At 40.3% G+C, this 288358-nt stretch overlaps 4 protein-coding genes and 2 long non-coding RNA genes across 11 annotated transcripts; 2 read left to right on the plus strand and 4 right to left on the minus strand.

Annotated features, from left to right (window-relative positions):
- Positions 1 to 24829: 24829 nt before the first annotated feature.
- On the minus strand, positions 24830 to 36127 carry FAM161A (FAM161 centrosomal protein A). 4 transcript variants are annotated; one of them, XM_062573493.1, is made up of 7 exons: positions 36066 to 36127; positions 34665 to 34931; positions 33016 to 34200; positions 32435 to 32602; positions 29080 to 29179; positions 27186 to 27340; positions 24830 to 26577 (listed from the first exon to the last, which is right to left on the minus strand). In XM_062573493.1, the coding sequence occupies exons 2-7, from the start codon at positions 34823 to 34825 to the stop codon at positions 26112 to 26114; spliced, it is 2235 nt and encodes a 744-aa protein (XP_062429477.1). In that variant the 5' UTR covers positions 34826 to 34931; positions 36066 to 36127; the 3' UTR covers positions 24830 to 26111. The 4 variants fall into 4 exon arrangements, with proteins under 4 accessions (XP_062429477.1, XP_062429478.1, XP_062429479.1 ...); XM_062573494.1 differs by lacking the exon at positions 36066 to 36127 and adding an exon at positions 35673 to 35716; XM_062573495.1 differs by lacking the exon at positions 36066 to 36127 and having other exon boundaries at positions 34665 to 34939.
- Positions 36128 to 38062: 1935 nt separating this feature from the next.
- CCT4 (chaperonin containing TCP1 subunit 4) lies at positions 38063 to 47248 on the minus strand. 2 transcript variants are annotated; one of them, XM_062571527.1, is made up of 14 exons: positions 46940 to 47248; positions 46161 to 46213; positions 45768 to 45857; positions 44720 to 44828; positions 42878 to 43020; positions 41909 to 42030; positions 41691 to 41823; positions 41153 to 41292; positions 40762 to 40858; positions 40334 to 40444; positions 39954 to 40084; positions 39626 to 39860; positions 38562 to 38675; positions 38063 to 38232 (listed from the first exon to the last, which is right to left on the minus strand). In XM_062571527.1, the coding sequence occupies exons 1-14, from the start codon at positions 47055 to 47057 to the stop codon at positions 38218 to 38220; spliced, it is 1611 nt and encodes a 536-aa protein (XP_062427511.1). In that variant the 5' UTR covers positions 47058 to 47248; the 3' UTR covers positions 38063 to 38217. The 2 variants fall into 2 exon arrangements, with proteins under 2 accessions (XP_062427511.1, XP_062427512.1); XM_062571528.1 differs by lacking the exon at positions 46940 to 47248 and adding an exon at positions 46586 to 46697.
- An 881-nt stretch (positions 47249 to 48129) lies between these two features.
- On the plus strand, positions 48130 to 99072 carry LOC134139110 (uncharacterized). The gene is made up of 5 exons (XR_009958067.1): positions 48130 to 48194; positions 49150 to 49231; positions 94985 to 95118; positions 98769 to 98852; positions 98994 to 99072. It is a non-coding gene; the product is annotated as an uncharacterized LOC134139110 (long non-coding RNA).
- Positions 58477 to 65788, minus strand: LRRN4 (leucine rich repeat neuronal 4). Its single transcript, XM_062573423.1, has 4 exons — positions 65101 to 65788; positions 62939 to 63143; positions 62231 to 62368; positions 58477 to 61088 (listed from the first exon to the last, which is right to left on the minus strand). Exons 1-4 carry the CDS (start codon positions 65786 to 65788, stop codon positions 59729 to 59731), a joined length of 2391 nt encoding a protein of 796 aa, XP_062429407.1. The 3' UTR covers positions 58477 to 59728.
- On the minus strand, positions 74285 to 99652 carry FERMT1 (FERM domain containing kindlin 1). 2 transcript variants are annotated; one of them, XM_062573497.1, is made up of 15 exons: positions 99583 to 99652; positions 94963 to 95136; positions 91078 to 91311; positions 89415 to 89561; positions 88620 to 88833; positions 87562 to 87664; positions 85912 to 86019; positions 85204 to 85335; positions 85014 to 85063; positions 82465 to 82589; positions 81018 to 81124; positions 79851 to 80072; positions 78152 to 78276; positions 76460 to 76601; positions 74285 to 74848 (listed from the first exon to the last, which is right to left on the minus strand). In XM_062573497.1, exons 2-15 carry the CDS (start codon positions 95111 to 95113, stop codon positions 74675 to 74677), a joined length of 2034 nt encoding a protein of 677 aa, XP_062429481.1. In that variant the 5' UTR covers positions 95114 to 95136; positions 99583 to 99652; the 3' UTR covers positions 74285 to 74674. The 2 variants fall into 2 exon arrangements, with proteins under 2 accessions (XP_062429481.1, XP_062429483.1); XM_062573499.1 differs by lacking the exon at positions 91078 to 91311.
- Positions 99653 to 101513: 1861 nt separating this feature from the next.
- LOC134139111 (uncharacterized) lies at positions 101514 to 209165 on the plus strand. The gene is made up of 3 exons (XR_009958068.1): positions 101514 to 101584; positions 102668 to 102897; positions 209070 to 209165. It is a non-coding gene; the product is annotated as an uncharacterized LOC134139111 (long non-coding RNA).
- Positions 209166 to 288358: the final 79193 nt, after the last annotated feature.

The raw sequence follows: 288358 nt of genomic DNA on the forward strand, positions 1-288358 counted from the left end.
TCCCCTGCATTGGTTAAAGGACTCTTACCCCTCCCCCCGCCCCCCCCCCCCCCCAAATAGTATAATCTCCTTCCAAAAAGGAGAGAACAATGTAGGCAAAATTTCTCATAGCATGTTTTTCCATAGGAGGGGGAATTGTGTAGTTTCCTACAGCTGAGTCCAGCCAGACTTCTCTCTGGGACAGCTTCCCTTGAGCAGAACCTCTGCTGAGGCCAGCAGCTGTTGCCTTCCTTGTTTGTTAGTGAGAGGATATTAAATGTTCTCCCTGCTGGTCCCTGAACAGAACATATGCATACTTAAACAGTTAGTAACTGAGGATGGTAGCTAAGGGGGGTGAAAGGATGCCCTGCTAGTAACGGTAGTAGGCATCTGCAGGCCTCTAGGGAAACTTGCCCAAACCTTTTTGCTAGTAAATTGCAGGGATTATCTGGAAATCAATAATAAAGGTGGTAACTAGGAGAAGGAAAAATACATCACGAAAGGAAGCCAAATTCTGTAAGTACTGTATTGAGAGCAATCATGGTATAATTTAGTGCAATCGTAAAGTAAATCAGATTGAGGAAAATTGTTTTAAAAATGACCCTTAGCTGGCAATAAGGGCCATATGTTCTTTCATATCGTGGCAGAAATATCCTACTTTTTCTTTTTCTTTTTCTTTCTTTTCTTTTTTTTTTTTTTTTCTTTTTTAGGTGTATTGACCTATAGGAGTACCTATCCGTCTTGACTTTTAGCATCTATAAATACATATGAAATGAAAAATATAAATCACTCTAAATGAGAACACTATAGCAGTCTTTGTGTTTTTAGCTTTCTTTCAGCTCTACTAGTCTGCTCTGTGCGCCATGTTATTAATTTGTACCATACAGGAATTTGGAATTAATTTCTTGAAGTCAGTGGAACTCTATCCTTTTATGCTGGAAGTGGTTTTGGCTCATCATCTGTTGCTCAGTGTTCTTCCTAGCAGATGGTCTGTAGTAATGATGTAATCTCTTCTTATTGCTCTTGAAAATGATAGTTTGTTTTGTGAGCATGTTTTAACACTTTAGTATTCCAAAGAAATGATAATTGTTATTAATACTGAAATCTTAACATTTTGTCTGTGATGCTGATTAAAAAAGGAAGATCAGCTGTAGAACCAAACTTCTTAATTATGTAACTTAACATTGTCTGTGAAAAAGAAATCAGTGCTTCTGAAGTCCTACCCAGATTCTATTTCATTACTAAAGTCAGCAGGATTTTACTAAATTTATTTCATTGTAGTGCCTAGATGTACTGATCTTCTTGAGACTTCTATGTGTCTGTGTGGTACATGAAAAATATAGGAAATACTTCTGGTGCCTAGTAACTAGTGACCCAAAATATATATTTATTACATCACGAATGTCTAACTTCTATGGAGTAAATGGAAGCTTTTGGTGCCATAGCTGCTCTGTAAAAAGTTGAATTTGCATTTAGAGGATGTGAAAGTTAGGTGTCTACATACTGTTAAAAAACGTGTCACTTAATTATCTCACTCGGAGCATTTTGTTTTTTCTTTTGTTTTTATTCCTAACTTTATTCTTAGACAGGTGTGTGATACTGGGCAAATCACTTAGGATCAGGTCAGCTAGAATATCTCTCATCAAGAAGTTTGAAGACAAGCTGCCACCTTCTAACTCTGAAATCTTGCAAATTTATGCCATTAGCACACTTCTTCCTTCTTTCCTTTCTCTTCCCTCCCCTCCCCCTGCCCCTTCTTTCTAGTATCTATTAGCAGGGATATTAAATCAATATCAATTCAAGGGAATTCAATTCAAACCTTTCCTTAGCCTAGTGCCTTCTATTTGTCTGTTCCATAGCTTGTTGCTTCCTATCCTGTAATAGTATTCTCCTCTCCATTTTTACCTAACTCTTCATAAGAAATGCTTTTCTGAAGTCTGGACTGATGAGAAAAGTGATTTTTCTAAATGTAGGAAATAAAGTAGCTCTAATCTAAGGCAAATGTCTGGTTAGTGGGCAACTTCTTATTTTACAAATTCATGTTGCATTTTAATCTCATTTTCCCAACCAACTTTGTATCTTTATTTTAAAAAGTATGTGTTTTTAAACTTTGCACATCATCAAGGCTAGGTTAACAGATCCAGAGTTGATTGAATCATGTTTTCCTTCTTAAATATAGATACAATATTTGCACCTCTCATCACATGACATTTTCCCCAGATTATTTTCAGTATCTGCTCCTGGATCTGTAGCTTTATATGGCGGTTCTAGAAATGGAAGAGTGGAGATTGCCTAACACTTCCCATGTAAAATCATTAAGATCTTCAGGTTTTGCTTCTACCTGGGAAGTGGTGTAACGTATTTTCAGCGTCTTGATCCATTCTGCCCTTTGTCCCATTCACCTCCATTTTCAATATTGATATTCTGTTGAATTTCAAGATACCATTTTAATTTTGGAACTTATTTTCCTTGTTTATCTTTGATCTCTGCGTATCCTTATTACTCTCTGGTTTCAATCCTGCTTTTCTTGAGTTGGTTTGTTCAAAGAGTGAAGAACCTCCTGCAAAGCAAACTAAAAAGAAGATGGCAATATCTAATTTGTCTACTGTTTGGAAGTCTTAGTTTATTCTTGTACTTCCTGATGACTTTAAGAAGTAACATAAACTGATCACTTTCTTTATGGTCAGTATGTCCTTATGCCTCCTGAATGCCTAATACATTTTTTTTCAAAATAATATTTCATTCAGTTTGGTCTGGACACTTCTTTACTTTTTTTATTTTCTTCTTGTTCAGGATACAAGCTTCAGAAGTTCCAAGCTTTCTGTTTTGGATTGTAGAAGTCGCTTGTTTTATAATATAAATTTTGATGCTTTGCTTTCCCTGTTGATTGTAGAACTATAAGAAGTGTAGCTCATATTTTATCTATTTCAGATTACTATAATTTCACATTTAATGCCTGAGTTGCTCTTTAAAGCCGGAGAACTGACGAGCTTACTGATGCAGTTTTATAAGCATAAAAGTGTATTCATCAGTTTTCAGAATAGGATATTGCTGGCCTAAAGGATATAATTTTTTTATATATTAAAAGAAGCTTTAAAATACCTATTTGTCTGCTGAGAAACATCTTGCAATGAGGAGACCTGCTACTGTTCTTAGTTCCTTTTCTTTTTCCCTGGAATGAATTAGTCACACTGCAGAATGTACATATACATTTTTTTTCTGGATTAGAAGGTAAAAACACTGATCAAATTCTGTGTCTGGAATCAGAGGAAAGTCCTTATTGAAGTATATTATATTCTGTCTGTAAAGACTGACTTGTAAGAATATAGCCTTTTCTGCCTTAATTGCTTAGGTTATAAACACTTAAAAACTATTTCACACTAAGTAGCTGCTAGCACTGCTTCAGGCTCAGTGATCATGAGGCATTTCTACAATTAGATACAATTGATCATAATAATTTTGTCATATGCAAACCTTTCCCATATAGCAATCTCAACTTTGGTTGAGATTCCAGAAACATCATTTCATTTGGTACCTCTTCTGGATGCAAGTGTACAGGAGCCTTGTTCTGCTCAGTGTGCTGGCAGGAGCAATCCCGCAGAAATACAAGACCTTTGGACTATCTTATTTAAGGAAGCAGTTTTAGGATGGTAAGCCACTGAAGATGGCTGATAAGCCTCTGCAGAAGTGTTTTGTGTCCTTCTGTCAACTTCAGTAATGAAGTACAAAGATTTTAGAACTTGCAGCAGTCTATGCCATCCTAGGCCAGAGTTTCTGCACTGAACAGAGGAAACTGATGAAACATGACAAAATCTGTACTTGTAGATATTAGAAATAATAAGGAAAGAATGAGATGGAACAAACAAACTGCTTTTCTGGGGAACATGAGGACAGGCCTCTATAAGAGGAGGCGTTTGCTGGGTGGCTTCAGTCAAACATAAGGGAAAAGAACTGCGTACAAAGGAACTCTGGATGTGTAGATCTCAGTGAGAAGAGGAGCTGTCGAAAGTCTGCCTAGACAGGCAGATACTGTTACACTGAAGGTGAGCATATGCAAGCACTTGCATATGGAGGTGCGAGGCCCCTGTGTCTGGCCTTGCTGAGTACTCAGAACAGGTTCACTGACTGTAAAGCGTGCACTAGAAATTCTATTTTTTCCCCTCTCTGTTAAAGTACTTTGTATCTAGTAGGTGCTATAGAGATAAAAAGTTAACTACACTTTAGCATACCCAGCTCCAAGTAGGTTTCCCTAGTGTGCTAGTGCTAGCATTTCTGTTGCAACTGTTACTGCTCCATTTCTTTTTTAACATGTGTAAGCCTATAAGACAAACCTTTAGAAGCAATATGAAAAGGGTGTAAGTGTCCGAAGATCTTGCTGATCCATATTCCTGAAGTGATGTTTAATAGTCTTTGTCAATATAAAAACTTTTACACATCTTTATTTTTAGCTTCTCTGGAAACTACTTTTCATCACTTATTTTGAGTATGAAGCCATGTCTGTAAAACAAGATGGATCAAAAATTAAACTATAAAGACCACACCAATGAAAAATAGTGCTCATCAGGTGTAATGTAGATATTTTTCCTAATCCTGGCAATGTTTTGCAGCATGTAGTGGAAAACCCCACCTATCTGGTGTGGGTAGGTGGCTTTTCTGGGTGTGTTCCTCCAAGGGAACCTAAAGTTTTCATTTTTTTCCTCAAGGGAAAAGGGAAATCCTCAAGATTTCCTCAAGGGAGTCTAAAGTCTTCATTTTTTAAAATAAGTAGGTCTAAATTAGTAGGTTTAAATGGCTGCTACCAACCTTCTCTGAGCCCTACTGGTTTTACTTCTAATTGTAAATACCACCACTGAGAAGTGAACAGTTATACATCTTACAAATGTAAGTAGCGTGCAAGCATCTGATCTTGTTTCCTTATGAGTCTGCTAAAAGACAGCACCTGCTGTTGCTTAGAGCTTTTGCATCATGCCACACAGTTAAAGTCACTAAACTTTTTTTCCCAGTATTAAGTGTGGGCAGCTGCAAAGGTGGCAAAAATCAGAACCATTCTTGAAATACTTGAGTAGAAGCAACAATTAGCATTATTCACTACAGTGGGTGATTACTTAGAAACCCTCTGTTGCAGAGAAGTTTGATGTTTATAACAGAATTTTAGCTAGATGTTGATTTTTAAAAATGGATGAAGTCACCAGCAAGGCAAAATAGTGTGCTGGTAGGACTCCCGGCATCCTGCTTTGCTCTATAGCTGTGTGGAGTCCGGTCTCTCACTTAAGTGCTGTTCCTGTCCCAGCTTCATGTCCTAATTAGCCCATAGCTAGTAAGTAGATATAGTCTGCCATATAGGGGTTTGGAGAAGAAAGAAAAGTAATTGTATTACTTTTACCAGTAATTGTATTATCTGGTATAACATGCTATCCTTCCCCTGTATGTTGCAGGAAGTGTAACTAGATTGAGGGTGGAAACTGGAAGGAACATTAGGTATTTTTCACTCTGGGTTGAAGGCTGAATGTTGGTTAAAATCCTTAAATAATGACTTATAGTCTGTTGCAAAACACTGTTGCACACTGTGGTGTTACTGTAGTGGCTCTTTTATAACCTGGCAATAGCATGTGTGCTATTAATAGCAGCCCACTTCTTATTTAGGTTAATTTAATTGTGCCAGAATATATGAAGTTTTCTGAACAAAACTTCCTGCCTAATGCATGATACTTTTCTAGTGTCAATCCGTCTTTATAATGTGGCCAGTTCTAGACAGTTGCTTTCATGAGTCTATATTTTAATCTGTAACTGGAAGTGATTTGTGAGGAAAGTCTTTTACTGACTTATAGAAAATCACCTCTCTAGAAAATAAAAATTATGGTTCCATGAGACATATATTGGATTTCATTATTACTATTCTGATGAAAATATTTATTGATCTTCTGCTATTTCTGTTTTAATTGAAGACAAACTGTGCACTTTCCGTTCAGAAGAATCCCAGGGAAAAAAAGGGGGCTTACTTGAAAATACAAATGCAAGAAAGGTAAAGCTAAAGTTTTTGCCATTGGGCTAATTATTATTGAATTGTGGTTGATAAAATGCTTTCTGGTTTTCCAAGTAATCAGAAGCATGGACAAGCACTGGCATTCTGCTCCCACTATGTTTGAAAAATACAGTTCTGTTCATTTCAAGCCATTATTTCTGACTTTCACTGGTAAAAACTATGATTTATAAAAGCTCTTTAAGGCAAATTTGAGGGTATTTGTTAGTCATGAAAAGAAATAAATTATAAAAATTCAGCTTCTTAATTCTGTTTGTGTTTATTTTACTTTGTTTTGCTTCTTTGGGCTTCTATGTTTTGCTTTCATGTGTTAAGAAATCCTAGTGTTTCCCTCATAATCTGTTCTTCAAAAACATTAAGAATACCTTTTTCTTTCACTCTTATACCTGTCATCTATCGATGTGGAAGATGCTGGTATTTTGGAAACATGGGCGATTGGCAGAGGGAGTAGCAGGTAGAGAAGGGAGAAAGAAGGATGGAGGCCTGTACTTTGAACTCCATTTTCTGTACAGACTAGTTTCAGGAGACCTTTGGCCATATTCTCTGATGCTTTGTGCCCTATATAGTCATTTGCACCTCTGTGGTTATAAGTAAAGTCCAGTCATAATGGAGGTATTTTAAACCTTTATGGCACCTAGAGGGTGAATTCACCCCTGCCTTGGAGACTCTTTCCCTACTAGGTGATGATTTCCCCCCACCCACACCCTGATTTTAGAAGGCATGCTCACAGTGCAGTGGTGCAGGAGTCATGTTAGGGGCATGCTGAAACGAGTTAAGTTGCACCCCAACCTACATCCTGGGGAGCACTGTTCTTCTTGGGGACATGGGATATCAGGTCCAAATTCCAGCAGGTTCAGAATATAGGGAAGATATATTAACTTTTTCCATGTCTGACTCTTGCACAAAGATGAAGTGGTGTGCCAAGGTTATGGCTGAAATGCACTTAAATGGGAGTTAGACATCATTATTTGGACCACAAATGAGTGGAGGTGCTCAGACCAGCTGCAGGACGTTTGAAGATGATAATGATTAAGAAATAACCCTAAACTCAGATGTCAGTAAGGCCTGAGAATTAAAGATAAAATTAAACAGCTATTGTAAGTCCGTAAGAAAGGTACACAGATGAGAAAGCCTGGGGAAAGGTCTTGATATATAAAATAGTGCACGAATATTTTACTAGTATCTGTCAATCCCAAAACTATACTGATAATGTTAGAGGAGATAGTTCTGTATGTCTTGAATCTGTCATCTTTCTTCACTTCAGTGATGAAATGTTGACCAACAAATCAATGGCTAAGGCAGTCCATGAACAGGTGTTAGTGGAAAGTTAGGAAGGCTGGAGTAGTGTCTTCAAAAGGATATAGATGATTGTATGCTGCAGGCCTTCCAGATGCTTTGAAAACTGTCCCTGACTTTTGTTCCTGATTAAGCTGTGGATTAGGTGGATAGATTTATGAATGCTTTGCAGCTTCTATGTCTATCTTTATGCATCTGTAGAATAAAAAAATAGTTCTTTTTTTTCTTCCTGTTAATTCTGTGAATGCTTCTTTAGAGAAAAATGTTGACTATCTATGTGAATATCTGTACAATTCAATGCTTATAAATTTTACTTGTTTTTGTTGCCTAAAACTGGAGCTACAAAGGCATTAAACCACATCTAACTATTATTTAACTGTGCAGTTGTGCAATTTTGTTTATATATAGTTCAATTGATTTGAGTGGTTCATTTCTGAGAAAGTAATGTGACTAAAAACGGGTCCCACAGTTGCAGACTTCCTTTCCTCCTATTCACTTCAGTTTTAGTCCCCCTACAAGAGTTACAGCTGCAAAGATCATATGTTAATCTTAAATGTTTGCAGAGAGATAAAGGGGCAGAAAATCAACCTGCCTCAGGTGGAGAAGCCACTGGAGAAAGTATCAGGACTCATCCAAGCCATTGCTTGGGAAAGAAGGATCTGGAATGAGTATGACAAATTCATTTTGCAGTCAAAAAGAGACAAGAAGGTCTTGCAAGAAAAGATTGTGGAGCTGGAAGATGAGCTGAAAAAATATGCAGAACGTAACAAGCTACCTCAAGACTGAGAAAATGAATTCATCTGTTTTTCTGAGGTGAGTCTTCTGCATTGTGGCATTTTTTTCTTTTTTCTTTTGTTCTTTGTCCGTGTAAATTAGAGTGGATTTCATGACAAAGGGAATTGTAAACACAAACATGTCAGTGTTCAGCTTCATGTAGAGAGAGACTCATTTGTCTCTTCTCCTATCTGGTTGCTGTCTCTGACAGCATCTTTTCTAATGATTTTTGAGACAAGTGACAGAAATGTATGATATTGATATGTATGGATTATATTTACTGAATTTTTTTGTTTTGCTTTTTAATGGATACTCTCAAAGAATTAAACATAGCTGTTTGTCAATATTTTCACTTTTTAAAGACTCCAATTACTTAGAATAATACCACCAACTTTGTGTTTTGCTGTAAAATGCGTTTTAACAATAGACTAAGGCTGCCTGTACAAATCTAATCTAACAATTTAAGAAAACGGACTTCTGGTTACACACATGCGCGTGTCCCGAAGGCAGATCTTGACCCTGCGTTTCAAGACGATTCCTTATTTCTACAATTTTTGTCCTTCAGAAATGAAGTATGACTTTTTTATATGCTAATGAATTACATTGACAAAAACCTTTTTTTTTTTTTTTTTTTTTTTTTTAATCTGCTTCAATTCCAAAACTCTTTTCTCTAATGGCTGTATGCATTATTACTTCATGAACTGAAGCTTCACTCTTTTGAAGTTTTCTGAGAACTATCTGGCTTTTATGTGGATTTTGAACAGTATGTGAAAGTTGTGTGGAGACTTGTGATACCAAGGGACTGAATTCAGTGACCCAGGAGGCTAAGGACTCACCACCGTTTTAATGAAAAGAAAGATTAACAGCAGCAACTGAGAGAGGAAGTTTTCCATCCTGACAACTTTGTGGGAATATATAAAAATGAACTGACATTTACAGTGAGCAGATCAGAATCGAATAAATTGAAAGAGATCAAAGAAAAGCCACAAGTGGTAAGTTGTTGGGGAGATGGTGGGAGGAGGTTATTCCTAGCAAAAGCAGATTCTGACATTTCACGAATTGGGGGATTCTGTACAGTACTTAAAAATACACTACTGAGTAGCAGAACATGACCTGAAAAGCAGTTTCTGCTTCCTCCTGTCAAATATCAACTACAACATAAAGCAAAGGAGAGAGACTCTTGTGGGAACTGCAGAATCCAGATTAGTTTAGCATATTACTTGTGCAAAGCAGCTTTCGTGAGCAAGCATGTACCTCTTTACTGATTCAAATTTGGTATTTTGTCCTCTCACAGATTTGCTGTAATCACAAAAAAATCACAAGAAAATTTATTTTTCCTAGAACTGTACGCTTCTTTCTAAATGTTATGTCTACTCCAGACCTTGGCTATTGATGCAGTCTGCTGATAATTTTTTTCAAAGCTGTCCTTACCTAATTTTCGGATATTAACTTGTCCTTCCACTTTGTCAGTCTGAAGTGTCAGATCTAATTTTTATTCTAGGATTTCAGTAGCAGCCTGAAACATTAATTTTATTGCAGAAACGATAGATGTTTTTGAATGTGAAAAAAGATGAGTAGATCTCCACAAATGATGTCACTGACCTTAAGTGTCAAAAATATAATATTGAATACATCCTGATAGATAATTTTTCCTGTTTGGATAGAAAATTAATTAGTACTGACAGTTACAGTTTTATTTACTTTGTATTTTTAACACTGTTTGAAATACTGTTTTGCCTTGCTGACTTAGCTATTTCACAAATTCTTAAAGTAAAACCTTGAATCAACTTTAATGGACCTTGCTAGGGATATATAGCAGATGGAAGCCAATTCTGCCCTTTTCTGTCATATGTCAGAAGCAGCAAAGGAGTTCTAAACTGCTCCTATCTGTGCGGTAATATCAAAGTCCTGTCCTGGCAAAATCAACATTGTTGATTAGGAAGTACACAAGGAAATATGAATCTGGCAGGATTACTCTGGGTGCATGAAGGTAGAATGAAATGAGACCCCAAATTTGCAAACCAAAAATCTGCTCTGTTTAGCCACTGGACAACTGTCTCATGGACTCTTAAAAACAGATTCTTTTGTGAAATACATAATTGCAGGATAAAATGTTTCTTGTAATTCTGTTTTCAAACTGCCCTTCTTTTTACCTAGCAGTAGGAAGTAAATTCAACAATTACCCTGTGGGTCCGCTGTGTTTCTGGGAGATGGCTGCAGAAACTGTGGAGCAGGAGATACGAATGGCACCCTTTTCCAAGCTGTGCTTCCCAGGCCCCTTCTCTAAGCTCTAGACTTGGTGAGTGTCAAGTAGGGGCTTAACTTGATACTGTCACTCCCCCCTTTTCCTCACTGAAAACTAATGATTGCCCTTCACAACACCGGGAGTGTACTGTTCAGCGGTAGCATCTTGCAGCCTCCTGGTTCCTATTGAGTTTGAGATGTAGTGAGGAGTAGGAGCTTCACGCGTGTTGAGAGCTCATGTTACCGTGTAGAGGAAAGTTGCTTTCCCACCTGGAGAGCTCAGGAAGAGCTAGTAGCATCTGCTGGGTGAATTGGAAGGATACTGCCAATCAACTGCTCCAAACCTCCTTTTAAGACATACTCCTGCTGAATTCAGAACCTTTGCTTCACTTCAAATGCTACCCAGTTGTTAAAAGATCTCGCTCTTTTTTTTTCAGTAGAAACCATTGTTTGTACTACAAAAGGTAACGTTTATGTTCCTATTGAAGAAGGGTATTTTTTTGCCTTCATGGATGTCTGACTCAAATATTCAAAATATAGAAAGATAAGGTTCTTCACTTTGGATCAAACCTTTTGTAACTGTGGGTGATTCCATAGCTTGCTTCAGGAACGAGAATGCAGATTTTGTTCTCTGTTCTATCAGTTAAAATTTAGGGTGGCTCTGCAGACTTTAGAGTTGCCCCACATTGCAGTTACAAAAATGAGATCGGAATTTATTGCCAAAATCAACAAAGGAAAAAAAAAATCATTTAAATGCCTCCAGTTAAAGAATACTCTGAAATAAAGAATTTCTTGTGCCTTCTATTCCAAATCTTTTAGTAATAGTTCTAAATCTTTTAGTAGTGATATCCCAAATTGTTAATGTGGGGACACTGAGCAGTTTGGAGTAATCTGATTGTTTCATTCTATTTGTAGTATTTTTCAAGGAATACATCAAGCACAAAGTAGGTGTTCCTTCATGGAGTGCTTATGGTTTTTTAAATCCTTAGAAAATATTTTACCCATAAATGAAGAAAGTCTTTCTGTCCACATGGGGTCTGTCTCTTTCGAATGTCTCAAAAAGAGAAATAGGACTGAGTAGCTAAAGCAAAACTCAAGTTATTTATTTATTTTTATCACTGCCTCCCTCTTTTTGATGCTTGTCCTTGAGCGCTTTTTGAGAAGTGGGACCTCCTGCTCACTGTTCACTGCTTTGCTATCAACAGGTTGCCATCTGCTGGATGCCCTCTACAGTGCCCTTGCTCTGTTGTGCTTGAAGGCTTTACCTGCATCTATGTTAGCAAGCATGGTGAACTAGGAGGGGATCTGGAGAGGGAAACAGTTGGTATGACAATCTGATGTTCACTCTGTGTGTGTTTCCAGGGTTTTACTTTGGGACCAGCCACCCTGGTGGCTGGGATGCATCTTTTGGATAGTTTGAAACAAAAGGAGTCCAATTTGTGTGTTTCAAGACTGCTCAGTAATATGAACCACAATACAAGACTCAGGGAAAATTGAAAGATTTGCATCAGATATGCACTCCTGATCCAAACTGAGATGCTGATGTAGAAATTCCCTTTACCTGTTTTAATCTGTGCTATATAGTTTGAAAATTTGAAGGCCAATTTAGTTTTCCTGAAGCTTGCTTGGTGGCCATCAATGGATGGGACTAGCACTGACAAGAGGGTCTGTGCTGCCAGTGTTTTCCAGACCTGTCTCTTAAAAACTGCTCTGGCCTTTAAGAATAGCCAGCCTCCCGCCGACTGAGGCAGTGAAGACTTTGATAACACTGCCCATGAGATACAATGTAAACAACACTGCTTGTGAAAGATGTGTTGTGTTCTTTCATCGCTGTCCTCACAGAAGCTGGATTTCTGGGAGACAATAAAAATAGCCCTGTTTCTCCCTCAAAAAGCTTGCTAGTAGTACTTTTGCATATGCAAGACCCTTCCTGCCCAATAATTTTGTTGAGTATGAGGAAGGTGGATGAGTTTTTGCATCTTATGGGTGCAGAAGGCAGAATGCTACATTCCTAACAGCATGCGGAGAGTCAGAAAGAGAAGAAGGAATCCTGTTTTCCTGCTCAGAAAGCTCTGTAAGTGAGAAATCTTTGTGATGACTTCCAGAAGTTTGGCGTATCAGTCCCCTGCTCATTACACAGGGAATTCGGAACATTTTCACATTTCTCTTCTTTTCCAAATAGCTGTTAGATGCACTCTTATAAAAAGAAAAAGAAAAGGAGAACATTTGAAATGGTAAGACTTTTTTAATGTCTGGTGATTAAATACACGGTTACATGCATAATTAATATATCTTAAAAACTCAACAGAACTCTTTGATTTCTCAATGATGCAGAAGAACTGTTTATTCTATAAAAGACGTTTTCTAACTGTAGACAGGTGTCGGTTTCTTCACTGACTGAACGGATTACTTCCTCTGCTAATGCATATACTATCCTGCGCCTCCTTGCAGGTGACTGATATATAACTCGTTGATGCAGAGGATGAAGAAAACGTTTTGTTCACGGTGTTACTGGTGTATAACCATTGCAGATTGGCCCTTTGAAACAACCAGTTGTTTTTGTCATCTTAGAGGTTCACTAATATCAGTCCCTGTAAAGAACACACTGCTCTATGCTCTGTTAGTTTTGTAGGTCAAGTATATTCTGAGAGTGAAAGTAGTCTGTCTTGGATATTCACCAGTGTTATTTCTTTTGTCTCTGACCACTAATTGAACTTGTTCAAAAGTGGATGAGGTTTTTGTGTTCGGGGGTGACCCACATGCTCGGATGAACTTTAGGCTGTTCTTGTCCAGGAACTGGTTGTCAGAACTGATATGCCTCCAGCAGCCAGGAGGAATTCAAGTGCAGATGAACTCTACTTTTTAAGTTGCTATTGCTCCTTAATGGAATGGTCTGAGCACGTGTAAAGTCAGTCTTGGGTTTTAAAACATCAGTTTACATTTTTTTTTTTGAACAGGTTCAGAGTTATGAACCTGTTAAGGTGTTAGAGCAGGATGATCCAGCCTTGTAGTCTTAAGGCAATACAGGACATGATTATACCTCTTACCCAGAATACTCCCATATAGCCCTGGGCAATAGGAAAGTTTAGAAGAAATTCTAATGAAGAGAGAGCAGATGAAGAGTTAGGAAAGTGAAATAGTCTTTTGTGGCCTTCAGTCAAGAGGTGTAGGGGACCCTGAGCAGGAAATTTTCCTGCTTATCTGGAGAAAGATAGATCTCTCTTGCACATTGCACAGCTGGAGAAGAGAGGAAGTACTCAGCCTTATGGCATTGGTGCACACCATGTGTGCCAACAGCTTCCTCCTCCAGAATGTAATTAGCAATGGACTTGGACAGATGCAGGAATGGGGAAACAAATATAGGAATTCATTAGTACTACTGGACTTGCTAAAAGGGGATTCTGCTTTTTGACAACGTAACACATAGTTTTAAACAGTAGTCAATTTCTAGAGCAAGTAAGAATTTTGATGTCTTCTGTACAGAAAATGCCCATTTTCAGTTTTTAGAAGGAATCGTAAGGGAGGTATGCATGAAATCTGTCCCCCACCCATCCACCCACTTCTCTTGGGACCAGGCCTTCCACCTTAATTTTTCAAATATTCACTCAGACTCTTGAGAACGAGCAGAGTGCATCTAAACTGTTGTTCAGAATGAACACAGAGTATGTGGTTTCTTTTTTCCCTGCCCAAGACAGCTCATTAATTGAAACAGAAGAGTCAGAGCCTAGCTGGAAGGAACTTGGAAAGGGGAAGAGGTACAAACCCAGAGGACCAACATGAAGCAAAGCAAGCTGCTTCTTGAAATAGAAGAGTTGAAGTCTCAGCTCAAAAGAACAAAGAAAGAAGAAAAGGAAAAAATCCTCAATCTGAAAAATGAGAAGGTGCTTAGTAGAGGAAATGTAGTTGTGTTGATGTACCACAGTTTTCAGATCTTCTGCTTAGTCTAAAGTGTGTGGACTTTGGATCCATCTTTGAAAGGTGACTGTTGCTTGCTTCCTCTATTGGAAGAGGTGAAAAAGGAGGCCGGGGTAGGTTTTGCACCACTGAAGTGGAGGGGAAAGGGTTTTCGTTAATGTCAGTGGTATTGGATCAGGCTCTTGCAGGCAGAGAGAGAGAGAGAAAGAACTTCCTATTTTTGTACAGTGAAAAATAACTAATGGGAATTTTCAGAGCTCCTGTAAGGAAAGAAGCAAAGAGTCATGGTGTGAACTTTGAATTTGCTACAGAGTTGAGAGAAACTGCGTTGTTATTGGTGGCGAAGATTTGTACTTCCTGGCCAAACACCGAAGGAAGCAGTTAAGACATCCTAACACTTCCATGTTCTCCAGGACTGTGAGTTTGCAAGTCTCAACATCACTCCCTGGTTAAGGGGAGTGGATAAAATTTTCCTCTAGCAAGTCAAATCCTGAGAACTGAATTCTTGGAATTCTTGTGAAGTCAAAGGCCGAGCTCTCACTGGGAATCAGAGTGCTTGGAAATTAGCTGCTAAGTGCTGTTCTGCCACATACTATTTCTTCAATAAGCTACGATCAGGGCCTGGTCAGCAGTTGCTTACTGAACCTGCCTTGCTGCAAACTGGAAGACTTTTTTTTTTTTTTTTTTTTTTTTTTTTTAAGAGTTACGGATTTATTTAAAGAGTTGTTATTAATTTGGTTATTCCAACCAAATGACTGTCACTTTCAGCATCTGCAAAGTTCTCCAGTGCTGTAGGTATCTGCAGAGTTGTGCTCTAGGAAAGCATATTCCCTTAGTTAGCTATGTTATCCTGTAATAATTTCTTTGAAATCTGTGGAGCTGTTGCAGATATATAGTGAAAACAAAGCACAAGGTGCTCTAATATATTAGGAGGCTTTCCAGCTCTAAGTGCAGTGAGATATGGCCTAAAATGAACCATTGTTGTAAAAATGAAAAAAAAATGCTGGTAAAAATAATGTTATTTCCTTTAGAAAGAAAAACAGAGACCTATTTTGGGTTATTTTTTCCTTAATCTTTCTGTGTTGTCCTAACTATTTATAGTATTGAATACATCTTATGATTGTTGTTTGTGTGAGTGGGAAATAAGTGAGTGTTCTGGAGCAAAATGTCTAGGATACACAGTCCAAAAAGCTTGGTACAGGATGTTCAGGGAAAAAAAAAAAAGAAAAGAAAAGAAAAGAAAAAAAAATGTGCTTTGGAATGTAGCTTATGTACCTGTTTTGATAGGATGCTTTTTGAAAAGAGATACCAGAAATAATGGTTTTGATTGGTTTTGATTTCAGTTGCTGAGACATGAAGGTGTTCACTTTATTGATGGTTGATGGTGAGTGGTTGGCAGTGCTTTTGTTTTAGTCAGTTTTCCTGCTCTACTGTACAGTCAGTGACAGTCAGTGGATCCAAACAAACTCCTATGACTGCACAAAATCCTACAGTCTTCTGGGAGGCTGTCTTTTGCATACAGTCTAAGCTGATACTGCTGCTGAAAGAAGTTTTTTTTTTTTTTTTTTCCCTCTCCACTACTGTTCTCATTTCTCACTTGCAGAAGCACTGACATGGCAAGTGAGGGACCAGATCAGGAAGCTAAATGGAGTGAAAATTTCTGGACGTCTGAGAGTTAAGCAGTTTTAAAGGAGAAATCAAAAATCTCTCTCTCATTCTCTCTTTCTTTCCCCTTCCAGTGAAGTTTTTTGTGTTTGTTTTGCTTTTTTGTTCCTCTTGTCTAAATTTCGAAGAGTTTTAACTAGTGCTAGTGGGGGGGGCTGAACTGTTTTCTCACACCTTAAGAATTCTCTTCCTCCATGGGTTTGAAATGCCCTGGCAGGACAATGTGAGGAAGTATAGAGTCCTACTGCCACAACTGCCGAGACAGGAGCGCTGTACCGCAGAGAGTACAAGGTTGTTTCTGTGCATAGTTACAGGAGAAACAAATCCTAACTTGGCCAGCACCTCCAACCTGGTGTGTGTGCACGATGAACACCAAAGGTGGGATTTTCAAAATGGCTATGAGAATCTGTGCTACATTTGTGTCACAAGTCTCTGAGAGTTAGATCTCTTGGTATCTCTTCAGAGTGATCTGTATACAGTAAAAACAAAACAAAACAAAAAAAAAAACAACAACAAAAATCCCACTTGAGATGTACCTTGTATATAATGGCTGAGGCAAACTAACAGCTTGTTGTGCTGCTTGTCCCCCCCCCCCCCAACCCTTACTACCAGACATCTGATCTTTCCACCCCTTCTGCCTGCCCTGATGCTTATCTGATCACTATGTAAGCCCATACCACTCACCAGAATGGTAGGAAAAGGCTTCTATTGTTGTATGGAGTGTTTTGATGAGATTATTTCTACTGTTTTAGCAAGTTGAATAGATTTACTGGGTGCTTAGAGGGACTTCTCAATCTGGACTTCACAAACCTTTGAGCCAGGAGAGTCTTTCTTCTGGGACTGTTCGATTTTGTCTTTGAGCCAGTTCACAGTAATTGGCCAAGAGGAGAGGGACAGTTCCCTTTTGCCTGAAGCAAACTCTTAATCCTTCTTGAACTATTCTGTGAATCTACAAGTTTGTTTAAGAAAAAAAAAATCGTAAGTACTTTATCAAGGTTGTCATGCTACCTTAAACCTTTTCTGTCATTTATACCATGTGAATAGTATCCACCAGGCATGTAAATACACACAGATAACAGTAATCCATCATAAAGTTGTGACTGTTTTTGATTATTTTACAGGATGCCTGCCAGAAGGAAATAGCAGAACTGAAGGCTTGTGTTAAACGGGTAGTGTTTGAAAGGGAATCTCATGGTATTGAATTAGGTTAGAATACAACTCACAGCAGAAAATGGAAAAGAAGTTCATCTTTTTGCTATGAATCCTGTGAACATTCATATTCAATGTCTGCATGGTATTATTTAGGGTAGTATGTTTACTGAGATGTTGAGGGAAGTATTAGTAAAAGTCATATTCTTACCACATTGTGGAAACTACTTGGTTCCTGCAAACTGACTTACATATTCAGCCAAAAAAATATGCAGTGCAGTCTCTTTGGATCATTTTGAGTTCTCTTTTGAGTAACCATTAAGAATTTTGTCTTCAAGTTAATTACTAAGAAAACAGCCTGCAGACGGACTGCTTATTTATGTTAATGTTTGGCCCTTCCAGAGGGTTTTTTGCTTGAAGAATTCAAACGTTTTTGCAGGCATTACAAGAATTTTCTGTGTGAAGATAGAGGCCTCATGTGAAGGTGGTGTGGAAAGTGCTCTGCGAAGCAGTGTGCTTAAAGGCCCTCACTGTACCCTGGACACTTCCCACTTAGACTTCCTGTCCCTACAGCTGCTAAGGATAGCAGGGAATGGAAATTCCTTTGGGATGTGACAACCTGTCCTGAAAAGAGAATTATGCAAGTATTCATTTCATAAACACATTCTCCAGGGTAGATTTCCTTTAGTGTTAAACTGAGTGAATTCCATAGGTAGATAAGACTGAAGTTGGTTGTGTGGAGTCTGGCCCACATTTTAGTCTTGCTGTCTCTTCACTAGGGTGAGGAGGGCCAGATAGTAGGCATTGTATTTTAGAGTCTGTGCGGTGTCTGAAAGAGAACAAGCTGTTGAATAAAATCTGTAACTTTTAGTTACTCTATACTAAACTGAATGTTACCTGGTTTATTTACTGCCTCACTAATGATGAATGTTGTTGTTGACTATGGGTATTTTCCAGCTAATCCTATCTGCAAATAATGATGTATACAGTCAGTGCAAAGTGGCATAATTGCACAATATGCCGGTGCTTTGTAAGTACCTTCAGAAACCTAACAAGCGTGGTGGATGGTGTTTTCTTTAATGGGTTAATGCATTAGCACCTCTTGTTTGACAGGTAAGAGCAGAGAACAGTTCACTCCTGGAGAAGACGGAAGAACTGCAAAAAGCTCTTGAGAAGGAGTCTTCTGCATGCAGCTTGGCCTCAACTGTTCAGAGGAATGCGAAGATGTTAACAGCTTCCCAGTGCAGCCCACTTGGTTGGGTCAGGTATGTAAATTGTAGAGGCATCATTGCTTCTGCTCAGGAAGGTGTACAAATGCTGAGATAGTATCAATTTCTCAGTCTGTAGAAGAACAAACTATGTGCTTGGTGGTTCTTAGCTTCTGAAAGGGGCAGCACAACTTGGCTGTCTGTGTTCTCAAGTGTTTTATTGTTCTATGCATGAACTTATATTTTGGTGAAGGTGACGGATGGGTGTAAGCAATAATCTTAGCTATTCTGCTCAGTTAGAGTCCAGATACTCCTCTCAGAAACCTCTCATCCCCGTGAGTACAGTTGCTTGGGTAATTTGAAGCTGAAGAGGCTATTTCTGTGCAGCATTGAGCTGCCTTTCAGTGGGAAAGGGAGGAAAGAGAGCTGTGTGAACAGGAGGGCCTGTGTGCTACAGGTAGGGACCTATCTCCCAGGGTTAAAAACTAGCTCGAGCAGGCAACTAACTACCCAACCAGCCACTGAGAAGAGGCAAATTCAGACTCAGTCTGCTAGGATTGAATGAAATCAATATAACAGAGTACGAGGGACAGGAAAATTACTGCCATGAATAAAATATTAATCTGGTTAACAATCAAGTGAAGTTTTTAATGAGGAAATGAAACGAACCCAGGGCTCTAGGAAATCATCATAACTGATGTAATAGCTTTTTCTAATCTTAAAAGTTTGTAAATCTGCAAATTTATTTTCTGACTTTATTTGAAATCTTAATAATTAATTGCTTTAACATCTCAGCTGTCTTGCATTTACATGCTTCTGGTCTGACTGCCTCAGGAAGTCTCATAGTTTTGCAATATCAAAAAAATCATAGGAGGCTCTTAATAATAAATTATTTGTAGTGGTGTGATAAGCACTTCCTATGGCACTCCGTTTAGTTTAACCTTGGCACTTTATATGGAGATACTGGTTTGTAATACTTGGAGTTGCTTTGTTTCTGACTTACAGAACTCAAACTTGAGTTCAAAACTCAAGATTGGCCATTGTCAAGGAATGTATTAACTTATGTCTGGCTGTTTGTGTGGCCCCTTTGGTATTATATCTGAGAGACCTGACTGATGTTCACTGAGCAAGCAGCTGTGGTGGTTTAAGATGTAATTTTCCTTCTAGGGTTTAACATCTCTCACAGAGTGAGTTGATTGACTGACCTGTGCCTGTATCTCAGTGACTTTAGAGCATATGAAATACTTTTTTGTCTCTGCCACAGAAGTGATACTTTCAGCAGAAGACAGGACAGACAGCTGAAGTAATACTGTTTAAGACCACTGTCTCAAGATTTGTCAGAGCTCATCTATCAGACTCTAGTCTGATAGCAAGAACTGCTAGTTCTTACAGTGGCACAAGAAGCTCTTAGCTTTTCTAGTAGTTCCATGGTCAAGTGCTACTCTCCATATTAGACTTCTTTCTGGTAATTCAGACAATTAACAGCAAATTTAAATAGAATTGATGAGGGAGTAGAAATAACCTCTTCCACAGCTAGATCTGAACCTACAGAGAAGTATGAATGAGAGAGTATGGGACAAGGTTCTCGAGTGTTTTGCCTCTGAGATCATATAAACATTTGGATTGAAACATTCATGATGTTACACTTGCAAGGTTCCTGTTGTTGCCTATAAACATCTTTAATCCTGCATCTCCCAAATCAGAATATTTTTTATGCTATGACTTCATCTTTCAAATGTGTGAACTAATTAATTTTTCCATTAAGAAGCTGGGGAAGGCATAGAAACTATGGTTCTGTTGGAAGACTAGACTAACCTAGCAGCAATTGCTGCTGTTATAATAATCACTTTGAAGAAAATACCTAAATTGGGGTATGACAGAGTGTGCTGAAATGTGATATCTCTAGCATGTGGACGCTTTAGTGTGTGGAAAGGCAAAACAACATATATTTACTGTAGTACATGCTAAATTCACAGAGAGAAAGCCTGAATCTCTCTCTAGATCTTAAGTCTAAATATTTCTGTATGCCCTAAAGGCAGATGGGCTGTGTTAAACTTCTAGACAGGAGAATGAGAAGCAAAGGTATACTAACGTTTTATCTTTTATCCTTATCTAGAGTGAAAATAATTGGGTTTCTATTGAGAGTTTATGTTAAGAATTTGGAGCCACAAGTTCCAGAATTTGAAGACAGGCTATTTTTCTCCTAGAGTGACTCAGCGAGTTTATTCTTTAATTTTGGCATTAAAGAAAAATGATTTTGCTGTCTAGAAGGAATTCTGAAATAGTGAAAAATTTTGATGAATTGCAAAACATTTCCTTTCCCACAGAAATGCTATTTTTCTATTGGAACTTTATGACAGAGTGCTAGACTGTACTTTATGGTTGCTTAACCACAAGCACTGGGAAAGCATACTGTAGTGAAGAATGTGTATAGAGTTCCGTTAAAATTTCATAAGTTTTTAGTTTTACTAAACCAGAAAATTACATCAATTTGTTGCTAATTGTTTGCTTGTTCTCTGCTACTTTGGAATAAAAAGAATCAACTAATTAAACTGAGGCTGAACAATAATTAGGGAACATCCGTGTCTCTTTTAGGCCTTCCTCATTGTTTGACCAGCTATGATGGTGCTCTTGGCAATTCCAGTACCTTCAGGGTTAAAGGTGTTACTGGGCTGAGCTCATCAGTGTAGAGCTTAATCAGAATGAAAGAAACGTATAAACAGCTGTAAGAACTGATTTTTGTTTGTTTGCTTTGGCATGAAACAGGCAATAAAAAGTGTAACAAGTTCACAGAAGTCCTTCGCAAGAACCATGTACAGCCGTAAGTGTGGAGGGATGTGCTTGAAAACAGAGTAATGATTTGAATAATTTGGTAATGGGGTGGTGGTGGTAGTGGGGTGGCTGTAACATCTTGTTATGCTGGTACTAGAATTTCCTAGGTGTGTTGTATTGTGGTTACTTGCTTAGCAACCTGCTTTCTGTTCCTAGCCTGCTTATTGTTAACCTGCCTATTGCCTATTGTTAGTAATCTACTTATTGTTAGTAAGTCCTAACTATTAGCAGTAGATTTTGAGCTGAGCAAATGCAAATACGCCTATTTTTAGTCCTGCTGACTTCAATAAATCCACTAGTGTTGGTGGTACCATTTGTGTGCACAAAATTAAATGTGGTCTTGTTTACAATCATAATTATCAGAAAAGAACAACATTTCTTGCTTCAGAGAGAACCTGTAAACATCTATATTTCCTGTACATCTGCAGGCACTTACGCGTGCGGGTGACTTTCTCATATGGCTAGTCCTAGGATAGAGTTCTGTGGGACATATTGAGTAACGTAACTGGCTGCCACTGAAAGAGTGAAGTCCTGCTTGTCTTTCTCATCTTCTGACTTCATACCCTCTTTTTGGCTGGTCTGTTTAAGTGACTTCAGTTGACTCACAGAAAAGTCTGAGAAACATAGGTGAAAAGAAAAGGTGGGTGAGCAGAGAGAGCTGAATCCCTCTGTGGGCACTAGCAAACTGTTGTATTTGCTCAGCTGTCCATGGAAGAATTTACCTCTGTGAGTAAACAAGATGTGCTTCCTCTGAAGTACGCAGAGATGTTCCGTAAGACTAACACTGGATTTGGGCCTTTATTTTTGTGTGTTTGTGCACACTTAGCACACTGCTGTTATTAATGCTGGTATTCCATAATGCAAAATTATGATCTAAAACAGTACATCAGGTCCTACAATTTGTATCTGTGCAGTTTGCCTTACTCATGTGATCCCTGATTTCTCTACTTTTTCATCTGATTACTAGTCTGTCTTAGTACACAATAGAGAGGGGAATTTTTCTGATAGTATTGTAAGTCTTGGTTCTGATCTCGCATTCCTCAAATACCTCCAAATTGTATTGCAGAAGGAAACAATTTTGAGTTCTGCTGGAATTTACAAAAGCTTTTTTCTACCCAAAACCAAGCGATTAGCAAACGATTATACAACCAAGGATGGAAGACTGACATTTCAATGAAGGTTCATGACATTTCAATTCAAACTCATTTTGGCAAACTTTTTTGCTTCCTGCCATTCTGGAAGCCTAAGGAGTCTAAATGAGACAATAATTTAATCATTTCAAAATAGTTTTTCCCCAAATGTCAAATTCTTTTGTTTTTCTCTGTGTTAGGAGAAATTGTAATGTTGTGTTTAATTCAGACATTTAGTTCACAATGGTAGTGATGTAATAATTTTTTTCTCAAAGGAAAAGAGAACATAACCTCCTGTGTGATGTTATGCTAGTCGTGTACACAAGAAGACGGTTTCTAGAAGCAGTGCCATATATACAAAGAAAACTTGAGTAATACAGGGTGAATTTGGAAGGCAGAAACTGAAATGTGGAAACATCCCCGAAAGAAGGGATGTCTTCTGGCCGAAGCACGAGATATTGTGTCCACAGTAGCATTTCTTCTTGCTCCCACAGCAGGGTTGGAGACCAGCTGGGTCTTGTGCTTTTGGAGCCTGGTTTTCAAAGTTGAATGCTTTGTTTTTGGAACAAGTGTTCAGGCAGCATTTGTATATGAACTTTTCTTTTTGTTACTAACTTCCCTCTCCAGAAATGATATCCCCTATGTTATGTGGCACCCAGAAAAAGGCAGATGTCTAAAACTTCTGATTTTTTTCTTTACACATCCAAGGTACACATATATTTGGTCTTTTTCTACAACCTGTCAAATTTTAAAAATATTTTAGGATGTTTTAAAATGGATGTAAGCAGAATGGGCACACAGGGTACAACATCTGGCTCTAAGTCAATTTCTTTTTTTCTCTTGGTCTGTGGACTGCTTGAGGTTTACTTGGCAGTGGGACTCTCTTTCCCGTAGCTTGCTACTGCTAATGACTCTGGAAATCAGTAAATGCAGCTGACTTACTGCAATCCAGGTTCTAAGACCTCGTGACAACTCACAGCCTGGGACACATCAGATATTGGAGCCCTACCACAGGAACTGCACTGCCTATGAGCACTAAAATTCCAAAATCTGCATCCCTTTCCTGCACGTGTACCCCTTACAAATTATGTATGCTTGTAAACCAGTGCCTTGCAGTCAAGGGATAATGCTGATCCCTCAGACTGCCTGTAGCATCAGCCTACTCCAGCATGGTAGATATGCTGAGCTTACAGTTTTAACTTAGCAGGAACCTGTGGCAGATGTGAGCAGATGCACAGAAGTAGTATAGAATTTTTAAATAAGGCTATTCAACACTAAGAGAATCATTAAAAGCCCAGAACAGGATTTACAGTGTTTGAAAATTCCCAAGTATATTCCAACCCTGCTGAAAATATTTTGTCTAGCACTTCCTTAGATCACATTGTGTTTTTCATGATCGCAATTCACGGTTCAATTATCCTTTGTCCAACAAATCATCTAGGTCTTTCTCCTTACAGTTTTAGATGATGAATTCCCATCAAAAAAAATGTTATTCTTGCATGGTGTTACACTTTGCAGACTGTACCGTTATTATTTCAAAGTCATCTTTCTGTTTCCACATGATATACTTTTTTGGATACGTATCATTTTCTTTGCAGATTTTTTGATCATGTTTCTACTTCTGTGCTTTGGCCATTAATTAACATATTAAAATCAGAAGATTAAATAATCTGAGAGAAACGTTCCTATTAATTTCCCTCCTGCTAGTTATGCTCCCTGGAAGCATAACTCATCATTACTGTTCTAATGAGCTTCTTCCCTTAAAATGCTTCTAACCAAACAATCTTTTGAGATTCAAATGGCTTGTGTCTCTGTGTTAATTGCATCAATAGGCTTGAGTGCTGACAGAAAAGTATGACTTATTCTAGTCTCCTCTTCTATGGTATTACTCTTCATCCTGGTAATTCACCAAAGCTTTTTAAGTGTATTTGGATTTTCATGTTGGGGTTATTTGATTTTTTTTTTTCTTTAAGTATAGTCACCTCCATTTCAGTGCCATCATCCTATAATCTTCTTGCTGTTTTGTCTGTATTTTAAATCCTTCTGCTGACCAAAAATGACGTCAAATAATTACTTAGTTTTCAAGTTAGTCTACCCTTCATTTCATGAGAATGTTATATCATATTTATCTATGTGCTCATTAATTCTGTTCCTTATTAAGTTAATATGGTAAAAAGAACAGTGAAAAGTCAATCTAAATTCTGCATGGGTCCTCAGCTTCTCTCTCAAGACTCCTTAAAAAAAAAAAAAAAAAAAAGATATCCTTGTATTTTCTGCCTTCTATTCTTCTAGTACAAATGTTAGGTTTTGTTAGTAATGGTTATTATTCCCTACCTTTAAAGGTTCAACACTTACACTAACACAATACTAACAATGTGTTATTGCATTCATAGTCACACATAACTGATACTTGTCTCTTTAGTAAACCGTCCTTTTTGAAAGAAGGCAGAGGAGTTCTGGATTTTGTTTTCTCTCACAGAGATTATTTGAAGGGTTTTCAAATGTATTAAGATCAGATAGCACTCAAGCAAATGCTCTGTTCTCTACTAAGCCCAGAAAACTTGTTTGAAATCCTTAATAGTGATCTATTACTATGTAGATACTTTCTTTTATTTTCTCTCCTAATATTGAATATGATGTGATTAGCAGGAAAGCTAGGGATAGGGCCAAAAAAGCCTCTATTTGCATTTTTGTTGTGTGGTAGCTGCAGTTCTGAGTAGCAAGTATGTGAAGAAAAGCAAAACTCTTCCTTTCCCTTTTTTTTATGCAAATAATTATATTTGTTACAGTTGTTGGTTGCACTTTTATCCTGATGTAAACAGTATCTGTTTACTGTCTCAATAAACAAATTTGAAGACTAATGTCAGTATTTATCATTACCTTATAAAGAATTACTTTACATGATTGTAGGAAGAGCTCTTCAAAATAAAAAGAGATTAAAACAATTCTGGAGCTTGGTTAGGCACTAATATAAGATCTGCAGCATATAACGTATCTTTCTTCCAAAGTCCTACTCCTACTGACTTCTACCTCACTCATCTCTAAGCATTAAAAAGCTCTGTGGAAGTTTAGTTAAGGGACTCCTCTCAGAGTATTCTGGACATCTTATTTACGTTGTGTAGGGAGAGCCCTTAGCAACTGAGATATTGTTAATATTTTGAGCTAGACAAAATAGTCTAGATGATCTAACAGCTTGCTTCCTGGAAAAGCAGCAATCTCTGTTCTTTTCTGATGCTCGCACTCATCTGATCCATCACTGAGCCAGTTTATCTGATTTAAACAGGCAGAAGCCAAAGCCCATGGACTGGAAGTGGAGGGAGGAAGTGAAGTTATTTTTTCTGACTACACAAGAAGTTGTCCTCCTTGTCCCTAATCTGCCAATAACACTCGAGATCTTAAAAGAAAATTCTTCCCATCACTTCATTACTGTAATAGAAGATATTACTGGAATAGATCATAGAAGTACTGAAATGTTTCAGGTGGGGAGGCAAATTACCCCATCAACATCTCTGGTTTTGCCAGCATATGGAAAGAGAGCTGGACATGTTAAAACCTCATTATTTACTACCACAGTATGCAAGACATTATTTTCAACAGTGGTTGCTCTTCATTTGATGAACAGAGGTATATTAATGTCATGGAACTCTAGAATAGAAAAGGTAAATGTAAAAGTAACCAAAGAAGTTTCTTGATGGAAATGAAAAACTTGATCTTTCTTATTGGAAAATAGATGCAAGTTCTGTCCTGGAAAGACTGCAGGTTAAGAACTTTTAATTAACTTTGCATCATCAGCAGAAACCTATGTTTTCCTTTGTAATCTATTTCACTGCTAGCAATAAAACGTGTTTTTGAGCCCCAGCCTTCCTGTCTGCCTTCCTTTCAGTCACCCTCATCATCACTGGTTTTCTCTTCTGAATCATTTTCATATTCCTCATCATCGTATCTGAAGGCACCCTGAGCCTCAGGATCAGACTGACCCTGTTTTTCCTGCTCACCAATATGGTCAGACTGAGAGCTGGATCCTTCCAAATGCTCATCCTCATCCTTGTCCTCCTCACAGCGGGAGTCAAGCAGCCGGCCCATCTTTGCTTCCTCTTCTTTGCAGCACTGGTCAGAGTGGGGGCTGGCACCGGCCTCGCCTGCATGGCAAAGCTGATGAACACGAAGACTGGCTCTTGCCTCCTCCTCCTCCTCACTGGAGTGGTTGTCCTGGGTGAAGGCTCTGACTGCTTTTCTTTTCTCCTCTTCCTCCTCCAGCTCCTCCTTGCAGGACTGCTCAGATCTGGGACTGCTGTCTGCTGCTTCCTCAAATAATTTATTTTCTTTGACTTCATTCTTGCTGAGTCTGAAAAGATAATTTGTATGCAGGATTTCTTTTTTCAGGTAAGATTTTTTCCAGTAGGTTTTAAAGGAATACTACTTTTATGTAAGCTAGGACAAATCCTGCTAGACTAGACTGGGGTGAAACTAGGAGAGGAAAAGGGAAAGGGGGCACTAGAGGATATTTTTATGCTAGAAAGTATTTCTAATGGCATTGCTCATATATTTCCATTTTTTCCACTTCTGTTTCCTTCTATATCATAACATCAAAAAATTGAAAGATATTTTCAAGAAAAGGCATATTTAAAAAATTCAGTAAAAGTAATGCAGAATGAAACAAGACTAGTGAACTGCTAGAATTTTTGGTTTAAAAAAAAACAAAATTGTTTTTCTTCTTCATTTTTCTTTGAAGTTCATTACATTATATATCCAGTGCTCTCCTCTGTTTTATCAAATAATATTTAACTCAGGAAAAAAATAGCAATGCTAACATTAGTAATACTAACTACCTATAGTTCGACAATTATATGGGAAATAATACTAATCTCCTGAAAAAAAAAAAAAAACATTAAAAATAACTTTCTAACTATTAGATATGCAATGACCAAAAAAAAAGTCTTTGGTAATCTCTACCTGTTTTTGGTGTCAATAGAGGTTTTAAAATCTTTAGCATTGGACTGTTCTAGCATGCTTGTTGTTTGCCCTTTCTTTGACACAAACTCAGTGCATATCCCAAGTTCTCTCAGAGTGTTAGAATAATGCTTCTCTGCAGCTATTCTTGCATTTCTCTGTGGGGGGGGGAGAAAAAGAGTGGTTGAGTATTACCTAAATTAATTAAATGCTTGACTTTTGATACTTCTGTTTATTATACTAATGCTCTGTTTAATCAATTGCATCTAACAGGTTACGTGATTATTTGCTGCAGGTAAGAATGGTAAAACAATACTCAAAAATTTTATACTGAATTTTCCTTCTTCACTGTACTAGCTTGTGTCCAGTTTGCTTCCTGCCCCCACCGGCTATTGAAGAGCAGTATTTACGTAGCTGCTGAGGGAGGAGAGGGAAGATGCAGAGACATGAGAAACCAGATGCAGTCTTCATAGGGCTTCTCCCTTAACCCCTCTTTCTTCCTATCTCTTTCTGTCCTCACTGAGAGCTACTGCCCTAAAAAGCAGTATTGATACATCCCTTTACATGACTATTTGAGAAATTACACAATCTGTATCTCTGTCTCTAAAATCGAGGGTGCAAATTCTGTTTCTGTAAATAAGATTTGAGTAAGGTGGACTTGTCCTGCAATCTACATGCCCTGCTCCGCAGGCAGAGGCAGACCAGGAAACCCAAGTCCGCAGAACAGACCAGAGAACCAGATCTACGACTTGCTACTTCTCTCTAGTTTTGGCATCCAGTCAGTAACTGCACTATCAGCATGGTTGTACTGAAACAGAGAGGGAAAAATAGAGCATGTGTGTATGCATATGTGTGCACACACAGAGCCCTATATACAGAGAGAGTGTGTGTGAATACAGTGTGTGTGTGTATTTACATATATATATATATGTGTGTGTGTGTGTGTATGTATATAAAAACATATAACTTCATAGTAGGCACAAAGCATGCTTGAGTTCATCTGTAACTTCTCTCCCAAGTTGCAACACCCACATTTTTTCTGTAAATTTTTGTTGTATTTAGAGCTACTCACATTATAACTGAATCAGATATGATTGGGTTTTCCCTTCAAGACAAAGGCATGCAAAGAAAACTCCTTTTTTTATGCTAGTGTTTGCAATATTGGCTTATTAAAAGAATAAATGACCATCATGACTTTTTCTGAACATCACACTTGACAGTATTATTCATTTGCCAGGGCAAATGATTAATTAGCATTCAGTTCCATTTGGGCATCAGAGACTTGTACATGGTATACGTCATAAAAAAACAAGTCTTTATGCTGCTTAGGTGCATTTTATCTGTAGGGTGAGATGCAAATTAGGAAAATACTACAGTTTAAATAACTGAAAAAACTCTGCCAATAAAAGTCATTCTTATTTCAGTACATTTGTATTTGTAGCTTTCACACAAACAAAGCCCTCTCGGTTTAAATTGGTACTCCTTGCCAGCTCTTACTGTGAGATTTTGATAAGAATGAAATTACTTAGCAAAAAGATATGAAAAATGATGTTCTCATCTTTGTTGTAAGTTGCTTACAACAAGAAAGAGCTATTGGAAAAATTAACAGACTCGGGTCAAATGGGGAAGATGATGAGTTATAATTCCTTGCAACTCTGATTTACAAGAGCCGTCTCAGTCCTCTGTGCAAGCAAGTCATGAATGCTTGGCCACAAATAGTAATACAAATAGTAAAAAGAAATAGCAATATTTACACAGAGACAGGGCAATAGAGATTAAAATGGACAATTACTGTTCTCAAAAATATTTTTCAACTATATTCTAAAAATGTTTGACTAGTACTACAAATGTCTTAGGCATCATTTGACAATAAAATTGGGATGTAATACAAGACAACCTGAGCGGCTCTTTCCAAAAGCAATGGCCTTTGGTTTACTCGTTCTTCCATTTCTTGCAATTCTTGCAAATACTCTTGCATTCTCTGCTTCTCATAATTCCTAAGAGAAATATAGTACATTATACTGATTATTACTTTAGAATACAAGAAGTAATTTCCTACAACAGCTGAAAGTTTAATTGCTTGTGACAAACTAAATATTGTCCTACTTAAAAATACACAAAGGATAAATTATTTTATGCTGGTTACAGAGTCTGAGATAAATTGTCTCATTTTCACAGCAGTTGTACTGAACAAAACTGTCTCTTAACTAGGCACTTTGCATCTGCAGAGAGAGGTCCTTGCCAATGAGATTAAATAAGTCTTCCTGAATCTGGATTCTTAACTGATACTGAGATTTTCCTTAAACACTCAATTCATACTTTGACAGAAATCCCAGTTATTCTAAACAAAACTAAAGTTTGAAAGGGCTGCTAAAATCAGAATATACTATAAGAAAATAATTTAATATAAAGCAAAAACCAATACCTTAAAGTTGCACTTAATGAGAAGACTAATTTGCTACTTCAACAGTCTGACCTGCAAGCGGAGTGGCTGCATTCTGGATGATAGTACCCTATTTTTTTTTCCTAGTTGGCTTTTCCGGGGTCCAGTCAATACAGTGGGATGACTAAACTGTTGACTCATCAGCTTAAATCATACCTTTGCTCATAGCAAGTACTAGGTAGCGCAGGTAGCACGGGTTGTAGTCCTGCTGTGTGTGACAAGGACCCTGACTAGACAGGCTTGGTTTAGATCCTTTAAGGCTTTTGTTTTTACCATAGCACTGTAAAATTTTGAGCTACTTCATTGCCTCAGTTCCTCTGTTCAAGCCCCATGGGGCTTGTGGAGCCAGCTCAGGTTGCACCTAAGCTAATAAATCTTCTGGAAGCTGGAGTGCTGGGAAATGAAGGAAGGGCCATGTTGAGCGCTGCTGCGCGGAGCAGCACAGGGCTCGCTGCTAATTAGCTCAAGCGTTGCTTGGAAGTGACTGTCCTGCTGGGCAGGCCCTGTAAGTAGCACAGCTGTGTTTACACGGCGCTGTGCCACATTTAGTAAATCCTACTGGTTTGAAGTTGCCTCTGCGCTAGACCAGCTCTAGCATTACTAAGTCAAGATATTTAAAGGTAAGTACAAGTGTATGTGTGTGTGGGGGGGGAAGTAAATAGGTGACGTTATATACCTTCTATCTCTTCCCTCCTCTCTCCTCTACCATTTTCTGAATTTCTGCAGTATTTGCAGTGCTTTGAGGTAGTTTTTCACTGTTTTTGAAGGAGTGAATGTCATTGTTATTTGCTCATTCTCTGCAAAGGTTTTCTACAAACCCACTTATCTGTTAGAATAGCACTTTATTAATACACCTTATTACCCAGGCTATGCTGAAATAAGCACTATCAAGTTAAGCATTTACACTAGCCTTAATGCATCAGCACTAGGGAAGTAATCTTGCTTTGTAGTAGCATAATTACATGTGTAGACAAGAATTAAGCACGAGTGTTTTACAATACTCATAAAATCTGCTTAAGCTAAATACAGTGAGGTGAAGTTTGCTACTGAATGAACTCAAATTGAACCTACAAACACACCTATTGTCTCTATTAAATCTCCACTTTGCTACTGTAACTCAGATTCATTTCTGCATCTGTCCTAGTCAGTAGATCATCTGCCCAAGTAGATCCTGTGCAGCCAGAAGCGCTTCCACTTGCATCATAAAGTTCTTGCTATTGACAGAACCTGCTGGCCATGCTGCAAAAACTACCGTGCTAGAACTCTGGCTCAGGCAAAATACTTAGAAATGACTCCTGCTCTTCTCATGTACCTCTAGGACCCTGCTTTAAGCCTTGCTTCTTCTAAGACTGTTGCTGCTTCTTCCTTGTGCTTTGGCTTCAGCTGCCTCTGGGGGAGGTAGCAGGTGTCCTGGTGATCTCAAGGTGTCCTGGCCAGTCGTGGACTGCCTCCGTAGCCAAGGAAAATGCTTATTGCAATGCTTGTTCTAGCACCCTCACTTACACTGCTTGGCTACTACACTTCATGCTTTTAGTGCATGAGACTGCGTGCTTCTGTTTGTGCTGCTTTTTCTATTTCTGGTCACAGTGGAGCAACATTGGTGGTGAACAACCGTTATGAGGTTTGGTGGTGAAACAGTATGTAGTACTGTCTGGCGGAAGGGGCTGCAATATTTCAGCAAATTTGCTTATTACAGCCAGAGTGTAAAAAAGTCCATTGGGAAAATTGTGGGTTTATTCCTATTTTAACTATATTTTCCTTAAAATTTAGTATGTTAACTTAAAAGTTGCCAGTACAAGCTACAAATCTTATAATCAGGCATATCTCCTAATCAGTCACCTTGCAAGGCTTCCCTGGTATTATTTTGCACTGTTACTGGCATGCCTGGTGCGTGCAGTATCATTCCTAACACTCTGCTCGAGAGACCTGCCCAGCCTGAAACAGCAGGGACAGAACTGTTGGTGCCTCTCTCACCTCCTCCGTGAAACCATGCCTTAGACAGAAAACAGTACTGCACTGCAACCATACCCCAACTGTTTGTGAAGCTCACTAACAGTTCATTCAGACAGGACTGTTTTTTCCAGGATGAATAGAAATGGAAAGCAGAAATGCTGAGTTAGACATATACACAAGGTCAAGCAGCAGCTCTGGACTTGGCTCCAGCTTCCTCAGACCTTGATCTATCTGTTGACTGCTACTCTACAGCACATTTTAAAAAGGCCCTGCTGTTTTTTCCTATGTACTACGCGATCAGTTAAAAACATATGTTGTATTTCTACTAAAGGTAACTTTGGATCTCATCCGTCTTGAGCACCAGCAGCGTCCTGGTTGGCTGTTAATATATGTGCTAAAGTTGTAACATTACTGCTCTACTTGCTCCTTTTAAGTGGGAAACCACCAGGACAAAGAAGTGAAGTGTTCATTGCATGAGGAATGATAGGGCAAAAGTTGTACCACCGTCTAGCAATCCAGTAGTGCAAGGATGTTATGTAACCAGGCTATCATTTTTCCTTTTGATTTTTTTAAACTGATTTTCCTTTTTAGTTGATATGTCAATTTAGCAAACAAAGGAGTCACTTGTTAGCTGACTTATATAAGGTGAAACACATGGATTAAAATCATTACAATGGGCACAGTTTTCCAGTGGAAATACTAAATTTGGCCTTTTTTAAAAACTAGCTGCTTATACAGTGTATAATTTATCAAATATGTAATTATGTAAACTTAGACTATGCTATATTTTACATTGTAAGTTTAACATAAAACTTACAATGAGGGGTTCAGGATTTGGGAGAATGCAACAAAATACCTGAATGTTTTTAATTTGGATTTAGACATCTGAGCTAGGCTCTGATGTGGGTCATTGGCTTCAGCCCGGGTTGTTATAATTTTCTGCAGTTTTTTCGCTCTTTGTTTCTGCTTTGTTCTGTTCCTTTTTTGTTCTTCTTCCAGTTTTCTCTTTTCCTCAAGTGAATTCCTGGGTGGAAAAATAAACTAGGCTGAACTCATTTTAAATCAAGAGCAAGACTTCAAAGGAAGTTTTGGCAAAGAAAATTGAAAAGAGAAAAGGGGGGTGGAAAACAGGGTTGGAATTAAAGGGCGGAAGATACAAGCCTTTTAAATGATTTAGGTATATACCAGGAAACAGCAGTCTTATGTCCATTTCCTATGGACATGTTGAGAAAAATGCATTACTGTTTATTTAGAAGTCATAAATACTAATTAAGTCCTTTATTTAAATTATTAATATATTAAAGTCCTATATAATAATTAAGTCCTTATATTGCTGCTATATTTACTGCATAGAAGAATTAACTACCTATGTAGAAGTACAAAAAATGTCTACTCTTTAAGTATTTACAAAATGCAGTGCATCACTTAAGTGGTCACCTTATGGCTTGTAGCCGTCTTTTGGTGGATTCCGTGATTTTTGGTGATTTAGAATCTCCAGATCCTAAGAGAAGTGAATTTGCACTAGAATGCCTCATTTGAGGTTTACATCTCGGAGAGGCATATGGCCAGCGTGTTTCTTTCAATTTTTCTTCATCCTCTTGAATGTCCTTCAAAATCTTCCCTTTGTTTGAGGGAATATATGGAGTACGAAGATCAAAAGGTTCACAGACTGTAATATGTTTCACTTGTTTTTGTTGCAGGAGCTGTTTCTGAAATTTTTGGTGTAGTATTTCAAAATCTGGAACGTTTGATTTGATTTTGGGTTTATGTTCTGTTTCCTTTGGTTCAATGCACTTGTGTTTCTTCTTTCTATTGATGTCTTTAATAGCCAGTCTGCTGCTGGGTAGAGATGAATTACGTAGCAGCTCCTCAGCTCTCATTTTGATCCTTATTTCTCTGTAAAGCTCTTCCTCCTTTAACTTGTCATTAACAGCTGGACTGTAAACACATTTAGGAACTGGTTTTGCTTTGAACAGTTTTGTTTTCTTTTCAGGTGCAGAAAGGTCTTTTAATTGCATTTTCCTAATTTCATTCTTTTGCTTCTCTCTTTCAATGAATTTAAATGGCTTCTGAGAAGCCAAAAGCCTAAGTTTGCTTCTCTCTTTCACAGATTTTCTGCGTTCTTCGTTTTGTTCCACAATTTCATGGTAGAGTGGAAGGAAGACGGATGCTGGCACTGGGTTGGCTCGGAACTTCTTCTGACACTCTGCTTCTTCCTCTAGTTGCTTCTTCAGTAAGTTTTTTTCCATTTCAAGCTGTGACTTTGATTTGACATTCTGGTCTTTTTTCCTAGCTTCTCTAATAGTCATCTGGAAAGGCTTGGGCACAGTAACTTTGGGGGACCATGCCTTCTGATTCTTCCTCGTTGTTCTGAATGCTGGTGAGCCTGGTAAGCTGTGTTTGGTGCGGGGGATATATACTTCCACAGAGAACCCGTCCCACATTTTTTCAATCTGTTGCTTAGCAAATGATGATGATCCAGTTTCACTATCATTTTCTTCAAATACTAATTCTCTGTCAGACTCATCAGATATGCTTGAACCTACAGGATCATTTAAGTCAGACTCAGAAAAGGATCTGTGCAAATTTAGAGGCTGGTATGAGCTCTTCTGCCAGGTTGACCTGTAAAAAGAAAAAATTGTTTTGAGTCAAGTCCAACAGATACTGATGCAAAGCTAGTGATTTCCACTTCCAGTGTCGTGATAAAAATAAAATGGACAGAGCTAATGGGGAAGATGAAAGAGACAAGGCAAAGGAAAAAAGAACATGGCGCATTCACATCAGGTCATAGTTTTAAAGAAATTTAGATTATGAACAAATCAGCATTCCTTAAGGAAAGGCATCATGCTTTACTAAACCTGTTGCTTGGTCTCCACTTCACTCCCTCACTCACACCTGTAAATCTCACAGTTCACTAGTGAGGTGAGTAAGCATTTTAAATAACTTTTTATGATTACCTACTTATAGGAAATGGTGAGAGTAATTTCCATCTTCAGAAAAAATTGCCATACTTATGATGTCTGCAAAGCACTTTAGAGCCTTCAGATAAATGGCACTACCAAACTGAAGATTATTAATAAACATACCTATAACGTATATTAGAAGCAGCATCTTTCTTGTCCAAGGATTGTACTCCTTTTAAGCGTAGCTTATTCCGATACATGCTTTCTAATTTCGCCATGGTCTCCAAGTGGGCATTCTTCAGTTCTTCCAGCTTCAGGTAATATTCTTGATTTGAATCGCACATTTTGGAAAAGTCTATCCACTTGTCACAATTCCCATTTATGAAGAAGGTCTGCTCTTTGAATCCAAATCAAAATTATCCTGGAAAAGATTTTTGTGAAGTTTTCTGACTGCAAAAAGAAAGGAGAACGAGGTTCATAATACCACTTAATCTGATTAAGTCCAATGAATGATACAGTAACATCAAATAGAGAAACATATGTATAAATTTGAATGCAAAGTTATATGGAATAATAATTTATATCCTAAGGGTTCTATCTAAAGCATGTTAATTTCTTAATGGTCTATCCCTGTAATCAGATTATTATATCAGAAAATAAGATAAAAAGGAGTTATTAAAGTACAACTTCTTTTAGAACTGTAATTTTTCCTTGATTACTACATGCAGCTTAAAAAACCCACATTTTTTAAACAAACTAACTTCTCTGCCTCTCATTTTTGTAAGTATTCTGGTAGTAAGTAGTTTGGTATCTTTTGCATAAATGTTTCTACTATTATTTCACAGTGGATTGTAGAAATCGGAAGTATTCTGCATAACTTTCACTCTAAATAGTGTTTTGCCAGCTTGCAGTTTGTTTTAAAAAAGTGTTTAAACATTTTTTAGCTTGAACAAGTTACAGAAGTTTTTTTTTTTTTTTAAGAAAGATTAGTCTACTTTGAGAAGGCTTCTTTTACGTTATTTTCAGGCACTTTGTTTTAAAAAGTTACAGGATTAATTTCTTCAGCTTAAAAAAAATGTAGGCTAATACTGTTCCATACACAGGTGTAAATAGGCTTTTACATTCCCCCCCCCCCCCCCAAAAAAAAGCCTTATTTATTTATGTCATGTTTTCAGTGCAGAAATCTCTAACCTTTCTGCATAACGTAGCGATCGAGCACAGCCTGAATGACACGCTCAAGCAAGTGAATTTAAAGAGCTGCTGCAGCAGCCCCGCGCAAGGCCCGACCGCCTGCTGCCTCGGGCTCCGCGCGCGCTGCGGGCTGCGGCTCCCGCTCCGCGGACAGCGGCTCCCCTCGCCGCGGTGAGGCGCCGCCGCTCCTCCCTCCCCTCCCCGTCCCGACGGCCTCACAGCGCCGCTGGCTCCGGGGAACGGAGACAACCTGCCCCCGGCTCGGGGCTCTCCCCCCGTGTCCCCTCCGTGGGGCACCCCCGAGCCCCGAATTTCTCCCGCGGGGTTTCTCAGCTGCTGCTGCTGCGGCGCGGCAGCCCGGGCCCCCGCTCCCCGCGCCCGGCCCCGCGGTACCTGTGGGGCGGCGGCGGCGCGGGGAGGAGCCGGCGGCGCCCGGAAGGGCGGCCGCGCTGCGGCCCCGCCGCCCGAGCCCTGCTCTCCGCCCCCGGCGGGGCGGCCGCGGCACCAGGCAGCCGCCGCCGCCGCCGCCTCGCCCGGCGCGGCCCCGCTCGCCGCCCGGGGGCGCCGGCGGGAGGCGAGGGCCCGGCGGCCTCACCCACCGCCCCGGCCCCCCGGCGCGCTACCGCCTCTGCGGAGGCATTAATGCTTGCTGCACCCCATCCGTTTCGCTAACTTACGGGTTCTTTTTCATGTAAAGACATAGATGACAAGGTCCTGGCTGTCAAGAATGGGAAATTTGTGCGGATTGGGAAAGGAAAGGTTTAATCGAGAATTAATACCTGAACTGGATGGGGGAGCTATGAGTTAGTATACCCAGCTGGACAGATGAGTCTTTTAAAAAGACTGAGCTCATTGCTGAGAGTAATCTTGTGGGATAAGGCATAATTTACACTTTAAATTACCCAGTAAATTATGCTTACAGCTTTAAAGCCAGTTAATTTGTCTAACTTGTGTTGTTAGTATTTGAATTATTCTGAATGATATATAGCCATAAAAGTGATTTCAAGTATATTGTCATCTGGTCAACACATTCAGTAGCATAAACTTCCTCAAAAGCCACACATCATCTGATTTTGATTGTAAATAAAAATGCAAGAAAGCGTGTGAAGAGAATCTCTTATTTAAACATAGAGTAGAATCTGATCATCTCAATATAGCAGTAAAGAAGATTAAAGCATTAATTCAGACTTTCAGCCTAGAAACTAGAAACAAGTTGAAATATTTTTATTCTTAAGCCATAAAAAGTGTAGTAACACTCTAAACTGAATGAATCCTGATGCAAACGGGATTCTCCCCTTAGCCACGAAAGTAAAACCACTGCAGTCCAGCTCACCCCACGGAAGCGACCTTCATCATCCTGCATACATACTGCTAGCTAATGCTCTGTCCAAGACGCAGCAAGACTAAGCTGCCTTTCCAAGTAAGATATCCAATTTAGGGTATCTTTGATGAATTGCTTCCTAAAATAGTATACTTTGAATTAGGATAAAACAAGGTAATAATTTGACCCCTAGTTTGTTCTGAGAGTCTAATTGTTGCAGTGATCTTACAGGGTCTCGCCCTTTACTACTGTAGCTATTAACCATTTTCTTAAAGGGCAACATTATCCTCATTCCTGGATGTCAACCTCACTGACATTCAGTGTATGCACATGCAAGAAATATTCAAGCTGTTCTACAGCACCTCACTCCTGGGGTCTTCCCAGATGGGTAATAAAAGCAACCAGAAAAGGTTAAATCTTGCAGCTGTCTCAGTTAGAAAACCAATTTTAAATACTACAGACAAGCTCTTGTAGTAATACCAATTATTACCTTTGCTTTATTAAGCTAGATTTAGCTTTGAGATTTACTGTTGTTTCTACACTTCCTATCTTCTCTAGACTTCTGTAGAGCTATACGGACTTCAGAAACCATACATGTGCTGTATTTCAATCATCTTCAATGCTACCCTTGCCCCGATGAGTTCTGCAAGATCACTTTCAGTCCTTCCCCAACCAGAACCAAGAGTCAGGTAACTTTCATCCAAAAATGGATGGGAGCTGGCCAGGATTTTACTTCCTTTAGTCACACAGTAAAGTGCTGAAGAGCCCGTTGTTGCTGCTGCTGGGATTTCTTCAGTCCAGCTCTACTCAAAGAGGAAACCACCATTCTGTTACAGCTAACTTTTAGAGAAGTATCTCTAAGTAAGTTTCTGTGGTACTACAGAGCTAATTCAAGGGTGTTTTCAGAATGTGTTAGAGCTAATAATTAGCTCTAAACCTTTTCAGAGCTAAGTAGGATAATGTAGCACAGAAAAGCAAATGTAACAGTGGAAAAGATATCCTTTTCCCTGGCACTTTTAAAGCGAAGTTTCAGGTATGGACTACCATAGTTTTGATAAAGAGCATGTGCTTTTTGAAACCAGAGATTTTATTAAATTAACGTGATAAAAGTACATAAGCGTTTGTGGACTTGAGACGATTCACACCGGCGTTTTTGGTGAGGAAACCATATTCCAAACTACAGGGAAGGTACTCTAGAGCACTGTCCCACTTCCTTTATTTGTCTTATCGAGTGTTCACCTGCAAAGAAGAATTCACAAAATCAGGAATAAGAAGTCCACAGAGTACAAACCAGTTATTTCTGCTCCTCTGTTTAAAGATCTTGTATTTTTCTAGTCACTTTATTAACTTCTTACTATAGTAACATACAGTATTTGTATTACTAACAGCACTCTGACTTACTTAGTTTTAATTCTACTATTACCATCAGCAGTTACAAGAAAGTTGAAAGGTCAAGTAGCATTTAAATGAGACTATGGAATGAAACATTTTGAAATACAGCAAGTTTGACGACAGTCACTGTTTTGGGGCTTGAGTAAAAAGCAGAACGTGATGCAAGCATTACTCACCACATCATCAATCTTAAGAATACTGCGCACAGTTTCTGTTGCGAGAGTCAGTGCACTCACAGACACCAGCAGCGGCTGGACTACCAACTCCTCCAAGATGTTGGAGATGCCACCCTACAAAAACAAGTAGCTTACCTAGTGAACGTGAGGCTACAGCTAGCTTAACAAGCTATCTTCTAACAGAAACTCAGAAAGGACATTCAAATTCAGTCATCAAATAGCTTGTGCTCTATTCAATTCTCAACAGGAATATCATGACACAGGTCTTCTCCCCGAGTATCTGACAGGTCCACTCAAAACTAGCTAAGAGTATGACAATATAGCTATGCTAGCTTAAACATGGTGAAAATATTCAAGCAAGAAGCTAGCCCACTGCACTGCTAACCAGGCATTAAAGATTAATGCAAAAATGAACAAAGAAACACCTATGCCTTATCTAACTTCGTTCTTTAAGCAATCCATTTAAACAACTCATTTAAAAATAAGTTATTTAAGGAGCTGTTATCCAGTTCTGACAACTGTAAAGATCCTGAATTTCAGAAGTAATCTATTCACCCTATGTCAGCAAAGCTACTAAAGCTCAGATGTTTTCAGGCTGCAATTCCAGCACTGAGGCTACTTGTTCTTACCTCTGTAGACAAACTGTGTTTTACAATGAAAATATGCTCATAAAGAACAGTTTTGTGAGAAAGACAATGAAGTTATCTCCCCTTCATATACCAGGATTAAGTTTCTGAAAGACTGTCATACAGAAATAATTTTGCATAGGTTGACTATAGGAGACTTCTCTTCCAATAATGGTTCTGAAGTGACAAATGACAGACGTCTTGTTCTATGTGCATGACATTTAAATATATGCTATTATTAATACCTAAGATAAGCTGTTAAAGCCTCAAGGAGCAAGCTACGATCTATCCCAACACTCCTGTTCTAAGGGAAATACAGCCATGAGACAAGTTTGGCGTTTCCTTATTTCAACCCTAAGGCTTGGCATTTTCCCTTTACAGTACCCTGTATGTTTTTTTTTTTAAAAAACTATCTTGTGTGCATACATTTTATATTACCTTTCTGACATTAATGCCGGCTGTTTTCTCTCCTTGAGCATGCCTGTTTCTCAGCTCTGTTACCGTTGAAATAGGATTGAGGCCTGCATTTTCAGCCAGCGTAGATGGTATGACCTCCAGTGCATCCCCATATGCACGGACACAGTATGAGTCCATACCACTCAAAGTGCGAGCATACTCATTCAAGCGCAGTGCTAACTCTATCTCTGGTGCTCCACCTCCTGCAATTAAAGCTCTGAGAACAGAAATTCATAAATAAATAAATAAATGGTTAGCCTTCTGTATTATTAGAACACCAGGTCACTATCTGAGAGAACTAAGACGTTACCTTTTCTTAACTAAGCATCTTATGACACAGAGGGCATCATGAATTGAACGCTCAGCTTCTTCCAGAACAAGTTTGTTGGAGCCACGTACCACAATTGTTACAGTTTTTCCAGGGTTTGTACAGCCTGTAATCTAAAAGAAAGACAAAAAAGGGGGACTAAAAAAATGAAAAAAGAAAAAATTCTGCACATAGGCTTCACCAGTTGTTATCTTTTCTAATAGTACTGAGGTCTGCTAAGCAAATCTAAGTCTGCAAAGTCAGTGGCTAGCTAGGGATTAGAAGTAGGTACTTTAATGTTTATTATTGAAGTTACTCAAGTTAGTAGCTAATATTAAAGAACTGGTAGATGTTAAAGAGGTATTAGCATGTCACTCACTCACCTTTATTAGCTTCCCAGAACTGTTCAAGTTAACCTCTTCTGCCAGCTCAGCAGACCCCAGCATATCAGGAGTAAACTGGTCTATATGAGCAACAGGCTTAGTTCCAATTGTCTGGACAGGCAAAAAAAAGAAAAAAAAAATCAGAATCTGAACTGCAGATGCAGCAAGCATACTGTGTAATGTGCTTCTGCATACTACAGTAGAACACAGGTAGACCGTGGCTTTTACATCCACTTCTAATGTTCTACAAACTTCACTCCCTAATAGGACAAGAAAGTCTTTCAGGGAAACGTCTTGTCTACCCTTACACTACGTTCAGAACAATCACAGTTTGTTAACTTGAAACCTGTGAACACATCATAATAAACTGTCATTGTCTGGGTACTTAAACACTGTTACTCAAATAGCATTTACATAACTCACTTTACCTTACATATAAATTCAATGTCTTCTCTTTCAATGTCTTTAACCACCATGATCTTCATTTTGTTCAGAAAATGTAGAGCTAGGTCACTAAGAGCATCCCTAAAAACAAGAAGGAAGTAGTCAGTGCACAATATTCTTCGAGTTAAGCTAGCCAGTTGCTTTGTTCTAAATTGGCAGTGCTCAAACTCTTCAGTCTAGGAAGCAGAGTATTATTAAATCCAGAACATGGAGAACACCAGCGCATTCTGTAAGTATGGTGACTCTTTTAAAGCCAGTCTGACATGCTAGGCCCAGTGTCATGTTAATACCTGGCTTCAGTTTTCCAGGTATTCAAATCTGTTGCATTCGTTCTCCAAAAAACACAACAGATTACTAAATCGGTAGTTAACGTACCGCAGAATAGACTTCTGAATCAGCAGCACATTGCATCCAGCCTTCTTAATTTGCTTAACTAAGTTTAGAATATAGGCTCTCTCTTCACGCAATACTCTGTCCATTTGAGCATAATCAGAAACAACAATTTGGTTGTCCATCTATTAGAAAGAGAAAAAAAAAACAAGTGTTATGAAGAAGTGCTGACTTTGAAAGCAAGCGTCAAGATGTTCTACATTCCGAAACCTTAGGAGCCTGTGACTCAAGGCAAACGGATATGAAAAAATTAAAAGTGAAAAGATGACTTATTAAAGGTTTGTTTACATGATGATAAATACCATAGTTCTGAACTATTTCCTTTCTAATATCAATCATGAACTGTTTAGATTTGTTTAAGAATTATAAGCATCTGTTTCCTAGCATGTTAAGTTAGCAGACCTTCATCACAGCTGTGGAATAGAGCTGACATTACAACACTGTAAGAAGATGTATTTTAATGCCACTTGCATCTCTCAAGTACTACAGCAAAAGCTTCCACTGTAGTAATACTTTAACTTACATCTGTCTTTGGAGCAGACAAGCAGAACTGAATCAGGCCAATTTTGGCTTTTTCCACTCTAGTTACACCAGTATTTGCCACCTTCTGAGTCAGGACTAATCCTTCAACCAGTTCACAATCGTCAATTGTTCCTCTAGAACAAGAACAATTCATGAATCAAGTATTCTGGGAAACAAATTTCACAATGTCAAAAATCCTCGTTACAAACTGTTTCTTACCCCAACTTCTTAACAATTTTAATATCTCTGAGGTCCACACTATTAGCTGTAGATGGGTCAATCACCTTCATCACTGCATCCACACTCATTGGAGAAAGTAAACTAGAATACTGACACACAACCTGAGAGATTTAATAAGGAAAAGAATCAGTAACATGAGATATTTACTACTGATAAGTGCTGGCTCATAATTTCAAAATGGTATTTTTATTGTATTTATTTATTAAAAAAACAAGAGAAAAAACAAACAAAAAACCCCACATCTTCATTTGACCTTCGAATTTTAGAACAAATTCTATTTTCCCTCCCTGTCGGCCAGACAAATGTCTTACTGCAGTTTAAGTGTTAAACAATTTAAAAGAACAAACAACTGTTTTAGTGGGAAAAACCTACGCTTATTTATCCTTCTTAAACTCTTAAAGTAAGCCTTAGAGAGCTTCCCAGATTGTTCTTTTGGAAGGGACTAACACACTTCTTTACAAGTGATTCTACAATGCAAAAGAATACTGCAGGGAAGAGAAATGTCATTGTTCCTGTTTTGCAACTACTGGACCTCTACGAAAACAAGCAGCTCTGAAATCCAGCTGCTCCAGGAAAAAAGTTGTTCTTGCAGGCAACTCAACTCCAGATTTTGATGCTGTTTTGTAAGTTTCTGGTACATGAATTATAACTGTCCACATGAGCAGTTATCACATGCTCTCAGTAAACGGCTAGATTTTTGTTACTGTTCTCAGTTTAAGCTTGCTGATTTATTTTATGCTTATCTGGCTAACATGCAAGATCACTAAAGATTTTGACTGAAATTCAGTTTGTATGCTTCAAACTAATCTCAAGTCAGTCTAACAGAAAGTAGCACAGTCTCAGCAATGAGATTTGTGATGATTCTAAGTAAGTGAATAGTGGCATGAGGTGGGGAAAACTGAAAGGTTCAGCTGGTTTGAAGGCAGTAAGTGCAAGTATCAGTCCCACCTTTGAATTCAGTGAAGTAGTTGCGCTATTTAGCAAGGTTTCTCTGTCACTCAATTCAACTGGTTGTGCCATGTTGGTCAATACTTCAATACCTTTTTCCAAAGCTTTCTGGAATGACTCTGAAATGATGGTGGGGTGAATTCCTGTGAATTGTATAATACATAGTTAGGTCATGTTTTCAAATCAAAACTCCTTTCTTTCCATTTTAAGATTAACTTAGAGAGACTCTGATGCCAGAATAAATCAAAGCCATTTCAGCAAAATGCGTTATTTGTGAGCCTTCCCTTATTCTTTCCTGCTGTTAAAACTGAGGGGAAAAAAACAAAAAACAAAAAAAACCCCAAAACCTATACTACTCCTAATAGCTAGTTCTCACAGACAATAGAGCACATTACCCTGCAATGTCAGACATTGCAGATTTGTGTGTTCTCAAAATTTTCTTTTCCTTGACATTCTTAAAGCTGCAGCTGTTCAGGTAATACCTGGGAGGAGCCTGACAGTGATTTTATTTCAGTTTTCTGAAGAGTGATTTCCCACTGCTGCTTACAGAAGTTCCCAAATTTCTCTACAGAGAGTGTACAAGAGAATGTACAAGTACCACCAGTACTGGGAGAGGAAGTAAACAAAGACTAATATTTGGTAAGAACCAGAAAATAGGCAGCAAGTAAAATGGTGTTTATCAAGATGAGACTATGGTAAGTAAACAGTTAAAAAGCCTAGCTCCAAGACACGAAAAGACTCTGTAAGTCCAGTCATTCTTGCTCTAATTCCAGCGTACACAGAAGCCTAATGATACCATGTCAGACAAGTCAGACAGCTGAAAAAGCTCCTGAACCGCATGGAAGCGGATTTTAAGAGAAAACTGCAGAGAGGAGGCATCAATACTCTTTACAGAGTCGGTCAGTATTGGGCTCCCCAGAAAGGAAAGACAGGCAAAGTTTTAACACGACCACACCTCCCTAAAAGCTTAGGGAGAATCCAGAAGAGAACAATCATCTACTTTTTCCATCATCCACACCTTCACCGAAAGCTATGTCACATTAAGTCTTTATTACTGTCTTTAAAAAAATTATCATTGCTTTAAAAGTGTAAATAAGCTAAGTTACTATTTAATGGCTTTACATACATACAGCACTTAAGATGTGCAGGATCTGTGTGATTCTTTCTGCATGATTTTTTGACCAGAAAGCCTATCCTCTAAGTTTCTAACAGGGTCATTTCTATTTCACAAAATCTCCCAGGAGTTTTCATGATAGAAGCTAAGTGCTTCCCTTCTTTAAAAAAAGCACCAATTCATAGAGCAATAATTTTAACCATCCCTTCCAATTTCCCTATGTATCACAGGTTGTTGCTGGTGTTGCCCGAGCTAATGGAGCACAGCCTACAGTAACTTTTGCTTTCCAAAGTTCTTATCTTTTCCTGACTGGACTTTCTGAAAGACCTGATTCTGTAAGCAATAGGAAGTGATAATTCTGCTGAAAGTGTAGTAACTGTATAGTCACCAGCTCCAAGTTTTATTTATACTTTCTTATGCTATATCTGTGTCCATGACAGAAATGAAGTATGATCTAGGTGAGTTTTTACAAGGCAATACTCACCACATCACCTAGACACTATTTCCTGTACCAAAAATAAAGCATTCACAACTCGAAATACAAAGTTAAACAGTGAGATTTTTACTGAACTAGGACATTGTTGAAATCTGGATATGAAGTTACTGAGTTATGTTCTGTGCTTAAATTGGTAACAGTTACTTTAAATTCATTAAACATATGCAACCAAATATAGGATGTAACAACTACCTCTAGTCATGTTTTTACTTAAGGAAAAAAAAATACATACCTTTCTGAAGAAGTCTGGAACAAGCATCCAAAAGAGCTCCAGCAATGACGACAACAGAGGTAGTGCCATCACCAGCTTCAACGTCTTGTGCTTTTGACAGCTCTACCAACTAAACAAGACATCATAGCATAAGTTTATAATGCTGCTTAACACGGACACTGACAATTACTAGGAAAGACGTTCAAGAATGTAGTGCTACTGAAAATCAACTGTACTATCAGGACCAATCCTGCCTTTCCTAACTTGAAATTTGTACCTTTTGCAATTTACATCACACTTGTATAAACGTTTGGCCAAAGTACAACTGATGTAAACCAAATCAATCACCTAGAGAAATCAAGAAGCTTCTTTCTCAAGCTTAGAACTGATCATACCTACTGAACAGGTCCAGCTTTTCCCTTAGAAGTATCACAGATACCGCATTTCCATCTCCAACCACAATTCAAGTCTAGGAGGCCTACATTTAAGCTCTCGAAAGGCCAGGTTGGCGTTTCTTGCACACACATTCACTCAAACACACATGGTCAGATGCAAACTGGCTACAAGGCTAGACAGTTATAAAGAGTCTTCCTCACACCAAATTCAAGTCAAATTAACATCCTTATTAACTGTCTTTATTATTAGGCATGGCTGGGATGGCAGGGGGCTGGCACACAGAAGAGAACTTGAAGCAAGAACTGCTTTAGAAGCGGGGATACAGGTTATTTCCAGAACCACCTAACCATGATGTAGTTCATTTTTTAAAAATCTTTTGCATTCTACTCTGTTGGGATATCCCTGACTTTTCTTTCTTGGCTGACAAAAGGATGATTGTGCTAGATTCTTTTGTCTTAAAACACATCCAGGAAAGATTATGTGTATAGAATACAGGGCAACAGTTACAATTACAGCCTTAAAACTCTGAGCAAACCTTATAATCAAGGTACACAGGCCTGAAGCGTGCTAAGCAAAAATCTGCTCAAATCCACATGAAATGTTTCTGATGTTTTTCCTCTTGGAAATGAAGTATTAACATGTAACACTGTCCAAGCTATGGAAAAATATTTACCATTTTGGCTGCAGGGTGCAGAACCTGCATTTGTTTCAGAATAGTAGCACCATCGTTAGTGATTGTCACATCTCCTTTAGCATCCTGAATCTAGGAAGGAGGAAGAAAAACATAGTTCTGATCAGTAATTGCAAATCTCAAAGTTGATTTGATGCTACGTATAAAGCATTTTCCTGTCAATATCATTTCTGAAACTAAGATGTGCATTTACTTTACATTTTAGAATATCCTTTATGGAAGCGGAATTTGGTAAGAAAAAAAAATCAGTAATTTTCTACTTTTCAAGCTTGGGAACAAAGTTCAAAGCAAAAAAAGCTGTCTTCTGCAAAACACATTCACATTACAGTATCTCCAGTAACTTTAATATCCTTAAAACTTCAGCAGAAGACTTACCATTTTATCCATTCCCTTTGGTCCAAGGCTTGTTCTAATTGCATCAGCGACAGCTAGAAGAGAAGAAATACATTTGGAAAGTGATCTAAAAACTACAAGCACACCCTCACTCTTCAACACTTCTTCCATAGAGAAAGTCCCCTAGTGTTACACAGTTTGCGCCCAATTCTGTCAGCATTAAATTGTCCTCAATAACAGCAAATTATACGAAATAGTGCAACGTCAGGATCGATTTCCATAGCTAGAGTTTTAAAATCGATTAACATCTGATTAATTGATTAGAGCCATTTTAAATTTGAGTTGAAATGCTATGTACCAAGTAACCTGACCAACGCTTCTATCGAACGCCGAATTTAGCCTCCCCCGTACGCACTTGCCCTACCACCAAGAGCCCGTTCGCATTAAGAACTACCACCAGCACCCACCCGCTACTGCCATACAAAGCAGGAACACAAAACGGGGCACGGGGGATACAGCGGCACAACGGGAACGGCTGGGAGCGCCTGGGTCCCCCCTGGAGAAGGGACCCAGCAGCGTCCACGTGAAGCCCCAACACCGGGAACAACCGGGAGGCGCCGCCCGCCCACCCGAAAGGGTGAACAGCTCCCCCGGCGCAGGGGCGCGGCCGGGCCGGCCACGGGCAGAAGGGGGCCGGCGAGGCGGAGGCTGCGGGCCGGGCCGCGACCCGGCAGCGGGCGGGGCCCCCGCGGCGCTGCCTCAGCACAAAGGGCGCGGAGCCCTCCCGGCGCCCGGCCGCCACCCGCCGCGCCGCGCCGCACCTTTGCCGGCGGCGATGTTGCTGGAGCGGATCTGGGAGGGCTTGTCCCGGTCCTGGTACGTGCCCTTGGCCCGGTTCCCGGCGCCGCTGTGGGCTTTCGACCCCGCGTTCTCCGGCATCCTCGCTCGCTCGCTCGCCCGTCGCCGGGCAGGGACAGGGACGGGCCCCGCGGTAGCGGCCGCCGCTGGACAGGGGCAGAGCCCGCGGTAGCGGCCGCCCCGGCGCCGATGGACGCGGATGAGCCCCGCAGCGCCGCCGCCTCCGCCGCGAACCTTCCAGAAGGCGCTACCGCCGGCGCGCCCGGGTCCTCGCGGCCGGCGCGCCGCCTGACGTCACGCAGGGGCTGCCGTCTCCACGCCTGCGCCGCGGAGGAAGGAAGCCCACGCCTACCGGCGAGCAGCTCGGACACCTAAAGGGGGCGCGGCCGCCGGCAGAGGCGGCTTCCAGAAGGGGCCGCGCGGGGTCCTGCGGGGCCGCGCGGGGAGTTTCCCGCCTGGCAGAGCTGCGCCGCGCGCGCGTGCTGCCTCGAGGGGAGGGAGGGGGAGGAGTGGGCGGGAGCGCGGGCCACGTGGTGCCGCTGCGCCAATGGCGCAGCCCGGGCCGCCGCCTCGCCCCAACGGCCTGCGTGGGCGCGCAGCCTGAGGGGGCGGGTGCTGGCGACCGTTGGGTGTGTGTGTTTTTTTTTGGGGGGGGGGGGGGGTGGAGGTGGGAATTAGAATAAAGGAGTATATGGGTTTTATACACTAAGAGATTAGCGAAAGGGGTTCCCCTCGCAATGCCGTGTGCGCTCGGGCTGTGAAGGGGGGGCGGGGGGTGTTATGTCACAGGCTGGCTGCAGGCAGCGATGGCCCGAACAGGGGTTGAGGGGAGCCGGGGACTCAAACCAGGGAACTAGAAGAAGTTACTGAGGGAGAAACTAGGGCAGAGCACTGTCAAGAAGTAATTAATATAGTGGGTGTCCTTGTGAAGAAAATGAAAAAGGTGGTTAAAAAAAAAGACTCATCCTCTCCGAGAGTGAGCTCTGCTTCTCCTGTATTTTAATAGAGCTCAGTGTGGCTCTACTTTTACTGCTTTGATTGGTCAGACTATCATTTTCCAGATCACTGAAGGATAAATACAGTGTCATTTAAGCATTTTTTTAAAAAGAAGTGTGTTTATAGAGATTCTGGCAGTTTCCTGGGTTGCTTCATTTAGAAGAACCAGAATTTTGGCCTGGATGGAAGGAGCAGTTCATTCCGTCAGACAAGACCTCCTGGGTACTGCTTTTATGGTGTTCATCCTGAATTTTAATTTGCCTAATAAAAATGCTGGCAAGAAGTGTACCATTACCCACATTAGTCCCAGTATTGTCCATTTACAGCTGTTTGATCACAGCAAGTTGTACAAAACCGGGATAATATTGTTGGGGCTTTTATTGTTGGAAGGAGGCCCAGCAACGCTTCTGTTCTTTGAGGGAGCCTATTCCCAGAGAAAATCTGGGTTTACCAGCACAGATTATTTTCCTAGCGCTATGACTGCCAGTTTGTCAGGCTGGCCTTGCTTGTCAGTACAGCTTTAGTGAAATTTGCAAGTGCAGCTATATGAGAAACATCTGCTAATATATTTTTGTTTTAGAAAAGTTTCCTCTGACAGGCAGCCTTTACAAAACCACTCATTTCAGTGCTATATGATAAGCCAATGATAAGAAACAGGCAATGGACACAAACTCTTGAGCTTGCTTTCCATTTCCAAGTATCTATGTCTATATCAGGAGCTCACTGTACTTGAAATCTAGTATCATGGTGAGCAGTTTTCTTACTGCTAGCAAGTTTTTTTTATGTTGATAAATGAAAACATTTTGACAGTTCTGTCATCATCAAAAATATGAAAAAAGACTCCACAGTCACATTAATTTATCATCCCTCTTAACCATTTTTAACAGTTGCCTTAGATTTTTTCTCTCACTTATTTCATGTTACATGTGTTGGCTTATTTTTTGTACTGTGTTCTTGGCAATTCCTGCCAACATAAAGATAACAGCAAGTATGCTCAATCTCCAGCAGATAATGCTGAACAGTTTATAAAGGCAGCAACCTCCTGGTTTCCTTGGTCATACTGAGTGGATTTATGTACCACTGCAATGAGAATAAATGTTCTTTGTTTATCAGAGACAATAGGTAGAAGATTTTGGAAGTGAATATTTACTGCTTTTTTATGTTCCATTTTCAACAGGTGGATAAGGATTGTAACTTTAAAGATAAGTTGATGCATATATCCAGGCCAAGAGCTGCGGATTGAGGATATTTTCAGGACTGTAAGTAAGAGTCTTAACCTGCATTTGTATTAAAAATCATCTAAAGAATATCTTAAATAACGAAGACCATTGAAATCTCTAACCCTATTCTTAGAATACATTAAGCATTGATGGCAATGGTATGAAATCCTGGGTGTTTATTAACACCAATATAATGTTAAAGCTGGAATCTGTGCTGTTTGTTACTTGGTGAAGTCCAGTTTTTTAAAGACCTATTATAATATGTTTAGAGTTTCTGTAGCTGTATAGCAGTATAGCTATAATTAAAGGTACTGTTTTCATTATGGGAGTGGCAGATGTTGCCTCTCTGGTGCTAGATTGGGATTTGGGTTTGGTTATGACACAGAGTGTTTCAATGGACTTGGTTTGCTAGCAGAGAAAATACATGGTTTTGAAGACAGATTTAGTGCTATTACCATCAGTGAGTATATGCTGCTCAGTGTTTGGTCTGGCCAAAGTTGCAATTCCAGTATTAGATTTGCACTAGGGTTAGGAATAAGGTTTATGTTTTTTCCGGATTTTGAAGGAAATAATGGTTAGAAGCGATGCTGTAGGAGCCACCTCATTATACATAGCTCTGTGTTTGGCAAAAACAGCCTCTCTGGAGTTAAGAATAATTTGTGGATAGTTTTTGTTCCATTACTGGGTGGAGAGCCTGGATTTTTAATAGGTATATGACAAGTTGCTGAGCTAAATTTAGGGCTGCTATGGTTAGCGGCTACCTTACTAATAATTTTGGTCTGGCAGAGTTGCTTCTTTAGAGCCGAGGCTGGGTTTCAGGGCAGAGTTGGATGAAGGCTTTTTAAGCATTAGCCTGTGAGATTAGGTTTGTGCTGGATTTAAAAGGATTGTCTGGCTGGTTTAAAGGTTGTTGTCATCCACTGTCTCCTTTGCATGCCTTATTCTGTCTAGTAGAAATTCCTTGCCTAGCATTTGGTTTGGTCTTAGGTCATTGCAGGGTTTAAGGTGTCACAGCAGGCTATGACACAGAATGTGTTTTGCATTGTACTTTATTATTGTTTTGTCTGCTAGTTTTAATTTAGTTAAGGGTAATTCTACCTCTTACATACCTGCTAATATCCATCAGTTGTGCAAAGTGTCTGTGGCTCTCAAAGTCGTATTTTGCTCAGGCAGAGGCAATGAACAGTGTCACCATTCTTTTTGACCAGCTACTCTACTGCTTGTGATTCTGGGCAGTTCACTTCACTTACCTATCTCTTGGTTTTCTTGCCCAACTATTTCTAGTATAGTGTAGTTAGATTAAAAAAAAAAAAAACAAAAAAACCCCCCAACTTTTACTGCTTCTTTGTGCAGTATCTCATAAAATAGAGTCCTAATGCCAGGTAAACGTTGCTAATTCTACTGCAATATGATTGATATTTGTGCTTCACAGCGCAAATAACATCAGTGAATTGTATAGATATGATTAGGACAAAATGTGGTTTCTAAAAATATTTCAATTTCTGATCTTTTCACAAGGTGAAAATGCCTGTGATGTATATCTTTGCCTCTTACCTATGCTGCACTATATCAGGTTGGGTATGAACTTTAGTCTCACATAGAGTCTTTTTTCTTTTTTTCCTGAAGATAACTCATCCAGGGTTCTCAGGGGTGTAGTAATGGCAAGAGAATGAATTATTACCAAAGAGAGGGGGACATCATTAATGTCTAATGGCTTTAAGTTTAAATCATTTATTTAAATCATTTTCTGATAAAAGTGAGTAGCTTTTAAACATTTAATAAATTTAACGACAACGTCTTCTGCAAGTACTTCCCAGCACAAAATATTTTGCACAGCAAGTAGATTATATTTATCTTAAATATTATGTTAAAGAATAACAAATTTGGTACCTCGCGCTTATTGTAGAAATGGAAATGTGATTTTCCTTCTGAGTTTCTCCCTGATGGTTATAGCTATTGGTGTCTCCGTGCTTTCCTTGGTCCCTGGGTTAAAGCGTTCCTGGTGGAGCTGCCACTGCTTTGGTCTGGCTTTATGGCAGCTATAGCTGCATCTGTGCTGCCACCTACTGGAGAAGACGTTGAACAAATGATACAGATTTTTAGGGAATTTTCTGTGTTGCTTTTCTTGTTTTTCTTTGGTTCTCTCCTGTTCCGAGTGTATCTAAGGTCCTGTGTATAGCGTACACTTTGAGTCCCTTTTCCGACAATCTCTCCACTTTCTGTTAGTCTTTTCTGAGGCCTTTTTTCTCCCTTATTTTCCTTAAAAAAAAACCTCTGAGGGCCATGGTAATAGATGAAAAGAGTATTCACCCATTAAAGGAGACTGCAAAAACGAGGACATATATTGGGGTAGTATGTTGGAAAATACACAGTGACATGCAATTATTATCTTCTCCATATATGTGCAAGTAAGTAATATTATTCAGCACTGAAGTATGCCAATTTTATAGCAGTACAAAATATGATATTACACTGTTGTTTTGAAGAGAAGAAAAATACCATATTTAATAGAAACAGACAGAGACATACAGGAGCTGACCAAATGCAATTCATGGTGGTGATATTCAGCTAGGAATACTGGGGTAAATATTGCTAACTCTGAGAAAATTTGCTATAAGGGATTCCTGTGGATTCAGACCATTTTTTAAAGACAATATTTTAAAGGTAGCTTTGTCATCCAAGTACAAAGTTTAAAAACAAAATGTTTTTAAAATATGACGTGCCATGGGCAATGTCAGCTTAAAGTTACAGGTCAATCAGCTCTAGCAGTATAAATGGAAATGGCTTAACTCCTGCTTTCTTGGCAACCCCTGAGATTTCAGATGAGCTGCAGCTGGGGCATGCAAAAAACTACCTTTTGCGTACAGACAGATCCATTAGGTTTAGCAACGAGTGTGATGTTGGTAGGTCCACTGATCTGCCCATGTACTCAGTGAGCAGATGCTGCTTGCACTGTGTCTGACTAGATTTACTGCATAGGTACTAAGGAACGGTTCTGTGCGTGTCTGCCCAGGACAACAGAAGCTGCCATTCAGCATTGTGTCCCAAGCCTACAAAATAACGTAAGCATCAGCTGAATCGTCAGGGTTTTTAAAGCAGGTAGGAGTTGCTTGGAAGACCCCAATGCAGTTATTGCAATATTGCATGGTAATGTATTCAAAATGAAATTCAAGATACCAGATAACATAAACATACTTAACTGTTTCAGATCACTTATCTAAATATAAAAACAATATAAATAACAACAATCTATACGTAAAAAATAATAGATTCTTACCTATTTTGTTTAAATGCAAAGAATGTGATCTATTACCTGTTTCCATAATCTCAAAATTTTAATGTATAGTATCTAAAAAATCTTCTTACACCTTAATTCTTTTTGTAGCCTTATTACCATGAAGTGCTCTGCCAGCCTGACACTGGTAGAGCAAAATGTAAAAGAAATGTATATTTCTTAAGACCAAGGAAGATATTACTGTCTGAGAAAACAAAAATGGGTAAATCAGTCTATGAGAACTAAGTGTAGTAAGAGACACAGACAGAAATTACTGAATTAACAGTCTATGGGACATGGATTATTGCTACTATTAATTCTCAGCAGTACTGCTTTCTGAATAAAAACAAATAGGCCCTTCAGTACAAAAACAGTAACTAGGTGAACAGTCACACAAAGGAAATCTATTTTCCTATGTACCTAAAGACTGAATTTGCAGCTGTGATTGAAGCTTTTTCCTTTGTTGGTCATTCGTAACAGTTCTGGAGAGGGTTCATCAGTGTGTAGAAAGGGTTGAGCTGGCCACATGCAATTTTTGGAGGTCGAATCCTGCTGGAATATTGGAATAAATGCTACTAATCCTATGAAGAGTTCAACAATTTCTTTAAGGGGTCCAGTAACAGCAGTGATGGGTTCTCCTGTATCCTGCCACTGTTGTCAATGAAACACATCAGAAATCTCTATGAGACTTGTGTCGCTCTATCATATTTAGTTGAAATCGTCTGACTTTCAAATACTAAGGAGTAGGGGCACACAGATGTGCACACGTGGGCACATGGGTAGTGTAAGTTAGTAAGTCTTGGTCTGTAAGATGCAGGCTCAAGTTCTTTGGTGAGAGAATAAGGTATTTCCACATGTAGTAGTACCTAGGAGAGATGATTCCACCCTCTTCCTCTAGGTGACAGCAGAATATCAGCCTTGCTGTAAGGGATTTTTTTTCCTGAATATATTTCAAAGTAATATTATTATTTGTTGTCCTACTTAATTATTTTTAAAGAAGCTGGAATATATGGAATATATGGAATTGCTCTAGCAATATATAGCCCTGCTTCAGAACGATCTCTGCCTACTTTGGCTGATTGATGAAAAGAAAAAACACCATAAGAAATTTGTTTTTGCAAATACCAAGCATGTTCACACCTGTGATAAATATCTCAGTATTTCACAGGTAAAGTGCTAGTCAGATGCTTCTTGACAATCAAGAGCTTGAACCCTTAGGGACATCCTCATTTCTAACACCAAGTGAATGCATTTTTTTGGAGATTACAGCAGAGGAGTTGATCTGTACCAGTGCAGTGCTTGCCAAGTGAGTGCAGTGGTTCAATTTTGCTTCCTTCCACGAGAAAGCGGATAAAGCCTGTCATACGATGTGGGCTTCCTCTCTCCTAGCAAGCCCATTAAATGTCTCTGGCCCTTCACAGCCCTGCTAGCCAGGGATGCCTCTCAGAAGCAGAGTCCCTTCTGCAGCAGCGGTGAGTCGGGTGAAGTGCCTTGTCTTGCTGCTCTGCAGTGCTGGGCTCTTCCCCCTGCCTGTTTGTGTTGCCCTGGACAGGGCTCTGGGTGACTGCTTTTCTGAATGGTGTGTGTGGCACTGAAGACAAGGAAGTCCCTCTCTCTTCCCCTGCAGCCAACAAGGCCTTTGCTCTCATGCCTCCTGGCCTAAGCGGGTCCTTAGGAAACCTCATTTTTTCAGCATTCAGGCCTTTTCAGCAATCAGCCTCTTATCCCTGAGGTTTGAAGTGTTTCTGCTCTCTGGGAGAGTCCACAAAACTTGATGACTGATTTTGAGGTGCTGAGCTAGGTGAGACAACAGCATGCCCCTCTGCCATGACATTCAGGGGATGCACCCCTATGCACTGTTGGCTATTTCAGTCTTTCTTTGCTTGACCTTAGTCACTATAGAAAGAAGGAGAAGAATTTGCAAGTGAATGGAGAAGGTTCTTAGGAATGCAGACAGCGATGGGGCGTTAGCCAGAAAAGCCAGCAAAAACTTAGACAGGCTGTCAGAAAGCATGTTTAAATGTTCTCTGCAATTTTCCCTAATTTTCTTCCTGTCATGGAGATAAACAGGACAAGAGGTTGAGCTGTTAAACAGTCAGTGGGTTACTAGCTATCGCTTTTTAGCAGCAGGTTGTCTTTTGTTAGATTTTAAAGGCACTTAAGAGATGTAACCCAGTCACCCTGTTGCAAGTTTATGTCTTGTAATTGGAGCTACAGGAACGAATTTGCTGTTGGGTGTGAATGGGAAGAAGGGGAGGAACAAGCGGGTAGAGAAGAGCTGGAAGGGAGGGACTTCTAAGATGGCTTTACTCACTTCAGGAAAAGCTCCTGATCTGCTCTGCAGGTGCTCTCCTCGCTGTCCCTGTGCCAGCCAGCACTGTGAGAGCAGGGCCAAATGCTTGTATGGATCCATAGTAATGTAAACGGAGGAAACCTCCAAGCTGCTTACTGGTTGTGTTTATAAAGCAACAGGAATGACAACACTGTCTTTTGGGTTGGGGTAATGGGAATGACATTGACTAATTTGGATTTTTTTTTTTTTTTGTAATTATACTTGGATTATGTAGAAATTAGGAAATGTGCTTGAAGATAATTTTACCCTGGTGATTATAATATTGCTTGCTTTCTGGTGTTTACTTTTTAAATTGGTAGGTTCAGCTATAGTAGAAAACATGGAGGGAGTAATGTGGTCTTTCAGTTTTTCTAGAAGTAAATATTAGCATTAAGCACTAGCAATAAGCAGTGCTTTTCAAATAAATATTTTATACCTGAATGCTTACTTTGTAAATATTGTGATTTATCCAAATGATATCTGTACTTTTGTCACTTCACTGGTCTTGGGCTGCAGCAGTTTTTTAAAGAAACACAAGTTCAGGGTGTGAATATGGGGGGGAAGCTTTTTTTTAATCCAAAATGGAATTTGTGAAGTTTAGCAGGAAAAAAATCAGCTTTTTAAACCTTAAAATTATTTAAGATTTTAGATATGTACACAGTAAATCCAAAGAAAAGTGGCTGTAGCTTAGCAAAAAAAAGAGGAAAAAGAGAAATAAGAGAAACACTAATTCCTATAGAGGAAAAAAGACAATGAAGTAGAGAGGAGAGTTGGTCATTACTAAAATAATCTCTAGCAGAACTATAAAGTGGTCTTGAGAAAGAGAAATTCCCAGCCTGAAGCAGGTAAGTGCTTACCATCAGTGTCAATAAATAAAAGTCCTGCTTTGAGTCCTGCCTCTAAGTCTTTTACATGCCTCCTGTGGAAGGGTGGTAAGAGAGGGACACCAACCCTGCCTGGAAGCCTGTGCTTCAGTAGGGCTGGTCCCTTGCAGGCAGAGCAAGTAGGAGACAAGGGAGTGGGACCTATATATTCGTGTGGTTCCCTTGGGGATATTGTTTGAGACACAACCAGTGTGGGACTGCTGTGGATTTATGGGGGATAGGACTGTGCAGACTTTCCTCTCTGGCTGAGAGCAGAGCGTGCTCTGCCTGTCTGTGCAAGAGGCTGCTTTTTGGGTCTGACCTCAGCTGTGACCCACGCGATACCTCCAAAGCATATTTAGCAATGTAGTTCCTAAAGTTGGACAGTAACAACAGGACTTGGTCCTCTAGTCTTTTCTCTTACCAGAGAGTAGTGGAAACACAACAGTTTGTTTTGCATGTGTGTGATGCCTCTGCCTCAAGCGTTTTTCTCCCTCTTGCCTTGTGGTTACACTACTGCTCAGCTAATACCTTGGTGCCTTTTTATATAGACAGACTACTTAAGAGCTGCTGCTGAGTGTGCTGTTTCTACAACAACTCCTGTAAACTCAGTCTTGTCCTTTGCAGTGTATTTCCTGGGAAGCGGGGTGATGCTGTTAAGTATTTTGTTTGGTTTTGGAGCTCTTCAAAATGTGCAAATCTTTGCACAAAGCTTTATGTACCATCTCTGCAGCAGTCTGCAGAAAAGTGGGTGTTTTGCAGCAGTTGGGAGAAAACTGCTAACATAGCACTAAAAGTGGTGTAAGTAAAGGGTTAATGCAAGGCAGAGTTAAAATGAATATACACACTTACAATCTGAATGATATGGCATCTTTCCCACACTTTTTTCCCTGTCTGGAACACAAACACAATGGAGTTTATTCACATTTTACTCACTGCAGCCTGTTACAAGTCACAAGAAGTGGCTTATCTGTTTGCTCCTTGGTGTTTGTTGAGCAGCGACTTTAGGGGACGCTCTGGAGCAGGTCTTGCTATGTGGCAGCCCGTGTGCAAATGTGGCTTGGGAGGTCCCCAGGTCTGAGTTGGTGAGCGTAGGGATGTGGGGTTGGGGCAGCCTGGTTGTTTGGCACTTGCTTGGGGTGGGGGTGAGGGCCGTGGGAGCATACCTGCTGTGATCCACCACTGGAGGTGCTGGGGGAAACGAGGAGTGCACAGATCAGCTTGGGAGCAGCTGTGGGCAGCCCAGGCCTCCTGGCGCAGTAGGTCTCCCTGCCAGGGCTGTGCGCTGAGAACCACGAGCTCTTCCCATCCCAAGGCTATGGAAACAAGTGAGAGAAACTGAAGTGAAAGTAGCCTGCAAAATGTCTGGCTGCTGCAAGAGGTAGTCAGCCTTCGGGGAGAGTCACAGGATCTGCTTACACTGATGGTATGCTTGGATGGAGGATGGTGTGGAGAGCTTTCTGAACTCTCTCTGAGAGGCTTGAAAAGAGATGTGCAATTTCCACTGCGTTCCCAGGATTGGTCTCTGTGCAGCTCCGTGCATAAGCTATGATGAGAAATGACTGTTGTGCTCAGTTATGAGAAGAAGCTTGTAGGTGCTTCCACATCTTGGTGTGAGGCATCTGCTGCGCATAGAGATGGTGTCTGTGCCAGCCTGCTCGCCTGCAGCCACTCTGCAGTGTTCCTGGGAGTCTTCTGAGGTGATCGTGCTGCTCGGTACCTTCCTCTGCCATAACCCCCATACTGCCAAGGCTGTTGCCCTTTTGAGTAGGTGTCATGCTGGTGTCCTCCTGTCACTGATACTCAGTGATTGCAAATCCTGTTACTCAAAGATCTTCTTCCACTGAGCTTTGTGGCTTTCTAGGTAAATGTTGTAGTGATTATGAGTTGCAGTTTAGTAAAGAGTAGATAGAAGCATTCTCTCCAAATCTCGTTTTAGATGATGTCCTATCACTTTGGAATAGCTCATCGTTAAACTGGAATAATTTTCTTTCTTTCTAATTGCAGAATCATCTCTTGAGTTAATCTTCAAGAATATACATGCTTCACAAATCTCTTGTTTTGGTCCACTTTGTTTCTGCTTACAGCAATACCGGAGACCCCAGTCAAGGTCTTTTGGAGCTATGTTGAACAAACACAGGAGAGCATATGATCTCTGCCCCAGTAAGGAATAATACAAGTCAAAGACTGAAGGTTCCTGCTCACTTCAGACAAAGTTAAAATATCACTTGCGCCTATTTACTAGGCCTTCCAGAAAATGCAGGAAAAAAACAGGCCTGAAATAAATATGAAAAATTAAGTCCAAACAGAATAAGTTCTAAACTACAGAAAGTGAAAACAAAAGAGATTTTTAAAGCGAAAGATGATGCCATCCTGGTTTCAGCATTTGCAAATCACTTCTATTGTGAGTTTGATTCACGGGGTGCAGCCAAGCTCAGCAGCGCAGGATGGGCACAATAGGAATTTGCCATGAGAATCTGTCCAAAGATGATGTCATTCCCAGCCGTGGTGTAGGGAAAGGACAGTTGCATAAAAGGGCTGCAAGCCCTTAGCGGTGAGGATGGCTCACCCCATTTTAGACGTATTCAAAATGAAAACTGTCATGAGATCAAATAAAACAAATTTCCTGTAATAAGAATTATGCTTTACTTGAAGGCCCCAAAACAACAAGGTGTTCGAGTTCATTTCTCTGGTTAAGCACTGTAGATAGTAAAGTCAACACAAAGGTCAAGATATTTAATAAAGAGCCAGTCTGTAGGTCTTATTCTGTAGCTTTTATTTCCATTAATAGGAGGAACATAAAAAATACTGACAGAACAGAAACTCTTTTACACTGTACAGCACCCTTCGTTCTCGGAGATCTGGGGGGAATTTACATGTTGTATCTATACAGCAACAGAAACATGTAGTTCCTGGAACATAAACATATGGGACTCTGAACAGTGAGAGTAAAAGGGAAATATTTGGTTAGGACAAATGCCTCCTCTTACAAAAACAGCTCTGTGAGCTTTAATGGCAAGATCTCAAAACGGCTGAAAAACTTGGATTCTCAGCACCCGTTACAATTTTTGAGCAGAAATTACCACCCAAAAGTATGTTTGAAAAATCTCTGCATAAATGCATAAAACCCTCTGCTGCTAGTGGATGGGATTTGAATTTTTCAAGTCACTGCAACATATACATTAAACTGTATCATTATTTTGGTCTTTGCCTCTACATGAGGCCTGCTAAACCTACAGATGGAATTGAGAATCATCTCAGTTTAAAATCAATTGTGATGCAAATTCTAATGCGTTGGCTCCTCCTGTGGGCTGCTGTTGTATTTCAACTTCCTTTCTACCTGCTCACTGCCTGTCATTGGCTTTGTGGTAGCGCTTAGGAGCCTCAGTCGTGGAAGACACCACATGAAGCCACAACAAAGCAGTTATCCTTGCCTTGAGGATCCTGCAGTGTCTTGTTCTCCTTATTTGCATTTAATTTTGATGTTTCCTCCTCCTGATCTAAAGTTGGGCTGAACGCTTGTGATCACCAGTGTTATCTACTGCAGTTAGATGTGCACAGCACCTTGCACCCGAGTCCAACGATATCTTTCTTTTGCCCATTCCAGTAATACTGTCTCTTTGGATGATATCTTTATATAGACATTAGAAGAAATCAAACATCAACTTCACTCTTGTGAATAAAAGCAGTGTCTGTCTTGCTTAGATACGTGAGCCCTAGATTATGGTTATGCACAAACTGTATCCTAAGAGGTAATGGAGGCTGCAAGCTGGCAAGACAACATCTCACTGTATGAAACAGTACAGTAGTATATTGCTGGATGATTATAAAAGATAACTTTGGAAAGTTAGTGTTCAGGTTTGCTGCTACTTAGCACATGAACAAGAGCTTCTTTCTGTTCAGCTACCTTCAATTTTTTTTTCTTCTTTTGTGTTTCCTTCCCATAGAGACATGAGGGCTCTAAAGTTTGATGTTTCCTAGTTTTGCTGAAGAACACTTTGAGAGTCTCATGGAAGCACACCAGAGTGATAAAGACAGCTTTGAATGTATAGAGCAATCACCCAGAGCTAATTAGTTTGCAGTTTTAAGGGATAATCAAATGCTGGGTTCTTATAAGAGACTAGGTGTGTACCATAATGCTCACTGGGAGGCTTTTTACATGCCTTACACAGACATACAGACAATACAATAGTGGAAATGAGAAAGAGTCCACTTGCTGCAGACAGAGCAGCAAAGACAGACTTGTAGCTGGGCTTTGTTTTAAATCTGGTGCATGGATTACCTGAAATTTCCTGACTTGCTGTCTGACTTGATCCTGCTTTGTTTAAAGCATTCACGCAAATGTGGTAAGTGGTGTATGGTAATAGATTATACAGTGTGTACTGCCTTGCTGTAAAATAGATATTGTCCAGGACAATCTGCCTCTCTTCATTGCCTTGGGCATGAAGCATCAATTGGTAGGTATGAACAACTGAATTTGGGGCGCACCAGTGTATTTGCGCAGAGCTGTCTGTAACTTCGGACACATCTCTGAGTCTTGGTGGATCTGGAACCTCATCTTCTCTCGAAATGCCAGGACATAAACACTGGGATGCACTCTGAAGCTCACTGCATGGCTTTTGAAGGTGTCTGCAAGGATTGTAGTCACAGGAGGTGTACATTGGTTGCACTGGGGTTTCTGTCGTCTGATCATCATAGTCATAATCATCTACATAGTGTATCAGTGCTCTGGTGAAGACAGGATCCAACTGAGCATTGGTCTTTGTTGAGTTCAGCTGTGGTACATTTGTCTGTGCTGTACCTTCCTCAGTGCTGGTAGCAAAGGAGTGAATATAATGGTTGGTGGTATCTGGGTTTCCTGTTACTCTAGTAGAATAATCGCTAGTAGGCTGCTTAAAGAGTCCTTCCTGGGGAAACTCAGTGTTGCGTGTTGTGAACTCTTTCTGCTCTGTTTCACCTTTACTCATGAAGCTATAACCTGAGGACTGACTATAGAGCTCTCCGAGAAAACCTGGGGAGGTAGTTACTGACGTGAAGGAAGGAGGATTGCTCATGGTTTCGGAAACTGCCTCCTCCTCATTGGAGGGACTGTTGACCTTTGAGAGGATCTGCTCAGTTGGGTTTGCTGCAGTTGTGCCTGTTACATTCCTCTGAATTAGGAAGCTGCTGAAAGTGTGTTTGGGTAGTGAAGCAGAGCCTGTTGTTGATGCCACTACAGTAGTGGGAGCAGAGTCTGTTGTTGATGCCACGGTAGTGGCATCATAACTGGTGATGCTGAAAGCGATGTCTTCAGAAGGGGTTGTGTTTGAATCTGGCAGTGTGATGTTTCTTTCAGATTGGCATTTATCGTAGAGCTCTAGCAATGAAAAAGATGTTGAAGGGCTGTCCCAGTCTTCTCGAGATGTGTTGCAGAAAGTGTCTGATGCCCTGTAGAGAGGACAAGTTAGAATAGACAAGTCCTACAAGAGCATTTTGGACTCCTGTAAGGTTGCTTGGAATGGCATCGGGAACTTCCTGTCCAAAAGTAGTCTTTGCATTACAGAAAACATGAAACCTGGACCAAAGCTAGGTAGTACTGATGGTACTCCTGTGCTTGACAGATGACCTTCCGTAGCACTCTGATCTTAGCTGACGGGCTGTTTGTTTTTTGTAAGGTGCAGGAGTATCTTTTGCCTGAGAGGAAGCATCCTTTGGTACAAGGACTGTGAACTTTAGTAACAGTACTGGGGATTAAGGCAGCTTGTCTTAAAGGATCAGACTCTAATGCTACACTGAGAGGGGACTGCATAGAGAGAAGTTTAACAGGGTCCCCCAGATCCTTAAGCCCTGCTGGTTCAAGTGGCTGGAGCTCTGCTGACACTGTATATGCTTTCAAATGACTGAGTTTGTTCTTGACTCGGGCTTTACATGTTTTCAGGAGAATTTAAATGTTACGCCCATCCTGATGAGAGACAGTCTAATTTTAATAACCTGATTCCCTGCTCTTTCCGCTGTATCTGACATATCTTCTTGGTGGCCTTTCAAAAGGAAGAGAGATCATATACAAGCAAAGTATTTCTTTTAACTACATGCTTGTAATTAGTCTGCAGAAATATTGTAAAATGTAGGAAAAAAATGGTGAGAAATGGTACTATTTGAAGGGTTTTGCTGACTGCCTGTGCTGATCTAGCCTTTGGGAATGAGAGAGTAAGGAAGAAATTATTTGAAATGCTAAAGTGCTTGCAGTCTTCCAGTTCCTGCTTCCATGCTGGCCATGAAGGCCACCTAGCCCGCTGATGTCTTCACCTCTGAACTGAAAGGGAGAAAAAATAAACTATTCTCGCTTTAGGTAGAATCCATAGCTAATAATGCTTTTCAGTGTTCTACATGTGCCCATCACATTTGTCCATTTCAAGTATAATTTAGCCATGTTCCTAAGGGGGATCTTATTTTGCATTTCTACCTCTTGTGGAAGAGAAGACCAAATAAAGAATCTGAATAATCTGGAAGTGAATGTTTTGTCCCCAAACAGCTTGCAGCAGTAAGTTGTAACTGAAGAGTATTACTTACATCTCCTTTAACTCACTTACTTTTGCAGCACAACTTTCTTGGGCTTGGAGAGCAGCCAGGAGAGCTCGCAGTTGCATGACAGGGGATTTCCATGCAAATTGATGATGATGCTATCCGATGAACTGATATTCCAAGGACTAAAGGAACTCAGGTTACAGCTGCAAGATGACAAATACAGTAATTAGCCAGTGCCGGGCTAACTTCCAAGGGCTGGAGTGTGCTTAGTATCCCCATGTGTGTAAGACACAATGCAGTCTTCCCTGTTCCCTTGGAAATTAACACCACTGTGCTGCATTTTAAAGTCCAGGCTAATACCTGCATGCCTCTCTAATTTGCACAGTGCATGTTTAGCTGTGTGCTAAAGCATAACAAGGGCATAGTAAGAGGAGAACACCTTTAGGGACAGCAGCTGGGAAGGGAAAGGACCTAGCATTTGGCAAGGGGGTTCTATGAAAAATGGGCTCCTCTCAGCCACCTTTTATTCAGCCCCACTTTTATTTTATACAGTGTCCTTTTTCAACTTTTCTCTAGCTTTTTTCTCACACTGCTTCTAATGGTTTGACTTTCTCTATGCCAGTCATTCTCTTTATGTGAATTGCTTCTCTCATCAGCTACTATAGTCAAATGGCTAAAATAAGAGGGTCTCGCTTGCCTGCTCCCAGGCAGCATTTTGCTGTGAGGTAATGGCAGCTTTTCATGGGGGTGAACAAAAAAAGAAAACAACTCACTTCTGGAATGAGAGATGGCTCAGATGAGGAGCATTCTCAAACATCTCTGTCCTCACGAAACCCAGCGAGTGGGAGTCTTGACAGTTCAGCTCTTTGAGATGAGGCATGGACTTGAAAAAGTCAGCATCGAGGCTTTTTAATCGTGACATCTTTGTTAGGTGAAATGATCTGAGGCTGAGCAAGTCTCTGGTCCACTCTAGTTGAACTGAAGCATAAAAGAGTTTGTAAGTGTTCCATAAGTACAGCAGTGCTGTGGATTTCTGCCTAGAAATAAGTAGACTGAACTATATTGGTCCACTGACAAATATTACTGAGATACAGCCAAGTAGCACACGTAAGAATGGAGCCCTCTCCTTGCAAAGCATGCTGAATTTATTAGTGACTTAATGGGAACTGTGGCTAGGGAACTGTCAGAGTTTTAAATTTATAGAGATATAGAATATCTCTGTGGTCTCTTGCAGCTATTCTCTGTGGTAAAGAGATAGAACAAAATGCGCAGTATCAATACACCAGACTATAAATACCTGTGCAGTTGCATTCTTGTAATATTGCCTAAAGGCCTGGTCATGACATCTTAGAGAGGGGAGAAGAAAAGAAGGAAAGAAAAAGGGAAGATTAGTAAAGCTGATCGTAGATATCATAGAATGGTAAGGTTGGAAGGGACCTCTGGAGATCATCTAGTCCAACCCTGAGCATAGCCCATACGCGGAGTGAACCCACAACCTTGGCATTAGCAGCACCATGCTCTAACCAACTGAGCTAAACCTATATGGAAGAGCTTTCCTAAAACATGAGATCAAACAAATGAGGATTTCCCCACTCAGAGAAGAGGTGGATGAGGAGAGATTATAGAAGTCTACAAAGTTCTGAATGGTGGGAGAAAGACAGCTAATTTCCTATTTCTCGTAAGACAGGAAAAAAAGGATGAGGGATGTGAAACTATGAAGGAACAGCTTTACACAATAGCGCCTTTTCATGCCATAACTAAATTGTAGAACTCACTGTCACAACAGGGATTAGACAAATTCATGGGGGAAAATTACTGATACCTCTGCTAAGTGTGAGTTGAGGTGAACCCTCTAGCTTGGGAAGTCTCTAAGCTGCTGGTTACTGGAATCAAGGGACATATGGGAAAAATCCATCTATGCTTCATCTCTCTTCCTTGCACCCTCTCCATGAAGTGCCACTGTTAGGTCCTCTTGCAAAAAGGATGCTGCACAGGGGGGACCTCTGCTCCAACCCAGTGTGGTGGTTCTTGTGCCAGTGCCAAGAAATAACCATCAGTGAAACCTCATAGGACCCTTGGGAGACAAGAATCATTTTTATGAGTAAAACTCGTAAGAAATGTGACAAAGAAAATATGAGACACCTTTAGATAAGGTGTCCAGGAAGGGTTTTTGCATGGCTGAGATGGTGGTCTGGGAGGCAGGAGAATGGGCAGCAAGTCTTGGCTCTGTCTAAGGCTGAGAGCAAGGCATTCAGCATCTCTCTGTCTTAGCACCTCAGTTACAAATGGAGCAGAGACAAACAAAAGAAAGATTTGGCTGTAAATTGCTCAGGGCAGGGATTGTCTCACTGTATGGAAGTACTTGGCCTGTTGTGGTTGAGGAAGAAAAAAACCTCCCTGCGCTACTTCAGTACGATGGTATAAAGCAGAGTTTAACTCTGGGGATGGGCAAAGACAGATTTCAGCAATGTTTCTGAACGGATATTAATTCCCTCCTGTGTTTCCCAAAGCTAATCTCAAGGCTGACAGCTGGACGGCTATCAGTAGCAGACAGAGCGGTGAGGATGGAGATGGTGGCTGTGATGGGGTGAATATGCAGTCCTATTTTGGTGCTGCCGGCTCTCAGCCCTTCTCCCCTTGTGGAGGCTGGGCTATGTGAGGGTTTCTCCCCAGTGGTTACAAGACTTGCTGGAGAGGGTGTTGGACTCTCCGAGCAGCAGCGGATGTGGCTGCCACTGTCCCAGCTAGTGTTTGCTTGCAGCTTTCAGTGCAAGATCCACCCCTCCCCCCGGGATGAGGGAGTGAGGGGCACTAGCTGGGACAGCGGCAGGCATCCCAGAGCTCAGCCAGGATGAGAACCACTGTCCCGGCAAGGCATCTGCTCCCCGCAGCCTCACCAGGGCCTGTGTTTACAGCGGGAAATCTGGAGACTTACTTTTCTCAAGAAAGGTCCCACTCAGATCAAGCATGTTGATGGTGTTTTCAGGCCTGTTCCTGGTCTCATGGGGAGATGTGCTGATGGCAAAAGCAGACTCACTAATTCCTTTGCTGTCATCCTGCCCAAGAAGAGTTGCTGAGAGGTTCAGGAACTGCAGCCGAGGGTAACAGGAAAAAGCCAGTGGCTGAATTTCAATCAGTGGATTTCCAGCCAGGGACAACCATCTCAAGTTAGGCAGGGAAGAGGTGTGGCATGACGGCACAGATGACAGCTTATTAAAGCTTAAGTCCAGGGAATGGAGACTGCCAAGGATTTCTGATCCCCATCTAACTGCTTGGAGATGGTTCTGTCTTAGTAAGAGGGTGCGCAGCTGTGGGAGGTTTGCTATCTCTGTGCTGTTCACTTCTTTTAAGAGGTTGTTGCTGAGATCCAAGGTCTCCAGGACCTCTGGCAGACAGGCAGGGAAAGCTGTCAGGCTGCTGTTGGTCAGCTGCAGGGTGATCCAGGTGTTGTTCTTCCGATCCTCGCAGGACATGCCTGTGAGGTTAACGTTCTCCCAAGAGTCTTCCTGAGCCAGCTGGAAAACAGTGGTGATGTCCCTGGATGCTACAGTTTCTGCTCTGCTCACTGGGCCTGATGCTATGTTCCCCACCAGCAGAGAAAGGATGAGGAAGAGCAGAAACATCGTGCTGCTGCAAAGCAGCTCCCAGTTAACTTGCAAGATCTGTTTGGTTTTTGTTTCAGGGAGAGAAAAACAAAACATCAGCATTAAGAGCTAAATTAAAATCCCTCCAGGCAGCTACAAGCTATTTAAAAGTAAAACATTTATAAGTGCTTTCCTGTTATATCTAGACAACAGAAGTGATAATGTAGTTCAGCCTAAGTAAACATGAGCTCTTTGGGACAGAAGTATCGTTTGATCCTATTTTAAGTGTATACATGAGTTTTGATCCAGCAAGCAACCAAGTTACGTCACATGCCTGGTGTGTACCCCCAGTTCCAGTCTGGCAATGAGCACTGCATCTCCCAGAACAGAAGCAGCACAGGAGGTGGGCTCTTCGTCTTGCTGCTCGCGCTGCCTCTGTACTGCCCAGCGGTATGAGGCAGTATCAGTGCTACTCCGGGATACAACTACCAGCTGGTACTAGACAAACTGCAGAAGAAGGATAATATTATTCGGAAACCACTGCTCTCACTGCAATATTATAGGATTTTGTGTTTATACATGATTGGATATTTGCTCTGTACAAGGCTGCTCTGCTGCACAATGTCCAGTTTGTCCGTCTCACTAAGATGAGTTGTCTAATGGGGCAGGCAAGAGGGCTAAGGTCAGGTGTGATCAGGGCAAGGAGTTTTTTTTCTGTGAGGCTGACTGTATAATGCAAATGTTTGGATTTAGAGGTAGGGGAAGATTGTCAAACACGAAACTAAAGGATGTAGGAGCCCAAATTTGGCTGAGTTGCAGTGGGGCTGGCAGGTAAAAGTGCTTTTCTTCTATTAGGAAGGGCTTTCCTTCCCCCCCTAGCCTAAGTCAGCCGTGCAACAAAAGCCCTGGGGCACGTCTGGGCTCTGCCGGTACAGCTCTGCCCAGTTCTGACTGACAGCCACGATGGCAAGTAGCTGTATGGGATGTGCGGGCAAAGTTGCTTCCTTGCATCTCTTAGCCCCTAAGGCTCCTCTGAGGTTCCCCCTCTTCTTCTGCTCTTGACTCACTCTCAGGTCCCCTGGAGCCTGCCCTGGAGCCTAGTGGTAGCAAGGTTAGGACCTTGCTGCAGGCAGGTGCCTCAAATGTGATGATCACTTAAATTCCGGGGGAAACAGGGTATTTAAAATACAGCTTCTGAACCACATTTCACTCAAAGTGGTCAGAAATTGAGACTATGCTCCTGGATCGGGGCCAAAGGCCTAGTACCAAGAAGTGGGTTACTCAGTGTTACAATTCCTTATCTGCACCTTCCTCCTCCCATCCCAGCTTTGTCCTTCCAAACATTGTAGCCCCCAAAATGCTTGTCCTGGATCCTCTGTGAGATGCGCAGTGAGGCTTAGTTGTTATTTACCCTCTGTGCCACTTCCTCCAAAACTGGCCTTTGCCATTCCCTGTGCAGACCGAGGAAGACATTTATCCCTTACCTTCTCTAGAAGGTAGGGTCCCTTTGGCCAGGGCCTGGAGAATTTCGTGCCCTCTGTAGGAGGGTGCGATGGTGAGCACACACTGCAATGGGATGTCTTGCTACAGCTCCTTCTCTCTTTGCTTAAAGCAATTTCAGGGGTAGCTCCAGCCCTCTCTTATGTACCCAGCCTTCCTCTGTCTCTTCCCTTCTGATCTATGCATGCGAGGTCTCATTCTACGTAGTGGTGAGAGCCCTCAGTTTTCTTCTTGTAGTTGTCAGGAGAAATGGAGGACCTTTGCACCTTGGAGGAGTTGCTCAGCTCCTTGCAAGACCTGGCTCTTAATTTAATGTTTCCACTCATTTGAAGAGAGACAAGAACGGTAATTTTTTCCTTACGAGGGCTAGTCACAGCAGACTTTTCTGGGGGGATAAGCTGTAACCGCTCCTTTCCACAACACATCCAGAGTCAAACAAGTGCCTCTTTTCCTGCTGTGCTGTCCGACTGATGTTCAGGTGGACAGCGTGGCCTTGTCCACTGCTTCCTTTTTGCATTCTGCTTTTTATAAGGGGCATGAACTGTCTCAATCTGCAGTTCAGTTGCCTGTATGATCCTGTGCTCCACAGCAGATGGAGTGTCTCCATCTTTAACAGACCTATCCTTGAAACATCCCTGAGAGACAGAGCTTTTATATTTATATTGTATTATTATATTATATTTAAAACACATTGCTCAAAAAGCAAGAAGAAACTTACAGCTAGGTTTTAAAAATACTGGAGTGACAAAAGATACAAATAAGTATTTTTGAAAAATCCATGAGACCCTTAAGCACCAGAGAAAAGTATATGTGTTTCTCTGGGATTTTTGGAAACGTAGGCACCTGAAGGCCCATTAAAAAAAAAAAAAAAAGGTACTAAATGATTTCTCCAAGGCTGTGCAGGTAATCTGTGCAGGAGGAGGAATGATCTCAAGTGTCTGAAGACCTAAGTTAGTGTTTTCACTAACTGACTGAGCCTAACTGCTCTCAAGGCATCATAATGATCTTTCCTCATCCAAAAATATGTATCAGAGTGTGTGTGTGTGTCGGGGGGGAATTGGAGCTCCATGCTGCATAAAATGCCTCAGACTTGTTATTCATCGTATTCAGCTCTTCATGCTGTTCCATACTACTTGTTTTTCCCTGAATGGTGCCAGCTGTTGCCTAGATCATCACCTGCTGCTCCCATCCCTGCTCTGAGGCAGGGACCAGCAGAGCCGTGTGTTTTGGTTGCGTGTGTCCTTCTCATGAAAAGGAGCCATGCAAGGGCCGGGCGGCCCCAGGGCCCGGCAGCCCCTGGAGCTGCTGGAGTCCCCCTACACGGCAACGGCACGTGGCCGTGAGAAGAGGGGAGGAGCGGGACTGCTGGAAGCTGGTCTTAGATTCAGTCCTAGTCCCTTGCTCTAAACCGCGTCCGCTTGCACATACCTGTCTGGGAGCGCCGACGCCTCGTGCCTCCGCTCTGAGCAGCTCCGACGGGCTGCCCTTGGTTTTATGTGCTCCGGTGACTCAGCCGAGGCGTGCAAAACGTCTCCATTTGGTTCCCGGCTTTCTCGGCTGGCGGCTCTGCCCACAAGCAGAGGCGAGGTTTGTTCAAGGCCTGCTCCCCCGCGCGTAGCTTCCCCCTGCCTGGAGGGGGGTGGCTCCAGCCAGCTTTCTGCGCTCCCGCAGCCCCGACAGCAACGGCGGCGGCGAGGCTGGGAGGGCTCGTGCTTCCCAACGCCCACTCCACAGGCAGGGCTGCTCCCCTCTCCTCATTGAAGGAGAGGAGGGAAAGGGAAGGGATCAGCGTCTCTCACCCCGACTCTTGAGGGGGGAGGCAGGGGAGAGGAGATACTAATTTCTTCCCTGACAGGTCACGAGGGTGTAGAGCTAAGGCTCTGTCTGCTGACATGGGCTTTGATAACTCTCTAGACGCCAATAAAAGGTTGGCTTCAAGTGTTTACGTTTCTCTGTAATAGTTTTGTGCTTGGGAGTAAGTGCTGGAAATGCTCACCCAGGACTTTTAGCAGGAACAGTCCCTCTAAGGAGGCCCTCAGGGAATAGCAGAAGCAAAGCTCTCACCGGCCACTCCTGCAGAGAGGAGTTTGCTCAGCTGATCATGTGTCACAGCATGTCTGATGGGCTTCAGCGGCCTCTCCTGCTCCCCCAGGAGTGTCTGTGCGTGCGATCTGTTCTCAGCTCTGCTTCTGCCATCCTGCGCGGCTTGGAGCAATTCCCTGCCTGCTCCTTCTCTCATCTTTTGTTGGCTGCATAAGACTGACGAGGTGAAACGCTTCCCACCAAGGGAGCTCCAGGCGTTAACTGCGATTCAAGTAGTAACTAGGTAGGTAAAAAGCTGAGAGCAAAACCCAGAAGTGGAAAAGTACGACTTTACGGAGACTGCTCCGAAGGAGAAACAACAGCATGGATGTTCAGTCACTGCTCCAAGCCAACTGATTACTAAAGTTGCCGAGGAGAACATTGGTCAGTGCTTTTTTTGTTTGTCGGAACAAAACAGATCTATGACACGAAGGCGAAAAAGACCTGTACACCACGGCGATAAAGGTCTTGCTTTCCCCAGCCCTTGAGACTACATGCACACTGACCTTATCTATTGACCGTGTCATTCGTTATCTGTGTGGAGAAGGAGCCTTGAAAAACACCAGAACACCCACAGAACAAGATACGGTCTTTCAGTAGGACTCTCTGGAGCCATCGCGGTTGCCTCTGAGGTTGGCCGAGAGGTACGTGTTGTTCCCTTGTGGAATGGCTCTCAGGCAAGACAAATAGTTTCCTAAATGAGGGCCTAATCCTGCAGATTAACCCTGGCGGAACGGCTCCCAGGGCTGCGCTTGGGGAAGCGTGCCGGCTGGCCGTAGGTTTACTGCCAGGAAGCCTCGGAGCGCTGCACGCTGAATGCTGAGTTCACCGCTCAAATCCGAGCAGATTAGAAAATTCTGAAGAATTTGCTGCAAGCGTGGATGGAAGGAACGTTTAGCCCAAGCCCCGCTGGTGGAAACCCTGCCTTCCCTTCACCTTTGCAATCCTCTTAGCTGCAAATCCCTTTCAGGAAGGTTGCCTTGGGCTGTTAAGTACCCGTGTTGTGTTTGCAATTCCTAGCTCGGTATTTACACACAGTGAATTTTTAATGAGAAAATGGGTTGGTTATTTATCATCTTTAAGCTCTTAAAAAACCGCTCTGTGAAGCCCTGTGAGCCAAATTCTGCCTCACACTTAATGTGTTCTGCTGTACTGAATTCCTTATGGAGGTTTAGACAAACAGTCCCATAAGACTGGAAAAGTAGTCTGGCAGTGAGCAACTGGCCCCTTCATTTTAATGGAGGTGGAAGTGAGGTGGAAGTGAGGAGCCTTTTCTCAGAGGGGCTTGATTCCGAAGGAAATAGAGCATGCCTTACAAGAGGTAGAGCACTCTTGGAAAGTGGGGTTCTGTTATATTTATTTTCTACCTTTTTCTGCATTTTGAGGCAGGCATTGTATTTTCCTAGACTGTGGTATGGCCCTTTACCTAGCTGCAAACTCCAATCATTTGGAATGTTACCATGATGGTACCTCTTCAATAGCAGATTCACTGTGATACTGGTGAAGGTTTCCCAGAGCAGGCACCAGCTCCCTCCCACCGTTTTTTTTTTTTTTTTTTTTTTTTTGAAATCACATAAGGATCCAGTAGGAGCAGGCAGCACATTCCCCTCTGCCTGTCAGTCTGGCTTGTTCTCATGTCGCTGTGTTTGTTCAAATTATTACTCTCCTTTTTCTACTTCTTGAAGGGTTTCGGTGGTAACCTGCAGGAAGATTTAGTAAAGGCAGGTGTTTTTGTCAGTCTTTTTCTGCATGGGTGATATATGTAGTACCAAGAGCTAAACCAGACGCTGCCTTCCCAGGGCTGATTCAGCGCTGCACAAAACCCCTTTTACTGCAGGAGCAGGAATGCTAGGGATGAGCCCTGCATTCCTTAATGACACCAAGATAAGCAGAAATATGGGGCGAGCAGAAGGCGAGGATGGTACCAGGCTGTAAAGTACAAGAGATGAATGTTTCTCATTGGCTGTGATCCATGTCCTAGATTTTCCAAGTGATGGTTAAGAAGGAAAATATCCTGAGAAATGCAGAGAATAGCTTTAAAGCAAATGAAAGAAAAAAGTATTTACACGTCACTCCATGGAGCAAGCATGAGCAAGACATTTTTCTACAGTGAACAGGGAGGCAAGGGGAGAGAACGCAGGAACAGGATTATTTAGCCTGAGGTTTCAGAAAACCATGGGGTGTGTGTGTTGTCTGCTGTAGCAATGCATTGTGAACAAGCAGTGAAATCCCCCATGGAATTTTTTGGGAGTAGGAGCAGATGGCAGCCCTCTGACACTCGAAACATTTTACCCTGACCTGATTCTGGGTTAATTAAGCACAGAATACAAAATACAGTGCCAAGGTAGTAGTTTCTTAAAGATTTTTTTTCCGTCTAAACTACATTCGTGTCTAGGATTTTGTCTCAGCTTTTCAAAAATGCCTCTCTTCCCTTAGGAGACTCTCTCATTTCAGGGCAGATGCCCTACCTTCACTCGCTCTTTTAAGTCTCTGTCCCATATCTGGCACTGTGCAAATAGTAACTCAATTACTAAAGACTACTTATTCATAAATCTGGAAGTATGAACAAGCAGGAGCCAAGTTTGATCAGGTTATTACAGGAATAAAGGAGGGTGTGGTATCCCATGCACGTAGAGGGGAAGGACTGGAGTCTGGCCAGGATGTGCTCAGTGGCATGCAGTGGGATGAAGGATTACTGGATGCTGGAGCTGGCCCGAAGCAGGGCCAGTGCAGATGCACAAGCCGGCCGGGACAGAGCTGCTCCCAGGAGCTGCCACTATCCAGCAGTTGCTGTAGCAGTCTGGAATTATAGGGGTTCAGCAGCACCTTGGCTTGCACCTTCCCCCTTTCAACTTCTCCGTGGGCTGCTTGGACAAGAAACAGTGCTAAGGTCACTGCCCCCATGGCCAGTAAAGCTGTGGAAAACATCAAACAAACCAGCATGCTCCCAGGGCCCTTAAATTGCTGGGACTGGCCGTGCAAGATGACTTCTTTGTTGCACTGATCCTAGCCCAGAGGGTTTGATGTCTTGAAAGTAGCTCTCAGATGAGGGCTGAGACTGCTGAATCACTTTGCTTTTGATGAAAGTGTGACCTCATGCAGCATCAGAGCTGGGTGGGTAAAAAAAAAAAAAAAAAGAGATGCCTTTCCTAAGTGCTCCCTACCTCTCCTGAAAGCCTTGCAAGGTCAGTGGAGCAAGGGAAAAATAGCTGATGAGCTAAAGAAACATAGAGACAGGACAGTGCACCAAGAGCAGCAAGGGATCATTCCATTAAAGGTAAGATGGCAAAAGTTAGCCTTTACATGCCAGTAGGTTTCTGGATGAGTTGGCAGAGGTCCTCCTTCCACAGTAGCAGGAAACCTTTACTTGAAATGCAGTGACACATTAGAATGAGATGGAGGGAGGGCCAGGAAAGAAAACTGAACGTTTTTGTGGTTTTTCTGGAATCCTAGGCCAGATAACCTTGACTCAAGTAGGTGTGTTTGCTTAGCAGTAAAATGAGAGGCATACTGTGCTCATGAGATGCACATTCAAAGTTCCCATGTCTCTACATTCTTGTATTCAGATCATTTGGACACTAAGTGGCAACTACAGCTCTTCCCTGCAACAGTTTTGTGATGAGCCCCGCACTGCAAATGGCAAGCAGGAGACTGTGCTTCGAGGTGAACAATTCAAGGTAGCCTGTAGTTCCCAAATGAGGGGCCCTAACACAGGCAGGGCCACAGTCTGGACTGGAATTCATTAGCAGAAGTGGAGGCCGAGTCTGGAAGAGGGGCTCTCTGTGGAGGAAGACCTCTTGGAGCCAACTAAGATTGGCCTTCAGCTCTCCCACAACATCCTTAGGCAGATTTTAAACATTGTGAGTGTCTTTGGACTATTTGTTACAGGTGGTACTCATGCCCTGAGGAAAGTACTTGGCCTGTAGCAAGCAAGTGAGAAGAGGGCAAGTCCTTCACTGAAGAAAACAGGATGCTTCCTCTGTCCGTATGTAAAAAGTACCAGGGAGAGGGAAGTATAATGCACTAGTAAGCAGGTTATATCTGCCGTTCCTTTTGCAATTCATTTACAAAATAAAAAGCTGAAGTTTATTTAATTTGGCACAAATTGGGAGTAATTCCACTGCAGCCTACTGACAGGCACTGGAGTAACAGCAGAGGACATGACAGAAGGATCAGGCCTATCCAGTCCAACTGACATCTGGGAATTATGCAGTGGTATCTACAACGTCTCTTGGCAATGTGACAACACCTGCCCTTTTTATTTGCTTAGATATATGGGCTCAGTTTTGGTTTATCCAGCAGCTTAATGAATCCTCCCAACTTAGTTCCCTCCTGCACTTTCCTGATCCCTGCACATTATTGGGCAAAACTGAAGCCCACTCAACTCAGTGGGTGTGTGTGGCTCCCTCCAGCAGACAGAACTGTCTGCTACAGATCTTGCTTCATAGGCACAGTATTATTGGGTGACTGCTGTGCATTCTGCGTTACATACATGACGAGCAGCATTTTTACAGGCATTTTAGCTCCTAACTCAATTTATGAATGAGTTTAGTTTAGAATTAGATGACAGTAAAACAGAGTAACAAGGAGAGAAAATGGAAGGCCTACTTTCAGTCTTTTCTAACAGGCAACTAATTTAAAATAGTTAACTACATATTCCTTTTTACCTGGAAATTAATGCAGTACCTCAAGAGTTTAACATTTAGAATCTGGTTTTGCAAAGACTGATGTTTTGTTCTATGCATCTGGTAGCCTCTTTGATTTTAATGGATTCTAGTAGCATAACTGAAGGTAGACATGGGTGTTACATTTTTGAATGATCATGTAACCACTACTTGGGATTTGAAAGTTGTATCTGCAGGACTTCGGAGTACTGATGAAATGTTTTCTGTTCCCAGCATGAATGTTAGACAAGTGATGTAGCTTTAAAAAATGTTATTTATTCAGCTTTGGTTCTGTTTAATCCTGAGACATGCTAGCAAATGTGATTTGCAGGGCTGTAACAGAGAACAAAATTTGCTGTACGACAACCTGAAATCCTTTGTTCTGGATATTAAAACAGATTGTTGCAATTAAAATACTAGACTCAGAAATGCCCAATGGCTACACTCTTTTTGTTTGAAAAGTTCTAGCTGTACGAAAGGAAAACGAAGTCTAATTGTTCTAGTTCATACTCCATCCAGTGACCTTGGCTTCAATATTTAACAAGCTGGAAATAGTTCAGTCATATTACAGGATTATAATATATAGTATATTTATTAGCCAGCAATTAACAATCAGTGTCTTGTTTAATCTCTGGTCCTTTTAGCTGGGGGGAAAGAGAGGGGGAGCGCTTGCTTTACTTCATTCCTGACCTCCAGTTAATTTATGGAACAGCTCTTCATCCAGTGTTTCATTTTGGTCTTTGGAGCGGGTTGATAAGAAGATGTAGCCCCCAATATACTCATGGATGATTTTGCAGTCTGCACTCAGACATGTGAAAGCAATAGACACATTCTGATCAAACTCGATTGCAACCTAAAGAAAATGCACATGGCAAAATCAGTAACAGATAAACTACATTATCTTTCTACCTGACATGAATCTGTAAAAACAGTGAGTGTGAAAGCAGCTAGCCTACAAAGACTGCAGTAAGCCAGTACCTAGCTCTGCTAACAAAAGAGCTGTATAGATTTCTGGGTCTGCAGTATGTTGAAGGTTTTTGGCTGGTTGGTTCTTAACTTTCTGCTGTGGTAGGGCCCTCTTGTGGTCAAAATCTTGCTGCTTGTTTTGGAAGCCAACAAAACAAAGCTTTCTACCAGATTTTTTCTAGTGCCATATATGGAGGCCTTGTAAACACATAGCAACACTGAAACAGTAAGAATGGCACTCCCGACTCTTTGTACACTTAACCAGTAATGTTTAATACTGTTCATTTTTGTGCCCTAACCTTAAATCTGATTTCTGAGGTCAGGTTTTGAGTTTCACTACTGTCAGTCCTAAAATCCAGCAGACAACTGGGGCTAGCTGCTATCTGCAGATTCTGCCTTTTTTGAGAGTGATTTAATGCAAAACCCAACAGCTTTACCAACACATTGCAGGCTCTGGCACAGGAAGTACTGCAGCAATATAGATTTTTTATCCTAGCTCCTGGATATGGATGTGGAAATTATAAGAAGGATCTGTCTCCAGGCTACTTGAATTTACGTCAGGTCACACTAGTTCCACTCCAGAAATCTAAGATTTGCAAAAGGGTCTTTAAGTTTTCAAAGCCAAACTGAGCAACAGCTGGCTGCGCTGAGCAAACTTAACCAAGGTCAGAAGCACCCTGATACAAATCACACCATGGAACTCTACACCTGGGATCACATACTGAAGTAAGAGGAGTTTGCACCATAGCATTGCAATCCCAGCTTGGGATTTAAAAGGCAAGCTGAGTTCATGTAGCTTTAACTCATAATAAAAACAGAGTCATTGCAGTTTAGAGGATGATGCGCAAGTTAAGACTGTGCAGAGAACAAAATGAGATTTTTACTAACAGAGCAGTAAACATATACTAGGGTGGAATTTTTCTCTGAGTCTCTGTATTTCATCCCATCAAAATTAGAGGAAGCTTGTAAAAAATAAGCCTAGTAGGTACATTTTAAACTGGAAACCTTTTAGTTTCTGAACTCAGACTACAGTTTCCATTAAAAAAATTAGATATAGTGGATTATTTAATAACCAGTCATAACACTTAGCTCAGCTGGTTAGAGCGTGGTGCTGCTAATGCCAAGGTCGCAGGTTCAATCCCCCTGTGGGCTATGCTGAGGGTTGGACTAGATGATCTCCAGAGGTCCCTTCCAACCTTACCATTCTATGATTCTATGATAACAAGGCATAAGTGTCCAGTAAGAACATTTTGGGGGGCACGTTTAGCTCAGCTGGCTAGAGCATGGTGCTGCTAATGCCAAGGTCATGGGTTCAGTCCCCGTATGGGCTACGTTAAGGGTTGGACTAGATGATCTCCAGAGGTCCCTTCCAACCTTACCATTCTATGATTCCTATGATTCAAAATCTTTTCACTCTGAGGCTTAAAACCAATCTATGAAAGTATCCTCCAGTGTCTCAAATGTAAGGACTGAATGCGGAGAGCCATTCCAATTTTACCTGGCGTATTTCCCAGTTCACATTCCATTGTTTCATGTTGGAGAACCTCCACGTTGTGATAGGGTCTCCTGTGGCTGCATCTATCCGTATGAGCCTGTTATAAGACACACCGAGCAGATCATCCTTCTTGCTTCCTTTAAACCTGAAAGAAAACCCCAATACCTCTGAGCAGATTCAGCCTGCAGTATTTTTTTCTAGAGAAATGTTTCACCTGCCTTTTTATGCAAGAGCAAAAAAATGCGGGAGAACAGAGGCAGTCAAAACTAATGCGAAGATGTTTCCCTCTCACTCAGTGTTATAGAGCTGTTGGTAACAATAGCCTAAATAGCCTAGGATTGAGGAGAGCTTGGATCTTTCTTCGGGACAGTATTTGTTACAAGGCAAGAATGTAGCCTAGGGAACCATGGCAAAAGATGTTAAAAAAAAAAAACAAAAACAAACAAACAAAAAAAAACCTAGGCAGGTAGGTCTGGCTGCAATCTTTCCAAGTCATTGTTTTGTGCTGAAAAACACCATTCTGTCAAAATGGGAATATTTTGTGCTAATACAAGAACTTGATTTTTTTTTTTTAATTGGGAAGTGTCAACATTAATTTTACTTGCCTCACTCCAGTAATGTTGAAACTTGTTCTTCCATTTATACTCAGCTAAATTATATAATCATATCAAAATACTATATTTATTATATTATGTAGCACTCAGCTTATTAAAATATTTCAGAGTTAGCAGAATAGGCATATTTCTGAGTAGAAATCACACACAAAGATTTTGGTACATTTTAACATTTTGATCAGAGGTGAAAATAAATACCTAAGTAGCAGAACTCTTTGTGGACAGATGTTTCTGAGTAGGAAATTCTTAGCAAAAGGTGAAGGAAACTACCTTCCTCTACCCTTATATTGAAAGCTGGAAAAAAAATCTCATCTGGCTGCTGCTAATAATTTTTATTGTTTTGATTCAGTTTTCGAACCTTCTGTCCTTAAATGAAGCTGGCCCTGAGGAAAAGAATGTGAACTGGACCGCAGTCTGTGAACTCTCCACTGAGGTTCTGCCCATCAGTTTGTAAAATTCATCACAAGATGTTTTGCCCATGCTGTAAGATCACACTGATGCAGTTTAGGATTTTTTTTGCAGAAATACTGCTGACAGATGGGACAAAATATCTATATCTGTTAGTAAATTAAATCATGCCAGGGAACATTCCTGGGCAATGAACTCAATAGAATTGCCTGTTCTGTTAAATTGCTAGTCCTGGCATAGTTCTGGCCCCAGCTAAGTTGTGCTCTCCCACATGACTCCTGGTACAGCTCAGGAGTTAGAACATCCAGAGACTAAGGCAAGTTGGTAGTTTGCATGAATGAATGCATTGCAAACCTGAGAACACCAACAGGATTTAAATCTTACACTTCAGTGAATTTATGTCAGTAAGGGTTTAATCCTACTGATTCGTTACTTCAGGCAAAACCCAAGAGGCGTGTATGAAGGCAGACATCAATGGAGGGTCTTATTTCCAGAATGGAGCTACTGACTGCTACTGCTATGGAAAAAACAGATGCATGAGAGTTACTAGAATTAAAATGGTCTGTGGGGAAATAGGAGTATGTTCCCCAAACTGAGATTCAAGGAACTTCCTGAAAATCACTGACTGTGAACATATTATGGCAGCTTGATATAGCTGTAACAGTGTGATTACCTTACAATGTAGTAGGATAAGCCAAACTCAGGGAGGGACTGCCATGTTTGAATAAAACGCAGCTTGGCCTCCACTAGGGACATCTGGGCTACATTTTGGTGGGCTTCCAGAATACGAGCAGCTAACTGGGAAACACAGGAAGAGAGAAAGATTTCAGTGAACTAGAAAATAAAAATATCTTTGCTTTCATTAAATCAGACATTATTAGCTCTGATGCCAAGTTCAGATACGTAGTGCTGACTGTTCAAGTAAACGTTTGTGAAGATCACCTGAGGATAGATCCTGAGCTGTTGGGGAGAATGGTGCAGGAAGGTCTCAGCACCTGGTTTTGTGCTGCACTGGACCTAGCTCCAACATACTGTAAAATAATCTTGCACTGGACAGGCCCATCCTGTACAGTGAGGTTGCTGGGAAATGAGCATTCTCTACCTGTTCCCCCTCTCCTGGCTACATCACTTCCACTGGGCCAGAAGTGTAAGATGATATTCTCAGGGCAAGAACTTCCATTGATATGAAGATTCATAGGGTTTATTATAGCTCTGCCATGACAGACTGCTGTAGACTAGCTAGGGTTTCCAGTGAAATTTGGCCCTTGGTTCACTGTTGGCCAAAGTGGTAGCAGATGAGGAGCTTCTGAGCTGCACATTCACTACTATAAATACTCTGATCCCAGCTATCCTGGGCAACAATTTGTTCTCATCTGCACTGCTCCAGGCCAGAAATTTTTTAAACTGAAATGTTCTTGGTTCTAATCTTGTATTTCCCTCTTGAGGCAGTGGGCTCTACTGTGCTTGTTCCAAGTTGTGTCTATCTTGCAGCTGACCTGATGTGCCCCTGGTGAACAATCTTGCTGGAATGTTAAATATGTGGCTAAGGAGCAGTTCCGAACACCAGGAAAATGGACTTTGACCATCCTCTGGGTGGGCAGGGCATGTTTGCAACTGAAACGGTGTGAGGGAGGGAATGAGCTCAGCAGGATTCTCTGCTAATGTACCATTCATTACTCATTTATGCATCTTGCAAGCTCTAGGCACCATGCAGTAGCTAAATACAAACTTATTCATGGTAACAAAAGTTCCCTTTGCTAAATAACTGCTTTATCTACTGCATCATTTATCTAGCCCTGAAAGCAGGCCATGAAATCTGCTGCAGTGTGCCCCTTCAATTAGGTGTCTGACAAAGAGATGATATTATGGAAGATGTTGAGTAGCACGTACTCCATTACTTTGGTCTGGGAACTGTGTGCTGCGGGTGGGTGGGCTGAACTCTGTTACAGCAAAATCAGTGAGCAAAGAAAAAAAGTGGAGAGGAGGAGGGGTACCCAGGCCAAGAGGGTAGGAAAACCTCTGTATTTAAGATGCAGACAGTATCTTCCCTTCCTTAAAAACCTTCCCTCTTCATTTTGAAGAGATTTTCAGGTACAGCACTATCTTGAAGACATAATTAGTTACTTCGAGGCAGTGTGGATGTAGGAGTACTTGGAAAAAGTGCTGAGAGACCAGTCACTGTGTTCAGTTTAAAGAAAAGGCATCTTGCTAAATATCAAAGAGGTAAATGCATAGTGTATGATTCTAGTGTATGGCCAGGAATCCTTGCGTGGTTTCCAAAAGCTATCTGAATCTAGTCTTGTCCTTATTCCATCATGTGCCTTGTCTCTGGAATAACTCATCCTCAACCGTAACAGCCATGCTGAGGATACCTGCTTGGACTTGTATTTTTTTGTATAACGTAGTGAGACGAAGCATTCTGGTTTCATGTCCATGCTTTCTGGATCAGAGGCAGCCTGAGGGGAGACATTCCAGTTCTTCATCTTTAAAAATGAAAGAATCTTGTGGACCTCAGGATGATAAGAGCTATCGGCCATCGTTTTGCCTTTTGAGGCTAAGATGCAAGCAGCCATCCATCGAGCATACTGATTCTCCTGCAATAAATAAATTTTCTGATATTTATGTTTGGTATTTCTGAACAAATCATTTATGAAGATGGTTACTGCTCAAACATTTCTCGCTCTAAGATAAAACAACTTTGGAACTATCCTGTTTCATTTGGGTGGATGTATAGGTAATACAGTATCCTTGCACCTCCGTGATAGGCTAGTTCCATGCACAGAATTAGCTTTGTGGAATAGTTACGTTTTAGAGTTTCAGGCGCTTACCTTGAAAATGTACTCAGATTCATTAAAAATAGATGCTTTGTTATAAAGTGTCAAAGAATGCACTATGTGAAACTGGTTTTCAGTGTGTCTACAGCTCCCGCTGATGTCAGCAGCAATTGAGGCTGTATAGTATATCTGATCATCAATGCTACAGTCACTACAAGTTCAGTATTTTCTCCGCATGAATGTTTCTGGAAAATAAGTTTGATGCATGAAACTACTGCTAGTTGACAGAGAGAATTCCAGCGCTCTGGAATAGATTCATTGGGAAATTTTATGGTAGGACTCTTTTCCAAGTAATTACAGAATTGGGATTGATATAAAAGTCTTGAAACAAACTTAAGATCCCTATTATACTACCTTTGTCCCAAGGGAAAGTTCCAATTAAGAAAATGAAGAGAACAAAAACCAGACCTCAACCCTCTGAAAACACTGTAACAAATTTTTTTTCCCATAGTATTTTTTTCTTTCTCTTCCAACTGCTCTACTTGGAAACTGGTTATCAACTTTGAATTATTGCCCCTTCATCCCTTAAACCATTAAGTATTTTTTAGTCTACCACATTTTTCTTATATTCTACTAGACATGTAGATAATGAAGTCTTTGGAGCACCCTTGTTTTTATGTACAACTTCTAGAACAATAGGATAAGGGGTCTCCTAGACAACCTAATAATAAATCTGGAATGCAGACTTTCTGTTCTATTACTCACATTATCGCATCTTAAATATACTTCATTCATGCCATCAGCAACAGGAATTAATAATTTGATTCCAAACTTCTTCCCTGCAACATTTACATCTGGTACAACTTCACATCCTAGATTATAGAGAATCACAAAGAAACAAATTTATTTATTTATTATGTCACTCATTTTAAGTAATAGTATAATGATAAAGAACAGCGCTTAATGGTTGTTCTGCTTTGAGATCAAGGGCCGAGACTTTTGAAGATCAGGCCTAATCAAAGCTTTTTGTTCTAGTACACTGCCCGATCTGGGTTGCCAGGGTGATGAATGCTTTTAGTGATGAATGCTCCGAGCTCAAAGAGCATGTTGTTCAATGTGACTACAAAAAGGTCACGAATGTAAATGCTCTCAAAACCTCTGCTTTATCTGGGGAAACACTCAATACTTAAAGTGGACAGGAGTTGATGAGATAGGTGCTTTTGGAAATTTTACTCTCAGTTTCTTGAAAGCCTGAACTCTATTTTCAGAAGCAAGTTAGTACTGAAAACACAATGTCAGTGACATCTAGTGCAGCTGGGAGGTTCAGAGATCCCAGAGAACTCTGGATAATCTGATTATTTCAATGTTGTAGTGCTATTGTAGGCCTTCTGGATTCGGCTAGAGTCAAAAATGCCACAATGATGCTCCTTTGTGTCAAGTGACACCAAAGCTGTGGGCTACTTGTTCAGGTTTCAGTCACTTTGGCTAGTTTTACCATGCATTCATCTGACCTACTGAGGATGTGCAGATTGGTATGCAGAGCCATTTGTTCACAGGGGTCAATCTTCTTTCTATTTCAAAGGTTTCTTCTAGGATGAATCCTGGGCATCACTGGTTGCCTGATGCTGAACATAGGATGTCCCTGCAGGAGTAGATGTAGATGGAGGCTATATATAGTGCTGGCATCTGCCCTGTGTACATCCAGAGTTTCTCCTCCAGAAGTTCCCTGAAGCTGGGTTGCAGTTATGAAATTCCCCATGTTTGAAACAAAGGTGTAGAGAGCAGTCTTGCACAGCAGTGTATAAGTGCAACCTATGGTATTCCTGTCCATGACAGTATTTGTAATCCTCTGCTACCAATATGCTTTTGCCAAGGACTGAGGTGAGTATTGCCATAAAACATAGATTAAAAATACTTGGAAGTGCAAGTGTCACATATGGATCGTATTCTCTGTCTGACCTATCTCTAAGTGAATTCAGTGGTATAAAGCATTTTAGAAGTTAGGTCAAGATAATCTTGGTTTGGGCTAAGGTATTCAATCGTTTTGGTTAGGCCTCTCTGCGGACAAGGTCTGCCTACTTAAGAGTAGCAGAAAAAGTAGTTTCAGGGTAAATGCTACTGCTTTCTCTTCCTGAGTCTTACAGTGATTTCTTGATTTACTCAAATCATGAATGCAACAGAATAAGTAAATAAAGGAAAAGAAAATTCCTACCTTTTAGGTTTAGTTTCTCAATAGGTTCTCCCTGCGCAGATTCCTTGTTTTTAAAATAAGATACTGAAGTGTCTTTAAAAACAAACCAATATTGCTTGAAGGCTTTCAGTGACAGCTTCTTGGGCCTAAGAGAACAAATGAACTGCATATGTTTATATTTAAATATATGCATCACTAAGTTACTCACAGATATCACTATAGAGCTCAAGTCCTTTGCGGTCATGTACACATGGCATCAATTCACTTACACTTGTGTCACTGGTTGAATCCCATCTATGATTTCTTTTATCTTCCCCCTAGCCCTTTTCTTCTATTCCTTATTGAAGCCATTCCATTCTAACAAAGACTTAACATATTCTGCTTTTTACATGAACTCAGTACTGCTAATGTAACACACTAATTAGTTCTCATGACCAAAACCAGTGTGAGTGTTTTCAGGGTTCCCGATCTAGAAAATTTGCATCAGTAAAACTAGCTTATATTCTACTCAACCTGTGAACTTTTGAGGTAGGGGCCATCTTTTTGGCTTTAAATCTAAATAGTATCTAACATAACAAAATTCTATTCCTTGACTAAGTCCAGAGGTTCTGTACCACTTCAAGAAAAGGTAATAGTTTAAACTATCTTCTTCCATTAGGGCAATATTATTCCAGTTTGTCTCATGCATACAATTACATGGATATAATACTAGCTTTAATTATTTTAGTTTATTCCAGTACTTTGCTAATGTAAGTTCATTTCTTTCAAAGAGTTAATTTTAAAGCATCTGTTGTGAAACTAGGAATTAACTGATAGAACAGTAATGATCAAACATAATCGTGTAGCTGCTGCTTCTCTCTTCAGTAAGAGATAAAAAAAGAGAATTCTTCTAACAATACATTAACACAGTCAAGGAGAAAAAAACATCTAGATTCACTTCAAGAAGAAAAGAACAGAGCTATTAGTTCAAAATATTACTGAATTATAGCACTATTTTACTGGAGAAATACTTCACAACCAGCTACAAAGATCACCACTAAAGTTAAAAAAACAAACAAACAAACCGAAAGTCCACTGTCTGTCTTATACTTTCCTTTAAATCTAAGATGATGGTACAAGCATTATACAGCTAGCTGGAAAATGGTTATTTCTTACACCCTCTGTTGTATTCCCCAGAGTGTTTCTAGAAGTCCTGGACTGGTCCTTTCTAGATCTTTTTGTTTAAATTCCAAAAATAATTGGAATTTTCAAATATATTTGCAAGTATTTTGGCTTTTTAGGTTCCAATACAAGGACAAAAAAAAATGCTTCGAAAATTATGGACTATTATCTTCTATTTAAACTTATGAACTACTTTTCTATTCAGAAAAGTTCCTGAAGACTTTTTCAAAAGCTTACAATTATTTTTCTTTTTTTTTGAAAAAGTACTACAGTTCTCCATAATACTACCACCTATCTGAGAGTAATCTTCACTAGTGAGCTACTGTGCTCCATACAGTGAATAAGTTTTATTCTACCGATAGAGCTGGCAGTACAATATGCAGAACTTTGTGCTTAGGTTTATAATTAAATATTTTTAGTAATAATATGCTCTTGTTCCTTTTAAGGAACTGTTTTACAACTAATCTATTTCCTCCAATGTGTTTAGTTAGGATTTACTATGTATATAGGAAACTTTTAATGATAAAAAGTAACTGCTGGATGATTTTAAAAACAAATTTATCTACTGCTGGGGAAAAAATAATCCATTGTTAGAACCTAGTAACTAACAGAACTTCAAAGGCTTAAATTTCCTTTCATTTTAATCCACCTTGGTAATACGAAGCCAAATACAATTTCTTTATCATAAATGAGTAAACAGTGCAATTTTCAGTTCACTGACTACAAATCAATGTGTCAGCAGAATGAAAATGATAATCCTGCAATATAAATCTGTACTTTCTAAAACTCGAAGACCGTTTTGTGATAAAAGACACTATAGTCTTGAGATCAGTGCAGTGATACTAAATAACCCTTAAAACAGGATTTTATGTGATCACAGAATTGTCCTTTTCTCAGTTTGTTTATTTAGGTCTAGTTTACCACAGTGATACTGGAAAAGAAAAAAAAAAAATCAAACTCCATGTTTGGTTAGAAAGGGGGTAATTTGGTTGCTTCTTTTGTTTTGTGGGAGAAAAAAATACCATAAGGTTGCTTTCAGAAGTTATTTTCTGGGAGAGCTGAAATTTGTTTTTTTCCTGTTTTTTCTTTGGCAAAAACCAGTAACACTTGAAAATAAAATCCTATAATCTTTTCTTTAGAGAAGGTGATTGAACCCTAAGAAATATAAAGAGCTTGTTCTTCTATCTAGCGTAAGTATGTTAGTGCCTCAGGAGCTAAAAAGGTTTGCTGAGAATCTGGCCCAAAAGCAGTAAGAGAAGATGTGAACAGGATGGTATTAGGGTAGTTAGAACTATATGATATCTTTGTTCATTTAAAACATCAGGATCCACTCTTTTGTTAGAATGCAAAACTAAAGGGATTTCTTATGTTTTTGTTTGCATGTTTTATTATTACTTTTAATAACTCACCTAACTAGCCTGAGATTATCAGCAAGTTTCGGGATGTCTGTGATGTCCTCCTATGGATAATCAGGAATAAGTTTAGTACAATGCACTCTGTAAATGTCTGTTAATTATGGTAAGAGATCTGAAACCAAGTAGGTTCAGAGTCAATGCATTTGATACAGTGAAAGCAGTTCTGGTTTCCAAAATGACATACCAAAGTGTTACTTGCTTTTCCACCTTCCAGTGTCACTTCCAGATTAGAAAGTGCAGCTTCTACTTCATCTACTTCTGATTCACAGATGAAATCTTGTGCCTCTGATGACAATGATAATTTGCTTACATGGTACTGAAATGTAACATCAAAAATAAGATTTTTGAAGGGTAAATTCACTTCAAATATGATTCAAATATTAGTTAGTAACATATAATCACAGCATTTGAAAATACAGCCATTGATCTTTTGGGTCTTGGTTAACTGTGTAAAGTTCTACAGCAGAACTTTACTTGTGTCTCATTACCCACATTCCCCTCATTTTCCCCCGTTGCTAAAATATATATTTATGTATTAGACTTTCAGGAAGAACACATGAGATAGTGGTAGTTGGTATGGTGAGCATCACTTCATAGTGGTCTCTTCAAAACTTGAAGACTTGTATCAACATTATATCCTGTGTACAATTTGCTTTAGATAATGTTAGTAAATAGTTCACAAAGTGTATGTATCCGTTTGAGTAATAGTATGCTGCTATTGACTTTAGTTGTTTTATAGTTAATGGACACTGCTTATTGTTTCACACAGACATAAAAGTATGTCCCTAACCGAAGCAGAGCTATCAGCTTAGGCTCTTCCTATCGTAGTCTTGTCCTAGCTTGTGCTTGCCTCTTGAGAAAACAGGTTTTGCAACTTGGATCAAGTACATGCCTGTAGTGCAGCAAAGATCAGCATCTCTTCCTCTGTGCAGTCAATTTCTTCCAACAGGATGGCCCAACGAGCTTGTTCATATATCTGGTTTATTCGCACTGCATCATACTGTAGCAGAAAAGAACGTTGTCATTTATGACCAAAAAATGTGCCTTCATGGTCAGCAACAGCTGATCTAACATGGGCTGAAGCCATAAAAGTCATTTGCTTTCTTCCTCCCACATTTGCCCTGCTGTAGGTTCCCAACTTTCCCTTGCACTATCTCATGTGACTGTGCATAGGGTCACAGCAACTTGCTGATCCAAAAGAAAACTATTCAGGAGTCCTTGGTTGAAGCAGAAGGGGAAGCTAGGACATCCCTTTTTGTGGTAGTAGGTCTTAGACTGGCCTAAGTCAAATGTGAAACCACAGAGTTAAAATAACGTAACATGGTTGAAGGGGTTTACCAGCTTGCTGCTGTCAAAGGACAGAAATCTTTACTCCTCTTCTTCCCCTCTCCTGCTCTTGGTTTTTTGGTTCTAGCCGTATCCTAGTGCTAGCTTGGCATTAGTCAGATTGTGCTGTGAACTGGTTTAATTCACTATTCATTCCTCCCCACCTCCAGGGTAAACATATGCTTGGTTAATAAGCTGAAGTGACTGACAGAGATATTCAAGCTCCAACACTGGTGCAAGGTAGGTGAGGGGAGGATGAACCTGGGAGTATGAGCTCGTTCGTTCAATAGTGGTGAGCTATGAAGTAGCCTTAGGTAATTTCATCTTACACCTCCATTACTGCCTGGGGCAATGAATGAAAATGTTTGGGCTGCTTAAGTTAAGGCACCTGTTTGATTTTTAGGAGAGATAGAATTTCATCCAAAACATGCCAACTATAAAGAAAGGGTTTTTTTTATTATTTTAAAGTCTGAGATGCCTGAAATGAAACAACTCATTTACAGACAGTAATAATGCTAAATCCTCAGCTGATATAAGTGGTCTACATAAAATTCACATTCAAACTCTTGTTGATTTATACTGGTCAATGATCAGGTTTTAATTTCACTAAAAATACCACCCACGTGTTAAAAACCCTGGCTTAACAAAACTACAGTAACTGACTTTTAGTGGAAATAAGTGCAAATGAGAGGCAACTTTAGAGAAGTGTTTAAGTGCGTGTTGCCTTGTTTTCAAAAGGGCTCTAAACATTTCAATCACTCAAATCACACAGTTACATTGGAAAGGATTTAATTTAGGTGCCTAAGTGCTTGAGAGGGCTTGAGCCTGGAAAAGCCAAATCTCACTGAAGGGCAATGGAATGTAAGTGCCATTTTAAGTGCATCTTCAAAAATAGAATGTATATCTTTACATCCTTTGAGATACTACTGGTTAAGGTTTCCCCTTAGTTTTTCTTATTGAAATAGTAAACCAGCTCCCCCTGGAAATCTGGCCACTGTTTCTGATGCTTGTCAGATCTCACCTGAATAAGTTTTTAAGTATCAAGAGGAAGATAGTGATTCACTATCCAGATGGGAAGAGTATGGCCTTAGCTCAAGGGAACAAGTAGAATTTGATCTCTGAACAGACGATAACAAATCCTAGCATTAAAATTCAGTATCCCTGTGTAACACGAAAGCAGGCAAACAATGAGTAACAATAAAAACAAAGCTCTTACTTTTGGATTTAAATCAAAGAAAGTGTAATATTTAAAGCGTAGAAGAAGTTGATCATCCTCCAGAATGCCTTGTTCCATTAGCGATCGAGATGAATCTAGCCAGCTGCAGAAGAAAACAATCCACAAATTCATTTGTACAGGAAAAACTATCATACCTGCAGAGCTCCAATGTAATTGCAGAACAAAAGTGACAATGAACAGCTCTAATTCCTGTGAGCCTGGAAAATTCATACAGCTTGAAAAGGCAGAACTTTCATAAGTATTGTCAACTTGCAGTATATGAACACCATACCTAAAATCTTTCTAATTTTTCTCCAGCCAATTATCTTCTGCTTCAGGCAGATTCTTTCTTCTTGACCTCTAGAAATGGGAAATTAACTTAAGCCAAGGTAAAAATGCTTCTGTATCTTTAGAATTCCTGCTTTTTATTTCAGGGTTTGCAGTTTTATAATTCTGGCTACTTTTGTTACCCAATGAAATATAATTAAAATACTGAAATCACTGTTAAATGCTCCATAGATCTAGAAAATGACAATCTGTGTTTTAATGTTAAAGAAACAATACTCTCCAAGAATTGCATCACTGAACTCCCAGTGCTCTATGTTCTTCTGTGAGGTACAATAAGCAATGTTTGCTTGTGCATAATTAAAAAAGTCACCTATTTGTATTGCATTAGAGCTTACTAACTTCATCCAAGTATGTAATTCTGCTGCCCCTTAAAACCTTTTTGAGCTTGTTATCCAAACTGACCTTGAGCTGTGCCCACGCGCTGCTGCTCACTTCAGTGGATCTGCCTTAATCTGACATAGGAATTTAATCCAGAGTCTACTCAATTTTATCAACAAAGTTGTCTCACCAAGAACATTGATTAAGGAAGAAAGATAAAGAGTTTAAGATTTCTGGGATGAAGTCTAAAGCAAGGTATGTTTTAAAGTAGCAATATATAGCCTAATATTAGGTTTCGGTTTTCAAATTCTGCTTAGCACTTCTTAAAAAGCTGGATTAATGGCACCTCTGTTAAGGCAGCTAACAAAGATATCAAAGAGAGGCATCCTTACCCTGCATTAAGTTTGGCTTTGTCAGCTAAAGTCCGAGGCTGGTACATCTCTGCTAGTGTTTCTGGAGAACAGTTGGGATGACTGAAGGCAAGGATGCTGCAGTTCTGCTCAGTCAAGGGACTGTCACTGAACCAAGTCATTGTAGAAGAAGCTGGTGTCCCATTCACAGGATCGTAAGTAGGTGTCATGGTTTTACTATATAAGCCTGGACTTGCTGCAAATTAAAAACAGTAATGCATTATTCCAAAGAAAATAACCTTCAGAGTCAGGTAGTCTACTGCTTCCCAGCATAAAAGATCCTCTTCTTTAAGACACTCTCCTATCTATGGTTTGCAGCAGGCCTTGCCCTTTCATAGATGAAGTGCCCTCAGGGACAGAAGAGCTTTACTTTGTTCTGTGAAATATCTCAGATTTGGCAGAGAAAGGAGAGACTTATTTTCAATTCTGTATTTTTGCTTCTCCTTTTAGGTTGCCAAAATTGTTGAACAGTTTAAGAGTAGCCTCATGTTTTCAAAGAGCAGTAGCAGATACTGTGTGCATTACCACAGTTAGTAATCTGTTTTCTGGTGTGCCCTTTCATATATCAATAGAAAGATTATTATTTTTTTAAGGAAAATACTGATAATACTAGAGATTTCAGTAACTTTTTGGAACTATTAATTTCAGGTCCACTGTGTCTCTCTGAGCTCCATTCTACATTAAACTGTTCTCCCCTATTTTAATTGTGGATCAAAGAATTTCTTCCTCCTTTTGGCCTTCAATCAGAAGAGTAAGATCACATGAGTTTTCCATTACCTGATGATCCAGAAATCACTGGAGAGTTGCACAAGTTTAGAATATCTTCTATAACTGGTTCTTTGCTATTCTTGTCTTTTTTCTTTCTCTTTTTGAGTGCGTCTTCTGATTGCTTCAACAAAGAGAGTTCTTCTGACCGTCTAATATCTACAATTGCAATTCAGGAATTGAAGCAAGAGAAAACCTTTAATCTCAGAAGTTCATGGCCAAAAAGACCAGTTGGTCAAAGCATTTGGGAAAGCTCCATATTGCTATCTGAATCTTATTTTTAGCAAGTTGAGAGGACTACCCATTTAAAAAAGCCAGTAATTCAGTGTAAAGGCCGAAGACTTCAAGCTGTGAGGGTGAGTTTCCAAGATTTAAGCCTGCTTTTGTACTAAGAATGGCTGCATTTTAGAACATTAAGGAAAAATTCTTTCTCCTTTACTGTCTCTGCAGTTGCCTTTGAGCAGAATGAACTCAATGAAGTCTCTGACTTCTGAATAAGTGAGAACAGAAACAGAACTACTGTATTTGAAGTTCATGCTTTTTTTTTCTTTTTTTCCCCCACTTAAGAATTTTACTTTTCACCTAAAAGACCCTGTCTTGGTGATACGCTATTCCCTAACACACTGCTGCTTTAAACTGGTATTGTCAATTGCAAACCTGGTACTTTGTTTCTGAATGACACTTCTGTCCTGCAGTAAGCAAAGACACTTTTGACAAAAGAGAAGTTACACAGCTCCTGTACTCATTCAATTCAAAGTGGTAGAAAAATGTGGGCAGAAATATTTAATTCAGCCAAATTTCAGTTGAACAATTATCAGACCACTCCATCATATTACACTGTTAAGTGTAATTCGCGCATAGTATCCCTTTCACAACCCATTAGTAGAAGAGGGAGTTGAAAGATTTGTTGTGGTAAATATGGCTTGAGGTGGGAAATTCTTTCTGAAGCTAAATGTGTTAATAGGCTAAGCTTTGAAGATCTAAATTAAAATGGGAATTAGGTGTACCCTAAAATTGAAGGATTGTTTGCAGGCTCAACTTAATCCTGTTGGTCATAGGCACATAGGTTTGGAAGATTTCAAAACCTAGTCTCTACTTGGAGATGCTCCATCCTTGGACTAGCAGAGACACGTGGGCTCATCACTGTAATACGTTAATGGTATTGCGTGAGGTAGTTGTATATGCCCTGGACTGAAAAGGTTTGCAAGTGTCTTAGACACTCAAGCACATTCCTTCTAAAGTAAAGCAATAACCCAAGTTGACTATCATATTACGGATCCTAGCACAAGTAGTAAATCAGCTGGTGCCCATGAAATTGCCTGTGCTAGAAGCTGGTATAGGAGGTGAATCTGCTCTTTGCTATGAGCCAGAAAACAAGCTGGCTCAAGGAGGAAAAGGATCCCTGCAAAGCTATCAATAGGACTTTGACAAGCCAGTATTCCTTGTGGGCCATAGGACACACTTCTCAGCACCATTTGCATTAATGTTACTGCACTGAGAATCATTGATAAGTGTTGGATACTAAAAACAGAAGTCTGTTCTTTGATCTCAGATCAACTCAATTAAATTTCTCCTTGATCTAAACAGTCTTGCAGGAGTAAGGACTTTACATCAAACAAAGACACCTAATGAAATGCTCAAATTTAATTGTAGGAAAGGATTTGGTTTTACGTACTGAGAATTTTGCAGATGTCACTGACAGCTTTGAATACTACCGAAGAGAAGCTGACTTTCAGTCTCACAGTCTTCATGTTTGGCAAGCGAAGCCGCAGCATTTTGTGCTGAGTAGTGAAGAGCAGCTTAGCATCTGCCTGCACCCCACATTTATCCAGTGTCCAGTGGGTTTTCAGAAGCCAGCATTTTTTCTGCTCCCACCAAAGAGCATAATCTGACCAATCCTGTGTAATTTCTAGCAAAATGGGGGGGGGGGGAGGGAAAGACAGTTAATAAATTAGAGCAAATATATTCAAAAACTTGGCTTGGAAACAGTGTCATGCAATTAGAAAAAAGTTATTTATATTAAAGTAACAACAACTACAGTTCCTGAGACCTAGACCCCATTTGCTGAATACCTGTGGCAGTCACTGGTAACTAACTTTATTTTCCCTGAAGAATTAACATAGATGTCAACTGAGATCAACATCCCTATGGCAGATATCCATAGGGAAAGTGCATCCTAAATTGGTACTGTATATGGTCCAAAGCTTTTTGCATTGTGCTGGGATACATACTAATGACAACACTTTGCAACTTGACAGTGCAAGGTGAAAACCCTCCCACATGGCCTCCCACATGGCCACAAATTCTTCCACAGTCTCCTGGAAAGCACCACTGAACAGCTCTTTTCTACAGGGTTAAGCGTGAGCAATGTGTCCCTGGAAGTCTTAGTGACACATAGCTAAGGGCTGTTCCAGGAAAGACACAGTAATTCAGCTTTTCTCTATTGCTGCACAGTTAGGCTAATGAGGATGCTCACCCAAATGAAACCCACTTAAGACAACTTTATAGTGGCAACATTCTTTAAATAATGAAAATAACAAATCATTATGTTGTAAGTAAACCTGTGACAGTAAGGAAGGAGTTGAAAGGCTCTCCAACATATAAGATGACCTTCTCTACCATGTGGGAGTTAGGAATGTGTAAGAGAAATGGAATAGGTATGATATGGTACAGTGCAGTAGAAAGGTCTTTTAATAGTCTGTCCCAACAAGGGACTGAAGAGAGTTGCTTACTAAAATGTCTTGGAGAAGAGAGGCCTGTCTATAGACAACTGTCTTGTTTCATTAATATGGGCTTGTTTCGGTTTTGATTAAATAAAAATATTTGTGTATTTTGTGCTTTGGAAACTACGCAGATAGAGAAGAGCTGGTTGAATGAAGAACAGATGGGAGACTTCGTTCATTAGTAATGTTAGGAGTTCTGAAGGGGGAGAACAGCGATTTTTGTCTGACTGACCTTGAACAGTATGCCATCCTAACCTGAAAGGTGTCAAAACCTTGATCAGATCAGCTTGAACAGCACTCGTATAGGATAGAGTAAAGCATTGCTATTCTCAATATTACAGGGAATTCTGGGATTCAGTGGCTTCCCAGATGCCAATGATTTGTTGTAGCAGGTATAGTTTCTTTCAACCTTGATTTGCTCCTCACCAGCTCTGCCAGGACGAGGCTGTTCCTCTGTGTGTCTATAGCACAGTAGAACCCCTCCCCTTTTGGTGTTTCTTGGTAAAAAGTTGTTGCAAAAAAAAGTGATGACGAATCATATACAGATTTGCTGTAAACATTATTAATATAGAACGCTTTTGGCACTAGTTGAATACACTAGCTTTATCTAGTTGTAAAAACGCTATGAAAAATTAGTCTTATTACCCAGTGGGAACTCAGGCTACCATTGGCTGTTGGCTGAATCGTGTGTGGAAATACGCAGAGAGGTAGTGGAAACCTACATTGCTTATTATGTTTTTTTCATCACAGATTTGCTACACAGTCAAATGTTGGAAAGGAGATTCCTTGATAAAATCACTATCTCTAAGAGGAGCTTTTTCACCACTAAGTGTTTTCATGTGAAAATACCCTTCCATCAAATTGGAGCCTTTTAAAAATGTCTTGTGTACCTCTTTCTCTTCTCCAAATAACAAATTTCAAAACAAAACTTTTCATTTAGCAGCCGGAGTCCTGAAATTAAGTTGCTAAATTAAAAATTCTTGAGACTATTCTGCTGAAGGGTTTTCTCTTCTTGTTTTTCTGAAGTCAAGCCATTTAAAAAAGATTAAGTTTCAAGGTGGTTTTGGACAGTCAAATAAGTGTAGTTCTCTTTCTTATGGTAAAAAAAATTTTTTTTTGAAGAAACTTAAAAAAAATCCTCTTTTTTCAGCTGGGGGGAAGCACTGCCTTTTTACTGCAGTAATGCTCTTAAATGGTAAAGATTTTTGGGTCATTTCCTAAAACATCCTTCGATACTAATATGCTGCATTTATCAGAAAGAAAGGGACAAAACATTAGATCATTGTATTAAAAATACAAGAACATTTTAAGGTAAATCAAAAGTCTCAAGAGAGAAAGCTGGAACTGTCCACGAGGAGCTACAGATTTTTATTCAGAGCATATAATTCTTTTCTAGATTTTGTACTGTTTGAACAACAAGGAGACATCTATGATGGTATCTGAACAGTAACAAAGCAGCTGGTGGGAAAACAATTATTTATTGTCTTTGAGTTTTATTTTCCCTAGTCTTTCATCTGCTTCAGTAGCTGACACTGAATAATCCACAGTAACTCCCAAACTCTGGCAAACTTGTATGACTTTTGTTCCACAGCCCCATCACATCGATCACCTTGGGAAAAGAAAGAAACCAACCACAAGGCTGCAGCCTACAGAAACAGCTTATCTGTCTCTACCAAAATTTCTTAGCAACATCATATTAACTTCATGGCAGACACACTGATCTCCTATATTTGGATGTCAGACAGAGCAAGCCAGACCTTAGGTTTCAAAGTATCATGCAAAGTGGTGACCAAGCTGACTAGAGGAGAAGGTAACTGCACTGCAGTTTACAATGATTACTGGAATAAGACAGAGGGGAAAAAAATGGAGGAAAAAGAAAAGTCAAAGGTCAGACATTGATGACCACATAAAATAGTTTCTGCATTGAATATTCTACTTTCTGTTGCCCCAAATTTGGTATTTCTAGAGGAATGAACAGAAATGTGAAGCTCGTAGTGTTCACACTTGAAGAGTCTGATCTAGCAGACAGGTGTGCTCTTTTGGGTGAAGCTGGTGAGTGGAGACTTCTAGATTTAAGAACTCCAGGAAGAAGAACAATAGTTGAAAAATAAGTACCATATGAAAACCCGGTGGCATTGATATAACAACCAAATACCATGCCATCTTGCCTGTATCTGTCATTCTGCAGCCTCAGAGAACAGATGATTATTTTGGCAGGCAAATTAATTTGTTTTATTCGAGTTAAAGAAACCTAGATTCTCTTGCTGCCTGTGGGGCTGACCCGCTGTTACTGTACACAGGATACTTTACCTTTTATCTCCTTCTAATTTTGACTCAGCCAGTCTGTGCTCTGAGCAGCTGTCCCCTACTGGATAGCACAATACTAGATTAACTAACCACAGTTAATGTGGCTCTGATTTTGGCTAGAATGCTACTTAGCACAGTAAACAATAACTTCTGAAATGCCTTTGTAACAACTAATACTTTCTCTACATGACTACTACAGATGGATACATTTCTTTTGCTCCTCAAACTAGTTAGGTATAAAGCCTGTCTGGAAAGGGAGTTGGAATAGTTAGTTTAGTCCAATTATGATATTTGTCTAACTGAACAACAAGAAGAGGTATTTTGTTTATGTTGTGATAGCATAGGTGTTTCAGTCATGTCCACATAAAAAGCGAGGCCTGGGTCTGTAGCACCTGCATGCTAGGTACATACCTGGAAATAAGTGAGGCAGTGCCAATTCAAAATATTCAGGAGTTTTTGTTTTGTTTAAGAGGGAAATCTGCGTGTGTTATTTTAATAAGAGTGTATAAATTAAACAGGTCTTTACTCACTAATTTGTTCTACTAATTTCAGCATCACTCCTCCAATATGAAGATCCCCTGAGACGCGTAGTATAAATTCCTTTTGCTCCTCTTCATACTGATGATCAACTGTCACCAGGAGCTCCCAAGAGTTGGACCCATATTCATTTGAGGAAATCATTTCTGGTAATGTCTGTGTAAGCTCTGCAGAAAAAAAAAAAAAAAAAAGAGGATATTGTTTTTCTTCCCATCTTTGAAATAACTGCATCTCTCCGAAGTCCCAAAACACTTCCACACTGCCACGACTTCACAGTGGCCTTGGCTGAAACTTCAGATGTATCTTGTTACCTCTGTACTAGACTCTGCTCTTGTAGTTGCTCTTGCAAGATAGGAACGGATGATTTTTTCTTTGTTTTATTCTGAATGTTTTGGGTTTTCTTCCTATCTCAAGTTCTCTTGTTGGGTAGGGATAGTCTAGTTTCACTCAAGTTTCTCCACTATCCAGTGCTAATCTGGCACTTAGGACACTGTAAAGCCTGCAGTTCACTGTCCAGTAAAGAGAGTAGTTTCACTGATTTGTACACTTATTACTGTAATTTTCCCTGTGAATAAAAGTTTACACTTGCAGCAAAGGCAGATGAATTCTGCCAGTTTGGTGCCATGGGACCACAAGCGGTTTAGTTTTATCCATTTGAGTGGATCTGAGGGGAAACAAAACTTTAGTGGCTCTCTGCCATTCAAACTCTGTTTGAATGGGGAAGATGAAATAAGAATATGAAAAAAATCAAGAAGTGGTGTTAAGAGGGATAAGCTGTCTCTGCGGGGGTGGGGGGAAAACATGCAATCCAGGCAGTTCTGCAGTAAAAGACCAGTACCAGCCCCTTTACAGTGTATTGCTTGTTGTCCAAAAGACACCTGGAAGTGTTAAAAACTTACAGGCATGCAACTGCAGTTCCTGCTTGTAGTCTGTTTGCACAGAGATGTAAGCATGTATCCTGTCTCAGCAGGATGACTAGTCTGAAATCCCACAAGGTTCCTGCTGGACAGCTAAACAGTAATCATGCCAAGCCAAACTAGAGAAGATGCTCAAAGCAGAAGCTCTGGTCATGATCAGTAAACTTCTACTAATTACTGAAGAAGGAGCTTGTAAATATAAAGTGACTGATGCTGCAGGAAGAATTTGTGTTATTTAATCAGTGAGAGAAGAGACCAGATTAACACTCAGCTGTCATGTTAAACTGAACCCTAAGAAACAAACCTTTGCAGTTGAAGCTCAGGCAATGAAGCACACTGTTTCAACTTACTGCAGACTTTCAGCAGTATCTAGGAGCCCAAGTCAGAGACAAAGACTCTGTTAAAGGTAAAGTACAAATACAGACTGCTTCTAATATAAAAAAAATAACTAGGATATTTTTGCAAAGAAAGTGGAGGGCACATTAATAATGTTAACAGACTTCTGTAGCTCTTTCTAAAAAGTATTAAGTAAATTAAAACCGTTAGTCTAAAACTTAGCTCAAAAAGAATCAAGGGCCGTGGTCACAGGTGAGAAGTGAGAGAGGGAATGACCTTTTCTAGGACTGACCACAGAAAAAGACCAGACTAGTTTAGGTTACAATAATGTAAAGTTAAGCTAAAGGTTAAATCTAGCATGCCTAGAAACAGGATGAAAATTTAAGTACACCTGTTTACCAAGCTGATAATATTGAAGCTTTATGTTACTGATTAGATAATAAAAGAGGTTTTTAGTGCCAAAAGATATTACTCCAAGGTGGAGCCCAGTTCAAAGTTCATTCCGAGATTCCCATCCAGATGCACAAAGAGCACTTTTCAACTAACCAGCCAGCCTATACTAGCTAAATCTTCTCCAGATTTTCAGATGTTATTAAAGTTTCTTAACATCTTAAGGGTTAAGAATTTCAACAGCAAGACTTTTCTTATTTTGTTGTGTTCACAAAATTATACATCATGCAGTATTTGCATCAGGGAGTACAACTTAATTATGTCATCTAACCATTTCAGTGAAGTTCTTTCAAGATCTGTTCTCAGAATACTAATGTTCTAGATGTGGTTCCTTGAACTCCTTTAGTCCTAGGTCATATCTGATTTCAACTCTATTGATGTAAAACTGAGTATCAAACGGATAATAGAAATGTGGTGGTATTCTACTAATAACGAAAAATGATTCCAAAAGTAAAGGCAATGGAAATATACCTGCTAAAGATACATTTACATACATACATACATACTGATCCCAAAGAAATTAAGTACAACATAAATGAAACAGCCTGCACAGCTTAAAACCATACTTTTAAGGAAAATCAACTTACTAAGAAATGTCATTAGAATAGTGCTGAGTATGCCCTAAACTTCTAAAATCATTTTGATTTATGCAGACCTCTAACTCAGCCTCTTGTAGTCATTAAGTTGCATTTTTCTAACTTATATCCAGGAACAAGTGCTACTGTTAATTATGTTAACATTGATGTGGCAGCCTACACCTTTTCACCAAATACTTACTAAACCAACAAGGCTTGATGCTTATCCAATAAGTTTGTTTGTTTTGCCTTGGTAAACAAAGACATTAGGTTGGACACTAGAAAATACTCTGGCTCTACTGCTTCTGGGGTACAGCTAATTACTGAAGAAGGAGCTCGTAAATATAAGATGACTGATGCTGCAGGAAGGATGTAGGTTATTTAATCAGTGAGAGAAGAGACCAGATTAACACTCAGCTGTCATGTTAAACTGAACCCTAAGAAACAACATTGAATTTGTGCAGCTCTGCACCATATGAATTTACTGGCTTAGATATGTCTTACACCAAGGGGTGAAGGGCTGTATCATGTTCCACAGCAGTGTCCACAGACACAGCTTTTGAGCAGGTTGCCCAGGCAGATAAGGCCTCCAGCACAAGGGCAGCAGAATGTGTAGAGATTAATTGTTGTTATGCCTTATTCATAGCAAAAGAAAAAGCTTTGGCTTCAGAAAGCTAGAATGCCACCAGTCATGCTCTAAGCATCAAGAACAGCACTAAAAATCAGTTGGAGTAAGCATAAGAATTGTTTGATTTCATTTCAGGAGCACAGGCATGGAGTCTGGCACAGCAGCCATACTGTTACAGACACTTCAGTGTGCTGTAAGTCCATATTGTTACGGAACAGAAACAGTCTCATCTGCCCCCTTGTGCCAGCAAAACACATTTCAGAACTGATCTGGGTTATTTATTTATTGCAGTCTGGTTTAGTTTCCTAATCCAGTTCTGCATACAAGTGCATGTGCTGACACGGGTGAAAATGAGCAGCCCAAGGGGTGGGTGAAACTGTTTCTTTCATTCATGTTGCTGGTTTATAGGGCTTGGAAAACCATGGCCTGAGTGCAGCTAATTCTGGCACTCTATCATTCCCTAAAGCTGCTCTCTTCCCCACTTCCTTTTCAAAACAAGAAGTTTCAGTCTGATGATAAGAAAACATGCACATTAGTAAACCATCACAGAATGCACCACAAAGAGACACTAGTCTCCAAAAAGAAGCAAGCTCAGCAACAAGCACAACTCACTGCTGGATATTTAAAAAACAACCCCAAACACCATGTCTTCAGACCTTCAGGTCAAGCCTGGATCTGCTCTGGGAACACACCCCAGGGGCTGCACGGCAGGGGGGTGCCTGCATGGCCTCTTCCAGGGCTCAGGGAGGCCACAAGCAGTCTTCAGGCCACTGCTAATGCCAGGCAATATTTTTACAGAGCATCTTAGCCGACCTGGCTATAGAAAAGTAGTAATTTAACAGCTGAACTCTATAGTGTGTGTGTCCATGCTATTAATTCTGTGCATATTTTAGCCCTTACAGCTCCAAAATTAACACTTGGTGTGGAAATACAAGAGGACGTCTTTTGTACTACAGCAAGAACAGATCCACTTTAAGGTAAGTGTGTGTGTGGGGAAGTAAGTGTGCTACTGCTCTCTCTGAGTATTTCTAAGAGTAGCACCTTGGCATTTTTCATAAGATGACTTAAGAAGCCTTAACCATAAATACTGCATTAATTCCTGCTCCCTTCTGCATTAGGGGAGCAAAGCTTGCATGGGTGTGGGGTCTGACGCCAGGCGGGCGCCCAGTGGAGGCATTTAAGGAAGTGCCAGACTGACACTGAAGAAGTGTCGGCGGTAAGAAGGTTCCCTGAACAGGGTGGCGGAGGGATCCGATCAAACCACAGTGATTTAAAAAAAAAATAAAAAAAAAAAAAAAAAAAGAAAATCTGGCTGTCCCGCATTCCTCCCCCACCTCTCTCGCGGCGCCGAGCAGCCCGCAGCCCCCTTGCAAGTCCCCACACGCAGGGCGCCGCGGGGCCCGCTGACGCCTGTGTGGAGCAGGGCTCTTTCCGCGCGCCCGCCCGTGTCTGTGTGCGCGCGCGCGCGTGACGGGAGCGTGTGAAGGTCCCCACGCAGCCCCTCGCGCGCGGCGGGGGGCGGGTCTGGGGGCCGCGCGTGGAGAGGAGGCCTCCCCACGGCCCCCTGTACGCGTGGGTGCGCGGGCACGGCCCGCCTCTGCGGGGCCCCTGTCACGCGTGGCTGTGTGCGCGGGGCTCCCCGCACGGGGCAGGCGGCGGCGCAGCCCCTGCCGAGCCCCCCCTCCGCCGCTGCCCTCGCTCGCTCACTCGCTCGCAGTGTCCGGCAGCAGCACCGTCCCTCGCCTCCCTGCCCGGTTCCTGCTCCCTTCGCCTCCTGGTTCTGGTGAGGAGGAGGAAGAGGAAGAGGAGGGGGAGGAGCAGGAGCACCGCCCGGCGCGGCGCGGCCCGACCCCGCACCGCGGCGGGGCCCCGAGGGCTGCAGGGAGCGGCGCTGGCGCGGCTCCGCTCCCGCCCCCTTCCCGGCGGGAGCCAGCCACGGGCACCCGGCGGGGCGGGCACCCGGCGGGGCGGGCAGCCTGGCTCCGCTCCCGCCGCCTGGCGGGCACCGGCGTGCCGGCAGGTGCGGGCGAGCCGCGCCCCTGCCCTCTTCGCCGGCGGGCGGCGCGCGGCCGTTGGCGGCGGCGGCCGTTGGCGGGCGGCGCGCGGCCGTTGGCGGCGGGTGGCGCGGCCGTTGGGCGCGCTCCGGCCGCCCCCGCTGCGGGATGCGAGGCCGCGGCCGTCGACGTGCCGTGCGGCTGCCGCCTCCCTCTGCCTGGGCGCGGAGGCAGAGACCTGCCCCTCACCCCGAGGTGCTCCCGCGACCCTTTCCTCGTAGTGGCGCTGCTGTTTCAGGAGGGGGCTCCGGCTTCCTCACTAAAGCCTCACGGCTCTGAAAGCAGAGAAAAAGGAGCAGGGGGAATTTTGTGCCTGAAGGCAGCCCATGCGGATGCAAAGGGCTGTCTCTTGGGCGTGAAGACTTGCAGGTGTCCTGAGAGCAGCAGGAAAAAACAACCACAAAGACTCACCTCAACCCTTTGCAAAGCCTCAGAATACTACCAACAAAATATGAACCATAGCTGTAGACCTATGGCCATAACTGGGTTTGAGTTGCTTGTTGCTTCAGATTTCTCTTCGCTTGGCTGTTGCAAAGCTCACTAACCTACCAGAAATGTTTGCTCATCATGCTGGCTACTGCAGATCCGGGACTATTCGTGTGGCTGAGGGAGTCTTTGAGAAAACAGCAGTGTGAAAAAACTTTCTGCTGGTGATAGCTGTACCACAAGTGAAAGCTACCAAGACGAGGTTGACAGCTGCCCTCAAAAGCGAAGAATAGCAAATCTATATATGAAATACTTCCATATCTCTCTATCAGAAAGTGAGCGCTGGGCAAAAGGCATGGTAAGTATGACTAAAAAGATAAATACTAAGTTTAGAGTAATTAAAAAGCAGTGACTCTACCAGTTACTGCTTTAAAATGTAACTATGCAGATAAAAGCAAGTCTAGTGACCATGGCTAAAGGCTTTCTTCCTTCTGTCGTTGTCATCTTCCTGGCTGACATTGCATGTTGGGTGTGAAACTGATGGGAGTAACAGTGAAACACCCAGAGGAGCCAAAATTAGGCTTGTTGTGGTAGGAATAGCTTCCCATCTCTGTTTAGCAAGAACACCCTTACTCCAAGGCCATCAAGCCACCTTAGCTGTACAAGGGATTGCTGCTTTTAGTACACAGTCACTGAGAACTGCAGGACCAATCTTCTGTGGGTGGTTACTGGGGAGGGAGTAAGTTCATCTCGGGGAGCACATATGATATACCGAATGACAGAAAGGAGCACTTGTGATGTAGTGATATGATGCACAGATTAAAAGTAGATTCAGATGATTAGAACTGGGCCCATGTTCCTCTAAGAGGCAGTTTCCCACATAAAACCTATCTTTGTTTTTGACCTGCTTAGGTGGGTGTAGTGACTAGATAAGACACAGTGAAAAAGACCTGGCAGAAAGGAGAAAGAAATAGAGAAAAACAAGGAAAAGATTCTTTCAAATTAAACTAGTGTCCTGGAAGTTGAGCCTTCAGAAGCCGGAGAAGTATAAAGGATACATCTTTGGAAACGCAGAGGAAACAGTTACTCTTGTTGAAACAAAGTCACTGAACCACAGATGAAAATCACTGAATTTTGGCACCCTTTGTTTCTCTCCTAGGTTTAGTTGCTGAGCTGGTCTTGCTGCACTGATTTTTTGAGATTGTCTTCACCTGTATACATGCATCAAGGTAAGTGTCAGACATCCTTTGACTCAGTGACTTGAGAACTCATGTCTTTCAGAGCTCTGAATTAAGAGGGCACTAACAGACTTTAATTGCCTTAAGCAGTCTCACCTGAGATCTCCCAACCCCCTTCACATGGGCCCCTGAGCTTCGGTTAAGCTCACGCCTGGGCCTTCAGACCTTGCCTGAGTTATGTTGTAGGCATACTCATCTCTAGGTTGAACCCTAGGCTAATATTGTAGCCTTACCTCTAGGCCTGTTTTTGGCCCTGCCTCCTGCTTCTCCTGGTTGGATTTCCTTCATCCCCTTGCTGTGCCTGGAGCTGTTGATGGACTGTGTTACCAGCACCCTGCTTTGCCCATTGTGTTCAGATCCTATGGGACGGTGGTGAGGGTACTGTGTGTGTTGGGGTCACCTTCTGGTCTTTGCTTATTTTTCCCAGTAGAGCAGCCCTATTCTTGCTGTTCCCTGATAATGCTTTGACTGAATGTTTGGCTGGCTATTGGATCTTCATAAGGCAATCTGGTAAACTACATACTTGTATTTTAGTATGGGGCTCATATGTAGATCAGCAGGTACTTTCACAGAGTCGTGGGAGAATATGAAACTCAAGCCTGAGTTATTTTTAACTATTGAAAAAGTAAGTAGAAAAATTCTTAGAGATAGCCCTTGGGCTTCTTTCTTAGCTATCTGAGCTTGTTTAGTCTTATATGCATGGCTAAGGCAAGACAATGAAGCTTTCTTTGGTGTTCTTTTACAGCTTAGGCATGAATATGATGCAGAGGTCCCAGGAACCTGGTAAGCAGCGGGGTCTGCTGCTGCTCAGTTAAGAGGAAAAATTACTGCGTTTTGTTGTTTAAACAAATAAAACACTTTTTCCTTTGGGCAAGACTGCAGGCTTTTGATTAAATCAAGCAAAAAGATGATCAGGAGACAGTTGATATAAACAAAGGTGGCTACCAGGCCAGAACTATTAATAAATACGGACTCTTGTTTCCAGATTGATCCAAGTCTTAACCTCTTCTAAGTATAAACATTGTTTTTTTTCTTTTTCTTTATCTTTTTTTTTTTTTTTTTTTTTTTTCCCAGTTCCCTGTGAATGACTGACCTGAGGGAAGAGAATGCAAAGTTTAGCATCATCTGCTATGCTTGGAGGGCTGTGGGACATGTTTCTCCCTAACAGCTCTAGGAGTGCTGGAGAAAACCCTTTGTAGCCTATCTGTCAGATTTCTTGGAGAGGGAAATGCACTCACTGTAACTGGAGGAGCTGGATGAAGAAGAAAAAGTCTGAAAGAAAGCCAGGAAGCAAAGAAGTCTGGGTAAAATTTTTTGACTCTACTATAAACTACTGTTACAGGGTATAGGTGTCAGGAAACGGGTGGATTTTCAGTCAAGATTGAACAAAACCCATTGTGTAAAAGGTTGTGATGGTTTACTTCTGATGGGTTGAAAAGTTAAAATAAGTTTTGGAGGCAGCATGGTCATTTTTGGCTTGCTAATGGGAGGTTGATGTAGTCAGATTTGGTTATCTGTAATTCTCTGCTCTTCTGAGGTGGTGAGTGGAGAAAACTGGAATTGAGCAATAGCTTTTCTCTGCCGGAACTCCCGTGGAAAATGGCAGGAAAACTCCATTTGCACCCTCTTAATCAGCTTGTATGTGAAAAACCTCCTCTAGTCAAGAATGAGCCTTACTAGATATTGGTACCATATGATTTCATGCTTGGAGTTAGTCAGCTAAGACTTAGAAAGATCACTTTGCAATTTGATTCCTTTTCCCGTAGAGTCCACTAAATGCTTATAGCTAGGAGTCTCTTAGCAGACAGCTGGTTATCTTGAGAGCATGGAAATGTAACATGTCTAAGGCAGAATAAATGAATATTACTTTTAAAGATTTATTTCCTCTTCTAGTGCATTTTTATAGCTTCTCTGCACTTTATTAGGCCAGTAATGAAAATGTGAATTTTAAACAAGTGGCATGTACGAATTGATCAATTACATTATTTCTTGTGATTGTACTCCCATGAACACAAGGTATGGAGTAACAATCTTCTCTTTTCTTCATGGGTACCTTCTCATTTCTCATGCTGCCTAACCAGGAATGCCTCTTTCCAAATTTAAATATGGAATTGTGCAATACAGTCTTTATTTTACACTATTGAAAATGCACAGAGGCCTCTATATATCCGTCATGATCTTACCTTAAATATGGGAAGAAAACTCATTCGGTGGTGAACTTCCAATACTGTTCAGGTCATTTCAGTTCATAGATGCATCTGTCCTTCAAATTTCCATTCCTTCCCAATCTGCCTTACCTACATTCTCTTTGCATTCTCCATTTGTGTGTTTACAAATGAGAATGAATCAGGTGTTGTGGGGGGAAGTGGAAGAGTGAGGCAACATGCTAGCTCAAACAAACTTGTAGCTCAGCTACACTTCTCTGTGTTTCTTGGTGTGATTTCCTATGGTCATGTGAAGCTTCAGGCAGGAACTGTATGTGGTGGCAGCATTTCTGTACACATAATGGAGGATCTTTTGCCAGTCAACAAGTAATGGTAGTAAACTGTGATTAACTTCATTAATTAAATCCTGGTGCAAAGGTGTCAGCCTTTAAGACATACAGGAAGGCAGAGGATTTTTGTTCTGCTTTAAAACCTATTTTTCATTTGCTCTGGGGAAAGAGAAGTAGTGCATGTATTTCATGGTTGCATCCCCACTTCCCTCCTTCCCTGCGATTGTAGGGGAATAATCAATACAAACTCCAGAACAGAGACCAGGCAATAATGACAAAGCTCTTGAGAAAAGCTGATCTTTACTATAGCAGACCTGTAGGACTCCGTATTTAAAATCTCGTCTATAATAAATGGTCAAGATGAGAGATAATCTTCTGTCAGTGCCTTTTGACTATATTCTCAACTGATGAATACAATAGCCATGATCTAAATATCTGAGATTTTTGAGAAGTTCAATCCAAATCTAAGTTCTGTAGCTGTTGCTCAGATTCAAAGGAACAATGAATAGCTCTCTTTAAGAGAGCTTCTATTCCAGGATTGTTGGTGTGACTGGGTTTCCCTAGTTGCAGAGCAGACAGCAGTGATCCATAATGAATCAAGCTTGCAAGGAGTGTATCTTCCCTCCAGGCACAAGTGTTTCTGAAGGATTTTGAAAGTTGACCCTCTCTCTCTGGCTGTTTCATGCTTAAAAGGCAGAGCATGATGAAACACTGATATGTCTAGCACAAAATCTGAGTCATTTAACACTGTTATCAAAAACCTCTTGAATGTGAGTAAGAGTGAGGAGTGAGTGGGAGGGGACTTTTTCAGAATAGACCAAGGACGATAATGCCTGAAATGGACCATAACAAAGGGTATTTTCCCCAGACAGCTGATTTAATGACTCAGACCTTTGTCATTTTACTTCCAGTTGAAGCAGTGAAGCTCTGCAAAGCTTTAGTTGCAAGCAGATTTTTTTTTGTGACTGAGAATGCACTAATTCATTAAACCTACCATTCAGCTTTTTGCCTTGCCTCAATCTTAATGATTGCAGTAAAGAGCAAAAACTGTGGTTTGGACGGTTTTGTCATCTTTTAAATAAATCATTAATGGCCTGGTTGTCAAATGTGCTAGATGTTGGGATAAGACTTTTGGAAGTTCTGTGTTACCTTTTTTTCTGCTTTTGTGAAGTCAGGGATACAAGGAGGTGGTGTTAAGTGAATGCTGCCTGGTTTTGAAAAATTTGCCTTTAAATACATATTTGTATGGTTAATTAGAAGTAATACCTCCTTCTCTCCCTCAGGCGCAGAACATGTGTTGTGGAGTTATGAAAGTTATAGGTTAAAAGTTATTATGCCTGAATGTGTCCATAGATTTCACAGTTTACAGGATACAGCCATATAAGATACTGGTCAGCAGAGTTAGTCTGTACTCCTATTATGTTGTGTTTCTTGTAGGTCAAGTTAAATTGTAATTTGTTCATAACAGCTTTGTTGCACCTTTGTGAAAGGAAGTGGCGGTTCTCATTCTGCAGGTAGAAAGCCAGAGGAATGGAGTGGCTACCAGTCTGTGCAAAGTTTCACACCTTTTAGAGAATGAACTAAGGCCAGGATACTGATGTCAAGTCTGGAGCTTTAGCTGGAAAGCTGTGCTCTCTAGCACATTATACATGTTATGCATACATCTGATACCTGAAGTCCTTTTGTTTGTAATGGTTTTCTAGTAAAATGATTTACAATAAAACACTGCCATGTCCTGCAGAACTGTATATGGGGTTGATTGGTGCATTCTGATCTGGAGTCTGCTGTTTACCAAACAAATAACTAAGCCTCTGTTTCCTGTCCTGCAAATTTTACTATTAGTGTTCCTTAATGCTTAAAAAGTGTTCTGAGATCTTAGGGTAAGAAAAACTATGATGTGTTATTCTGTGGTATGCTGGAGTATATCTAATTTTAAGGTACTGTAGCACGTCCTGTGAGAATTTATTGCAGTTCTACTCTTTCCTGTAGAAAAAGGCAAAGTCCCACAGGCTAGCATAGGATTTGGTACTATTCCTACCAATGCCAGAATGAGAAGAACTGGGTTCCAAATAATCATTTTATTATAGGGTCTTATTGTAACTTTTGTTTTCTTTGAGATACCTTTTCTTAGCTAGAGAGACATTCTGAGATATTATAAAATTGTTCATATTAATAGTGCCCTAGGTCATTCTTCATCCTTTTTAGGCACTTCAAATATTACAGTGGTACTTGCAAGATCTAAGTGAAACTGAATGTTACCTGTTTGTGCAGACTGACTAAAGACAGTCTTTTGCCCCAAGGAGACTGGAACCACAATATGGACCTCTTGGGATACAAGCTGTGTTTATTCCATTTACACATAAATAAGAACGACTGGAAGTTGCAGGGTGGTTCAGTATTAAATCAGGTGTTTCTGAGCCACAAGTAAAAGAAACAGTCGTACAGGTGTTCCCAGGCTCCAGTCTGGGAGTTCCTGCAGAGCCCCTGGGTCTGGATCATGCTATTAGGAGCCAAGTGCTGCTGTCTCAGGGCAGGGTTGGGCCTGACGTCCCAGAGGACTCACGCAGGACTACCTGGAAGGCAGTGCTGGCTAATGGAGCTCCCACCCTATGAGCCACTTCTGCCCATTTCCTAGTCTTTGGGCCACAGCCTTGGAGAGAGCAGAGTAGCTGTAACCCTGTCTCTGAGGGCACTGTACGGCTGTGTCCTGTAGGCTGGATTGGCCTATGTTTGAAGAGAACTTCCTTAGACTATACATCTTGGCACAAAATAGGAGACTGTGTTTCTCTATAAGGTAATGCATTAACACAGACTTTTGGAGAAGTACCATCAAAAAAAAAAAAAAAAAAAAAAAAAAAAAAAAAAAGGAGAGAGAGAAAGAGAAGAAAAGAAGTAGTAGGTTGTATGACTCTCCTGAATAACTAATTCCTGATGAAAGCAATGCTGTGTTCGTAGACAAGGTTCTCCTAATCTATTCTTCTTTAATGCCTCCTCAGAAGCCCAACTAATCCAGGCATAAAGCAGCACTGACTTTTGTAATATTGCTGTTAGGAAACAGTCTAATTGTGGGTTGGTTTAGCGTTTTAATATATGGACATTAGCTAGTTCAGAATTTCTACCCATGGTGTGATACATTCATATCCTGTTTTGTTTGTGTCTGTCTGTTGGTCACTTACAGTCACCTGGAGTAGACATCGTTGCCTGCCAGGAAAACATTTCTGTAACAGAGAGGCTATTTTCTGGATCCATTGAACTTGTCTCAATTGGTTGAATCTTTTCCTCTTTCATGGAAAACCCAGGAAGTTTTTCCCATTAAGAGGAACTCATTTCTAAATTAAGTGTGCTAATAAATATAGATCTTACCGTATTACTATGTATGGATCTTGATCTTTTTTTTCTTTTCTTTTTTTTTCTTTTTTTTTTTTTTTGTTAACGTAGGCAAAGCTGCTGGGCATAGAGGTTGACACTGTATCCGCAATAACAAAGCGTGGTCAACCTCATAGTGAGAAGATGTAGTTGAATCAAGGGAGTATCTAGTTGTGGTGCACTGTGGTATGTGTGCCTTGTGGGGAACTGAGGTTTGTAGAAAGGAAGGGGAATGATAGAGAATCAAACTACAACTATTATTTGCATCAGAAAAGCAAGTATAAGAATTGAAATAATATCTTGCTGAAACAGGTTTCTTTGCATATGTGGATATGAAGACATACTCTGATATAATACTATGCAAAGTAGAAACTAATTTAATTTGCTGAGAGAGAAGAAGAACATTTTCTGTTTAATGAATTTTAGTGTAAACCTTTTGACAAATCCACTGACCAGGGCTCAGGATGCTCATACCTGCCTCCCCTGTGAAGGATGAGGAAATCAATAATGTATTGGTATCCTTTTGCTATTCTAATGCAGTCTTTTAGTAGTTAAACCCAGTTTATACTTTTGATAATTACTAAAATAGGTGCACGCGAATTGTTGTGGTGCTGCACTTGGTTGTCTATATATGTATTTTTTTTCTGAAAACAACCTCTGAAGTAGCTTAACAGCCACAATAATAGATAACAGCAATAGCAAAAAGCAATGGAGAAACAAAATTGTGGCAGAAGCCTGAAAAGCTCGTGATCATCTGTCATATGAACCTTCTGGAGCTGACAGAAAGAGCGCCTGTTTCGCTGGGCTGTGACCAGTAGATGCCACTGCAGCCTTATTAACAGGGGCAACGCAGGCGGGATGAGTGCAGCAGCAGGAACAGCTGATAACTGCAGCATAGAAAAGGGACATCTGATGGTCTTTTAAGTCATGCTATATGATGGTAGCATGTGGCATACTACCAGATGCTAAAGGGTTATGTAAGACATGGGGTAAAGCTTCCTTATGTCCAGGTATACTTGATTAATGTTTAGGGCAAGGTGGTGCACTTGCTATTTAGGACCCTGTGGAAAGCTTGCTTTTCCTATGTTTCCTGCTTGTCCTTGCCTTATGACAGATGTGAGATGCCCAATGGTATCTCTGCTGCCCTTCCATAGGAATGCAATATACTGTATTTTTTTTCCAGGTAATTAGAGCTTTGGTCCCAGGGAGAACTGAAGGTTTCTGCCCTGGTAGGTGTGCCTGGCATCACGGTGGGGAGTTGATCAAACACGAGCTACTGCAGGTACACAAAAAATATGAGCCATCTTGTGGAGGAAATGAGCAACATGTAATGAAAAAAACAAAGCAAACTCTTCCTTGTTCTTCAGAAACCTACAAACCTATATTTGTCCTCTGTGTGTGTGTGTGCATAAGGATGTTATCTGGGTGAAAAGATCTTCCACTGAAATATCATTTAATCAAAAAAAAAAAGGTTATAAATGAGTGTGTGTGTATATTATATATTTTCTTAGACAACAGCAAATACTGGAAACCACACAGCTTCAGTTGTAGTTCCATTTTTTTATATACATAATTTTAGCCCACCTGATTGTTAAGTCTGGAGCATTATCTAAGAAGTGAACAAGTGAACTTGTTGGTCATACAAAAGAAGATCCACATAAGAAGTCTTAGGCTGCTAGAAGAAGACTCTGCAGTGAGGGTGTTAGGGATAAGAACCAGTGCTGTACTAGCCAGTTGGCAGGAGAACATGAGGGATAAAAAACGAGGGTGCAGGATGTGGTGGAGGGGTCGGGTCTATGTCATTTGTGCTTTTGTGTGGATTTTATTAAGGGCAAGAGCTTGCTTAAGTAATTGCCTACTTCCCCACTCTCCAGTTTTGCAAGGTGGCAGGAGCTATTCTAGTTATCCAGAACAATTCTTTTGCCCTAGATGGGAATAGCCTCCTTCCTGCTGCAATTTCTAGTTTATAGCAAGCAAGTGTCTGTAAGCGTTTTGTGGCTGCTGCAGAAGAAACTCTACTCTGAGCATGTGTCTTTGAATATGACTCAGGAGTGCACTCCAACTTACTGAGCAACTCTTACTGTGATTTTTTTCCTCTCCTAAAGGTAGGAATAAGTGTTTTGCATCAGTTCTGCAAAGCTCTTCAACAGATGCTTAACTTCAAGGATATGAATGGTCCCATTGAGGGTATTCATTTGCTCTGTGCTTTGGACTGATAAACACTTTGGACCTTTGTGGAGCAAGCCATGAGTGACTTTTACTGTGACTGGCACTGTAAAGATGGGACTATTATTTTGGCTAAAGAATATTGAAGTTAAAACAGTGCAGATCCCTCATGATTTGATGCAGAGAAGCTCATTCTAATAAATATATTCACTTTTAAATCAATTAGGCAAGCCCCATTTATTAGGACCTAAGGATCAGAAATCATGAGTTACAGCCTTAAGATTAACTTCTCCCTCAGTTTTTTGGCTTTACCAAACTAGCTCTACCCAATGTTATTTTAATTGACACTTTGTTTTTTATTTGTCATTCTGAACACTTGTGATGCATTCAAGTTATGTTTTCAATTCCTACTGTGCAACTGTAAGGATGGAAGATATACTTCACTGAAGTGAAAGATGAGATTCTTGAGTAATTGCGTGAATAAAAGAAAGAAATAGTCTTAAAAATACAAAATATCTAAAGAATTGGATCAAAAGTTGTGGTAGCCTTTCAAGAATTTGATTAAACTGGATTGATGTTAGGATCATATTTTCTCTGGAAGAAAGAGCACATGAATGCACTTTACAAAGGGAGAATGAGAGCAGTTTAAATGAAGCCTTTTTTATAGATGAATCTAGAAAAATCTTTTGTTTCTGTATGTGAGTTCTTATAAACTGATTACGCTAATGTGGCTGCTTCTGTAATTTAATTATCTCTGCACTCAATGAGAACAAGTTAATTAAAAGTCCCTTCTTTGTTAGTTGAAACACATTGGTTTTTCCTACATGGAACTTCATAGCTTTTTGTTTCCTTTTCTTGTTGTAGGCTGGTTTTGTTCTGTGCAGCTGTGTTTTCTATTGCATAACAGCTTAATATAGCTATATATTAAGAGCTTTATAGCTCTTCCTTTTTATAGGCTGGACAAAATTGCCTCCAGGACTTTGCAAATGTAGGTCAGTAGTGTAAAAACACAAGTCTCACTCCTGTATTTAAGATTGCTCTGAAATGGCCAATCCGCTTTTCTTTCAATCACTTCAGCAGGTTGTGGTGCAGGCCCTTAATGTTACAAGGCTAAGTGTGCATGGAAACGGTTGAGCTCTCAAACCTGGTCCCAGTAGCCCAGGCTTGGAAACCCTATTTTGTTTATAACCAGAAAGGTTTTTATTTTAATAAAACTCTTGGAAGATGAGCTTAACCTTGGGCTACAGTAATGTCAGAACTGAACAGGGCTGGGCACAGTTAGTATTTAGATTGGCAACAGCCAATCCTTGGGAGCTGCGTGACTCAGTAGCTGACACACTTCCTTCTGGGTACAACTGCCACAGCACGTTGGTAGGAGGTACTGCACTGCTCCATGAGTCATTAAAACCAAAGCACTGAATTTTTCCTGGTCATTAAAGATCATTTGGCTTCCTTAGTAAGAGCGCGGCTTTGCCTGGCTATTCTGACTAACCCCTGACTCCAGTAGTTTCCCTCCCCCTTTGCAGTCCCCTCCCTGGCAGTTCCAGTTTCATCTTTTGCTCTTTGTGTTCCTGCTAAAATACGGTGGCTTAATGAGGTTGGCATAGTCAGTGGCAGGTCCTTTTTAATTCCATGGAGATCCCTGTATGTTTACAGCTGTAAAACTAGAAGGCTAAATCCTCACTTAGTATAAAACAGATGATTTATTTTGATCATCAGTGTACACAGGCCAGGGATTTTGTGCCTGCTGTTTCTTTTTCCTTCCTTAGAAAAACCATTGGAGTGAAAGCCACCAAACTTGCAGCATTTCCTGTCTGTCTCAGCAGCAAGGATGAGCTTCCTTCTCCCTTGCAGTAGCCTGTGGAGGGCTCTTGAGCTTTGCACGTTCCTGAGGACCAGCTTGTTCTTGTGATAGCAGTAGATGTGTGTATAACTGCTTGTGTATCTGTTCTGGAGAGAGATTTGCTCTTTGAGTCCTCTGTATACCAGTGAATGGCACATAGTATCCTGCCATGAGAAGAGCTAACTGTTTGCCTTACTGCCTGCGGGCTAGCCGTATGCCAAGGCTGCCCTGACTCGAGCACGTGTTAGCAGCTTTGTGCTAGAATTCTCTTTATGCACAACTGCTTTAAGCTTGGCTAGTGATGCTGATGGCCACTTTGTGTTATGGAGTAGCTAGCTTTCTTTTCTGACCTCTACAGACCAACAGGGCTTTCCTGGTTTTAGAGACTGGAGGTTCTAAATGGTTAAGATGAAAGAGAAAGGTGAGGAAATCAAAAATGGGTAGTCACACTCTGAGCACTTTGAACAGCTTTTTAGCTTTGTCCCTGCTGTACTTACCACTTGTGTGGATTCATTCTGTAGGTGACTGCTCCAGCAAGATTCATGTGTTATGCTGGAGTTTTTAAATAAGAATTTCTCGGTGATTGCATTTTAAGTACTTGCCAGGTCTGGTCTGTATTTGATATGGGATTGTTTTAGGAATATCGAAGTATCATGTAAATGACAATTTTTTAGGCAGGAATAGGGGCTCCATTTTTAGGCCAATACTCCATAGTCTTTACAAATACCTTATTTTGATAATGTGATGTTTAAGTTACTTTCCCAAGAGATATAATTCTGTGCTTATTGAGTTGATGGCCTGTTTCACCTGGTGCACTGGGTAGGGGTCTTGGTCATATTCCCAGCCCAGAGATAAATAGAAACTTTTTTTAGAAAAAGGTATTTTTCCAACTTAAATTTAAAAAAACAAACTTATCTGCAAAGGAAATATCTATAAGGAAAAAGCTAACCATGGAGCTTTAGCTGTCTTAATCCTTCCCTAAAATTTTTCTGGCAATTAAGATGACTCTTATTCCAGTATCTGAAATCATCTAGCATATCAGAATGATCTGTAACATGTTTTGAGATGTTATTCAGTAGCCATCCAGTATATACATGTTTAATCGGCGTTTTTAAAAGCTTGTTTACATTTCTAGGATGAGAAGTTAGCAGTTAATAAATCTTTGACAGCAACAGGAGTCTTGTTTTAACCCACTTACTAATTCAATACCTGGAAAACTCCTCAAACATCTCAGATTCAGTATTGCTTTTAAGTGGATACTTGCAATAATATTTGTAGCTCACATACTGATACCATGCTGTGCTTGTTCTGACCTCCGTTTAAGGACCTGATCCAAAACCAATTTTGAAATAAGCGGAAAGTCTTCCATTGATGTTGTGCTTTAGAACAGATCCTATAAGAAACTGCAGAGGAAGCGATAACATAGTGGTGGGTCATGTGTCTTGTGTCTGCAGTACTGGGGAGCTGATGTCATGTTTATTAGAAGCCAAGATCAGAGTTCACAGGCTCAGGAAATGTCTGCAGAGTTTAGGAATGGTTTGTAACTTCTATCTCAATGACAGGTTTATTTGGCACTTTTTGATAAGTGGCCTGTTTGAAATTTCCTCTCCAAGTAAGCAATTTGTAATTCCCACTTGAAAGGGCTACTGTGGGGGATGGTGATGGGGCCATATTTGAAAACCATTTATGGTTACTAACATCCTGGCATCTGTCATCCAGGAGTTCTGTGCCTTTATTGTTTTGATCTGTCCAAAATGACTTCTTTATATAGAAACTGGAAAACTCTCTTTGTATCCGGAGTAAAGATAAAAGTATTTACAGTCCCTTAAAGCATATAAATAGAATCAGTGACTAAGTTAAGGGAGCATTAAAATAGTTCTGCTTCCCCTTTTCCCCCTTGCCCCCGTGAAGCTCGGCCTTATTTTGGTCACCTTGTCTCATATGACTTTACTGCGTGGTGTATTCTCGGTTCCTTGCCAAAATACAGTCATTGTGACACTTAAAATCTGCCAATTTTGAACCGTTGTGCTGATTCACGATCCTCTTATCCTGAGCCTGGCTTCTACTTTCCTAAGCAATGGTGTAGTCATTTTGCAGGTGTTGGAAACTTGTGCTGAATTCTTCCATTGGCTGCTGAAGAAAGTCAAAACAGTCTTTGTAGTAATGGTGTTGTAGCTCTAGTACTCTAAGGATATCAAGGAAACCAAGTTTATTGGAAGAGGTAATGGCTTTTCTTAGACTAGTTCATTTAGCTGGAAAGAGCAAGAAAACCTCAGAATCCTAAGGGATATGATAAAGAGAATCCAAGCCCAAAAGTTCATTCATTCCTTCTAAATATGTTTGATAAATGTTTGCTTACCTTCCTGACTTTCAACAGAATTGTCAAGCTCCCTGGATAGGAAAAGCATTTCATCATGTTCCTTTAGGATTGTAGTTAGATCCTAGAACTAACTAGAACAATAGCAATTCTTGTTTTGGATGATAATTGGTATTAATGAGCTTTGTTACACATATGATGGGTGCAACTGCCCCTTTGAGGCATAGAAGGAGTATGAGGAACAATAGACAGCTGCCTGCCAAGAACAGAAATGGAGATTTTTTCCTCTGGCTGCTTTTTTACAGTTTCCAGAAACACATAAAAACCAATATAGCTAAAACCCAAGTTCATTCTCAGAACTGGAGCAGGTATTTAGAGAAGTGTTAGCAAAACAAAGGTTCTAAAGAATTGGTGCTTGTAGGTGTGTTGGAACTCAACAAATCAACTTTCAATTCCATTGTGTTTTCAGAGGAGGATCAATAGGAGTTCTTACCAGAGTTCTCAGGAGCACCTTGGCTGGATAAGGGCTAATATGCCTTTTTAGTGACTCTACTCTGAAAATACACAGCCTTCAGTGTGTATGTAACATTTGTAGCAAGTCCTGACCTCCTATGTCATTTATGTGCTCTTGAAAGGATTATCTCAGCTCCTTCTTGTGGTGAGATCTGATCAGAGAAGTAAGATAGTCACTGATTTGACCCTTTTAAAATCTGGATATATGGAGGAGACCTGATTTGCCTGAAGACATGCAGAGGACAGATGGCAAAGCTGAGAGGAGAACCCAGATCTGATTTCTGTGTTGCTGCACTGGTCACTACAGTATTAAATCATGTAGGCTAATCCTGAATCCTATTCAAATTTGTTTTCTATTATTGGAAGTTTATGCATCAAACATACCCCAACCTCTGTCCTCATCTAAGATGCACCAAACTAGTTTATTCAAATAGCATCTGTTCGTAGTGTTAATTTTCTTCTATTTTTGGTGTCCTGTTCAGACCATTTAATGATGTGTTCATGACAGTGTCCCCAGAATCTTGGGGAACAGACTTCATTTTAGTGTTACAAATTGGATCTAGTTTCTGCCAGCAGGGGACATTGTTGTTCAGTGAATTTCTCCAAAAGGTTTTCATTTTGTGTGGATATTTAGCCTGATGCTTTACAAAGGTTTGATGCACTTGGACAATTTGTAACACTTACAAAAGAGCATGTTTTTGTTGAAGTGAAGAACAAAAGTTCTGAGACAATTGAATGAATTGCAATAGAGTTATCATCAGGATCTGGAAGCTGTGCTCTTTGTTCTGGCAGGAAAACGTCAAAATCCTCAGTATTGTTATTTGAAAGATATGATGCTTCTGAAGACCTTTGGGAAAACTACTTGAAAGCATTCTAAGCACCTTTAATTTTATGTCCATTGTGCATACTATTCAATGTATAAGCAAAGAGCATTTATCTACCAGATTCTAGGGAAGGGCAATCACTTCTTGGTCTCTAAGTCTTGAGATATACTTTCAAAATTACTTGGAGCAGATGTTCTGTTAAAATAGGTGTTACTCATCTGTGTGACTCCATTGTCCTTTCTTCTAAGTTGTGTATACATCTCAGAACGCTTCCTTGTTATGTTACATGATATACGAGTTGAGGACTTGTCTGTGTATAGACTAACTTTAAGCTAGCCAGTTCAGATTTTGATAGCTCTGAAGCTGTACCATTGTGGATTTGTGCTTTGGCTAGAACCTCTGTATTTCCTCATTTAATGAGGTCTTGCTGTTGATGCATTGCTAGCCAGCCCAAATCTGCTTGGGTACAGCACTATCCTTAGCTCTTCAGACGTAGCTCTGTCAAAAGTCAGTGAAACTTGTGCTCTCAAATGACTTTGTCACTCCAGAATTTCCAGTCCCTAGATTCAGATCATCATCTACATGCTCAACTGAAAATACTGAATGCATGACGCAAGCTTTTGATGGAGAATGGATTTCAGTCCATCCTCATGCTGGATACAGCTATGCACCTACACTTTTGTGATTCATGGCAATCTTTCCAGAAAGATTGCGTTTAACTCCACTGCATACTCTGTGGATTTGAAACCAGAATGCAGTCAGATCATGAATCCATTGCAGCAACAGAGTGTGTAACTAGAAGACCTTCATGCGCAGCAATCACAGATCTCATTTTCCTCTTGATTGTGATGGTTTTCAGTCATAAAGCTCTGCTTACAGCAATGTTGTTGATTGACACCAACACTTACAGGATGGTTTGTGTCAGATAAGAAATCAAAACCAGGAGTTGAACCTAGGGAAATGCTATGTGTCTACTGCAGTAGTGAAACTGTTACCTACTCTATCCACTGGGGCTTGTTCTAGAAATATAGGAAGCTCTTCCGTGTCTCTAACTCCTCCCCTGAAGAGCAGTTGGAGCAATGCGTGCTCTGGTTTCTGTTGTCATGATGGTAGGCTTTTGAAGCAGGAAGTTAGATTGCCACATTTTGTGGTATTGGGTAAGGATGCCATGAAAGCAAATAGTGTTACCTGATTCCTTGGAATAGGGACACTCTTTTGCATTACATAATCTTTCATTGGCTTGAAAGAGTATTAGATTTGGTCTATAAATCAACTGAGTAATGCTATCACGGTTGTCAGAGAGAAACTGGCCAAGCCAATAGTCAGTTCTGAATGACTGTGAGTTTTCGTTACTTCTGTGATCATCATGAGCTGTATCGTGCTGAAATGTTAAATGCTGGGAAAGTAACTATTTCTGTTGGGTGCTCCTTCCTTGTTTCCACTGTCTGAACTGTGAACCTCATTAACGCTTCAGTATCAATAAGGAGTACTGCTTTTAATCATAGAAAGCCCTTATGATGCTGGGTGCTTTAAACTCTGGTGAAAAATGATCTGTCTTGCTTTGTAGTCTGAAACCCTAGAAACAACAGGTAGATGAGACAAATAGGAGAAAGATATTTAGGAAAAATGCTAAGCATAAATCTTAGTGGGTCAGCTGCACAGATTACAGTATAGCAACCACATCCATGTACTCATCATGTGTTAGGAGCAGGCCTGCAGGAGAGGCTAGGTTGAGAAAGTGGGAAAGACTTCATATCCCATGGCAGTATGGTCAGCTTTAGCAGAGATGAATACAGCTCTGGTTGCATTATGTATATGTGCCATGGATGAAGACAGGGTGGCCTTGTCTCCTTTCAGGCATTTCTGTTGATAACCTGTGTTGCTGATCATCTGTTCTGTGGTTGTGGAGGAGGGCCATGATATGGTGCCTGCTCTGCAGGCAGCTCATAAAGGCTGCTCAGGAATGTTTACAATTCAGAGATGGGAAACCAGCAGTTGGTAGGTGAGAAGGGAAGATGCAACAAAATATACGTGCTGCATCAGCCAGAGTTAAATCAGAGTTATTTTTCCTCTGCTTCACTAAGGGGAGACATGAGGGACTAGCATGGGCATCATGTTAGAAGTTGAGATTGAGGAGGGATTTAAATCTGATGGCTTTGAGAAAGTTGGATTCCTATGCATCTTGTCTGAGGATACATCTTGATGGCAGCAGTGGATAATGCTGGTGTAAGAAATTCAGAAAAAATTTGCATTTGTTCAGCCATTCACCGATACCTGATGTGGAGGTAAGAGCCAGGGAAAATAAAAAAGAATCAGTAATTTAATATAAGATTTTTTTTTACTGGTAAAAATGGGAATCTCAGCACACACAAAACCACCTTTAGTTATATATACAGAGGTAAAGGTCCTCTGAGATGTGAATGCAGAAAGCAGTCCTTGTTTACAGTATAACGAGCCATACTCTGAACTGAGAACATGTCTCCAGTTAAATGGCTTCTCAAAACTGTGCTTGAAGGGAAAACTCATTGCCATTGAGAATCCTTTCTGAGAAAACAGGGTGGGTGCCTTGGTTTTGGAACATCATGGATAGATGTTTTGTTCCTCCAAAAAGGCAATGGACTTCATTGTGAGAATGTAGGGCATGGACTTCATCTGATATGCAGTAGAACATGGACTCCCACTGCTTTCTCTAAAGCAAAAATGGCTTGTTGCTAAAATCAAATAGCAACCCTCCCTTTTCCTCCCTCCCCCTAAAAAAACCCCCCAAGCTTTCTGAGAGTAAAAATAGAGATTTAGCTATTTTATGAATTCACCTTCATTTTGTTTTATTATTTTCTAAATAAAAATAACATAGCTAAAATAAATACTTGATACTTTAAAAATATTTCTAATATTCACTATAGTACAACAGTTCTTTAATTCACTCTTAAGTAATAAAGTTAAGATGGGAGGGTGGAAGAGTTCTAAGGTGATTTCAGTGGAAATGCTTTTTGGCTTCTGAGACTGTATTGGACCAACAGGGAGAACTCAGCTCTTTGATAGTGAGCCAACAAATACATTATTTGCCTGCTTCTCCTCCAGCACTTCTAATGCCTACTAATTCTCCATTACTTTGTTTCCAATGAGTAGTTGAACCAACATGTCCTGACACCACTGATGCCACTGCAAAAGCCTGTGGTCCTATGTCCCAAGTATGCTGACAGAGCAACACAGATCCCTTCTCTTGTGCATTTAAAAAGTTATTCTGCCTCAGCACTGTTAAAAAAGATTGCAGTGCGGCTGGGATGTGTGTGACAGCCCTTGCTCTATCAGCTTCAGTTGCACCATGTTTGTATTAGCTGAGGATGTGGCTTTGGAGTTTGATTTCAGCTGTTGGTTAAGTCAGGAAACCAAAGTTTATCACCTGTGATGCCACTTTTTTTCATGGACTCTTCCTTTTTTTTTTTTTTTTAATGTAATAAGAAATATAACTATCTGAAGATTGCTCTTCTGATGTACTAGTTCTATTTGGGGGATTTCTTGGTTTGATGCCTCCTAAATGCTGCTAATGCCAATTGTTTGATTTATGAAGAAGTCGATCTTTTTCTCATAATATTGGGTGAATTCCCCAGTAGGGATCAATCTTCCCCGTACTCTGCCAAATGTTGAGCAGATACACAGAGACTGATTGTCAGTATAGACTAATAGGACTGACATCAGTGGTGCTGTGACTGTTTGCAGCAGCTGAAGACTTAGTTTCAAAATTCTATCCCAATCAAGTATTGGAGATAGGTCTTCAGGCACAGAAATATGGTGGTTAAAAGAAAAATCTGAATCACCTTTTTTAAAAAAGTCACAGGCTTATAAGGAAAGATGTGGTGAACTTCATGCTTTGTAACTTCCCTTTCCTCCTCCCCCTACAAAAGTTCAAGAGGTTTGCAAAACCCCAGATTCCACAAAATATGACCATTTCTAATTATAAGGTTAAAGTATTAATATTGCATATAGTAATAGGAAGTGTGAGGAGGAAGCAATACCTCCGTTACTGAACGCCCCTTCTCAATGAAAATAGCAAAATCAAAGTTTATGTTAGGAAATGTGAAAGTCCCATGAGTCTCGGCATCCTCCAAAGTAATTTCTTCCACTGCTAGGTACAGTCAGCTTCCTATTTATTCAGAAACACTGTAACATCTGTGGGAGAAAGAAAGACATACTAGTATGTGTGGCCTCCTGAGCTAAAACTCTGGGTCTGGCAGGCAGGAAAAAGCAACATGTTCTTTAGGACTGTTTTTTAAGATTTGTTTCAGTGCTTACACCGCCTAGGTGATGCCATGGGAAGGAAGAGGTCAGGCTAGACTACCAAAACCAAAGCATTAGCTGCTGTGGCTGTTTTATGGTGGGAGCCAATGGGTTTTGGACCTCTTGTTTTCCACAAGTAGCAGGGCTGATCTGATACCCCTCTCCTGGGGAAAGTTCTAGTTAAAGCCAGGAGGTTTCATCTGATTAGGGATGAGTTTTGAGAGGTTAAAATGGATATTACAGTTCAGTAATGGAAAAGAAATACAACTCCTGGTATTGATCTGCTTTGTGAACTTTATTATGTCACTGGGACTGGATTTTGTCCATGGTTAAGAAGGAGAAAGGAGGTTACAAGAAATCTGTGAAATCCCAGTGTCCTCAACGTTTCCTGGTTGAATGTTATAGTAAGCAAGCAGTAGAAGGCACAGGTCAGCTCTTTCCTCCAATACTGTTTGGAAGTGGCAAGTTATGGATGAGAAAGATTTCTCTTGTAAGGGGTGACAATATTAGTGTGTTCTGCTTGTTCACTGGAAAGGGATAGGAGGCATTTTGGTACCTGCTAGAGCTGAAGAGACTGGTTTATATGAGTGATCGGTACGTATGCCCTTGACTAAGCAAATATCAAATACACTGCATTTTGGATGTATAAAAACAACTGACTTTGTGGGTGCATCAAGAGTCAGGAAAAGTATTTGTCCCTTCCATACTCCTAAAGCTGAGTGTCTCTTCCATGGCAATGGTCCCAGATTCTAGTTTCTCTGTGCAAGACTTGCACATTAGGCCCCGGTGTCCCACTCTGCCACCATACCACTCACAGCACATTTGTTTTAAGCATCTCTGCTCTCCTTAGAATCTCCAGCTGCCTCTGCATCCAACCATCTACATCTGGTGTTTGTTAGGGACAGTCTGTGGTGTTGCACATCTGTCTCCCGAGTAAATACAGTCTTGTGCTCTGACCATGTCCTGTCATGTGACTTGACCTGTAAGATGCATTTCTGTCATATGATCTGAGGTGGTGGAATCTGTTGCAAAGAGTGCAAAATCCTCTTCTCTTACATTTTAACCTGGTTTTCATTTCAGGTATGAGGTAAAGCAGCCAAATGTAAACTTAAAAATATTTGCAATATTTTTTAATTCTCAAATAATTTGCATGATTCTATGAATTAGAATTTTGATGTCAGGATTTTGATGTCAGGCTCTTAAGATAGCAGCTGGCAAAACTGAAATTGGGGTGTAGCCTAAGTGATTTGTTTTCAAAGTGCAGGAGAACTTATAGCTCCTACTAGGTCAGTGAAAGTTATGGAGGGCCTAGCACTGTTGAGAATTGGCCTGTTTTGCCTCCAATTGATCAAGGCCTTTTAAGTACACACTTAACTTCAATTCTGTAAGTAATCCTATCTGATGAACAAATACATGTTAAGGAGATGTTATGTTCTAATATTAGGCTTCACTTTTGCAAATAACAGTCTATCTCTGACTTCTGTGCAGGTAACATCATATATTTGTATGACCATTGTGCATAAGAGGCTTAAACTTTGGTATTACTTAATTGCTCGTGTGGAGTTGCAGACAACTAACTCTTGCATGATCATGTACTAGTGCTGTCAGTGTGCAGAACTGAGATAGACAAGGGTGACTTTCTGTGGCTTCAGGGGTCTTCAATTGAAATCAACCCATTTGTGTGAACTACTTGTGAATTCCCTTTAGAAAATGACTTAAAGTAGCTTAATTTCCAGTGTTGCTCAACTTTACTCTTCTGAGGACAACCCTTTCTGATGTGATTGTCCTTTCACATTACTTGTACAGCAAGGCTAATATATTTGTTATTCTTTAGTATAGAAGAACCAAATGATTTTAGTATTAGTAGATATGTATACTTAAAAAATGTATGTCTGCATATAATGTAGATATGTGCATATGTATGTGTCAGTTTTCAGAAGATTATTGGAAGCAGCTGTGGGGGAAGAGTAACAAAGCCATCGATTTGAAAGCCAAACAATTAACATAAGAGTGGAATACTGTAGTTACATCAGTCTTTCTTTAAAAAACCAGAATTTCTCCCTTATTCCCAAACGTACATTATTAATTCTCTTGGCATGTAACATACCAAAATGAATGCATTTATGAACTTGACTACTTCTTTTAACAAGTTCCAATAACTGCTTCCTAAACCTTGTGTTTTTATATCAATTACATACAGTAAGCATTGAAATCAACCAAAGAGAACTGCTGAGGCCGAGAAGGGTTATTTATGTTAAATTAGGATTGCCAACTGCCAAAAGTAAAATGTGGATATAATTTTATAACACTATTTTATAATTAAAGTCATAAGTGAGGTTTCCTGCTATTGTTTAAAAATGTGTCATGATAAATTTAAATCAAGGATAAAGGCACAGAATGGGCTACTAAAGAACATATCGATACAACAAAGATGGTACGACGAGCATGTCTGTTGCAAAAGAAAAACATGTGCTAACAATTTCAGTGAAATAATTATATTTATTGCATATAGATTCTGTTATAGGAACTATACCTACTTAGAAACTGTTTTCATTCATGTCAGATTGAGGTTAATTTCTTGTTACTGTATGCCTATAGATAGATTTTACTGTCAGAGAAATTTAATACGTTGGTATAATGATAAGACAGTGCTTTAGCCAGACTAGATTTTTTAAAAGGCCAAGAGAGCCAGAAAAAAATTACTAATTTTGCTTAATATTTATGTGTCCACAACATTTTAGAGTTAATATTTCATCAATGAAGAAAATTTTGGCAAGTAATTGCTACTGGCTAGATTGAGGAAAGAATTTAAGCACATGCTTAACTAACAATTTCAGTGGGATGTTAATTTTTAATAGGAGTTAAGCAAATGCCTAAGGACTTTTATAGGGATTCTTTTCCTAATCATGGCCTGAATTTGAAGAAGAAATAACTTCAAATTATCAAAATGAATGGGAATAATATGACTTTGTTTTAAACTTAGCAGTTGCCTGAATACATAATTTTGCCAGTGTATCATCAAAGCCATTTACTTCACTAAATTTTGAGGCTGACTCATTACAATCTAGTGGTAGTTCATAGTACTAGCCCTTTCCTCAGAAAGAAATGGTTTGATTCACGAGCATTTGTAAGAGTGAGCATTTCAGACTTTGGTAAGTTATGTTCATGGAATAGGTAAGTAATTTCCAATGTATTATTTCATACATCGCTTTGTTAACATAACCCATGTGTTTTATATCAGCACTGGAAGGACATTAATCAGTACACACCACTTCTACCAGACATATTCTGTGCAAAGTCCCTGGTTACATCTCAAATGTCAATACATGGAAAAAGATGAATAATAAAATGCAGTAGATATCACTTGTTACGTATGCCATTTATACATTCATTGTAAAATTGATCCCACAGAAAGAGCTGACAGTAACACAACATTGGAGTTATACGGTCAAGCACTCAGAGATAAGAAATGCCATGTACAGAGGTACAGTCTTAATTCTGTTGCCTTGTGTATATGCATTATTATGATAGAGAATTTAATTACAGGATTACAGATTGTTTATCCAGTGACACAATATTTTTTTTTCCAAAATGAAAAAAAACTTAGAAGCTGAACAGTGCAGGAACCCGTTGATGTCTCTATGAATTCTATCTCAAAGCTTCCACATGCACACAAAAAAGAAGTAGCATGACTTTAAAGCTCTGGAGCAGAGAGAGATTATCTCTGTCTCTGAAGAACTCTAGGGAGTTCTCTGGAGTTAGAGATTTTCTGTTGGTAGATAGTCACAAAATAGTGATCTCTGCAAAATAATTCATTATAAATGAAAATGTACCTTGAGTCAGATGCCACGCTTAGAAAATTTTAGCTGAAATGCTTGCATTTTTAAGTCATTCATAATTCTTGAAAATAGAGATGCTGGATGGAAGCAATTGCATAGTGCTAGTATTAGAGGTCACTGTAGCCACTGATAGAATAAATGCTGAAAATTGTTCTTATTAGTGACACTATTTCTAACTTAATTCATTAGTCATTTGAGGCAGAATTCTTTAGAGTCTGAGCTCAGTGAAGTCAGTGGAAAATTCCCTTTGACTTCGGAGCTCTTAGCTGCTTAAGGTAAATATCTCCGTCCTTGTTCTGTGCTCTATTGAGGGTGCAAATACAATAGGAATTCTGCATTTCTGCTAAATTTAAGTAGACAGTAGGCTTTGGGGACATGAAGCAAAACTGTTGGCAGTGGAATGGCATCGACTTTGGATTTTAGGCCAAGCCCTTATCCCTTCATTGGTTTTGCCAGGTGAAATAAGAATGTAGTATTAAAAAAGGATTGCTATATAGCAGTTTTGAGCATGTCAGGAGTCTTTTGAGAACTGATGCCAGATGAACTCATTAGCAGCTAGCGATCGCATGCATATCTGAAATGCGCATAGCCTGTTTTGCCTTAAAACAAAATGAGATTATAGCAGAAGTACTATATAAGGCAACTAGAATGATAATTAATAGATCTTAAATGATAAAGGATTTGCTTCATGGGGTAATGTACTTCTGAGTTCTGAATTATTTCTGGTGTCAATAAGCAATTCATGCTCTTTGGATTCTCAGTGCATTTCAGAGTACATGCAAAAATCTTCTGTTGTTTATACCCAGCTCTAACACTGAATTTTGTGCAATTCTTTTCATCCCTTCCTAACTAGAAATTCTGAGGATCACTGAGTTGTAAATACTCTCTTTTCATTGAAATCCCATTGGAAATTCTAGTTCCTTTAGCAATCTCCCATTAACATTTGCAGATACTATAAATATGCCTGTTTATTTTAGAAACATGGACATGTATGTCTGCAAGGGACCTCAGAATCATCTGATTCTTCTCTATGTGCTTGGTGGAACAGAGAAAGAAGGGGTGCAAAGAAGGGATTGTGAGGGAAGGAGGAAGGAACCGGGATGCCAGGGACAAAGAAGAGCAAGAGGAGGGTGCTGAAGGCAGAAGGGAGGTGCTGGGGGCTAGAAAGGTATACCAGGGAGCAAGCATAGACAGCCTAAACCACCCCGTCAGATGTTCTGGCAATCTTTGTCGGGTAATCTCTCAATCTCTGCAAGTAGCTATTGATTAACTCTTAAAATTAGGAAAATCTTTTTCTTTTTTCTTTAACTGAATTTCTCTTGTTTTTATATTTAAGCTCCTTACTCTTGTTTTATCCATGAGGGACAAGGAGAACAAATCATTGACCTCCCTATTACTGTCCTCCCACCCACCGTATTTGGTATCCTGCAAAATGTCCCTCACTCCTCCTTTGCTTACCCTCTAAATCTTTTGTTTGCTAAACCTAACAAATTCTTCTGGGTTTCATAGGCCATAATTTCTAAGCACCTCATTATTCCTGTTGATTTACTCCATTTTCCAGTAGATCTTTGAACTTTTTTCTCCTGACTTCTCCAGCTGACACATGTAACTTTAAATTCTAATTCTGTCCTCCAAAGTGTTTGCACTCTCTCCTGACTTGATATCATTCACTTTTTTCTTTTTTTAAAAAAAGTGTCTCTCTCAAACCTTTAAGACTTCTGAATACTATTGCATCTGCGATAGATCTGTAATATAAAGATCCTGGGGAATACATTCTGTCATTTTGGCAGTGGATTGTTAATAATGACTCCTTTAATACAAATCTTACTTGTTTTGCCACTTTGCTTACTCTAATCTCCTGGAGTTTTATGTGTATCTTCAGTGTGTACTCTAAAGATACTTAATCAGAAATGGCTGAGTCCACTTAGTTATCATATATGACTGACTGGGATATATCTAAGTACTCTAAATATTTTTTAAGATTTTTTTCCCCCCCTAACCCTGGACTGTGTGCTTACTCTGTTGTTATTAAGCTCAACTTTAAGTATCTGATCTCAATTAAGCTTCCTTAAAAACTGAAGCAGGAAAGGCCTTGAATTTTTAAGCCTTTTAGATGTTATCAATAATCACGAAAAGCATCACAGATGCCCTCTCCTATTAAGCAGTGTGCTACCAATAGCCTGAGAAGGTAAACATGGACTATTTAGACAAAAAGGTTCTGCTACTGTTAGAGGGGTGATTTATGCTGCCAGAATACTCAAATATTTGTGGATTACTTAATGTGAGTGCAGATGACTGAGCTGAAATCACAGCTTCTTGCATTTACCAGCAGCAGGAAGCATTTTGTTGTGCTACTTCCCTGGGTGCTCTCTAATGACAAAAAAATTGCACATTTCTGTCTGGTGAAATTCAGTTAGAATCCTTGCTAGCTGGACAGAAATCAGGTTAGACACAACTGCTTAACATGGTTTGCATTACACACTAGTTACAGATATTGCCTGAAGGAGAGTATGCACACTGAATATTTTGTCCTAATTGACTCCAGTCTGTTGCACCAAGAGGTTTCTAATCTTTGTCTTCTAAGATAATATGTTAAAAAGACCGGGAGGCTTCTCTCTTTCACGTACTTTTTCTCATATAGGTATTTACACTTTTCCCAGAAACTTTTCTATAAAGAAAATACAGATTAGATTATTTGAGCTGAAGTAAAAGAGAGCATAAGATCAGTCCAGAGCTGCTGTATCTTGCCTCTGACCTTGGTAGTGGAGACCAGTGGTTGCACAAGTAATGATTACTATCACACGTTGGCTAGTGAAGAGGAATGGGAAGTTGGTAAAGCTCCCGCTCCTGTAACCAGGAGGGCTGAGGTGATATGAGAAGAGCAACTGCAGTTGCTGTTAGGAGTTGCAGCACATTCTCATGTGCATGCCAGGCATTCGAGGCTGAGTAGTTCTTTAGCAAGTCTTGTGCAGAACAGACCTCTCCAAGCTCTGATGCGGAAGGATCTGCATGCTAATTCTTCAGCTCAGTTAAAAATAAAAAAGATTGTTTATTTGCTGGTGGGATATAACTGACTTAAATAGCTGACACATGTTCTGTATTTCAAAATCAACATAAAACCATTATCAGTTTGGTCATCTTTTTCATCTTTATAGGATAGAGCACAGACATAAATTAAAACTTGGCTTCAAGCTGGACAAGCCTCCACTCAAAATACCTGTGATAGTCAGTGGCCAGCAGTACGTTTTGACAGCCATGCTGAAACTCATTCTAATTTTATGGCCTATCTTTAAGGTACCGGAAATATTTGTTCCCTGTCCTTGTTACTGCTAGATCAACACTTCTGTCTTTACATGACTTCCATGAGCAAAGAGGTTTCCCTTGCTTTGGGCATGGGAAGACTGAGTCAGAGAGAAACTAACAACTTGTTATGCTCTGTTACAGTCTTCCTGAACACTGATCCCGGATCCGAGGCCAAACTGTCTGTAATATGTAGTTTTCCTTGAAAAGATGAGCTTAAAAGTTATCTAAAGAGCACAGAAGAGAATACATGACAACTCAGAGTCCCATCTTCCCATCCAGAAATTCTATCCTGGATCTAAGAAAGTTTAATCATTGTTAGTATTGATGAATCATCGTTTTTTTCCAAGAAAACCCATTACATTTAAAAGAATCTCTACTAGTTCTTATTCGTTACAGGAGAGCAAAAACAGTACATACGTTGCTCTCTGGCCCTTGGAGCTTTGACTTAAGACATGGAGAATAAATTTTGGTCTCTCTGGGCCTGTGCAAATAGTTGTTGCAACCTTTTTCAACAGCTTGCATAAACTCTCCCATGGGTCTTGTGCATGGTGAGATTTCTGGAAGCAAGTTTCTTAGGTGATGTGGAGCTAGAATTAAGAAAAATATTCTCTAAAAGCTCATGTGAAGCTTGCCTGGTTTCATGGTTCATTAGAAACTCTAAACTCCTGCCATGCTTACTGAAAGATTTGCTTAAGTCAATGAAATATTTTGAGTGGACCTCATCAGGCAAAATTGGTGATTCCTCTGAGAATCCAGAAGAATATTACTGGTTTCAATCAGCTTTTGCTCTGAGATTTCTTTGATTCATTTGGACCTGACACAATAAAGCTGTGGAGCAACTTGAGACAAAATACTTAAATGATCTATGAAGCAAAACCACAGAATTTTGTGAAGCTGTCATAAGAGCTGTGTTGAAAAATAAGGTTTTATTTTCTTTTTTTAAATGAGATGGCAAATAAAAAACTAAGCTCTGCAAAATTACATTACTATAATTGCCATAGTAAGGAGAAGTTTAAACCCTGGAAACTTCGCCAACTGCTAAGCTTCATTAGAGATCTTGGATGAGCCATCAGCGCTGCGGCAACAGGTACATCCTCTCAGTTGAAGCCCTCTCTACTGAGCTGGACCCCGTGTGAAGAAATACACAAAACATTAGCCCTAGTTTAAGCAAGCTGAACAGTCATGGGAGAGAATCCTAAAACACCTTGAGGGAGCTCTGTCACCCAAATTTTATTCAAACTCATTCATACTTGTAAGCTTCTTCAAAAATCCTAGTCCTAGGAGTCAGACAACATGCAGTAGAGAAAATAGAGGTTAAAAACTGAGTTTAGCTACAATTGGGTAGCATCCACCTTCCAATTTGTGCCTGCAGTATTCTTAACACTGTATTTTCATAATACAGTCATAATACAATATTTTCACAGCCTTCTATAGGTGTTCCTTAGATGCTGACGCTGATGCATCTATACTATTCTGATTTAGCTAATTTACGTAAGTACCCCAAGAATCTGTGTTTTAGTTCCCCTATGGCCCCCATTGAGCAGGATTGCCTAACCAGTTATCTGTAATGAACCATGTCTGAAGACTCCTGAGATACCCCATTGTGTTTTTCCATGGAGGTAGACAGCAGTGTATCATAAGAGCTGTCATCAAGCTAAAGATAACTGCCTGTAAAGAAGAAATGGAATGTGAGGCACCTGAGTAGTAACACTTGTAATACTGGAGCAGTATTTTCAAATGGGTTTACTGCTGTTTTTAGCATTTTTTTTCCCTCCAGAAAAAAATATTTTCTGTGGAGAAAGCCTATCTTTCAGCTTGCTGCACCCAAGAGACATGCTTGGAAAGCTATGTACTCAGGAAGTGATTCCTGCTTACAAGGGTGGAGGCAGCTTTCTTCAATTTGTTTCCTTTTCTTCTCAGAAGTATCTCAGAAGTATCTTGTATTACACCTTTCCCTGAGCACCTGAGACCAACTGACCAGCTTGTGAAGGTTCCTACCATTTTGTATCTTCCTAAGAGAAACCAGGACAGGGGAAATTACACCGCTTAAGATCCCATTTTGAATCACCTTCTGGATCTCACAGGTTTTAAATCACTGGTCATGCCATGTTATCTGGTCAATTTATCCCTTGAATTATTACCTACCATCCCGTGAAGCAAATCAAGGCATATCTTGGTTCAGCATATCTTGCTCTATGTTCAGAGTACTCTGTTTCGACCATCAGTAGGCACTGTAGAACTTCTAGTGATATCAGAAAGGGCTTTATATTTACAGCAAGGGGAATGCAGCCTTAAAATCCATATTAAATGAACCAAATTTCCTCTGAGATGTTAATGTGCTGCACTGATTTCAAGTTAATCAAAACAGATGTTTTCCAAACTGCATCAAACAGGATGTAGAAAATTTGGCTATTCAATGCAGATTCAAAGGCGAATTCCTTATAACCACCATGGAAACCATGGCTGTTTGCTAAATACTGCAAATTGATGCTGTGCTTTTAAAGTGCCACTTGCTGACTTCTGCACACTGTTGCTTACATACTGCAAACTTAGTTCCAGTTTAGTTAGGCACAGGCAGTAAAGATAGTTGGCCCAAACTTGTTCTTGGGGAAGTAATTAATATATTCTGCCAATTTTTAAAATGGATCCAGGATCAGATTCGCTTCCTACATAGGAATAAGACACATTTGGGGGGGATACGTGTGTTAACTGTTCTATTCCAAAATTATAGCTATAAAAAGGGGTCATTCTGGACTAAAGAATGATTTGAATGGAATTAAACAGAAGAGTTCAAGTCTGTATTTGATCTTTTCTTTAACTGCAAATAAATTGAGTCTGGATTTGATCACTTTCATTTGTAACTCTATAATTCAGTACTGCTCAGAACTGAAGAACAGTTGTCTCATTACATCTGATTTAGACACAGAGATAAAAGCAGCTCTTCCTAATCCATGGTATCTGTTTGCATGAGAGCATGCCACTGAAATAAGTGAGTATGTTCTGCTTTATATAAAGACATTTTAGTTGGGGATTATTCAGTCTGAATTTACCTCTTTTAAAACATGTCTCCTACGTGTACTAAGGCATCAGATAACAAATAGTCTTAAATGGGCAGTCAGTCATGCTATTTTAGCATATATTATGTTTTATCTGCAGTTTTGCGTTTTCATTTAGCTTTACTGTAGCTCCATCATTCAGACATGACCTTACTGAATAGAATTTGGTCTCTGTCAGCAGTTGTAGAAAGAATGGAGGAAAGCTGAAGAGTTTCAGGAACTTTATTTTCAGGAATGATGCTCTCTCTTGATACTAAGAACAACTATGTTTTACAGCTTTGCAGAAGCAATGGAACCCTCACTTGAGCTACGTAAGAGAAAACTTCCTTGTTTCCTAAAATCTGTTAGAGAATGAATCCCCCCACACCCTCAAATTGGTCAAAAGAATGAAAATAGCAAAAAAGTAAAAATAATCTGCCTAAGTCAAGCAAAACATTTGCTTTAAACTATTTCAAAATGTTTATGTAATCTCTTAATATGAGTTTATATTTAAAACATGAATTCTTTTAGAAATAGGAAACTGCAGGCTTTCTTTCTGAATACTGTGAAACTCATTCTTCAAAACTTTTTTGCAGTAAAAGTTAAGTCTGTTCTCTTCTATGAGTATGTGGTTTTACTGAATCAGTAACATATGTTCAGTTAGACATTCTAATCAGGAATTTCCCATCACACTTTTTGGAGAGTGTTCCTGATAATTCTTTTACTCTGTCTTCCTTCCATTATAGATAGTTCAGGTCTTTTGTCCTAAATCATCTCTGTGTATGTATATGACACTCTCCATTTTCTGTTCTAAGCTGCATTGCGTTGAGTTGCTATTAAAAGCTTGGCATTGTTGAAGTATGCTCTTTTTTAAAAAATGGAGGAAGACAGACTATATCTATGAAGCTGAATTGGGAGGGGGGTTTGGAAGGCAGAGAATGGAATGTAATATATTTTTACTATCACTGTATTCCACCAAAATGTCACTCTAAGTAGTGTGACAGTATTCAATATTGACTAAAAGATGCATGAAGAATTTCTTCTAAGATAAACAGAGAACATTTCCTATTGGTCATGGATTGAAATCCCATTAGTCTGTGTAGAAAGATGCTTGTGTTAGGCACAAAAGTGATTCAGATCATTTTTTACAGAGTGTAGATGAAATACAATCAAACATAGCTGGGGTACAGAAACTCCTTAGTTCTTAAAACCCCTTCGAGTGGATTTAACCCTTCTTTGGTGAGCAACATATTATAGCAGTTGGGAGCTTGCATGATGTATTGGGAATAAACATCATTTATGTTGTTCTATGCTCCAAATGACTGAGAGCTCTTAAACTCATGACGTTAAGACTGTGGTGAGTTTAGTGTCTCTGAGCTTTGACAATAGGTTTTACTTTGGTGGAGGCTTGTACAAGACCTTAGGTCCTGCCTTCTCCCAAGTACTTAGGAGCTTGAGTGCTACTGATGTGAATGGCAGTTTCTCAGCTTTGAAAATGGGGTCTGAAGTTTCCTAAAATCTGTCTGAATGAAGCATCCTTTGTATGAGCTCTGAATCTTAGTCAAAAATGGGAAGTGATGGTCCCAGGCCATCACATTCTACATTGCATCTTTTCATTAATTGTCTGTTTGTATATTTTCCTGTGCTTAAATCATAGTACAATTTAAATTGGAAGGGATCTCTGGAGGTTATCTCATCCAACCTTTAACTTCATCCTTTGTAGAGGAAGGAAAATCACTTCTTTGAATTTCCATCAATAACCACTTGCAATTGTTTAGCTGTGTATGCCTTTGGGCACACATATTTAAATGTTTAATGTACACACCTGTTATATCAGTTCCTTAATGGAAAATTAAGGTCTAAATTAATGGATTCCAAATCAAACACGAAACAGACCAGACACCCACACATGCATAGTAGATACTTGGTTGTATAATCCAGACCATATTTATGAACAAATGGGTATACTCTTTGCTGATGTTGGTAATGCATTATACTGAGTAGCAAAAGCTAGTTAGGATTCTTTGATTCTTGCTGGTAGTCAGGAGAGAAGAACAACCATTGCCATGCATTTTTGTGCATTTGCTTTTAGTGATAATCCAAAAGGAGTATCTGTCTTCTTTGTGCAACCATCTATATTTTGTGAATTTGTGGTTATGAAAATTTAAATGTATTCAAGGAACAGTCATATATTTGACTGTGTGGCTAAAGTAAACACAAAAACGCTTTATTTTTGATTTTTTTTAAAATTCTGTGCATATGGCTGAGAAAGTGAGCCTTATGAAAGTTTATACAGTCATGACCAACCGGCAGACCAAAGATCAGAAATTCTCCATCCCTTATAGTGTAGAAACAAAGGGGCTTATGATTAAATTTAAAGATTAAGCAAAAAATGCAACTGATTTTTCAAAAATAAATGAACCACACTTCCATACAATGTACAACTTAACTTTGGAACTCATTGCTGCTAATTAATAGTGAAACCAATGACGTATTATGAGTCTAAAACAGCTTTAGTAATAATGTGTGTAACAGGAATATTCAACAAGATTATAACAAAAATTAACAATGTTTTTTGAAGGGCTAGTGTACTTAATGCTTTGGGACAGAAAACTCACTATCAGGATTAGCTCTTACATTGTTTACAGCAGTGTTTTTGCACTTTGCTGTAAGAAGTCTGGTGTGGGTCTTGTCAGGTCCGGGTTACTGTCTGAGTTTAGATCTAATCCATGGTGGCAATTTTTGTGTCCTCATCAGCGGGGTTTTTGAAATCAGAAGCTCAAATCCTGAGCAAAACAGTAGGTGGCACTACAGACTCTCTATTTTTAGGTGACTTTCCACAGTAGTTCTTCCTTGCCAGTTTTACCCTGAACAAGTATACATGTTTCCAAAAATAACAAGGTTGTTTCCAAGTTTTCCTGAAATATATACATGACTGGTTAGTCATTCATAATCACTTCTTTGCAAACACTGCGGATATTTCACATAAGAGCAGGACGTCAGAAATAGGAGTTTTGCAGGAATTCCCAGTATCACAGAACGGAGTCCCTGAAATGGTTGTTTCTGGCAGCAAGGATGGTGGGGTTACCTACATCAGTGACAGAACTACAACAATTTTCCTGCTCCCTCTCGCTCAAAGTTTTTCCGAGATTGCAGACTGTGGCCACTGTTTGTCTAGATTAGGAAGATGGATAGAGTCTTGCTGGAAGACTAATTTTATTGTCTGGAAGGTCCTCATGCCAGCTGAAGTTCTTGTGTTCCCTTCTGCACAGTCAACCTCTCTTGTGTACAAGGAGAGTGTTGATGGGAGGAAAGGCAGGTGTGAATCAATATCCACTGACTCGGTAGCTTTAGCTGACAGTGTATGTGAAATCAGAATTTGACCCTTGAGCTCATGCACCATTACTGCCATTTTTAACTGCCTTTCAATTTTATTTCACTTGGTTTGCAAGATTTGCACCAAGACCAGTGTAATGGAATCATATATTGGTGAATGAGTGGTAAAATTTCCACAGATTCTTCAAGGTGAATGACAGAAAATAAAAAGACGTAAGCAGAATATGACTGTTTAAATTGTACATATTAGAGTATGGTGGCTACCTAGTTGTGTGGAAAACTAGGTCTTAAGTGCCTTAGCTAGAAGTAATAAGCAGCTCACAAAACAATGAAGAGGAATTGTTTTTCTGTGGGTCATAAGAACAAATTAAGTGTCAGCTGAAAAGCAGTAGTTCCACTCTATGAGAAATTCGAGTTTTTGTGTTAGGCTTTAGTCCTTGGGTCCTACAGACTGGCATAGTTCCCTCAGATTTTGCTGAAAACTTTACAACCAAAAAGCTAGTCGTTTAGATCAACAGCAGGAATCTTGCACATGACAAGTACAGACTAAGTCTTCCTGTAACATTGAACTCTGTCTTCACTTCCTTTCTCCCTTCTCCACCAACCATATCCACCTATGACAACTTGACTCTTGCACCTTGATTCAGGAAGCACATCTATTACTCAAGGAAGTATTTAAGCACCTGCTTTTGGCAGGTGATTAAAAGCAGCTGGTAATAAATAGTGAGACGTGCATATGTTTAAAGCTTCAGCACCTGAAGATACTGATCAGGTATGTTTTCCATATGCTCATGATAGCGGTTTGTGTATCTGCTAGCTTTGAGCTACGTGATACCTGAAGTGAAGCCACAGTATAAATAACAAAGGTGATTATTATTATTTTAGCTGACTGTATTGCTGCAAGTGTAATTGCCATTTTTAATTTAGTTTTCTTGCTAAACTTTGTTCTTGAAGACAGGGACTGTTTATCTTTGCTATCCAAGAACTCATGGTGTGAACAGTAAATAAAGACGAGAACAGCCCAGAAAAGCTGGAGCACAACAAACAGAGCAATGTTTGTGATATTTTTCTTTGCTGCTGATAAAGCAAGCATTTGGTTATGTTTCTCTTTGTTTATAATATTTTTTGAGAGATCACTCTAAGAAAGTCTGAATCAATTAAAAAAAACAAAGAAATGTTGTCAAAAGGTTGTATAATGAATTTTGGGTTGGAATAGACCCAATAGCAATTACTTTCAGCCTGAAAGCTTGAATTGGATTGGATTCACACCTGGATCTTAGGTGCCAAATTCAGGTCCATACACTTTCTATATTCTCAGTGGAGAGCTGGGGGCTCCAACTCTGAATCATGTTCAGAGGAACATTTCCTTCTCTGTCTATTAATGGCCAGGGAGCTCAGCTTGAATAGTAGGGATGTTTGCTTGAATCAGATGCCAAATTGTGGTATCTCTGCTAAGAAAAGGGGCTAGATAATTTAGATTTTTGGAATTAATCAGGGTTTTTGAGCTTTTATTTTCCATTTCATAAACTTGTCATGCAGACTTTACTTACTGTTTTCTTGTTTCCTTCTAACACATTGGCCATACTGATGATTCTGAGATCCTAATAAAATAGGAGGTAGCCTGATTTGCATCTAGGATTGTTTGGTTATGGGCAAAGGTAGGCTCTCCAGAATTGCCGCTATTTGCAAGCACATGGCTGTGCTGGAAAGAGAGAAGGAAGGAGAGAAGGATGGAATTGCATATTGATGTACACACATGTCACCTAGGGGACTAGTGTGGAGGTAGAAGTATCCACAGTTGGTTGAATGGAAGGAATCCAGCTTCTGGCATGCAGGTGCTGCCCCTCCTGATGCGGTTCTTCTCAAAGCCCTGGTTTTCTGGGTGCTGACTTAGTCATACTGTCAGCTGCTCTAATGTCTGCAAATAACCTTTTAGCTTGTCTGTCCTTTGGAGCAGTACTTTGGTTGGTTGGTTTGTGGTCATAAAGCAAGTCCAGGATTGAAATTAGAAATAGGGTCATTCCTCTGTTTCCATGTCTTACTGGCCATGTTTTCTCATGTCAGTCTCACATGATCCAGTTCTGATGCCAGTTAATGGTAGTTCAGCCAAACATTGCCACCTGTGCTCGATCCCACTTTGGTTGGCTTCTAAGCCTGAAACTGTTGTTTTTCTTAGTATTCATTGCAAGAAATCACTACTGCAGTGTGTGACTTTTACACCAATGGGGAGAGAAGGCTGTTCTTAATCCAAATCTCGGCTGTGTTGGCTTTAACAATGACCAGATTACAAGTAAGATGACTGAGAGCAGATGTGCAAATGTGTTAAGTTCCCCCAGAGGTTCTGGTTAGTACCTCATGGCACAAAAGTGCCCATTGTAGTCTAGACCCCTAACCCTGAAGGGGTCACTAGAAAAAAATCCCAATCCTACTGCTATATTGGAATTTCTTGATAGAGGCTGGAGTTATAGGTGCAGAATCAGCTGCAGACTTATTAAGCAAGAGGCAAAAATCAGTTACCTCATGGTGTGCTTTTGAAGGCAACTTCAATTCCTGCAACAGGATTTTACGTGTGAGAGTCAGTGTCTTTCTAAAGGCCACTGTATCATATAATGTATATACCATTCCCTTCAGCCTGCTTTCCCTTTTAGACTATAATGTAAATACAGCTGCTGTCACAGGTCAATACTGCCTAGCAAATCTTTATTACTGTAAAATTACAGTTGTGCAGCATAAGGGTAGTGTTCTCTTTCTCTGTCTTTCACGTTCTATTTCTCTCCTCCCTCCTCCTCCCTCCAAAAAAAAAAGAGAGTTTGGGTGGTCTCTAAGCCTATATTCGTATAATTCTAAAGACCAAGAGTCAGAGTAGCTAGGAGGCCCTGGGAATCTTTTTAATCTACAGCTGTGCTGTCACAAAGGCCTTTCCTTCCTTGAACTTACAACTTAAGTGACTTAAAATAGGGATTTCGGGAAGTTCTTGAAATTGTTACTTATTTCTTGACTTTTGTCATGAAAATGCTTGTTTAGCAAGGACAATGGATGCTCTGAAACAGCTGCACATAGATGTATTGGACTGATTGCTGCCATGTCAATAGGTATCAGATGATAAAAGCTGGAAACATCTTTGATTCACTGAATTGAATTTTGAGAGTGTGGAAAGGAAGATGCAGCGTGATAATACTGGGTCTGAAGTTGGGGCAAGCTCTGGACTTAGATGCTAATTAGTTTACTTTTTCAATTATTAGCTTGGCTAGGGTTAGAGTCTGGGGTCAGTTAAGCCAGGAAAAAAATTCAGTCCTTTATAATGCTCCTCTTTAAAAATACTCTCTCTATCAAAGCTTTTCCACATCTCTAAAGGCCAAGATGAAACTAAAGACTTTGGTTTTTTTAGAAAGTTTTATATGAAAGAAATCTATATTCTCTGGGAAAAGTAGTAGTGGTGAACAAAAAGTATTGTAGGGGATTATCCCTAAACCAAGCACTGAAAACCTGGCAAATCAGAGTTGATGTTCTGAAAAAAAGCTTGACATTTTAACTTGAGGAATATAGAGAGTCTAAATATATTAACTCTTCCTATGTGGTGACCCTTTATTATGATTTTTAGAGCTGGTGGGCATCTTTAGTATCAAGTGAAATCAATAGAAATTGCAGATATGCAGTACTTCTGAAAATCAGGTTCAGAAAGCTTCGTTTCTTCCCCGTCATCACTATTTTTTCCAGAAAAGTAAGGGACAGTAGGTAAGCAGGGAAAACCTGAGGTTATGATGAGATTATCTCATAACCTATTTGAATTCTTACCTTGTTTAGAGGTTAGGAGAGGTAAAGCTTGCTAGCCTATGGGAACTGTATTTTATCATGTTGCAGGGTAATTCCCAGGAGGTTTTTTGTAATTTGTGATCCAGGACACAGATCCATGGCACATAATAATGTAAAGGGACATTAGTTTCTATAAGCAGGTATCTGTAAGGTGTCTGCATGTTGAAGCAGGGATGTAAATATTTTTCAGAACTCACATTCACAATCAGATTTTCATAAGGGCCAAGCACTCAACGGTTTCTGTTGAGAAGCAACTTTGAAATTATGTTTGAAAGTTTCCTTCATCTGCGGTGCTGGACTCTTCTGAAAATCTGACTCTGTGCATACACAGAGGCAGAGCTCAGCATGGCCGAGCGAGTGGTTTCACAATCCTGTCTTTATTAGCTGTGCAATGAGCAAGGAATTTTCTTTTCATTACCACATCATTCATGATCTGATGTGGTGGCTCCAAGAATCACATAACCTTATCCTGCACTCACGTTAGCATGAATAGTTTAAATCAACATTTCTGTTGGGGAGGGGGAGGGCGGAAGTGTTGTTTAGGAAATGGGGAGCATCCAGTAGGCATGTCTGTCGGTCTGTTTTTCCTGCTGAGTCTCTCTTCATCAGCTGAAATACCTGTCTAAATACAGCTCTCTAACAGTAGCTGTGCTGTTTCATTGGGGTGAGCAGTGAGTTCAGATTGCTACATAACAAAATACAGTACTAATCTTATGTTGTCTATCTAGATTTCTTTAGTGGGAGAGCTCTTGTCCACGTATGCGTGGGACCATTTAACTAAAGGTGAGACTTCATTCAAACTAGGGTAAAGGCTTGATTTTAGTGGGAGTGAGGTTCTTAAACGTACAAGAAGCTGGGCCTTAGTCTCTGTCTGCAAGATGGAAGTCCTTACTACCTCACTGACTGCTCTGCAGAACACGCGGAAATTACAAATGGAGGCTTTGAGAGAAGTAATGGTCATGAGGTACTGTACTTCAGAAGTCTGATATTTTTGATGCAGGAGCATTTGCACATACGGTTTCGTGTAGACAGTATACAAAAGGCATTCTATTTTTGGATATTGAAATGATAAAGATGCTTATGATGTCTAGTGGAATGCTGTCTGTGTGTGACACTGGCAGCTACTGTTTGTGTGATGAGAATAATAAAGATAGCTGTCTTTTGGGTAAATCTGTCCTGGAATTGACTGATAAAGCTATGTCACTACACTCGCATCAGGCAGTAATATTGATAATGGTAAACTTTGATTCGTAAATATCATCTTGTGTCTGCTAGCAACACGACGGGCAAAATGGATCATTTTGATCATTCTAACTGCAATTTGTTCAGTTCTTTTCAAGCATATAATCCTGATACAAAGCAAGGATTTTTGTTAGGGCATTTTTCAATTCAGATGGAACAAAAGCGCAGACCACTTGGAGGTTGAATTATCACTTGCAGCTGCACTGATAAAAGAGCAAACACGCTGCCTCTACAGTTCTGAATGCTTTAGAAGCAATGAAGTTTCTCTAAAGCAGCTGCTTTCTTCACTGCTATCTGGTTTCTCATTGAAAGCAGTATCTCCCTCCTTTCCTAGGGCATTCCTACATCTGTCTTATGCACATAACACAGGCAAGTATCAACAATGGGGAGAAGATCAGTTTAGCGTAGTATCTGTTTTCAGAGAGATGTCATGCTGTTATCATTAGGTAATAGCTCCTGGCCCAAATATACTTAAATCAAATTATCAATCATGATTTGTTATATTATCTAGGCTTATAGACTTTCAATCTCTCTATTCTGGATAGTTAATACAGAATAAATTTGTTCATTATAAGTGTTATTTATCTTTGAAGAAAAGAGAAATTGCGTGGGAAAAGGTGGAACTTCCTTGCTTTCACCAGAATGTACAACACTTGTAACCTCTGCTCTGTTTCTGGGATCCAACTTAGGACTTGTTATGAAATCCATCAGTTTTTATTTAGTATTGAATGATTTTTCTGTGGCCACCAACAGAAAAGTAGGTATGAACTAAACTTCCTTTCATCCCTGAAGGTTTGTTCAGCCCAGGACCCATGTGTTACTCTGCCTGTCAAATGAACAAAATCAGTCTCATAATGGCTGCTAATAACCTTGTCCACAAGATGAGATGAATTGGGATGTGTGTCAGAGATAAGGTATTGTTTGATGTGGATGATGTCTCTGAGATCCTATTAAAGGACTAACTGTCCAGGCAGGTGGATACTGGAGGGGTAGAAATGGAGGAACTGCAATTCTGTCTTTCTGGATGGTAAAGCAATGCCAAAATGTCATAAGGAGCCCTAAGAAGGGGAGTGATATTTTTGTGCCCAGGTTAACCATGCCATGGTTGTGACTTATTACTATAAATGATACTTCAGAAGTTAGGGGATGCTTTTTCTCCCCACAGAGGTTCTTTCTCTGTGTTTTGGGAGATTATTTCTCACAGCTCTTCTGAGTTTATGGGCTCTCTAATTTGAATGGGCTTGGGTTCAGTTTCTGCCTGATGAGAAAGTCAGTTGTAGCTTACTCCTGAAAACACTGGGCAAGGAGGATCCTCTGTGGAGAGGGTCTTGATGGTCAGAGAGAGTCAGAAGAGAAAAGGCTCACAGGCAATCTTGGACACTGTGTTTTCCTAAAAGAAGCAGTAGGGTTTCTGCTTCTGTTCTATTCCCGTTCATTTTCACCTCGCTGCTGACAGTCGCTATCTACAGCCTGGAGGTGAGCCAACACCAGTGCCACTTTGTGAGTCAAGTGTCAGGACATGGCATGGAGTGATAGTGCCTGAAATCTTCCTGAGCCCTTAGAGATAACAAAGCCAGGTGCTCTTGAGAACCAAAGTTCAATTCCCATCACCTTCAGTCAGGCCTGGAATCTCAAAAGGGGCAAGCAGTGAGGCAGCGTGTGTTGACAAGTCAGAGGAGGGGTTTGCTCTGAACATTGACTTTCTGAGGAGTGGGAGAAGGTTGGCTGTATACACACACTTGCTAGATACTATTCTTATGTATGTGACTGATTTGAAGAGTCCACTTCTGCATTATCTAGGTGCTGGAACAGATAGTCAGGACCTGGAGCCAGAGTCCCTATTGATGTAAATCAGCATGGAGTCTGTTAAAGGTAGGCTGACTGGTACTCAAGGCTATGGTGCAAACCACGAGAGCAGGCGCAGGACACCATGGAGGGATTAGTAAGAGTTAGACCTCTTATTAGCATTAATCCACCTGTGCTCAGAGCAGGGTTGTGTCCGTCATGACTCCACATATATTATATTTTATCAGCTATTGACAAAGGGTTAATGTTGAAATTACCAATATTATTTTTACAGATAGGCAAAGCGAATATTCACTCATCTGGTTTATTTGCTGAGAAATCGGACACAGTTCAACTGAAACTCTTTGCAGTCAACCTTGTCAAACTTGGCAAACAGTTTTGGCCAAACTTTCCCACCCTGGAAAAAATGGGTAAAGTGAAAGCTGTCATTTCAGAATTTTCTACATGAAATGTTTAGGCTTTTGAAATGGGATTCCAGCAGATTAATCAAAACTTAATTTTAAAAATCCTATTTTTTTTTAAAAGGCCCTCATAATCAGAGAAAGCTGCCAGCTGCAGACATGAGGAAACATTTTACTGAATCCAGAATCTATTTTCTCCCCAATTTACTTTTTGACAAGGAAACTAAGACATTTTTATTTTTTAGGGGCCCTAAACAGTCAGCGTGAATAACCTTGAAAAATGTTGCTTAGGTCATCCCCCGAAATTCCCCCAGTCCAGTGATCCAGGCTCTCGTAGATCATGAGCACGTGCTAATGCTAATGGATGAGGTTTTGGGCAGGCTTATTTTGTGCTGAGGAAGCAATGTTATCTGGTCCTAAGTATACCAATGTCACCACCTTAGTGCTGTAAATCACTATCAGGAGGACTCAAACCAGTTGTAATGGCAATGTTGGGACAGTGATGTGGTGATGCATTCTCTTGATGTCCCAATTGTTTGTCTTTCCATGAGGGAGTAAGGGTGTCAGCAGATAATGCCATGAAGCAGGATAAATGAGGGGAAATGGAAGAAAGAAACATTTACAGCCCATCACCACAACAGAAATTTGCTTCAGTGAAAATGAGACCCAAGAGATACATATAAAAATAACTTAGGATATGTTTAGTTAAAATAAGACTGAATTTCAGCATTTTGGCTAAACTAAGTGGAAGAATCAGATACTAACTGTACGTTTGCAGACAGAAATATTTTGGACATGGACCTGTTACATGACAAAATGCCTGTTATGTGTGGAACCTTGTTTAAATCTGAATGTTAATACCACTCAGATTTACAGAAACTGTTTGATTCCTAATACCTCTTCTAAAGATACATCTCTACAATCCAAGTGTGTTTATTGCTCAATAATAAACAGTGTCGACAGGAAACTCATATAGAATAAACATGAGCCTTATGTTTTACTTCTGCATTTTCATAAGAGGTCAATGTCCTGTTATAGCTTTCTTCTCCAAATTCTTAGTAGTTCAGTTTAGATATTTGTCCAATGATATGTATTATCAAAATGTAGAAAGAACTTACTTTTTTAGGCCTGTGAAATATTTAACTAGTAAGAAAGTCTGTAGAAAAACCTTTTATAAAGAGGTATTTTTTTCTAAAATTCCCGAAGTGTCTAGCACTAGGTTAGTTTCACCAGCACTACTAATTTTTGTACAAGCTGGTTGCTTCTAATATGCTAAGCATTATGTTAACTAAAGCTAGATAAGACAAAATTAAATGTTGTCATCATATCTTTTTCACATTTCTTGCTCAAAACATTACTTTGAGGAAAGATCTCTGTCAACTAGAAACAACACTTTTTGCTCTTTCATAGAAAGTAGAAATGCTCATCTTCTGAAATATTGATATTTTAGTTCTCTGTCTATTTTTTCCTTTATTGCTACTGAATGCAATTGAATGAGGACATTCAAAAGTTTCAGCAAGCAAAGGAAGGTCTAGAAAACTTATAAAATGGTTAAGTAAAAGCTGAAAAAGAAAAATGAAAAATAAACAAAACAAGAAATAGTCAACAAAATATAACTTCAAATTATTGAAATTATATATATATATAGTTAAATATATATATAATAGTTAATACATTTTTTTGAAATTATAACTATTATATAACTAGGGAGAGCCTCTTAGCCTTTTACATTTCTTTATTTGTTAAGCAGAATTGGTTTCTTTTGCATTTTCACTTAGGACATTACAATTTTTCTAGGTTTTGTGAATTCCTGGAACCGAACAGGATTTCATTTGCACTCTCTATCCTGCTGCAATTCTTTCTGTCTTGATGAACAGCAATGCAAATTGTAGGAACCACTTTTTAAAAGGTACACAAATCATATCTTTTGTATTACATTATTTTTTTTGCATCTCTGAGCTTCGAGAATCAAATGTTTCCCTGCTGTTTTATAGAATATAGGAGATAAAAGAATGTTTATTAAAATAGTCATCATCATTACAAACTTTAATCTTTTTCAGCTTTACAAAGTTTAAGTTGGCCATGTTAAGACTTTTGCAAATCAGCAGAGCTAGTTAAAAACCCAAATGCATTAGACACTCTGGTTTCATAGCCTTAATGGCTATGTCTGCATTAAGTGATGCAGCACAATAAGAGTGAACCTGTAGACAAAAGTGATGCTGAGGAACCAGTGTCCACACTGCATGTGACCTGAGGCTTTCACTTCAAGTATAATCTCAGCCGGTGGACTTGACATCCTTCAACAGCTGCAGCACATTAGGCTTGATCTGGGAGCACATCTTCCAGTTTTGTTTCATTAGAAGGAAGTCAGTTTATGTGCCCTGAGTTTGCTTTGAGACGTGAACCAAAGCACAGCAAGTGAGGATGACTGAAAGATTTGTTTCAAAAATGCACCTGCTGATTAGAAATAAATCTAATATAGGCACGCCCAAGTTTCCTTTCAGCTGTCTGTGTAATTAACTGGGTTCCTTTCAGCTACAGACTGGTGTTTTTAGAATAAAATTGAAACTTCCTAGGTTGAGAACTGATTTCTTCTGGTATTCTTCGCTGTGTTTTTTTTTTTTTTTTTTGAATTTTGAAATTGAGGGTCTTGTCTTTTCACTGTCAGAGATGCTGACTGATTGCTGGAGGAGCAAGCTGCAAGGGGCTGAGAGAGACAGGGAGGAGATGAAAGAAGTAGGAAATAAGCTGTCTTGAGACCTGAACCTTTCTGTGCTGAGTTTGTTCTTTTACTGAAACCTACCTGTAGTATTTGAACTACTATACAGCTGGCATTCTGTATTGCCATCAAAGGCATCAAAGTTCTAATATCTTGTATTCTGTATGGGGCCTTTAATTATTCCTCTCTGTCCTTTGACTAATGTCAGGGGATGATTCTGAGTGACTTCCCTGCTTCTAGCATAGCTTTGAAGGAGCAGAATTGTCTCTTCTGTATGGACTCAATAGCTGGAGCCTGCTTTTTATGAGCTTTTTCTTATACCAGCATGGACTAATTGTGTTGTCAGTGACACATGTCAGGGTGTTTTGGTGCTGCTGAAGGTAAAGCTTGCAGCAGCTATCTCTCTGGGGGGGGGCTATTATGACCTGAGTTTATACAGTTGAGAAAACAAAGAACTTTGTGTGAATTTGAAAATCTCATGCTTTGTTAGTGCCCTCTGTGATTCTTTGAGTTAGAACAGCCTTATGAACTCCAAATCCAGTGATGTGAATGAATACAAGTGGTCTTCTTCAAAGTGACTGGGAGCTTGTACTGCTTGTAGTGTGGCACTTACAGTATGAGTTTTTAAGAGTCCATTGGATTGCACTTAGGGGAGTGTGCTACATATCTTTCCAGTTGTGAGCCAAGTAATGGTGAATTCTCACATGGATTCATTCATTGAACTGTGCTGTAATGTTGCATTTGAGACCTCTTTTCTATCTGGTTTTTAGTAGCACTCTCTTTTTTCCCTGTATTTAAAGAATGGCTGTCTATGAATTTTTTTTTCTCCTCATTTGTTCACTTGCCAATAAATGGAACACTAGGTCGTTGCAGCTCTTAACGTTTATTCTGACACACCAATCTGCGTTTGGATAGCTGTAGTCTGGGGCCTTGAAAGTCTGTTTCCATGTAAAGGGAGATCACTGATACTTAGACCAGCCAGATGGAGGCATATAGCTCTTGAGTCATATGATCTGCACATATTTGTGTTTTAATAAGCACCTGCTGTGTGGGCTTGGAGGAGGGAGGGTAGTCCCTTTGGTCCCTTTTAACTAATGAAATATGGATGAATTTTTAGAAATACTTGTTTATTTGTATGATCACATCCACACGTTAAACTCAGTCATGGAACTGGAATGGTTAAAAAGGACACAGGTAAAACCATCTTTCAAAAATATCAATACAGCTGTAGCACTCAGGTCCCAACAACTGCCTCCAAAACTGAATTTAGGGGTATGGTCAGAGAGGAAAGCTAGTCTTCCTTGTTTGCTGCTTGCCAGAGCTTCCCCTCAAAAAAGGTGTGATCACATGCCTCACTTCTATGCAGGCATTTCTTCAAACATTGGGCAGCATTTTGCTTGAGGAATACTTTAGAAAATAAGTTCACGTGCCTGGAGAAGAGAAGACTTTCAGGGAACTTAATAGCAGCCTTCCAAAACCGGTTAGGAGGTTACTGAGTAGACCGAGTTGGGCTCTTCACAAAGGTGTATGGCAAGAGGAGAGAAAATGGACTTGAAATAAGAGTTTCAGACTGAATGTAAGGGAAGACCTTTTCATCATGAGGATAGTAAGACATTGGAGCAGGCTGCCCAACTGGAGATTTTCATGACTCAACTGGACCGAGCTCTGAGCAACCTCATCTCATCTCATCTGACCCTGCTTTTGACCAGGAGGTTGGACTAGAGACCCGCTGAAGGCCCTTCTGGCAGGAGTGAGTCTGACTAGTCTGTTACAGACCTGCTCAGGCTGGCTGTAACAAATACTTCTCTTGTATTACTGGGTCCTACTGCATGTTTCCATATTAAAAGGGTTCACTTATTTTAAGTATCTCCTAAGTACTTCTTCAGTGACCTTTATATTGATCTTAAATTTGACTTATGCCTTGTATTGATCATATTTTTTCTTTTTCAGAAAAAGCAATTCTTGTATACAAGCAAATGAACTAGTTATTAAAATTGAGATGGCCTGGAAATTGCCTTTCTCTTTCTGCCTCTTCTGCCAATAATTTGATATATGTATACATTTTCCCACTCATGTGGGATGCAAAATGTAGAGACAGTCATCATCAAATGAAGAGCTGCCTAGGCATAATCAAACACCCAGTTCTCATCAAAATTCGAAGGTTAGCTTTGAAAATCCCAGTTTCCATTTCTGCATGATGCTTTGTGCCAATTATTGTCATACAAGTATCATCTAAGATGACTGTTACAAATTAAATTGAAAGGGAAAAAAGCATTTTTAAGTGTTCACTAAGTGTGTGTGTGACACAGTGATTTCCTGTTTTTACTTTGCATGAGAATCAACAAGCACATAGCAAAAATCACTGCTCTGACTTTTCTCTATGATTGCAGCTCATCTTATTTCACATCTGCTGTAGATAAACTTACCTGATGTTTTTTGAGGGGAGAGGAAGGAGGACGTGTTCAAAATGTGGTAACTCCAAATTCATGGAAGTTCTGCCATTGCCTTGTTTTTCAGTTGACAAGTCAACTTACTTTTGGCTGTTTTTTGGTAGAGATAGAGACATTGTACTAGTGCAGTTTTCAGTTTGTTGTGCTATATCTTGAGAGCAAATGAAATACAGCAACAGTTACAACTTAGAAAGAGAACCAAACAGGAACAGAGCAACAGCAAGCCTGTACCTAGCATGCACCTGAAACTGCTCTGTTTGTTCTGCCCTGTTTAGCCTTTCTTGAATATCAAGGCTAAGTTCAGCTCTAAGTGTCTAGTTCTTTTTACCCCGGAGACAGATTTGAAGGCAACAGCTAGTTTTTGATGACTGGTCTTTTCTGAAGACTCACCTTCGTTGTTCCTGTCTCAATGTACCCAAAGAAGCAGATAGCTCAGTCTACAAAACTTGTACTTGGTGGTCTCCTCAATCACTGAGTCACAGTGGAAAACACTGCTCAGAAGACTAGTTCTATCTTCTTTTTTCTTTGTCTCGCTGTGGAGCAATCACAAACTCTCAAACTTCTCTCTCTCTCATTTTTTTTTAAATCAGCATTATTTTTCCCACAAATCTGTATTTTTCCAGTTCCTTTCCAGCCTTACTAAAACTTTGGGGAGATGCCTTTGCCTGATCCTGCCTCTGTAGGAGATCGCTTTTGATAGCATTAACAGGAGCTTGATTCATCTTGCACTTTTCACTAACAGTACAGCACATTTGTGTGCCCTTTGTTGGAGAGTACTCTTTCTTCTTGGCATCCATGGGGCATTCCCCTGGCATCTTCTAATTTGGGGTGGTCTTTCCTTTGAAGAAATAAAGAAATGTTTGTTCTGGGTTATGGATGTGAAATAAGGATACAAAGTGCTGAACATGGAATTTACCTACGCTAGTAGGTTGCTTCTAGTAGGGCATTGTGGCGTAGAGCATCAGCACAACATATGTTGTGGCATCACATGGAAGGAGAGCCTTTGAGACTGGTCTATAAGGGATTTGCAAAAGAAAAATAAAGATGTGTTTAAATGTGCTCTGCAGCCAGTGTCACATTTACTGTGTTTTTTTAAGGTTTCAGTGCATAACTGTGAAGTTTTTGAATTGCTTAAACAATTGTTTGCTGGTTACCTTTCCCATACTTGGTGTTCTTTTACAGTTGAGAGGCCAAATATCATTACCTTCCATTGGTACATATATATTCCCTCACATGAAATGCAAAAAACACTTCTAGGAAAGGGGGCCTGGGAACACTTACAGGCATTTATTATTTAGATCTATTTTTAACCTGCTAATACCCTCTTTAAAAAAAGAAAGAAAGAAAGAAAGAAAGCTCCTCTTAACAACTTGTTCAAACTGTCCATCTTGAAATAGCTTGGTTTTTAACACTGAGTATTAAATTTATTCTGGGAAAAGTTGTGACAACTTTTGGATAGCCAGCCATACAACTAGCTAATTTCTTGAGCTATCTGAGGTGGGTGCAGCTTCCAACATAGTCATCTTCTCAGATAATACAGTTTCTACTTGAGAGTGACTTAGTTCGAATTTACTGTATTTTGCAAGGGATTTGAGGCATCTGTCAGTTTTCATTAGTTCTGATCAATGGGCTTACCCATATGAATGTCTTCTAACAAGGTAAAATAAATTGGAGGTGTCCTCTTTGAGGATTTGTAGATTATTTCCAAAAGTGGCGAAGCTGAAAACCTTTCATCCTTCTGTATGAAACGGAGTCTTGGGCTGGAACTCTGAGTGCTGAGATCAGTCCTGGCCTTATTAAAGTCAGTGGCAACATTCCCATTGACTTCAGAGGAGCCAGAATTTCACCCTTTATTTTTATAATTCCTTAAGGGGATCTTTGAGGAGGGGAGGCAGGAAAGTATGGCTTTAATGCTAGTGAAAGGAGTCTGGATTCATGCATAGGGCTCAGCAGATAATGAAGGTCTGGCCCATTCAAGAGGGTGTTCGGGGGTAGGGCATAGAATCAAGTTATTTGCCGATAGGGCTCTGCACGGAAAATTATCAGAGGGGAATGGCTTAAAGAAAACTGCAATCAACTATTTGGGTGGAGGGAGGGTGGTTAGAACGTAAGGTTATCGGTGTAAACTAGAGAAACAAAATATGGGTCATCAAGCACAAAACTGCAGAAAACACGTACTGCTCTAAAAAGGAACAGAAGCCTGGAGTGAATGTGACACTGGATACAACTCTGTTCAAAAAAGTGATTTTGAAAGTTTAAGGAAAATTCAGGAATGAGTAAGTACTATAAAACTGCAATAAAAAGCTGCAGAAAAGAGGTTGCAACATGGTGCTGCTTGGAGATGATCGCTAGCAAATGATGCTAGAGAGCCAGTCTGTTTGCTATTTAGAAATACCTGAGCCTGATGCTGAGTTATATGCAAATCCCTAATCCATTGTGCACCTCACTTATTCTTGTCAGGTAGTGCAGCATGCAGATCTCAGTTTGAAGCCTTTTTATTCACTGAAACTCAAGACTGGACTATGCAAACATATAAATGGGATTAATGAATGCAGTTCATTACCGGCTCTTGATTGGGACCACACATGAAGATAATCAATCACTCTGGAGTGCTAATGGCTTTGGGTGACTGACCCCTAACCTAGTCTTTGATGGCCATCTTGTCAGGGACACTGAGCAGAGAGCTCTGGACAGCATCCACTGCTCTGTAAAGCAGTCCAAGAAGCCCCAGCCAGATGCATGCGATGACTAGAGAGCTGATGTATGCTCTGCAGTACAAATTGCCTCTACAGTGCACTTTTTCTTCCTGTAGTGATAGAAGACCAACCTGGGTTGTGCCAATGGGATTTTGATGAGGACATCCTGTGAAGATGGAGATAGGAATTGCCTAAAGGAAAGAATGTCAGTGTAAAAGTACAGCTGAATTTCCTTTGGCAACAGGGCCTGGTGGAGGCGTTGGTGAATTGCTTCAGATGGTGGTTTCCTGGTGTCAAACTGAGAATGGATGGCAGAGGAAGCTACTAGAGGCTACAGCCCCTTTTTCCTAGGACTCCGGTGCGTGTGCTGTTGCAGCTCCATAACGTGGGAGCCCTGTGTGGAGGAACACTGTGAGGTGCCGTAGGCTTATCAAGCTCAGTTAAAGAGTCAATCTGGCTGTTCAGCAGTATCCAGTCTGTCTGCATGCATGGTTAGATCACACTCTTTCCATCTTCTGTGATGTTTAGGGGCATGGCATATGTTCCCATGCTGTCCTGACACTGTATGTCCTGCTTCCCAAGGATTGTTCAGTTTTTAATTATACTGAGACTACCAATAAAGAAGTCTTCTGAATTACCTCCTTGTTTTAGATTTGATAGATCCTAATGACTGGTGTCAATTGGATGCAACCAAAACCAGCAGATAGAATATTTTTGGATGGCCCAGACAATAATCTAAGGTGGCCTAATAGTAATAATAATTTAGACAGAACCCTATCTCAAGAATTGTACTGGACTCAGGTAGGAAGAATATCTGTGGAGAAATACTTGCAAGAGAAGGCTGTGGTGTGGGCCCTTGCATCCAGGCAAGAGGGTGTGCTGCAGCTAATACATGGGACTTGAACCTTGCTTCTCAGCTCAGGCTTTCTGTTTTCTGCTGCACATCAACCCCAGTTTCTGTGTGGAGTGGTCAATTCTGTAGTAGCTGAAGGTAAACCAGATTTCCTCCCTCTCCCCCCCTCCATTCCACCCCCAACTGTAGAGCCTTTTGTTTGGACTAAAAATTACAAATTCAACCAGTTTGTTTTTGAATAGTGAGTTAAATTGAAAACAGCTGGACCCTGAATGTCTGAAAAGAATCAGGTTCTTAGAGCATTTGTATTCATGGCTGAAAGTAGGTTTTTGGAGAGTCTTCTCAATGCAGGTCTGTCATGTTGCAGAAGGGAGGCTGTTCTGAAAAGCAGTGAGCATTTTGTAGCAGCTGACCATTTCCTCTGGAGTCATTACTATCATTCAGTTGCATCACTCGCATATGATTATCTGTCCATTTGCCTCTATTTATTTGCTGCTCTGTCATAAGTAATAAGAAGTATAAGGAATCAGAGAGTAGATTGGATTGGGGTCCCATAGCTGACACACCGATATGGGGAGACGTAAAACTTACTGGAGGATTTTTGAGTCCAGTGGTATGATTGTAGGAAAAATGTCATTTCCTACAGAACTCCAGGCAAAAATGGATTCATCTTTTGAAGTATAATAAAAAACAGAATTAAATATAACACTGTTCCCCTAAAGTCATTTTTTAATGACGTCTGTTTTGCACTGGCGTCAGTCTTTGGGGAGAGATTTGCCCTGAGTAACGAGGCTGGTGCCCTAAACCACGGACCTCTGTACTGTGGAGTGTATCCCAGTGAGAGAAAGGTCAAAACCCAGAAGCTGTTCTGGACTCTGAGAGCAACACAGGCAATGACTGTGTCTGTTCTCAGAGAGTTGGCAGGCATGAGTGCTCAGTCTAGTTCCCACAACAGAAAAGCTGTCTCTGTACTTAAAGCATCAATGCTAGCAGCAAGCCCCCAAGATATAGAAATTCTGACTAGTATAACCACAAACTCTGCTTCTTTTCCCTAATGCAGTCCTTCTAGTGCACCTACCACTTGTCTACTCTTCCTCATTTTCTCTCCTGTATGGGTGTTCCTCCAGAGCTATCTGTACTATTGATCCACTCTAGATCATACATCCAAGAGCTCAGTTATTGTCAGACGGCTGGAAATGTTGACTTACAGGTTAGAAAGTGGCATGTGCTGTTGGTGTGGGTTATAGACTGTGAATACTGATCTAGAAAAGTTTAGGAGCTAGAGTTTGATATCCTTGCTTGCATTAAATAGTGTGAGTTACTTGTGGGTTGTGGAGCTTGCAGCTATAATGTAGAGAGAAGCAGGAATAGGGCTAATGGAAGAACTAAAAGAATATCTTCATATTGGCAGTTGTCCTCTCACGATCCCTTTGTTGGTCTCTCCTGTAATATTTTGAGAGTTCAGATACATTTTAGCCCATTAAGGAGTGTCCTAAAGGGGATACGGAGGTTGTGTGTTCAAGGCAGTAAGTGCTGTGATACCGTGTTTGGGGCAGAACAGGAAACAGTGTATCTGCGTATAATTATATCGCAGTATGGAACATACAGTGCAGAAAAGGTTATTCCCAAAACAACTGTATTACTTAAATCTCGTGGATTTCATGCCTTTGATATTGCTTTGGCTATCTTTTATTATGGATTTCCTTCAGCGATAGGGTATGATACTCAGTTTTGACAAGCAGCCAGACGTTTTTAGTTCTCGCAGAAAGGTCACTGAAAGTTGGTCTGGCTATCTAACTGGAAATCTCATGACTCTAGGTCTTCTCATGAGATTTCTTACTCTTCAGGTTTTCACTTGGCCAGTTAGAAATGTTAACAGCTGCCTTTGTTTCACTGCTGCTGGACCTAGACCAGACATAGAAACAGAGCGCTGTGTGTGCTGAAGAAGATTGTAAATGTAGTATACGATTTGTAGAGTAAATTTGATTTGAGAAAAGAATCAAGGTTTGCCAATTTTATCTCATAATACTGAGTACTTTTCTAGGAGTCGAAACTGCAAAAGATGAGTGGATGTAGGAAAACTTTGATGTCTATTAAAGAAAAAGAAGTGGGAGATGGTGGTCACAGTCTTCTGGTTGAAGAGGAAACAAAGTGAAATACGTGCAGAAAGCAAAGAAAAAACCCTGACATTCATGGGAGTCTTGTGCTAAAATAAAATTGTGTTATTTGGCAAACCGTTTTAAAGCAGATTAAGAGCGGAATCAGCAGCTTGTTTTTAATGTTGAGATCACTTTCTGCTGTGCATTAGTTATCAGTTAAGTATTACAGACTAATGAGTAATGTAATGATTTGAAGAGCAGAAAATCAAAGATTACATAGGCTGAAAGATGAACTTCGTGTGCATATTTTTTGCAAATAGGGGAAAAAGGAGGAAAAAGCTTGAAAAAGCAGTGAAATTTTCCACATCTTGCTTTCTACCTGGAATGAAATTTAAAGATGGGGACTAGAGAGGATGTCATCGCACACAGCTGTTAATATAGCATCACAAAGATGTGTGTGTAAGATATTGACGAAGTTCTTTTGCTACCTTTGCTCTCTGTAAAAAACATACTTTTTTTTTTTTTTTTTTTTTTTTTTTAATGGTCAGAGATTTCATTGAAAAAGATGTAATGGAATCAGGCAAGAATCTTTTAGTGATTGTTGAAACCTGAAAAATAATCTGAAGTCTTGACCTGGGTGAAAGTCTTCAGTGGAAACAAGGTGTTTCTGGCAAAAATACAGATTTAGCTATGGTAATTGTTTCTCAAATGTGTATTTTGCCAGTTTATTCTTCTATTAAAAACCAGAAAACCAAAAAGGAACCCCCCTGCCCTCAGATCATGCGGATTTCAAAAAGTAACAGTTCAAAGGGTTTTCTGTTTCAAAATTATCTTTTTAAAACATTTCAGAATTGAAATAAAATAATTCCTTAAGGTCAAGTTTAGTGTTTAGTTTGGCCCCAAACTAAGATTTTACAAATTCTAGTTGGAATTTTTGGATGACATTTGGGTTGAACAAATCCAAACCAGTGTTCCCCTTCAATTTTTAGAAAACTATCAAAATCAGTTACTTGCGTAGTTTGGCTGCTGAATGTGATCCTGCTCTTACTTAGGACTATGGAAGTCCTTTCACTAACACAAAAAAGCTAATTGAAATCCTCTGTGCTATTTCTACCATAGCAGGCAATATTCAGTACAAGTGGAACAGCTTTCCTGTTGCCAGCAATTGGCCGAGCCTTAAAGTGGAATAGCAGCTCTTCTGGCTTAATAACTTTGCTTCATTTAGTTAGATTAATTAAATTCTCACCCAGCTACATGGTTCTGACCTGTTTTTCTGATGCCCACAGATGTTTTTTCAGTCAAGACGATCAGTGTTCGTGATGCTCAAAATAGTCAGATAAATGCGTTTGTAGTCTCCCTGTGATTGTTTCTTATTTGGATAGCAGCCAGTGCTAACTTGACTTAGATTTGAGGTTTGCTTTTGAGTTCAGCAGGGTCAGGATTGGAACTTGGGTTGCGTATAGCTTTAGCTATCCTGCTGTCTTGCTTGTCACTCAGGCAGTTATCCTCCCACCCTATGGGGCTGCAAATTCATAAACCCCCCTTTGCCTGGATTCAGGTGTCTGCTGTGGTGCTTTGAGAGGTCTGCTGAGGCCTTCTGTAGGCAGCGATATACCACAGGGAGCAATTGCAGATACTTGCAATTTCTGCCTTATTTGTCTTGCCAGTAAATGTCATTAAGATTTCTTTTATGAAACAAGTTTAATTAATCCACTTGAATTTAATGGCCACATTGCAATAGTCTGTCACCCATTTACAGCATTATTTTTTGAATGTGTGCAGCCCTTTTTAAAGATGAGAGCTGGTTTTGCTAGATCAAGTTGTCATTACATTTAACTAGGTCTTTAATTATAACCAGATGGATGAATTATTTTAATCGCTGCTATATATCTTAACAGTAGGTTGTACATTGACACAAAGTTGAGAACATCAAACAGAAATTAAACACTAGAGCAGGAAAGCTGCCAACCTCTAAGGGAAGCAGTTGATCAGAACCTGTCATCTTAAAAGACTCAAAGAATACAAAACAAACATTCAGGATTAGTATACTAAATATGGTTTATCAGCCCCACTCTCTTCTCTGATAATTTATCTATATCATTTATTTTAATACTTTGCCATGTATATCTCAGGCTCTGTAATTAGAGAGCTTCAGGTATTCACTTCTTCCTGCCTTTGAAAGTTTGCTTTGAGGCTTCTCAGAGAAAAAGATACAATTATTACCAGGCCATTTGATGCGTAGTACAAAAGAATTTTGACATAATCTATCCCTTTGTGTTTAACAATTGACTGGAGTTAGCACTGGCACCTACAGTGATTTCTGGTTTTCTAATCAGCCTTATAAAAATTAAGGAAAGGGCTTCCAGGCTGAGGTTGTATTGCTCTCAAGAATAAGAGACTAGGAATAACAGCTGACTCTACAAAAATGTTTCATTACCTACTAGCATTTTATTTTAGAAGAGGGAAGGGATGGAAGTGTTGGAGCAGTGGTAAATCTTTTCATATCATGAGCCATGAAAAATGACCTGTGCTTGGGTCATGTGCTGAGAGCATGCTGTGTGTTGGATGAGAAACTAGGAAGCATAAGCTTCCGTATCAGGTCCTTGGGGACCAACATCCAGTGGGAGGAGGCTTAAATCCCTTTCTGTCATTGGCCTCTGTTTTCTTCTTCTCCATAGGGGGCTGCAGCTTGTCTCCAAGTCTCTAAATCTGGAGTGTAGGGGTTAAGGGATGGAGAGGGGGAGCAGCGCTAAGTCAGGACCATGTGTGTATCTGGTACTGTAGCAGAGAGCTGCAATGCTGTTGTCTGTCATGTCACACACTGGTTCCAGTCTGTGTGTTAGAAGCTGTTTGACAGTGGATTTCTGCATCTCTCCTATAGTTGTAAACAAGCAATTAGGAAGGGAGTTGAGGAAATCTCAGTACTGTCACTTACTGAGTAAAGGCCCCAAAGGGAGTAGAATTAAACTGACAGCAAGTGAATTTGGTAGAAACACCCAGGGTGACTTTGGCTGTTTGATGTCTGTTTATACAGCAGTTACCTTCTAATTATGATGTTGATTTGAAAGAGATTATTGTGCTTGTGATCAAATGCAACTGCTGTGATGAAACTGCTCCATTTGTTTGTTTTCCTGCCAAACGATAATGATGAATTAAGTAATGATGATATAATGATGAATTATGTTATCTTTTCAGAACATTTTACATTTATCAGCTATGGCACAACTATGGCCTTTACTGCTGCTTAAAACAGTGAGCAGGTATCTGTGAAAATCAGTTACATTATATTTCAAAACTTCACTTTCTTTTTATTATGAATTATATTTACTAAATAAAAACAATACATTATTTTATGTAAAGCAATACTTTATATGTAAAAAGCACAACCTAAACATGCTTTTCACTCACGGTTAGAAATGTTCTCTCCAGCCAGAGCCAAAACGATCCTTGCTGCAGGATTGCCATAGAGTTATCTTTAAAAGTTGGATTTTCTGCATCAACATTTTTCCTCTTGAAAAATCAGGAAGTTTAGAAAATGTTAACAGTCCAGAACTTCTTTATTTTTCCTCTAACAGACTTCTTCTTGGACACTAGATGAATCTGTGGAAGTCAGTCCATAAGGACATTTCAGTGACTAAGTGTGTTTTGGATCTCTGATTAGACACTCTGTGCCTAATTTCCCTGACTGGATAAGCTTAGGAGGTGATCAGATAGTGCAAGTTTTGCAGGTGGGAATCGTAATTATACTTGAGATAGGTAAAATACTTTCTCATCTCACTTTGTTGTTGTTTCTCGGCTTTTTCCAATTTAAAAATGACTGACTTCCTTTCCATAAGCTTTGCTTATATTTGTTGCTGTGAAAGTAACATTTCAAGTCTCAAATAACCTCTGCCTCAAACTGTCTTTTTTTCTTAATAGTGAGGTAGAAAACAGAATGAAAGCACCACATTTCTAGTCACTGTTAGCAGATACAAATGTGTAAATAATCATAACTCCTTTGAGCTAAACAAAGGTATTTTTAAAGTCTAGCCTTGTATAGAAATAGAGTGTATAGAAGTTTAGAGATTTTTGAATTGTTAAAATTTGTGTGTAAACTGAAGAAAATTTTGTTTATATAATCTGAAATCTATAAATCATATTGTCTTTTACAAGCTATATTATTTTAAGCCACTGAAGATTTAGATTCAAAATTTAGACTTCCTTAATAATACCTCCTGAATCTGGAGGTATTGATGAGAACATTGCTTGTAAGCTGTGACTACTGGAAACGGTTTGGTTTGCATGTGCTGTTTTTAACTGAAATGGAAAACTTGAAAAATAATATTGTAGAAATCGCTATCAGAATCAGAGATGAGTAGGATCTAAAGTTGGATCTGCAGTAACAATGATGGCAATGATGGTTGTAGTGGTATTCAGAAGGTACTAAGTGACTCTCTGTGGTAAAAGTCACTTTGTAAAACAACAGAGTTTACATAGAGGGAACAGCAGCACTGCAGAGCCTACAGGCAAAAGAAGCAAGGCAGACATGGGATGAGGAGAGGACGGAACACCCAAGCAGAACGGTCAGTAGGAACCTAGCAAATGTCACGCTAGTTATCTGAAAATTCATCTCTCTAATGGATGCTTTTAAAAAGACCAAAGCCCAGCATGCAGGAACTTGCATCTTTGACAACCAACTCTTGCAAACTGAGAGCTGTTTGCCATCTGAACACTTGCCTTTCCAAAGGGTATTGTAAATGTGTTTTCTTATTCTATTGCCCTGTCTTTTTCTATTTTTGTAGTTTGTGTCCACTTGAAGGAAGTCTGAGGCCCTTCTGCCTTCCTTGCTTCACATCTCAAGCATCTAAGCAAATGTCAGCCAGCCTATGGATATATGAAATGGAGAGGAGAGTTCAATGTAATTTTACTTGCTGCCTCCCAGAAGCCAGTGAGAGAACTGAGCAGAAAATGGAATTTTCATTCAGGGTTACATTTTGGTATTTACTTTCACATTTACCTTCATAGAATCAAAGAATAATGTAGGTTGGAAAAAGCCTTTTGGATGTGATCTGGTCCACTCCCTTGCTCAAAGCAGGGCCAATTTCACAGTTAATCTTTTTCATCCTGAATCAGAATGAAGAGTCAAAGTTTATATACCTTTGAATCCAATGCTTTATATAAAAGGAGGGACCAAAAAGTTCAGGAAAAAACCCTTTGATCCAGGAATGATGAAATATTCTTGATCAAAGTGGAATATTGTTGACATTTCTAAATTGAAGCACTTCATTAACATCTGTTTGACAATAAAATACATCTGCTTATGATGCCATAGTCTCTTACAGGCGTTGTAGTTCCAGTTGCTGATGCTTGTGTTTTCCTTGTGTGCTGTGCTCCCTGAATTTTACATCCAGTGCTGTTCCTCCTTCCTCTCTTCATGTCTTCTAACCATAGCTGTACTATTTTCCAAAATTAGATATGTGCCCTTGTTAATCTCTAACCCTGCATACATCTTTGGTCTTTTGTGGGTCTTCTAAAAGTCACGCAGAAATTCCGTAGTCTGCAGCACTGTAAGCAGGTATAGAATAGGCTGGACTTTCTCGACATGAAATACTAGATTTCATGTTTTGAAAATTAAAACATTTCAACATAACTAAAATTGTCTCATAGAAAACTTTCAATTTTGAAATAACTTCATTTTTTTTTTATTTGCAAAATCCTTTACCTGAACAATTCCTTGCAAGCTCTGCAAGATGGGCATTTCTAGGCAATTGGAGCATTGCCCTTAGTATAAAAATATAGTTATTACTTTAGGTGGACTTGTCTTCTGCCTAAACCCAGAGGTTTTTATAAGCAGCGTGCTGTACCTACGTCTTTCGTTGGATAACTGCTGTAGATGGGAATAGTGTCAGGGAGTTAGCCCCTTGTCCTTCATAAGAAGCTGGATGTTTAGGTGCTTATTGTACCTACGCAAATCTCCAATAACAGGAAGTGCCTAGACTGGATGGGTTCTGCAAGGAGGAGGTATGGAAACTGCACCAGGTGTAGGAATTTCCTGGGTCAGACTTGGAATCTAGTTTCATCAGTGATGTAATTGATGTCATTGCTGAATAATAAAAGCTCTGAGATTCCCTGCTTTCCCAGGGATTTACACTTGCTGTGCTTGCTGGAATCACCCAAAGGAAAGGAGAGCCCTGTCCTCCTTTTTACTCTGCTTCCTGTATGGTGGTCAATGTACTGCAGTGCCCCAAAGGGCAGTCTCTGCATTAGTTCACCTGCAGAGTAGCATGTGAATTTACACCTCCAGGTCTTAGTGTGGCTGTTGAACGATGATGGCTTCCTTTTGTCTTCTGTCCTGTTTTTCATTTAGACATTCCTGGAACTGGCCAGATTTGCACACTCAGGAGACGCATTAGGGCAGCAGGACAAAGGAACAAGCTCCTCCTGTGAGCTGGGCCAAAAAAAGAAAGTCAAATAAAACCTCTATTCATGGGATGCAGGATGATGAAAGGCAGAGAGGAAAGATGACACAAAGCTGACAGCTGTGGCACACGTCTCCTCTCTTAGCCAGGAAAGCTGACAAGTAGATTGCTCAGGACAGGCACTTACAGGTTGCCCTGTCAGCTACTTGAATGCCTTGTCTTTTATCTGCCACCTTCATAGGGAAGAACAGAGAGAGCTTGTGCCCATCTGATGAGCTAGTTCATACTGGCACATCATCAGTTTTAGCAACATACGAACACAATAGTACAGTCCAAAGCTGCAGTTGGGTGATGGAAATCTTTCCTTTCTCTTTTGTATACGTGCATGCACGAATGCGTGTACCTGCACACAGTTCTGTGTACTTGAGAAGTTTTATTCACAGATACATAATTCTTTCTCTCTTTTGAACAGATCATTTTCTTGTCTCATAAAGCCCCACTCCATTAATCTCTGGGTAATAGTGTGACTTTATTTGCACAAAGGAACTCCTGCAATGTACAGTGCTATTTCAGACCGTATGCCGTTTCACTTCTTTTTTCTTCTCTCTCCTCTGAAGAAGGGGTTGTTGTTTGTTAGGAGCTGGGTGCGTGCTCTGTATTCTGTGCAGAGCTTTGAGCAGATGATCAAAATGTGCTGCTGTATACTCTAGGAAAGGGAAACAGCCAACTTGGTTCAGCCTGCAAGTAGCTAGCCAAAAAGGTTGGCTAGGGTTGTGACTTCCTTCACCTGACATTAGTTAATAGCTTCATATAAAAGTAAGAGTTCAGTTGTGTCTAGTCTCAGTATGAGGGAAATAGAAATGAAACTTCCTTTTGCTTATACCTGGTGCAAAGATCCTGTGGGGAAGAAACTATGTGATCTTGTCAGAATGTTGTGTCACAGTGAAAGCTTGTAGTGCCTAAACAGAACTTGCCCAGACATTCTGGGCATTTCCTAATTTTAATTATTTGATTTTGCTATCTCAAATGTTAACATGGAGTAGAGTGGCATAGCATCTTAAAATATAATTTCATAGTGGCCTAAAATATAATTTTAAATTCAGTAATTGTCTTATTTTCTAACTTGGCTGTTTTCAGATTTCCTCAAAAGGAGTATTTCTTCCTTTGTGCAATTTCAAGTTATTTCTAGCTGTGACCGTGTTAGAGTTCTTTGAACTGGCAGCAGAATTACTTCATGTTCTCTATCCTTGTTTGCAGAAATCACTTTATAATCTGTGAAAAATTCAGCCTGAGATCAATATAAAACTTGGAAATGATCAACCTCAGCTATTACAGCTGTTTCAGCCAGGTGTAAGTAAACAAGGATGTGCCAGATAATGTTAATACAGAGATGTCTACTGTTTCATTTAAAATTAAGGGCTTACCCCCTTTTCTATTAATGTCAGTGGTAAAGATTTTACCACTTGTAATTATAGCAGGAAGAGTTTTAAGAATCTGCTCAAGAAAAAGTTTATATGTGTTATTTTGAATAGTGGCAGGATTCAGTGATGTGTGAGCTTAAGTGTTGTGCGGAGTGTATGTATTCTAGTAAGGAAGGCGAAGACTGAGACTCTAGGTATTACATTAAAGTGCTATCTAAGACTTGACTGTAAATCAGGAATTCTATTTATATGAACAGTACTAACAGATCCCGGTTGACTTTCCATACTCTACAAATATTATTAACAATAAATGCTAAGTAGCGAATGCTTCAGCAAATGTAGTATTTTTTTAACCGATCCTCCCCTCCTCCTCTCCCTCCTCGGAACAGTGTAGTCAGTGTTTATAGAAGACTAAACAAGCCGTGTGATTAGCTTAAAGCCTAATTAGTAAACAATTATGATACACTTTGAAGAAAAGAAGAGTTGAGTATGATTATGACAGAGATACATATGTGGGCCATAGGCTATTCAGAATATTGTCAGTAATTAAGGATATTTCTCTAAAGCTTCAGTAGCTTTTCTTTAATTAGTTTGTCTGAATGTATATAACTGCTGTATCATCAGGCAATTTTCTTGAGGTTTTGTTGTTAGATTACTTAAGGTGATTGCATACAGTATGTTTTTTGTGGTTGCTTATTAAATGAATTCAATAGCCTAGATTCTCAGTTGCTATAAATCAGTGTCAGTCCACTGAAGCCAGGGAGCTGTACTGATTCACACCTGGGGAAATTTGCATTCAGTGGGGTTTTGTGTAAGTTGTGATCTCTTACAGTCTGTCAGTAGAGTGTAGCCAGACCAATAGACTGTGCCCCTTGGCATTTAAGAATGAAAGGAAAAGGCAGTCATTTCCTAGGGGGTCTCCTGAGGAATAACGTTGATTTACTCCTTAGAATGTACAAGAGCAAAATAGATGTAATACATCTCAGGAAATTTTGGTTTTAACTCCATCCTTTTTATTGCTCTGCTTGAGGAACTCATTCACGAGTCAAGAGAAATTATGTATATTTGGAGTGCTTTAAACAGACATAAGCGGTGATAAATTTTCACAGCAAAGCTGTGGCTTGTGCTGTGAGAGAAAAACAACATATGAGCTAAAATGAGGAAAGTGTAGTCTTGGTGGAATGTCAGAAGCTTCTGCTGGCAGGACACCACTTCGCACAGCCTAGCTTTGTTGTTTGATGTCTCTGGGGTAGACACAACATGTTTAAGGAAAGAAAAGCACCCATTTATTAGAGTACTTAACAGGTGTTTATCTTAGGAAAAACATGGTGAAGCTCTGCTAAGGAATAAGAATTTTGATGACATTGGCTGCAATAAGAATATATTGTGCACATTCAAAAGAGAACAGAAGCAAGGAGCTGCCGCATACTCCAGTGTCAGATAAAAAAAAAAAATATGTTGGTGTTCGATACATGGGAGAAATGTCACAAAATAGTTCACCTTTGTGAAAGTACTACTTCTGGAATATTACTGAGGTCAACAAGACCCTGACTTATCAATCCTGCTAATGTTCACATAAATCTAAGATGTCAAGCATTAACTTGTCCAAGGTATTATAAAAGAGTTTCCTCTCTGTCTCCCTTTTCTGTGTTTCTTAGCATTTGCACATTCTCTACTTCTCCCATTGTAATTCAGAACTTCAGCTCATCTGCAGCAAGGCAGAAATGCAAGAGTCTGGATTCTCTCTAGGCCTTAAATAAGGCAGGAAAGCTTGTCTTCATTTTATAAACAATTCCAAATTGTCCTCTCAAAGTGTGGTGCTGTCTATGAGCAGGATAACTATGTCTAAACAATGAAGTTTTGGATGACCCCTTCACCCAAATTGTTACAGTTCTAATGAATAATGATATTAGGTGATAATTAGGCATATAGGATCTAATTCTGCATTGGAGTTTGGTCCTGCAAGGCACTGAACAGCTTGGCCTAGAACTCTTAAAGCATATAAATGTTTGTTTAAAATGAGGCATGCAATGTGTATGACCCACATGGGTAAAGGAGACTGCACATGCTCTTAAAGAAATTGGACATGTCCAGAACAAGTGCTCAGAACATAGTCAGGAAAACTGTGCTAAGGCCCTGAAGGCTCTGTTACACAGTGTACTCAGTTACATGCATGTGAAGCACATCACCCATCCAGTCCACTAACGCTTCATTCCCAGGCCAACTCCTTGGGCTTGACAAATGCCACTTAGGTCACCCAGGGGAAGAAGGGCAAAATTGCTCCCCTGTCCCTGTAAGCGCTGTTGTGCAGTCTAGACCTTGCTATAAATTAGAGCACCCTCAAGACTGCTCCAAGTTATGCCGGGTTATAATGCTTGCTGAAGCACGATGACATCAGTATAGGTCTTTGGATCGTAGTTTGACCCTGAGCCCTTTGTGCAGGTGCCAGCTCCACCACAGTAGGGGTCTTAGCTGCGTGTTTGTGAAAAGATTGAACAGGCGCTTTGCTTGCAGGTAGAAGTTGCCTGTGAAGGTGTGCTGCACAAAACCAACATGATTTGTTCTGTTTTTGAAAGTTCATAAACTGATTTTTTGTCATTTACAGAGGAGACAATAAAGGACTAACAACTTTCTCCCTCTCTGTTGCTTCGTCTTGCTCTATTGCTCTCTCTGTTTAATACTGCTTTAAAACAATAACTACGTATATCTGAAAGACTGATAAGAAATGAGAAGCCTGGGGGTACTGGTGACATTTCACAGGATGAAGTTAAGAGATAGCTGACCTAATGTGACAAGTGTCTTTTTTCAAGTCTTTGCTAATAGCAGGAACCACTTAAACTCGATAGGTGTGTGTCAAATGCCATGGGCAGTCAACTGAATCATGTCAAAAGGCTGCCTCTCATGACTAAATAGTGTCATATCAGCACAAAGCCCTGTAAATCCACCAAATGGACTTTAATCATTTTGCTTTCAATGGATTTTGGTTAGCAAGAACGGACTAAGAGACTAATATTTAATTCACTGTGGCTGTGAGTTTTTCATTCCCCTTACTGCTCTGTGATGCTGACTCTCCTTTGAACTACAGCATCTTTTGGTTTTTTATTGTTTGTACTTCAAGAGCTATAGCTGATAACAAAGCTGGGGGAATTTTCCATTGATTTCACTGGATTTTAGTCATTCTAGCAGTGTTTTCTGAAGCATTTTGCTGGTTGAGATTCTGTTTGGAAGAGGTCGAGACTAGTGTTTTCAAGTGTAGGAATGGGATTTACGTATCGCGTAACTGTATGCATAACTGGGATCTTGAATCTGTGTTAATGTACTGACCTTACAGTGGCTGAGAACTTATGACTTGCCCAGATGAATTTACAGTTGTATATCAGTATCTCTCTGGGATGTTAAGCAGTGGTTAGGCTTGCAGACCTAACTCAGTCAGTTCCCTATATCTGAAGTAAAAGCAAGGACCAAACGGTGCATAGTGTTTTACAGAGGCAGAAGCAAAGAGGCTCAGTTAAGTCTTAAGCACCATAAGCCTTGTTCTCCTGCTCTCTGTCCATAGGAGCATGTGGCAGGCATGAAGGGTGGGTTAGGAACTGGGGAGGCAGCAGGGTATTTGGGAGATCTGGCTTCCATTCGTGTTTATCTGTGACCTTGGGCAGCCTGTGAACACGTCTTCTCTTCCAGCTGCAGCAGTGCGAGTTAAAATTGCCCCTCTAGCTGACCTGTAACTACTTGTATTGGCCCACTGCCTGCTGAGCTGCTCATATGACAGGTTTTGAATGAAAATGAACAAACACCTACTGTTTAAATTAATCAGCTTCATGCTGACAAAGAAGCCTGCAGAATGAGGAGACTGGACTGTGCCCTGTCACATGAGTACTGGGAGGACAGACACTTAAAAGCTAATACAGTGCAGAGAAGATTGTAGGCATCATTGATAAACCACAGGGAGAGCTTGGCTAATTAATTAGAAAATTAATGTTTCTATTATTAATTCTCATGGCTGGCTTGCACTTCTTTACAGTATTAATTCCCCTACCTTCTCTTGCCAAATTAAGAATACCTCAAAGATTAATTTTCTCTCTTGAGAAGTATATAATTCATACTAGCTTAGGGTCTATGCCAGGCATCTGTGTGGTTGTTTCTTTTTTGGCTTTTGGTTGCGTTACAATATACTAGAGGTAAACTTGAGGTAAACCAGCAGGCAGTTTGTGCCCAGATGTGATGATGTGAGGAACAAAGAGGTGTGCAGTTTGTATTTCTCTAACAGCATATATTAAATACTTTATTATTAACATAATTTACCCTGTAACGTTCTATACATGATAACTGCAAGATTTAAAAATATCCTGGAAAGATATACTTTCTCATGTAAAAGCTGAGACCACAAGTTATCCTCTTTCCTCTTATAGTTGTGTCCTTCAGGTATTTTAGCACCTTTAGAAAAAATTCTGCAGTGGTGCTCCCCAAGGCTGGTCGCAGAGCTAAGATGATAAGCAGTCACTTCTTGCTGCACTGAGTTTAGCAGGGGTTGGGTTCCACTCAGAACGGTACTGTGGGCTCCTGGACTTTGGGTGAGTTGTGTCATTTCAGTGTAAAACAGTCTGGTTTTGATGTCTGTGGATCTCTGATCTTCTGGTGAAGAGTACTGTACATGGTAAAGCATTGTATTGTCATTCTTTTGTTTTCTGTACTCAAATTAGAATAGTCAATCCTAGACCAGGATTTTTCACTGTGCTTTACAATACATAACAAGAGAGTCCAAAGAGATTCTGGTCCATTTGTATAACAAAAGGCACATATGACAGACAGATATGCTATTCCAGGAGCAAAAGGTAACTAACATAAAAAATGGGGACTGTAAAGTGAAGGTTCAAGCTGCAGTGCAGAATCATGCTTAAATGTGAAATAGGAATATCTTATTTAAAAAATTCAAGAGTGTAAACTTTTGCATGTCTCAGATATTAATGTAGATCGCTTGCGGAAAATGATTTCCTTACACTTTTCTGTCCTCCCCCTTCCAGTTTCCGCTCTTCTGCCTACTGCCTTTCAGTCCTTGCCGCTTCCTTGAGAAAGGGAATGATGCTAACCCTTTCAGATAATGTCTGCTTTTGGCTATTCCCCAGAGGAGGATAAGTCACAAAAAAGTGGAGAGAAAATTAACTGTGAGTCCTTTTGTCAGAACAATGCTGCATCTTCTCCTAGCTTTGAGGCTTTCTTATACAGCGACACTCACTGTCTTCATTTCTCCTGGAGTTTGTGCTTCACCGTATGGCCTACAGGCTGCCCCTGGCTGTGAGTGGACACTCTCTTCTTTATCCAGCTGCATTGCAGTGGAGGTTATTGCTCACAGCCAGTCCCTGTCTCTTTGTTAGAGTTACTGATCTCATACCAGAGTAAGACAGTTGCTCATGTGAGTAATCCCTAAGTTGTTTCAGTTTAGATGGGCCAGTTCAGTTTAAGTAGTCTTAACTAACCTTGTCCATTTTGAATGAAGTGATTTAAGAAATGCTGTGTGAGCAACACTGCTGTGGAGATCATGATCTTTAGGAGAGTCAGTGGTGCATGCTGAAGACAGTGATCTTCTCTTCATCTTCTGCTGTTTGCCAAAACCATGTTTCTTTTCACTGTAAAGGTCTGCCAAGTGCTTCCTCCTACAGCTTGGGACCATGAACTGCCTAGTCAAAGTCAAGTGTTTCTGTAATCATTGGAGCAGAAGAGAGCTTGAAGGGAGTGACTTGAAAAATGATGGTAGAATGGATTTGTCTTGTCTACAATAAATCTCTTCCATGCTTGAGAAGCACTGTGCAAAAAAGCACAAAGGTGCTTTTTTAGAGCAGTAGCAAGTGGGCATGAAGGCTGTTCTCATTGGCTGATTGAGGTCAGAAGCTGTTGATAATATGTCGATATGATAATGCAGGTAAGAATAGACTAAGAAGAACCTAAAAACACAGCTATATAGTCTGTATTTGATGAAGTATAAAAGGGAAAACTAAGAGCTTTTTGCCCAAGATGTCTGTGTATGTATTATTTTCTGTTCTTGGTGCAAATATTCAGGATTATGGATACTCGTGCGTGTGAAGTTTTGGTAGATGCAGGCTTTTTAATGATGACCATCACTTTTAGATTTTGTACTCTTTTTCTTATTATTTTATCATTAGAAAAGGTTAACAACTACATGGATAGGAAGAAAAACCCCTTCCTTTGACAAATTGGAAATCTCCAAAGACTTATAAGCCATCATGAAAGATTGACTTAATGGAGCAGTATATTTTTGATATAGCAAGGATCCCTCCCATTCCTCTGATTAGACTGATATATAGATTTTCCAGAGATTAGCAAAATCTGAAATGCATTTAAAAAAATCCAGTGTGACAAAACAGTTTTGACAGCATAAATGAAACCTAAAGCAATGTAAAATGTAATTACTGCAGCTATCCCTGTGACCCGTCAGTATATGCTGCCTTTCTCTGGCCTCAAGAGAGCCAGGCTTATTTTCCACCTATTTATTTTTCTGCATGTTTGGCTAGAATATTTTTAGCCTATTCATTTATTTTTCTTTAGTATTCCATACTTCTGTATTCCAACATGGGTTTTGGTGAAAAGATTAAAAATAAATAAATAAAGTATTTGAGGGTTATGATGAGGCTGTAGGAAGTTCAAAGACAAACCAGAATCAATCCCGTACTACGATTTCTTGAGCTTTGGTGGTAGGGCTGTATGATTACTTATTTAACTTTCAGAGGTCTAGGGAGAAATGCTGCTTGCTATTTACATTCCAGTGGAATATAGAGGCCCTCATTGGTAATATGAATTCATTATGCTACACTGTATGCATATGTCTAATAAGAGTCAGTTTCTAATTGAAGAAATCAAGGGACCAAAGGGCAGAAGAGGAAGAAAAGTCTTGGAAGTCTCAAGGTCATGCGGAAGCTGTATGAGTGGTGGGCCAGTGCTTTACCCTCTAAACAAGTCTGGTTTCCAAAATAATATGTCCTGGCCCCTCCTATGCAAGCATTAGGAACACATCTGTAACTGGCGGTGCACTGGAGGGGATTTGCCTCATTTACCATTCCTTTTTCACTGCTTTCTAATAAACTTAGCTTTATATTTGGATTAGGCTGCTTAAGGAACTATGCTGGCTGGCTGGTGTATGCTACAGCCCACTTCTAAAACTGTCCCCACCTGCTTTGTGAGACATGTTACTCATCTGCAGAGTCTCTGGCAAAGCAGACTTTGCAGGTTATCTGGATTGTTCCTTCCCCACTTTGTGCCTCTAGTAGGCCTGCACTGAAGGTCTAGCAGCAGCACTGGGAGGTGAAGTAGGCTTGATAGGCCCAATGTCTTCTGGAGGGAATAACATACAATAGGGTGCATATCAATGGATCGCCAACGGATGCCCGTTCTGATGCTCGGGGCCATATGTTGGGAATCATCTAGGTGTTCATAACAAACAGATCATGTTTCTGCATGCCCAGTCTTTTTAAAACATGTTACAGACAGAGTTTTTGACATAAATATTGCTTGCCGAGGTACACAGAGTATCACAGAATCACAGAATCTATAGGGTTAGAAGGGACCTCTGGAGATCATCTAGTCCAGCTTCCCTGCTCAGCAGGGTCACCTAGAGCATGTTAGACAGGGTTTCATCCAGGTGGGTTTTGAATATCTTCAGAGAAGGAGACTCCACAACCTCTCTGGGCAACCTGTTCCAGTGCTCTGTCACTCTCACAGTGAAGAAATTCCTCCTCAAAATTCCTCCTCAAAGTATCAGTGGTAAAGTTGGAAACCACAGTAGGATTCAGTACCTTGTCCAAAATATTAGCTCTCCTCTCCTCTAAGCTTTCTTTTGAAAATCCTCTTCACAGTTTTCTTATGTTTTACCAACAGGAATATGGTGGATATGCTGAATTTTGTATTGTACATCTCACATTTATACCCAAAAAGCAGTGCTGATTTGCTTTTCTCTGTGCCATGATGCTAGTGTGCTGATTGAAAAAATAAATAATGACTTAGTGTGATGGAACTGGAACTTGAATATAAAACTCTGTGTTCTCTCCTGGAAGCTAACATGTAAGCATTGTGGTCTGATGTGACTGGAGGAAATGTGTTTTACCTTAGGGATGACTGAGATTACCAATTTGTTCTGAGGCAATTCATAGCTTGGAGGTACTATGTTGCATCTGGTAGTTACCTAGTTTTGAGCTGATAACCTTGGGGAATGAGTTTTTTATGCTAGAGTCACCTTGTCTTCCTAAATGTTTTAACAGCAGAGAAGGCTAACTCAAGCAGTCAGCAGATGTCTCCAGATGGGAAAACATGTCTTTTAAAAATAACCTTGGGGTTACTTATTTGGTGTTTTTCAGAGCGATTATAGATATAAATGCTATCTGGCTCTTGGAAAGCATCTATCTTAGGTATTTGTATGGCTTCCATTACCACAGTGTCTGAGCAACCTCATAATCATTATTATGCTTATCCTCATAGTGCTCCTATGAGAAAGTAAAGTGCTGCTATTTGTGTCAGAGAGAGACACTGTGTTGTTTGCTCAAAATCACCTGGGAAATCTGTCAGAGCAAGGACCTAGCAACCAAATGCTGGATTGCTTTCAAGGACATAGAAGCATCCTCCTGTGAAGTAGTCAGCACCACCTTGGGCTGTTCACAGGGTTGTTGGTTTCTCAGCTTTATTTGTTATCAAGTCTTAGTTAAGCCTCAAATTGCTCTAGTGGTTTTAGCTATAAAATAAAACAGAAGTTCCTCAGACTTTCTTTTACTTCCAGAAGGCTGTCACCTTGCAGTTTTCATGGGCCTTCTTTCCCCTTGCATCCACTTGTCATCATAACTTTTGATTAAAATTGTTGTTCTGTACATCTTGTAGTGGCAGGTCATGTATCATGGCCTTATGGACCACAGGTTGGTCCAAATGAAGGAAGTGCCTTTATTTGGGATTGTACTAAAGGGATTTCTATTTATGACTGAGCAACCTGCTATGACTTTGAAGTTGTATCTCCTTTGAGTGGGAGTTTGGACTGGAGATCTCTGGTCTGACCTCAATTATTCTATGAATCTATGGTTCTGTGATAATAATAAAAATAATAGTGTGAATATTAGACATGGAAAGCAAGATGATGAATTCCTATGAAACTGCTAGATGGGACTCTGAGTCCAAGGGCTGTTCCTCACCAACAGCTTATATCGCAGTTCTTGCAATATGGGTGAGATCATTGTATTGAGCATCATGGTCAGAACAATAAGAAAAGTAAGAACATCAAAAAAAGCTTATTTCATACTGGCTAAAGTAGCTTCCTTCGTTGAGATGCCACACGGTTCAGGAAGATGTTGGAATAATATTGAGGACAAGTGAAGGCACTTTGTAGCAAGTATGTTTTCAGCTGCAGAGATTTGCAGAAGTACATGTTTGTAAAAAGCACTGATCCAACACCTGAATATTGGCAGAGTGAGTTGTTTGCCCTGAGGTGCAGATTGGTTGCAGAGCTGCTTTACTGAGTTTATTTGAGTCTATAACACTTAACACATACTCTCTAAAAAGTGTAGAAAGGAAAGAAACTATACAAAAATCCAGCCAGTCCCTAGAATGATGTCTGCACTGTGGAATGGGGGCTACAGCCGAGTTTTGAACGTGATGACTTTCACTGAGTAGAAAACCCTGCATTTACGGAGGACAGAAAGGATTTAAGACTTAGTCTGTCTGAGTTTTGCCTCAGCCGGTTCACCTACCAGGTGAGGCAAAAGGGAGCTTTTGCCCCTTAGCAGTGCAGTTTACTCACCTAGGAATAGTCTTGTGAGTGAGAAGCTTGCAAGGCCAATTCCCTTGTATCCAGAGCTATGCAATGCCAGCCCCATATTTGGATGGAAAGCAGCTGATATTCCAAGATAAATACACATTTGTGAAGCAAACTACAATGGCGAGATCATGTGAATGAGGAGGTGGATTACTGAACTGGCATGTAAGAAATTTGGTGCCAGTAATGTATCTGTGATTTTTCACGAGCTGCTCCTTGTGCCTCTAGCTCATTTGTGACTTCTGATGTATTTTGATGTATTTCTTTCAGGAAAGGGGTTTCTCTTTTATTGTTGGTACAGTGCCTAGCACAACAGGTTTCTTTTACTAATGTTAATAATTTTATAACCATTTCTGCAAGTACTTTTACCGTAGCATATGACTATAACAACTACAATGAAGTTAATGTCATACGTGTTGTATGCAAAATCGTGAATTTAATGGACAACCCAAAGAACTAATCAGTGTTCATAGTAATTGGCAACAATGCAACAATAACTGCATTTCACATTATTTTACAGTTATGTATGCTGTCAATACAATCAGAATGGTTTTATTGCCTGGGGAATTTAATACATTTTAGATTTGCTAATCTCTCTAAAATCTATGCATCAGTTTAATCAAAGGATTTAGGCTTCTTTAGTAAATCAAAAATATACTGCTCAATTAAGTCAATCTTTCACATCAGCTTATAAGTCTTTGGAGATTTTTAACTTGTAAAAGTGGATTTTTCAAGCAGGATTTACACTCTTATAACAAGGGGTCAAAAAGCAATGCAGGAAATTAGACAGAAGCAAAAAAAAGCTAAACATTAGAATTGAGTTATGCCCATGGTGAGAAGCATGTATTCTTGGTCAGAGATTTAGTTATGAGTGTAATTTTGGAGATGCTGATGTTATAAGTAAGATGCTCTGAATTCAGAGGGACTTAGGCATCTTTTCCTTAATTCCCTTCAGTACAGGGTCAGGCCACTGAGGTTTGAGACCAAATTCACTCCAAACTTCGATATGTTCATGAAGAAATTGTTCAGCATTTTTGACAGGCTATATCTGATACTTTTTTGAATCATTGGTAATAGTATTAGGAGAAAAAACCCTCAGAGTTTTTGGAAGATATATAAATCCCCATGTTGCAGTGCACAAACCCAGTATCTAAGTAACAGGAACTGGACAGAAATTTTCCCTATAGGCAGTTGTAATTCCGCAGTCACTTGTAATGGATTTTTATTTATGTGAAGATTCAAGCAAGCTGATGATTGTTGATACATTTATTTCCCCCAAACCTCTTGGACATAGGATAAATATTTCTTAGTTTTACAGGTGGTGAACTAAGACTTAGATCACCGTACATATGTAGGTGCCCGAATACTTTGAAGTATTCAAGAAGATGTGATTTGAACAAGGTCACTCAGGGGTATGGCAATGTAGAGAACTAAATACTACTTCTGAGATGAGTGTTAACAGGCAGATTTCTGGACCACTCATTGCACCTTCCTCTGAAGCAAGAGTTATAGACTGCTCCTGGATGGAACCTGCAGACTGAAGTTGTTATTCGCAGCAGATGAAGTCAGTAGGGATCCTTTTCACTGACATCTGTGGCTTATGTATGTATAAAGGCCTATGTATGTATCAGTGGCTCCTGTGTTGCTGTTTTGCTCTTGAATCAAGGTCTTCCTCCAAGCAGCACTGCCACAACTTACCATGGCACTGGGATATACCAGTGTTCTTTTATTATAGTTATGCTGCAAAACAGATAATATGTATTAGAAACAGAAAAACTTCTGTAAACTGCCTTAGAGCTGTATTATTTATTTCACACCCATCTGGGAAGGAGAACAAAGAGCTAAATCCAATGCCTAGCAGCCCATATAAGAGTCAGTTGTTTGTGTTAGGTGCCAAAACACTGCTGTGTTAGATGGGGATGAGGTGGCAAGATGTTAGCACACACAAACATAGTATTGCTAAGTTTGACTATGATGCCTTAGGAAAATAAATTTGCTGTGCAGCCCCTATGTAAAAATTATTAGAGTAGTTGCAATAGCAAATGCAGTTATTGAGGCTGAATTCTAATCCCCATGCTTGGCTAATAACTTTTACTAATAACTTACTAAAATTGTTTTTGCTCTGAAATTTTCCATGCTTGGTGTTTTCAATTGTGAGTGCATGAAACCATACATTATGCTTCTCATAGAACTTTTACACTCTCAAAAGTCTCTGAAGCTAGAAACTACATTGATTTTATAGCCCTGAGTAAGGAAAGAAAAAAAGCTTAATTTATATTTTCAGAATATTCTAATTTTGGAACTGTAAGAGCTGTGGTGACTGTGTGTGGTCTCAGCAACTTGAAAGGTGAAGGATGAAATTTTCCTAAGTATCTAATGATTTAGACAAATATCAATGTTGCTTTGAAATTATCATAGAATGACAGTAGGATCAAGGCACCCACATGCCTGCCACTCTTGAAAGTGAAAGGCAAATTTAATACATCTGAGCAAGAAGGAGCTTTTCTCTTTTTGTGAAGCCTGGGGATATTATGACCTTGAATTTTTTTGCCCCAAGTTGGATCAGGCACCTAATGGTTCGCTGCAGTCTTGTAGCTCCCATAATGCACCCTACAGCTAAGTCATATGGGAGGGTGTGGTGCAATGTTGGAGATGTCTAGTGAGGGTCTCAGCCCATGCAGTGATGGGATTCCTCAGCTACAGTGCTTGTGAGGTTCTTTATGCTTAATACACTTTAGCGTTGTGTAGACTCAGTTTGTAATATTCTGTATTCTTGACAGATTGAGCGATGTTGGTCAGATGTACACTTCTCAATCAAAGGTTTGAAAGCTTATCCTTAAACATGATTGGTAAATAAAACAAAAACTCTTAGACAGAGGCAGATCTCTACCTGGGAAAATGTTATGTTCCCTGTCTGTGCTTTAGCCTTTATGTATGCTATTAAACACAGTCTGGTTTTAGTTTTCTTGATATTTTAAATGGCTTCAGCTGAACTCCAGTTAAGCTTGTCTGTTAAAACCATTAGAATCTATTAAAACCCTTAGATGCTATCAATACAAGAAACATGGGAAGTGTTTCAGTGGCTCCCGTGGACTTTTTATGGCTCTTAGTGGAATCTGAAGAGTCATTTTCCTTGTTGCAGAAAAAAATCTGCCTATGTAGCTTTATCACCTGCACCTTGCACTGTGTCTTACTGTCCTGTTCTTTTTTGGTGGCAAGTTCTTTTTCAGTTGGAAATCTACTGGTGAAAGCTCTTAGAGGAGCTGAATTTCCACTAGTGTGAATAGGATCTAGCTACAAAGTACAGAAGGCCTCAGTCTGTTAATAATGCCCAGGCGAAGGCTGCTGGTGTTAAAAATGTTTCATTTACTGGTGCTGCCATCAAAGCTGCATTAGCTGTTGATTCCCACAATACCCTTTACAATGAATGAAAGAAGCCATAGAAATTTAGCATTTCTAAGAAATCCCACTATGTTTTAAGTAATTGCAAAAATCAGCATTAGAGCAATGTGAAAACTGAGGAGTCTAATGCACAGAGCAAGGAGAGTCCAAAGTATGTGGTTTGTATCACTGTGTTAACTCAGCTATGATGCCCATACACAGGGTGTGACTAGAAGGCATTTTCCAGTTGTTTTCCTTGTTAAATACAATGTGTTATTGTTTATTATTTAATCTATGCTTTACAATATACAGGTTGTGTAATGTGGCCGAGTTAATACTGTGGCTGAACAGTTCATTTTTGAAATTTTTATGTTTTTGGCTTTTTTTTTTGATCTGGATTTCACGACAATGTTTACATATTCATCTATATTATATACAAAACAACAACACTTGAATACATAGTGAAGTGCCCACCTGGGGACCATGAGGACAGAATTCTCTCGAGTACCTTTGCAATTGCAGCTCCCAACAGAATAGCTGAATGAGCCTCTTGGCTGTATTTGATTCTTTTATTTTCCTCCTCATTTGCAGGGTGGCTAGAGTCAACTTCATTTCACTTCTTAGAAGCAAAATAAATATGATGGCTTCATTGACTCCAGTCACCTTTGTCCAGAATGAATGTTAATGCACATCTCTTCTAAATGTATCCAGTGTCCACTGAAGTCAATGGAAAGTCTTCTGTCACTTTTGGTGGGTTTTGGTCAAACCCTTCCTATGCACCAGTTTAAGGAGAACTAGAAAAATTATCAGAAAAATTATGATGGGAGTGTATTTCTGCATTAGCTAACTTCTGCACAGTCTGAGTAGAAATCTATTGCACAATCTGCCATTTTATGGTGCTAAAAATAAGTTTAAGTAAATAAAAATGTTTGTAAATGAAGAATGCACAAATGTCAGCCACTGAGAGACACAGGATACACAGAGCAAACATTTGGATGGAGTTTTACCAATGCCTATACTGCTCCCCCCCCCCCCCCAGCAGATCTATACCTTTAAAACTTGAGTGCATAATGCCTTACTTTTCTTGCATTTTTAGATCCGTGTATGTCACAGGCAAATTTTGGCTTTGAAATTCTTCTTCTTCTTCTTTTTTTTTTTTTTTATTTTTCTTTGGACAATTTCCTGCAAGACCTGTACTGTGAATCTGGTATGCATCACAGCTGCCATGTGCTAAGCAGCTAAATTGCATTACCGATGGGGGGAATAATTATCAGCCTCAGATTATGGCATTATTAACGCCTTAATACTGATAACTCTTAGCAGTTCACAAGACCATCAAATGTTTTCTTTTTAGTACTGCCACAGATTTTCAGCAAGCACTGCAGATAACATGACAGCCCAATAGAGTTTGATGTATGTGTCTGGAGAGGTGGGGGGGAAGAAAAAAGGTTGAGATCCTCCAGTCAAACCAATGTCTTTAATGGCTTCCCTAGATTAAAATAATCCCTATGGGAAATCCACTGTGACAACAGTTCTTATACAGATTTTCCAGTCACTGCTTCTGTGCCACAACCATTCTTTGAAACTGTTTATGTTAGTGAAAGGCCACATTCTCAGAAGCTCAGGTCTTTTTTTTTCCCTTTTAGAATACGTTTTAACTCCATTAAGAAGAGTTGAAATTCTCACTTTCTTCCCTGAGCATTAACATGCCTATTAGTCCTGTATCTTCTGAATGTTTGACAATGTGAAAAAATGTAAAGGACAGTTCTGGCCCGTGTATTAAAGATCACCTGGGTTTTTGCGGTTAAGTACAGTATTTATAACATAGATGTTTTCATGCATTAGTCCTTTAGGGTATTGAAGAACTAGATGATGTGACAGAAGGCAAGGCAGTAACAACTGGTGTTGATTTAAAATGAAAAATGAGAGAAAAAGATTTGCAGTCTGGAAATCACTTTTATTCCTGTTTACATGCAACTGCAATACAAATCTAGCACTGAATGGACTTTTTTCAAAAAGAAGACCTGAGGCCAGGTTCTTTAACAGGGAAAACTATTTTTTTTTTCTGAAAGAGTACATGTTAATTCAGCAGTTCCATGTTGAAGTTAAAATTTGTGTCTTTTTGACAAGTCACAGGATTTAAAAAAAACATTCATCCATCCTTCCCAAATTATGAGCCTCTTTAGAACCTGTCAATCACGCCTCTACCCCCCAAAAAACTAATGAGCTCGGACTAGTTTCTTTCCTTTTGCATCTGATTTTGAGTATTTTGGGTGCAGAACCACATTTTTGTAACAGGTTTGTTTTTCCAATGTTCTTGTTACATAAAAGCTGAGATTTTTCATAGGCACAGTACAATACCTTGTACTTTGAAAAAAATAACAATCATCACAAGTAGGATGATAAAGTCATAGAAGTTGGCAATATTGCTGTTCAGTATTCCACTCTTAATTGCTCTTAATATCTCTGTCCTTCCATTTGCAGTTTTATAAAATCAGTAGCGTCAGTAGCAACTTCTAACCTATTTTCTAGTCTGTGTTAAAAGCCAAATGAAGGTGGAAACAATGCAAGTAGACTCTGAATTCTTTTCAGTGATGAATACACATTCTAGTAGACAAAAAATGTATGAGGTTTGATTTAATTTGTTGGATTGCTTAATTTTGGTTAAATAAAAAATTATATTTATAATAACTATATTATAATTTATAAATAATTATTAATAAATTATTTCTATTTTTTTGAAAATGATGGAACAGTTACTGTTTTAAAAAGGTAGATTTTCAATTTCAATGTGTCAAAAGGTACCCTAATTTGATTTTTAAGTGTTTAAAACCTGTGATAATGAAAGTTTTATTCTACTGTTTACTTTATCAGGAAAATTTAAAAAGATTTATTTTGCTCCAAATTAAAATACATAATTTTAACATATATTTCTATCTGGCCAGTGAATCAAAAAGTTAGTTATTTGTGCAAGACTAAATGCCAGGAAAATAATGGATTTCCTTAAGCTGTTGCCCTCACCCTCATTTAGTGCTAAAGAATGCTGCTAGGATAGTAGCTCTTTCCTGTGGGGCAAATCACTCATATTTATTCAGCCTCTTACCCTTGTGGATAGCAGACTCTGAGGACACCAGCCCTCCTTTCCTGTCCTCACCTGTCCAGGTGGGATCGCCTCCTTCCCGAGGATCTTGGCTAGAGCCGCAGCCTCCTTTGTTAGAGGGAAGAATGAGGTTGATGACAAAGTTCAAAAATATAGTGGAGGAGAGTGAATTCTCCGTTGTTTCTCCCTCTGGCCTTGCTCATTTTTTGATAGCATGAGCTGCTGTTCTTGTTTCCTTTCCATTCAAAATACCCTAAGTTCCCGTTTCTATCTGGAAGCTGAGACTGTACATTGAGTCTTTGACATCTGTCAGTGTGTTGTTTTAGCCAGCATAAACAGTCTCTACTTTCCCTTCTTTTGCCTTGTCTGCTCTGGCTGCTTGTTCATGTACCAGCTTTGGTCTCTATGCTGTTTGAATGGATATACAAGGGAGGCAGTGAATCTAGCTGAAAAATACCTAGGAAAAAGACAAAGTTAGTTTTTTAGCTAGGCTGATGTGGTTTAGATCCTGATTGGTTCAGTTCCAGGCCATGTGAATAGCAGTGGTGGCACATTTGGAGGATGCTGAAAGGCTTGACAGTGGATGTCCAAGTGCAAAGGGACAGAAAGAAGACTGGCTACTTGAGCCCTGAAGAGTTGCGCATTGAGCAGCACTCCAGACATCTGCCAAAGGATCTCCAGGAGAGATACAAAGAGAACAAAAGAATGGAGCAGATCTGTAAGTGTCCGCTGAGCCCTAGGATTATTATTAGTAGCATCTTGGATTTATCCTCCTTGCACCTTTGCTTCAGGTTAAATGATCAGACAGAAAGCTGTGCATAGAAAGAAGCCTAAATTATTATTTGCATCTGTGCCCCTAAAATACATTGAAACATCTACATTGTCATGTCCACAATTCATGAATTATCAAATTATAAAGGAAGATCAAATTTATCCTATTTACTACCAGTTGCATGTGACTTTCTTGGCATTCAGTGACCATTTAATATAAGCTTATCCTGTTGCTAGTTTAGTTTGGTGGTTGCAGCAGTTGTGTTGCTTTGTTTGTATTCAAGACACTGTGTAGTAAATAGCTCTGAAGCACATTACAGTGTTTCTGTAGTGTACACTGTTATTGTAGCACCCTCCACTAGCTCTTTTACCCAATTTACCTCTCTGAAAGTTAATTGTCAGGTACTATCATGTGAAAAATGTCTGTTTATTCTCAATTTAGAGTGAAGGAAAAACTGATAACTCAGACACTATGCAAATGTTGGTTTTATATTGAAGTTCTGACATCTAACTTGCTAGCAAAATGTAATTGAATGCATTAACAATAATGATTTGAGACCTAAATTCATGATAAAAGGCTACATTGTATGAGGCACTGCATATATTTAGTGAAAAAATAGTTTAATCAGAAAATAGGGAATCAAAGTATAAAATGAGGTAATGATGCTGTTCAGCAAGCAAGAAGGAAAGGAAAGGCAGTATTGAATGGTGCAGTACCAGTGAGAGCTGCCCAAACTCTGCTAACAGTGCCAAGTTATCTCTGGCCATCCTGATGGGAAAGGACTCAAAGGCCTTATTCAAAGAGATGATATTGCAGCTTTGGGGATTGCGATGAAGGTCAGTTCCTTGGAAATTTGACCAATGACTATCTTTTAATGACACTCTGTATTCTAACTCCTGTTGCATATTGATGTTGGTATTGTGTGTGGTGCTGCCAAAGCCAAAGAGCAACAAATGTCAATGGCTTTTGCAGGTCAGCTTTCCAGGGAGAGTATGGTCATGTTTTCTAAATATCATATGCTTTGATTAAATACTTCTACTGATGCAAAGCAAGGTGGACATTTGCTTTCTGTGCATCACAGTCTCCATTTCCTGTCATGTCAGGCCAGTCTGAATTGTCTGTCCCTATGTTGTTACATACTCATTATTCTATCTCAAGGAGAATTGCCAAGGAAAATCAAGCTCACTTACTAGACATGCATCTCTCATCCTCCTCATGAGCTTTTCACAGCAGCCCAGGCCCTGTTGACAAGCATCAGAAGCTGCTTACTGCCAGAAAACAGGTTTGATAGCAGCCGGTACCAGAGCTGCCTCTTGCTGTCTGCCATGGTGGAACAGATCTAAAAATTGGAGAGTCTCACTTAGTCATGCGTCACTGTGCTCTTGAGTCAAAATGCTGTCCTCTGTTAGTGATTCATTGACATGAGTCCTACTGCTTGTGGTGATGGATATGTGAAATCAAACCATCTGCACTTTGGAAAGAGAAAGTCAAAGTTAACAAAACAGTTCTCAATCAGAGTGCCAGTCAGGGTCAGCTTTGGATTTAGTGACCTTTCTGATATGACCAATATTGAGGTTAAAGTTCAGCTGTGTTGAGGTCATTTCAGAGATTTTTATATGTTTGGCTATAAAAACAATGTTGCTTCTGCAAATTTTCACAGTTCATTTTGTTTTAAGAGCTAGAAAAATCAACATTTCAAAAATTCTCTTTCTCACAGACAAATCTACTTGAATGAAACAGCTCCTCACAAGTCCCACAACTTTATTTTAAGCTTTTCCTGGTTCCCACACATTGCAGTCTGCAACCTTTGTCCAGGGCAAGGTGACCATTGATTGATATGGATGCTCCAGCAAACAGGATGTTTGTGGCCCAGTTCCACTTGCAGGCCAGCAAGGAATTTCTAGTGTGATCTAGGCAAAAAATTATTGTTTCTTTTGGTGATCTCACTTGGATAGTCCTTGAGCTGTTGTTTTGTGGTTCTATTTACACTGAGAAAATTCAAGCAAACAGGCCGCCCTGGGCTATCAGGATGGTTTAAGTTTCTGACATATTTGTCCTGCCTATCAAAAGCAGGAAACATGCGCATTTACAGGACCAGTTACAGCAATGCAAGTGTTACAGAACTTTACCAAGATTATCACAGGCAATTATGAATGTTAGGCAGAAGCTGAGTGGTGGTTTTGTGAATGCCAGTGGTGCCTAAATCTTGAATTTAACCATCAGCTCAGTCAATTAGGCTGCCCTGGGTGCCTCTGTGAATGTAGGCTTTCCTCATTTTCTTCAGAGAGCTGCAGTCTAATACACTGACACTTTCAGAAATCAGCATTCATAGGCATGTCTTCATCAGCAGAGCAGAGGTTGTCCACTAGGCTGTGATCCAGAGGACTGGGTTGGAGTCAAATACACAAACAGGAAATGCTAAATGCTCTAACTGCTAAAATACTTAAAAGAATGGAAACAGGGGTGTTGCATTCTAATCTTACCTTTTCTATTGATTTCTCATATTTTCTCCCATTTGTAAATGGGAGTCCTTTCTTGTCTCATAGAGTAGACATGTAAATAAATGGTACAGTCTGAGTACGCGATACAGGCAGTATGGTTGATATGCATCTTTGAAATTGTAATAAATGTATTTATTGGACAATATTGAATGCAAAGTTTGGATGCTCTCCAGTCAGGAATGAAAAATCTCATGTTAAATAGTGAAGAATCAAAGAACTATTTAATGTCTACTTCTCTGCTTGATCACATGCTGTTCTGCAAAGCAGATTAAGCAGTAGTCTTCTGAAGGGATGATAATGACACCATTAATAAAAGGTGGTGCAAAGCTTGAGTGTAATTTTAGAAGTGATTAGTTTACTCTCTTTTTGTAGAGCTGGGTTTTCAAATTATCCTGGACTTCTCAGAGAAAGTGTCATGCTGAGACTGAGTCTTTCTGAAAACTACTTCCCCAAATTTTGGATATAGATCTTCTGTATGGAGGTTGAACCTTACCACCTTCACTTTTGAAGAAATAAGTCACAAATCCAAATAAATTCCTTCTGCACTTGGATAAAATTAAGCAAGGTCATCTGCCACTATCTAAGGTTTTTTAGTGGACGAATATTTTAGACTCTCAGGTCTCATAGCAGTAGCATTTTGGAAGATGCTGTTTAATATTATTACTTGTGTTATTCTAATTTATACCTGTGACTTGAAGGATACACAACTGTATTTATGTAAGAAATGAGTTTTGTCTATTTATTATCAAGTGAAATGCCTCTGAATTTATACTTTCTTGGTCCAGTGCTTTCCAAATAACTGCCCATTTTGAACTGTTTTCAGTGCCTGCAATGTTTCTATATTCCTTTTATGACCTCAATTCTTTGTATGTGTAATTTTATATCAATGACAAGGGCATATACTACAGTGGTATAAAAAGTTTGGATAACCCTGCATGTTATTTAGCAGAGAGACACAAGCCCTGACATGCAATTCCTCCAGCATCTGTCAGTACCATCATCTACCCAAACAGTTAATGCATAGTAGTTTGCTGATTCATTCCAGATTTATGAATTCTGGAGAAATTTTATTGAAAAATAGGATTCCCAGGGTTGGAGGACTATACTGATTGAGGAAAGTTGGCTTTGGGTGAATCAGATGAAGCCTAAATAGAAGCATGGGAAGAGCAGAGCAATCTGAAGAGATCTTTCTTTCACTGTAACCCTGGATGCTGAAAGCTGAAATCTGCAGCTTGCTTTCTGTCTTACCATTAGTTGCACAGCCAGGTGGGTGAAAAGAAAAAAAAGCCAATTTCTATCAGTATTATTGTACCCAGTAGTGAACAGTGAACCATGACTTGTTTCATTTATTTACTTGTAGGGAAGACTGTGTGCTCTGCCTGTGTGTGCCTTCTACCCTATCCCCTCTCCTGCTCTTACTTCCATACCAGTACCTCAAGGACATACTTGGGAAAGAGTCTCTGAGTTGTATTTTACATTGTGCCTCGGCTTGAAGTTCTCATAGGTTTTTTTTTTCAGCTTTTCTGGCTTTCTTTTTGTTTTTGCTTCTATTGTAAGATTAAAGGCTCATTTCCAGGTTGTTTGGGATATGGCAGCTCATATAGGTTGCATGAGCAAGTTCTTCCTCTTTGCTCTTCCCCATTCCAGCCCTGTGTGCAGTGCTCTTTCATGGCTCCAGGGTCAGTTCAAGGTCTCTGTTTTAATCTTGTGTGTGGAGCTGAGCAAACTTCTTGTCTGTAACCATCCAGGATAGCTGCATGTTGAAAATAGGGTCTTACCGTTGGCTAAAGAGGGAAGGAATGATTAAAAAAGAGTAATTGGTTTCCATAGGAAGTGTAGGAGAAAATGTTACTTTTTTTAAAAAATTTGCGACTTGTCAGTGAACACTCTGTGGTAGCTTACCTGGAGAGATTAATGTTCCAGGAGTGGTCTCCAAGCTTTATTTATCATATTGCCCATAAACAGGCTTCTGATGCCTCACACCGATGCCTGTTCTGTTTATACTATGGTTAAAACAAAATGAAAGTCTAAGGTGTACATCAGCTGATTATTTAGTCTTCTGTGTTCAGACCTGGACAGCAGGATGCGAGGGCACAAGAGTGCTGTTTTGGACATGTGCTTGTTACTCCTAGCTCTGCCATCCAGCCAGAGGAGGTTTTAGCTGAGTCCTATTGTCTCTTTGCTGCCATTTCCCTGTGTGTAAAGAGGTAGTCATGTTCCTGTCTTTTTTGTAAAGCATTTTGACCCCTGCTGATGAAAAGAGCCAGACACTCCTCTTCATCATCTAGCGAGGTGCATGGGATAAAAGCAGACTGCCTCGGTGGAACAGGCTCCCTTCTCTGGGGAGCTTGGAGAGCTCGGAGTTGCTGGAGGTGCATGGCTGTCAGATGTGTTGGCATCCTGGAGTTCTAAACTAGTATCTGTGGGTCATCATTTTGGGTTGAATATTGATTTTATTAGGTGAAAATGAAAATGAACTGAAGAAATGAAGTGCAAGGCATATTGCCTTGCTTACAAAATCCATTATCCAGCCTTACGTGCCTGGATGTAATGAATACACAGAGACCACCTACTTTGAACACCCCTCTGATTTTCCACTTTCTTTAAAGTCTAATGATATTGGCAATGCAGGATGAAAGCAATTGTGAAAAGTGAAAAAGTCGTTGTTTGCCTATCCTGTCATCTGGAGTCTGTTTCACTGAAGCTGAAAATGAAGGTAACTTGCCGTAATGCTGTAGGACAGCTTTTAGTCTAATTGAACCATGCATCGGCAAGAACCCAGTATTGAGCCTTCAGTCTCGGGTTAATCCCTTTTATTGGCTTGGGTGCAGGTTATCATCCCTTCTTATCAAACAAGGACCCCTTTCTTCTTGCTGGGGATCAGAACTAAAAGCCGGTTGAGAAAGAAATGACAAATTCAAAGCTTCAACCCTCCCCCTCCCGCTCTCCCCCCAACCAACCACTCTGAGCATCGTCGAAGTGTTGTGCGACACACACGCTTCAGCTGCAGGGCCTGGGCACGCTGTTGTTGCTAGGAAGCTCCCTCCCTCCCCTCTCAGCTGTGATTTTTGTAGCAGTGGCTTCAAAGCGTGTGGACTTGGTTCAATTGTTTTGCCCAGCATTTGCCGATCGGCGTGTCAGATTAAATTTATGGGCAGTTGACTAGTGCTCAGTATTTGAACACCTGCTTCAACCTCCTCTTCTGGCATAGCTTTTCGAATAGAGGTACGTTAAAGTCACCAACAGTGAGTGTGTAGTGTGTGTGTCTGTGATATCTTTTAGGGAAAATAAAGATGGCTTTTGGAAAAAGATGATAAACAGTTCTTCTGTGTGAGGCAGCTGGCCAAACTCCAGAGTTGTAGTTGTCCTTTCTGACCTTAAACTCTAGGAATCTGCTTAAATCATCCTGGCTAAAGGAGAAACACATTTGTTAGTGAGCTATTTTACCATGATTATAGGTCAAATCACTGAGGAGTAAATAAAAGGAGATGCTGTGTGTATTTCAAATAAAGGCAAACATTTTAAAATGATTTAATGTAGCCATCTTCAACAAAAACGCATCTATACATACTTACTTATGCTATACTACTGGTTTTTGAGAGCCAATTGTTTTGACACTGTATTCTTTAAATACAGTTTAAAACTACGGAAAACTACTTTTTTTCATACACTTGATCTTTAGAAACACCTTCTACAGTGAGAGCGGTATTTTAGCAGGTTTCGCAACAATGGACAGGAGACTTAAAAGAGGAAAAAGCAGACGTATTAAAGGTCAGGACAGTCTAATAGGAGATAAAATAAGAGAGTCTTATGAAAGCCTGAAACCTTTATGCTTCCACAACAGGATTTCTTCACTTCCCTCTGAAACATCTGGTCTGTGACTCCCAGGAATAGGATACTGAACCAGTATGAACTATTGGTCTGATTCAGTTTGGCATTTTTGTTTGCTCTTGCACACTCCAAACTCCAACACTCAATGGCAATTTGAGGTGTGTGAGAAGTGTACGACCCAGCATAATTTTGATACCTCTGAAAGAATCTGATCCTTTGTCTATTGCTGGAGTGTTCAGCCAAATTCTCTCTATCATTCACTGTATTGCCTTTAAGGTGCTTTCCTAGCAGGTACCCTGAAAGAAAAGCTTGCAACGCTTTAAAAACTTACTTTCCTTCCATATTGTTCTTTAGTAAAAGCATAGTGTAGCTGAGATATTTTTTTTTCTTTTCCATTCAAAATAGCACAATGCCTGCTGGCCTGGATATCCAAAATATAGTTTTATTGTTGTGGAAAGGCCTTAATGAGGAAAAAAAAACCCCTCTATTTAATAAAGTGCATCAAGTGCCCTTGGGAAAAATTAGCACACAATGACTTCTTGTGCCACCAATTGAAACAGCAGATTGGTGTAGTGATAGGCTTTACAGGAAATATTAAAAAAGCACAGATGGCTCAAGTTTACATATTTACAGTGGAGTTGGAACAGCAGCTAAAACCTTCCAGTATAGTATAGTTTACTAAGAAGGTCATAGACTTAGTGGTTAAGAATGAACCTGAAGACTATTGTAAACACACTATTAGGGTTTGCAGAGGTTTAATCCCAGTGTTTTTCATTCTTCTCTGCAATATTAAAAGTAATTGGCTGCAATGTTAGTGAAAAGAGATACTTACAGCATGGAAAAATGTGACATTCCATTGAAGAATGTAGAGCTGAGTTGTTGCAGAGCGCTTGGAAGACTGTTACGCAATTGCTACTGTTACTGTGTAATTAGAAGCTCCTTGGCTCTAATCTATGATTTGGCTCACAATGTGATTAAAAAAAACCCTGAAAAATGTAACTAGAAACAAGCTGCTTCAGCAACTACAAGAGTATCTGCTGCACCTTTAAGAGCTGTGGTTCACAACAAACTTGCTGTAGGGCCTAGGTCAAGTCAGCTAGTATGTCTTCTGATTTAGGTCTGATTTAGCCTAAAATAAATGCTGCATTTTTTTAAATCACTTTTTTTAGTTTGCATCTGTGTTGGAATCTAGTATAAATTTGGCCACAGCAGATAACAGAGCATTCAGCAGGGATACCTTGAACTTCATAGGCATATTTTGCGTCATCTGACTGTGATAAATGTCACTTCTTTTAATTTTATTTATTTAGACTACCAGCTCTTCAGGGCAGGGATTGTTGCTCTGTGTGTGACTAGAACCTAGACAGAAAATGGATCTTAAACTGTTAGATTCTAAAGTGAGATAATAACAGCGGGTTGCCAAACGCACAGCTAAGCCCTGCAAGTAGAGGACTTACTGCCATTAGTGGCAGGTGTCCTTCAAGCACGTGGTTTCCTTGGTTTGTTCCCTATGGAAATCAGCAACTTTGGTTAATCAAGCATATACTTAATGACAGTTTAACATGGAACTGTGTTCTGCTTCCACTACTGTTTGAGATTACTAATTTGTTTACTTAAAACAGCACCTCACCTGTAGAAATAGAATAAGCAGCTAGTCTGTCCCAGACACTGAACGTAAAACTGAAGTTGTAAAGAGCCATAAACATATAACAAAATCTAGCTCAAATATTTCCTTTCGTGACTATTTCTCAAAACACCATGCAAAACAGTTCAGTGCTGTTATTCCCTTCCAACAGATGGACAGACTGAGGCACAAAGAGGTGAAGTAATTTGCCAGAACACTGGTAAAGTCTGGAGTCTAAAACAGATTTCCTGATTTCCCAGTCAAATGTTCTTTCTTTTGGACCACAACCTTTGGGTTCCACTCAGTGGAGTCTTTGCGTTTCCACAGTATGCTAGCTCAGCTGATTTATCTGAATGTCACAGATTTAATCAAGACATAATTCCATTTGCTGTCAGCCCAGGAGCAGCTGTTGGAACTTTTCTTTCTTTTCTTTTTTTTTGGCTTTTTTTTTCTGCGCATGTACATGCAAATATGAATGGTGTTATTTTCATTTAACAGGCTCCTGTAATATCATTGAAATCACTTTAGTTAAGTCATGTTAAATTAAAACTGGCTGCTGCTGCTATGTCATCGCAATCAGCAATACAATAGCTACATTATTAACTCAATATTTACTTTGCAGACAATTATCTTCCTCATCATGATGTTGACTTCACCTGGGAATGTTAAAATAAGTGAGTTGAAGCTAGAGTTCTCCACTAATCTGGTGCTGATCTAGATGGCAATATCTCCATGCGAACTTCACCCAATGAAACCCGTATGACTCACCATATAAAAATCTCAACGAATAACATGACCTCATTAAACACAAATCAATCACCATAGCAACTCAAACCACAACATAGCAAGGAGTACTTTGGAAAAGAGGAAATCTGGGTGAAAGTGCCCACCAGATGCAGCTTTTCAAGTAGAGTTCATTGCTGCTGGTGGTAAGGGGATAGGGCAAAATGTGAGGGTTGCGTCAGGACAGGGTCCACAGCAAGCGTGATTTTCTGAAAAAGCCATGTTTTGTTCACTGCTCAGCCTTATCCAGCTCCTTGCAGCACAATGTGTTTCAGGAACCAGAATCTTGGTTTCATGCCGTGCAGTTTAACATCTGGTGGCATTTTAAACCTCTCTACTTCTCCACTGGAGAGCATGCATACCTGGTACCCCTCATAAGTTTCCTGTCCTTACAAAAGTCTGAAAATATTTGTGTCCATGTGCATGGCAGAGAACAGTGAGAAGCAGAGTATAATTGCATGGTTGCCCTCACCTGGGTCAGAAGAAGGAAGGAGTCCAATTCCAGGGCCCTCAAGCTAAGATCAGGAGCCAGATACCCTCTGATTATTAGTTCATCTGATGGGTCAAGGGCAGGAATCCATGGTAATGCTGAGCACAAAAGTAAGAACTAGGAGTTGAACTCCACAGTGCTTTGGCCTTGTGCAGCCTTTCTGTGCCTGCCATTAGTTTGTTACTGGAATTTTGCCAAGCAAAAATTCTCTGCTCACTATGTAAGTCGTTTTTTAAAAAGCTCAGATAGCCTAATCTCGTGGTCTGCTATGCCACCATTTAAATTAATGCCCTTCTATCAATCCCAAGTTTAGGAGACATTTCAAGTTGAGAATCTCATGGGTGAATAGCTTTTGTGCTCTGGATGCTTGTTTTCCCAGCTGTGGGAATGACAGGGCATACACTGGTGAATGCTATAACCTGAAGCAGAACGCCTTCTAGATCCTGCGGTCGGTATCAGCAGCCATGATAATTTTGTCTGACTTGAGTTTTTTGCAACAGTTCAGTGCTGCAAAGTATTATGAGTATTATGAGCTTATGTGCAGTGGATCTGCACAGGACTTATGTAGTTTATGGTTGTGTATTTACATGAGAGGAGGAACAGGCTGATCGTCTGTTATGATTCTCCTACTCACTTCTGACCCGGGGAGTGAAAGATTTAATTCCAAATTCATATTGTGTCATCCCACATCTGACTGTGTGCCTTACCAAGGTCTCATTCTCAGACACCCATCTCCCAATTAGCTTGAGCTCAATTATCACTGAGTAAAATTCACAGTGTCTGAGGTCTGAAAGCTTCTGCACTGGTAAATTCAATCCAAATGAGTGTAAGAAAAGGAATACTGTGGAAACATTAAAATATAACCATGTTCTGTCTCCACTCCAGTGAAAGACTGATCCACTTTTAATTGCAATGGAAAGCAGATTGGATCATGCAGTGGCCACTATTAAGCAGCTATGAATTGATACATCTGATAGTAACCCTGTTTACTAGATCTTCCTCCATTTAAGTTATATGCACATGCATAAGTATTATATATATATATATACACACCTATATATATGCATATATATATATATGTGTGTGCATGCACGTACATATATACGTATCTTATGCTCATAACCCTCTTTTGCCTGGTAGCCTTTAGCTGTAGTTTATAGAAAGAAATACACTGTATCAGACTCTGTCCCTTTCTAGATACATATGTTTATACAGCCCAGAGTTCCACATGATGTAAATCAGCAATAGTCACTAAATTCACTGATGACTGTTAGCTGCGGGTGGACTGTTTCTATTTACAGCACAAACCCTGCTGTGTTTTGTGTTTTGATAAGAACCTAAAAAAAATTACAGGAAAAGAACGTTAAAGCTACTCAGGTCAGAGACTTCTTAAGCAGAAAATACCAGTGTTAGAAGTACTTTAATTTTTGATAGGAAAGTGTAACAAGAATCTTTGAGATCTGGAACAGATATCAGCAAATTCAAATGAGCAGTGGTGTATTATGTTTAAAAACATGAGTTGCAGAGGTTTAACAAACTGCCAAGGGAAACAGTAGACTCTCCATTTGAAGAGGTTTCATCTACACAAATTAATGATTTTTTGGAAAATACCATCTTACCAGACTTAAGTTAGTGGACTCCATGTAGAAAAATTGGCTTATGTTAAACAAAAGGTCAGGGCTAAATGATCTAAATCATTTCTTCTGGCTGTAAAGTTTATGAATCTACTGTGTGTTTATATAAATCATGGCACAACTGGATCTTAAACTTAGCTGTGGCTTCTTGGTATAATAATTATTAATAACAAAAATATACTGTAATAAATTCAAAAAGTTAAAGTTTATCTGCATATAAAAATGCAGAAGAATTTCTTCAGCTACCTGTAGGTATGAATTCAAAATGAAGTAGTTAACCCACTTTAAACTGTTAATGAGCAATCTTTTTCAGAAGTAAAAGAGGCTTTAACTCAATTTAGCTTAATTAATTTTGGAAGTGAAACAAGAAACATCCATTTAGGATCACAAATTCAGATACAGTTTACTCTCACAAGGATTTAACAGAGTTTAACTCCCTTGTTATGTTAATTCAAATTAATTTCCTGAAGTGTCTCCATGTAGAGAAGTTTGTAGTCATGATACTCCCACTTGTGTCTTTCAGAATATCCACACTGAAACTAATGTCTTTCTCATCTCTTTTTGTTGACTATGACTGTGTCCTTTATCTTCTAGAGGATTGTTCTGTTAAATGCAGAAAACATTAAATTGGATGCCTCTCAGTTTGGACGAAATTTATCACTTCAGGGCTTAACATTTCATCTTGGCTTATGATTAGCAGGATGAATGGTGATAGAATGTTGTCTTCATTCTCCTGGAATGCTGAAGAAGTAAATAGAGCGTCTTACTGAATGTGGTTTAGACCACACGAGTTGCTGGTCTTACTTTTTTTAAGAGAAAGCAATCAAAACCAGGAAGCATGCTTGTCTAATAAGGGATGGAAGCACGGCAAAAGGACATTAACACAAATTTGTTAAAGGTCTAACCAGGCATGATATTGAATAACCTACATCTTTGAATCCAGTGTGGATGTTGGCTCTCACATGCTATTAGTGTACGCAGCAACAGGTTTGATAATTAAGGCTTTTTTACTGGAGCTTACAGTTCAAATTCTCTTTCTGTCTCAGACTTCCTTTGTGATATGAGAGGTGTTGATCCTGCCCAAATACTGTTAGAAGTAAGGGGAAGTTGTGTGCTGCATCTATGAGAGTCATTAACTGTTCTGGGCAGAGCTGGTATCTCACAATGTGTCTGTAAAACACCGTAAAGAAGGGTGCTCGGATCTTGGGAAAGGAAGTTACTAATAATGACAGTATGAAAAGAGAGGCTAAACTAATATACATACCTTTTAAAGCACTTGAATCTTGCTACTTCCATTGTCTAAGGAGTGTATCTATCTGAAAACTTAAGAGAGTAAATTCATTCTGACGGGAAGGGAAAGGGCTTTTTATTTAACTGAGCCAATCTCCTTATCTAGCGTCTGTGAAATCCTGTGGGGTCCGATCTCGCCCAATGAATGAAAATGGCTGATACTGATGGGCTGTGATACCTATGAACTGCTGTGTGCTTTCTAAAAGTGGTTGAGTGCCTTCAGCTCTGTGGAGCTGATTCTTATATTTCATCTGAAGATATTTAAACATCATCTTAAATACTTGAGGATGCACAATAAGAAAAATGTCATCTCTTGTTCTAACCTCTAGTTTATGCTGCATTGTCTTGCTCCACTAAATTATATTTTAGAGCTTTCTTTAAAAGAAGTCATGTTAACTTGCCTTCAGAGAATGAGCAATTCAGGAAGAAAAATCCATCACGACTGTTTAATGCAAAGACACCATTGATGACTGAGGAAACTCCTGAATCACAAACCAGCATAGTCTGGGAGAGTATTCTGGATATATACATCACTGCATCTGGCAATCTTGCTCTTCCCTAGTTCTCTGCTCTTGGCTGGAGACAGAATTGGGGGCTAGATGGACTTCTGCTTGGATTTACTGCGCTGTTCTTATGCTTAAATTTGCTTTGACTTTGACACTGACTTTAACTGAAAACTCATGGGGCTCTCTTTGCTTTCCCATAAATGCCTATGTATAGGTGGTGATGACAGTGTTGTCATAGTCGTTGTTTTTATTGTTATGACCTTGCCCCGTAGTCCCCACTGAGGTCCATACCAGGTGCTGTACAAGTCTCTACAACAACAGGCTTTAAGCCAAAGGGTGGGGTTTTCATCTTCATTTGAAGATTTGAGAGACAGAGAAGCGCTTGCACCACTAAATCCTTAAGACACTCATAAATCTCTCTTTCCCAATAGACAAGGCAGATGTACAGTGGGAAAAGAAAACAAATGAAAACAGGAGTGGATGGATGTGCTCACAGTGACAAAGCAGTTCTTGGCACAGGCAAGTGTGGAATTCAGGTTTTCTTAGCCTGCTGTCCTGTGCACTGGGCAGTTCTACACCTCTTCCTTTTATGAAAATGCTATTGTAAGACCAAAATATTTGTAAGATTTGATTCAAATACTTCCTCTTTTGCAGCACCAAGTGATGAATCAGAACAGTAAGCTGACATTTCTGTCTCTAAATACTGCATGTTCTGGCAGGTCCAATACGGAAGACAATAGCTCAGGACATGTAGTTGCAGCAATTTCTATTTTTGACCGCTTTTCATCACTTTAGTGATCAGGGATGCTCTCATTAACCCTGTCTTGGCCTTTGAATATTCCCTGTTCTTTAAAACCTTGCTTATTATCTGCTGAAACTTCTTTGAAGGCATGATTGAACTAAATCACCTATAAATCCTACTTGACACAGTATCTGTTTCAAAGTAGTGAAATATACACTTAATAAAGCTATTCTGAATTACTAACTCATGCTGGGAGAGAGGAAGTATTTCAATCAAAGCTTACAAGCATTTTGTTTTACATTAGCTTTTTGACAAGACCCCAAGGAGCTGACTTTTGTCTTGTTAGTGTCAGATCCGCCACACAGTGTTCAGATTTTGAATGAAAAGATCACTCATAAGAAAGGTTTATCAGAAATCATAGATGCAGTGGAATGGATGGATTGGAGACATTTAGCATAGGCAGAGAGTGGCCAGATATGTAGCTTCAGGAAGGAAGATCTTAGTCCATATACATTGACTGCATATAAAAGAAGCAGAAAGACTGTAGTTTTATCAGTAATTCACAAGAGTTACTGGCTCTCAGTCATTGTGTTGTAATGGAAAGTGTATTTCTCGGAGGCGCGTTCCATGTATTCCTACTAATGCTTTATGTTTTGCTTAAGGCCACTTGATAATCTGCTTTGAACATGTAAATAATGAGAGGGAATAATTTTTTGATAGTGATTCTCCTGTGAAACCAGTAACTTTCTGTTGAAATAGAGCATTTTTTTTTTTAAAAAAGTACAATAACTTGTAAAGACTCAGTTTGAGAGATTACTTGTAACTCGTTTCTAGGTGTAAGGTGTTTTAGTTCAGGACCTTTATTTTTGTCTGCTCTTCAGTCCTGAGCCCTCTGGTGGTGTTTACAAAAAACAAATATAGTGAACAGTCTTTGTTAAAGGCAGCCAAATTCATATCTGGTGTAATAGCCTTGAGGCTATTCAGAATGCATCAGGAATGAATTGTCCCTCTTCAGGATAAGTGAAAAATTGGCCTTCTCTCATGCCTAAAAGCACCTTGGTGTGATATTTCTGTATGAATCAAACAACGGCTTGAACATAGGAAAGTCATGGTGAGGGAGAGAAAGCAGACCCCTTGTTTCCCTTCTCCGAATAATGTTCTTTGTTCAGAATATTTTTTAAAATGTCTTTAAAGAGCTTTTATCACAAGGCTGTCACATAGTTCATCTGAAGTTGTTACTTAACCCTGAGTATTTTATCTACTGTCAACAGCTTCACTCTGTCTTAAAGTATGAACAAATGAAACACATTAACTTCCCTCTTTTTGGTAAGATGCAGTTAAATAATCCTTATCTGATAGTTTCTGGGGACAGTTTCCTACAATTGATGCAAGTCCAGTTTAAGCATGACTGTTACAGGTCAGTATGCACAAGTATTAGTATGCTACCTTAGAATAAAGTCTGTAAATGCTGCTGCTTATAAATTTTGTTTGTTTGTGATGTAGATAAATGAAGATTAAACAGAGAAACAAAAGACAGGGGAATGCTGATGACTAAGAAAAGGAAAAAAATCACATTAATGCTTCTTGCATGCAGCTTAATGCAAGTTTGGAAGTGTCACTGCTCACAATATTGTATACTTCTATCAAACAAGGGCAGAACACTTATCTCAAAAGGCTTTCTTTATATAACTGCCTCCAGGGACTTAAAGATGATAATCTGTGCTGCCTACAGTAGTTTGGAAGAACACTTAGCACATTGGGTTTTAGTCTCTGAATTGATCTTCTGAAGCACCTATAGCTCCCCCATGTATTTATTAACAACGAACAGGAAAATCTTTCTTCTAAGTGCTGCATTTTAAGATAGAAAGAATTTGAATTAAGTGGCAGCCAAGCTGTTGAAGTAAGACACCACTGTGCACCTGTCCACTTAGAAGGCTGATCCTGTGTTGGTCTTTCCTTCAGCAAGTGACTGTTACTAATAATTTATTGAGTGCTGACAGCGTGTTCCTTTCCATCCAAAATACCTCCTTCCTATGAAGAGTGCATACTGAATAAGGCAGACAGTACCCTATAAATCATGATCAAATACGGCCGTGCTGCTGTGATTCAATATGTGATTCATTTAAGATTGGAGAGGAGGAAGAGAGATGGGAAAAGATGGGATAAAAGCACTTTCCTGAAGAATGCTAAGTGTAGATCACAGATTATTTTCAATTAGATTTGCTGGCATGCAGCTTTTGCATGCAGGCAGGAACTGGTAGTCATGTGAACTGTCTGTTTTATTCACTGGAGCAGTGCTTAGATGTCCTGCTTCGGAGCTACTTAAAAAGCAATTCTATTTATCTGTAAAGGATAAAAATTATAGATGTTTTTCTGCTTTTGGGCCCTAAGGTTATGTCTGTTTTCACCAAGTTCTTGCTAAGCACTTGTTCTTGAATCAAAAGATATTTTCAGTTGATGAAAACAATTAAACAATTTGAAGACAGTTGTCTGTGTTAGGTCTCTCTTTAAGGATGTTGGTGTGTCTCAGAAATTCTACACTGAGAGTTTTCTATTATGTGTCAAAGAACTCAGTTTAAACTTAGATTCTGGGGCAGGGTGTGTATGTGTATGTAATGACACAGGAAAGGAAGTCTGTCTTGCAGTTTTGCTGTCTGAAGACGTGTTCAGAAGACTCTGCAGCCTTTGTCAGATCTACTTTCTTGTGTGAATGATTTAAAAGTTTGAAGAGGTTTGTTGCACAGACCTACGTCTGAGATCTGGTCTCCCTCAGGGGTATCAGCCATCAACCTTTGTTGATGATGGCTGAGTTATTCTCCTGTGGGTAGTACAGAAGAACCCAGTGGGATCACTGTGAAAGTAACTGCATAGTAGAGTAAATGCAGGGTTTACAGTTCGACTCTGAATTGTGTCCTGTAAGGTTTTAATCCTGAAGAGCCCAATTGTAGGCAGATACAGAAACAGGGTACAAAATTATCATACCAGTGGGACCAGTCTGGTGTGGCAAGCTCTGTTTCCCTAAAGGATAAAATTCCTTTGCACACTGTACTGGCTTAGGCACTGAAGGTAACACTTTTAAAAAGCATCTGCATGATTTGGGATTCTGTAGGTTCTCATGGACATATAATAGTCAATTAAAATTAGGCAGATGGAGTCGTTACTGCCCACAGCTGTTTGCCTCCCCTGATGGACATTGTTGCCCCGAAACGGGGATATCTGGCCAACACATGAATCCTTTCAGGAATTGCTCCTGTTTCCAGTCTCATACACTCAAGTTTACCTGCAGCCTGGTTTCTTGGCTTATCTGAAAAATGTGATAGTTAAGAGTAAGTTGCCCTTCCTTATGTTGAGGTATTATAGCATTTCTCTAATCAGAGGAGAAAGATGAATGGCTGTGTTAATGATGACTCTGCCCTCAGTTCCCTGCCAGCTGCTATCTGCACCCCCCAACATCCCTGTGATTTGCCATGGGATGTAGGCAATTCAGTCAGGTAAGCTATGTCTGCACTGCAGTTGCAGGCATGCTGATCAGCCAGACTAGCAGGAAATGGCAGCACATTTAGCTCCTGTCTGAGCCTGTGCCCTCACTTCCCTCTGCGTAGTACCCAGGGAGTGAGGGAGCGGCATCTCCATGGCCAAGCTACATTTTTAGACCAAAGATCTTGTCACTGCTCCTTTCTTTGGGCCATGTGGGTGCCTTCCAGGTAATCTGTGCAGTGTGCTAGGCTCAAACAAGTGGGGTTCCCCTGCAAGCTCTGGAGGATCCTATTACACAGACCTAAGAGGGAATCTACATCAGGAATTTGGATCATGGTTGAACTTTTGATATGAATCTCTCCACTTCCACACTTTGGTTAACATCATAGAGTGGTCTTAGATTCCTTTTGGATGAAACTAAGCCAGAAGAGGTGCGCATAACATACTCCAATTACTGAAAGGCATTCAGTTCATAGGTTAGGTTTAGGGCTAGGATAGGTCTCAATGCTGTTTCTCTCTGGATTCTCTTGTATTGCTCCTCAGTATTTGCTAAGGTAAATGCAACCTTGAGCTGGTCCTGAGGATGACTCTCAGGATGCAGCATACTTTAATGCCTGGTTGCTTTTGTCAACACTGCCTGTCGTAAACTGTGAGAAATCTTCAAAAATTAGAATGCAAGAAGGAAAAAAAAACAGCAATAACTTTCAAATTCTGCTTGTTTAATCCATGTACAGATGTGGAGGATTCAGAGACACTGGATTCATTTCTTTCTCTTGTACCACACGTGATATTTTACACCTTCATATACATAGTAGTTCTCAGACCACGAAGCCACAGCAGTAGCACATGTCTCTTGGCTTGAAGTGGCATAAGCAGTTGCATTCATGCAGTGTTGGGGGAATCTCATCCAGTGTCAAGGAGGTGGTCTGGGGAGATTTTTCCTTGGGGGTCAGAGGGCACTTCCTCACATAGGACAGCATGTCAATACCTGTGTCTCCATCCCAAGTCTCTGCACCATTTTGGGCAGGAGGATTCATCTCTCCTCAAGAGGGCAGCAAGGCTTTAGGGAGGGCATCTGTACTGTGAACCTGCAGCCCTTGCAGACAAGTAGGATTACCTGGTAAGAGTCTTTCACAAATAACTGAGTGTCCAGCTACACGTCTCAGAACTATGTCAGAGTCATCCCCGGGGGTCTAGGTCTTGACATCAGACCTAGCTCGGTGCGGCAGTGACTAGAGCCTACCTGAAATGAGTTAGCTGTCTCCATACATCTGTGGGTAGACAGGAATCCCTATCACAAAAATGTCCCAGGACTTTCAGCAAGGGAGAGAGCTCTTTTAAATTCAAGGCTTCAAGAACAAATCAGAAACATGTAACTCTCGTCAGTGAGTCATTGGCATATATCGACTTGGGTTCCTCTCCCACTTCCAAAATCTTCCTGGTAATGAATTCTAGCAACCCGTTGTACATTGCAGCAGAAGGCTAGGTACTCCCTGTGGTGTTAACTTACAAATGCAACGTGTATCAACACATTTCAAGCTGTAATTAGGAGTCTTGTGCATTCCCGGGACTCAGTATACTTGTCAATACACATTGATTCTTGCTGGGCTTGGAACTTAAATTTTAATTAGAATTTATTAGAAGGTAAGTAAGTGGTGTTCTTAACATAAACTTCTTTTTAAACTGATGAGGAGTTTATAAAAACACACACAAACATATATGTTTGTATAACAGTCTCATTCAAACTCTTACCCTCTCCTCTGTAGGTCGATATTGTTAGTATTTTTTCATATGAATCAGAGAAGAGAGGACTGATTTATCCTGGAAGCTTCTCTTCAGTGACTACTGAAAAAAATGCTTAAAATATATGAGGAAGAAGGAGAACTAGAATCTAGTTCTCCTAGAAAATGTACTTAACTTAAAAGTATTTTAAAAATCAGTGATTAAGAAGAGATTATTTTTAATATCTAGAAGTTGAAAACATTTGAATAAAATTATTATTTTTCCTAATCAAAATCTATTTCTTAAGCAAAATGATTTGAGCACTACTGTTTTTGAGCCTTAGAGTAGTGATAATTAGAAAAACAAGAGGAAATTAGCTTAACCTGCAAGTCTTGGTCCTGGCATTCTAGCTGCAGCCAATAGTCTTAAAATGTGGTTCACGGATTCTGTTGTGCTTTGAAGAACAGTCTGTGTAGTGAGACCAATGGACTAACCCCATCTTCAGCTCCAAAAACATGAGGAAGCCTATATATTGGAGTGCTCCTGGTATGAGCACTTCTTAAATGGCTTAATACATTAACAAGTGTCCCTGGGCACCTTTATGCAGTGAGGTCCCTGAGGGGACGGTTTCGGAAAGATACTGTGTTCTCCATGCCTTACTAGTGCTATAGATGTAGCCTGCAGCACTCTTCATGAACCATAGAGAGCAGGCAAGCCACCAGCAGTTCAAGTCAGACCATTCCCATTGCTTTAACTGGGTCTTTCCATTTATGTTGTGCATATGGGAACAGAAGGCGAGATGATCTGGGATGGGAGAAGGAGTAGATCTTTGAGACAGTCTATTCAAATGTGTTCAACACAAGAGAAATCCTTCACTTGGCAAGGAGGGGGAACGTGGGAGCTGGCTGTGTGTTTACTGGTATATTCAGTGATGCCCAGGAATGTTCCTGGGCTGGGAGCGTGACTGCCTGCCCTGGTAAACTGTTTGAGCAGTCCCTGGCGAGGTTTTGGCATGCACCAACCAGCGCTGCCCTGGATAGTTCTTGAGTATGGTTTGGCAGCAAGCGTGTTCCTGGGACCGTCCCTGATCAGCAGGTTGCATGCAGCCTCCCTGTTTTGAAGGTAAAGGGTGTTTACTGGCATAGACTCAAGCTGTTCTGTGCCAGTTGGCCTCCGTGCCCAGGAATGTTCCCAGGCACACTTAATTTGCTTGTATAGATGTAACCTAATGTTAACAGCGCTCATCTGTCCCTGAATCTCTCATCACTGTGCTAAGCTGGTATGGTGCTACTGGTATACGTGCTTTTTTCAGCGGTGCCTTCTGCTGTGCAGGGCATTAGGTCTTGAGATATGTGCATCTGAAATCTGTTCAAGGTGTCTTCACTGAGAGCGCTTACCCTGAGAGCAGTTTTGTTCGTTGCTCCCAGATGTGCTCCTATTGTAAGCTCTCTGAGCAATGCTTCTTTCGGAACTACAGCTGTTAACTCCCCCTTTATGGTAATTTCTTTCTGTTCATCAGCACTCTTGGTTGCAATGTCACATTTTCTTATTTACATCTCATTAGCATTGTTAAGTTTCCTGTGTCATTGTTGTTTTACGAGGGAGAAATCCTAGCCCAAATGAAATAAGTGGAAAATTCTCAGTGATTTCAGTCAGGATAGGATTTTGCTTTTGTATCCAACATCTCTATATTGGTGATTATTTTATTTTAGATGTATTCATTTATATTCTTTCTACTTACTGTTTTTCTTCCTATGTTCCTAAACCTTTTAAGTCCCCCTTATACTATTTCCTTTTCCTTCTTTGTTTATAATTTTTTATTTTTTTGCATCTCTAATCCATTTCATTATGTAAAAAGTCTTTAGCATATTCTGAATATAGGTACTGAACCTTATTGCAGAAGCCACTTAGGTCAGCTTAGATCACAACAAATTAACAGGTCTAGCTCATTTGGATTGATAAAACAGCAAGCCATATATCAAGATGTATAGATGTAATATAATTTCTTCATTAATGATCATGAAGAAAAATAGAATATATTTTAGGATTGGCACTTACTTGCTACTCAAATAAGAGAGTCTTTGGGAAAAATCCAAAGATGTTAGTACATGCTGCTATGATATGAAATCAAATTTAGGAGTATGCTGTTGTCATAGCTGAGATAGTCACCAGACTTTGTGATGTAAAAGTGATGGTGATATTTTGTATACTCTTTATTAGGTATTAAAATTACTTTTTCCTGGAGATGTCTGTCTCTAAGCCTATACCAAAATACCTCTAAGGTATTTTGGTTCATTATAGTTTAATTGCAGGGTTCCATTGTTTATTTTTATAACCTATATTATAATGTCATCTGCAGATAATGCTGGGGTAGTCACATTCCAAAAATGTGGACAGAGTGAGCTGGGCTGGAGAATACTCATGTTCGATGCTAGCTGTTCTTTCTGGGTAATAATCCTAGTAGTTGCTGTTTGAAAAAAATAATGATATCTGTCACATAATTCCTACAGATAAAATCTGACTTTAATACTTAATCTCACTATTTCATCACATATTTTTGTACTCAGCCACTCATATGCTTTCTGTCATTTTCTTACTTTCAGTGCAAACAGGTATATTTCAAGAAATCTGCATTGTTTTACCTGGAGCGTAGCAGTATCTCCAAAATTTTACTGACCGGTGTGCTCCCTTATAATCTTATAAAAGATTACATGCATAGGGTCTTTTGGCTCTAACTGTGGGAGAAAAGATGTATAACACAGTTTATAGACCTCTGTCTGAGATACATTAGAGAGCTGAGATCAGTGAAATAACTTTACATTAAAAAATAAGCAGATCCATGGCAGGATGGCAAATCCATTGGAGGCAGAGCTGCCATCCTCTCCCATAGTCCAGAATTGCTGGAATGAGCAATGATTTCCCCCATATCCTCCTGCTTGGTTTAGTTTGTGTAGTTAGAAAATAAATTGAAAAGTCTTTTAATTCACAGGACTACCCAGAAACAGTCATATGATTGGCACCTAAATAACTGATTTTGAGTTCAGTTGTGCCAGTGATTTTGAAGCAAACAGAGCAGTAACTAGGCCCTTGTATCTTTGATACTACTGTTCATATTCATGAGACTGTGGTAAAGCTACCTAATGATTTGTTAAGCTGTTACTGATTTTCTCTGGGTGTTGAATACCTGAAATGCTTATGGTGTTAAAAATCTGACTTCTCCGTATGAGCAGGCACAGTTCCACCTGGATCCAAAATGACAGTCGTTCAAAGCAGATGCACTACCTTTGTTTCAAATGTTATCTATTCCACCATATTATATATCCATTTTAATCCAGTCTCCTAATATGCTTAGGTGAATACATCTTCTCAGTAAAGACAGAAGCAGCTACAAACTATGATGCAATGCATGTCTCCCATATCTCTGAAGAGGTGTATTTTTTTTCTTCTCTGGACCACCAGCTCCACAACTGAATTAGCCACTTGTTGAGAAGAAAAGGCCAGTGGCCTGAAGGAAAGTTTTATGGTTGAATGAAACAGTAAGAAAACAAATATTAAGCTCTTAATGAAAGAAATGAAAATTAAAAGAACACAGTAGTCAGTACTTTATGATCCGTGAATTCCTTTCTCTTGCCCTGCAGAAAGCACATGTTTTCTGTGGTAGTTGGGCTGATCATGTTGAAACTATTGGCAAATCTTCCATTCAATGTAAATAGTGCAGGATCTGGGATTTGGGAAGGAAGCTAGCAACAGAAGAACTGCGTGGGACCTGCTGCGACGTAAATCCAGTGTTCTGCCATCATGAACTCTGCACCATAAAGTCACTGCCATAGCTTTTCAACCTCCATCATGGATTGTCCTCATTGCTCCCCTTGGCAGGCTTTTCTCATAACTCACCTTCTTCTAATTGTTTGCCCATATTAACTCATGGCAATAGATGCCCCTTTGGTCTTGAGCCAATATTCTCCCTTAGCTTGAGTGGATCTCATTTCTGCTATACATCTCATTGATAGCTGAATGAAAGCAGCTATTCTCCTTCAGCCTACCTTTTTTTTTTTTTTTTTTTTTTTGGCCTAACAGCCAAACTCTTCTGGTCATCTGTCATGGCCCAGTGCTTTGATTTTACTAGCAACCTTTCACAGCCCCATCCCAGATATCCTACTTGATTATGAAGAGCAGAAAACCACATAAGGTAACACCAGTGTTAGTGTCACTTTGGAAACCACCCCCAACAAACTCAGATACTGACAGTAAATGCAAAATGAACTATGCTGCCCTACCAATATCAAACCAAACCAGTTGACTGCAGATTTATTTAGATGGCTTTTGTATCTGACACTGAAATTTCTGGGGAAACTCTGCTGTACAGATGTTGTGAACTACTGCTGCTGCACCTGATGGATTTGCGTAGTATATTGTTGCCCTCTCAACTAGCAGGAGAGTTGATCATGTGGTCAAGCCACTGACATGGATGGAGCTAACGATCTGATTTGGGTGGAAAGTGTGAGTGGGTGGATCATTTCTGTGGTTACTGATTTCTGTAGTTTAGTGGGCTCAGTCTTCCATCATTAAGGTCAGCTTTCTCTTTGTTGTCATGGTAAATTTGATTCCTTCCATCTCTTGAGGTTGTAAAGACTTAAAGCAGAATATGCCAGATTCTATGGGTAAATCCATCACTTAAACACAACAGGATGATGACAGTGAAAGGATTCAGAGATAGCTGCAACATGCGCAATTGTCATTACAGGAGCACTTTCAAAGTAGACATTTTCAAATGATTTTATGATTTTACTAGCTAACTCTCACTGTAGCCAGGTAGGCTCAAATCAAAGTCTTTCAACCTTGGTAAGTTTGGGCTAAGCCTTTATTGATGGAAATTCTCATGGAAAACATTTTCTCATGGAAATTTAATTTTCTACATTTAAAACTATATTTCTTGCAGAAGAAGTGAATATGCTTGTTCATTGTGAGGATAACAATACAGCCAATGAATTACATATGCCTGGGTAAACTCTAAACATACAAACCTAACATGGAATATAAATCTAAATGTCTTGCACATGGTATGCAAATTCAGGAGTCTTCAATAGGGCCCTGTTTCACCAAGGAGCTGATTCCAGAAAAGTTTGAAAAAGCAGTGGAATAACTTTAACATTATTAACCCACATAAAGACTCCTGAATATAGTACAAAATCACTCATGTTGATATTGGCTCCCCCCTGGAAAGAAAAAGAGATCAAAGTTTTTTTTTCCCCTGAAAATATTAGCCTGGAGTTTGTTTTCAGATCTTTAATGTAAAATTGCATTTATTTTCTATGTTTTCAAGACTGAGGAATTATTGTTACTCCAGTTCAGTAGGCCTTTTATAATCAGTACATATACTTGCATTTATTTAGCTACTTCTTCTGAATGTCAAGGAGATGATTTTCCCTAAAGAAGTGGAAGATCATTTCAAAGATGGAAATATCTGAATGAATTACACTTTTAGAAATATTCATGGATTTGTTTATAAGGTCAGACTCTGACAAAGTGTTTAGAAGGGTTTTAGTTGGTAAGCTAAAGTTGTGTTGAAATAAATGCCTGAATCTTGATGGTTTGTTCCTTTTTCTGTTCCAGAATATTGTATTTTTTATGTGCACTATAATATCAGGTTATTCAAATTAATAAGATGAGAATACTGGTTTCAACAAGAGCAGAACTAAAGCTGTTTTTTTCTTTTGTTTTTTAGAATCTTACATATTGACTTTCAATGTAACAATTTCAAAATAGTGCCTGTGCATTCCTATCAAAACAGAGAGAGTTATACTGCATCATAATAAGACGCATTTGTTTAATATTTACGGACAAAACCCTCAAACAATGTATTCAAATATATCTTGAGTTTTTGCTTCAGATTTTTGTTCATCAGGGACCCTGCTGACTCTGGGATTTTGTACAGCCTAGAGAGGTGTATTGTGGCTGACTAATCTGCTACAAGTCAGTGCATTGATACACTCCTTAGACAAGCCCTTACATGAGGCAAAGGGATGTGAAAAAGCTTTTTCGTTTCATTCTTTTAAGTAGACTTTCTACCTCCTCCACTTACCAAGAGTGGGTGGGAATACTTTTATCATAACTTGCTGGTACTGCAAGTATCAGTGAACACTGGATCCTGTGCGACACCAGCATTCTGTTCAGCTCTGCCTAGAAGAAACGCTGTAAGTTATCCTGGTTCCCCAGAGACTTGAGGGACAGCTGGAAAACCATTGGACAGTCCATTTTTCACGTGGCTTGAGAACTAAAGGGGGGCACCTCCATCCAATCTTTGCCTGCTCTTTCCTGCCTAGAAGAACCAAAACAGCTAAAGTGCAGGCAAAGGCGAGAGCCAGGATGGCTTCTTTATTCCTTCAAAATTAAGACCGTATCCTGCAGTCATTGCTTTAGAGGGAGGTCTTCTCTGAGTGAGGAATGCAGCACAAAATGAGTTCCTTACGCCAAGACATTAATTGCTGTTGAGAATATTTACGAATGGGCTTCTTTAATGAAGTGATTTGTTGGTCCTAAGTAACTGCTTTATCTCATCAAGTCCACAGCACAGGAAATCTAATGTGAAGGTTTGGTCCCAGCAAAGTATGCTTGGCTTGAAGAAAAGAATCACACTTTGGAAAAAAGGAATAATGGAATGTTAAATTAGTAATGGCTTTTGCAGCTTGTTTGCAGTTTGATCTTTCTATGCTGTAAAAATGATTTTAGTATTTAATTTCTTAAATTAAAGGGGGCTTAATTTGTACCTTTGCTTGGATCATTTTTTAAAGAATTTATTCTGCTTGGAAGAGTTTGTTTCTTAAACAGAAGAATAATGTTACAATATAGGGTCTGCATGTGGCTGCCAGAAGCTCCAGCTGTTGGTAGGAGGATATTTTGAGCAAGTGTATAAATAATGTTAAGACTGACAGGCTTCCTGGAATCCTCAGAGAAAACATAGCACAAGCTCTCTGAGGATCTTACCTGTCCCATGCCTCCAATCTAGGAAAGCAATTACATGTGTATTACCTTGACTTTCATAGGTCTATTCACGTGCTCAAGGGTTAGAAAAATGCACATTTGCTTGGCTAGATTGGAGTCATACAGTTATGTGTGTGCTGCTGTGGCTGCAGCTCATGTAAGCATACCCAGACTATATTTACATGAAGTCTCACGGCTGTTGCAAGTAATATGGACACAGGAACTTGATGCTCAGTGTGTGGCACCAGGATCTGGCTAACCTGCACTGAGCTGTATACTGCTTTAGCCATACATCTCAGAGTGTCCAGCCAGCTCGTTAAGGTCACAGCTTGCAGGTATATTCAGAGTGCTTGAAATAAATGAGATGCTGGTTCAATACTCACCCTATACTGTATCACTGGAGAGCAGACCTTGTTGGGCCTACAAGGGGAGAGGAAGAGTTATACCTTCTGAGATTCTGCTGGTAAGTGTTTCCATACAGTTGCCTCCTGCCTTGCAGGGATCCTTGAATTTCCCTACGCTTTGGCTCATTTGGTTATGTAAGATATGGAATGCTGATATCATTACTGTTCACTTTCTATGGAAGGAAAGCTGAGGTCCAGAGAAATGAAATGTTTTGCACAGGGTCAGGAACAGCAGAGCTGAAGTTTGAATCCAAGCCTCTTGAAACCATGCCAGTACTTCAACCACAAGGCCACCATTCCTTCATAGCATATTTTCCTTTGACTGTAGCAACTTTTGCAGCTGGCTGGCTTTGTAGAGCAGATCCAAAGCTCACTGAAGTCAGTAGAAGTCCACTTACTGATTTCCAGCAGTCTTTGGATCAGCCCCATTAGGTGCTTTTTTACTATACTCTAGAAAGACTAGTTCAGCCTTTTAATATTCTCTTTACCTGTCTTGATCTTGTATTAGGGAAGCTCTGTAGTTTGAGATTAGAGTTGTTCATTTTACCTTGTAAGGACTCTGGTAACTGAAAATGCTGATACAAACAAGGTTATTGCTCCCATCTCCTCACTGGAAATTTCTGCTCCCTCAGAGCACAGCTACATAAACAGCTGATTTGGCATTTAGCACAAGGGAAGGAACGGAAACGCCTGGCAGGGTGGTGGGAATGAGTTATTGGAGGTGATGGGGGAAGGGACAGAGCCTTCGAGCAGAGCTACTGCTGATGGAAGAAGCTGTACTGGATGCTGAATCCACTGTTTGTTATGGCTGCAGTCTCTTTGAAGAGATGGGAACTATCAGATGTGGGTGGGAAGCAAGCTCTTCAAGTGTTAATAAAATGTTATAATTAGTGTCATCATTGATCACCCAGTTAGTATTTAACAGCTGTGTGTGAAGATTTCTTTTAATTCTCCGGAGTCATTATTATCCCCTTCCATCTCCCCAAACTTCAAAAATAATGGGTGGGAATTCACTGTTTTTGTATATTCCCTTCTTTCCCTATGCAGCTAATACTCCTTGTTCTAAGCAGACTTGCCTTTGCTCACAAAAGATTTTATCCTGTTCTTTATGAAATCAGTGGCTAAACTCCCACCAACTCTGTGGTGTGGTTTTGCTAGGCTTTCTTCGTGGCAGAGGGAGAAGGCTGGGCAGAGCTGAATGCAAAGTTGAAGTGCATCAAAATCTCTCAAAAACTTTAGTTGCCTTTCTGCTGACTTTACTCTGGTTTTGACCTTACCCAAAGACCACTGAAATTGTCATTTAGATGAGGTTGTCTTTTTTAACTACAGTATTGTGGTCGTCTTGATTTAAACTTATATAGACACTGGCTAGAAACTCAAATGTGTTCCTGGCAGGTCCTCTGCTTGTTTGTTAATATTTGCTGAGGACCCTGGAGTCTGGATTCATCTCAGTTTGCATTAGGTTCTTCATTTAATTGCGTATATTAGAGACCTAACCCCTGAGTTGGCCTAGGATCCCTCTGTAATCAGTGAAGAGAAATAGTTACTTCTAGAAAGCAATTCAGATTTTAGACTTCATGGACCTGCAGTCATTTCCACTATAGGGAACTACAGGGGGAGTTCAGTAAACTCCTAATTTAGGCAGTTCAGTGAAGTGCCTGAAATTAGACGAGATGAATTTGTGTGCCGGTGACTAGTGAGTTCTCATGGACCTCACTCAACTTTCATGGAGCTCCTTAACTACAGATATATTGTTTAATAATGAAAAGAGAAGCCTGTGGGAAAATGAAAAATATCAATAATCACAAGTATTTACATCTGGCAATAAAGTTTTAGGAAAAAAATCAGTACAGCAGCTTGTTGCCTTTGAAACATAATACTATTAAAATGTTCAACATGAAGTTTCTATTTTTAAAATAGCAGTTGAAAGAAATGCCCAAGATTAATAAGAAACTAAATTGAAACCACGTTGGTTCATAGGTAACATAGACAAACATTGAGTTAATGGGGAAGCATTCTTAGGGGAGAGCTGTTCATGCACTCCAGTTTGTGCCACTGCTTGTTTATTTTTTATTTTGTCTTTCTTAGAAAGCAGAAGGGGGTAGAAATACCAGCCAATTAAATCTTTTATTTCCTTTTTTAGACTGTTGTTCAGTCCAATTTATTAAGCTTTCTGAAACAGCAGCCTGTGTCTACTACTGCAATACACAGGGAGTCAGCAGTATCAAACCATTCTCCAGCAGAAGTGGACAACAGGCCTGTTGGTGAAAAATCTCTAATACAAGCAAGGAGACATGCAGTGCTTATGTGGAAACTGATTAAAGGAAATGCTAACGTTGTGCTAGTTACGTGAGAGGGAGAACCCACCAGAATACAGGTGCCAAGAGAGATGGAGATCTCTGTCCCTCTCTCTTGCTCTAGGAGAAGACCCAGTTTAGAACAGACACCTATCTAACAGCTGGCAAAAAAACAGGAAAAGAGTTGCACCTCTAAAGAAGAGTTTACAAAAGCAGTTGCAAATAGAAGTTTGTTTGAAGCTGACAACAGTGCTGTGCTAATAACCGTAATTAAAGCCCTGGAGGACTTGATGGAATCTAATACTTGATAGTAGATCAAAAAAAAATGAGTTGGAGAAGAAAGTAGGGTGTCAGTAGGTTGGACTCTGGAAGAATAGCTTTGGTTTCATTGGCACTGTAACCATTTGCACCATGTGAAAATCTGGCCCGCTGAGTGCAGTGGAGTTAGATGATTCATGCCAGCTGCAGAGCTGTCCCATATGGTTTTTATTTTCCTCACTTTTTTTTTTTTTTTTTAAGTCCTAGGGGAACTGACTGTGTGGTAATAGTAGAAAAATGAGCACTGAAGGACCTGTTAGCAGCCTGAAGGAGAATATGCAGATAGTTGTTTGGCTCATGAATTGTTAGCAGAAACACTGAATGTTACCAGCAGGCACTGCATGGAACTGAGTGTTCTGTGAATAAAGTGCACGGAGTGTCCAATGTATATTTGCTTAGGGGAGATGTCTGTAAAATGTTAAAGTAATAAATGTATTTTGTACATTTATATGTGCATTATTACCTTATATTAATACTCAACTGAAGGGTCTGTATTTCATTAGAGGTTTGAAACAAAACGTATCCTTATGGAGTTGAATTATCATGTGGTATTAAGGTTCGATCAACAGCATACTGAAGATAGCAGGGTGCTTGCCAGGAACTGTGGCTTATGCTAGTGAAGTGCCCCAAGATACTCACCAAGTTCATAAAATCGGCTAGGGGTAGTTCCTGCCTCGCACTGTTTATGGTGACACGGGGACGCAAGGCGCGGGCAGAGAGGAGGAGGCTTGCCCGTGCTCCTGCAGCGAGGTGTCAGGCGTGAGAACAGAACCGACAGCTCCCCGGGACGGAGGGGCAGGAGAAAGCCAGCACCATTTCTGCTGCTCGGGGAAGTGGAGTAACTCTCAGGCAGCTCTGGCGATGGCCCCAGCCTCCTTCTGTGCCAGTTTGAGCACTGTACGTACTTCCCGAGGCCAGTTTTCTGGCTTACTCCTCTCGGGCTGTGTAGGCATTTGATTTTCAGCTGAACCCTGCATGTGTTGTAGCAGTCTGTAGGTCATCTTGGTTTTGGGCTCACAGTTTCTTTTATGAATTGTACATCTTTGATGATGGAGATTGTTAATGGGAATAGAGTCATTGATGAAAAAGCATCGAGGAAGCCCATGCACATCTGCAGAGGGATTTGCTGGTTTTTAACAGCAAAACCTGAAAACCTTTCCAGCTTATAGATATGATTGCTCTGCTTTTGTGTGGGAGCAAGGTACATAAGTTGCAAAGCTTCAAGGATATAAGCTCCACAGAATTCCAAGACAAATGACAGGAATACAGGCACAAACTGCCAGATGGTAGCCCTGTCAGTTATATCTTTTTTCTGACAGAAGTTATTCAGTATTTTTTAAAATAAAACATCAAAATTTTGAATGTTAGAGGGAGAAAAAACAATTTTTTCTCATTTATCTAATGTCTTATTCTCACAAATGGTGAGTTTCTGTTTATCCTAGCACTGTGGAACCCTATTGAGTGCTGAGTGTTGCTGCTGAAATTGTTTGGAAAATCTACTTCTCTGTTGAAGTAAATTTTTGAAGTTTCAGCATTTGCTTGCATACTCCCTCAGAATCCAAAGCAACAGTTAGACTCTCACTGTGCGGTGGATATTCCGAGAAGTTTCACTTTAGAAGCATTTTTTATTCTGAAATATGGAAATCTGATATTTGATAATACCAAATATTATATTATCATGTAGCTTAATAACTATAGTATCAAATAAGATGTAACAGTATATATATGATATATGTTAGGATTTGTTTTCGTATAATACGTATATGTTGAAACAATGAAATACAATTATACGGTGAGAATAAAATATATGAGTCAAAATTAACTCAGAAAGTTAAAGCATTTAGCTGAAATCAGTTTCTAAAGAACATTTTGATTTGGAAAAATGACTTCTCTTATGTAAAACTACTTCATCAAAATGCTCCTAATTTTTTACCAAGTTTCATTATTATAAGTGAAACCAGTGGTGCCCAACAATTTCCATTGTAGTAACCTCTAATGCTGTTAAACTTTTACCGTGCATGCAGAAATCCTGCATGTTGAGATCTGCTTCAGGCTGAATTTCTTTGGAAATGATCAGCAGAAATGATTCAACAATTTCTGAAACTGAGCACAGGGAAGAATATATTATTTTACTTACATTAAAATATGTTACAGCTGTTTCAGAAGAGCCTTACAAAGGATTTGAAATGAGAATGATCCTGGGATGGTCTTTTTGCCTCCCATGTGACTGTCTGCTTTAGTTTGGCCGAGGCATGAGCTTGGGTAGTATCTCGGTTCACATCCGTTCTCTGTGTTAGAGCTTGGCAGCTAACTCAACCTATGCCGGCGGCGTTCAGTCCCCTGTGAAAGGCGCACGCGTGCCTTCCCCAGGCTGGCTGCACCTGGGCTTGTGCGTGCTGAGCCGGGACGGCCTCTGCAGTGTCCTCGGCAAGGAGCACTGTGGCCTCTTGCTCTCATCCTCTCATGTCAGCAGCCAGTGGAGGGAAAGGAGGGGCAGCCTGGCAAAAACGCAAAGGGGATGGCACTATGAGTCAGGAGCTAACAGCGATTCAAAGAGTGAGAAGACTTGAGGAACACGGGTGGCAATTCACAAGGAGTGAAAACACAACAAGGGAAATCAGATAGGCTTGGAGGAGGAAGGGGCAGATTAATTTTATCCGAGTAAGAATTTACTTCTCCCCACATCCAGAACTGAAGCCAAGGCACAGGCATTTCAAGATACCTCTTGTGTGAAAAATAGCTGTGAAACTAGTTTGTCAGAATCCATCTACAGCCATGCAGGGGTATGGGCTTTGTTGGTGATGTTTTTGCCGGAGACCTTGAACCCAAACAATGCTGAGTGAAGGAAGATTTGGGGAAGGAGAAGGAGGGATTATTATCTTCCAGTGTCACCTCAGGCTGCTCAGGGCAGGGAGGGCTGTTCTGAGCTTCTACAAATGTCCCATGAGGAGGATCCATTCTGTGGTAGGAAGGTGATACTGGTTCAGCTGCTGAGTTTGCAAGGAGTCTTGTGGCACACAGTAGGTCCACAAGAAGTGAGGAAAGGAACAAAATTGTCCTTTAAAAGGCTATTTTCCTTGGGAAACCAGGCAGAAGCATTTTCTACTTTAGCTCCTGTTCTGCCTCAGAGCACTCAGAGGTGGATGAGAAATTGGTGACTGATGGCATCCAAATGCAGGAATTCTGCAAGGGGCAGGAAAGCCTCAAAGCATGTTTGAGGAAGAGCTGTTGCTTTTCAGAACCATCACTGTTTTGCTAAATGAGATGTGAAACATCACTTCTCCTTCCTCTCTTAATACACCCTTCTTCCATCTGTTGTCTTTCTTTCTTTCTTTTTTTTAATGACTTTTGCTGTTTGAACATACAGGAAAAGTTTGGAAGAGAACAGTAGTTGAAAATACACTATGTTCTTGATTGATCTTGTTAGTTAGTAATTTCTTTTTGCTAAGGAGAAAATCAGCTAGTCTGTAGAAAAGAGAGTTTTTTATATGAGACATCTCCCATTCTTTCTATTTGGCCTTAAACCTCAAATCCAAGTTTTAACACAGCATTGTAGACTTGGTGAAATGATGTTCTCTTTGTTGCCAAAGAGAAGTCAACAATGCCAGAGATCTAATCAGGTGGTGATACGAAGGACTAGAAGAGATGTTTATGAACATGGAAAAGGTAGTTCTCATGGCTCTCTGAGCCAAATGGCTGTCCAGAAATAAGGTTTCAATTATAAGCAGAGCTAAAATATGTTTACATTAATGACAGATCCATCAGCTGAAACACAGATACTCTAACAAGAATATATATAAAGAGATTATGTGCATGTTGTTAATTCATTTGACATAGCTGCTTATTTGAGTTTGGTAATTAAGATGGTGACCTATATTGGCTAGAAGATTGCTACATTGAAACTAAATTTTTACAAAAAAATTAGCATTGTAATATTTTTAAACTACTGGATACTAAGAAAAAGTTCAGAATGTTGAACTGAGGTTCTTTCAAAAAGAGGGGGAGAGGTTAGTAACATATGACAGATTATCAATTTTAATTCAAAATGGGGTGATTTTTCAAAATAGAAGATGATGGCTGAGTACCTAGTTTCTCTGAAAATCTTTAGAACGCATTTATGGCTAATTTTTCATCATTTTTGAATGGAAGTACTGTTCCTTCCACATACCATTTGGAAACACCATGCCAAAGCAGTTGGGAAGTCATCTGCTCCTTCCAGACTTGTGCATCGACTGGAGCATGTAGCACATGACTGTACAAAGCAGTGAATGATAGTGCAGATTTAAACAGGCCAGACAGGGGAGCAGAAGTTCAGGAATCAGATGGTTTCCCGCAGGCTGTGTGCTGGTTGATGGTAAGACTGTACATAGGTGACACCAAGATCCCTTGCTCTTTTATCCTCCCAAGTATTATGCAGAACCAATTTGAAATAAAAGTAGGTTGTCTTTACCAGACAGCAGTGAAGACTATCAGGTCCATGACAGAGGCATGTCACGTATTTGTGGGTGTTATGTTCTCATTCTAAAGAGGGTTCGCCTCACCTCCTTTAGATGTCTAGAAGTTGTTTAAGTTAGTGTTAGTCAATCTGTGCTTCCTTCATGCTCAACAGGAGAGATTCTCCTCAAACATCTCAGGATGGAAGGAACATTAGCAGCTTCCCTGATGGTGTAACCTGCTGCTGCCTCTTTTATCATTTCCTGCTATCTGTGGAAACTGAGTACAGTGAGTGCATGAGAATTGGAGGTCAGCAATTTCCGAGTTTGTTAAGGTAAGTGTCAAAAAAAAGCCATGTTCAAAAAAAGCTCTACATGCAGAAAAATTGTCACGTGACATGGGCAGCTTGCATAATGTGCTTGCGTTGTGTTCAAGAAAAACCTGACTTTAGGCTTTGTTGCATGCAAGTGTGGATGCAAGGTATATCTGCCATGTTGGCAAGGGGACGAGCCTTTTGTGCTTGTTTGTATACTGCATTGCAGAAAGGCCGAGACAAGAGTTTTCAAGTAACGTTTAAGACTCACATTAGCAGTCTACCGGGCTGTCTGCCTTCTCCCACTTTTGTGATATTTACAGTATAAATATAGAATATTTCAGTAATAGCACTGTATTGACACTCAGGAAATCACTGCAAGGAACAGGGGAGACTCTCCTTCTACTACAGTACAAAAGACTATGCACTGATGTTGTTTTAAATCAGGAGGCACAACATACTTGATTGCACAGGGACTTGGAAGCATTTACGAGCTTATGTAATGTATCATTCATTCTCCCACTTACTTTTACCGAGCACCTTACTTTCAGCTTGTTACTTCTAAAGAGGATGAATTCTTCTTTCAGAGGGAGCAATTTTCCTTCAGAAGATACTGATTTAACAAAATTAAAAACATTTCGCAGTAATTTAAACAATTTCTTCAATTTTGGGGGGAAATTACTGAAATAGTCAGTTTCAGAAAGGATATACTATTTTGTTTGCTCTTGGTTTTGTTCATCATTTTGACCTTAGTAGAACAAGACAGCATCACAATAAATACTTAATGTTATTTTATTTTTCTGAAAAATATTCCAAGATTTCTTTTCTTTTCAGACCAACTTGAGATGAAATCTGATTTCCCCATACTGGACTACTTTGTGGGAATCCTGGTGCAGTCCAGGCATTAATTCCTGTTTATAATTCTCCCTCCTGCAGGAAGGATGAACTTAGCTCTCATTTATTTTTAGTGTGATTCCAAGCTTGAAACACATCTGGGCTTGCTTTCTCCTTTTGGCTTACATATTGTCCCAAGAGGCCTGTCACTTCCGTACTGGCTCTAAATGTGGAGTGGAATGTAACCTGGTTTTCCAGAGAAGGCTGCTAATTACAGCTTTAATTTTATTGTATTTAGGAGGAGACAGATATCCAACCTTTTTTTACGTGCAACTACAGATCTGAAGAAAGGCATGATAGCAGATAAGGTGTGTTGACAGACAGAACGGTCCATATGGCAAATTGCCCATCATGTGAGTAAAACCTGCTATTGATGACCCATTTGAAAGGATAACTATTACTATAACTATATAAGTAGCTATGTATAGGTATATATGTATATACACATATTCATTACATATACACACACAATACACGTATTTGCTTTAGGAATCAATTCCAAGAAGAGTTTACAAAGGAGAACAAAAGGTGTGTTTTATATTATTCCTGGGTACACACTTCCTTATGTAATACATGCTTCATTTCCACTGGGGACTGCTTGAACAGCTTACCAATGTATAAGCAATGCAACTTAAAAGAAACCAATTGGAATCTAAGTGCCTTCTCGTAATGCCCCCAGTTTTGTAATATGCAAAACCATCACACTGTGAAACAACAGAAATGAGCTATTAGTAAACAGTAAGAAAATAAAAGCAAGGAGCTGCTCTTAGCTGTGAATACTGCAATAACTATTTTCATTTTGAAAAGCTGTAGTTTTGGTAGTTGCAAGTTGTTGCAGCTCCATTGCCTTGAAAGTGAAACCGCTGATTTTTATCAGTTGAATATCTGTCTTTTCTGTATTGGTCTTTTATTCAAAACTCTTGGACCACAGTGCATTAGAAGTTGCTGCAGCAAATTTTACCATAAATATTCAGGTTCTGTGGTGCTTTATTCCTTGAGTAATGCTATTGATTTCAGAGGCTTAAAAGTACTCAGGAGGCCAGATTCCTCTGGAACGAGGAAAAGCTGATCAGTCTTGAAACATGGTTAGTGGGAGTATTACCACAGTCTGCTTTCCAGTGTGGTGATGAACTTCATTGCTCTGGCTTCACCTCTGTTCATTGCTCCGTGCACCATGCCAGGCGTTCTGGGCCCAATACTGTGCCTCTTGAAATCAGTAGGAGCCTTTCCACTGACTTCATCAGGCATTGGGTGTTCAGGGATCTTGAACCAGATCAAATAGCAGCTATTAATGTAGCCTGGCCTTCTTCCAGCTTTAGTTATTGCCTATGGTGCTTACACAATCTGTTTGGTATATAATTTTCTCTCATTTTATAGAAGAAAAAGAATGACTCAAAGCCATGCTATGCCATTTGGTATTTTTCTTTGTATATTGTCACTTACCTTTGTATTCAATGAAGATAAATCTAGAAACCATCCATTCACCGACTCTTTCTATAAGTCTTGATGTTTACAAAAGCTGCTGTTATAATTTATGATTGTCCAAAATCATTAAAACAATCCTAGGCAATGTTCATGCCCTCTTAAAGTACTCATTTTTCAAAGCAGGGATAGATTTTTGGTGCTGTTTGAAAAACCAAACCACCCCCCTCAAAATCTGAAACATTTGCCCACACCTCAAAAGCTCAATGGAGAGGTCTTTTTTGGTATTTCAGGTTTTCTGTGTTTCAGAAAAGGAGCTGGTTAAATATTACCAATTTCAAGACAGTGCCAATCTTTTGCAATTAAATTTCAAGCAAAGGGAAGAATAAAAAATACTTAGAAAATAGTTAAGTTTTTTTGCATATCTATGCATTTTATTAAGATTTGAAGAGCAGAGACATGGTTGATAAAGAGCCTATGAGTGTCATACGCATATGAATTTGTGATTATAGGCACTGTGTGCATGTTCTGCACTACTGATTGAAGAAAGCAAGACCACCACCATCTAAACGAAGTTTGCTAGCTCTCACCACACTAGGAGTTTTCTCCTAGCTCCGTTTCCACCAACAATTGGTCCTACTTTCCACTTCTTTCCTTTGGTTATTTGAACTGAACAGGTGTTTCACAGAAAGACTGAAGGCTTACAGCTCTAATCTGTTTTTTTGCAAATGGATCTTTTGTACTGTCTAGTAGCTTAATAGTGAGGGGTGAGGTGCTTAAAAAAATAAACAGTGAATGCAAACAGTGGGAAGGAAGGGGGAAGCAGTGAAGCTGCATGTGGTTGAGTGAGATGATGTCATTTGTTTAGCAGTAGTGATACAGTAGTCAAGAGATGCTATGAGAGGAAAGGCTCCTTTTAAGGAAATAGTGTTGTATAACACCGAGGACTATTATACCACCAAGCACGAAGCAAACCACAGAATATCTACTGCTGACCAATGAAAAAAGTTCATTGCTTTTGAAGCCTTGAAGCTCAGGTGCGGAGAAAGAGAATAGGGGTTCATTGTTAAGGCAAGGCTCAGCACTCCCTTTTGTTCATTCTCCTGGCCCCCTCCTCCTTTGGCACTACAATAATAATATCTTGTCAGTCCTAAGCCATGTTGGCATAGATCACATTCACTGATGGATGTTCAGTCCGTGAATATACTAAAGCAGGTTGTTTCTGTTGATGTATGTCTTTGCAGACTCCTCTAATGGGAATGTAAATAAATGAATCCTTCACCAGTAATTTCTTTCACTGTAGTCCATTTTAACCCCTGAGTGCCTCCTGGAAGGGAGGCACTCAAAAGGCATTACTGTGTATTACTGCTTTTGTCTTTTTCTTGAGTTTTATGTATTCTGTTTGCAGTCTGAGTGTGCAGGCAGCTTTGTATATGTTGATACAAGTCAGGCACTTAGCCATTTTTAAAAAAATGTTATTCAGTGAGATGAGGTTGAGAAGTTAAGACAGCCAGTCAGGAAGAGGGGTCTAATGGCCACTGAAACCTTTGAAAAGTTTCTTCGTGATTTCACTAGGAACTGGATTGGATTCAGAGAAGTGAAGACAAGTTCTTGAGATTAATTTCTTTTAAACTGCGAGAACCGGTTTGCATGGGTTTGTGAATTGTAAAATTAGAATGTTTTTTCTATCTTCTCACCAGTATGTAAACACCACAGTGGTACATGTCCTTCAGACATGGGAACTCAAGAACATCTTCAGAAAATTTTCCAGAATGAATCTATTTGTCCTTAATGACAAACCAAAAAAAGAGCTTTCAGAGAGGAGATGAGGTCTAATGTATCTCTTCTCAACAGATCTTTTCCTTTGTGGGATGGAGAGTTTTGAGAGAAGTTTCACATTGTTTTTATAGGTCTATTCTGTACTTCACAGTGTTCATACACACAGTTTACATATGCCGTTGGAAATACCATCTTCCATAACCCTGCATTTAAAGAACTATTTAATGAGTACTGGCCAAACCCCATTTTCTTAAAATCTACACTTAAAGTAAGGAAGTCTCTTTTCCAGAAAAATTGGTATACTGGCTCTAATGAGCTTCTGGTGAAGATGGAAAATGAAGGTAACAGGGCTGATACCATCAGTATAATTTCAATTGTCATTTGGAAAAACTGAGAAAGAGATTACAGTTTCAGTCCCATTTTCAGACAAATCAGTCATGGAATTTTATGTTTGCGCAGTGGAGACTGAGAACAGCAGAACATCATACAACAGCAGAAATGCTCACCAAATGCAGAGCACTATATGATATGATCAGTGTAACCTGTAACAAGTTCTTGTGTTGGGGCAACATACAATCATTGTATTATAAATCCAGAATGAAGACAATTAAAAACAGCCTTCTCAACAGCCTCTTGTATTTAGGAGATGAAAATGCCAGATTTTGCCAGGAGACTAGCTATTGAGAGACATCATCCCTTCCAAAAATGCTCTTGCTAAATTTCATCTGTTCTGGAATTGTCAATGCAAATGTACTTACTGAAGGATATATATATATATATGTGTGTGTGTGTGTATGTATGTATGTATGTATGCATATATTTTAACATGAAATGTATTTTTAGCCTTTTAATTGTTACTTAAAAGATGCATTCTAGGATGGGGAACTTTGTACCTCCATCCCCACATCCTGTATATTTATCATGGTGATAATCTAAGACTATTTACTGCTTGGCTGTGAGGATATTGGAACAGAGCTTCCAATCTCTCCATATCATTCCTTGGTTATTTATGGTTCCAGCATAGTAATAGGCAGTGCCAGATGTGCATAAGGAATAGGAAGGGTGCAAAAGAGAACTTCAGATGTCTGTGATGAATAGTTGAAAGTGAACAGAGGGGCTTTTAAAACTTCTTTAACAAAAGCCTAATGCTCTGCTTCTATAAGCAGCACCCACTGATGATAGAAATGTGACAGACATATCTGCAGAGATTTGGGAAGCTCTTATTCCAGTAGATCTTTATAGCAACTTTTAAAAAAGAATCAGTTCTCCTGCCAACTTGGTTGGTGTAGCTTGTGTTTCTTCTTTGCTTGTTGCTCTATGAGCACGCAGCTACTCAGACAATGCTGACTTCCAAGGTCTATATTCTGTGTATTGCACCATGAGCAGTTAGCTGCTCCAACAAAGAACATGCCCAACTTGTATCTGGGATTTTATGAGTACCCCATAAGTGACAGTCCTTTTCTCAAAAATGAATAGGACAGACAGTGGTTGGATTATTTTCTTATTTTACTGATAAAATACCGAGATACAAAGAATAGAGTGCAGATTCTAAAAGTGCTTTAAGTCCCTAGCTGATTTCAATATGAATTAGATAACTAATTATTTTTAAAGATCTGAGCTACACTGACTTAAGAAGGACTGTGTTGGAGCCAGAGCATGACCTGAAGCTCTTTAACTCCAGACATTCACATCTTTCTTCTTGAATATATGCACCATCTGATTCTTTTCTGCACCCAGCGGGAGTGTGTACTACAGAAAAGACAGTCTGGTGTGGAAACATTTAAAGGGACTTGAGAACCATAACTGCTGAGTTGAGACCCCCTCTGGACACAATTGTCCAGTGATTACGGAGTTAGGTTAATTGATACTAGCTGGATATTGTCCATTCTTATTTAGTTTGTGTCTGAATCTCAGAGCAGAACTGAGACTCAGAGGATTTCATCACCGCAAATATGAGCATGCCATAGGTAGTTACTAGGCCCGTACTGATGTCTGCCATTAAGTGGCGTGTTTCTGAAATCGGTGATCAGACAACTGCCACACACTATCGAACTAAGCTAGACTTCTCGTGGATAGAGTGTGGCAGCTATGTGGAGGTGTTGGGATGAATTTATTCTAACTTAACTGAAGTTACACAGACAGAGGAATTTTGCAGGGGAAATAGTTTGTTACCTGTCATCAAAACTATTACCAATGAGACTGAATTCAATTTTCACATGGCCGTAATCTTTTTGTCCAATACAGTGTCAAGATTTGGTGTAGTAACTATGATGAAACGTAGAGGACATAAGCGATGCTGATGCTAAGAACTGCAGTCCTCTGACTGCGTTTCCTTTCTGTTGGTAGCATAGTATATCAGGGTCCCAGAGCGCTGAATCTTCTTTGTCTCATTAACAGCAAGTGGTGCCATTTTATTTGATAGGCACTACTAGTAGTTTACTGATGGCATCCTTTAAATTACAAACCAAGCACTTTCCGTGCTCTTTCTGTGTCACCTTGTTTTATAGAAAACTTTCTAAAAATTTCTGTAGTACTTCAAATTTAGAAATATTGGCTTTTCCAACTGTCAAATTGCTTGATTCAGATTTTTCCTCGTCTTGGCAACAGCACTTGAAAAATTCAGAAATTGACAGATGTAAAGGAATTTTAAAGCTCTTTCAAGATGCTTCCGTTTAAGCTTTAAGTGAGTCTATTTTCTGAGTACAGATAAATTGTTTAAAGTGAAATCAAAGAGTAATCTTTGTATACTTGGAGCTCTGTGGGAGCACCGTTCTGAGGGGGTCGTGGCTACACTGCAGCAGCTAATGGCAGAATGCTTCTCCTCTCCGTGCAGCTGGCAGTGAGTTAGAGCTTCATGCTGCCTCCAAGCCCACCATCATGGGCTTTCTCCCTCCTGCCACTTCCAGTTCCTGCTGTGGGGCTCTGTGCATGCGTGTGTGTGTGTGTGTGTTCCTCAAGGACTGTATGTGTGCACTGTGGGTGGCTGAACGCTGGAGGTGAGGGTGAGTTTGTTGTGCGGAAGTGGGGTCAGTGAGTGCCTGTAGGTGTAATGGTGTGTGGGCAGCAAGGCATGTAGAACATGGCAAGTAGAACTGGTCTGAGTGCCAGTGTTGCCTTAACTGAGGATTTCCTTGGTTTATGCTGACTGCATTATAGGAAAATGCTCTCAAGGAGTCTTAACTCTTAAGTTAACAAAGTTTTTATGTGAGTGAATTAATTGGCGTAGCCGGCCACACCTCTTCACGCAGACATTTAGGAAGTGGTAAAGCAAATAAGCCCAGTGGTGCCAGAATCAGAGCGATGGCTGATGAAGCCTTGATGAGGAGAACAGCCAAATAGCATGAATGGAATGTCAGTAAGCACAGAAGTTAAAAATACACATCTCAAACCTTGAGGACTCTCTGGGGACTAAGAAACTATATTGATACTAGACTTCAAAAGATCCAAATAAACAGCAGTTTTTTCTCAATGCACAGAAGTACATACTTGTGATGTCAGAGAGATGTTATTTCTGCTCTGCAGGTCTCAAGACAGATGCCTAAAAAAACAGTCCAGATATGTTCCTTCTTATTTCATTTACATTTATAATTACTCTAATTTTCATTTATCTTAGAAACTTAGTTGTAGATTCATAGCCTGGCTCTCAGAAGTTTCCCCTTTCTGGAGATTAACATGCCTCTAGTGCTTGTTTAGGGGAGAGTGTGTGGTCTGCGCAGTAGTGAGCAGTGTTGCAGAGCACTGGAGTTTAGCTCCTTCTATGCTGGATGACCTTGGATAAATAAAATAGTAATAATGACATTGATTTTCTTTGTAAAAAGATCCACGGATGAAAAATACCAGACAAGAGATGTGCTAACATAAAGCCAGATTTCTCCCGGATGCTTCTTGTTCTAAGTATTAGGAAAACTAACATATCCCTTGACTCACTTCCTGTCCCAGTGCTGGTGGCTTCTCAGTTCTCAAACCATGGGTAGACTGTGGTTTTATCTCCTTATGCTAAATATGTGAAAGTAATACAGTGGCTGGAGGGAGACTGCTGGATATATCTACAATGCTGATGTCTCCATCTAGGCTAGTTATCCTGGGCTCCAGTTACAATGAGTGAAGAGAAGAACTTTTAGAGGATGATTCAAGTGATCTATTTTAGATGTCTGCTTTAGGATGAGATGAGTTCTGTCCTGAGGTACCTGTTCTCTCCAGTGCCAATAAAGGGAGTGTACTGTGACTGCCCGGATCTCACTACAGTGTCTTCAAAAAACCTGTGTTTTGTGTTTCACGCTGCTGTTTCAGGATAGTGCTTTTATGGGGAAGAAAGGTTTGTGTGTAACCTGGCTTGTTATATATTGTGTCCTTCTCTGTGCCTGATCCTCTGTTTGTTATGCCTTTGGGCCTGAGCAATGATTTTCAAAAGCAGTTAATATTTTGGAATGCCTTAACTTCTAAATGTGCTACTTGAGGTGCTTTGAAAATGGACTGGATTTTCTGAGAGGGTCTATACAGCATTTTTTGGAGGTCAACTCCAGAGCTATGGGAGAGTAAAGTGAAAAGGATATACTGTAGGATCAAACACAACTGAATGTGGCCTCCTTTGTTGCTCCTCTTTTCTAACCAGGAAAAGTGGTCAGGAAATCAGCAAGTCTTAGTAAGGTTCAGAAGAACTTGCTTAAAAGGAGGAAAATGGAGGCAGTCCAGCATTACAACTTCCTTTTGAAATGTTTTTCCTTGGATCATATTGCAGAGTCTTACCATTTTAATAGTGGAGAACACTTCTGTGATGAGAGCTAGTCTGACAAGGGATGGGAATGACAGCCTCTGTATCCCCACACGCAGGTCAACCCTGAAGACTGCAGAGGAGTGCAGGGAGTACTAATTCTCTCCTTTGTTTAAATGACAAGGGGAAGGAGGCAAGATAAGGTATGCTCCATCAGCTTCTCCACTTCCCCATTTGTGATTTTGGGGTTTTGGTCCCCCATTACTAGGCATTTCAGAATTTGAAGCCACCTGTTTTCTGATCAGCTACACTTGAAGACTGACCTCAGTATAGCTGGAAAACAGCACTCAGAAAATAGCTAAATTATGGTGAATGCTTTGGCTTTTTCATCATTGTGATGGCCTTGCCAACAGTGGGACTTTCCAATTTCCTTTATCGGAAAGATGTGCTGAGTTTGTCACCTCTGGCTGGCTGATTGGAAGTGCACAGTGGCAACCTGCTTCCTGCTGGTTAGATGTGGTGAAAAACTAGGAGCTGCTTTTGCAGATAAACTTTAACTCGCTTTGACTTGCCGAAGAGAAAATGAAGCGAGAGTTGTGTGGGAGAAAGTTTTTGATATTAGTGCCTCACTTGATCTAATAGAGAAGCTCATAACAAAGCAAAGGCAAGACAATTTCAGACCAAAAAAGAAAAATAAAGTATACAGTTTTCTAGCAGTAGATGGAATCTGTGGAATAATTCACTTAGATAAGAAATCTTTGAATAAGAGTTGTAGGTTGGATTATTTGATGACTATGTTTTAAGAAAAGATCGGATTGATGAATAGTAATGGTGCTCTCTGAGGTGGAAAACCATGCAGTGCTCTAGAGGAAATGGAAGAGCCTGTTCTTATGATTCTTATGACCAGGTGTATTTATGATACATTGTGCCTCTTTACTGGGGGTCAGATCCTGTACTTTTTTACAAGTTTGTGGGAGCTGATAGCTAGTTACTGCAGGAAGAGCGACTTTGCTTACAGCAGTATAGTTTATGCCTAGTTAAGATAAATTAAACTATCACTACCAGAATGTTAGCAATTTTGCACATCTTCATATAAAAGCTTCATTAACTTTTAGAACATGAAACTCCTGTGTTCTGCACGTATTGTTTTGCTGAGATTAAGTTTCTCAATGGAAATACAGATAGTGCATAAAAATATAACAAAGTTTTAAGAAACTATATTAAAACAGCATCTAGATTTACCAGACAGAATCAGAGACCATTGTGCCTACTGCTGTGAAAATGAATAGCAATAGATATCCCCTTCTGTGCATACATTTAAAACACACTGTGGGAGCAGCATGTTACTTATTTGTATGGCTCTGGTCACAGAAACTGTTTTAGTTTGAAGAGAACAGCCATGCCTGAAGTAGAAGGAGTAGACCACTTCGGTGCATCCTATCTCTCTCTTTTGTAGAGAACTCTTCAGTCCTAAGAGGAAGAAGAAAAAAGACCTCTATGCCCTATTTTGTACTTTTAATAAATCCAAACTATTTGCATGAGAGTGAAGCTCAGGCAAAAATATTACTGAGCTTTTCCTTATGCATCCCACATTGCAAATTCCCTTAGTTCACCTTCTCACTTCTGTGCTTCAGCAGTGTTTGAAGGCTCTGTAGTAGGAGCACTAAGTGAGCCAATACTTGCTGCTTCGGCAGGAGAGTTGCTTTTAGAACTGGATTTGAGCGCTATTATTGAGAACTCATCCGAGGGCAGCAGTCTACCAAGTGGTACACTGGAAAGCTAAGAGCTGGAGAAGGAAAGTACTGCATGAGTAGGAAGTGAGATGATTAAATATAATTCAACTGAGCACATTTAACCCTTGTAAATAGATTAGAGGTTTGTTAAAGAACACCCTCAAGGATTCAGAATTGCAGCCAGAGGAGGGAAAATATAATGCTTTAGTACCCTGTGATTTACATACCAAATAAGTTTGAATTAGTCACTAATGTGAAGTGGGTTTAGAAGGGTTAATAAACCTTATCCAGCACTTACTGTATCATGATCAACCCTAAGTTTTCTTTGAGAACAAACAGGAAGTAGCCAAATCTCTTCTCTCTGGAGATGGGAGATATTTATGCTGTTGTTCAAGGAGAGTCTTGTTTGAATTCTACTTTTTTTTCTGAGAGTGAGACTACAGATTGCTCATGGCAACTTGGCCATTTTTTGTTTGCTTAGAAAGCATGTACTACCAGATGAGCCCATCAAGAGATGGGACAACTGTGTGAAAACATGATCTCCCATTTGCCTAGCTTATGTAATTAGTAGTATGCAGTTCACTTTAAAGAATAGTTATATTTGCCTGGAGAGCGAGTAGAGAAAGCATGGAAAAGCTGTAGGTTGCAAGCTCTTCGTTGTCACATTTTATACTCTGACTATTTCAGTCCTGAATGACTTCCATGCTCATTTCTCCTACTTGTTATGGTTATATGAGGTGGAAAACTTTCCTTTGAGGACTAAAAAAATCCTGTTCTAGTTGATGCTTTGCCCATTTGGATTGGTGCTAAAACCAGTATGATTTCTACCGACTGTATGTCAGCTCGTGACCTACCACACCTTCTCTTATGTGGCCTATATAAACTGAGGCCAACTGAAGCTTCAAAGTGACTTTTCTCCCTGTAGGACTCTACCTCACACTTACTTCCAATAAATTGCCATCCTCTTAATTTTCCACAAGCAATAGTATAATTGAGAAATAACCTCAGTGTATGAAAATCTGTGTGGCAGATGAAAAAAATATAATCAGACTAAAGGCAGCTGGAGTGCAGTCATGAAGCATAAAGAGCTGAGTTCACATAGAAATCTGTTTTATGAATATTGGGAATAATAAGAGAAAAACTATTCAGTTGTCTGATAGAGGTGAAATTCTTACTGAACCAGGAAAGCAGGAGTAAGAGTTTGACTAAACAAATTGTTATTCCTCCGGAGAGTGAGAAAGGGAAGAATTATGCTTCTCTGTAAAGAAGTCTGGCTAGATCAGCCAGCTGTGAATCCCATGGGGTATTTCTATCTGACAGTCAGATTTGTTTAGGCTGTTGAGGGTCAGGTACCTGAAGATGCACAGCCCATAAGACTCAGGGAGTTCTCTGGATAGCAGAGCAGACTGTTGCTGTTTTATAAAAATGTATCTTTTGTTTATTGCTTTCTTTATTATTTAAAATGAATCTTGAGTGCCTTTATATTTACTTCAATTTGCCCAGCTGATATTTACAGCAACTTTGTTGCTGCAGACTGATTACATGAGATGTTGTTAATCCCCTTATAGTCTCCTGGTGGACTGAAGCACGAGACACTTGCTCCTAAATCCATCCTTAGAAATGTTCACAACTTCCCTTCCCTGATGGTACACCAAGGAGGTCCTTGTGGTTGCTGAGTAGCAGGATGTGTGGAATAGAAATGATATGATGAGCTCTTTTCAGCTTAACCGAGCAGCCCTAGGGAGCCAAAGCAGTTCCTAAGCCTGGAGTTACATGTATGTGTCAGCTGTTGTCCACAGAAGTAATTCCAGTTGGCTCTTCCTCCTTTTCAAAAGAGGGGGCATTGCCTGTTAGTGTCGAAGAGGACCTTGAAACGAACTAGAATGTCTAAATGAAAATCAGGTGAGAGTTGCCTTGGTTTAGACTTCTCTTTCCAAGTCAGCCAAGTCTATATGGAAGTACTTGCAAAGCAGATTGGTAGTTTTTTTCAAGATTAGGCCCCTGTTAGTACTCTTGTGAATAATGGTAGGGGAATCAGAACCATAAAAGGTGTTAAAATACTCTTCCTAAGTATATTTACTCCTATGTACATCTCTGGAATGTGATTTTGAAATGCCTCAAATTCACACTCACACAGAATCTGTCACAGTTCCTTGTGACCTTGATCAGGAGCATTTCTTTTAATGCCTGTTATGCTTCCAGATAAGCAGAGCACCCCCATTGACCCAGAAGGGTCATTATCCTCTTCCTCTTTATCAGGAATCCTTCAGCCAATTAATCACACACTGCTCTGCAATCTTGAGACTCAATTACGTCTGGACAAGTGTTGCTCAGCTGTTCCTCCTGCTACAGATGTGACATATCCTGAGATTAGCTGAGATTCACAGAAGGTCACTGATTCAGTATCAGGCGCTAAGAAAAGCTGGGCTGTCTGGGAGGGAAGTGACACCATCTTAGAAGCATTTTATCACAAAGTAAGTGTAGATGTCTAAAAAATCCTGCTTGCCACCACCACATCACAGCAAGTCCTTTTCACTCACTGTTGCCTCTCATCCTGAGACAATTTACCAGTTTTTTCTAGATGGACATGTCAGCAGACTAATAAACTGTTACGAGCACACCGATGACAGACAGTAGCTGGTGCTCTTTTGGGATAGTTGATAGCTTAACTTTGAATCCCTGAAAGAAACCTATTTTTCCCCATTTTGTGTAAACTTATTTTATGTGCATATACCAGTTCATATTTTTCTTTCTGGTCCCTTCTTATGACTAGTTCCTTGGTATACTCCAGCATGGACGTGTTGGACATGTGAAGTAGTGTGGTGATATTTTTGATTGTTTTAAAAATTCTGCATTAGTTTTATATTTGTATTTTTTTCAGTGGCTATTCTTACCAAAGCTGCTCATTTTATGGCTCACAGAAATACTACAAAGCACCCATGGAAACTATTAGCAGGCTGTACCTAATCTTGGCAGCATGGTTCTGCAAGGTGTGCATAGGTGAAGATATTTCTTGTAATCATTTTCTTTTCAGTTACTTAAAAACACAAACATGAAGAAGCTTGCTGTTCTATAAAATGAAAATAATCATTTCAGAAAAAAAAGCCAACAAATTACTATAAACAGACCTTGATAACAAAAATTCTGAATGTTGAATTTTTAACCAGAAACATTCCAGTGGTGTTTTAATTTAAAAAAAATCACCTTTTTGAACCAGATAAGCAAATACTGGACACGTAATTGTTTACGATAGAAAATTGTGCGCAGTTGCCAACTACTACCATTTATAGTTTTGAGACTCAACGTAAATTTTCTTAAAACTGCTGCAGAATGTAGGCAGTATATGCATTGCCGCTGTGTACGGCAGCACACAGATTCAACAAATCGATGCAGCCTGGTTCTGTCCGTACCGCCGCTCTTTGCAATTCAGTTTCTGTCCTGGGTTCTTTACCCACTGGTGTGAATACAGAGCTGTACAATGAAGTTAAATAGGGTATGGAACTATGTTTGAGCAGCCTGATTTAGCTGAGGCTGAGGCAGCTTTCAGCACACAGCAGAACTGCATGTTAGCTGCTCACAGAAGGACTAGGAGAAACCCCCCCAGCTGCACTGCTTGCCGTGAGAGCATTCAGTTGGTATCAGTGCATTTGTATAAACACTCAGAGGACTACTGGGGCCTGTGGCCTTAGACACAGGCTAGTATTAATCTCCAATATCATCTTTTAGAGGTTTAAATAAGGTTTGGAAAAGGCTTAAATAAGCGAATTTTGAATTGTCTTCAGTGCTCAGGTTCTTGCGTACGAGTTCTTCCTGACCGGTAGTTTCAGGTTGTAGGTTAGAGGCACATCATGCTGAGGCATTGAAAAAATTACTCTTGCTTCAAAGAGTGTATTGCAGTCTGGGTATACGGCTACAAGAGTCTGATTTGAGACATTTGTTATTGAGAAGCATAGCCTATATTTGCATCTTCAGAATACAGAAAGTGGAGACTTTGAAAAGGTGCAAGTATAGCAGGGCTGTTTCACTTTGAAATGTCTCTATTTTATTTTATTTCACAAAATAACTAGAAAATATTTTGGCTTGGCTGTTTCTTCAGCAGCAAATACTTCATGTGGGACAATTTTTTTAGGACACAGTCATTTGAATTGCAGTATTTCTATTGTTTCGGCTGTCAGGGGAGTTGCTGGGAAGCAAGCCAAATGAAACTCAAATGAAAATAAATAGTTGCCTAATTGAGACATTTTATCTTAAAAGCTACCTAACTAAAAAGATGTTTGAGAGGGAAAATGGCCACAACTGCTGTTCTGTAAACATATCCTTTGCTCTTCAGCAGAGAAAGAAAGCGCTGCAGTCTGTGATAGTAATAAACAGAGCTCCCTGGCAGCTTTGGCAAAAGGCCCGTACCTGTAGGGTAGCACACGGCTGTGATGGACGAGAGGCTGAGGAATCGGATTGCTGCTGTGGCTTCCAGGTTACCCTTCGCCTGTCTTTGGTGTCCTTTCGTGGATTCCTCACTTTGTGTTGCCTTCCTCGTCCCTTTGAGCTGAGTGTGTGGTGCTCTGGGATGTGTTGCTTTCTGTTCCTGCCAAGAGGGGCTAGCTCTGCTCCTCAGCTTGTTTGGAGAGGAGAGCCAGTCTGCTCAAGCCCCAACCCTGGCGCGGCTTGTTGCTGTCAGCGTGTTGGCTCCATGGCGCTGGCTGGCCCTGCTCCCCAAGGTTGCTGGCTCCCCAGAGGGCTGCCAGCTGCCTGCACAGCTGCGTTAGGGCAGCACCCCGCAGCTGGTGCTGCCCGGGCGTTGTGATTCAGATAGCGGCTGTCCCACGCAGAAGCACAGGCAGGTCCTGGCAGGCTTTTAAAATTGCCCTCTGCAACCGTGCCTGCAAAGCAGCGCAGCGCAGTGACTCCTGATAACCAGTGACTTGCGGGGAGCTGGGAGCCCTTAGGATACAGGAGGCAGTGCTCTGAGGCTGCACCAGCTCCTTCCCAAATGCCACGCTGTGGTGTGCCAGGTGGACTTGCCTTGCGCTGTGGGCTTTTGGCAGAAGACATGTTCTCAGCCAAGGCTGCAGATGGTGTCTGATGTGTTTTACTGACTGCAGACTATGAGCTACATGTCACCTACTGCCAACGCAACAACCAGCCTGAACTACAGGTCTCTTGCTCACTTCATAGTGTGTGTAGAGTTAAAGCCTCACGCGGAGAGGAGAATATAGACCTTTTCTGTTTCTGCAGCTCAGAGCTCTCCAACCTTTCTCTGAGCCTTTAAAAAATAATTAAATGGGAACCTGAAACTGGAACACATCTCCAGAACACCAAATAAAGATCATCTCCTCCTAAAGATGAAAAAGAGGATTAGAACTGAAGGGAACTGAAATTATTTTGGTGTTTTATAAATAATCTTCCAATTTCCTATCACCTGCCACTTCATCTCTCTTGAGGTTATTGCTGGGCTCTGCTACTCTTTTTGCCAGACTTTCCGCTACTTCTGAGCGTTGAGATCAGCCGCAGGAATGGGAAAGAAGCTGGAAAGATGAAAGAAGCTATATACCCCTAAAGAAAGGAAGAAGAGGAATTTGCTAGCAATGCAGATAGGAGCCGACTGTCCAATTCATTCAAAGACAACTAATTTGCATGTAGTCCCAACAGGAAACAAGCTCAGCTCAGAACAAAGTAGATATGAAAGCTGACCTTTTGGTATGGAAGAGAATGACATGACCTTTTTTTTTATCAAATCAAATAATTCTGTTCTCACTGCTGCCTACCCACAGTTCTCCATTAAATCATTTAGTAAAGACAAGAGACAGGAGGAGAATTCATGAACAATGTCTGTTACAGTGATTGTCTAGTGCAGCAGGAGTTAGTGGATATTAATGCAACAGCTCTCTCCTGGGCTTCTTTGTGGAAAGGACACCTATCCACAAACAGGAGAAATACTTGGCTACCTTGAACAATAAAAAGTTAAGCCAAGCTTTTAGAACTCTTTATTCTTCTACCAGTGTATTCAAGTTATTTGAAGGGGACCTGTGATGTCACTGAAAAGCACAAGAATTTTTGTCCATATATTCAGATCTACATTAAAATTTTTCATTTTTTCCTCATGTTGCAATATTTATAAACAACTCTTAAAATCTAAAAATTAAAAAGCTATCTCTTTGCTTTGGCCCCAAACTGTTCAGCCTCATGGGCTAAGCAGTGAAGTAGTTGGTATGGATTCCCACAGGGATTATGTAGCACTGTTTTCTCCATTGTTGGCTCTCCAGTGCTGTATCTCCACTGCAACGCCTGAGCCTTGGCAAAATGAAGAAAAGCTGAATGAGTTTATTCTCTTTGTAGCCTAATTGTATCAACTCTTTGTAAAAACATATCCTTTTATTTTCTTACTGCATTATTATGTGTTCTAAAAGAATCATTTCCTCCTTGGAAAAAGTGAAATCTTTGTCTTCTTTTCAGTTTATTTCACCAGTTTTAAAATACAACTTTACTTACTGTATTGGGCATATGGCTCTTTACTAAACCTAAGAGGTTTGCTTTACCATGTCTCAAAATGGACGGTAAGCTTCACAAGCTCCCTTTTACAGGTGGGAGATAGAGGCACAGAAGTATAAAGTAAGTTGCCCAAGATCACCCATCAGCTCAGTAGTAGACACAGAACCCATGTTTCTCTGCTTAGTCCAGGAAGCATTACCTTCTTAAAGTAAATTAATTTTAAGATAGATTGTTGATGATTTTGAAGATGAGCAGATTATTAACAACTGTAGTATTGGCTAGGGAAAATATTTGTTCAGACCCTCATTTTTTAGCAGATATAATTTATCATTATTACATTAGGAAAAGAAAGACAAACTTTGTGATATCTGACAAGTAATCATAAACTGCAATAAGATGATAATATTTCAGCCAAACATAAAAACATAGAACTAATAGCCTTATAATGAGTTACGGTGGTAAAGCACTACTATGTTGAGCTGTAGTGGTGGAAATGAGATTGGATCCTAAAGCTGGAATGCTATAGCCAATTAAAGTCACTAGGAATCTGTCTGTTATTTAAGGAATAGTGGTCCTATACATGCTCCTGTGAAAAATTTATTCTGTTTCTTCCTTGAAATCTGCTAGTTCATAAATCCTGCTTCTCTTCCCCTTTTCTCCTATAAGTTTTTAGGGAATCTATTTGTGGTGACTGTGCTCTACATTTCCTAAATCTTTTGGTTCCTGATGGATGTGCTCAACATTTCACAAGTTTTTGGATTAAGGTCCTGTGAGCAAATGCCAGCATGCATGTAAGCACTGCTGTATGCTTTTTTACTTCTCCAGTTTATTACCTTGCAGCATCTGAGTCCAGAGGAAATTAGAGGTACAGATTTATACCTTCTGGGAAAAAAAAAAGAAAAAGAAAAAAAAAGAAAGAAAGAAAGCGAGAAGGATCCCACCAAAATTGCTTTGTGATTCACTTTGGGGTCGTGACCCTATCCTGCTGAGACTGCTGTTCGAAAGTAGTAACTCGGTAGCTAAAGGTTATTTTAAGTGGTTGTTGATTGGCTTAGCTGTAAGAAAATCACATTTCCCTGAAACTCTTAGGGATACTTTAAATGGGTGGATTATCCAGCTGCCTGATTAGAAGTTTGGGTTATGTAAACACTGAGTGTTTAGATTTAGGCTTTTCAGTTGAAGTCTAGGCAGCTGTTTGCACTTAACTCCATCAAGAAGCCCAGTTAATCAAAGAGCAGGAAGGATTTTTTACCTCCTTAAACCTGTGTCATTATTTCTGCTGTCCAAACTCTTTGGAGTTAGGCTTGTTGTAATGTAGAACAAGGTATTTTGGACATTCTACTGAGGAAACAGGAGAAAATGGATGGGATTTTGGCTAGCAAGATGTTATGCCTTGTGGGTATTTCCCCCTTCGCTGTGATATAATCATTTCACCCGTCAAAACTTAAGGCCTTCACTGCTTTGTCATGATCTGTATTGTTCTACAACATTGGTTGAGAGCTTCTTTTTGTATTTATATATATATTTATGTACAACTTGCTTTTGTAACCTTAATGGATGAATAAACTCTGAAATTCAGTCCTTTTCTGTTGGAGAGGGCTGGGAGCTGGCAGCAGTCAGGCCAGCCCCATAGGGATGTGATATATTTTTCCAATGCTCAGGCCTTTATGTCTGTGCTCTGTAGTTGGAAAATGGCTCTTGCAGACAACATCTTTCATGGCTGTAGTCTTGGTGCATTTACACTACAAGAATCCTTGGCCCTGCTGCGTCTCACATTTGTTTTGGAATAGCTCCAGTGAGTCCAGTAGGGGTGCCCGTCTGCTTAAAGTCACTTGCATCCTGCAACATATGGTATGTGTTACGTTTGCTCTTGGTTTCTTGTGTTCTCAGATACATACTGTATTCCTTCAGTCCTTCTGGAGCTGTACTCTTGGGGAGCTACCAAACCGCTTGGAGAAAGAAGCCTTGACAGGGGATGTGGTGGGAGGTGGGAGGATGCCTTGGGGAGCAGGGAGCAGATGGACAGGCCCCAGGGGGCAGAGGAGACTGTGGGGAATCCCTGGAGTCACCAGGGCAGAATTTTGCTGCAGCTCAGAAAGCCGCAGAAACCAAAGAAGCAGGGACACAGAGGACAGAGAGAGAATTACAGCTATAACTCTCATAACAGATCTTATAAGCCCTTTCCTGTCTTCTACTTGCCTTAAGTTTTCACTATTTAAAAAGTTAATTAAGTTAGTTGTTGTTTAAATCAGATATGACTCTTGGAGCCTTCTTTGGGGAGCTCGTCTGAATAGAAGGTGTGGGCAGATGCACCTTGAAGCTCTGGCTAGCTCATGTTCCTCTGCCACACATACCATCTGCAGGCATCAGGGCCTATGGGCTGTTACATCAAATTTCTTTAGTGAGCTCTTGAGAGCATGAATAGATACGACAGCAACATAACTGGTTTAACACTTCAGGATACAAGTAAATGAAAGAGCTGTTGTGTTGCAAAGAAACAGCCTTTAGTCTCCAGGGAAAGCAAAAAACAAACAAACAAAAACCTTCTAAAAATCAATTTTATTTTTATATATTCTGTTTTAACCTCTAACAATTTGGAAATTTCAGAAGAAAAGAGGTAAAGAGAAATTTTTGTGGAATAATTTCGGTGGGTATCTCTTTACATACCATTTCCAGTTGATGTAGTTGTAATTTTACTGTTTAGTTACAAGCCACCAATATTAATTGTTGATTTCTATTTTTTAATACTTTTCTTTGTTTTCTATATCTAGAGATATCCACTGACAATCAATAAGCACTTTAATGTGCATCTTTTGAGATTATGTGTGCTTGTCATTATTTAGAAAGAATTTATATTTACTTTATAATAATCAGATTGTCCTCTGTGCTAACTAAACTATGTATGATGCTGTTCAAATCTGTAAATAAGTAAATACTGTTTAGCTGTGATAAGCAAAGCATATTTCAAGTATTACATCAGCAAAGTCGCACAATTCCAGCCTGATTTATTAATCAGTGTCATACTATAATTAAGAAAATATTTTTGAGAATTTTATTGCCAAACATTGATTTACTTCTAATTTATAAAGCACACCTTTAGCTATATTTTATAATGTACATACCCTTCCCTATAATTAGATCTGGTGCTTAGGATGTTGTTAACAAAGAAAATGTGTGCCAAATTACCATGTAGAGGTCCTAATTGACATGGGGATCATTTTGTCTGTGTTCTCAAAGGCAGTTTTCAAGGGAAAAATCTATTCTTGGAACAGTTAGAATGAAAAATACACAAATAATAAGCATATGGAGATATGGTATTCAGCAAAGGGCTCTGGTGAAAAAATAGCATGTTTCTGCTCATGTTTAATAATGTCAACTAATATTGACATATTGATCAATATTTGCAGACAATAGATTAAACTGATGAGATGGGTCTGCTAAGAAACTTCAAAATCAGTTATCTTTGGATTTTTTCCTTCATTTTTTTTCTCTCTGCTCTGAAAATACACGTTAAATGGGCCAATCTCTAAAGCTGCAGTTGAGTATCAGTTTGTGGCATAGACTGAATGGCATATGGACTGAAATGACACTGATTTTTGGTTGTCATTGGTCATGTTATTTTCTTTGAGAGAACCAGCCATCTGGATGGAGTATAATGCTGTCACGGCCTCTTCTCTGTGATTTTCTGTTTGCCTATCCTTTTGCAAGCCTTTCCTATGAAAATGAGCAGGCAGTGTCAGTGTTCCACATACCTTCTCCCAGCAGGATGATATTTACTGGGACCAGATGTGGAATGGTCTGGTGTCCATCCTGTGAAGAATAAGGTAGTACCTGGTGCTTGTTCTGTGATAGCAGTAGCAAGTTAGAATCACATAATAAGATGCTGCCTGGTCTCCAGGGAAATGCTTCCAAGTGCTACCTGTGATTAACACAGCAGACCACTTTATGTCACTATTGCTCCATGTTCAAGTGTGGCTGAAGCAACATTTGTTGAGCTGCAGAGCAGAATGCACTTTCTAGTTTGTTGCATACTTCAGAAATTCAGCCTTCCGGAAGTGGGATCTGAGAATTACCTTGGATGGCTCCTTTCACTGAGAACATCCCTATTGGTGGTATAGCAGCCAGATGACTGTTTCCAAGCACAGGAGACTCCTTATCATTCAGGTTCCCTGGATAATTGTTTCCTTTTAGATTTCTCTCCTCTGTGATATCAGCTGGAAGTAGATGGGCTGAAACATCAATGTTTTCTCTTTTCCCTCCAACTTTTGGACAGTTGTTACATATTGAGGTGGAAACTACTGGCTTAACAGCTGCCCAGTTGTGAATGATAGTAAGCCAGTTCTCCCTCTGTGCAGTAAGGCTCTGGCCAATAAGTAAATGTCATGCTTGCAAAGATAAGGGTAATATAATCTCATGCTTAAGGGCATAAGACAATCATTGCAGAAGTCAAGCTGGAATTCCTCCCCAAACATGCTACAGCATTGCACAGTTACCTCAACCAACAGTTCGCATGAGTTTTCCATAGTGTAGCTTCTCTTTTACAAGAAAGATCCCCTCAGATAACTTTCTTCCTCAGTTCTACATGCCATATCTTCCTTGTAGTTGATCTAGTGCTCACTTGTACAAAAAAGCAATGTTGGAAAAGTTAGGGGGAGGGTAAATGGAACCTCACTTTAATGCCAGTTATGTTGTTGCTGCTTACTGGTATCTATTTACCATTGATGTATGTGCTTGGTTCTTCTCTCTGGGGATGTGTCTACATTGAAGTAGTTTCTGCAGAACTCCTACTGTTGCTGTAGTGTTGGCATAGCTGCAAGAGTGGAAGTGTGAGTTTAAACCAGCTGTGGGTGTCTTCACCTCCATGTGATCTAAACTCTGCTTTATGTCCATGCTCAGTGGAAAAGAAGTATGTGCCAGAGAGAAAGTCTAGAGGTTAAAATCATCAGCTGATATAAATGGGCATAATTCCATTGACCTCAGTGGAATGACACGGGTCTGTGCCAGCTCAGGAGTCCCCATGGTGGGGAGGGAAACTGATGAAAGCAACTATAAGGCATATTCATACACTTGATTTATCTTGTGAAGTAATGGGAAAATTTTCTTGAATAACGTAATGCTCAGTCCAGAAAGGGACTTGAACATCCACAGCCTGAGGTTAGGAGCCTGGACTCCTTGTGCAGTGCCCCAGGAGACTGAGAGTCATAAGTGACAGCTTGCTGAGCGGTGAGACGTTTGAGCTGGGCAATAGGAAGTGGACAAGCTTAGCCCTCTGCAAAATGCCTCCCTCCATGTGGATTCAGAGGTAGGAGCCTTTTCCTGGAATTAGACATTTTAGTGGCCTTTTGATAAAAGAAAATCCATGTGTTGAAATGGTACTTCCTTTTACACAAATGCTCTAGTGGCTAGTGCTCACTATTTTTGAACCCTGTAGTATCAGGGCAGTAACTTCTTGTTCCCACAAGCTCTTACTGGTTTATGTGGGATTTCTGAAGACACTTGGAGGTGCCACCTTGGTGAAGGTACATCTAATTCAACCTTCTTGTTAGAGGTGGACATTGCAGGGAGTTTCACGAGTCTCAGACCTCCCACTCCTGAACACTTCATGGTTACTGCAGGCTAGTATGTGCCCAGACTGGTGCCATTAAGACATGAGACACTTTGAGGTCTGGTGAATGCTGTGTTTGCACAGTGAATCAGATTCATCGTAGAATTACTTAGCAGAGACAGTGAAAGAGAATCTATAATTATGATTCAATGGGAAAATATACAGTGGTCAATAACCCACGTAACTCTTACTTATATTTTTGTGGCGCAGTAATATACTGTCGATGTCCTGAGTTATAATACAAAATATCTGCACATACTGGGTTTTCCCAATGCTCTTTGTTTAGTAATCCTAAGCGTACAGCTAATTTGAACCTTAGATTTTCCTCTCTGATGGGAGAGTTGCCGCTGTGCCCCATCTGCACTGCAGATTGAAGTGGAATGACAATCATTAGTGTCTAATGGAGGTTCTGAGCCCAGAAAGGTTGATCTTCGACTTTTCTTTCATTTTACTGTATTTTAGTGACCAGTTCACCTGTCACATCCATTGGTTTTGCTCAGTTTTAGGGACAAGTATCAGGGTCAGTGATGAAATTGGCTAGAATAATTAGACTAAAATAAATAGGATTATGCTGCTTTACCCTCTGAATGGTTTTGGATGTGTTCACCTCTCCAGACCAGACTCATCGGCTGGATACTCTTGAAGAGGGTGTATAAGGACAAATGTGGACAGCAAGGTCCTGCCACATTATAGGAAGTACAGCAGAGCAGAGATCAAGAATTCTTGATAAAGTCATTGAAAGAAAAAAAGTAAGTCTTTATCAGACTTTATCAGAAAGATCAACCGTGTGTGTCAATACCAAAAGATTTTGAATACCATTTTCCTCGTAATAGTTATTATTTCTACAGTCATTAGAATCCCAATCTAGAAAAAGCTAACTGGAAAAAAAAATTTAGACAAAACCAAAAAGAACACAAAGCAAATCTGAAACAAGAGTATTTTCACTGTCATTTGCAGATGATCTCTTGGTCAGATTTAAAAAATATGAAAGATTTCTAATGAATCCAGTTCTTGCTAGTCTGCAGCAAAAAAGTTTGCCTACTTTTTTTTCTTCTACGGTGTTCATTTGTTCCCTCCAATGTTAAATCTTAGTGGTAGGTCAAACTCCAGCCTAGTTTTAAATTCAGGGGTTTTATCTCTTGAATGACATAAGGCACAACTTTCAATGCCTGTGAATCTAAGAGAAGTTTAAAATGGCCCAAATTATATATAGCTGCATGATATTTTGTCCCTACAAACAATTAAAGCAGAAAAGCTGGCAAGAGACAGTGACACAGTGTGAGAAGGTTTATTTGCCACTCAAAGTGGTGATCATTGCAGAAAATATATTAATTACCCGGTTATCTTATTAAAGGCTAGAAAGGCAACCTCTGTTTGCTTTTCTTTCCTAGTCTGCCAAGTTGCTGAATACATCTCTAACTATTCCAAAATCAGACTTCACCAGCATGGTAGACTAGTAAACCTACAGCTGAGCTGCAGAGTGCCTGCCGCTCCCACTTACAAATAGCAGCATCTATGCAGCAGTAATTATGAGTTGTAATGGAATGGGCCACATTATGAGAGCAGTTTGGGCAGACTAGTGTGGCCCAGCATTTTGTTACAGATCTAACCTGCTTCAGTCAAATGGCAGATTGGAGTATGTGTTCGAGGGAGCTCAGCACATCATTCTTGATGTGTTTTGAATCTAAGAAATAAGCAAACACAAGATGCAAAACTCCTGAAACCTCCCAGAGCTAACGTGATCAGGCATCTTCATTATCATGTTACTCAACTTCTCTGGTCATTCCAATCCATCCTCTTCAGCTATAGAGAAAAGAAAGATGACTCCTTTTTTTAATAGTTACGCTTTAGTAAATTTACCAATACCACTAAAACAAAGAAAGCTGGTTCTTTGAGTCACTAATTCAATATTAAGTGTCCATCCCATTTTGCTAATGTATACAGTGCCATGTATTTGCTCTTGGGGCTCCTGCTAATAGTATGTAATTCCATATCATCATTTTTCCTATGGCAAAACTGAAGATAACTAGCTGTTAAGAGGCTTGGAGAGGAGAAGTAAGGCTAGAATATAAAGATATATGTGTTAACCCAGGAGAAGTACTCAGCTGCTTGCATTGCTTGCTACCTTGCATTTTCAGCACCAGAGCCTGGCCCTAGCTGCTTCCATTTCTGACAGCCAATTTCTGACCTTTCACTATGTAGAATCACTCTTTGTTTTTGCAAGAAACTTGGTCTTTTTTCTTGTCCAAGTTTTAAGCAAATATTGTTATTGTGATTACCTCTGCAGTATTGGCTTCTAGGAACTAAGAAAAATCTCACATCACCACTGTGTACAATTACATCATCTCAACATCACAGCTGCCAACTCTTACTCTTTGCTGGAGAGTCATTATTTTTGCTTTAAAGAGGTGGAGTGACCTCATGCGCTTCTGAAAAAAAACCACAGCTGACTGCTTGCCATACCAATGTAATAAAACGTCTGTATGGGACTTTGGTTAGTTAATACTTCAACACAGAAGCACCTGTGCTCTTCGCAAGAGATCAGATTGTCTCTTTAGACAAGATCCTAAAACAGAACTCATTTATTGTATCCTTTTAAAAGTGGTAGGTTGAGAATGGAAGAAGATAACTGATGTTCACAGCTAATCTGGAATGTGTTGGAATTTAAAAGAATTCTGGCATTTATTCAAGCTTCATATTAAAGCTGAAACAAACCTAAGTATAATTGAAAACAAAAGCATGCATAGAAATCGTGAAGCAGATTCTTATTTACACTGTATACCCTTTGCACCTCTCCAGCAATGTGAAAGGTCTTGGAATATGTCTTAGTTATTTTTATATTCTCACGAACGACCTGTTTATGGAGTTGGAGCTTAGAAATATTTATATGAGTGGAGAATTTGCCTTTTAGAGCAGTGGAAATTCAGCACTGTTTGACTATTGGACACTGTGTTTTAACGTACTTGGGGTATCCAGTTGGACAGTTGAGGGGAAAAATAAGGACTGGACAAAGGGCGGGTCAGAGGTTCAGTAATGAAATGTCAAGTACCTCATCTGTAGGTCATTTGCTAATAAGGTTTTGGTACTGGTTGGAAGCACGTATCGCCTTTGAAGTCCAGGTAAAAGAAAATGGTCTCTGGGCTGTCTCATTGGCCAGATGATCTCATCCCAGCTGGCAGTATTTGACAGACACACCCTTGTTTGACACTGTAGCTCTCAACAAGTGACCTAATGACGCTACAAAGAGAATGAACTATGCTCTTGTCCTTATGGGAGAAGACCTGCAGGTCAACATACTCAGCATCCTGGGTGGGACAGTATCTGGAAAAGCTTCTATTGCTGTTGTCTTTTCTGTGCCCATTCTGAGAGAAAGCAGACATGTGCAGGCTTCTGGGTGACTGAATTGTGACTATTATAAGCTAAATTGCCTTAACCTTTACTAAAGAAATGATAGAAAATGGAGAAGCAAAATGAGAAAGTGAAGGAGTGGTCTGGGAGAAACATAGTCACCATAAAACCAACAGGAAAATAAGGGCTTGATTATGTAGCTCCAGGGGCCCTGCCAAACTGCAGTGCAGTGGGAAGAACCTGAGCTAGTGGCAGTTATTGCTTAGGGTGTTGACATCCTGTTGAAGGGAGGTGCTTTCTGTGCTGATTTGAGGATGGTGCATTTTCTTCTCTTGGCTGTGCCAATTATGTTCTGCAGCTGGGGACTTTAATTCTGCTGTGTTGCAGGTTCTCTCTGGGTCGGCTGCCTTCAACTGACTAAGATCCAAATAGTTCTTCAAATATGCAAAACCAGAGATGCATCTACCATGTATTTCTTTTTCATGTTTTACCAGCTATACTTTTTCTTAACACACAAAATCCAATAGTTAGATCATGTGAGAATTTTGCCTTCCATTTTTAAGTGATTGTGGAGGACAACTGGAAAATCTGAGTGTTTTTAAAGCTCTCTCAGGAGGAAATAAAAAGATACAAAGTCAATGTCTTAAAAAGTCCTGAGGACTATATGGGGAATGCGGGAAAGAAAAAGAGATGAGATGTTCAGATTATTGCCAACACAAAACACTCAGTGTTGTTTTGCAACATCTAACACAGCAGAACCTTGCTCCCAAGTGTGTTTTCAGTGAACTTCAGCTGCACCAATATTTGAGCCCATACAATACAGAGGAGGTCAAACACAAGAAAGAGTTCATACCCTCTGGTGAAACCAAGAATATTTTCAAGTTTTCACTCTCCCCAAAAGAGTCAAGCCACTAGCAAATCACAGCTTCAAAAATGTTTGACTGAAGCAACATTTTTATGCATTAACATTAAAAGCAGACCTCAAGAAAGAGACTTAAAAAAAAAAAAAAAAAAAATCCTGCTGCCCTGAGTTTCCTGTCACTCTTGGATGTTCCATTAGATTTTGATAGGAAATGTATTTTCCTGAATTGGAGTTTGTCCTTAAATTGCTTATGAACAATGAACTCTTTCAAGAAAAATAACTGCTTGCTTATCATAAGAATTAATGCTGTGGTTTTTGTAAGTGAGTTTCCATAGCTTATCAAATCCTTTCGTTCCTCTTAGCTGGAGAGGGGAACTGAAAAATGTCTATTAGTTAATTCTCTTCAATTTCATGATTTTAAATCAGTTAATATTCTGTATTCTACCTCACTAAAAGTGGCTAGAGGCCCACTATTCATTCTTGTTCTCCTTTGTAATGTCTTTAGCCTGAAGAAATTCAACCTACTTTTTAACTCATTTTACAGCTGATTTGACTAAGGAACTGTATTAACATCAATATAAATACATACATTCTTTTGCAACAGATTTTATTCTGCAGGATCCCAATGTGGTTGTCACATGATTATGTTTGCCACTGAAGTACTGCCACCTGTGGGTGAATCTGAGTTGTAATTCTTTATGACAGGGTGAGGGGAAAGGGAAGAGTATATATTGCTGGTTTGATCCTGAATTAGTGATAAAATGTATGTTTTTTTAATTTCTAAGCTCATTCATGCTTATTTAGAAATGTCACGTATGGTATATGTGTGATCAGAGCCTGTCTGTACAGTGGCATTCTAACCTTTTGGCCTCCAGGCTGATGCTGCATTAATGTTACTAACTCCAGCTCAAGCTATTAATAATAAAAAGTATATAGTAGACTCCATGAGTGGAAGTAGCAACCAACATCCTTGACTTCTGTCATGCTTTGAATGTCAGAGCTTCAGAGTCTTTTCTATTGAACTAGTAGGCTACAGCTGTTCCCAGTAGTATCTTGTGGAGGACAGAGCTTGAATCTGGGCAGTTGTAGCAAGGACACTAATTTCTGTAACTGGGACAGTATAAGAGAATTGGTTCAAAATGCCGTAGGGATCAATGGGAGTTTTTGTATTTTCTTCAGTGAGCTTCAGAAGTCCCCCCAAACCCCAATTCCCAAATAACACTGAATTTTCTAGGTTAAAACCACCTTGGCCACACAAGCAATATGATCAGTCAGGCAATCTGGGAGTGCAGCCATAAGACACAGGTTTCACAGCACTTCATAGTGCAAGGAAAAACAATGATACCAGGATCATTGTTTTGCAGATTAGAAAATGGAAACATAGGAAGGTGAAACAGTTTGATCAAAGGATCAAAGTCATCCCACAATCTTGAAAATTGAGCAGGAACACACTTGTCCCGCTCTACAGAATATTACATCTGTGATGATATCATTAGTAGCACTGTTGCACAGCCAGAAAGAGCTTGTTCTGAACTGAATAGCATAGCTGGGCTTTTAAGGCCTTACTGAGTTCAGTATGATCACAGCTGCACTGTAGCTCTTGCTACAGTGCAAGTCTTTGTATCTGCTCTACTTGGCAGTCATGGTAATGAAGATACATCTTGATCCATAGTCACTGCTAAATAAATATGAATGGACTTCAAAGGCTCTTTCTGTCAGGATTCAGTGACGAGGTGAGCAAAAGATGAAATGTGAAATGGATAGATCCTTAATAAATGGGCTGACTCCAGTAGATAAAACTGTAGGAGCAACAGTAGTCATGCTGAATTCTTACTTTTCTAAGGCATGTAGTTTTGTTCCTGCAGCCAGAGTTTGTTAGTGATAAAGCATTGTCCATCAAGTGATGGGAAATTACTTAATTTGGAAGGCTGTCAATATTAAAAACCCATCAAATCCCTGCAAGTGTCAATCACAGAATCACAGAATGGGTAAGGTTGGAAGGGACCTCTGGAGATCATCTAGTCCAACCTCCCTGCTCAGCAGGGTCACCTAGAGCATATTAGACAGGGTTGCATCCAGGTGGGTTTTGAGTATCTCCAGAGAAGGAGACTCCACAACCTCTCTGGGCAACCTGTTCCAGTGCTCCGTCACCCACACAGTGAAGAAGTTTCTCCTCATATTCAGGCAGAACTTCCTGTGGTTCAGTTTTTGCCTGTCCCATGCCTCTAGTCCTCTCGCATGGGACAACTGAAAAGAGTTTAGCCTCATCCCCTTGACACCCTCCCTTCGGATACTTATACACATTCATAAGATCCCCCCTCAGTCTTCTCTTCCCCAGGGTGAAGAGGCCCAGCTCTCGCAGCCGTTCCTCATAGGGCAGGTGCTCCAGCCCTCTGATCATCCTTGTAGCCCTACACTGGGCTCTCTCCAGTAGCTCCGTGTCTCTCTTGTACTGAGGAGCCCAGAACTGGACACAGTACTCGAGATGAGGCCTCCCCAGGGCTGAGTAGAGGGACAGGATCACCTCCCTTGACCTACTGGCAACAGTCTTCCTAATGCACCCCAGGAGACCATTGGCCTTCTTGGCCAGAAGGGCACATTGCTGGCTTGTGGTCAACTTGTCATCCACCAGCACTCCCAGGTCTTTCTCTGCAGAGCTGCTCTCCAGCAGGTCAGCCCTCAGCCGTACTGGTGCCTAGAGTTATTTCTCCCTAGGTGCAGGACTCTGCACTGGCCATAATCTCATTGCAATCACGGAAACATGGTGGGATAGCTCTCATGACTGGAATGCTGCCATGGATGGCTCTGTGCTTTTTAGGAGAGACAGGCCAGGAAGGCGAGGTGGTGGAGTTGCTCTTTACGTGAGAGAGCAACTGGAATGCATCGAGCTCTGCCTGGGGTGGGGAGGAGGAAGAGGCAGTTGAGAGCTTATGGGCAAAGATCAAAGGGCAGGCTAATATGGGGGACACTGTTTGGGATGTCTACTACAGGCCACCTGACCAGGAAGAGAAAGTTGATGAGGCCTTCTATAGACAGCTGGAAGTAGCCTCACGAACACAGGCCCTGGTTCTCCTGGGGGACTTCAACCACCCTGACATCTGCTGGAGGGACTACACAGCAAGGCACAAACAGTCCAGGAGGCTCCTGCAATGCATTGATGATAACTTCTTGTCACAAATGGTGGAGGAGCCTATGAAGGAGGGTGTCCTGCTGGACCTTGTCCTTACCAACAGAGAGGGACTGGTTAGAGATGTGAAGGTCGAGGGCAGCCTTGACTGCAGTGACCACAAGATGGTGGAGTTCAGGATCCTGCAGGAAAGAACTAAGGCAACAAGCAGGACTGCAACCCTGGACTTCAGGAGAGCGGACTTTGGGCTCTTCAGAGACCTAATTGGAGGAGTCTCATGGGTTAAGGCCCTAGAAGGAAGGGGGGTCCAGGAGAGCTGGCTAGTATTCAAGCAGCACTTCCTCCAAGCTCGAGAGCGGTGCATGCCTATGAGTAAGAAGTGCAGCAAAGGGGACAGGAGACCTGCCTGGGTGAGCAAGGAGCTCCTGGCCAAATTCAGACAGAAGAAGAAAGTACACAGACTGTGGAAGAGGGGACAGGCTACTTGGGAGAATTGTAGGAATGCAGCCAGAGTATGTAGAGATGCTGCGAGGAAGGCTAAGGCCCAGTTGGGATTGAGTCTGGCAAGGGATGTCAAGGGAAACAGGATGGCTTCTTCAAATACATCAGCAGCAAGAGGAGGACTGGGGAAAATGTGGGCCCGCTGCTGAATGGGGCGGGGGCCCTGGTGACAAGGGATCCAGAGAAGGCAGAATTACTGAATGCCTTCTCTGCTTCAGTCGTCACTGCTAAGGGCAGCCCTCAGGAATCCTGCAGCCTGGACGTGAGGGAGAAAGTCTGGAGAAGGGAAGACATTCCTTTGGTTGAGGAGGATAGGATTAGAGACCTTCTGGGCAGGCTAGACATCCACAAATCCATGGGTCCGGATGGGGTGCACCCACGGGGACTGAGGGAGCTGGCGGATGTTGTTGCCAGGCCGCTCTCCATCATCTTTGAAAGGTCCTGGAGAACTGGAGAGGTGCTTGAGGACTGGAAGAAAGCGAATTTCACTCCAGTCTTCAAGAAGGGCAAGAAGGAGGACCCAGGCAACTAGGGGCCAGTCAGCCTCACCTCCATCCCTGGAAAGGTGATGGAACAGCTCGTTCTGGATGTCATCTGCAGACAAATGGAGGAAAAGAAGGTGATCAGGAGTAGCCAGCATGGATTCACCAAGGGCAAATCCTGCCTAACCAATCTGATAGCCTTCTGTGATGGAATGACTGGCTGGGTAGATGAGGGGAGTGCAGTGGAAGTTGTGCACCTTGACTTCAGCAAGGCTTTTGACACTGTCTCCCATAACATCCTCCTAGAGAAGCTCAGGAAGTGTGGGTTAGACGAGTGGACAGTGAGGTGGCAGGATCACCTCCCTCAACCTGCTGGCAACAGTCTTCCTAATGCACCCCAGGAGACCATTGGCCTTGTTGGCCACAAGGGCACATTGCTGGCTCATGGTCAACTTGTCATCCACCAGCACTCCCAGGTCTTTCTCTGCAGAGCTGCTCTCCAGCAGGTCAGCCCCCAGCTTGTACTGGTGCCTGGGGTTATTTTTCCCTAGGTGCAGGACTCTGCACTTGCCCTTGTTGAACCTCATGAGGTTCCTCTCTGCCCAGCTCTCCAGCCTGTCCAGGTCTCTCTGAATGGCAACACAGCCCTCAGGTGTATCAGCCACTCCTCCCAGCTTGGTATCATCAGCAAACTTTCTGAGGAGGCACTCTGTCCCCTCATCCAGGTCATTGAGGAAGAAGTTGAACAGGATGGGAGCCAGTCCTGAGCCCTGGGAGAACTCCACTAGCCACAGGACTCCAACTAGACTCCACGCCACCACTGATGACAACCCTCTGAGCTCTTCCTTCCAGCCAGTTCTCAATCCACCTCACTGTCCACTCGTCTAACCCACACTTCCTGAGCTTCTCTAGGAGGATGTTATGGGAGACAGTGTCAAAAGCCTTGCTGAAGTCAAGGTACACAATGTCCACTGCTCTATAATAATTAAAATAAAATTGCAATGGAGAGATTAGGCGAGCTGTATGACTTGTAGTTCAGTTAAGCACTTAAGTACATGCTTGCAACTAGGTTGAAAGGTTTAAATTCCTTTGGCTTCAGGAATTGCAAGCCTATACTCAAAGTTTTTCTGGAAGGATAGTGTTGGGGCTAGCAGCATATTATAACTTCATCATCATATATTGTTCATTATTTCTGGGGAACTGAGAAATACGGGTACGTGATTAGTTAATATGTATAGTTCCATATAATATGTTCTTTATGCTTCCATTCATCTAAAAAAATCTTGTTTTACCCTTAATACTGTTGAAGTATGTGCCTAAATACCATTCATTTGTAAAGCCAAACGCTGATATTTACAAGTATAAAAAAGAAAAGTTAGACTTCCTAATTTGTATGAAAGGGAAACCCAGTGGAAAGGTACAGAGGGTAATGCTCAGATTATTTTTCAAACAATAAATAACTTGCGTAATCCTGTTATGAACAGTGTACATTTCACAGTCCATCTGACAGACAATAAACATTGTGACTCTATAGGTTTGAAATGCTGGACATTGTACTGCCAAAATGACAGATTGCACATGCACCATTGGGTCAAAAAGTGGTCATGGCATGTCTCTCAGAAAAGTATCCGTTATATTTGCTGACTTTGTGCTTTCTGCAAGACAGCACTCACTTATTAGCTGCCAAGTAGACTTAGGTAAGTATTCATCATCAAGTACCTGCCAGTGAGGTGGGGTGGATCTTATTATATTAACCTACTTCATGATTGATTTTTTTTGTGAATGGCCAGGCACATTATGTGACTGTGCATCAGGTTAATGAATTTCTTCTTGCTAGGGCTATATAAGCTCTCCTAATGAGGTTTTACTTGGAAGAGGCACTTGAGCTCAGAAGAAGCAGAAGCTGGAGTTCCAACAGTTACATCAACCTGACCTTGTCTCAGGTGGTTCCCGTTTGTATTTCTAGTGAAATTCAAAAGATGATTCTTTAAATTGTAGAATGTACGTAGTAACATAAACAAACCTAATACACATCATGTGTAGAGCATTGCTACCAGAGTGCAACTGCACCATTGTAAGTCTTGTAATATCAGTTCACCAGACATTGCTGTCTTCCAAGACACAAAGAATCTTAAGCCAAATTCTTTGCTTTTGTTGTCTTTATCACTGGCCACTTAACTTTTAGGCTACACTGCACGCTAGTCTTTGCCGTTATCTTGTATATGCCCATATACTTTACCTTTTTTTTCTTTCTTTGCAATAAAAAGAATAATCTTTGCTGTTTGACATGGTAATATGTACTCTGCCAGAAAGTCAGTGGGAAAAAAACAACACCTCTTGGGTTCATGTCTGTGAGGGCCAGTGTTCTTTCAGGTTACACATCAGTAAAAGGTATTTGCAGATCTATTATCCTTCATCAGGCTGCTGTCACCGAAGAGAATTCTCCTGCCACAAGGCAGCTGGAAATAACGCCTGGTCAGTAATATAAATACCAGCCTTGGCTTGAACTGTCTGTGACAATTAATGTCCCCCACTCCTACCTTTTCCCACATGGTCAGCTCCTGGCACTTCATGGCTAAGGGCTGTAACCTCAGGGAAGGTCAACGCTAGTTCACATAATTGGGAGGTGTGGCATAAGGTGAGTAACAGTCCACACCTGCAACTACCTTCCCAAAACATCTGGATCATTTTAGAGGCAGATTTTTCTGCCAATTTCTCTGTGAACACTAGAGATGGAAGATGTGACCCCTTTCAGGGTCCATTACTGAATGGGGTGTGTCATGTAGTCAGCACTGATACTTATGAGTATTAGGCTTCATTTTAGTTATTTCTGGCCTCTTATTACTTATGCCACCAGACATCAAGTTCCAACTCTAGTGTGAGCAAAGAGGAAGTATCTGCAAACATGTTATGTCCACACCTTGAAGAGCTAGAATATCTGAGGCTTAGCCTAAGAGTTCATGAGAGTATTAGGCAAACTGAGTGCTGTTGTGTTGATGGGATTGTTTTTTCCATGTCTTGACTCATTCATCTCCTGGGGGTGTGTGACAACCAACAGAACAGACAGTGCCAAAAAGAAACACATTTCTACATGCAGCTGCCTTTATGCTATGATTAGCATTGCCTGTTACAAAGTCACTGGAGTAAGATCAGGTTACTTGGTCTTACCAATACCATACTTGTACTCATAGTGAAAAAAGTAAATTGGAAGTGAGCTAAAAAATCTTGTCTTTTCCTTCCTCTTGATTTCATTCTCTTTAAATATTTATGAGCACTGCAGCCCCACAATAGCTGAGCCTTCGTGATTTCAGCCTCATAAGATTCCTTTGAGGCAGAGAATTGCCACTCCATTTAGTAGCTGGAGAACTGATGCAATGCAAGGTTGTGAATGACCTGGTCAGGATTACATAAGTACCATGAGACAGAACTAAAAACCACATTTGCATCTCCTGAGTCCTATTTCAATTACTTATATTTCCTGAGATGCCCTTCCTCTTCTAGCAATTTGGGCAGCCTTAGAAGGGCTTCCTGTAGCAAATAAAAGCTGAAATATCTAGGCATTTAGTACATGGGTATATATTTGCTTGAGGTGAGAGAAGAGTTTTCCAAGAGGTTGAAGCTGGCATGCTGATGGAAACATGCAGAGATTATTTTATAACTAGGAAATCATTTAAAGCTCCACTTTAGGCGAGAAGTTTCAAAGGATTTTCTTGAAAGAGTAGGAAGCATTATTTCCCGCTCCTGTAATTTTGTTATTCTTTACAGTTGATTAGAAGTTGAAGAGAGATCTGAGAAGCTTGTTGGAGCTTCCTTTCTGCAGAGATCCACAGCTGATTGTTTTCTTCTAGAACATCCAATTGCAGCTGCATTCTCAGCAGTGCTGCTGTTGGAATGCGGGTATGTTTTTGTAAGATTTAACCTTCTAAAAAATTGTCACTTTGCAAGCAATGAAATGCTCAAGTTCTCTTTTATCATGGCACCTTTGATCTACAACCTTTGCCTTGACTGTGCAATTAGATTAGGCTTTTAGTCTGATGTTGTACTTTATCCTCTCTCAGTCCAGTGCAAAACCCTTCAGCCAGGTTTAGCACTTCTTTCAACAGGGTCAGGCCTTAGTGAGAGTGAGAGTTAGAACCTGGACTTTGATTTTAGAGTAGGTCCACTGAAGGTGGAAGGTAAGTCATTCCAGTGCTGTTGGTTCCAACACAGCTCCCAGCCTGTGTCTAAAAGGGGAGACAGATTCTCCTGTAGTTCCTGAGACAGACTGTAGAGTGATGCAGGGAGCCTTGGGAGGCACTCCCTGAAGGTTCAGCAACCTTCTAAGGGTATGGGATCCTTAGAACACACTCGTTTATGGTGCGGCTGTTCACATCTAGGATTTATGAACTTGAGTCCTGCTCACCAGAGGTAGTCAGTGATGATCTAGCTTAGACTTCTGTTTTCCCAAGAACCTTAAGTATGCACCTCTAGAAATAAGCTATATGTTGTGTATTTGAGGAACAAATATTTCGCATTTCATGAAATCAATAGGTAAGAAAATAGGTAGATATTTGAACAAAAGGTAAAGCAATTTTCATGTTAAGATTGGCAGGTAGATGAAGTCTTTGATCCCAAGCCTGAGCATTAAAAGCCGTGAGCATCTTCAATGCACAGCACCCAAAAAATGCAGAGGAGCTGACAGAGTTCCATAGGTGCCAGTGTATCCAAAGGAGGCTTATTCTGCCTCTAGTGCATGAAAATATACTTCTTTTCCATAGTATTTGAATTGTTCTGTTCAAATATGTGCAAAATGCACATTCAGCTGTTTTTTTTTCAGTGAATGGGCAAATGCGATTTTCTTCATGACAAGGGACAGAGAATGAGAATGGCAAATACTACATCACAGGAGCTCAGATATGAATGTCTTCTCATTTGATTCAGAGATACTTATATACAAAAAATCACTGAGTGCACAGCTCCTGTTGACTCAGAAGAGGAATTGGCAGCCTTTTTAAAAAATATAGAAGAAATGGTATTAAAAGAAGCTGTATACTCTTGTAACTGGAGAAAAGCAAATTCTCTTCCAAATTATTGTTCTAATTCAAATACACTGAAGGAGTGGAATGGCTCTTACTGACTTCATTCTTCAGATAAATCCACATGAACAAGGGCATCCTTACAGTGTAAGAGTGCGCTGTCTTTGCAGATCAGATACGCAAAAGCTGTCCTTTTGCGTTGTATCTTCTAAAAGGCTGAAACATCAGGTTGTCTAGTTCTGCCTAGAAAGAGAAGTCCCACAGGATCTGTTCATCAGCTCGTGTCCTTGCTCTGACAATAATAACTAATCTTAAGATTTTCTACTGCTATATTTCCCTAGTGTAATCATGGCTTGCAATGATTTTCATGAAAGGAGAAATTCCAGGATTCAGTGGAGAGGTAGCTGGATGCTTATGTGGAATAGTGGATTTCAGCCTGCTACCCACATATGAGTAGAAGGAAGAGCAGACTATTTCAAGTTGAGAAAGCTTACAAAATGCCATCTCTAGGAAATCTCCATGCTCAGCTTGGTTGTGCCAGATGTTTCATTAGTCACTTTGTCTCACTGCATCTGCTGTTCTTTGTGAATGTAGACTGTAAGCTCTTCAGAGCAGAGATTGTCTTTTGCGGCATGCTTGTACAGTGCTCTGGTCTTGAAAGGCACCCTTAGGGCCTACTGCAGTATAGATTATATTAAATGTAATTGATGGGAGTGATTTCTGATGAAGATGCGCAAACAACTAAAAAATCCAGCTGGCTCCCTCATATACATGTGTGTTCCCCAGTGCTAATAGCAGCAGAAATTAAGCAATTGAAACTGCAGGCGCTTATAAAGACACTGATTATCCATGGAAAGCACATCTTTTGAATAAATCAGTGCAGTAATTTCTTTTCTGACTAGTAGGGATCTTGAAGTCAGGAACAAACTTGCAGTTGTTGGGAATATTCCCTGAATAGGCAAGTGTTGTTGTTGTTGGCATTAGTTAATTATAGATATTTTAAGTTGGTAGCTGCAAGTTCACCAATAACACTCAGACAGTTTTCCTGCTTGTTATTAGCAGGGGTTTGGATCACCACTTTCTTCTCAGAAGATGGTTATTCTATATGACAGAAGATTTTGAAATATGTCACTTCAGCCTGCTTGTGTTTAAATCCTAAGAGCTTAAGAATTAATAGGTTTGATTGTTCTACTTGGAATGGTAGCAGATTGTTTCAGCAGCGTCTGATTTAAAGGTTGAGTGTGCTGAAGTATTGCATTTTTTAATATTTTTTTCAGCTTTAGCTTGAAACAGTAGAAAAATGGGAAAGGTGCAGGTAGTAGATGGCTAAGGCTGCAGATAGTTAGATATCAGATAGCTTAAAAAGGTAGTAGATTTTAATTGCAGTTGGTACGTACGTGTTGTGCCTTACAAATGTTTTCCGCCCTGCCTGAGGTTTGTCTGGCATTAGTTTCAAACTCCAACCATGTCATTATGGTGGGGGATCTGATATGCAAGAATAATATTTAAAAAAGCACCTTGATTCTATTTTCTGAAGTGACTTAGAGATGAAGGTATTTCAGTCTGATTGGCAAGATGCAAAGCAGATCAAACATTTTTTTTTGAGAAGTGGTTTTCCAAAGAAATGAGAGACTTGCTTGAGACAAAAATCTTTTGCAGTAATGTTTTGATATATTGCTTTGTATAATTTTTTTTAGAGAACTCAATTCAGCCAGCTACAAACAAAAAAGAATTGATTTGGCGAGAGTTGAAGAGAAGATGGGAGGGCATTTGTGTCTTTTTTTTCATATCTTTTTGAGCATGCTGAAGCATGGCATTTATATCAAGAAAACACGTAGGACTGAGAAAGCTTAAGCTCACTTAATTCCTACTGATGGCTGGAGAGAGTCCAGCGTAGGGCTATGAAGATGATCAGAGGACTGGAGCATCTCTCTTACAAAGGAAAGGCTACGAGAGCTGGGCCTGTTTAGCCTGAAGAGGAGAAGGCTGAGAATGGATCTTATCAATGTCTACAAATACCTTGAAGGAGGATATCAAGGGGATGAGGCCAGACTCTTTTCAGTGGTGCCGAGTGATAGGACAGGAGGAAACAGGCACAAACTGAAACACATGAAATTCCATCTGAACATGAGGAAAAACTTCTTTACTGTGAGGGTAACAGAGCACTGGAGCAGGTTGCCGAGAGAGGTTGTGGAGTCTCCTCCTTCTCCGGAGATATTCGAAAACTGCCTGGACGTGATCCTGTGCAGTGTGCTCTAGGTGACCCTGCTTGAGCAGAGGGGATTGGACTAGATGATCTCCAGAGGTCCCTTCGAACCTCAATTATTCTATGATTCTGTGATTCCTCTGGTCAGTTACTTTTTCACCTGTCTTTACTCACCTGGCAGAGTGAGGGTTGAAGCTTGATCATCAAGGGGTTGGTCCCTGGTGAAATATTAAAGAGGCAATCCTCTTATGCGTGGTTACACATCTACACACACAGTTGAAGTCATCAGTCCTCTCCATGCCTTTCCTCCTCATAATGCAATATCATATATTTTCCTTTTTTATTGAAGAGAGGAAAGGGTTTGGGTTTTTACATAGCCTGTTCTTGGTAAAGTGGAGAGGTTTGCTTCTACAGAACAGTGCTAATGTCTTGGTACCCAGAATAGTTTGACAACCTTTTCATTCCCGTTTGGCATGTGTGCACTTGCAGGAAATTCAGTTTGAAATAAAATGCATCTCACTGCTAAGTGTTTGAGTTATTTAGTAAACATTTTTCCACATGTGCCTAAGGCTAAGCCTGAACAATACAGTGCAAAACAGTGCTTTCTTTGTTTCTTATTAAAATATAATAAACCTAGTTCTGTTCTGGACCACTTTTCCATTTTGCTTGATTTAGGTAATCTTTGGAAGGAATCATGCCACCTTATGCATTGCTCTCTGGTTCCTCTGTTTGGAGTGGCTGTACAGGTAGTGTTCCTCAGTTGGAGGGGTCAGGAATTATAAAGATTTATCATGCTGTAGCCGCATGGTGTGTCAGAGGAGAGGAGGCGTCTTCTTTTACAGATCAGTAATGGAATTGGGGCTGTCCTGAGTTTTACCATTGACTTTAATTGAGCCTGGAGTTTTGAGTCTGTCTGTGAATCCCCTGAGAAGGAGACATGCAAATTTAATGGTATGGTGTTTCTTGAAGCTTCACCAGGTCAATCTTGACTATCAGAGTATTTTTTTAATTGACAAAACACTTTCCAAAGTTGTGTCTGGGTACTAAAACTTATAAGTGCTCAGTAACAAAAGTATTAAGGTATGCCTGAATTTTCTGCCCCACTTATAGCATCTTTATATTTCACAATGCTATAAATTCCCTTTTCTCCCAGCTCCTGCAAAGATTATCACCTTGTCATCCATAACTTTACCCTGCAGATATACCCCACATGTACCAGTTACTTTTTCTTTCAAAGACAGTCTTACTGGTACATATTATATTAAACTCTGAGCATCTTTTTTTTTTCTTTTTTTTTTTTTTCAATTTGCATTTAGCTTTGAATTCTACTACTTATGCTTTAGATCTGGAAGAAAGGCCTGTGAGCAGTCTTGAAAGCTTGTCTGCTTTTCTGAATTATATTAATTGGTCTAATAAGGAAAATTTCCTTTACCTACAAAACTTACCTGGCCTGCTTGGATGAGGAACAAGCTAGTAGACTTTTCAGTGGTTATAGATGCAGGACACAGTGGTACTGAATCTCAGTTTACTGTGGGTTTGTGAAGGAGGCATGTGTGACAAGAATAGAGCACGAAAGTGAAAAATCTATACCTTTTAGGAGAAAGTAGAAAGCACTTGTCTGGCAGCAGTTTTGTATTTGTGTACATGTGGACATGTGCTGGTAAGTTCACCTCCTCTTAGCTCTTGTTTGAATTCTGCAGTGATGGAGGGGTATGTCACAGAGATGGACGTCAGTTCGAGTATTGCTGGCCAAATGTACATGTTAAAGTTGACCTTTATCAAGCCACATTACTGCTTATCACATGACTGTTACTGTCTCATGTGTAGCATAAACACTGAGTAAGGAGAAAAACTGAATTGAAAAAACAATTAGTGAATATCAAGAAAATGTGAGGTGAAAGATCAGAATATTTCTGCTTGGAAAAGTTGCTATAGTGCCTGGCTTCAAGCTTCTCTCTTTAAGCTTCTTTAAACCTAACCTGACTTCTATTTGGACTGATACTCTGTGGTCTCCTCCCTTAAAGATGATAGATATATGACATTTCAAATGTAATTCATTTAAGGAGTTTGGCTTAGAAGAACAGCAAAAAGCAAAATCCAGCTCCCAGAGAACATTGCAAAGGCATGCAGAAATGTCTTTATGCATGGTAGGAATATTTTAATATTTTGAACAATCAGTTTCTTCAGGGAAAAAAGGATCCTTTTCATGCAGAATGGGCACTTTTCAAAAGAACTGTGTTAAGAAAAAAAAACCCATTTCCATCAAAACATCTGTGATTAATTTTCAGACCAGTATTTGTAATGATAGCTAATTTGATTCATATTTTTCTCTTTCTCTTCACAAGTTGTATGTGAAAAGATGGTGATTTTCACATATGGCTTCATGTTTCAGCCATGCTTGTCAAATAGTCTTTGCATATAGTTCATTAACTACCAGTTTGCTGAAAAGACTCAGCATTTGAAATTTAGTTGGTGACATGGAATAGAGGGTGGGATTTTCAAATAATTAGGTGGTGATCTACCTTGACTGCTACTGAAGTCAGAAGGGATATATAGGAAGGAAGATGATGCTGCTGAGGAAAGAAGGATTCAGTTTCTGCCAGCAAAATATCGAATGACTGAAACTGTGCAGAGAAGTAATAAAACAGCATTGTAGCACCTGGTTTTCAAAAGAGCTCAACACCAAGCTCACTTGAGAAAAACAGTAATGAATTCTCTCCTCTTAATACAGGATGGCGGAGAATGATTGAGTGTACTTGCTTTTTTGAAAATCTGGGCATTTCATTGATGTATCAGCTAGGGAACTGGATGCATGTGAGAATGTGTCCTCTTGTGTGAAGGGTAAGCTGTTTCAAAGTGAATCTTTTAGTGCTTATTGTTAACTATATTTGCAAGAAAAAGATTTTCAGGAAGTGTCTTTAGGACTTAGAAGCACAAATTCCATTGAAAATTGATAGATTGTGTTCCTAACTCATTGAGGCATACTTTATTTAAATGTAGGTTAGACATGTAAATATCTGTAAAAATCTATCCCTAAGGCCCATCTGAAATTTGTACCATAAGTGACTTGGAAGAGAGCAAGTCCCAATGACTTTCGGTAGCGGAGGGGCAGGCACCTGATGAAGAATATTCACAGCTGCTAGAGTTCTTAGTTGTCTTGGAATGCCCAGACTAGCAAATAAGTGGTGAGAGGGAAGGACAGGACTTCTCTATCCCGTCTTGCATTGCCAAAGTAAGTTAGATGTCTACATCTGGCTATAGCCCTTCCCTCAGCTTGCTAGTAATCCTCTCCTAGAATTAAGGCCTAAGTCCTATCATATTTAAATAAAAACAAAACACAAAACCAGAAAAGAGTTGATTCATTTTCCTCTCCCAGAATATTTCCTTTCTTCAAATCTCAAGGCTGACCTTTGAAAACTGACTTCCCACCTCTGGAGTGACATTGATCTCTAGGCTGTGGAATCATTCTGGGTTTCTCCCAGCCCCACCGAGTCTTTTGATGTTTTAAACAAAGTGAAGCAACTTCAGCAGGAGGCGCAGAGTAAGACCCTTCAGTCTACCTTGCAGCCAGGGACAAAGTGTCTCACCTAGAGATGGGGAATCTGCCCCTCCAGGGGAATCTCCCTTCCAACCTCAACCATTCTGTTATTTAAGTCTTGCTTCAACTTAGGCAGATGATGAAGTTTGAAGGAGGCATTCAAGGGGCAACTGTAACCAGTACCACTACAGCCATTATGGGCAGGCAGTACTAGCACAGGATTTGATGAGATTTATGTGTGTTCAGAGTGTACCAACCAGATTCAGCTGGTGATCACCTCATTTTTGATTCAGCCTGGGATTTAGGCACAAGACTGGCACTGAGCTGCTCACTGCTGTCAATACACAGGCTCACCCACTAGAAGAGATGTTGGGGACTTTCCCAATAAAAATGACATGGTGTCAAGGTCAGGATCTGGGAATGCTAGTCTGGTTGGTAGAGTTAGGACAGCTTCAGAAAGATTTTTTTTTTTTTTTGCTCTTAACTTCCTCTTGAAAATTGTACTGTGACTACTAAGACAGTAAAGAGCTTTTAGAAACATTTGAAAAACTTTTGAAAATCCCAGTCTTGATCCCTATTGCCAGTAATTTGCATCGCTATGGTATGAGTGAAATTAGCCCAGTATGTTTTCTGGCATTAATCACTTACTCAGAAAGTCTGACTATCTAGTCCTCAATGTATCTGAATTCTTTTTTTCTTGTCTCCAAACCATCTGGGGCAAATGTGGTTTAAATCTATGCAGACTTTCTGAGTTTTTTTTTTTTTTAATACTATCAGACCTGAGGCATTTGGCTGACAGCCCAGGGTGAAGAAAGAGAAATAAGGAGAGAGCAAGAGACTGACTGAAGTGGGAAAACCAGAGAGAGGGGTGAGCATGGCAGAGGCAAAGGACAGAAAGTTGGCTGCAAGACATGTGGAGGAGTTGTGGCCGTGTAAGAATACAGGGTGTGATTGCAGAGACCGAAGGTGACAGAGAAGAGAAAGTCAGGCTGCAGCAGGCCACAGGTTCTGGTGAGGTGTTCTGTGTTACTACAAAGGAAGAATTTAATCGTGCACTACCATCTCTTGTTGCCTGGCGGTGAGAATGACAAATCAGGCAGGCTAGAATAGGAGGCAAGTAGTAAGGGAGACACAGGAACAGAAAGGAAAAATAAGCCAGCATAGAAAAAGGGGAAAGGGCATTCTGCTAAGGTGCACAAGGAAGGAGAGGAAGAGAAAGAGAAAAAAAAGCATCACAGCAGCAGAAGATTCTCTGTGAAAAGTGAGTTCCTTAATCTTATTAACTTCTTCAGGTAGAGAAACCCCAGCATTTGCAGAGGGACCGGATAATATCACTGATTTGTGTTGATGAGCCCTTTCTTTGCATGGGCAGTTGCAAGATTGGGATTTTATATATATATGTGTGTGTGTATACACATACATGCATATATATATACACACTTGTATATGTATATATGTACATGTTTTAATTTAGCATTTATATTTTATTCTTTTGTAGAGGAAAAGGTAGACTTTCAGGGCTGACTGTGGTCTAGGAAGGGAATAGTTTGTGGTGTAAATAGGGATGAGAAGAAAAAGGAAAGGCTTTTTTATAGCCTCTATGACCAGAAAGTGATGGGAGAGATAAGGTTTTGTGGCTATTTCTAAGCACAAAATGCAGATGTGTTTGTAATTTGGATTTACTACTTTAAGATAGATAAATCAGATTAAATCAGATATAGACCAAAGCAATTTGAGGTCTACTGTAATTTTAACCTGAATTGGCCAGTCCCAGTTAAAAGCACATATTTGTAGACTTGCCTTGTGCTAGGGAGCCATACTCGCATTCTTACTGGCTCTGGAAGCATCTCTGGACAGTCACCGTTGGAGACTTTGGCTGTGCTGCAAGCCCTGAGCTCTCATGCGTAGCTGTGCTGGCCCAGGAGCAGACTGAACTGGAGAGATTACTTGAGTTGCCCAGGATCAGACAGGGAGTCTGGCAGAGATAGGGACTGAGCGGAGGCCTCTTGAATTGCAGCCCAGCACGTGGAATTGGATAAGCAGAGCACTTAATATTGGGTTTCTGTTGAGAATAGTCACAATTCTGAACACTGAATTTATTTCCCAGGAGCATTCCCCAGGACTGATTTAAAATGTACCATTTCCACAAATACTCCTGCCAGAAAATTAATTTGTTAAAATATTCTTTGAAAGCAAATACGGAAAGGGGCTGGCACACAACTGAAGCAAATTAATGCTAGGAATTCAGATGAATATTAAATCTCTTTTGCAATTTTACATTCCTGACTCTAATTATGACTCTGGATGAGTAGCTTACTCTGTAAAATCACTCCTGGAAGGTGTATGTATAGTGATCAGCATGCTTGCTAACAACCTTAAAGATCGAAGTGGGTGGATGACTTGAGCAGTATGGTAATGACATATGGAGCCTTCCCTGTCTTAAAGACAAATGCTTATCTAGCTCAGATCAATAGTGATGTGAACAATATTGCCTGTGGAGAAGTTCAGTAACACAGAGACATCCAAAGACTGTGATACATTGGTAGATACTGGCCACAGGTGTGACAGGTCCAAGAGCAGCCCAAGGCAGGAATCCAGGCCAATGCAGTTAGATTCCGTAGGCAGTAGACTCCTGCCAAAATACTGGGACAGATAGGAACTGCAGTGAGAAAAGAGGTGAACACCCATTGCAACAAACTCCTAACTTCTCTTGGTGCCTTCCTTTAAGGCTGAACCACCCCTCTAGGTACTTGAAAAAAACACAAGTTTTTGAGCCAGAATAAAGAAGGGTTTTGAAACATAATGGAATCTGATATACAGGAGGAAAACCTATGTAATCCAAAGGGTCTCTCTGGCCCTGTAGTCTATGGAAAAGCACGCCTGGTGTAAGCTGGCCTGGCTCTACCTATTGCAGTAAAGCTGGGGCTCTGGTGCTTGCTTAGCCCTTATCATAGGCAGTGAGAGTAATTGCATGGTGGATATTGTAATTTGTCAGGAAAACTGCTCTGACCATCTTTTCTTTATCTTCAGCCATTTGAAGCAAAGTACTGGCCTACATTATACCTTTTTTTTTTTTTTTTTTTTTTTTTAGCTTTTTTTGCTGGTGGTCCTTTCCTGGTGGCCTGAATGGCCTTTTCTTTTGTGATTGGTGGTTTTCCTTTTACCTTCATTGTGCTGTTCTTTTTGCTTAGGCTTGTTTCCCTTTTCCCTCCTTACTTCTCTGCTCTCCCCATTCCTTTCCTTTCCTTCCTCCATATTTTGTGCCAGTAGATGGAGATATTCAGCAAGTTCTTTGTGTACCAGGGTGGCTTCTTTTGTCACTAGCCGGCAGTCCAGATCAGCATTACGAAAAGCTGCTAGCGTGTACAAAGTTTGTCAGTGGCGAGATGACTGTGGACTTACATGAACAAGAAGCATAAGTTCTGTTCTTTGTTTTCCTTCTTGCTAGACCTGTGAAAGAGCTGTCAAGTCCTAAACATCACCAGGGGGATCAATTATTTGTTGTGATGTATGGCATTTGGGAGAACCTTGTGTACATGTTTCTGTGAGGTCACTCAGCTGGCTGGCAGATACTGAAGTTCGTTCTGTAGCCTCCTTTAAACTATCTTCTATCAAGCACAAAAATTTGAAATTCTTCATGCTCAGCAAGCAAGTTCTCAGCAAACCCCACCCCTGCTTTAGGGCAGGATGTGCAGCAAGAGTTTGGCTGAGCATTTTCCTCTTATCATGGGTAGTATAACGGGACTATACATGCTCTGTATGCAATGTGATGGGACTGATGAAGAGGCTTAATCCAATATGATGAGCTAGTACTCCATAGGTAAAGGTACGGAAGGCATTCTGTTCTACATCTTTATTTCAAATGTTTTATTAATCCATATGATATCTGTATTTCTTTTGGGAAATTATTATTATATACCATGGCCTGGTATTATTAGAGTCGGTGGGAAGACTCCAGTTAATAGAAATGTGTTAAGGATCAAGGCAGAGTTTTTTAAGTTGGTTGTGGGAGTAGTGTGCAAAATTCCTTCTGAAAGAGGATGTAAATTGGGCTTTTTGTGGGCAGCTGTAAAGTCAGTATCTCTACTTTCTAGGTGCCAGCGGAGTTCTTGCTCTGCTCAGGTGCTGCTTCTTGAAAAAGCTGATTATCACTGGCCACAGTTTTTTAAAAAAGAAATGCCTTACTTAACATCTCCTTGTAGTTCTTCAATGTTCTTCCTGTCACTTTGCAGCTATTTCCATCACAGCCTCTTCTGGGCATGCTGGGCAAGCTTTTATTCCGTGTATGAATTTGGAATTTGGACTCCTTTCCAATGGAGAGCTTGATTCTAGCAACAAATCTGAAATCAAATTGTTTTTTAATATTGAGTTTATCATTAGCAAATTAAGAGTGGCCAGAAAATATGAACTAAGCTGTTGAGGTGTGATGCTTTGATAAACTTCTGGATGGAAAATTATTGATTAAATTACATGTCAAAAAATGTGAAACCTGAACTGGCATGTGATTTTGGATACCTATTTTAATACGTTTTGTGAGTCTTTGGTATTCAAAAGTGCTGAGCACTTACTTTCTATAACAAGTCACTTTAAATATCTTTACCTGAGAAGCAAATACTTTTCTAATCTGAAGCAAGAACCACTTTGACCTTAGTAACTATAAACATAAACGTTAGAAAGACCTTGTGTCTCAGCTCAAGGATTGCAGTGTTTTCAATGCCTCAACCTGTCATTGAAAATCTGCTTATCTCTTTTTAGTATCATACCTCGGCAAGGTATCTTGTCCCAGGAAGTGTCTCTCTTTCTTTCTCAGTTGCAGCACACTGTTGTTTCTTGTTCTAGCAAGGAGTGTTTCATAGCCAATGTGTCTCCTTCCCATTCTTTCTTCCCTTTGTCATTCCCTGGAGCTTTACCAGCCCAGCTGATAAACCTTCATCTGCATATAGTAGATTACCTCATCCTAAGATAAGAACTCAATACACAATTACAATTCTATTTCTAAATAACAGTGGACCAAACTGTAACGCCTTTACTCTTCTTAAATAGTACCCACAATTCATTACTGGAGTTGTTGAAATCAAAATGCCATGACATGCAGGAAAGAATATCTGAATTGAGGCCTGGAGTCAAGTCCAATGGATTTTATTTCAGTATTACTTTCTTTTTCAATACTTCCTTTCTCTAATTTTCATCTAGCTTTCATGGGTCTATTCCAAAGGTTGCTGGTACATACCTAAAGCTTTTTGAATATCTGTAAAAAGCATGTTCACTAACATCCAAAGATGAATGATATCAGAATTGCACTAGCAATATTACTAGTGCTGCTTCATCTCCACATGTATTAGCAATAAGTTTGCTTTACAGATTTTTTTTCATGTGGAAAAAATACAGTGAAAAAATACTTCCTCCTATATTTTTGTTGAATAATTTATCCAACATTTTGTGGGAGAGGGTTTCAACAAGAAACAAACCAAAAAAATAACGTTAAGGGGAATTTCAGCATCTGAAATAATGTTTTGTTTTGTTCTTAAAAGATATTTTCTGATCCGAAATCAAAATGTTTAGTTTTGGATTTTTTCTTTGAAATTGAGTTTTCAGTGAACCCTGCCCCAGATTTTCCAACAACTAAATTGTGTTAGTTGAAAAAGCTGACATACTTCAACGGAAAAACCATGCTCTGTTCTAATCAGCAATGCTGGAAAAACTTTTGGATCCAGCAGTGGCAGCAATTCCCTTCGATCAATGGAAAGACATAATCTGCTCTGGACTTGCTCCTGTTTATATAGCTGTGGCCAGCATTGCTGCTGCTCTATTAGATGACCCTGTCGAGAACAAACATTATTCATTGTGAGGTTGAAAATGCCAGTGGTGCATTACAGCACTGATGAAGCTGAGCCAGTGTTTGTAATAGTAGTGCCTGTAGACTTTTTCCAAAGTGCCAGTAGGGCATGAGGTTGAGATCCATAAAAGCATCTCAGGACAACTGAGAAACATTTCACAAATCCAGAATCCAGTTTTCCTTCGCAGGAGAGACCTGTAGCATGAGTAGTACCAGTTTCTAACTTACTTGCCCACTGAAATGCTACTCTCCATCCTACTGGAATCAGTGGACTTAGCTGTGTGTGCCAGATACTAATCCCCCACTGTGTTCCCTATGCTGGTTTCCAAGAGATTGCTTACTGTGCAAGGAGCTGTCTATGTGAATAATATGTCACAGGCAAGCTTCTAATGTGTTGCTAATTATATGACTCCTGGCTAATTGCCAGGTAGACGCATTATTGACTTTATAATAAACACAGGTCACTTCAGCCACCAGGACTGTCAACTAGCCTCTCAAAGCATTAAGAGATCATGAGTCAAACCCCTCAAATCATACCACTAGTTAAGAATGAAGAGATTTTGTAAGTAATGCCTTTGGGGGGTTTATTGTTTGATTGGTGATTACTCAGGTTCACGCTTCTGTATTTCATTTTCTGCAGCTGCGGGATTTAGCATTCTACTATTTTGTTTTTTCTAATAGTAGTTCTGATCACAATCCAGTGAGCAGTGTTGTAGATTGTCATATCCGTGTCTGCATTCAGAGGGCCTTCAGATAATCTAAACAAAATTGGTGGAGAGACTTCTACCTTCTAGCTCCTGAATTTTTTTTCCCTAATGTGAGCTAGCCCTGGAGAGCAGCTGGAGTGTTAGGGAAGATACTTGGTTTAGACGTTTACAAGTTGTGAGGCCAGCAACTCCTTATCATTTTAGTTTGCTTCACATGGGGTGAGGCAGAGATTATAATCTAGGAAATTATATAATCTTGTGAAGATTATATGGTTTAATATGAGTCTCATAAATGTTAAATGTGCCAATAAAGCCTGTCATGCTTTCTTAGGAAGTGTGTCAGATATCAGTCCATCCTGCTCCCAGTGAAGGCAGTGTGAAGAACATTAATCCTCACTAGGCACAAATTTGAGCCCAGTGTCTTGATAATTTGCTGCTGTGTATCTACAGATACGTAGCAGATGAGTAACTTTGAGCAATTTATGTTAAGAAGATACTGCATATTTTACAATATGCTTTCTTGGAGCCTGTTTCTCTAAAACTTCATCACTTAATAGTCAGACGAAACTCATAGTGAAACCAACAGAAATTTTTCCTGAGTAACAAGTGCAGAAAGGATTTTTCAATGGGCTTGGTGATTTTCCTGAAGGCAAGCACATCTGCGTGTTAGTGCACCCTGCAGTGAATGCATTATGAATCACACACATGTTTCGATTCAAGGGGCTGGCTGTTTGCAAAGTGCTGCCTGAATAGGCCTGATCTTGTGTAATGTTCCAAGCTCTTCAGATTCAGGGCTTGGCTGAGCATCATGTGAGAAACAGCAAGTGGTTGCACCTACATAGAACATTGGGTGAGATAATAGGCACTATGATATCCCTCCTCAGCAGGATTGTTTGTTTCTGCTCTCCCCTGGCCTTTGTTCACTTTGATATTCAGGAAGATGTTGCTTCTGAAAGGCAGTTTTTACAGTAGGGGAGTACTAATGCAAGAATGAATGGCAAGATGTATCATTATTGTCTCTTTTTGATGCTGACAGTGTGTAAATAAAAAGGATTTCCTCTTCATAAAGTTTGTTAGCTATAAAAGGCTGAATAGTGTCTGGATGGGGCTTCCCTTCAGTTCCTCTGTCCCCACTGTGCCCAGCTCCACCAGGTGAGGCATGTATGTAAACCAAACGAAGCTGCAAGCTCTCTTTCCAGTTTGGGGAAGGCAAAAGAGAAAATACTTCATTCCTCCTTCTGTGATTTATTGTTAAAATGCCAATGTATGAAGAATCCCAGACTTGCTCTGGGAACTTCTCTGCTAACCAAAGGCATACAAGTGGTTTCTCTTGTATTCCAGGACTCTCCAGGTGTTGCTTAGTATAAAACAGACACCTACCAATGCTGAAGAGATACACCAGCTTCTGTCCTTTCATCTGAAGCTGGTAAGGACTTTCCTTTGAGAAATTTTTTACTAAAAGAAAGGAAGAGTCTCCCTCAAGGATTAATGCCACCACCAGGAAAGGAAAGGGCTCGTAAATGTAAGACATCTCTCATCTCCATCTCTTTCATCTCCTACCAGAAGCTCGACTGAACTTAAATGCCTGAAGTATCTCTGGGTGCAGCATGTAGTGCCTTGCATTAAGCTTCCCCAGATACTGTAAAAGAAAAGTTTCAGGGTCGATAGGCTGAAGAAAAGATAGTGGTGAGTTGGTGGCTTTGGAACTAGCCAGTCTTTTCCCCCTTTGCCAGGGTAACAGGACATGAGTCCCAACCTCCCACTGACTTCAGGGAGAACAATTTCTTAGAGGATTTCATATCTAAATCCCATTGCACCACAGTGTAGAAATGTTTTGGTACCAGCACTGAGGACCGCAACATGGAAATTTGGAGTTAAAAGATTTTTATGGTGGAGGAAAATAGGAATACTTTTTCTCAAGACAGACATCTGTGAAAACTGAAATACCATCAAAATGCTTTGCCTTTCTGAACACAGAACATCAGATTACTTCCTAGGCCTTTCTTATTTGAGATTTTTTTTTTCCTTTTGTGAAAAAACTTACAGAGGGACATTACTGCATTTAGAAACAGTGTTTTTGTTTCTTTAAACCTTTTGGTGGAAAATATTTCTCACTTTCCTCCTAATTGTGATTAAAATCTCACCTGCACTTCTCGGGTGTTACCTGTATCTAATCTGAGCGGACACACTGAGATCCTTAAAGCAGTCACACTGGCAGCTGTATCTGAAAAGCATTCCCTGGAACAAATTCAGTACAAGTCATTGGTGAGGGAGGGGAGAATAAGACTTAATTTAAAGCTGTTTCTGAGAGGCACTGTCGTTACGCTCTGTATGTATTAAATGTGAACATCGAACAGGTTCAGGTCTGTGGCTGGTGCTCCTAGCTGAGGGAGCAGCACAAATGAAATAATAATATCAAGTAACCGCAGTGGTCATTAACCCTGCAGTAAATCCAGGTAGGAGCACTCAGAGACCTCATCTTAAACTGACAGCTTATTGTGCTGAATACACACAGGCCCTTAATTAAAGATAATTTCTTCAGTGAAGTGTTTTTTGGTATAGATAGGCAAGACAGATGAAGGATAGGGGTAAGACAGGATAATTATCCCCATCTCATAGATGAGGAGCTGAGGAACTCTAGTCACAGAGTAGTTCTGCAAGGGCTTTTCTGTGCCATCCTGGAGCCACAACCATGGCTTATTTGTATCCTAAGCTCTAGCCATGTGCTTCAGCCATGAGAACATCCTTCCTCTACAAAAGTTTGTTCCTCTAAATGGAGTTTCTTGTTGCCTAAATAGAAATCTCAATTTACATTGTCCTTGTTCCTCTTTAAAAATACTGTCTGACCATTTTGGTTTCTGTCATCCTCTCAGAGTGTTAGTCATCACTTAAAATATACACAATGATTAAAATGAGTCCAATCATATTCAGGTACAGTATTTCAGGGAGACTGCTTGGTGTGACTCGCATGAGGACATGAAATGCCAGAAGGACCAGTGCAATCAACAGCAAATTTATGAGCCAAACGGGTGGGTGGTGTCATGTGCTCTATACAAGGGATTCATAAATGTTTACTATAATTTGCTGCCTGGTTATATTTGACCTCTGTGGATTGGCACATAGACTGATTCATTAGATCCATGCTATCTTAATTACTAAGGACGCTGTTCAGAACTTTTTAAAATTAAAAGTGACTTATTTTCCTCAATTGCTTAAGTGCAGAGGCTCAAACATATATACTTTTATTTCTCTATCAAGAGCTTATATGATTTGTGTAGCTAGTTGCACTTGTTTGTGCTCCTCCAAGATACTTTGTGTATGAACAGATGCAGGCACTCAGCACTGGCATATATGGGTATGTTTACCAAGACTTAACAAACTTTTCTTTCCCCTGCTGCTGGTCCTACTTACAAAATTTTGCTCTTCCAGGTCTCTGCTAGAACTGGAAGGCAAAATGAAGAGAGTCTCGAAAAGGTTGTTCAGAGTGTTTTCCTAGCCCAGCTGGATGCAGGTATTATTGGAGTTATTGGAGACCTCATAAGAAGGATTATTCCAACAAAATTTTCACCCTGGCTTCTTGGACTAAAGGATACAAACAGGTTTTAAATAAGTATCCAAATTTGTGCTTGGTTAGCCAGATTCAGACACTGAAGCTTTTGATGCAGCCCTGCTAACGCGTACATTGTTGGACCAGTTTGAATGTATGACACTAAGTAGTTATGTAGCAGGTCAGCAGGAATTCGTAAGTGCTTGAATTTAATTTTTTCATAGTTCTCATTTTGAAAATGTATCTGAATAATCAGGACCAGACTTTAGGGAGACTAGTTTTCTGCCAGCTATAGCCCTGTCTTGACTTTTGCAAGCTGATGCCAAGATTATGAGAAGTGGCTTGCAGTTTGAAGTTCACTATCTGAGATTTCAAAGTTCCTCAAAGAGTCTAGCTTTCAGAGACCCCCTTAATGTACTTTTATAATAACCCCCTAAAAAAATCAAGAGTCCAAATGGCTCTTAGCTTTTTCTTGTTTATTGTATTTCTGTGTGCAAATAAAGTACATAGCCTTATCTATGGATCTGGATGTGCAAATGTTCCAGCTGTGCTTGAGCACAGTTGCATATTCAAGTAAGTATGGGCCTGATTCTTGTTTCATATCAGTTATGCTTGCACATAACCCAGCTGAAACTGGTGGCCTTTTTTGCTAATGTAGGAAAGACAGCAGTGCAGTGATTTTCAGCCTCTGGTCCAAGGCCCTCTGAGCATTCATTAACTACCTCTGCAGAATCTGACAAAAGTAAAACACTCAGTAAAGCAAGCCTGTCAGAAGGCATAAAATCACTCAACGACATTCACATCTCTTCTATAAGTGAAAATAAGTTGTAAAACTCTGAACTGGTGTAGGCAAGATGGTAATTCAATATCTGTAAATGTCCATGAGGGCTCATCTCATGCTCCTTCCAGGATTTAAAATTCATAATACAAATTGCACCTTCATACAAAAGAATGTTGAGAAAATCACTAAAATAAATTCAAGCCATTCCAGTCCACCTGAATGCACCTTCTCTTACGGAGCCTGGTGAGGAAAAGAAGAAGGTTTGAACATTGTGGTGTCTGTGAGCAGCTGACAAAACCATGGCAACTCTGGAACAGAACATGTAGGCTGCAGTCAGGGAGGACTGCCTGAGGACAACCTGCCAACCCCTTTGCTTCCCTGGGACTTTAGCATACTTCTGACAGCATAACATGGGGAGAGGAATGGTTCCCTGGTCACTGACTGTCATTGCAACTAGGAGGTGTGTTTGCGACACAGATAAGCAAATAACAGCCAGCTTTATTCTTTAAGGCAGGCTGGACAAGCCTGCCCAGGATGCTGCAGGCATACTCAATAACTAGTGCCTGAACACTGTGGCTGCACTGCTTAAGGCTTACAAACTAGCTGGTTTAAGGATGGACAATGTGGTGCTGTCATGCCCTTGACAGTCAAGCCTACAAATTAAGGTGTTGTAAGTTAACTCTAGCAATAGGAAGTCTTCATCAAGAATTGTTACAGATATGCTCCCAGTTCTGCACTCATCTCAAGGTCCCCTCATCCTTGCTGCTGTACAGAGACAGCAAAACCAGCCCTGGTTCCTGAATGACTTGCAGTCAGAACATGCAGGACATCTCTCTCTCTGTACAGACAAAGATGGATCTGAAGTGGAATGACTTCTTAAGGGTCACACTGGAAGGCCAAACTGATCTGGAAACTTACATGAATCCCTAATCCAGACACTGAATAATAACAAATCATTTTTCCTAGATCATTCACTGGTGGCTAGGATCTGTTTATAGACCTATGTTACAAAATGGTGCGAACTATGGAAGACCTGATGTTGGAGGATAGAGAAAAACAGAGGAAGAGCAATAAAAATTTGAAACTTGAGACAACGAAGGAGAGAAAATTCAAATGTTAGGACCTAAATATGGATAATCTGTACACAGATATCCCTAGAACTGCACCTGTGGTTGTACAATACCGGAGGAAGCCGAGAAGCATAAAGAACATGTAGCTTTCGAACAATCTCTGTAACAAATCGTAACTAACCCTTGCGACAAGACCTGAGGGACATCAGCAATGTGGAAACCCAGAACCAGTTAGTGAAGAGTCATGAAATTATAACCACGAATTCAATGGCAGCAGAGTCCTGAGTAAAATCATGACTCTACTGAAATCAGTGGAAAACTCCCAGTGGTATCAGTCGAGCAGCCCCTGGCATCTAACAGGAATAATCTGCACTGATTCTCCTCATGAACTGAGGGGCTGAATGAGGAATTTCCCGATCCAGAAGCACAGGCCCATGATAGGTAGGTTCACATGAGCACTGAAAGCATGTTCTGTCAGAAACATGGCTTTTCAATTAGACGTGTTTCTTCTGAAGGGTGCTTGCTTTCTGTGGGAAGTGCTATGGTCATATTAAACCCCCAAATTCCTGAAAAGCAGAAAGTTTTCGGTTGAAGTAGATGGCCTTCCAAGAAAATGTCATCCCTCTCAAGAACCTGACCCATACAGTCAAAGGGAAGCATGATTGCATTTCAAATGGGACACCTAAGATACCATCTTGAATCACACTATTAAGGGATTGGCTGGAATACTGCCGTGATGTTTACCTACGTTACAGACTTTTCAGCACAAAAAATCGTTCTGTTTTATGAGCAGTGTAGAAGCTGAATTTGGATGCCTGGTTTGACAAAACCCTGTTTGTCCTGTTACACAGAAAAAGTAAGCTTCTTCCCAGGATAAGGCAGCATCTTGCAGCCTCTCAGAAGGTGCATTGTCACCTTTCCAAGGGTAACAGCACCCCAGGCTGAGTCACTGGATGCAGGAATTGGACCCAGAACCACTTGTTGTAGTCAATAGAGGGGGACAGAGAGCCACACTAGAAACTAGCCTTGTACTGTGTATTACACTGTTAGCAGATGCAGAAGAAATTTAGAATTATAACGGCAGTGGGCTCTTTGGCATGGGGCCTGAATTTTATTCTGTGTTTTTACAGTGACCAGTGCAGTGGAATCGTGTTTTGTGACTAGAACTCCTGTATGCTTTGGTAATATAAATGAAGAATAATAGTTCAACAAAGGAGCATTGTTAGATAAATCTAACAAAAAATAAAGGCCAGTTTTGAAAAGCAAATTCAAAGCCATGACAGGCAAGACTTTTCATTTTAACTACTGCTAAAAGAAAGATGCTTAAGGGCCTACATCTAAAGGGAAAATATGTGCTCATTTAATTACATCTTTTCTGTCAACGGAAGAGTGCATTATTATTATTTATTATTATTGTTAGACTTATTAAAAAGAGCTATATAGTGTATTATCCTTCATTGCAACCACCCTGATTAGCACTAACTGAGAATTTGGTATAATGTGAACATAAGGCACATATAGGACTCTTTTGGCTTGTCCTGTTTGTTACTTAATTGCGCACGTATAAAAAGTAAGAGGCACAGCACCTGCAGAGATTTCCAGCATCTCCTGTTAGGCTGGGGTGGGAGCTGCAGCATATGAAAGTAGTAACCAAATCCTGCAAGCATGTTTACATTTTGAACTTACCAAATCTTCCCAAGTGGAATGCAGGGTCCGGTTTCAGCCAAGGAACTGTTAGCAGTGAGTGAGAGTTAATGGATCAATCTGCTGTCTCTTGTCAGTGCTTTTACTGTTGACTTCTGGAATGTGTTTGATGAAAAGAAAGCAACTTCTTGAGACAGAAGATACAGATGTAGCATGTTAAGGTTGGGACCTACATGTACAATAAAGCAATGTTATCAGTGTTTTGCTTCCCCAGTGCTGCTTGCCAAAACTGACAATAGAATAGCAGCAAAGTATTTCTTTTTTTAACTACCATAATGGCACATTAACCATTTACTCTGTTTCTGAAAACACAGGCAGATGTTATACTGTCATCATAAATGAAGGATACCAGACATTTAAATGGGAGCATGATGTATAGCCCCTACTGCCTTTCTGTAGCCAGTAGAAGTTGCTTTCTAAAAAGCTGAATTCAAATGGAATTTGCAGAGTTGTTCAGCCAAACCAAGCCTGCTTGTTCCCAATGCTTTATATGCTACCGGCTAGCAGAATGCCAGGGCACCATGAAAATCTTACTGGATATATTTATTTTCCCATATCTCTACAAGGCAGGCTGTTATCCAAATTGCAGTACAATTTTGAGGTGTGTGGCTTATACCTACCCAGCAGAATGCTGTGCTGTGTGGATATATCTAAGCTAGCTCTGAGTGTGGTATAAGCTAGGAATCTGTGATGAGAGGTATCAAGACTCAGGTTGTCTTCTGCTCTTGGCTGAACACTAGACCAACACCAATGTATTGCTCCTACAGAGGAAGCAGGTTGTTAAGAGTTAGCTCTGATATGTCTCCCCGGTACTATGGATACCCTTGTGCTGTGTAGACATAACCACAGAGGCTAAAACCCAGATCCATTGAGGTATTTAGGCTTTTAACTCTCACTGAAATGAACAGGAGTTAAAAGCCTAAATACCTTTGGGGATTTGGGCCTAAGTGGCTTACAAAAACCCTGTGGCACAGCAGAGACTCAGATATTTTGACTTGGAGGCTACTGCCTCCAATATGAAATCATTCTTCCTCTCTACATCTGGTAGCAGTTTGCATTCACATTTCCCAGCTAGGGCCATCAAAAATGTGCCCATGCTTAGGACAAGAGGTGAAGAATAGTTTAGAAAATTGAAACTACAGCAGGAATGTGGTTCTGTCAGAATGCTATTGCCTGACCTGGAATTTAACCAGACAAGTAAGACTTAGAGAAACCTGTAGCCAACTTTCGCCTTTCAGGTGCACTGAGGGCAGTTAGTTTCTCTGATAAAGTGGGGTAAATAGTTGAGCTTGTGTATTTGTTGAAAAGGAAGCCATGTTACTGAGAATGAAAGCAGGAGACTTGCCAAACACTTGCCTTGTTATCCACATGACTGTTTATCAGTTATAACTAGAGCTGAGCCAATAATTCTTAATGGGTAATTCATATGATGAATATCTCCCCCTTACACTATGTTTGAATGGTCTATGAACCAGCCATTACTTTCAAATATTTATTTACTAGTCACAATTATTTGTTTAATACTGTGAATAATTCATGGTTTATGGAATGTTTTCAGGCAGTTCTCTGAAAGTAGCCAATATTCAAGCTATTTTGATTGGGCAGACAAGTAAATGTTGCCTTTTTCTGATTACGCTAGTGTTAACTGAGGATAACTTGAAGTCAAAAGGCTGGATCCTTCACTGATGTAATTTGGCATAGCTCCATTTTTTCCAGTTGATTTCAAACGACCAGTGTTAATTCACACCAAGACACTAGATGGTCCTGAAAAGAAGAATTGTGTGAAGGAAGAATGACTCCCATACCATATTGTCCCATGACTTACCCTATTGCGTTTTAAAGTCACATTCTTCCATGTAGGTTCTAATGCAAATACATTCAAAATTTACTTTTTAAAATATCATTCAATATTAACATCTTGGGTGCTTTACTGCAGTAAGTTATAATTGTGTGATTATACAGAGAAACTGGCAATTTTTGCAGAAATATTTCAAGTTCAGTTTTTATTTTGGGGGGAAGGATTTTTTTTGATGACCAGTCCATGCCTTCTGTTGAGGCCAACCTGGGAAACTTTCTTGTTGAGTGTGCAGGACTTTTCAGTTCCAGTATTACACTTACCATTACAAAATCTTGGCTTATATAAGTCTCACTGACGTCAGTGGAGCTTTGCCACTTGTATTTGCTTTATCAGATTTCCAATCCTTAAAGCTATTCTAGAAGACATATTAACTGCATTCTCTGCACTGCCCAGCTAATGGTGGGAAAATTAGAGCAGGAGGGCTGTGGTCTCCAAGGGTTTTATGTTGGAAGGAGTTCAGTGGAATACCTCATGCTCTGTCTGTATTGTGTGTCTGCCCCTCTCCGTCCCAGTTCATTTCATTAGCAAATTACAGATAGTGCTTGCACTGAGAGTATAAGAGTACTAGGGAGGGGTTAAAGGCTTGGTCCCTAGAAATAGATTTCTAGGTCATTTCTGTTTCCGGAACTCCAGAGCAACGTTTCAAGTTTACAGTCATGGCATTGCTGCAGATGTCCTATCTGAATCTCTAAATACCTCTGTTCCTCTTCAGTAGTTCTTTTCTAGCTGTACTGTAAACTGCCACTCAGAGTGTAACCATAATGTGGCCCTGCTCTTGGCCACAGGATCTTTGTATTCATAGCAAACAAACTGATTTAATTTTGATTAATAATGTTTTCCAGTGAGAAGTCCAATGCTTTTCATTCTTCTCTTTTGTTCTTGTTTTTTGGTACTTCTCCTGTACTTATGACATGATAGTTCCTAGAACTCCAAAAGCATAGAAGAAAAATCACATTTCAGTAACATCTGTTGAGGGGAGGGTAATTGGCCTTTTTTTTTCCCTGAGTAGCACAATCTATTGCAATGCTAAGGCATCTACACAGTCTAAATGTCCAGGTGCACATCATTTCTCACTACACGTAATTTACTAATGAGTGGATCCAGGCAAACAAACTGAGGATCCAGCATGCCCTCTGGCTGCCTATAAAATGAGAAAAGATAATGAAGTGGGGTGAATCAGGGCCTTTCTGTAGCAGTGAGGCATGAAATAACTAGAATACAATTGTTTTTGCTGTTAGGTAACAAATATTATCTCAACAATTCTATGATCAGCGAAGGATGCCAGTCAGTTTCACAGACCATGTTAGATTAGCATGGCTGATTGTTTAGTGTTTTTCATGTCTCAGGTTTCATGTTTCTAGATGTCAACAAAGTTTCCGTTATGAAGTTTGTATATGTTTGTTTTTGACTGTACAAAGGTAAGAGTGGTTCTCAGAAAGGAACAGCTACTGACCTTTTTTAATTACAAGCAAATGCGGGAGGCTGGTGGATATTGCCATGCTGTTGGTCTTGTCTTTTGGGTGAACATTACTGAACGGGCTGCTGAAAAACAGTGGTGTCTTTGTACTGCAGGCTGCAGTTCACTAGGAACACACCTGATTACAGCAAGCTCTTTTTACGCGGAGCCCTGCACTGCATCAAGGGAGAATGTTTTATTGTAAGTATAGGGAAGAGCAGATGCATACAGGAAAGCCCAAAGAAGAACAGGACCAACTGACCTACTAAAATACATCATCTATTTTAGGAATTTTTAGCAGAAAACCACTTTGTCTTCCAACCACTGTGATAGTGCAACCTTCAATCAGAAAGCAGTGCTGTGTCCTGAAACATATGATGCCTTTTTGCATAAACTTCTTCCAGCTACCAGTTCAAAGGCTGTAGTTCTCTGCCAGTCATGTACTGTCATTACAACTGTATCCTGGACTGTGATTCAGGCTGCAGTCCTGCAAACACCTGGTTTCCTGTCTATATTTATAGTTCTGTGGATCCCACTTCCTGAAGTACGACTGTACTCAAGCACTCAGGGTTGCAATATTGTCCCTGTTGACAGAGGAGTTGGTGGAGAGGAAGAGCACACATGCACAGCACAAGGGAAGTGGCCACCATTGTGTTGGTACAGCCTCATGATTCAGGGACACATGTGTTGGCCCACTCCAAACCTACATCAGGGTCATGTTATGCTGGGCTATTTCAGCAGGACAAAATAGCCCTGGCATAGTGCCACACTGACGTGGTTATACTGCTGTGGGTCTTGTTCTGTAGCTCTCTCTGAAGACATTTGCTGGGAAATCTACAAAGTATCCTGTAGTCCACAGCACAGACGTATCCCCAGTCACTTGTCCATGCCCAGCAGAGAGCTGACCGAGAGGGAGAATGAGCATTAATGTTTTAGTTCAGATAACAGTACAGTTTTGAAATGAGTCTCCCAGTCATTACTACTTAACTGCACATCAGTTTACCTTGCAGAGCAGTGTTGAGCACATGAACTGGATTCCTCTGGGGTGGCACTAGACTGGTAAATGTGCAGCAATGCTGCACCTAGTGCGCTGCAGCCAGTGCTAGTTGCTACCAACCACTAGATGAGAGCTAGTCTGAAGTAAAACATGCCCAGAATGGAAATGCACACAGTGTGAATGTAAGGTGCTAGACAGCTGTTTCTACAGATCATGCCTGTTGTTCTGCACTACTTTCTAATATAGACATGATCAGAGATGCCCCAAGTCTCACCGCATTGACCATTCTTCCCCTTCACTGGGCCGTTCCCTTGAGTTCAGCAGCATGAATACCCCTTACAAGCACAATAGTTTTGCTTCGTCAAAATGCTCCATTTATTTAAGACTTTGAGAAATCAGGTTTAGTTCCCTAAGACTCTCCACGTGCTTACAGTGACTTCTGTATCTAAATACCTTGATGAATGAAGACTGGTAGCTAGCACAAAATCCATGCCCCTTGTCCCAGTGCAGGGCTAGAAGGAATGTAAGGGACAAAGAGTGAATTCCTTCCTTTCCCCCCTTGTTGTATAGTATCTGATCACATCTCATGATAGTCCCCTTTCCCTTACTTGCACTCACATAATTACTGAACATTTCTCTTTGGTGCTGCCTCTGGAGACTGGCACTGTTGAAGCATGTAGATTAGCTCTCCTATTGACCCTCTGGGGGAAGGATAGGAAGAAACACTAAAATTAAACATAGGTGGGGTAGCAACGATAATTAGGTTGGATCATAACTTCCACTGATCTAATTAATGCCACCTAGGTTGTGGCTTGTGCAATTGCCTTGATTTATTGGTTATATCCACAGTAGGCAAAAAGTTCTTAAAATGACGTTTTTGCAGAAGGCCCGTGGCTCTGATACACACTGTGATAGAAGTCATATTTCATGAACATCATGCCATATAGTTACAGTATGTACAACAATTTGAAAGATGCCTGTTCTTTAGAGGTCCTATTAGTTGGTGATCCAAACAGGATTAATGATGTCGTCTGTTCAGCCCAATTAATGCATTTCAAGCTAAATCCCTTCATGCCAGTCTTAAAGTACATTTTACTACTGAATCTGGTGTAACAAGCTCTAGGTGTTCCCAGAATTAAATGACAGTAAAAGATGACTCTCTCACCTAAGTTCCAGCTTATATATTTGTTTTATTACTCAGGATATGTCTGGATTTTACAGCTGAGTATGTTAGGAATTTAGTTACAAGTTGAAACTGCTTTATAATGCATGGCTGTAAAGATCAAAGGTTGCAAAACCAACACTGGAGAGCCAGGTCCTGTTCTTCCAAGGCCCATCAATCATGAGTTAGTTCTGGCCCATCTCACATGATTTTCCGCCATGTGCTGTCATTCAGATAAATGTTTACCCCTAGCAGTAGACCAGAGATGCCCACAGCTCTTATGCTGAGTATTGCCATAGGTTCCTGACAGCACTTCTCTTTTTCTGTTTACCCTGTATCTTTCTTCCTCCTCATTATTTTTTCTTTACCTCACAGCTGATAATTGGTACATGACTTCTGCTAATGGCACACCAGGAGTTCTTTTTTTTCCCAAGTTAACAAATATCAAGATCAATATAAGATCAAGGTAAAGAATATCAGTCTACTCTTTTGTGGTCCCCCCTAGATATCTGCTGATTGTCATTAGATTTGTACTTGCTGAGATTCTGCAGCCCTCTGCCAGCCCATGAAGCCGAAGAAAGGCAGGAGGAGAAGGAAGCTCTGAAACCAAAATAAAGGTTTTATCCACTGAGCCTGACCACACCATCCGATCAGGTAGGTCACTGAAGGAAGAGTTAAGATGAAGCAGACTCCTTTTACACTGCTGTTACCAATCTGCTCTGTGATCTTGGGCAGATCACTTTATTTTTTGGGGATTTCCTGTATTTCTTTCCAATTAAATTGTGAGCCCCACAGGTAGGTGACATCCTAATGGGGCACCTGTTAGCCCCATTTGTATGAGGCTTCTTAATTTTGCTGTAGTATAAAAGTGGATCTTTGTGCAGTGCATCTTCCCAGCTTTCCCTGGAGAAAGCAGCATCTGTGCTATGAATTTCTTATAGGAGATTCATTAGTGAAGCTTTATGAACAATGAGCAGACACAGGAATCACTGGCACTTCTGGGTTTTTTTTAAGTCTCACAAAATGGGCTTTTCGCAAAATTCAGTCTGCCAAAAACTAAAAAACGATTCATTTTGTCTCGAAGAAGATGTTTTGTGTTACCTGAGACAAAGTATTTTATTTCATTCATTAGTTTTTGGAGCTTTCTAATTTATTTCAAAAAAGAAAGTGAATTTAAAAGTTACAGCTTTTTGAATGGAGAAATCTGGACTTATCTCCAGGAATAAGTTTCTGACCTGAAATTTTTACTCATTTCTGTTTCTGAGGGAGCTTCTTGTAGAACTCCAATAAATAGTTTGAGTTTGCAGTCAATTGTCATTTAAGTTATAGACTTAGAAATGAGAAGTAATCTGAACAGCTGTTCAAAATAACTGATTTGTTTCCTTACTAGAATATCTGTTCCTGTAGATCCAGCTTCAGTTTTCTCACCCCTTGATTCCCATTACTTGTAAGCATTATTAGAAAGAGTGATGATTAATGTAATTTGTTTATTATTGTGGCTGTTAGTGTCATAACTGGAGGGCCAAATGGCCACTCAACAACGAAGATCTAGAATCTCAGAAATGATTGGTGACTCTGGATACTTGTTTTTTCACTGTCTTATCTTTGGATACCTTAAGAAGCCTGACTTTTACCAAGTATTGAGCCTTATCTTTAAGGTGCCTGAGAAAGACGTCACAGGCAGAATTGTTTCCTTTCCTGATTTGTGCCTTTGAGAGCAAAAGAAAGTTGCATCAAAGGGGAAAATAGTAAAAAGCAAAACAGGGAAATATGGTTACATAATCATTCTGAAGAAGCATTTTTATGCAAATTCATGTAACAGTTAAAATAAAGCTCATGGTATGTTGCCTTTGACTTTTGTAACTCTTGGGATGTGACAGGATTTCAACTTTTCACGGCATGCCAAAAATATTTCTTAACATAAAATTACCTTGACTAGCTAATGTAATTATGCCCATTACTCACAAGGATTCCACTTTGTCCTGCACATATTAATGTATTTACTGCTCGTGGAGCTGGGGCCAGTGTTCATATCAGCATTCAAGAGATGTTTGTTGCTGCTGTTGCTGTTCACCCCTGAACAGTGTGCCGGAGGTTTTGTGGAGGAGGAGGGGTAGGTGTCTGGCAAGCTTGAGGGCTGGGAATGTCAGAAGCTGCTAAGGTAGGTAGGGCAGAGCAGGGGTTACAGGTAGGATTTGAGCCAGCAGGTGCTACAGAGCTAAGGCAGAGGCAGGACTTTGCCAAGAACTGCTGGGTGAAACCCCCATGGATCCATAAGATGTGCCACCAGCTGGAAGGAGCCCTAGCATTAAAGATGATTGAGAGTATCATAGAATCATAGAATCAGTAAGGTTGGAAGGGACCTCTGGAGATCATCTATTCCAAACTCCCTGCTCAGCAGGGTCACCTAGAGCATATTAGACAGGGTTGCATCCAGGCAGGCCTTGAAGATCTCCAGAGAAGGAGACTCCACAACCTCTCTGGGCAACCTGTTCCAGTGCTCCGTCACTCTCACAGTGAAGAAATTCCCCCTCACGTTCAGGTAGAGCTTCCTGTGGTTCAGTTTCTGCCCATTGCCTCTTGTCCTGTCACATGCAACAACTGAAAAGAGTTTGTCCCCGTCCCCTTGACACCCTCCCTTCAGGTATTTGTACACATTGATCAGATCCCCCCTCAGTCTTCTCTTCCCCAGGGTGAAGAGGCCCAGCTCTCGCAGCCGTTCCTCATAGGGCAGGTGCTCCAGCCCTCTGATCATCTTTGTAGCCCTAGGAAGAGAGTAGATGGGGTTGTTGGGCTGGCTTTGGTTGGGAGCAAGTTTTTGCTGGTCTTCAGGGTTAAGGTTACGGTGGGGTCTGGAATTGGCTGCTGGGTTAAGTTTATGGTTGAATGCAGTGGGCCACTCTGTCTGGATTTCCACCTGAGGCTGGCAGGGATCTGGATTAGAATTTGGTCGATTGGCAGACCTGGCTGAAGATTAGGTTCTATAGCTTTGGGTGGGATTTTTAAAGACACTCAGCTAAACGCCCTTTAACTTGTGAGAAGGCAAAGTTAAGCAGGTTTTGAAAAGCTCGCCTGCAAGATTATATAATGGGTCATATCATAGGTTATTTCTCCAGTTGGTATCTGCAATTTCTGAGGGAGCTGCTTTTCTGTCTTGTCTTCTCAAGACAGAACCTGGATCTCCAAGATATACATTCCCTGTTAGTGCAGAATTACAAGGGTGCACATCTCCCAGCCCTCCTAAGCACGTGCATGGGCAGAAGCGGAGAGCTAGAGCCTCAAGTTGATTAAATCTGTGCCTGCCTCTGTAACTATGCCTGGCTTCCTCTGACCCAAATTACCTAACTCAGCTGGTATTTCCTTCCTCATATTCCTTCCCTTACATCTATGCATCTCACCTGCTATAGTTTAACTGGCTGCAGTGGGGGAGTTGGGGAAACACAGTATCCTAATGCTGCCCCCACTTCTGCCCTTCTCCCTGCCTGGCTTAGAGCGACACTGTGTAAATGGAATTTTTAACATCAAAAGTTTCAATTACAGCAGGAAATGTCAGGCCGACAGAGTGCGACTGTTCCAGGTTTCCCATAAGGAATACTCCCACCCCTACTATTTACCCATATGGAAAAAACAACCTCTGATGGTATTTTTTTAAGTTCTCAGGTAAACGGAGCTGAATGGTATCATCACATACACGGCAGTCTTTCTACAGGAGATGAAAAAGTGTAAATCATAGCACAGGGTCTAGAGCCTTTACAGTGCCTTTTTCATGAAAGAAAATTCTGGGATACAGGCTAAGTGGGAAGGGGGCTGTCTGAGAGGCAGCTTAACCTCTACCAAGTTAGAAGTTTCAGGGAAAGAGGAACAGGATGGAAATATTGATCTCAGAGTGAGAGATCATATGGAAAGCAACATAAAGAGCAGCATATAACAGAGTGCTGGAGAAGCTGGGTTTCAGAAGAAAAAGTGCCTTACTAGGGGTGTTTTCTGGAAGATGCAAGTTGTCGGTGTAATGACCACCAGAGAACTCTGCAGTGCAGCTAGCTGAATGGAGAGGCCTTCGTAACATCTCTTTTCAAAATAGGTATAATATTAAGCACATAGCTTTTAGGGAATATGTGTGACCCGTGGTATAAGTGAGCAGCATTATTTTAGAGAATAATGGCCTTTTCTTTGACCTCTTCTTTTTTAAATAGTGTTCATGACTGAGAAATACAACATAGTTTTTGTCTCTGGTAGATTATCTCACAATGTGGTAGTGGATCCCAAACATCTGGATCATATCCACAAAAACATGGAATAATTTAGGCTGGAGGGGACTTAGTATCAGTCATCCTGCTCAAAGCAGCTTGCTGAGGGCCTTGTCCAGTCTGGTTTTGGATATCTGCAAGGACACACAAGCTCTCTGGGCCTCTGTCTCAGTATTTGACCACCATCTTGGTGAAAAAGCTTTTCCTTATATCAGAATTTTCTGTGTTCCACCATCTGTCTGCTGCCTCTTGTTCTGTCCATGTACACCTGCAAGGAGAGTCTGGCTCTGTTGTCTCTGTACTCTCCTTTACATGGCTGTAAACAGGAATTCTCCTCCTCTTCAGGCTGAACAAGCTCAGTTCTTTCAGCCTCTCCTTCAATGTCATTTGCTCCAGTTCCTACCGTCTTGGTTGCCCTCCACTGGATTCAGTCAGAAAATATATTCCCAACATATTCTGCAGGTCAAGCTCAGCTTTTATTGGAAGAAACAGAAAGTCAGTGTACTACCATCACACAACTGTAAGACTTTTACCATAGCCTCAGACACCTCCACTGGGCTCTTGCCTCACAGTATGGAGCTACTGCTGTAATGGATAATAGAGCTGAATAATGAATTAGCTACCACTCATAGGGACTCCATCATTTGTCTCAAGCAGGAATAGGTCAAGGTTTTAATGACAGTATTCAAGTTGTGTGATTGTCTCGGATATACTTGTTCCTGAAATCACAACTGGGACTTCCAAAAAAGCCTAAAGAACTTCAGTGTTCAAATTAAATCAGTAAATGTGCTAAGGAATTTGACACTTAAATCACCTGGCTCTTTTGAATAATTCAGTGTATCTCTTTGTATCTCTTTGTCCAGCAGAATTGCTGTTGCTGTTGAAATTTCAGAAGTGTTTAAGATCTCCAGCCTGATAAGCAGTTTCCCAATGGGAAGTCCCTGGTTTCATGTATGCTGTATGTACAGATTGGCACTTATTTAAAAGAGAGAAGTTTTCACTGGGTGAGATCGGTTAGAAATGCCATGTGAAACCTTACTGTGTTTCCATGCAGAATGGCACATAATCATAGCACAATACAATATATTTTTCAGACATGGTGATACAGTGCATGGTTAGGGCAAGTGGGAACACAATAATTTTATTTAATGGATAAGAGGGAGGTTTCGAAAACATGTTTTCATTCCATATGAGGATGAAAGCAAGGCCTATTGAAATGTTTCATGAAGTGAAAATGAAAGGGAAGGAGAGCTTTCTAAAAATAGCTCTTGGCTTGGGGATTAAGGAATTCACCTGAGTAGAGGGAGCTGTGGATCCAGCTCTCTGCTATCACAGAGCAGCAATTTTTACTTGTGTCCCCTAATAGGCACTAGAGATTCACACACTCTTTTTTTTTTTCTCCAGAAGTTGAATGCCAGACTTGCGGGAATGGAGTATCTAAGGCAAAGGGAGTGGTCTGAGATGGGGGAAGAAGGAGAAGTATGGAAGGGTAGTGATGAGGAGGATGCAGGAGATATATTCAGAGGAGTGCTGAAATAACACTTGGATGCTTATAACTCTCAGCTAGACATGGGCAGATAAATTAAGAGACAAAGGGGGTTAAAAATAGAGTAGAAGACACGAAGGCAAGGCTGGAAAGTTTTGTAGGAAAGGGTAAAGAGAGATTGATAGAAGTATCTCAAAGAATAAGAATGAGAAAATGAAACAAAAGAAGAAGCAACAGAGAATAAAGGGAATAAGGGAGGGGAGAAGGTTGCCATATTCAAGTGACGAGTGCTGCAGGTCTGTGGCCATGGTTCTGAGAGAACAGGTTTTTTGAGGTGCTGTACAGAAAGAAATTACAGTGTTTGACCATTCCTGTGCTCTGTGGAGAGGGAATATATGACATCGGGGCTATATGTGCCTGTGTGTGGTGAAGAGGACCATGTCCTCAGGAGGGCTCAGAGACATTTGGGATGTGTTGTACTCACAGTGTTACCTGGGAAGAAGGAGAGGGAACAGAGTCAAAAGTCAACAAGCAGGTCTAATCATGGATTCATCCAGGGGCTTTCTCCTTATCATCTTTAGCTCGTCCATTCTTGTGCCGTACTCAGCTCTGCACTACGTCTGGATTTGGAAATGGCTTAGTAGCACCTCTGTGAATAAGCCTGTCTGTTTTCTATCTCTGTGTGGCCCTGTGGGATAGCGTTTTACCAGCTCTGCAAGCACTGGCTTAGGCTCCTTAGCATTGCTTTCCATGCTGCAGTGGAGGGATGCCCAGGCAGACATGCCCATGGGAGGGCCATATGATAAATTGAGGAGCAGAAGGAAGGGCATGAGAAAGGGTGGGGGAAGGCATCCTGTGAAATGTTTATCTCCAAATATAAGTTTAGTAGTCATCAAGGGTCTTTTTTCTTTTTAGAAACTTTTTAGCTATGGAAAAAAAATGTAGCACTATTCCCCATGATGTAAATCTATATAGATTTAAATTGGTGGATCAGATTTGCAACTTATGTAAACAGGCATAGCTCTGTGAAGTCAGTGAAGTCACACCAAATTATATCAGCTAAGGATGTAACCCATCAGTTTTAATGGTATCATTCTTTCATACAAGAAAAGGCAAGGAAATGGGGATATGTGAGGGAGAAATAATATAAAAAAAACAGCAAAGGATTTACAAAATCTTGGCCATCACTTTTCACAGTCTCTGCATGGAAAACATCTGCATGTTACAAAACACTTTCATGTCTAACATACAAGCTCTGGGCTCTCCTATCTACTGAATGGTACATTCACAGGGCATTGCTTCTCTGATGTCAGCTGCCCTCACTGGGAATAGGCAAGCTGAATATTGCTCTGAGCAGCTGAACATACACCACCTGCTGATTCCAATGAGTTCATTCTGCTTGTCTGTGAATATAAAATACTGGAAGAGTTGCAATTATTGTTCCTTTGGAGATATTAAAGTTCAGAAGTTGCCTCTAAAGACTGATGTATGGTGGAGCATGATTTTTCTGTGGAAAGTTGATGGCTACTACAAGATAAACCTTGTGTTATTAAAACAAATAATGTCTTTCTCTTAGGAGCTAATGCATGATGTTTGGTTAAGCAGTGGTGCCAAGTCCAATGGGAATATGCCTGTAATTATACTGGGAAATCATGTAGTTTTCTAAGTTCAGAACTCTACTGGGTAGAACACTGGCTCGTAATGCAGAAGACCAGCAGAAATGTTTGCAAAGGTCCCTTTCTGGAGTTTGGGTGTAAATGTAAGACCTTGGCTAACTAAGTTCTAAGTGCTTCAAGCCTTTGTGGTATAGCAGCACTTCCTGTGCCCATGGGCAGGTCTTGATATTCTTGTTGGTTATTGGCATTATAAATAACACCAGCAAGTTCACTGTTCAAGGGCCCGTCAAAAGAGGTAGCTTTGAACAAGGCAAAGGCTAGGAGTAAGGGGCAAACACAGGGCTAATTGTGTACATAAAACAACTATGCTTTTAATTTGTTTCAGCAGCTCAGCATCTGACCATTCTCTTCGGATGGGATTCCTATGACCATATGTACACACCTCCGTCTAAGCTAAAGCTAAATGCTCTTTGCAGCTGTTGGAGAATGATACTAATCTCATCTCAAGTTAGGCATTTGTTGTGTAGGCCAGTTGATTTAATACCCAGAAGTCCCTGTCTCACTCCATTAGCCCTGGTGGGTGCTGAACATGTCTGGGCAGATGTAGATACCAACACTGTTGGGAGTTTGGTGAGAAAAAGCCCATCCTTTGCTCAAAGGCAAGTGGTGATCAGGCTGGCTCCTGGAGAAGCACAAGAAGTCCATAAGTGAAGTGTCAGGCAAATTGCTTGAAACCCTATGGACCTTTCTTTAGCCTATCACAGAATTTGGGTCAGTATGTAAAACAGAACTATGCATTTGGAGAACTGGTCCTGAAACATTCAGGTACCTTTCACCAGCTGCCAGCCTATTGCCAGGGGTCACACTGTTTCTAGGTTGTGGTTGGAGACAGTCATGGTGGAACAGGCAAAAAGAGCCTCTTAACATTGCTGGAAGTGGTCAACACTGTACAGTTTGTGAGAAATCTTGTTTGCTTTTCCTTGCCAAACTCCATCTCTCCAGAGGGGCCAAATTTAGCCATGATGTCAGTGGCAATATGCATTAAGTATCATTAAAGCAGCAGAGTTAGCACTATGTATGGATTTGTCCCAGAGGCAGAGCATTCCTTTTTGATCTGCTGAGCAGATCTTTTACCCTCGATATGTGGATCTGTACGTCTTGCTTGTTCCACACACTGACATCAGTGGAAACTCCACATTTAGGCAGGTGCAAAATATGCAGTACTTAGATGCATCACAGAGATAAGGGCTCTGAACTGTTAATCTTGAAGGAAAATTCCCCATCCTGCTCTTACCCTACTATTTAATTCTGTGTTACCTAGCAGGAGGGTATGATCCTGTGATGTATCCTCTTCTGAGATCACTGATTTTTCTGTATAGTGAGACTTGCTGTACCAATATGAGTCATTTAAAGATTTCAATTAGTAATTTATGAAACTAATTAGCAAAATACTAAAGGTCTAGTGAAATGACGTGCTGCTCACGTGATCTGATGAAGGACTTTAATGCAACCTATACTATCAGATAGGCTAATACTAAAGTGAACTGGTTCATCCAAAAGAAAATAGTAATTCTGGGGTTACCACCCTCTGCCATAAATACGGAAGTGTAGCAAGGCTAGTGCTGTATGCGGCTAGTGAGCAAAGGACAAAGGTTTTTATATGGGAATGGCAATAGCTTATATGTTTGCAAGTAGGGGTGCAAGAAGAAGGGTCATTAGTTTCCTCTAACTCATTTATTCCACAGAACTTCTAAGGCTGCATCTGGGTTGCAGTTGGGTCATAGGATGCCAGCTCAAGTCATTGCAGCTAGCTTTAACCCACAGTTTGGGTGTCAGGTGCACTTATACCATCAGACACAGCAACACGCACATTATCCATTAGATATGCCCACTGTAAACCCTCAAGCTCACCTTGAGAGCGCTCTTCAGCCTATGTTTGGGGAGCCTGCAAGGGAGTTGCAAGAAGGGAGGAGAGAAGAAAAGTACACTTGGTGCTCCAGTACTTTTGGCCAAATCTTTCCTTCCCCTAGGCTGCCTGACTTAGATATGGGTGCAGTCTAGTGTTTAGTCCAGTTCCGGCCACTCCTCCAACATGATCCTGAGCTCAGCTCTTCTACAATGCAATATTGAGACTTTGAGCCCAAGCTACAGCCAAGCTAGTAGCCAGAAATGTGGACAGAAAGCAGGTAAGTCACAGGGCTGGGCACACTTGAACTGATCTGAATCCCACTCATTACACAGTGATGTAGAAATAGCCTTGGAATTGTATTTTAAAACTATTTAGTCCTGACCCACATCCCAGTCAAGTCAATGAGATGTTTGCCAGTGACTTAAATGGGCTCTGGAACAGGCCTGCAATGTTACTAGTGCCTTCAAATACTTCCTTCACCTGTAGGATAAAAGTCCTTCTCCTGAGTCAATGGGCCTCCTTACTTCTTCCTCCCCTCTCAGTTTCCATGGGCCCCTAGCATGGGAAACTCAGCCTTATTCATCTTTGTATTTCCATGTCTCTGAATAAGGCAAGTTCTGGGTATGTTCCACATAGAAGCCTGTTATCTTTTCAAGTGGCAAAAAAGAGGGGATTTTTCCATAGTCACATAGTTTTTCCACAGAAATGTATTCATGAGAGTTAAACTTGCCCAAACTATGTTAATGTATGTGGTTGGCTTCTGTGCCAATTTTCATTGTGAATAAGACGCAAAATAAAAGGGCTCTTGTGTATCCCTTTCCTCCTCCCTGAATCCCTCCCATAATTTTTGAGTTCATAAGCCCATTTTGTATGCGAATCAGATCAGGAGAGGAAAGGCAGAGGGGATTACTTTTAAACTGCGCCTTTGCTTTAAACTGCTGATAGTCACATTAGAGTTATGACTGAACCAAGAAGAGGTTAATACAATGGGGCTGAATCTTATAATTGGTATAAATGAACTTAACTCCATTTGCCCTGAGTGAGCATTGCTGATTTTCTCCGAAGGAGGACATGGCCTTAGCTCATTAGGGGCTCTGTTCATTGCTGCGTTGTTATTAAAAGGCATTGTCAACTGATGAGAGAAATAGTGTCTCTTTTTAATGCAGAAGTTCAATTTTAGCTTGATAGTCTCCTTCCAGAGCATGTACCATAGATTAGTGAGGCATATACAAAACAGCAATTGAATTTAGGCTGCTGTCTTAGCCAGATGGCTATGAAACATTCATAATACAAGCTGTAGCTATTATGAGCCATTTGTCTTCAGTGCATGTCCTGACAAGCTGCTGTTATTAAGTTTCAGTGTATTTCTGTTAATGTTACCTACCTATTTTCATTCCTGCATGCTGTCACACTGAGCTGGTTGGCGTGGTCTTGGGAACTGGGCTTCAAGGCTCCTCCCTGTGAAAGTTGCCAGCTCATTTATTTGTTTCTTTCCAGTGGTTCAAGCTGGTGCGTTATTCAGAAACTTCTGAAAGAGCAGGGTTGGGTAAACCTCTGATTCAGTTTGTTTGAAAGCACTCTTAAAGTCCTCCTACTCCACATCTTGCCCTCTTGTGGCTCTGAAATTTGATGAGGATAATTTGGAACCCGTTTCTGAGAAATCATCAGTGCTTCTGCTCAAAATGTCCCTGGACTTGAAGATTTCTGTCCCTTCTTGCAGAGCTGTGGTGCTTCCAGTTTGGACCATGACTGTCTTCGATCCTTGTTTCTCAATACTGGAGGCTAGAAGTGAAAGGGGAGAGGGCAAATGCAGCATGAGTTTTGAGTTGTGAAGGTGAGGTAGTGAGAAGTTCACTTATACTTTATCTTGATTCCAACAGTACTTTGCATGGCAGTGGTTGCCTAGCCAAATTATGCACTCCCAAAGGCTGCTCAGTTTTGCAAAGTCTATTTAACTTTGCAAATGACAGCAAGTGCATGGGAGATCTCAAGGGAGCTCTACCTACTCACCACTTTTGATCTAGCCGGGGTTGTTTCTCTGTTTAGGTTCAGAAAATGCTGTGGTGCAGGAACTGCTCTGTAGTTCTAGGCTGTTGACCAGCAGTAGAATCCTCCTTGGATGGGTTGTGTTAGATAGGGTGGTTTGACTGATAGCAGTAGGTTGTATTCAGCCCACCTTGTCCTGTAGAAAAGCCACTGATTTTGCTCCAACTCTGTCAGAGTTTGCACACAGCACAGACCCTGAGTTGCTGCCTCTGTGTGGTCCAGAAATGGGCCCTAAAAAGGTTGGAGCACCCTTCTACGTGCCTGGGCCAAAGGCCAGTGACAGCAGTATGCAAAGTGGTTATGCATGACTGGAAATACTTGGTATCCAAGTGTCATTTCCTGAAAAGGCACTTAGGTTTGGAAGTAATGTATAGTATGCAAGATTAACAAGTGGACTAAGCAAGCTACTTGTAGAACATATTTTCTGCAAACCAAATGATTTGGTTTGCCAGTTTATGGCATGTACATTAACTACCTGCATACTTACAGCTTTTTCTCATTTATATGACAGCAGTCACATTAGCATCCAAAACAGTGGATGCCAATCTTGAGATTGGCTTTAGAAATCCTGAGATTTAATACACAGGAATTTTTTTGCCTTCTGACTTTTGCATCCATCTGAGGTGCTCAAGTTCCTGCATTCATGGGGGATATAAACTGACTTTAGGTCAAAGATGAAGTTCCCAGGTACATGAGAATATTTTAGTGGAAAACCACTAGATGTATTACATCTCACTATAAAACCATAGAAGTTGGCCACTGGGAAATCAGGCAATACCTGATATTTGAGGTAATGATTCACAATCCACGGAAAACCTTTTAGTCATGCACAGCTGAATATATAGCAGACAGATCTAAATTGCTCTTTGTTACAGTGATGGGTACAAGCCCTTAGAGGATGCATGCCCCCAAAGTCAGAGGCCATTCGCAATGTCTTTAGCTTCAGCAGCTCCATCAGCCTGCTGTATTGTCACTTAGTCCACCTCTTCGAGTTGACCACTTGAGCCAAGGTGCAGTCTGTGAAGGGAAAGCTCTCCTCTTGTTGCTGCTTTCATTTTAGCTGGTGCTTTTTTGGAGAAGGAAGGAGAGGAATGAATGCATGGTAGTTATTTTGTATTGGAGAGCATGAGAAATTTCCATCGCAGTTGCTCTCTGCTTGTGGAGACCTATGTTTTCCTTTTCCAGCCTGCAATGAGAAGCAAAATATCTGTTAAGAAGAAAATAGATTATTTCAGAAACTCCTTGCTCTCCTTCTTTCAAAGAAGTGCTTTTTACAGTGATATGAGACTATCTAGTCCTGCAGACTTTCTTCCTCTTCCTTGAGAGGAGGCCTTCTTCTTTTGCATCTCAGATGTTTATAAGTAGATCAGTCAGGTATTCATCCAAAGGAGCCAGTGCCTTGGGCTCAGCAGAAGACCCAGAGCTGCCCCCTGGGAGAACGGATAAGTGGACCACTTGCCCACCCTTCTCCAGGATTTCTGGTAGTAGGGCAAGGCTGCCAGTAGTGTGTTTAGAATACATTTTCCAGCTGTGAAGAAAGAAAGGTTTTCTTTGCTATTGATGTAAATTGTTGTGGAAATGGAGAGTAATATGTTCTTATTTCAAGAATTGTCATGAATGCTTGATTTTGAGGCCAAGCATTCAGCTCTTATTATCTCTAGGAATCAAGATGTTTATCTGTCTAAATGATTGCAGTGTGTCTCAGGTATTTGAAGATAGTTCTTCCTATTTGTGAAAAAAAAAAAGAATCAATCTTTGTTTCCCAGGCTATCAAAAGCTTATTAGCCTCAGGCAGATCTTTTTATCTGCAAGGAATAAAGCACATTTGTCCAGATCTTCAGCCAGTATAAATCAGGATAATATCCTTAGCCCATTATTTTTCCTTGTGTAGTTTCTCTTGAATGGGATTTAGGCTGCACATAAGCATCTCATATTGTCTTAATTAGTCCAGTTTGAAACTTAGCAGAGCAAATATTAGCCCTGGCTCTTGGAGCACTTACACCACATGCCACCCTGGTGTCCAATGCCTACAGAGTTGATGGAGTGATGTTATGAGCCATTTCTCAAATAGCCAGACAGAGCAGTTGCTTTGAAAAGGTCGTTGGAGAAGTGTGAGCTCAAGAGGCAAAGCAGAAGGTGGTGGAGCTGAGTTCAGGTGACCCCAGATCCAAGCACCATGCATACATTTGCCTCAATTTATTGTAAGGCTGATCTAGTATTTCATGTTTAGAGCAGAACTTCACCAAAGGCAGCAAGTGTTCAGGGGAAAGAAGGGTGTTGAGGGAAAAGGGGTGCTACTGAAGGTTTAGGCTTCCCAGCTTCTAGGTTGAACTGGCTGGTGCTCTGGTGAAGTGGAATATGTCTCCAGAAAATCTGGTTGCCACATAAAATCAGCATTCATTTCCTTGCAAAAGAAAACCTACAACTTCCGCTTGCAATCGTTTAGTTGATTTAGGTTGATTTAGTTGATTTAGTTGATTTAAAAGTTTAGGTTGATTTAGGACACACAGTTGACAATTATAATGTCCATAGAGACAGGACCTCCCTCACTAAACTCTGAAAGATGCACAAGTAGAACATGAGCGCAGTAAACAAGGCAAGATCGCACTGTTTCAGGGTTTTTAGGAAAGCGAGCCCCATGTTGGAGGCACAGTTGTGCTCCACGGGAGCAGGGGTGCGGGTGGGTGCTGGCCCGTGCCCAGGCAATGAGGTGAGGGGGAGGCCCTCTCATGGGGACTGCACCCTCCCAAGGGGCGTGGGGGCAGTGGGACAGTGGTGCTGGCAGCCCTGTGTGTGCCACCCCGCACGCAGGAGGAATTCTGGCTGAGTCAGCACAAATACCCCGGCAGCAACCTGCCCAGCATTGCCCCTCCATGCCTCCCAGAGCAGGACGATGCCTTAAAGCCAGGGTGAACCCTTGTGTATCCACAGGAGATTTCTTTGGGGTGGGGGGGTGTTAACTCCAAGCTGGTTAGCCCTTCGAGCTGAGTTCAGGTTACTACAGCTCCAGGCTTTCCTCTCTGCTCCCCCCCCCTTCCATTTTTATTTTAAGGGCGTGGTATATTTTGTAAGCTTTATGTTTATCAAGAAGTTGATTGTGTAAATAAAATTGCAGCCTTGTGTGCCAAATAGCTGGGTTATGATTTCCTGGAGGACAGCCAAGGCAGTGTGTGGGAGCATGCCAGTGTTAATATGTTCACTTTGCTAAGAAATACAGCATGTGTGAAGCACTGAGGGAGGAAGCTCTCTGAGCCTGGTGCTAGTTAACCCTTCCCAGGGCACGATCCTGTCCATGCCTCTGCCAGGCTTTCCCCCAGCAGTAGTCCAAAAACAGTTTGTGCATTCACCAGCAGAAAGGGCTGGGGCTCTAATAGTCTTGTCTGGAGCCTGTCCAAATCAACATGAGACTTCACAGGGCTTGGGATCCCAACCCAATTTCCCTTGCATGTCAGGAGCCTGGTGTTTTCTTGAACTGGAGTGTGTGAAGCCTATGTTGCACAAACCTCAAAGGGGCCTCAGACAGAGGCCAGGTCAGGCACGTGCAGCGGGGATGCCAAGGGAGAGAAAAGGAGCCTTGGGGTAAAGAAGAATCAGACTCACTGACTGTAATGACTTTATTCCCTGTTCACTACTAAGTAGTATCTAATTTTTACCCTGTTTCTGTCCTGCAGGGACAGACAATATTTTTCTCTACTGGCTGCTCGAAAACCAGCTGGATCACTGAACAGTTTGAGAGTATTTTCTGCACAGGATGGTACTCCAGCAGGGGAATCCTCATATTGCTGAAGTCGATAGGAGGTTTACTACCAGGCTTTGCGAGCGCCAGAATTATGCTCTGGCTGGTTTTTTTTTTTTTTTTTTTTTTTTTTTTCCTGAAATAGTACCATCCCTGTCTCAGAGCAGTCCCTATCTCCTTCCACTCATCTTTAAGTCATTACATTCTGAAAGCATTTAAAATGAATGGGGAAAATATTGTAACCTCTCACTTTACACCAAAAAGGAAATCATGAGTTGGCTACTTCTGCAGACAAAGCAAAAGTCACAAAGATGCATGAAAGAACTTCATTTTACCAAACAGCAGGGAGTAGAATTAGACATGTTACAGTAGAGTGGGGGTGGGAAGTATGTGTGCAGAGGGAATTCTTGCAACTCGGACAAAAATAGTGATTTCCATTATTTACCTACCTAAGCCGGAAACCTGCTTGTATTTCAGGCATTTATTGTAATTCCTCACATAGCTGGGGATGATAAGCCCCACTAACTAGTCATTGCATGCTGACTGAAAATGATAGTTAATGTACATTGTCTACCCAAACAATTTCTTCTTTAACCCTTTCAAACCTGCTGAGCTTTTTGCAGATAATACTGCTGTCGATCAGTCTCACCTCAATCCTCAGTCTTCATAAAATTCAGTTTAGTGGAACTCTTTGATCCTAGTGTAATCTATATGGGAGACTTCTCAGAGCAGTTCACACGTCTAAGATACAATGACAGTTATGGCTCAAATTTCAAAGGAATCAAAGGGAGTCATTTGGCTGACTTCCACTAAATATCATTGAAATTTGGATGCATAACTCCGATGTGTTGCTTGAGTTTGCTGGATACTGTGGTTTGAGCCTATTAATGATCCTGAACCATAGCCTGTTGCAGCCAGTGGAATTCTTTTCTTTGTGCTCTATTCTGTATTATCTAGGCCCAAATGCTGAGAAGAGAAAAGGGCTCTTCTCTCAGGAAGCTGCAAGGGAGAGCTGTAAGGCTGAGCAAGAAAGTCCCCGTCTGAGGGGAGAGCTTAAACAAGGGGAGCTTACCTCTTCTGGCTGTGCTCAAGCGTGTATCCATGTCTTACTTCGGACTTCCCATCTCCCTTCAGCCCTTATGGATTTGCCCTGTGCAGGAACACGCTCAGTTGCCTTGGGCACCCTGCCCAGTGTAAGCTGTCTTCTCTGCAGCATGCAGCATGTGTAAGCCGGTATGCCCTGTGTTCGTGGCCTTTGTATGGTGCACCAAGGTCTGGACCTGAGGTCACCGTGGAAGTGCCTGGTGGAAACAGTTTACTACTTTCAAGAGAGCTTGGCGTAGGGGGGAAGATAAACACAGAGCTTGCAATGAGGCTCCTGCCCCAAGCTGTTTCCACGAAGATGGGTGTATCACATGACTCCCAGCAGTCTATTGTTCTGGGGATTTGGCAACTGCAAAGGTACACGATGCATATTGATGTTTGGTACCAAAGTTATATAAATGCTACTTGCGCAAGCCTAGAAGCTGATTTTACAAGACATGAGGAAAGACATATCTTTTTCCAAGGCCAGGATTTAGCCATAACTGCAATATCTACCCAGCCATGGTATAATGACAGTACTTAACAGGCTTGTAGTTCCTAACATCATCAAAGCAATGTACAAGCAGTAACTAATTAATCCTCACAACACTCCTGTGAGGCAAGTATTACTATCCCCATTTCACAGAGAGGGATGATGTGACTTTGGAAGGTCAAGTGACTTGTCCAGAGCTAAACAGTCTACAGTAAAGCTCATTAGTTTCTGGCTTGCAGCCACTGCTCAATATACTTGCCCAGCCTATTACTGTATTTTATTATGCAAATTCCTCAGGAAATTAGAAGCCCAAAGCAACCCACATATCTAAACATGATGCCTTAGATCTAAATGCTGGATCCATTTTGTTTAAAATCACTTATGGAGGCCATGCAGTAATTTCACTGGATTTTGCATGCTAATGGGGGGGGGGGAAAAGTGGAGTGAGTTCCATACCTGGAATTCTCCAAGAAAAATGGAGGTTGTGAGGATGGGAGTTGGTGGCTGTCCAGTTTTACCATTATTTGCGCAGTCTCTTCTGAAGCTACCAAATAGTGCAAAGATACACAGCTCTTGTACCTCAATTCAGGCAGGTGTATTACAAACATTACAAGTGAATGGAGATCAGTCTGCCTAGTTCCTGGAAGACTGTTCAACCACAAGGTTAATGCTAACTGAAGAAACAACCCAGGGAAACCAGCTAGCTGCTGGTGTTGTCCAAACAAACTGGCAATGTTTTGATGATTCAGAAAATAAGCCAAGCCTAGCTTGGCTTGCACAACCAAAAGTCATCTGGAAATTGCCTGGGATTTTGTGTGTATAAGGAAAGGAAAAGATACTCACCATGTAAGGTTGGATCAGCACTATTTCTTGGCTCCATATTTCGTAGACTTATAAGTGAGGTTGTCATCATGTCACTGAAAGTTGCTTACACTAAGTTATCCTCCAGAAACTAGGTCACAACTTTGTCTTTCTTGAGAGTTGGCATTGATCTCAAGGTTTACTAGAAGCTGAGGAGAGGATGTCTCTGTGGACCACTAAAGCTAACTTAGGTTCAAGGGGACCTGGGCACTGAACACTGGTCAGTGCATGGCATGTTGGGCCATGAAGGCAATGCATTGTGACTTCCACTAATCTGCTGCTTGAGCAATTGGTGCTGGTAGTCTTTTACATTCTGTACAGGTGTAAATAACTACCCAGAGGCAAAGCACTGCAGAATCTGGGCCAGATCTTCCACTGGTGTCAGTCAGTGCCTCAGCTTCGATGGGGCTGCATCAGTTTGCCTTAGGAAAGGGTGTAATGTGGAAAATAGAGATAAGGGAACTTGTGTTCTAGCACCCTATATCCTTTATAATTGTTTAAACAAGAGCACAACCCAAAGTAGGTTTGCCAGATGCTGGGAGCTGCAAAATCAATCATATGTTCTGAAGGTAGGTTTGTACAACGGAATGAAGGAGGATGATGGCCAAGGTGGGCTAACCCCCTGCTAGCTTTGGGTGAGTCACATAGGTAACAACTGTAGGGAAGACATGGTGGTAGAGACCTGAGTAGAGAGCGTGTACACAAGGGCTGATGTTGCGATTGCTGGGCCATGCTCAGGCCTTGCCTCCATATCTCTTCTGTTCCTGTGATCCATGGTAGGTGGAGAGAAGCCCGCACAGGTGTGACAGCTGATGTAACAGTCATACCTTTGTTTTGTTGTGTAGAT

Source organism: Rhea pennata, chromosome 3 (assembly GCF_028389875.1).
Source record: "Rhea pennata isolate bPtePen1 chromosome 3, bPtePen1.pri, whole genome shotgun sequence".
NCBI classification, from domain to species: domain Eukaryota; kingdom Metazoa; phylum Chordata; class Aves; order Rheiformes; family Rheidae; genus Rhea; species Rhea pennata.

Bases quoted from the DNA above. Each gene is read 5' to 3' on its own strand.
- FERMT1 (XM_062573497.1), bottom strand. From the start codon at position 95,113: ATGATTTCCTCAAATGAATATGGGTCCAACTCTTGGGAGCTCCTGGTG. The intron at 89,562-91,077 runs GTACGTAAAACC...TTGCAATTGTAG, and splicing joins TGACATCTGCAAAATTCTCA to ATATTAGACGGTCAGAAGAA. The intron at 78,277-79,850 runs GTATCCTCAGCA...TGTGTTTCCCAG, and splicing joins AAAAATACAAGTCCAAGCAG to TTAGCTGCTCGTATTCTGGA.
- CCT4 (XM_062571527.1), bottom strand. From the start codon at position 47,057: ATGCCGGAGAACGCGGGGTCGAAAGCCCACAGCGGCGCCGGGAACCGG. The intron at 44,829-45,767 runs GTAAATATTTTT...TGTCTTGTTTAG, and splicing joins TGCACCCTGCAGCCAAAATG to TTGGTAGAGCTGTCAAAAGC. The intron at 42,031-42,877 runs GTGGGACTGATA...TAAATCTCTCAG, and splicing joins CTACTTCACTGAATTCAAAG to GTTGTGTGTCAGTATTCTAG.
- LRRN4 (XM_062573423.1), bottom strand. From the start codon at position 65,788: ATGTTTCTGCTCTTCCTCATCCTTTCTCTGCTGGTGGGGAACATAGCA. The intron at 63,144-65,100 runs GTAAGTCTCCAG...TTTATGCTTCAG, and splicing joins TGGGACCTTTCTTGAGAAAA to TTCAACTAGAGTGGACCAGA. The intron at 61,089-62,230 runs GTAAGTGAGTTA...TCCTCTCTACAG, and splicing joins AAGAAAGTTGTGCTGCAAAA to GGCATCAGACACTTTCTGCA.
- FAM161A (XM_062573493.1), bottom strand. From the start codon at position 34,825: ATGTGCGATTCAAATCAAGAATATTACCTGAAGCTGGAAGAACTGAAG. The intron at 27,341-29,079 runs GTTGTCTTGTAT...CCCCCCCCACAG, and splicing joins TTTTGGAAAGAGCCGCTCAG to AGAAATGCAAGAATAGCTGC. The intron at 26,578-27,185 runs GTAGAGATTACC...TTATCTTTTCAG, and splicing joins TCTATTGACACCAAAAACAG to ACTCAGCAAGAATGAAGTCA.